At 42.7% G+C, this 238741-nt stretch overlaps 32 protein-coding genes across 44 annotated transcripts; 14 read left to right on the top strand and 18 right to left on the bottom strand.

Moving 5' to 3' along the window:
- The first annotated feature begins 5503 nt into the window (after positions 1-5503).
- Positions 5504-17632, top strand: LOC132259069 (uncharacterized protein DDB_G0283697-like). Its single transcript, XM_059756614.1, has 7 exons — positions 5504-5712; positions 8030-8211; positions 8983-9090; positions 9484-9737; positions 9894-9999; positions 11350-11754; positions 17369-17632. Exons 1-7 carry the CDS (start codon positions 5689-5691, stop codon positions 17538-17540), a joined length of 1251 nt encoding a protein of 416 aa, XP_059612597.1. The 5' UTR covers positions 5504-5688; the 3' UTR covers positions 17541-17632.
- A 3309-nt stretch (positions 17633-20941) lies between these two features.
- Positions 20942-25213, bottom strand: LOC132260013 (uncharacterized). The gene is made up of 4 exons (XM_059757911.1): positions 24902-25213; positions 24480-24558; positions 23711-23901; positions 20942-21232 (listed from the first exon to the last, which is right to left on the bottom strand). The coding sequence occupies exons 1-4, from the start codon at positions 25160-25162 to the stop codon at positions 21062-21064; spliced, it is 702 nt and encodes a 233-aa protein (XP_059613894.1). The 5' UTR covers positions 25163-25213; the 3' UTR covers positions 20942-21061.
- LOC132260164 (uncharacterized) lies at positions 22750-23677 on the top strand. Its single transcript, XM_059758121.1, has 2 exons — positions 22750-22830; positions 22890-23677. The coding sequence occupies exons 1-2, from the start codon at positions 22760-22762 to the stop codon at positions 23362-23364; spliced, it is 546 nt and encodes a 181-aa protein (XP_059614104.1). The 5' UTR covers positions 22750-22759; the 3' UTR covers positions 23365-23677.
- A 25492-nt stretch (positions 25214-50705) lies between the features above and the next one.
- Positions 50706-93378, top strand: LOC132259068 (uncharacterized). Its single transcript, XM_059756613.1, has 25 exons — positions 50706-51075; positions 53028-53099; positions 57043-57185; positions 57267-58788; positions 60453-60728; positions 64397-64501; positions 64579-64641; positions 70613-71023; positions 71265-71449; positions 71532-71604; positions 71856-71891; positions 73637-73766; positions 73844-73967; positions 74627-74659; positions 75443-75508; positions 75747-75799; positions 75890-76065; positions 77238-81728; positions 82371-82439; positions 83348-83523; positions 84716-84941; positions 89362-89689; positions 89745-89859; positions 91200-91639; positions 92180-93378. The coding sequence occupies exons 1-25, from the start codon at positions 51063-51065 to the stop codon at positions 92346-92348; spliced, it is 9495 nt and encodes a 3164-aa protein (XP_059612596.1). The 5' UTR covers positions 50706-51062; the 3' UTR covers positions 92349-93378.
- A 242-nt stretch (positions 93379-93620) lies between these two features.
- LOC132261132 (arginine kinase 1) lies at positions 93621-107965 on the bottom strand. 4 transcript variants are annotated; one of them, XM_059759703.1, is made up of 6 exons: positions 107745-107965; positions 106975-107060; positions 104607-105170; positions 95770-95954; positions 94859-95412; positions 93621-94799 (listed from the first exon to the last, which is right to left on the bottom strand). In XM_059759703.1, the coding sequence occupies exons 2-6, from the start codon at positions 107016-107018 to the stop codon at positions 94452-94454; spliced, it is 1695 nt and encodes a 564-aa protein (XP_059615686.1). In that variant the 5' UTR covers positions 107019-107060; positions 107745-107965; the 3' UTR covers positions 93621-94451. The 4 variants fall into 4 exon arrangements, with proteins under 4 accessions (XP_059615686.1, XP_059615688.1, XP_059615690.1 ...); XM_059759705.1 differs by lacking the exons at positions 104607-105170; positions 107745-107965 and having other exon boundaries at positions 106975-107033; XM_059759707.1 differs by lacking the exons at positions 104607-105170; positions 106975-107060; positions 107745-107965 and adding an exon at positions 100719-100834.
- Positions 107966-108156: 191 nt separating this feature from the next.
- Positions 108157-112837, bottom strand: LOC132261131 (uncharacterized). Of its 2 annotated transcripts, none has more exons than XM_059759701.1 (3): positions 108726-112837; positions 108482-108667; positions 108157-108413 (listed from the first exon to the last, which is right to left on the bottom strand). In XM_059759701.1, the coding sequence occupies exons 1-3, from the start codon at positions 112708-112710 to the stop codon at positions 108274-108276; spliced, it is 4311 nt and encodes a 1436-aa protein (XP_059615684.1). In that variant the 5' UTR covers positions 112711-112837; the 3' UTR covers positions 108157-108273. The 2 variants fall into 2 exon arrangements, with proteins under 2 accessions (XP_059615684.1, XP_059615685.1); XM_059759702.1 differs by having other exon boundaries at positions 108482-108658.
- Positions 112838-112927: 90 nt separating this feature from the next.
- On the bottom strand, positions 112928-115247 carry LOC132261134 (cytochrome c oxidase assembly protein COX18, mitochondrial). 3 transcript variants are annotated; one of them, XM_059759710.1, is made up of 5 exons: positions 115170-115247; positions 114292-114941; positions 113846-114232; positions 113574-113781; positions 112928-113484 (listed from the first exon to the last, which is right to left on the bottom strand). In XM_059759710.1, exons 2-4 carry the CDS (start codon positions 114742-114744, stop codon positions 113587-113589), a joined length of 1035 nt encoding a protein of 344 aa, XP_059615693.1. In that variant the 5' UTR covers positions 114745-114941; positions 115170-115247; the 3' UTR covers positions 112928-113484; positions 113574-113586. The 3 variants fall into 3 exon arrangements, with proteins under 3 accessions (XP_059615693.1, XP_059615694.1, XP_059615692.1); XM_059759711.1 differs by having other exon boundaries at positions 114292-114916; positions 115197-115241; XM_059759709.1 differs by lacking the exon at positions 115170-115247 and having other exon boundaries at positions 114292-114968.
- An 89-nt stretch (positions 115248-115336) lies between these two features.
- On the bottom strand, positions 115337-116583 carry LOC132259906 (carboxypeptidase B-like). Its single transcript, XM_059757721.1, has 4 exons — positions 116541-116583; positions 116059-116486; positions 115885-116015; positions 115337-115824 (listed from the first exon to the last, which is right to left on the bottom strand). Exons 1-4 carry the CDS (start codon positions 116579-116581, stop codon positions 115369-115371), a joined length of 1056 nt encoding a protein of 351 aa, XP_059613704.1. The 5' UTR covers positions 116582-116583; the 3' UTR covers positions 115337-115368.
- A 249-nt stretch (positions 116584-116832) lies between these two features.
- Positions 116833-118434, bottom strand: LOC132261133 (carboxypeptidase B-like). Its single transcript, XM_059759708.1, has 5 exons — positions 118317-118434; positions 118050-118259; positions 117559-117982; positions 117382-117495; positions 116833-117320 (listed from the first exon to the last, which is right to left on the bottom strand). The coding sequence occupies exons 1-5, from the start codon at positions 118385-118387 to the stop codon at positions 116865-116867; spliced, it is 1275 nt and encodes a 424-aa protein (XP_059615691.1). The 5' UTR covers positions 118388-118434; the 3' UTR covers positions 116833-116864.
- A 415-nt stretch (positions 118435-118849) lies between these two features.
- Positions 118850-120453, bottom strand: LOC132260006 (carboxypeptidase B-like). Its single transcript, XM_059757901.1, has 5 exons — positions 120356-120453; positions 120089-120298; positions 119590-120013; positions 119408-119521; positions 118850-119347 (listed from the first exon to the last, which is right to left on the bottom strand). Exons 1-5 carry the CDS (start codon positions 120424-120426, stop codon positions 118892-118894), a joined length of 1275 nt encoding a protein of 424 aa, XP_059613884.1. The 5' UTR covers positions 120427-120453; the 3' UTR covers positions 118850-118891.
- A 351-nt stretch (positions 120454-120804) lies between these two features.
- LOC132260007 (carboxypeptidase B-like) lies at positions 120805-122363 on the bottom strand. Its single transcript, XM_059757902.1, has 5 exons — positions 122293-122363; positions 122025-122234; positions 121533-121956; positions 121351-121464; positions 120805-121289 (listed from the first exon to the last, which is right to left on the bottom strand). Exons 1-5 carry the CDS (start codon positions 122361-122363, stop codon positions 120837-120839), a joined length of 1272 nt encoding a protein of 423 aa, XP_059613885.1. The 3' UTR covers positions 120805-120836.
- Positions 122364-123214: 851 nt separating this feature from the next.
- Positions 123215-124749, bottom strand: LOC132260008 (carboxypeptidase B-like). The gene is made up of 5 exons (XM_059757903.1): positions 124679-124749; positions 124411-124620; positions 123919-124342; positions 123743-123853; positions 123215-123670 (listed from the first exon to the last, which is right to left on the bottom strand). The coding sequence occupies exons 1-5, from the start codon at positions 124747-124749 to the stop codon at positions 123215-123217; spliced, it is 1272 nt and encodes a 423-aa protein (XP_059613886.1).
- A 604-nt stretch (positions 124750-125353) lies between these two features.
- Positions 125354-126818, top strand: LOC132259067 (carboxypeptidase B1-like). Its single transcript, XM_059756612.1, has 4 exons — positions 125354-125427; positions 125495-125695; positions 125756-126284; positions 126345-126818. The coding sequence occupies exons 1-4, from the start codon at positions 125354-125356 to the stop codon at positions 126816-126818; spliced, it is 1278 nt and encodes a 425-aa protein (XP_059612595.1).
- Positions 126819-127075: 257 nt separating this feature from the next.
- Positions 127076-128325, bottom strand: LOC132259066 (carboxypeptidase B-like). The gene is made up of 5 exons (XM_059756611.1): positions 128267-128325; positions 127966-128208; positions 127768-127912; positions 127610-127711; positions 127076-127549 (listed from the first exon to the last, which is right to left on the bottom strand). Exons 1-5 carry the CDS (start codon positions 128323-128325, stop codon positions 127076-127078), a joined length of 1023 nt encoding a protein of 340 aa, XP_059612594.1.
- Positions 128326-128660: 335 nt separating this feature from the next.
- LOC132259065 (apyrase-like) lies at positions 128661-129680 on the bottom strand. Its single transcript, XM_059756610.1, has one exon. The coding sequence runs from the start codon at positions 129678-129680 to the stop codon at positions 128661-128663; it is 1020 nt and encodes a 339-aa protein (XP_059612593.1).
- Positions 129681-130217: 537 nt separating this feature from the next.
- On the bottom strand, positions 130218-130556 carry LOC132259064 (protein GVQW3-like). The gene has a single exon (XM_059756609.1). It carries the CDS (start codon positions 130554-130556, stop codon positions 130218-130220), a length of 339 nt encoding a protein of 112 aa, XP_059612592.1.
- Positions 130557-130692: 136 nt separating this feature from the next.
- On the top strand, positions 130693-133844 carry LOC132260512 (valine--tRNA ligase). Its single transcript, XM_059758680.1, has 4 exons — positions 130693-130796; positions 130863-133436; positions 133493-133656; positions 133756-133844. The coding sequence occupies exons 1-4, from the start codon at positions 130715-130717 to the stop codon at positions 133807-133809; spliced, it is 2874 nt and encodes a 957-aa protein (XP_059614663.1). The 5' UTR covers positions 130693-130714; the 3' UTR covers positions 133810-133844.
- Positions 133842-134384, top strand: LOC132259063 (uncharacterized). Its single transcript, XM_059756608.1, has one exon. It carries the CDS (start codon positions 133842-133844, stop codon positions 134382-134384), a length of 543 nt encoding a protein of 180 aa, XP_059612591.1.
- A 4-nt stretch (positions 134385-134388) lies between these two features.
- Positions 134389-136250, top strand: LOC132260513 (uncharacterized). The gene is made up of 4 exons (XM_059758681.1): positions 134389-134947; positions 135060-135218; positions 135290-135377; positions 135443-136250. The coding sequence occupies exons 1-4, from the start codon at positions 134845-134847 to the stop codon at positions 136242-136244; spliced, it is 1152 nt and encodes a 383-aa protein (XP_059614664.1). The 5' UTR covers positions 134389-134844; the 3' UTR covers positions 136245-136250.
- A 31-nt stretch (positions 136251-136281) lies between these two features.
- LOC132260511 (large ribosomal subunit protein mL52) lies at positions 136282-137007 on the top strand. Its single transcript, XM_059758679.1, has 3 exons — positions 136282-136414; positions 136472-136635; positions 136704-137007. Exons 1-3 carry the CDS (start codon positions 136366-136368, stop codon positions 136878-136880), a joined length of 390 nt encoding a protein of 129 aa, XP_059614662.1. The 5' UTR covers positions 136282-136365; the 3' UTR covers positions 136881-137007.
- A 162-nt stretch (positions 137008-137169) lies between these two features.
- On the bottom strand, positions 137170-158298 carry LOC132260510 (liprin-alpha-1). 5 transcript variants are annotated; one of them, XM_059758674.1, is made up of 18 exons: positions 157286-158298; positions 150717-150818; positions 149836-150075; positions 149277-149621; positions 148939-149058; positions 148732-148869; positions 147008-147738; positions 146305-146488; positions 145729-145821; positions 144433-144599; positions 144294-144344; positions 143072-143270; positions 142819-142988; positions 142456-142658; positions 142259-142366; positions 141222-141541; positions 141030-141146; positions 137170-140938 (listed from the first exon to the last, which is right to left on the bottom strand). In XM_059758674.1, exons 1-18 carry the CDS (start codon positions 157532-157534, stop codon positions 140849-140851), a joined length of 3627 nt encoding a protein of 1208 aa, XP_059614657.1. In that variant the 5' UTR covers positions 157535-158298; the 3' UTR covers positions 137170-140848. The 5 variants fall into 5 exon arrangements, with proteins under 5 accessions (XP_059614657.1, XP_059614658.1, XP_059614659.1 ...); XM_059758675.1 differs by having other exon boundaries at positions 148744-148869; XM_059758676.1 differs by lacking the exon at positions 144294-144344.
- A 299-nt stretch (positions 158299-158597) lies between these two features.
- On the top strand, positions 158598-159890 carry LOC132259244 (transmembrane protein 183). The gene is made up of 2 exons (XM_059756802.1): positions 158598-158776; positions 158846-159890. The coding sequence occupies exons 1-2, from the start codon at positions 158728-158730 to the stop codon at positions 159772-159774; spliced, it is 978 nt and encodes a 325-aa protein (XP_059612785.1). The 5' UTR covers positions 158598-158727; the 3' UTR covers positions 159775-159890.
- A 43-nt stretch (positions 159891-159933) lies between these two features.
- Positions 159934-162378, top strand: LOC132259245 (sphingolipid delta(4)-desaturase DES1). The gene is made up of 2 exons (XM_059756803.1): positions 159934-161219; positions 161441-162378. The coding sequence occupies exons 1-2, from the start codon at positions 160258-160260 to the stop codon at positions 161445-161447; spliced, it is 969 nt and encodes a 322-aa protein (XP_059612786.1). The 5' UTR covers positions 159934-160257; the 3' UTR covers positions 161448-162378.
- A 1700-nt stretch (positions 162379-164078) lies between these two features.
- Positions 164079-181646, top strand: LOC132259420 (diuretic hormone class 2). Its single transcript, XM_059757052.1, has 4 exons — positions 164079-164296; positions 176049-176148; positions 180472-180579; positions 180912-181646. The coding sequence occupies exons 2-4, from the start codon at positions 176051-176053 to the stop codon at positions 181069-181071; spliced, it is 366 nt and encodes a 121-aa protein (XP_059613035.1). The 5' UTR covers positions 164079-164296; positions 176049-176050; the 3' UTR covers positions 181072-181646.
- A 2263-nt stretch (positions 181647-183909) lies between these two features.
- On the top strand, positions 183910-189785 carry LOC132259062 (uncharacterized). Its single transcript, XM_059756606.1, has 2 exons — positions 183910-185038; positions 185680-189785. The coding sequence occupies exons 1-2, from the start codon at positions 183910-183912 to the stop codon at positions 189783-189785; spliced, it is 5235 nt and encodes a 1744-aa protein (XP_059612589.1).
- A 1628-nt stretch (positions 189786-191413) lies between these two features.
- On the bottom strand, positions 191414-215350 carry LOC132260958 (cAMP-dependent protein kinase catalytic subunit 1). 3 transcript variants are annotated; one of them, XM_059759393.1, is made up of 3 exons: positions 214464-215350; positions 212459-214395; positions 191414-195489 (listed from the first exon to the last, which is right to left on the bottom strand). In XM_059759393.1, the coding sequence occupies exon 2, from the start codon at positions 214391-214393 to the stop codon at positions 213332-213334; it is 1062 nt and encodes a 353-aa protein (XP_059615376.1). In that variant the 5' UTR covers positions 214394-214395; positions 214464-215350; the 3' UTR covers positions 191414-195489; positions 212459-213331. The 3 variants fall into 3 exon arrangements, with proteins under 3 accessions (XP_059615376.1, XP_059615378.1, XP_059615377.1); XM_059759395.1 differs by having other exon boundaries at positions 212459-214701; positions 214808-215350; XM_059759394.1 differs by having other exon boundaries at positions 212459-214698; positions 214808-215350.
- A 1901-nt stretch (positions 215351-217251) lies between these two features.
- On the bottom strand, positions 217252-220810 carry LOC132260664 (glutamic acid-rich protein). Its single transcript, XM_059758939.1, has 3 exons — positions 220676-220810; positions 218315-218478; positions 217252-218237 (listed from the first exon to the last, which is right to left on the bottom strand). The coding sequence occupies exons 1-3, from the start codon at positions 220699-220701 to the stop codon at positions 218089-218091; spliced, it is 339 nt and encodes a 112-aa protein (XP_059614922.1). The 5' UTR covers positions 220702-220810; the 3' UTR covers positions 217252-218088.
- A 282-nt stretch (positions 220811-221092) lies between these two features.
- LOC132260663 (uncharacterized) lies at positions 221093-222354 on the bottom strand. The gene is made up of 2 exons (XM_059758938.1): positions 221963-222354; positions 221093-221909 (listed from the first exon to the last, which is right to left on the bottom strand). Exons 1-2 carry the CDS (start codon positions 222256-222258, stop codon positions 221294-221296), a joined length of 912 nt encoding a protein of 303 aa, XP_059614921.1. The 5' UTR covers positions 222259-222354; the 3' UTR covers positions 221093-221293.
- Positions 222355-222432: 78 nt separating this feature from the next.
- On the top strand, positions 222433-223832 carry LOC132260662 (protein saal1). Its single transcript, XM_059758937.1, has 2 exons — positions 222433-222560; positions 222619-223832. Exons 1-2 carry the CDS (start codon positions 222434-222436, stop codon positions 223830-223832), a joined length of 1341 nt encoding a protein of 446 aa, XP_059614920.1. The 5' UTR covers position 222433.
- A 33-nt stretch (positions 223833-223865) lies between these two features.
- Positions 223866-227294, bottom strand: LOC132260660 (HEAT repeat-containing protein 6). The gene is made up of 3 exons (XM_059758935.1): positions 227079-227294; positions 225703-227016; positions 223866-225638 (listed from the first exon to the last, which is right to left on the bottom strand). The coding sequence occupies exons 1-3, from the start codon at positions 227235-227237 to the stop codon at positions 223866-223868; spliced, it is 3246 nt and encodes a 1081-aa protein (XP_059614918.1). The 5' UTR covers positions 227238-227294.
- Positions 227295-227471: 177 nt separating this feature from the next.
- LOC132260661 (kinesin-like protein Klp61F) lies at positions 227472-231002 on the top strand. The gene is made up of 5 exons (XM_059758936.1): positions 227472-227545; positions 227615-228165; positions 228295-230373; positions 230440-230750; positions 230813-231002. Exons 1-5 carry the CDS (start codon positions 227472-227474, stop codon positions 230837-230839), a joined length of 3042 nt encoding a protein of 1013 aa, XP_059614919.1. The 3' UTR covers positions 230840-231002.
- Positions 231003-232111: 1109 nt separating this feature from the next.
- On the bottom strand, positions 232112-232805 carry LOC132259061 (heterogeneous nuclear ribonucleoprotein A3-like). The gene is made up of 2 exons (XM_059756605.1): positions 232739-232805; positions 232112-232677 (listed from the first exon to the last, which is right to left on the bottom strand). Exons 1-2 carry the CDS (start codon positions 232803-232805, stop codon positions 232112-232114), a joined length of 633 nt encoding a protein of 210 aa, XP_059612588.1.
- Between the last annotated feature and the right edge of the window lie 5936 nt (positions 232806-238741).

The following is a 238741-nucleotide window of genomic DNA, read 5'->3' as shown; positions in this document are numbered from 1 at the left end:
GCCAAGAGAGCATGGAGTATTAAAATTTGAACGTGTTCGGGGGGCAGCGCATTTTTGGGCGGTGCCATTTGTGGTTTGAGGAGCTTTCCTCTCGAATTATCCCACATAATCTCGGGCTTATCGTGCAATTCAAAGTGTCCTCATCGTAAAAGTGGTGATCGTCACGTCGCACTCTTGAGATACCCCATGAAATTCATACACCTTTTCCCCACGTTTTGGGGCGAATGTTCGCATGGAAATTTTACATGAACACTCTCAACAAATCAGACGAAGAGACTCCACAGAATCCCTCCTTGTTCACTCTAATGCAATATCTCTGACTGCAAATTTCCGAGGAATGACAGTCACTTGGGAAAATTGAAAATTGATTTTCCATTCACCTAATTACATCTTCACAGCTGCATTTTTTTCTCCTCTTAACTCCTCCAAGAGTGGAAATGGCGGAAAATTAACTCATTTAATTTCTTTAAGGGTAAAACTTTTATTTCCCAAGCCGCGTGGTTTTTGCTAAGCGCGCGCGCGTGAGTTGAGGAAAATTGTGGAAATTATTCTTTCATGTTTCCAAATTGGAGAATGTAATTATTAGTATATTACATGTTTCCTCTCAATGTGTACATTTTTCCTGAATTATTGAAGCACAAGGAGAGAGACCGGTTCTTGCGTGATTGCTTAAGACTATATGGGAGAAAATGTGCTTTTCAAGCTTCAGGACAAATAGAATGAAAAATGCAAGCTTACATCAATTTTCCCGAAACAATTTTGAGAAAATACAGTCATTCTCAACTCCACAATCCATTAATTATGTTTGCTATTAATTTTGAGAATAAACGGCTTATCTTTCAAATAATCAAAGCTGCAAGATTGATAGAAAATAATACCTAGAAGCGACACATCGAAGCAATAAATCTCTCATCATTTGCATAAACACTCATTTGCAATTCCCCAACGCCTTTAATATTGACTAATCGAAACATGCGTTGTTCGTGAATGAAATTAAAAACAAGTATAAAATCCCCACTTTCTCAATTATTATTTGCTCTGCAGTGCGAAGTTCTAGCATTGAGCAAATTTCTCAAGTTTATGTTTGCTTATTCCATGGCAGAATTGCGCCGGAAGACGTTAACCCTTTCCTTCCGTCAAGCCCCAGAGCGTGATTCTTGTTATTGCAATAACATGATGCAGTGCTGTAAAGGATATATAGTTGGTTTGTGAGCCGCTTTAGATGAACCCATTTAATTAATTTCCCTTCCTCACCCTTTCAGCCCTTCTGGAGTTCCAACGACCAAATCCTACTTTTGCAAATTGCAAATTTGCTACAAATAAATTACACATTCGGCAGGGATGTCGAGGTGGGTGTGAAAAGCATTTCCAGTGCCATTTCTCTATTACTGGGTATTTCAATGCGATTCTGAACAACATGTTATGTCAAGGGGGAGATAGTATGACTAGAATCTATTCACCACTTTCTGGTCGCTTTCCAATGCTTGAAAACACATGGAATCGATTTCTAGCTTCATAATGTGATGAAATTCAAGGAAATTTAATGAAATTCGCTATATTTTAACCTTTATACACAATTTCCGATGACAATATTCCCCCCTTGTGTGGTAATCGATGCACTTAATGGTAAAAAGTTAGTATTTGTACGTATTATGTGAGATGCTTTCACAGAGGACACTCAATCGCGGCAAAAGCTCTGGAAAAGCCGGGCATATTGTTGAAATTATTGCATGATTGCGCTGAATTATAACAATTCTCGCAAAATAACGCAAAATAATGCATCGCAGTCGATGGCCTGCGATGCACAATTCCAGCATATGTTTTTGTGCATAAAAGCCAAGCACAGACCAATCATGCTGACCATCTGAGCGTTAGCGAAATGATAGCAGAGCGAGAGAGAGAGAGTGGATATTGCATCCTGAGGCTGAGTTGGGAATCAAAACGGAAATTAGTAGTTAGGAGTTTTCGATATAAATGCGCAAAATTTTCATCGGCAGGTGTTTCCACAGCAGATTCAGCGATCCTTTGTGACCCATCAGTGCACATGGCGTGGTTGGGAAAATCAGAATTCACAAAACATATCCCAGACACGCAGGAAAGCATATATTCATCGCAGATTGGCCGCTATTTCTGGTCATATGCACTAAATCGATTTGATGTATTTGCAATTTCCCCAGGTCGTTTTTGGGACAGAGAAAAATCCCATCCAGAGCGCCCGCAATCTTGCCTCCGGGCGTCCGCACTTTAATTTTTCCCCCCATTTCCATATACAGCACGGTGTACCTGATGGCGGAGGAAAAACTCGCAACGCCCACACGATTTTCAGATGAAAGAGCATGATGGTGCCTTTTTGCCCTGGATGAGCCCAGCGTTTATTTATTTGGTATTTTTGCCACGAACGGAAATGTTTTGCGTAACCCGCAAATTATCCGTGGCAATTTACGTTGGGACACATTGTTTGACTTGGTGGGGCCATTGTCCAGTCCCGCAGAGTCGTGTGCTGACCGATGACTCCGCGGGCCGCTCAATTCCACTCCGCCGCGGAATTGTGTCTCAATTGACAAATGATAACGAAAAGTGGCATTCAATCGGACTCACTGGGTTTCACTGACACAATTATACATCACTTTATTCAAGTTCCATGAGCTTTTTCCACCATGCATAATGATAAACCAATGCACAGCACAATTAAAAGCCAACCATTTGTTCGTGCAGTGAATTTCGGGGCGGAAAACCTCTCTTTGTGCCATGCAACGATATGTACATGTGCTTGAAGCAGAGTTTTCCATTTTTCAGAGACCAGAGGAAAATTGTGTTTACTCTATCAATTGGAATTTCACACTAAAAGCATTTCACTTGGTGAATTTGCAGGGAAAAAAATCGACTGATTGAACAGGAAATTGATGTCAAATTTGTTTTATTTAGCTTATTTCAACGAGCACACATTAATATATCAAGCAAAAGGTTCGACATGTAATGAAATGATAATTTGAAATTACATTTAAATATTCTTCTTTTCCGGAAATTGAGCTTTAGTGTTCTATATAAATTACCTGCAGAGAAAAGAACGAATTTCAAGCAAAAAAATTGTTGACTCTGTAAAATTCCTCTTATTACGAAAAGTACCGTTCAAGAACACATCAATTAATCCCCCAAAACAGCAATTGTCTTCGTTCAAACTGTTCTTTTCACAAACAACATTTTCATCATATTTTTTTTCAGCAGCGAAAAGTTTTAATGTGTCTAAGAATGCTAAGAATAATATGTAAATCCCTTTATGAATTTGCTGTATCACATTAAATTGCAAATTCGCAGAAAAACGACACGAGAAGCGGTCATTCTGACAAAAGAAGAGTTCTTTGTCATTTTGCCAACTTGAAGACATTTCCATTAAAAATTAATAATTTATAATATGCTAATTGATGAATGAGATTCTCTCGGTTCCAGGAAATGCATTATAAATTTACTTAATTCGGCAAGGAAATGAATTTACTATTCTCGATAAGGAGAACAAAAGACAGGAATTTCCTGTTGAGTGATTCTAACAAAGATGCCATGAGATAGAATGTGAGATTCGACGTTGAAACACAGTTGCACCATAAATTGTGGGGCATTTGGCTAATTCAATTAATTAAGATCCCAATTTTTTCCTACCATTTCTTCCAGTGATAAAAGAGGAGATATTTGTTCGCTCGGTCTCTAATGAAATTCCATCGCAGTTGAAGGAAATCTTGGCATACGAACCATTTCACCATCTCCAATGTCAAGCCAAATGGCATGAGATTTTTCACGGTGAAGCTTTCAGAACTTTGATTCTCCACCTTCAAGTCACCGGAAGTGCCCTGAAGCTCGGAATGTGTGTTCCGGAATCGTGAAAAAGACAAACAAGCGCAGTCATTCTGCACTAAACCCTCCTTCAGAAACCACACGTGATCGCAATTTTGACTTTAATTTAACTTTTTGAAGTACACAAAACACACTCGGCGAACTTTTAATTAGAGCTTTCAACTGCCAGACGGTTTGCCTTTCTTCCCGCCGCCCGCCTTCGCTTCGCCCGCCGGCGCAGCCCGCCACGCCACTTCCTGATGCCTGATCGCACGCGGGGAGTGAGAAGTTATGCTGAATTTTCATCCCCTCACCGCATGCTAATATGTATGGCTTTGTTTAGACACACACTCAACATCCTCGCCTTAATGCGCTCGTTTTTCCCACAGACAATCAAGAGTGTGTGTAAATTTTCCCGACTTGTAGTTCCACCACGGAGTTGTCTTAATTAGTACCGCGAGCAATTGCAAACTTCTCCGCATCTCTCGCAGATCTGCATCTGCCGAAGAAGTCTGTGCGCCATGAAGGTAAGACGAGTTGTACAATTGGCTGATGAATCAAAAATGCCCAGGATTCAAGGCGCGAAAGGGCGTCACGGCGAAAGTCTGCCAAATTGGCTGTCCTTGGCCTAATAGCGGATGTGAGAGGAGAATCAGTCACTGTCTCAGACCCTCCGTATGTCACACACATTTCCACATGATGAAGAAATTTTCCATGGACTTTCCGCCTTTATGGTCTCTTTGTTGATCGCGAGGGGAAAATAACTGCCGCTCGTGATGAGCTCAAAGCGTCGACTTTTTGCCTCCGATAGACGATAATCAAATCATCGTCCAATTCTGTAGTTCAGTGGAGTTGAAAATCAAGGGTTTTCGCGGTTTAATTCCGAAGATTTGCGTGGTTTTACTACTCAATTTTTCTAGCTAAAATCAAGGTAGATCATCGTGAAACTGTAAACTTAGCAACTCTATGCAGAATGGCCCTTCGCATAACTTTTTCACTTATGCCATTGAGAGTGCGAGAAGCAAGGGAATCTCCGGCAATTGAAAGTGCGGAATAATTAATTGAGTGTGGCTTCTTGCAGAGGTGCGAAAAAAGACGTACAATGGACGCTCTTGAATTAGCTATGCGTCATAAAAGTGGGTAGGAAAATGCGTGATAAATCATGAAGAGAATTTGCGAAAGACATTCTGATCGTGATCTTTCGGCAATCTTCAACTGTTTTATTTTTCTTCAAATTGCTAACGTCCCATTTGGCACTTTTGAGGGAATTGTATCTTGTGCCGGAGATCCAAATTGGGCATTGCAACACGCGATGAGTTTACAATTGCGGTGATTTCAGTGCGTTGCACTTGTCCACGAAATTTCCGCGAGCTTGGCTGATGATTCGCGAGAACACGATGTCCCCCGCCCACCTGATGATGACTGGCGGGCCTAGAGCACCTGGCGGCAGCGACTGAGACGCGCTGCTGGGTATAAAACGTGCCGGAGGGCGAGTGCTCTGTTTCATTTCCTCCGCAAGCGATCGTGAGTCCGGTTTTCTGAGAGCGCGCTCCAGTGGTCACCCTCAGTTCCATCGCCCAGTCCGCTCTTGTGGCCGAAGCGTTTCAGCAAATTCGCCAGAAAGTGACCCCAAAGTGCCTTTACAAGAAGGTGTTCTTCGTGCATCGCCGCTCGCAACATGAATTAGACCGAAATCTAATTGGATTCCTCGAGAGACAAATTTGTGGATTTTTGGTGTGTCGCTCTCCCGTCCAATTTGAGTGTGTTCATCCCCCCAAAAGAGTGGGCGGCAGAGGGAGTCAGAGACGCCAGTGTAAACATTTAAATTAATTTAATTTATGTGACTTTGTGAGTAAATTCAACATGAGGACACAATTTTTCGTGCAGGTGAGTTACTCTGCCACACTCGTACAGCCCTTCAGTGACCCACAGACTCACCTTCTGCATAAACCATGCTGAAATTTTCCCATCCAACAATACTCGAGACGCTCACACGAGCGTGTGCCTCTTGTGAATTTTCGGTGAATGAGCGCTGGAAATGGCTCGGCGTGTAAATTATTCACATTTGAGAAGTCTCAGCAAGCGCGAATGGCGAAGAAGACGGTCAATGACAAGGCGGATGGTGATTATTTCATTTTGTACACACTCAGCAACCTGTTTAAGAGCCCACAACGCGCGGAATGCCGCATCCCTTCGCGGGCAAAAAAACCAAGCGCGATTGCATGCGACTGGGCGAGTTGTTGTGTTTTAATTAACACCAATTAAAAGTGCCCTTTCATTAATAAATCACGTGGTGCAGCGGCCAACAAAAGGGTAGTAATAATAATGTATGAAATTTGTCAATGCTCATGCCATTTGCGAGCATGTTGTGCCGAGTTGATGTCAAATGGCTAATAAACTTGCTAATAAACAAGTGATGAGAATAGTTTATACTGTGTGACGATGTTTATTGCGCTTCATTGTGGGGATTTCGCAAAAATAGCACAGCAAAGAAGAATGTTTATGATGGATTTCGGTCTGACGATATATTGAGGAAGATGTAAGAGTGACATGACATTGGAATGGATATAATAATCAATGTGTAGCTCGAAGCGCACAACATAATCCGCTCTCTTGACTGATAATTAGCTCAATATTACAGGGATTCAGACCGTGGAATTTTGCGACGTTATCAATGCACAGCCATTCTCGGTGGAGTATTGAATTTTGTGAATTTTCATTAATTAGCGGGATAATAAATTGGAGTGTTGTGTGTGGGAAAAGGGTATTAAATGAAATTGATATTGCTCCCAGTGTGCGCTAAAAATACTGGTGGTAAATTGAGGAAGGCGCGCGGTGGTCCCGAGAGGTGCGATAAAGGTGAAATACTGGCATGTGTTATATATCCTTTTAATGTAAAATTTCATATCAGTCGAAAATATTCATCATTTATTTCCTTCCTTCCGTGCTTTTTCAGCCTTTCGCCGCTAAAATATTCAAGTGCTCTCGCTTCCGCGTCTCATTATGCCAGAATTGATGCTGAGGATGAGGGTGCTTTTGACGTTGAAAAAAGGTGGTAGAAATTTCGCGAGCGCGACGGCAAAATACTTCAGTGCAGACGAGTGAAAAGCGCGCGAGGGTAAAAAAAAAACGAACTGTGCAAATAGGAACATGTGGGAAAAATGGTTTGACGAGCAAAAAATTGGAATTTGTCTAAATTATTAACAGACCTGTTATTCCGCGAGGTTTCCAGTGGAGAGAAGGAAAAAAAACGCACAACTCCCAAAGATATTAGATTAAACCTCAAATTCAACAATACAAATAAGAATGGCTAAAAATCAACACATTTGGGCTGGCAGAAAAAAGAGATTCACCAGTGGAAATATGGGAAATAATCTTCTGTGTTGATGGATGGCAATGACATGGGCAAAAAAAGTGAATTTAATAATTTTTCATTGCTGAATAGAACGCCCGTCTCGCGCCTCCCCAACAAGAGTGCTTTAACACGCATTGTCAATCAAGCGAACTTCCATGGCTCACAAATCGCTCATTTGATCGCCCTCGTCATTGCCATAAAGTGCCCACACTAAAAAATATGTATCGTCACATCATTTCCCGCGTTCCATCTCTATTTCGGAAGCGTTATGGCTTTGTGCGAATACAGGAGGTGTACGTGAAAATTACACACTTTACTCCATCATCGAGTGTCATTTTCCACACCAATTCCATCAGCTTTTCTCACCTTTTGCCACAGAGATGGTTTTGGGAGCGAATGATTGAGCGATTCGTGGAATTCTTGCATTTTTTGCAATGAATATGAAAAGTTTGATTAGACATTTTACTGGGCGATATTTGCTAATTTATGTATGCTCGTCGCGTGACTTTTGCAAGCGAATGTTTCAAGTTTAAGTGATGCTGTTGAAATTTTGGAAACATTGCTCAACTTTTGGCGGTCAGCAATCCGGATGCTGCTGATGTTGTCATATTTTCCTCTAAATTCATTCACCGCGACAGAGACTCGCCGCCAGGGCGTTGATTAAGCAAGAGAGCATGAGAATAATTAATTGATGAATAGCTGCATGACCTTATGCAAAATGCAGAGGCGAAAACGCACCACTCCACTCCCCTTCTGACTCGCCTGCCAGTTTATATGGCGAAGAGTTCATCCCCCATATTCTGCAGCGTGAGATGGTAAAAATTTAATGGGAATGTAAATTATTCACAGACAATTTGTGTCATGCTGACAATCCGGACGGCAGTGTGGGCGGCGCCCACAGCGGAGGCCCCCAAAGCGGCGGCATCCTCGCCGGCCGTCGCGACGGTGGAGCGGGAGCAGATGAGGGATGCGCGCTGCATCAGATGCTCGCCCAGCTCCAACTTCTACAGCGACAGAGATCGAGATTCCAGGTACACTTTTCAGACCGTTCTCAGGGTGGGCAAATTAAATTGTCTGACTGGCCGAAAGCCCGTCGTGAGAGTCAATGTCATTCCAATTGACGAGGGATGAGCCAGAGGCTGAAGTTCACCATGTGAAAGCCCAACTGAGCTTACTTACATTTCCCATTCAGCTTTTTTTTCTGTGCCCAGCCAAATGGAGGCAAATCAAATTGGACATTGACTTTTTCACCACACAGTTCACTTTTAAATGCTTCTGCTCAGCATCACAATGAATTCTTGTGATGCTCTTTTTTCTGCCTTTCATTTCCACAATTCACACAGCATTTTTCCATTTACCCAGTCCGGCATTCAATTGTAATGCCTTTTTGCAGAAGCCAGTGATATGAATTAATTTCATTCAAGAGTTTTCCAGTGCCTTTAAAAGGCAAAAAAAGTATGTGTTTCACTTTGATAAGCGCCATGCAAAATAGTCACGTTGTAATGACAAAATTACTGAAACGATCAACATGTATGAGAGGAAAGTGAAATTCCACTTTTCGCAAGCACTTTGGAAAACATATTTTTTTGAGCGACACACAGAACAATAGTCCTCGCCGGAGAAATGAACTTCAAGCTGAGGAGACGAGGAGGCCTATGAGAAAGGACTCTGATAAAGGAGATTCAATTAGGGAGTGACTTATTTGTAAAGTGTGCGGGGGATAAGAGAGGGCCTGAATAAAAGAACAAGTCCACATGGTTGGAAAAGTCTGACAAATTGGATGAGTTTGCGGCTGTTTGCAGATTCCTCAACATTTTCCGCCCCATCGGCAAGACCGGCCACGACGAGCGCAATAGTTGGTACAATCAGCCGGATCGCTACGGCGGCGGCACAGATCGCTATGGGAACAGGTAGAGAAGCTGCAAGAGTGTGTTGTTTTATCACGATGTGCTTTGGAGGTTCCGCAGGTCGCGGTGGAGTGGGAACGCAATTAGAATTCATTGTTTGCTCTTGTCTAATTCCAATTTAATTTCTAATCTACGCACCCTCCTGAAGTGAGATTACCTCAAGCGCGCCAAGGATGTTTGCATTCTTCAGCTGGGAAATTGAATTCCGAAAGAGTTCCTCTCTCTCTCGATGGGAAACTCACTATTGACAGAATATATTAAGACTCCGCTTCGGCTTTCTTTCCATACACTCACTTTCCCAGCACGAATAACGCCTGTGTTTCGTTTGGCACGAGAGTTTCATTGCACCTCAGTTTCGGGGATGTTTTCTAATTGCTGCTCGCTGTGAATTTGCAGATATGACGACCGATATTCAGGATACCCAGGAAGGTACGATGATCGGGATCGGGATCGGGATCGTGATCGGTACTACAACTACCGACCAGAACAGCGCCCAGAGCGTCCTTACTATGATCAGCAAGGATATCAGGATTCGCGGTACAATTCTGTAGGGCAGGATTACCGCGGAAACGGTTACGACAACAGGGATCCCTACTACTACGAAATGATGCGAGGCGGAGGATACTACGATAGAGGTTACAATGACAGGGGTAAGGATATTAAACTTAGACTTCGGCGACGTTGCAACTTTACTTTCATAACATCCTAAATGTTATGTTATACCAATCCTAAACTGAAATACCAAATTCATAATGTTACAACGACTTATCATTTAGCAATAATAGTATACAACTTTCATTCCTCAGACCGCTTCTACGACAGGAATCAGTACTACGATAACAGCTATGATCGCAACCCCAACAGAGGATACTTCGACTACCGCAACTACCGTCCTTACGACGAGACCTACAGGTACAACTACTATGGCTACTATAAGTAGATTATAATCATGCTTTGCGAGAGAATCTTCCTTCTACTTTTACGCCTCTTTTATCCTTCTCACGTGAATGAGAATAAATAAAATTAGCGCTAGAAAATTGAGACAAGAAATTGCTTTTCTCTGCGCCCAACGCTTCCCTTCGCTAAGGGGTGTGGCGAAGCATTGGGGTTTGTTTGGGGATGGCGAGAAAAAAAAAGTTTTCCCTCAATTTCAATTTTGATTTATTAATTTTTCCACGCGACCGAAAGTTCCTTCGGCATTAATCTCCTATTGTAGCTTTTTTAATTGACTTCCCTTGTGAGTGTAATAAATTTATTCTAATGAAATTCACTGGTAACGTTTCGGGGGAATTTCCACGGGGTACACTCTCGCCATTTCTCATATAATGGGGATTAAGTGTATAAGAGAGTCAAGAGAGTGTGAAATTGATGGGTGGGATCTATAAATTGTCTAGTTTTTTTACACCCCACGCCATGCCACTTTTTATTTTCGTCAAACCAAGATAACTCTGTGCGGTTTCTCGCACTGCCACTTCTTCAGAGGGTGGAGTTACAGTGTTTGAAAGGAAGCGAGTTGGTAAATTCCTTTGACGATGTTCAACATCCAGTATGTCACTCTCTGATCAAATTTACTCTTCAACTTCTCTTCCGATTTTTGCCTTCAACTCTCTGAAATATAGCATTTTAATTCCCCAATGAAGTCACTTCTGTCAATAGACACAATTCTTCGTGTATCTTTCCAACTGACTCGCGTACAGACGAACGACAGGAGTTCCTGTGCTGAAATTATGTGGAGAATGTAGTCAAAGACACGTCTTGTGTAGACGGGAATCACTGTCCTTGTCCAGCTTTTAATCCTCGACTTTGTGTGTGCGCGCTTTTCCGTCAAAATCCCCTGTAAATATTAATAAAAAGAACTCACTGTGCACTTCAAGCAGCATCTTTCTTCACTCTCCTGCAAATATCCCTTCATCGAGTGATTTCTGTGTAACTTTTTGCCTCCAATTTTCCGCACTTTCAAGCACAAACTTTCCCGAAGAGAGCGTCATTGTTAATACTTGCAATACTCTTTTCCACCAGCAAATGATCCCCAAAGTTTCGAATTATTCATCCAACTTTTTATGCTAATCCACTCAAAATTGAGTTTTGCTCCCCTCGAGCTGCGCTCGAAGTTGTGTGCGTGTGTTGTGATGCTACATTGTCAAGTTTTGCAAATGAGAGTTGTGATAAAATGTTATCATGTACATAGGCAATTAATACACAATTTTCCACTCCTCTTTCCCCGAAAACGCACGTGTGTTTTGCACTGCATACGATTTATAGGGGTGAATCCGGCTTTGATAGCTCTGGACGCGGATACTATTTTGCCAATCGCCCTTCGACACACCCGGCACAACACTATCACCACCATCAAAGCAATTATCACAATTATCAGTCACCGCCGCCGCCGCCACCATCACCGCCCTCATACCAGCAACTCCCTCATCCGTACGATCCGCCCCCGGAGTACTACCGGCCGGCGACGGGCGGATATGACCGTCCCAGCGGCGGACAGAGCCGGCCGCCGCCGTCCGGCAGCTACCCGTCCGCCCAGCAGCCCCCCGCCGCCACCTACCCCAACACCGACGACCGCAACCCCTCCGGCAGCTGGAACTACGTGCCGGACGACAAGGAGCCGCAGCGCCCCACCGGATACCCGTCCAGCGACAAAGACACTCCGCAGCAAAGGTAAACTGCCCATAAAACCATCACCACGTCATCAGGGATGAGCTAAACTAGCAATATTCCCGCCATGTTTCTCCCAATTTATCCCAGTGTTCTGTTTATTCTGAGTAAGTCAACTAACAGATTTATTCCACCGTTTTCAGGCGATCCTATTCAACTTTACAGTCAGATCTTGTCAGGTTACAAGACGAGATTCGTAAAGTTGAATAGACCTGTTTAACGCCAAAGACGCTATTAACTTCTCTATTTTGACTCGTTTGATATTTTACCCTTTATTAACCAAATATATTACCAGAAGATATGAAATTTTTTCGAAGACTGTTTGCTGAAGCATTCCAAGGCATTTCAGCCCTAATTATTCTGAGAAAAGCCCCAAACAATCCAATTTGCCACAGTGAAACTTATATTGAAATTTCCATGAACTAATGTATTCCATTAATGTTCTGTACATCAAATACTAAATTTGCCTTCGAGACTCAATATTATGGTAACACACCCAAAATGGAATCCCCTGCGGGTGGCTTAATTGTTTGTTTGCACTCTGATGTTCTACGCCAAATAATGCGTGTGTGCGTCGACTCTGAAAGCCAGAGACCCGATAAGACGGAGCATTTCCCTGTTGGCAGGTGAAAGTGGCGGATTGTAAATGACTGCTCCGTGTGACAAAGGGGCGGTTTTGGGTCAGCACACACAGCTCTAAATATTCAATCCTATCTCTCGGCTCTTCCATCTTTATTGATCATCTCTTTGCCTCACAACAGTACAAATAAAGTGAGCAAACATCGAATATTGCTCAGGCCTTATTTCGGAATTCCACTGTCAAGCAGAGAGTCTGAGTTAGGAATTCACGAGAACTTTCGCCCCGAATATTGAGAATATTTCACGAAATATTCACCCCCGAGCGAGGCGTCATGTGAAGCGGATTTTGCATGGAATTAGGGAGATATTCAAGAAATGCGTGCAGAAATTAGAGTGGAAATTAAATCAAAAGATTTGTGCTCTTTTGTAGTTTACACGCACGCAAATGTCTCAAATGCCAGCGAAGATTTTTCAAGAAAAAAACATACATTTTGAGGACCTAAAGCAACACATGAAAAGCTCCTATTTGTGTTGTGGTCTTCAACATACAAACAAAGTGTACTTCAATTAAAAATCGTTACACTACATTCCACAGAAAAGCACCTTTTTTCTGGGTGTTAAAGCACATTTTGATGGGAAAATTGCGGTCGACATTCATTAGCTTTACTATCTTATTTGCATACGATGATTACGAAGCTCTTTTGTGGGTTCTTCGCCACACAATAACATCATCATCATCGTCACTACTTCAGTGTGGCATCCTTGATGGCTGATTTCTTGCATTCTAAGCGAAAGTGCAACTGAAGAAGCACAGCAACTTGATATTGCCATTGTGTTGCTCCAGTGAAAAAGCCTGAGCTTGAGGAGTTTGCTACAAACCAATGCCAATACCTTCCCTTCCATGCATTTAATTTCCAACACAGACTTCCTCTGTCAAAGCTCTCCACTTTCCTTCGGGGCGAACTGTGCGAACTTCCTTCCATTACGCTGTATATATATAGTGCACTTGAAGGTGGAGAGGGAAAAAGCGCCGCAAGCGAAAAAGCAAACTCGAAAGTTTCACCCCCGCAACCGTAGTAAAGATGATAATTAACGTTTTTCTCCATGTCCACGTCAGGAATGAAATCCTTTATATTAACTTGGCGTATGAGGAGAACATACGACAGATTTTCCCATTAACTTTCCCTTTGACTTTCTTTTCATTATGCATTGTGTACGTAAGTCTGGCGGATGGACGGAGCGAAAGAATAACCTCATCTGTTAACAAGTCCTTGGCCAGCCCACTCTTGGGCGCCGCTCTTGGATGTGAGTGGGTATAAAAGCTCGCTCTCTCCCCTCACTTGGTGAAATATTACCCTAGCCACCTTCTACTCTGTACTTGAGTGAGAATTTCTCATGTTAAATGGCCACTTGAGCTCCACTCCTTCATCACTTACTTCCCCGACAGTCTCCGCTTCGCCGGTGGCTTTCCGGCTTCTGAGGCTGCACGGGAGAATCCTCGACTGGCTCCTCAAGGAGTGAGTCGAGGTGATTCTCGGGCAGCGGCTCTGCCGACGGACCGACACTCTGGAGAGGAGGCGTCATGTGTTCAATGACTCGGAAGAGATAGTTGCGACTTTTTCGGCCTCCTTTCGAAGGGTCCTGCGAGAGTTGCTCCCTCGCCGCTCCTCCGCCCTGCCGAACATTCATTTTCTTCATGCCCAGCTGACTTCGCGGATTCCAACCAAATATTTGTGGCATGACAAAGCACTTTGTGCTTTTAGTTTTATTGGGGAAATGCACTCCCCTCGAGGGTTGGGTAAAAAAAAGCGGAGGGTTGGATTTATATCTCACAGGCAATATACCAGTGATAAACCTTGTTCTCCGACACGATTTTAATCTATGTGGTGGAAATTCTGTGACATTTACTTTTTCCTAACCCTCTATTGATATACAAATAAATTTCATAGATAAAATTCATGCTCTACATTTATTGCATCAGATAAAATAGTATAAAATAGAGCTGAAAAATATTGCTATATTTTCCCAAAAGCGACCATTAAAATTTAAATACGTGTCTTAAAGACTTGAGCTCAGCACATTTTCGTGAATGAGTGTCAATCGGCGTTTGCCAAACCCTTCTAATGGATTGACCTGATTGTTTTCACTTCGATATCCGAAGTTTGACTCTCAGTCCGCCAGCAAAAGTGATTTGTTCTCAGCAAATCTTTGATAATGTCGGTAAATCTGTTATCTACCACCCAAACACGTTGAGGTCGTCATTCTCGTAAGTTTGTGTCTTGTCGCTTCACCGCAAAACACACACTGACCACGCGTTCCGTGCAGACACACCAATAATGACGATGATGGTTCAACATGCTGAACGAGTGCTTGGGAAACCTTTCCAGTCATGCTTTTTCATGTTAACCACCCCTTCCGCACCCCCACCCCGTCCGGCTATTGAGTGAAAACAAACAGAAAGTTTCCCGTCCGGGACTCTCTCTCTCTCTCGGCCATATAGAGTGCGATGGAGGACTTTTTAGACGGAGCTCGAGTGCAGGCAGTTTATGGTCCATTTGGCTCCCTTTGTGAGCGTCTTTATTGCAGTGATCTTCCCTCACTCTCAACAAGCTTCCCACAAAAACTTCATATACATAGCCATAACCATTAATATGAAATTACACACAGTGGAGCTTGTGGAAGGGTGGAGGAATTATTCAGTGCAGTCGATACATCAGAAAAGTGCCCCTGGGAGATTTATGATGTGTGTTTTTGTGTTGAGGGATCGTGGAACTCCTTCAGCACGCTTCGTTCCTAGGTCACAATGTGTCGGGAGCATTGAAATCCTCATAATCATAACTCCCAATCTCTCGCTTTAGCCAAGTATTTTGCCATGCTCGTTTCGCACCCTTTGCATCGCAAATATTGTAAAATATTCAAGGCAGAACATCAAGGGTGATTTGAAATCCGCAGAAGATTCCACTTTTTCACCCGCACTGTTTCTACTGCATCAGCACATTTTGCATAATTAATGTTTATTTACAAATTATTAACTCTCAGAGAATCAACATAACATAAATTCGCGGGCGAATCGATTAGAAAGTTTAACGTTGAATAGTGAATAATAAATTGTGGGTGAAAATCGACCCAATTGCACTTTCCGCACAAGATAAACTACTCTTTGGAAGTCAAAGAGGAAGAAAGGGAGATAAATTTAACATGGAAATTATGTTATAAATCGCAAGTTCTCATTTGCTCTGCACACCTTCATTTGCAGGCGAATATTACTCCGTCTGGAATAGAGAGACTATTCAACATTTTCACGGAGAGTTTGTGCAAATCGAAAGTGTAATTTCTGTTTGTTGTGCGCGAATGTGTTTGACTGCATTTAATAAGTTTTCAAAAGGCGGATGAATTTCTTCCATTTCGCGTTCGGCATTTCTAAGGACACACATAGTCAAATTTTACACCAAACACAATTTCGCACACAAAGTCAAATGCCTCACACTCCCTTGTAGGGCTTCTAAGTAAACTTCAGTGAAGCCCATATGTGAGCTTTCTTTTGGAGCGTTCTCTGGGAAACTTGTAGAAATCCCACACTTCGTCTTGGGGAAAATGAACGTGGAATTTCTTGGCAGAAAGTTTCTCTGAGCGCGTGCAAATTCCAGCAAGCACGAATCCACGGAACAAGAATGGGCGAAAATGATGCGTTGAAGAAGTTTTGCCATCTTCAGCGCCTTTCTTCAATCGACAAATCTCAACACGGCCTGAATAAATAACCACCCGTGGCACAACATTGCTGGGAATATTTGCCGACAGAGCGAGAGAGTTCACAAACATTCTTCGCGCGGTAATAAAAGGTCGAAAAATTCGCTGCATTTATTGCCTTTTTTTCACCTCGCATATATATTTGAACTCTGCGCGATAAATCACATGGAATTTTCTCTTCATTCGCGTTTCCCACAAGCACACACAAGCGTGCATTTTATCATCCCCCAACTCCAACATTATCCACACAAAATCTCAGCTTAAGCGGGAAGTAGTGAAACACATTTTCATAAAGTGCACTATTATTTACAACCTCTATCTGCATTATCAAAGTAAAACTGCGCATTTAACATTGAATCACGAGCGGATGAATGCTAATTTGCAAATATTTTGACTTTACGCTAAGCGGATTGATTTAGGGAGAGTTCAATTTCAGCACTCGATTCTGCGCTATGATCGTATAAATTATAGCTATTTATTTGATTTTCGGACTATCTCACAAATCGGCTAAACGATAAAATTGAAGCATCAAATAAATAACTGGAATGCAGAAAAATGCGTAGAAAATACATAAAATGCAAGGATTAGCGATTAATTATTTTTCATGATTATTGCTAAAATCTTGATTATTTCATACAAATTGCAATCATTTTTTTGATTATGCCAAAAAATATTAAAATATTTGATTATCATATGAATTTTCTAATTATTTTTCCACATATTGCCGTCAGGAGGTAGAAGTATAAATTCTAAAGGCATGTAGGAGTTCCGATAGTATTTCCCTGTGGAAAATTGGCTTCTAACTTCTAATTTTAGGTGTTTAATATCTGTGTGGTAAATTTTGTGACTTTTGAAATGATTTTCTCGAAAATTTACAATTTTTTTTTTAAATTCTGATGATTTTCCAGCAAAAATCAATATTTAAATAACTGATTGAGACCATTAAGATCCCTAAAAATCGTCTTATTTGATTTCCCTTGATAAAAATTCTTTTCATCTTATGAAGAATTCATTCTATATGTATTATACACATAATCATATATTGATATATTCAAGTTCTGTTCTCCCAACCATCAGCCAACCAATTTTGCACAATTTCTCTTTATATTGTAAAGCGTGTTAAGCAAAAAAGGATACAACACCTGTTTGTAGCACAGTTTTTGCCTGTTTTCTTGTATGCTTTCTGCGCTAAACTGCTTTTAAGCCAGGCTGAGCAATTAAAAATGCACTTTAACTGCTGCGAACATAAATTGCAACACTAAATCAAGACAACTGCTCTCTCCTTTGGTAGCTCTTCGTACGGCTCGCACTCTCGGCCTCTAGGCGGCAGCTATCTCTACGACAGGGACTCCAACGAGCCGGCCAAGAACAGCCCCAGTTCCACTGCGGCGCCCCAGGCGGACGCGACCAGCGAGGCGCCGGCCAAGGATGACGCCGGCGACAAGGCCAGCGACGCTGAGTGAGCAGGAATCGAGGGCAATCCTCACGGTTTTGTACTTGAAGTTCGATATTTATGTTTCACAGAGAGAAAAAATGAGCAATAAATCAATAAATAAGATGATATTAGAGAGAGTCTCTGGTAATTTCTACAAAATCCCCCCGAGATTACAGAATCATCAGAATGGATTGTATAATGCAGCATAAATTTTACGGGTTTGTGGAGGACGATAGCAGTGTGTGACGCTATGTTGGGGAGCTTAAGGCTGTGAATTTGTGGGCGCAATAAATAAATTTGCATGCACCCAAGAATACGGCATTAGCGTGATTGAAATATGATAATCGCACAGGTATAAAGTATGGAGCGTCTCAAAAGTGAATACTTTGCGTTTCGAGATTTCGCCACTTTGCAGAAGTGATTTTTCTCCTGAATCCATCACAATCACGAGCATGAGCACAACATCCGCATATTGTTGGCGTCTCGGCGAAGAGCATGATCTAGCAGCAAACATGATTTCGATGAGCAGAATCCGAGGGAAGGGGGAAAGGCGAGGGAGTTCAGTGCCTTTTCGTGGATGAAGTGCATTAGGAGTGCTTCAGCATCGCTGCACCTTTTGGATCCACTCATGATGGAGCGAACCAGAAATATTGTCTGAAATGCATTTTGCAATTTTGCGCCTTACATCCTGGATGGGAAAAGCTCACCCGCATTCCGTACACATGTGCTTTTTCTCCACTCGTCAGCCATTTCCGGTGTCCCAAATGAATTTTCTCACCCACATCGATTCTCCTCCACACGACGCCTCACATGAATTGTGCATCATTTATGAGACACACTCATAAAATCATGTCACAAGGATAGGTTGCGAATGAAATGAATCATTCATAAGAAAAATGTATATATTTGCCTATAGACTAAGGCGGTTTTTTTTTAGCTTAGAAGCGATCAATTTCAAATGAAACACAAGAAATTACCCGAACTTCCTGATATTTTTCATGGTTTTCACTAAAATCTTAGCGAAAGAAAGCGGAAAATGAGCTTTTGGGATCGTTCTCTGGAAGCTCTTCTCTCTTGGCGCGGATTTTTACCCTCAAATGCAGGAGCAGGATATTTTCTAGCAGATAGGAAAATTATACAGAATGCCAAAGCCTTTTTGTTCTTATTCAGACACTGACAAATGCTGAGATGCTGGCATGAGGACAAAAGATCGAGACCAACATTCTCAGAACTTGAATACATTCTTGGACAATCTATAAGTGCTGAACTACAAAACTACCTGGATTTTTCCACAACGTCAATGGAAATTGTGGACCAGAATGTTCAGAGACGGGGAACAGATTACATTTCAGCAATTTTAATTACTTATTTATTTATAAGCAAAGGGTATTCGTTCAGGTTTTAAAAAACACGTAACGAATGTTATCTAGACAAGCGAATAGTCTCTATAGTTGATGTTTATTATAACATTAGAGTGGATTCTTGTTAACAATGTATGATTAGACGGTTGCGCCTTTACCATTTTCTCAGAAAATGTCCAGACAGGAAGCACTAGATCAATGATAGAGGCAAGCAAACAAAACCATGGAGTAAAATCTCCTAAATTATATGGCTCAGTAAATCCCACTCTAACAATCCGTGATAATAAGTTTTGCACATGTGTAAATTTGAACAATTTTAACGCCCTACTTAAACTAATCCTTGTGTATTTTTATCTCCTGCGAAAGTACTTGCGATAGTAAAATTTGTGCATGCAATAAACTTCTTTTCTATTCCTTGCAATTATGTTGTGTACACGTTTGCTCAGTTTAACAATTCGCTCGTCGCGGCGCACTTGGGGGAGGATTTAAAATTATTCAGCGCGATAAAGTTGGTTGGCTGGTAAAATTTACGCCTCAAAGTGCAAAGGACTCTCTTCCTGAATGTGCAACTGTGAGGGCGTGTGAAGTGTGATCTTTTTATTACTCATCCGCGCGTCTTTATTTGCTTATTCTGTTTAATGTCACGAGGCGAAACATGAAACTTGACTGTAATGTCCGAAAAATTATACTTCCACTCTCCAAAGTGTACTTTTGTCATCTCGTAAAACATATCGTTCTCTCAAGGAGTGTATATTTAATTAAGAAAATCCACCCAAGAACATACTTGACACGCGGCCTTTCTCAAGGCGGCGCAAAAACTCCGGTTGGGAAAGGCAAATAGCGTTGGTGGAGAGGGAAAAAAGGAGCAAAAAGCGCATCGAAGGAGCAATTTAATAAGAATATATCATGTACGTTTCGCTGCACTGCGGAAAGTGTAGAATCTTCTTGCACAGTGGTAAGTTCTTTTGCAGCAAACTTTTTTTCCATCTCGCGAGCACACACAATTCACTCTATTCTTATTTTCACCAAGGCTCCCGCCGCTATATTTATACGAACAACAAAGCTAAACTGGGGAAGAAGCTTCCGCAAGTTGTGCTGTCTGGGAGTTCTCCCGATTCCTCCGGCAATTGCCAGTGAATGTGCTCCATGAACCATGGCAGTGGCACTGGATTGTGGCCAAAGGAGACTGCACTGCCTCGCACAGGATGCTCAGGACTCGCTGTCGGTTTTCCCCAGCACAGCACTCGCGAGCATCGCAGCCTCGGCACAGCGTGCAATGCCTTCCCATCCATTGAACCGCTGGATATAAGATCCCAAAAATGCAATTAGCGTTAAAAATGAAGTACAAACTTTTCTCTATTCCTCGTATTTTTCATCTTTCCTCATGTCGCACATCAGAAATTCCAGCGACAAGCAGCGATCCGTCAAAAATCCATCCAACTTTGCCACAACACACTTTTCTCAGCAAATAGATTACTTTCACGTGGATTCGCGCAAGTGTTTCTGATGAAAGTTGCACAAATCCCTCTATTTATAATTCTGCACGTGGGTTTTTTGCTGTGCGATGCCAAAAGGTTGAAAACTTTTTCGTTCCGACACACACAAGAGCGAGAGACAAAAGGAGACTTTTCCAGTTCGCGCACGGGAAATATGTGGCCGCATAAGAATTTCGTGCCATTTTTTCCCATCAGCCACGAAAATTGTGCACGCTGAATGTAAATTTCTTGAGAAATTCCTGCCTCGCATTGTACGGATTATTCTTAAGAAGTCAAATATGTCAACTTTCTGGATTATGCTTTTCTGCCTCCACTTGAAGTCCTGCTCAACTATTAGTCTAATTGAAAGTCAAGTTCTTGTGCTCTCAATTTTTGCTCCAATGAATGAAATTGGAGAGAGAATAAATGAATATTGATGACGGACTTTTCTCCCAACTTTCCCATTTCATGAGGTGGAATTTCAAATATCTAATTCACTCACTCAATGACAAAGTAAGAATAAAGACAGAGACGAACATTAATGTAATTGGAAAAATTTTTATTGATGCAAAGAAATGTCTTTTTGCATAGAAATTCTTTAAAATCTTCACGATCGTGTCATTGCTTATTATATTTCTCAGGCGAAAATTACGTGTTTCTCTCCCAGAAAGGCAAAAAAAGTGGGTTGAACTGAAAATACAAAGTGGAGTGCATTAATTTATTTGAACCCTTTTTGCTTTTTCCTTCCAAGCAGTCTGAGGTGGAGCTTCGTGATGGAGAAACAATGGATAAGTCTCAGCTTCCTCCAAGATTTTCTGCAGTCTCCATAGCGATACTTCAATCTTTCGCCGGCAAATCCATAGGAACGCCTTTCCAATTAAGTTCTGCAACGAGAAAATGTAATGAAAGTGGGTTCTTGAGATGGTTTTCTGTGTTGTTAATCTAACATGGTCGGACTAGAGTGATTTTGCACACCACAAAAATACAATTATGGAATCGAATTGAATTCCTCTCGCTTCCCATATTCAACATCACTTAGGGAAGTCCTTTAGTCCTTTCTCAATCTCATTTACACTTGAGGGTGTGTCTTTGCTCAATATTTCCCTGATAAATTTAATGCGACTGCAATCCATTAACTGCACACAATGGAATTACAGGGAGAAATTTCGGAGTAAAATCAAGAGAAATTTGGTTAATTTTAGCAAATCTGGGTACCTTCCTTATCTCAAATTAAACAAATTTCCTCTAAATGTTCTCCTTTTAGAGCAGAAATTCTCGAAAGTCATAAGAATGAGTTATTTTGATCGGTATTAATTCGAGAAAGAGATTCTTATTCCGAAATTTCTCCCTGCGCGATGATTGCTTAATCATCAGAGTATCCTGGGAATATGTATATAGAAGTTATCGGAAAAGTTATGTGGGAAAATATTATGTGTTATATAAAGCGGAAAACTGAGAAGTGCGGAGGAGTTTTTAACTCAACTTCATCCATGGATATTTCCTCTATTGAGAATCGCTCTCGCTTCCATGCGAACTGATGCGAACTGCGAGGGATGAAAAGGACTCCTAAAAGCTTTTGGCAAACACAACCAATCCAACAATTGTACTCCCCTGATTTTCCGCCTCGACAATCCTTTTGTTGTTGTCGTGCGTCGCCAAATTTAGACTTCTTTTGAGATGGCGCAAAGCTCCCGAGGAAAAATTCCCTGCCAACCCAGAGCAACGTCACTCCCCCGAGTCGTGGAGTGTTCATTGGAAATTATACACCCCCATATCGAGTGGCGCCGCGCCACAATTGCCATCATAATTTCGGATGGAAGGAGCATAAACAAGGTGATTTTTCTTTGTTCCCGCACTCTTGAGCGCGGAGAAAGCAAATTTAAACGACGAAAAGAAATCGATAGTTGGGCAAAAGTGGGAAGATTGTGGATGAAAACAACTGGCGGAGAAGAAATATTGATGGTTTTCATTCACTCTCTGCGTGTATTTTCCTTCCCACAGAATATCGCCCATTTTTCAACTGCATCTCTCTCTCTTGTTCGTCTTCCCATGAAAATGAACAGATCGAGAGATGGAATATGGATGAGGAAATTCACTTATCCATCCCTCAAGTGAATTCAATTAAAGTTGTAAGAAGGAAAACAGGGAAGGAAACTATTATTCTGCTTATTCGTGATGCTGTAATTTTGTGATATCTTAAAGACGATTAGCAATATTGGATATATTTTACCATAGAAAGGTGATGTCATGAAATTCTATAGGACATTATCCTTCTTTTTATCTACTATCTGAGTTCTAAATATTGCTCACTATGATATTTAGAACAGAGTTACCTCGAAAACCACATTTTGTGTGGCGCTATGGCGACAGAAAGCCCAATTAATCGATAGAGAGTAAACAGTGGAGCAAAAATGTGCGAGAAAGTGATTCCTTGTGGTCTTGAGCATCTTCGGAATGTGCTGCAGATGGAAACTGAGCGACGGTAAGTTGATCAGCATCTTACTTGCCACTCCTCATTTGCCAACTGACTCTGCTCTCCAGAGATGCCGCGCGAATCCGCTGCGCCGATCTCGGCAGACAAATGGAGTCCTTCGAGGCCATGGCGGAAATGGGCCGCCGCCAGCCGACGTCGTGCATGGACGCGGCGGTGGACAAGCAGGCGGCCACGAACAACGCTCTCGCGGCCCAAGTGGCCACGACCAGGGATCAGCTGGACGCCCTGTCGCGCTCCTTTCGCAACATCGAAGTCTGCAGCAAGGAGTGCGACCTCAACATGCGAGACCTCATCGTCGACTACGCGTGCATCACGAAAGCTGAGCTTCTGAAGGAAGTTAAGCGCTTCGAAAGGATGCAGATTGATCTCAAGAGCAACATCGATCGTCTGCAGTTCAGGCTGGATTGTGAGTCGAAGCAGTACTACTCGCTGCTCGATCAGTTCCAGAAGCTCCAGATTGAGCTTTACTACTTGCAGAACTTAGGCGACAAGTACTCGTTCCGCAGCTTTTTCGTGCACTAGAAACTGCGACTCTGACATCAAATGACTACCGCTGAATGTTACTAATGACCAAGAACCAAATACAAGCAGACGAATTACCTTTTCCCTCACCAACAGAGCAATTAATGTTTAATTATAGAATAATTGTGTCTGAAATAGAGTTCTAATTTGAAAGTTTCCAGTGAATAATGCAGTCCATTAAGTGGAGAGGCTAAAAAGTGTGTAATTTGTAATTGATCTCCGCCAAATGGAGCGTGTGACTGTAAATTATTCACTTGTGCGACACAGGAATTTAAATAAATTCACAACTTCCCCGAGGAGACAGACGTACAATGCATGGAGAATTTCCTGTTTCCCCCATTCTTACCCGGAAAAGCCAGGAAGTGCGACGAAAATGGAGCTGTATAGTGAGTGTTGATCCATGTCTATTCACTCCTGAATTATTCCCAGAATCAATAGTCATCATTGTCAGGCTCGGCTTCAGCATGAAGTCAGACTCGAGGGTTAAGCAGTGACACATCTGCAGATGCTTCAGCTGCAAATGAAACACGACGGAGTCTGAAATGTTGAATTTAATATATGAAGAGAGCTTCCTTTCACAATTTATTAATGAGTCGGCGTGTCGTGGCGAAATCTTTGCGCGTAAATTTCACCACCGCGAGCATTTTCCCAATGGAGCAGGAGAATGGTGAAAAATTATTTAAATTCTAGGTGTGAGAGAGCGAAAATTTACATTTAAGTAAAATGTCTTGTCGGTACAATTTGGAGAGGAATTCTCAACATAGAGTGACTTTCACTCCCTCCGCTTTTCCACATGGAGGAGAAGAATACAAAATTTTCCCTTGGGAGAGAGAAAAGCAATGACTGCGAAGATGGAGTATGGAAATGAGTGCAGAATTGTGCCAAGTGTGATGACAATTCGCAAATTTATAATTTATGTTCTTGCTCATGTTGTTCAATACGAAATCCTTATCGCGTGTATTTCTCCGTGTTTCCCTTTAAGAGATTTCAAATGCTTTCTTATTCTGCATGTTAAATCACCACAAACCACCCGAAAGAGTCATTGGAAAAATGCAAATGCTGATCCTCAGCCAGTCAATACTTTTAATCTCCTCGCAAAGCCATTTTCCTCTCACCGATAACAACCCTGAACATTTTTCCAACACGGAGAGGTTTGTGGTCTGCAGGTGAGAAGAACGACACGAGTAGAAACCACTGAAATGAGAGAAAATAGTCACATGTAAAGTATATAAATTAATTGTGCATATAGAATAGATTCGAGACTTTTATATAATTGAATTTTTCCTATTTTCTCCATAGTTTTTCCACTGGGAAAAGTGTCAGAGAAGCTTTCCATCGAGAGTGCAATTTGTGGTATGTAAATGTGTTTTGAGGATTCAACAAGGATCCTCTATTAAATGCATTTCCGTCGTTTGGGGTGAGAAAAGAATGTTGTTCTTAAATTGGAAAAAATGATTGTCTAAAAAAGTTTACACTGCGGGGTTTTTGCGTGATTGATAGACGCTTTTTTTCACGGACTTAGAGTGCATCGACCAACCTTCTCGACCGCTTTGGGGTGAGTGATGAAATTGAAGAGTTCAGCGGCGGAAACGTCGGAAAAATTGCGCCACGTCGACAGTGGTGAAAACCCGTCGTCAAACTTATTAGATGGTGTGCCACAGGGAAAATTCAGCGACGTAGAGGATGATGATGATGCATTTTCTGCATTATGCCTGATGTCGGCATGCCGCACGAGAAAAACCACGGAGGCAACTGTCACGAACACAATTTTAACATCCATAACTCCACTTTGCTGCATTTCCCACCAAACACGCCAGAAACTCTCTCGGAATCGCACAATTTACTTCCGGATGCTACTTACGACTGTTCCACGTGAGACATTTCCACAGTGCGTTTTAATTGTCTTCAGGAAAATCTCTCACTCCCTCTCTCTCTCTCTCTTTTTCTCTGGTTTGTGTGAAAATTCCCTTTGCGACACTGAAGCACTGCGAGCAGTGGAGGAATTCAAAGGGAAAAGCCATACAAATGTCCGGTGATCGATTTTCTTCTCCAAGTTTTTAACATAATTACCACCGACATTCTGTCCACCTTCAGGCGTTCTCTTTTCTCCAATTCACCTTTGCAAGACTTTTATGAACTCGTCTTTCTTCCCTTCGACCATTTTTCTTCCCTTTCTTTCATTCAATAAATATAGTTGGAAGTTGTATTGATATTTGCAATCTTTGTCACTGTAATTCCGGACAGAATTAGTGATTTAGTCATTTATGAAGCATTAAATTATAATTAAGCAATAATTATATTAAATAGAAGAATATTAGAATATTACCAATGATTTTGTGCAGTCATTGGCAATATTAAAACTAAAAGTGCAGATTTCTTCTTAAAGTAAAATTCAGCAGAACAGCAGCTGGAAGAAAATAGTCTTAAAATTTGAACTCATGGCATTGATAAATGAATATTGAAATTTTCTCGTTACGACGCCAGTGACTTTCCGCGTGAAAGACACATCACAATTTGGCGAGGATTTGCTCTCATCGTCACACGAGAATTTCACAATTCAACGTTTCCTTTCCCCATCAGAGCCTTTGTGCGCAATTCGTGACTTACCACGAGGGTTGCCCTTCTAATTCACCCCGTCTTGCGATTCATTGGCATTGTCGTGAATATTTGCTGAAGGAATTACGTGTGATTCAGAAGGAAACCGATCAGTCGTTTGTGACGGTTGATGCCTCGTCCGAGACTCGTCTCTGGGGTGAAGTTCCTTTTCATGCTCTCTTCGTTGTTCCCTAACTATAATTCATATCATTACGGAACTGTGTGTGCTATTATACTTCTTTTTGTTCGCTCCTCCTCGCTTGTCCTGGCTTAAGAAAAATCGTGTGCGACAATGGCGAGAGAGAGAGAGAGCGAAAGGGACTCCTAAACACGACTCTCAAGTGCTCTTTAAAGACAGCGTTACCGTCTCAGGAGTCCCAGCACCCAATCCTTGTAATTTCTCGAGCAGATGGTCACGAAAATTATTGTCGCTCTCGTGATTTCCAGTGAAGGCGAAGTGACGGAATGAATGTCATAAAATTGGATGGCTTTTGTGTGTCTTGACTTTGAGATTTTCACAGGCACACATGGAGTGAAAAAAAAATTGGGAAGACTCGGGGTTTTATGAGATTCCAAGCCTGTAACCAAACACATCATCACCCAGAAATAATATATATCAAAATGCCACTGAAGGCGTAGAATTAAATCACAGTGAAATAATATAGTTGATTCCATTTGATGGTGAAACGAGATGTTAAGTGGACTTTGAATCTCAAAATTCACATCACGTGAAGTATTTTCCAATAAATTCCCTTCCACAGCGATATATCATAATTCTTTCTCCACTAAAAGTGGGAATAAATCACCTTTTCTCCTTTGTTCCTCCGCGCGATGCTACATCAGACGGTGGGAAGGAATGTAATTACAGAAGGGAAGGTGAAATGTATTTTTTTCATTTATTTCTGCTCAACATGGTAAAGCAATCTACTGTGTTATAAGTGTAATAGGAAAAATATTTGATACACTCAGATGAAGCGAGGACTTTTGGCACATTTTGCTGGCTTTGCTTTTGAGGAAATGGGAAAGCAATTAGGAAAGAGTTGATAAGTGGTGTACAGCGCATAGTCGCATTATCTTCCCCTTGGCCACTTCCCCATTTCCCGCGCTTCGCACTTGAGTGTAATCAGAGATGGTGAAAAATTTGTCGAAGTATAAGTGAATAAAGGTGGAAGCGAGAGAGAATTTCTGAAGGTGAAGTAAATTTGCATATTTTATCAAAGAAATATGTATTAGGAAGCATTATGTACAGCCATGGTGAAGTTGTGCGATGAAAGAACGAGAAATAGCGTGATGGGCGCAAGGAAGGCAAGTTAATTTGGTAATTTATGTAAATCGTTGTCGACTTTTAAAGGCCCATATCCGTTTATTAAATAATTTAATAGCCCCATCAGGGTGGTTTTTCGCCGCACCCTCTCACTCTCTCTCTCTCTTGTGCACGTCTAGGTGGAAATGGTGTGATTTGAATGGGAATTAATTGACCAGCCACCCTCTGTTCTCCCATTTAACACCATCATATGTGGCGTGTGATCCCTTACAAGAGCGCCCCTATTTTACTTTGTCAAGCGCCGAGAGAGAGAGAGCTCTTCGGAATCCCGCACGCGACACCCGCATCACTTCTTCGATGGCGAGAGAAAGTATTTCATGGGAAACACGTGACTTTCATATATCAATGGATGGCAGAGGAATCAATTCAAATAGAAATATCGCCAAGATTTCTCACAATCATTCGCGACTAGAGGAATTATTGTCAAACTCACATGGTAATCATTTGTTTCACTCCAGGACATTCTTGAATCCTGCTGCAAGGAGGGAAGGAATTTTTTCCAGCTCAGGCATTGAAAATAAATTTCATTTCTGCAGAGACACACCTATATTGTGTGTTTACGTTGAATAATTCAATACTTCTCCATCCCTCAAGACATGATTGAATGGAGGAAAACCTCTCGCATTGGCATAGCCAGAGAGAGGAATTAAACATATTCGAGGGGTGAAATATACACATTCGCACTCGAAGAAATGACTGTGCTATAAAATGAAATTAGAAGTTTGACAGGGAGAATGGGAAACGCGAGTAAAATAATAATTTCTTTTACTCGGCTGTTTGCCGAAGGAATGTGACTCGCTTTCTTCCGCCCACTTCCAATACCATTAAATGAGTATTCCCGATTCGCCTTTGTTGCGCGATACTTTGAATACGCGGCGAATGGCTCCCGGAGAAGGCAGAAATTGGGGGTTGGGAGAGTGAGGGGCACGTCATTTTGGCATTGAGATTGTTTTACAACTCTCTGTCGAATTCCCCAGCGCAAATCTTCAGTGGCAATGTCCAAATGGATCCACGAAGCAATATTGGATGGGCAACAGGGAACCCTTTGACTGAAAATTTTCACATAATTTTCACCCCTCCGTGCAATCAAAGAGCGAATCACTGGGAAACGATGAACTTACTTTGGGATTCCTCGGGTCGTCTTGAGACATTCGCCATCGACATCAGCCCGGGGGGAACAAATCTATTGACAGCGTATTGAGGATGGAGGATTTTCCATCTAATACGCGACATCTGCAATCAATCCTCGTCCTCATCCTTCAACTTTGCACACCCAAAAACAGTGACGCACACTGAATTCCTAAGGCGTCGTCGTCACACACATTCCGCTGCTCTCGTGGGAATGTGAATAAATAAATTCACATGGTGCGACCCTTTCCCGGGGATTTCTCAATGGATTTTCCTCCAAACACTTTTCACCCTTCTTGTCTTTCTGATGCTATGCAAAAGGGGCGAAACAGGCTCTCAAACCGAAAGAAATCTCATGAATTAGTGGCGTCTTGCACAATAAGACATGCCATTGAATGCCACCGGAAAATCACGGGGTGAAACCGTGTGAGAACGCCGAATCGCTCTTTCCCGCGCCGTCAAGCCAAGGATCAAAGTACCAGCAGAAGAAGGAGAGGGTCAGCGGACGAGTGAGAGGGATCATGTGATCTCCGCAGAAGGCTTTAAAAGCAGCTTGCATGCGTCGCCTTCCTCTCAATATCAGTGAAGTATTCAAACAGTGCACAAGTGGAGTGAAACGTCCTCATCAATCCCCAAGTTGGGGGATTGAGGGACAGTGAAGGATTAGGCAAGGATGAGAACATCAATTAAAAAGGTGCGTTCAATTCTTTTACCTGAAAGTTCTCCAACGACGGAAGCTGTCTCAATTAATGGAGCTCTTTTGGGCTAAATGAACGTTACAAATTCATAAAACCTCGTCGTCTCTAAGTTTGCGGACATTTTCCCCATGTAATTAAAGTTTGACATCTTTAAATACCCTCAAGTCTTCTGTAAAACTTCCGAGAAGCCAGAACATTACTTCACCTCAGAGTGACATAAATTGACACGGAGATTAGGGTTAAGACGATTAAGAGGGTAAATTAGCCGGGGATTCTTAGAAATTCGCTCAAAATCAATTTGCCTGATGGCTCCTGATGTAGCGCCAAGTGCAGGCGAGAAAAGGGAGATAAAAGGCAGCCAATATACACTTCGCCATATGGCTTGTGAGCAACGGCGAACCTCGAGGAAGTCTGCGGATGAATTGTGTATAGATGCAGGATGGATGTTTGTTCTTTCACGGAAGACAACATCTGTTCCGTGTACAATCCTGATGAATTTCAGTTGCACCTGAAATGTTTGCACTTACATTTCCGCCCTTACTCTGTCCATTCACTTATGCACTTGACAGAATGGAGAAGCGTTAATGCTGAATTTTCCCTCGTCATGGGGAAAAAGTTATACCTTGCGTGGAAAAGTATTAAGTGAAAAGCGACAATAAATCATGTTCCGTTGTCGTGATGTGTTTTAAATAGCATATTTCTGTTTCTTTTTCTCCCTTCTGGCAAATTTCTTCGTCGTTAGGAGGGAAATTTTACTGCCCTTGTTGGTCGTCTCTGACATTTGTCACGCAAATCAGTAATAATGACATTAGGAATTGCTTATAATCCCAAACACAAACGGTCATAAATATGAGTTGCAACATATCCTTTGCAATATCGCGATGCAATATATGAAATTCTGGCCGCATTTCCAGCAAAAGCACTTGCATATGAGAGCGAGTGCATGGGAATCGGGATTCGCAGAGTGATATAGAAGCCAATAAAGTGACGCTATTCTCACTTTTTGCTCGCAGGTCTTCTAAGGATCGCCGGGAGCCGTCTGCATTGCATCAAGCGCGTCTGATTTGGGCACACACAGCGTAATTCTATTTCGGCGTGCACGTCGCGATGCCACGTGCGCCGGAAAAATCCCCAAAATCTGATGGTAGCGGAGGTGGAAAGAGTTGCCGGATATACATATTCATACACAGAGGATAAGCCGCAATGCGGCATCATCGCGGGTATCAAAATGAATTTGCACATCCACCCCATTCGTGATGAATTGCTGCCATTTGTATGGGGCGCGGCGTGGCGGAGATTTCACGGATGTGGAGGATAAGACCCAGGCAGGGCGTCAATTTCCTCCGCCCCGGGGGCAATTACAGAGCAGCTCCGGGGGAAGATAATGACTAGCGGAGAGACAGAGACATTTCTGCAGATACGTGAAGAGTTTCCCTAAAAAATCCCGGCCAGCGTGACGTCCTGGGAGAGACACTGGGAATCGACAACACTTTCGACGATGTCGATTGAGGCGGCGGAATTGTCTCAAGGAGTCATGGTGAAAAATTTGTATAGGACGCGCTCTGAAGGAGTCCCGAAAGGGAGTAGGAAAGAAAGGGACTGGATGGAGAAATAACATTTCATAATTGTGTCCGAGGAGCGTGACCTGAATCCCTGAACTCACAATGCTTCCATCGAATGGGATTCACAAAAGCTCTCGTGTAGTCGAAAGTTTTCTCCCAACTTTTCACTTGATATTTTCTATCGTGTGTACTTTCTTTTGTATTTCAACAACTGACTTTATTTTATCCACTTTTTCCATTGACTATTTGCAATTTTTGTGCTACTCGAGCGGTGTATTTTGTTTTTCGTATAACAATCTTTTTTTTATCTTTCTCTATTTCTGAAGAATTTTTTATGTCGGAAATGTGTTCATTTTATTATTTTACACCCAGAAAAATTATACTATGTAATAATTGGACAAAGAGTCGTTCGCGTCGCGTGTTTTTCTCAAATTTCCACCCACTTTTATATGATTACAAGGCAGTGAAAAGCGGAAGGCAGCGATTCTCATTTCATCTTTGTTACATCTTCTTATATTGTTCTGTTGTTAAAGCTGAGGATTCACCCTCAATTATTTTGTTGAAGTTTCTTGTTTGTCTCGCAGCTCATTTGGCATCTCAACGCTAAATCATTGACTTCTGGCACAGTGTGAATTAATTGTTCAAACATCTTCCAAATCATCTCACTTCGCATCGATTGATTGTTAAGTTTTTCCTCATAATGTTCTTTGTGTGTCGTTTCTCGCGTTTGACAAAGTTGTGTTGTGTCTTACTTGTTGAAAAAAAAAACTTTGTTATTAATTTCATTCTCAATTCAGCTGAAATGCCCGGAATTTGCGCGACTGTTTCCTGTTATATAACGCAAATTTATTCCACGCCATTTCAACTGAATTGACAAGAAATTAAGTGAATTATGACTGTTTTTTTCGTCCTTCTGTTCCTGTCTCTCTCTCTCCCTTTTTAAGTTTCTTGTTTTTTCTACCGTCAGTTTTCAGCGTTATTTGTTTGTTCCTGCAAGAAGAAATATGCAGAATTTTCCATACGTTGTCAGTTTGCCAGTGGAATATTCTGTGTTTTCCTGTTAATTTCGTTTTCGTCTTTTGTTGATTTTTTTCCGAGGGACTTGTTGATTGTTCTCTTGTTAATTGCACTCCTTTTTATTCAATCTGTGCCTTTCGTTCATCTTTCATTTCATCGTTGAAAACTTGTTACGTTTCACGTTATGCTTTCGTTACATTTCATCTCGTTAGTCAAATCATACGTTTTCCACACACTAAATCGCTGCCGTCGCTTTTCAAAACGCTCTCACACAAAAAAAAATCCCATTATATTAATTTAAATTTCTTTTCCAACTCTTATCGTGTGTCGTGTCGTTTTTTTCGTGTTGCATTTTCTAACAATTAACGTATTTTTCTCTTCTTTTCTAATTAAAATATGCTATTTTCCCCATTATATAATTGCACGGATCAAAGCTCTCTTGCGCTGAAGCTCTCCAATGAGTTGCACAAAAATTTCTATACATAGAAACTCAAGCGAAAACTATTCAGAAGCTATTTGCTGGACAAGTGTGCTCCACAAATGCTCTATAAAGTCAACAAATTCATTTCATTCCAGCGAAAATAGTCTACAGAGTAATTAAATTGTTATTGTTGAATTTTCTGTTGTTTAGTTTGTAAGTGTTATCTAGTATTTAAGGAAGAATCCACACTGGAAGAATGGGAAAGAATGAGAGACGCAAGCTTAACATAGATTGTAAATAATTTTAAGGAATTTTGTGTTCTGAATTTGTGTGATTGTGACAAAAAATAATAAAGAACAATTCTTTAACACTTGGAGAATTTACTGAATGCACAAGAGTTTCATCGTCTGGATCTTCTCAGGGTGAATTTGGTTTGGCCATTCTTGAGAAATTTATATAAGATGTCCAACAACGGGTAAGAATTTGTATAATCAAAACGATAAATATGAATATTCTAGCGATCTCATCGCACAACTCATGCAAGCGTGCGATATTAAAGTCCTAAATCCTCATCGTATTCGGCTTTCGAGGACTATTAGCTCCGCATCTGATAGCCTTCACACTTGGCACAAGAATGTTCCATTTGCCCGGATTTGATGGGAATTCCTTGAGTGTTATTGCAATTTCCATCGATCCATCACGGCGACATCGCTCGCATCGTCCCTTTCACGCCACTTTCCGGCCATTCTTCATGGCCAGCCGCCCAGTTGGGGGGCGGAAAGTGTGGTGGACATGTGACGACATGGGGAGCCGTGGATGGGATTTCGAAGGAGAATTACCTCATTCTCACGTGACTGACGTCAATTGAGACTTTCGCCACTCCATCAAGCGATTCGGCCGCCCTATTACACCCTTCGATGTCCTCATCGACGTTATGGCTCTCATGGGCCGCCGGGCCGTGAGGAAATTGCAATTTCTAGTCCACACTGACGCCGAGCGAATCCTTGAAATTGGATTCTGCGCGAAAGACAGCGTTTTCGGCGATTGTGAGTAGTGTCGCGACGATGAGCACTGCAGACTGCAGTGTAGCATTTATAATTTGGTCATTTTTCCGCAATCTCAAGTGTGCTTCCCAATAAATTCTACACCCAACAACCAGAGGCCTTTCGCCACCCCCAAACGAACCCCCAAAGTGCGCTTTCACGTGAGTGTGTGCGGAGAAAATAGAGGAAATCTGGTAAGTTAACCTTTACCGCTCTCTGACAAATCACCATCCATAGCAACAATAAATACAGCCTTGATGTCATTTCCCTACACAGGGGATTAATATTAATAAGCCGCGCGTATATGAATAACATAACACATCTGGAAAGCGATCCTCTGCGTGGGTCTCCCATAACAATCACGCATTATGTATAAGTCTTCGTGTAATTTGTGCTCAACACAGAGCCCCAAATTATGATTGGAGCAGAGCCAAAATGTTATAGATTTTCATTAATGCCTTCGATACAGTCGTACAAGCGGGGAAATTCATGCATTAGGGATAAAGGTCTCTGGAAATGTAGGAGCCAAAGTAGGACTTTATTGTGTTTCGCACACATCAAGGGGGAGATAATAATGTCAGAAGTCGTGAACAGGTCAGCAGAAGTACTTAAGAAGTGGAAGTGTTTAAAAGCTTTCAATATTCCCTTCCTGAGTGCTTATTTTAGTGACAAATTGTCCCAATTCTTTAGATTTTCTTTTAATTCTCACGCAAAATTAATAATAAAAATCTTTTGTCTAGGTTATGTAGCGAATCACGGACGGATTTAGTGAATAATTCAAATTCTAGCACATCAATTTTTATGTTTAAATCAGGCAAATTTGGAAGTATTTGGAAGTGGTGTACAGATTCAGGGCATATTATCTCCCCCTTGGCACATATTAATGCGGCGCGCATTGAGGGAAACAAAAGGGCACGACATTGACACACACACACACAAGGAGCATTTCGCAAGAATAGCATTCATCTTTGTGAAATTGCGCCTTTCTTTTCTCTGCATGGCAGTTTGCATTTCACTTAATTCAATGGCAAACTGTGTAGTTTGCTATAAAAATCTCCTTAAAACTTTGCTCTCGCCTCTGAAATCGAATATTTCCACTGGAGTGGCGTAGAGAGAAATTGCGGCACTTCCCGAAAGAGCACAACATTTCTAAGAATTACGTGAAATTTATTTCCTCAAACATTGCTCTCTGCTTTCCAGGGGAGGAAATTTTCTTGTTCAGGGTATGAAATTGAATTTAGGGCTGTGGAATTGTATTATTTGTCTCTATTTATTCCATCAAGTGTGCCGGAGACCTTTTCAGAGTGATGATATCCAGAGAAACACCTTTAAGGACATCCAAGCGCCATTTGCCAACACGACAAATCTTCCCCTGCAACTTTGCGTAATTATTAAGACCACCAACTTGACCGAGGCGACTCGCCGAGAAACTCGGCGGCAAACTGTTAATGAAATGTTTATAGAGGGGAAAACTCCGCACAACATTCTCGGCAATTGCAAGAGCAGTGCGGTCAGAAATTAAACATGAACCACTTTGCGGGGCCTCAAGCTGGGGCGGAGGGTCGAACTGTTAAAATTTAACGCCAACTGGTCGACATGCAGGCAGGATGTCTGTCGAGATGTTGCTCGAAATATGAAAACTTCCCCGAAAAGTGGGTGGAAACTCCGCCGTGCGGGGTTCATGAAAAGATACGACGGTGAATTCAACGACGTGTAGGTGAAACTTTTACACTAGTTTATAACTTTTGCCTCGCCTTCGTCGCCACAATCTCATCCTTGACTCCCCATTCTTTTGCCACCCTCTTGAGCTCTCCACCACGGCCCGTGATGAGCTCCACCAGAGCCATTTTATGGTGTCCAGTGAGCGAAAAGTTTGGAAAATGTATTTTTTGCACTGACTCACCAAATTGGATTTATCCCCGCGCCGAATTTTCCAGCGCAATCAATATTTGTGTTTGGCGGTAAACTACTATCAAAATCGTAATAGAGCGCAATATATTTGGCCATTTTTAAGCACAACAACTACAGATTATTATGTTTATCACCATAATATTCGATTACCACCAGCGAATTCTCTTTTAGGCTGGAAATGAAAATTGTTGAAATTTTTCAATTAAAGGATTGTGTTTCAATTTCCATGGAAGCCTTTGGATTGTTTAATTTTTCATACGATAATGCAAAAAGTTCATAAATTTTCATTTTACGTACAACATCCCATCGCGGTTTCTGTACAATTTGTCAAGCGAATGAATTTCACATCAATTAAAACCTCATTCGATTTTCCCGCCAATCATGCGTTCACAGGGAATTTTTCAGTAAAATGTTTAACTTGTATTTTAATTAGCATCAGCAAGTACAAAAGTCCCTGGCGCAGTTAATAAAATTATCTCGCATTTTAAAACAGCTTCGGAAACTGGGTGGAACTGTTTGATGTGGAATTCCCCCGTGTGTGTCACAGTTTGTCATTTGAGCCTTCATCGCTTTGTTGTTGCCAGAAACACTTTTGGGGGTGAAAATCGCATTGCTAAATTCTGTGGCCGGCTTCTCTCGTTTCACGTGCAGACACTGTCCGGAGCAGTGGCAGCGTGTGATTTACAAAAGCCACCCACGCAATGTTGAGGGCTGCTTCTGTGGTGTCATTGACCATTTTGACGGGGATGTTTTGCGGACGGCACTTGCACAGAACAGCACATTCGCATTCCACCAGCAACAGTGTCTAATTGGAGGTTTTTGCCAGCTCCGCAAACATCAGCCAAATACATTTTTTCCGAAATCAAGAACATGCAGTCTTTGCTCCTCAAATCCATCAATTCAACATGTGCGCAAATGCAAATTGATTTGAATGCAAATTAATGCAGACAATTGCTTTGTGCGCGCATCAATTATGTGGAAATTTATGCCGTCCTTTGCAAATGCATTGAGAGTTTGTGACAATAAATTCGAGCTTAGAAATTGAGCGCGTTGCAAAAGCCCCAACTTGACGCTCTTTTTCCTCGTGTGAATCACACTCACGAAGTCACTTGGGCGACTTTCAATGATTCCGACACGAAATGCTATTTAATGCACAATTAATTCACATTGAATGCATGTTATTATGCAATTTCATTAGAAGCGCAGAGACCACTTGAGACAAAGTTGCGAGAATCTGGCAATAAATACGCCAAAGAGCACGAGACGCTGCAAGTGAAGATCCACCCAAATCTCGGTGCCATTAAGGCATTAAGGGGAAGTCTGAGGCGATGATAAATTTCCCGGCAAATTAAAAGAGACGCTCAAAATGCTTGAGAATCGTATGAGTGAATGCATTTGCCACTTTGATAGCAACCCTCTGTAAATTAGTTGTTATAAGACCCTCATTTGCAATTCTAATCGACATGCAATGCATTATTAATTAATTTCACTAATTATATTGCTTGCACATGTGCATCGTGCCGAAACATTGAAGATTGTCTCGTGAATGTAAAGTAGACACATTAGCGAGGATCAATAAAGTGATGTTTGTGGCAAATAGTGTGTCTATAGATAGATTACCAATTGAGCAGAGGAGATGTAAAGAATGGCGTAAAGTTTGCCCATCAAGTTGGGCAAAAAAGTGAGCTTTCGGAAGTGCCTGAATGCAGGCAAATAAGCATATCTTGTTGAACATCGGAAAGCTTGCGAGAGAAGCGGGAGAATTGACATATTTATTGGAATTTCCGCTTCCAGGAGTTGTTCCTCCGCAAGCAAATCGGTATGGAGATTCAATTGTGAGCTCCCAGCTGTGACAATCTAATGATCGCTCTCAGCCATTTGTCATCCCCATGCGTATGTGGGACTCCTTCGGAATTCAATTAGTGATTGAACACACAAATCCAATTGAATTATGATCGAATCTCGTGCCCGGAATTCTTATCATGCGGCAAAATCATCTCGGAAGCTCATAGCATCTTCCATGAGTGGCTGCGAGCGCACCAACACACATTCCTCCCGCCAGACAATGGCGAAGACACCGCACAGATTCCTCTTCGAAAATCTTCAAACACTCACTCTTCAAAGTCGCCTCACAATTGCTCGTTAAGTTGATTCAAATCAGTTGCTGCAGCAACATCAGCCTCATCGTTCCGATAGGGAAATTTCGGATGGTTTCTCGGTTGTGATGTGCTCGACTTGTGTCATCTCCGGACTGAATATTCGGTGGTTTTCTGTTGACAAAACTTCTCGTAAATTCCCCAAGAATCGCTCAATTTAATCCCGAGCAGTGCTTTTCCTCGCCTCCCAAGACACTGGGTTAATTGAATCACAGAGACTTGTTCGAGGAATCTCAGAGGCGCAGACAAAACCTTTGAAGCTTCTTGCGAGAAGAGGGATTTTGAGGTTTGTAAACAATCACATTCAAATTCCCCTAGACATTTTAGTTCAGACTGCAAAGCCCTGCTCGATAAGCTAGTTAATTGGGATTGAGAAGAATCTGTGAGAGTTTCCAATATTTGGTGGCGTTCTCAAGTGACTTCTGCTCAGTCTCAATAGCCGACACAGCTTCGAATCGCAGTGAAAGCCAACAGAACACACACAGAAGGGGTGAAGAGTGGTGTGCATTGAAGGTAATAGAGACAAATAAAGCCCATTCACATGCCTGTGAGATGAAATAAATAAAATTTCCTGGCAATGGCCATCATCTTCACATCCCAAAAGTAGTGTTAAAAATAAATTATGAACTCAACGAGAGCATCACACACATCAGTGAATCCAAACAGTTGGCACTCCGTTCCCGCCTCGCCCTCATTGAGCTGATTCTTATGTAAACGAGGTGTGCAATGAGGCAAAAACACACCTCACAACCTCCCGAACTCCCTCACAAAACATTTTAATTGAAACTTGATCAATTGCAGAGGAGATACGATTTTCATGCCTTTCATGCGTCGTCTCCATTGTTAATCATGGCTCAATAGTCATTCCAGTCGGAATTCCTCATTTTCTCAATGGCGCGCTGGGGAAAATATTACTGTGAAATCACGCGACTGGAAGCTATGCGGATTTCATAGGGAATACAGAACATTCTCTGTGGCTCTTTTGAAAGCCAAACTCGCAAAGATATGCTCAAAGGCTGGCCTTCGTGGGGAAAAAAACTCCGTCCATGCAAATATTAATTACATGTTGACAGAGTGAGAATGATCCGCCACAAAGCACTCCATTTTTCCGTGGATATCCTTCGTCAAAGGATGCTCAGCACTCCGAGATAATAAAGTCTCGAGGGCGGTTGGTAATGTGACTTCACCAGTTATTCTTTATTTCCGCGAGTGCGACAAATATGAGCGAAAGTTTGGCGAGAAATTCGCATGTCACTCCTTTTTAAATCGAAGAAATTACCCGAAATGACACACAAAGATGGGCAGATTTGACGATTTGACCGCGCGAGAAACTCAATGCGTTCGTAACATTTGTTAAATTGTGTCTATTTTGTCTATTTGTGTGGAGGTGGTTCGAAAGGTGTAAATTGAGAGGAAAGAGAAAAACGCAACACGGCGAAGGTGAAGAAGCGATGTCGTAAAATAGCAAAAGGTAAAAGAAATCCAGAATATTACAGCGTCACAACTGTTTACCTGGGAAGACACACAAACAAATAGACACAAACGGTCACTGAACCGCCAGCATATTTGAGGCAAAGAGTTGCCATCGAGTGGAGAAAAAAGCAGAAAGTCAAGCGAAATATATGTAGGTTTTGCGATGCTGCAGTGCAATTTGTGAAAATTGTTTAATTAAACAATTAATCTGGAAATGAAATAAATCCACAGGCGGCGCAGTTAGAATGCTGTTTGTCACCATTTCCTCACTTCCGCCGCGGGCTTTTTGAGGTTTACTCCCGTGGACAGTAGTCGATGTAGCCCAAAGCGGAGTTGGCGATAAAGTTATTTGCGCATCAACCACATTTTTGCTCCCTGGCTGTATTTGTATCGCCGCAATGTCCAAGTTAAATTGAATCGGCCATTCGATCAGCCTGGAAAATCAGTCCACCACTTTTCCACACACACACACCCCCTCCTCATTTGGGTAAATATGTAATTGAAAACACTCCACTTAATTGATTCCAGATCTGATCGCTTGCACAAACATGTCTCGTTTGAATCAGTTCAAATAAAATATATATGTATATATTCTATAAATTGGAAAAAGTTCCTAATGTACATTCGAGTTTATTGGCGAATAGAGCGTTTGTTGTGCAGAATTTTCCACCCATAATGCCAACTATTAATAGAGTTGGAATCACTCTTTGACACTGCAATGAAAATGATCATAAAAATTCTCTTCTCTGTGACAATTTTTAAGATTCCGTCCTAATTTCAACGCAAATAACACACGAAACATTGTAAATTGTGAATAATTTAACCACAAACACAAATAGCTAATAGAAATGTTGAATTGTTTGTTGGGTGTTTCAATAAATTTTAGAAACATTAGGCGAACAAATTGTGTGTTTGTGCATCAAATATGTATTTGATGAATATTGTTCAATTTATTATCCTTTCATAGCGTTATTTGCATATTTCATTTAGTAACTATTCCAGTCAATTCCATCAATTCGAATCCTGATGAGATTTGAATGAATTGTTCGCATTTTGGACTGAATTTGTGTAATTTGATGGTTAAATAAAATTGCTCAAAATCCGCAATGGAGCAGTTTCAATAGAGCAATTGATTCACATAATCTAGTTACGAATCAAATTTCACATTCAACCTATATCGATTAAATGCATATAATTTTTGAAAATTGCAGAAAATTGCGGGGTTTTTTCCAAGAAAGAGCTGGAATTTGTTGGCGAACCACTTAAAATCTGAGGCAGATGAGTGAGGAGAGGAGCTTGATAGAGTGAAAAAGTGGGTGTTTGCCAGGGAGGATGATAAAAACATTGCGCTGAGCTGAGATGAGCTGCTCAAAATGCTTTGTGGCGACTGAAAATCCACGAGGAAACTCTATTGCCATGAAGTTCCAATTTTGTTCCTATGTAAATTCTCCTTCCTTGAATAATTACAAGTATGGTCGAAAAAGCAGCTTCTCACTTCATTGAATTTATCAAGTTTGGGGTGGAATGAAAAAGAGACATTAAACTCGCCCAGACTTTTCTCCCATCCAAGAGCGCTTCAAAGCAATATCAACTCTGGGTGGCGAAACTATACACATAAATTGAGAGGATGTCTTCCTGAAGGTTTCCAGCTCCGCTACAGAAAGTGGAACGTCACAAGTTTTTAGCAATATCCGGGCGCAAGTGATTCACAAATTGTTAAAGTTGCTCTTTCTTGTTGTCAAAGTGCCCGGGCAGTGTCTGGGATGGGGCATTGATTCAGTGTGCCAGATGGCCACATATACTTTACAGCGATGATAACCCAAGTCCCTGCCTTTGATTTATCATTTGGGGGCTATTCGCAAGCACTTCCTCAAGCGCTGGCCACACTTTCGCCCCAACACTGGGTCAGTATCTTTAATCTCTGGCCAGTGCTCGCTATGCGTGAAGCCCCCTGGCCGAGTCACTGGGCATCGGCTGTCCAGATTCCTCCGCCAGTGTTTGTCCACCCACTCGGCTGTGCATTCAAGTGTCCGTGTCGCTCCACGTCCTAATGGGTTTTCAGTTTCCATCAGCGCAGCCGTTTCGTGTTTGATTGAAAATGCTGAAATTCCGGCGAATGGCGAAATCGTGCAATGAATGGTGTGCGAATAAAAAGCATCCAGCTCAGGTGAACAAAATGGCTTTGGGATATCTTGCGCAGCAGTTGGAGTCGCTCTCATTAAGTCTCATCCTTCATTTGTGGTCCGCCTAAACACACCATGTGAAATGACAGAGTCCCTGTGTGGATAATTAACAAAATGAATAACCGAGAGCCAGTGTTTGGTCAAATTAATTTCACACACCGCAGAATAATGATTCCGTCAAAATAAACACACTCACAATGTATTATTACGACTGACGGGAGAATTTAATTAAATTTAAAATTACACTCCTCCACCGCAATTAATGCCGCCCGAAAAGGGATCCTCCCGAAGGAGGTTTAATCTTCATCTCCCATTTGCCTGGGCGCTTGAAAATTTTTCCTTAGACCTCATCGCTCATGCTGGAAAGTATTATGCGGTCAAAGTGGCGGATATTCAGCTGCAAACAGCCAAACTCCATCTCTGTATTTGCCAATGAGATTTCACAAGGGAAAGATAATGTGCACGGAAGTGCTGTAGAGATTTGAGCAGAGCGGAAAATCAGTCAAGTGTCTCAGTGAAGTAGTGCTAATTGCCCGTCTTTTCCCCTGTTTATTTCAGGTCAATTTGGACTGTAAAATTCCTCATCAATCCCAATCAGTATCGAGTGTTGGGGTCAGTGCAGAGTCAGAGGGTGCTTTCGTTCCGCCAATTACAGAGTGAGTTCTACTCTCATTAAACCTCCAATGATACCCATTAATACTCACATCGACCGCCGTGGCAGATTTAATAGTCTCCTAATGGGAGATAGAGAGAGCATGAAAGAGGGAAATTTCCACTTAATCCACGGCATGTGATGTCCCAGCACTGGAAAATGTGTCACAGTGCGGTGCCGCCGAGTCTCCCAGCCCAGCCGAGTGATATTAAATATTGAGGACAAATGCTCCCCGCTCCGGTGGAGACTGTCTTTGAAGATTATCCCGCACAAGGAGGGGCGGAGGTGCAGAACCACACTCGCAATCTAATTCAATAATCACAAAAGTTTCCATAACATTCAAGAATATCTCTTTCTTATCCACCCTTCGCATCTCATGTGGTGAGAAACGTGAGTTGCTCTGTCTCTCTCTCTGGGTGTGTTAGAGGAATTTCATGTTTAAGCTGGGCTCCCGGGAGGTGGGGGAAAAGCAAATAAATAAATCTCGTCTTTCTCCATGACAAGAAACCACAAAAGTCATGAAGTTGCAAACTCTCCTCCACCAAAACCATCAGCACAGAATTCCCAACGAGTCGGGCTCAATCCGGAGGGATGAGACCAGACAGAAGTGCGAGTGCACGATATGACCAAGAAGGAGTGCTCCGTGGAAGCCAGCAATGCTAATCGGACGTCAGAAGTCATTGGGTGAAAGATTCAGTCAAATTCTACGAGATGAGCAAAATCTGGCGCCACGATCAAAAGTTCCTGATCGTTACTCAAGGATTCACACTAGATGTCACTCTTACTTATACGCGACATGACATTAATCTGTTATATGTGACTTTGATATGCAAATGAACTAAGTTTTATAGTTCTAAATTGAATAAATTTCAATTTGACAAAAATATTTTGCAAAGCATATTTCGTTCAAGTCACTACTTATCAAAGGGGAGATAATATGCCTTAAATATGTACACCACTTCCAAACACTTCCACATTTGCCGAACATTTCTAGAACTCGAAGTTTCTGGACTATTCTTACATTAATCCCCAAAATAAAATGAATCTCTTAAGTTTCCATTCGATATTTCTGCAAGAATTCACTTAGAAAGGCTTTTTTGAGCATATTTTCTGACCATAACCTTAAAATATCACTAAAAAAGTCTTTTAAGACTCAATTTGGAAGTTTTCTACATCCCAAAACATCTGATATGATTTGCCAATGAACTCAAAATTGTTGATTTACAGTCAGAATCCAGCAGAAAGTTTTCTAAATGAACATTTTTCAAGTCCACATGACTCTTTTTGAGGTTATGTTCAACTTCAATACAATTTACAGTCTGAGTAAAGATATTTATTGAATGAAAATGCTTAATTCTGCGAATGACTTACGATCTCTGCGACTTCAGCATAAGAATTGATGTGCTAGAATTTGAATCATTCACTAAATCTGTCCGTGATTCTTTACATAACCTAAAAGGGATTATTGTGATTGTTTCCAGCTCAACAATCAAAATAAATCCAAGGAATCAAAATAATTTGTCAATAGAAGAAGCATCAAGGAAAGGAATATTGTAAGTTTTTGAGCACTTCCTTAAACTCCCCCTCAGCTGTACACTACTTCTGACTATATTATCTCCCCCTTGGAACTTGCTTAAATTTACTAAAGCATAGAACGAAAGGGTGAAATGGAAGGAAAATGAGGAATCTCTTCATGTTCAAAAGTCTAACTGGGAGAAGTTTGAAAAAAATTCAGAGAATAAGAGTGAAATTAAGTTATATCGCACATCGTGCCGAAGTTGGCCTTCCTAGAATCCACGGGGTTCTGAACAACCTTTGACTTTATTAAATTCTCCAAGTTCACCGGGCGCCTGAAATCATAAAAAGTTCTGGCGAATCAGAAGTATATTGATTCCAATCTGCGCGCTGGTGCCGGAGGAACACCCACGGTGAATCCTGTACAGATAAATCACTCCCAGTGGGCATTAATTAACAAGGAGTCGAATGATGGAGGTAATCAGCTTTAGCACAAACTCATTGTGATTCACTGGCAAGAGGCTGAGGTTTCGCAAGTGCGTGAAATTACAACTTTCTGATTGCTGCAGATTTCCACGAACATTGTAATTGGGGAGGAAATTGAAATACTCCTAGTGAGATTACAGAGTAATACGCTAAAACTCAAATTGAACTCTGGAAATACACATGTTCGATTTTCGTCAAGTCCCGCGCCATGTGATGAAGAGGAGTTAACATGAATTACCTGAATTGTGTTTCGTGGAAACTGTTGCTGAGACTTGAGAACTGCAAATGCGCGCAATCCCAACTTTTCCTCACGCGAAAACTTTAATGCATGATATAATTGGAGTTTGCAAATTTGTATAGTTATGCAAGAAATGCGATTATGAAATTTAATACACTAAATATTTTGCACTAACATCCAGAATAGATATCAAAATCATGTTCTCACATGAAAATTTCCACAGATGCTTTGAACTGTGGAATCGAAAACTTGGCAATAAACGTAAAGCCTCCAGCGATTCACCTGACGATATGGAAATTCCCGATATTAAAGTTTTAATTAGATACGCAAAGCTACTTGTAGATTTCATACTTGATGTTCCCATGGAAGGAGCACATAAACAACCCTCTTGAGAAGCATTTGCGGGCGCGGCAGATAAATCTAATTCTTTGCACATTTCTCATTATTCCTAAACATACAGAATTTGAATTATTCCTCAAGTGTATTTCATTCACATTTGCTTTGCAGATCTTTGTCGCACATTCTGCAGCGGAGCAAGTTATTGTCGCCGAACGGAGAGGAAGACAATTTTCCAAGTAAGCAAAAATGTGTGATTTATTGGAAGTATCGTCAGCGTTGAAGATGTGCTTTCCAGATAAGTTGTCCTGACTGAAAAACACTCACACTGGAAATTTATTTCACCCCTTTTTATTTGCACCATTATTTTGTGGCAATTTCTGTCTGGGCACGAAATCCGAGAGCGATCTTGGGATGAAAGCAACAAATTTAGACGAGATTTTAGTGGGGCGTGTATGTTAATTTGTCAACTCTCTGATAACATTGGCATCAAAGTAATTAGCTGTGACTTGGAATTGTGAGCAAACAAGAGATTAAAATTGTTATGGCTTACAAAGCTTCGCCACGCAGTGATAAGAGAAATCATACACTGCATATCGATTACTTAATTATAACTCTGAATTATTCATTAGGGATTAATTTGCAAATGCAAACAGTTCCACGAAATTGCCTATTTAGAGCAAAGCTATATCGACGGGTGGATTGAAAGCTATGAAAAGTCATAATTGTCATTTTTTAGGAGAATCATTTGAAAATTTAGTGTTAATTGTGCTGGTGAAATTTGCCGAATTTCAACTCAAACACCCGCTAATTGTTCGATAAAGTGTTATTATTGCCCTATAATGAATCTTTTGTGAATGATTTAGTTGAATTTATTGACATTAATTTGAATTTTAACTGAAATATGGCAAAGTTAATAGATAATGTGTTGAAAAGTCGATTTTAAATAAGCTTTGACAGCATTTTATCCAAAGAAGTTGAAAGATATCAATTTTTCATACTCTACAATACTTTTTTTCAAAGTTCTATATTAAGAAAATTCAAAAATATGCTATATATTCTCATTTAAAGTTTGCAAAAATATATAAGACATAAATAAACTATGAGAAATCGACTTCTCACAGTTTTTGCTTCACCCGTCGATAGTTAAGTGATCTCTTTATTATCCGCTTTCCGTCGTTTATGACTAAATACGAGAAAAATTCTCCTCTATTCGTCAAAACACGAACTCTGTGTGTCTCTGCTGCTCAATGACATGATTTTCTGTGTGACTTCAGCGCAGCAAAGCGATTACATTCAATAAACACAGACTTAAGTCGGAATGGAACAACCCTTCATTAGAGTCAATTCGGTTCTTTGTTTTCGTTCTGTTTTATCTTTGCACTCGCTCAGGGGACTTATTGAGTATGGAATAAACAAACTGTGAAATGATATTCTTCGTCGATATACAAAATAAGCCCAGCTAACTACACAACTGCGCGGGAATGCGCGGCGATGGAGGAAATGAAAAGAAGGGGGCATTTAGAGCCATGAACCGTGAACCAAAAATATTGGAATTATGTTCTTGTGCGGAATACAATGCTCTTGGCAGGCAATCTTTGCAATTGAGTCGTCTTGGCAGGAGACAATGATGCCCAGTCGCGCTCTGATCGTGTCTCCAAGAGTATCGCACAGTCTCGATCGTCGCCGTGCTGGCAGATATGAAGATTGTGGAGTGTCCCAATTGTTTCACATCGAAATCCGATGATTCTCACGCGGATCCGCCGCGAGTGAAGAGTTTCGTCAGCGCCGCACTGCGAAGATTCACGGTGTTTCGTCTCAAAGATGCACCACCCCATCGGCCGAGTGGGAAGTTCGCCGTGGAGCGGAAGCACAAAGTGAAGAAGCGGGACCTCGTTCGCGGCGCTGCAAATCGAGGTAAAGTCCTTGCTACACTGTGGAAAAAGGTGTGACAAATGCCACAACAAAGGCGCATTCACTAAAGTGCACAATTAGGTTTTCGGCTGCTGAAGGCGAAATCTCATAGAATTGCCGAAAAAATACAATTCTAATTGGAATTAAGCAATAAAATGTTTCTTTTGTCATGGATTAATTCAAGTGACATCGAATTAGCAAATTGATGAATTTGCAAAGCCTGATACGCAATCGACCGATAAAGAGAGAAATATTCAGAGTTATTCAACCGAAAACAGCGCATCTAGAAATTGTGGAACATCAAAAGAAAGATTGACAATCTGTCCTCTATTCTTCGTCATAATGTCAGAATGATCATTAAAAAAAGGCATATAAAAGTGATTCTAATGAAGTATGAATCAGAAATTGGATCAGAAGTTCTCCCCATCTTTGCAATCAATTTTCTCACCGTGCATTCAAAGTGACTGTTTATTCCCTTCCGCATTTTGAGGGGTTTTTGAGGGGGTTTTTCGGGAATAAAGCCGCATAGTTGGCTCCAGCCAAAGGCAACTCAACTCATTTTCCAGTCAATTTTTAGTGTTTCACTTCCGGTCGCTCTGCCCTCCGTCTCTTTCACTCCGCGCCATTTCAATTCACCGTGTATCTCCGCATCGAATCTGTGTGTGTACTGAAAAGAGGAATAATTGTTTATGTTCGAAATAAGAACCAAGCCCATCCTCTGTAGTCTTCCTCATTTATTTTACAATCTATTATTGCTAAATGAAAAATCGATTGGCGTCTATTTATATTTTCACGGTGCCATCGGCGCACTGAATTCGTTACAGTGATTTTACATGAAGTGTGCACAAATCATTTATTTCTCTCGTGTCAATCAAAGAAGTGGCAAAAATCTCTACAATACAATCCGCCAAAGTAGGCACAAACACCATCGACCTTTTGGCACAGCTTAATTGTTGCTCTTCGCATATTTATCACCCGAATTGATCACTCAATGTATGGATATTGAGGTGACCAAGGTCAGAAGCCACGAAATAAGCTGTAAAATCGCGTCACACGTACATAAAGCGGTGGGGGAAGCACATATCATCATTAGACAATTAGCATAAATAAACTGTTCAAAGACACCTGCCACGCACACAAACGCACCAGCGTGTGTGGCAGAAGATGGCCAGCAGTGCCTGGTGATATTGTTTTAATGCACCCACATTACACCACTCAAATATTAATTAACGCCCGTAATCGATTCTGTGCTATGCCAATAAATTTTCATGGGAATGTGAACAGGATTTCCAGGGAATGGCACAGCACAACAATGCATTCAGCACTACACAATTCAGCCAGAGTTATTGATTGTCAGGTGACTCGTATAAGTCAAAACTATTTGGGATGCCAATGAGATGCCCTGTTGTGCATTATGGCGCGTTTTTCACCTCAATCACGGTCCCAACATCAGCCATAATAGCTATGGAATTGTCTCGCGAGAACAATTTGCCATGAAATGTCCTCCAGAGAAGCATTCAGGAGGGCAGAAACTGACTTCATTCATTATTACCGACTTTTATTAATACTTCGTGAGCGCAAAGTGTTCTAAATTGAATGTGAAATCAGTCAGATTAAGCGATAGAAGCGCAAAGCATCGATAAATTACACTTTAATTGATGACAATGGCTGAGGAGAGGGAAGATTCTCAGCGGGCGATAAATGATTAACCTTCTGACTTGCTTAGGCTTGGAGATGTCATGATTCTCAAAGCTGCACTTTGATGGCTGAGCTGAAGAGCCGAAGTGTTGACTGAACAGTTGCACGAACTGTGAATGTTTCAAAAACTACGCGACTAATTTGATTTTGATTAATTAAACGTCCGTCCAACGTTTTTCCGTTCAATTATTTTCTTCCGCAGAGGGAAAAAAAGATAAATACAGCCAATAAAATGGCCAGAAGAGTGTATGAAATTGACTGATTGCGACTCTGTGAGATGTGTTGTATGATTTTTAACATCGAAGTAATACGCTTTAATGCCCTCCCATGTGTGTGCACATAAAGGTGTGTTGTCGAGCCTCACCCACTCACAGAACTGATTACAAGAATGCATTAGCATTTATGGCATTTTCTCATACACCCAGAGTCAGAATATTCACTGTTCTCGTGTAAAATATAAAATGCGAGCACATTCATTACCACCCACCTTCCCGGGGTGGACTATTTACGCAGCCATTGTGCAGCAGAAACAAAGAAAATCCACTTGCGAGAGTGCGGGGAAAAGGCCCCAAAACACCCCTTATTAATGAGCCACTTTTTCCCTTCTTGCGAGTCAATTGATGCTGCGGAGGCTTGAATGGCTCGAGCCACTCTCACGGAAAGACATCACCTCAAATACAATTAGTGCCGACAAGATTAGCTCTCAATTTTGCGCACAGGCTAATCTTTGTCCTAATGTAAATTCGCGTGAATTTTAATTAGAAAATTAGTCTGAGACGCACTCCGGTGTTGAAATTCACCCAGAGTAATGATCCTTGACAAATGCTGCAGCATTTTCACAGTGCTTGAGGCATGAAGCCACATAAAATTAGATATATCATGTATTATAATATTACTTTGCCTTCTGATGGTTGGCAAACAAATGATATTTACCATGAAATTCATCTCAATCGAACATCAACTCCTTCCCCGCTCCCCCGAAAAACCGATTCATTCTCACAATGTTCGATTGCCGAGCAAAAGAAGCATCTGGCATTTGGGTTCTAATGAGAAAGTTTCCCAAGAATTACTCATGGTGAGCATTAGACATGTATTAGATAGGGGGAAACTGGTGGCATTAAAATTTATTGGGATTATATTGATCCGAAAGGAAGTTTCTTTGTCTGTCCGCCCCGAAGACGATATCCTTATCCATTGGAAGGTGGCAAGGTGAAAGTCCTGAGGACAAAAACCTCCTCTTTTGCCGTCACAACTGATTAATTTTCCCCAATTAGTCTGTCCAGTATTCCCATCCGTCAATCATTAGTGCCTCTCCCGCAGAGATTCACCCCAAAGGGTGGCCCTCATTTCAGCCAATTTCCCCGGCCGCCCCTCTTTTTTCTATAAATTAATTAATATGCACTACGAAGGTGGATAGATGTGCCAACTCCACCCCAAACAACCATGGTCTAATGGTACAATTTAGAACCCTTAATTATCCACTTTTGCTGTGTAAATAATCCTGCATTTAGTGACTTATATTAATGGACAGAAAACACCCTTTGGCACGAGTGAGTTCTTTGCACTCCTGAACAGATGGAAAAATCGACGAAAAACATATGGAAATTCTATTAGATTCACCCTTTCATTCAGGATCATATAACTTAATTTTCCATATTACATCACAAACGCGTGTATTTCCCATTCCTTCTCTTTTCCTCAATGTAATTTATACACAGGATATCAAGAGGATTTGCCATTGAGCTAAGATTCTCAAAGCATTTCTGTTAACTCGCAAACAATGCTTAACAAATCCGATTCTCATTGTAATAATGTGCTCAGATGTTTCGGGTGTCTCCCACTTGTCCAAAGACGCTGGCAGAGTGGGGAGCCAACATACACGATCCACTTGCTATTATTACATATCCGCATATCGCCTTGTACATGTGCCGTCTGCCGAGTATGCAATTACCAAGTGTGAAATGGGAGATTTCTATATTCGAACTTGAGAATTGCCCAATGTATTGTCCTGACGCTTAAGTGGGGTTCAATTGTTGGGGCTCAGTTGCCAAATGGGCCTCTTTTGGCACCAAGAACTGCACTCATCATGTTTGCGGATTCCACTGGAGGGAAAATGAATGGGATGCCTGTCCTGATACGCAATTGATATATCTTATGCTGCTCGAGACAACTGAACACGATGTCTTTAATGCACTTCAACATCTTCCGACAATTTACCACTGATTTCTCAGTGTTTCCACCAAATTCTTCGGCGATTTGTCAAATTGCGTGAACCAGCGCTGTGGCATGTGACTTTATCTTGATGCTTTCCTCATTAGGGAGAATTTATTTCATGCGAAATGTACTTGAAAGTTTGATATGATGAGCACATGAAAATTCGAGGGGTTTAAGCGGAATTTATGATTGGGTTTCCCAAGGGTTTTATGCAACACAAGAAACTTAAGTGAGATGTTGGCAATTGTTGGTGAATTCATCTATCTTGTCTTCCATATCGCAAGTTTGATTCCCTCAAGCACTCGATGTGATAAGATAGAGGGACTTTAGTGTACTTGAGCGGCGCGTTTCGCAATGCTTGGCGCTTGTCCCCTCGCGAGGCAGAAGAAAGTGAGCGTAGTTCTGAGAACAGCTGTGCAATTCATTATGTGTGACATTGTCAGAATATGATACTCTGGGCCACACAGAACGGACATACGGTTGTACGAGCGCGCAAGAGAGCGACATCGAGCACGATCGTGAGCTATGAACTCTGTGTGGCAGTGAATGGTGAATGCATCAATGGGGAGTTAGTTCACAACATGTGTGAGTGTGTTTGGTGTATTGAAATGTTGTGTGGAGAAGTAGAAAAATAAAACATTGTGTACGCGCGCCATCAAATAGACTCCTTTTGTGTGTATTACGATCGGCGTGCATGTGAATGTTTGATGTTGCCTCGACAGAAGAGTTTACCGCGCGCTTTACAACAAAAATTCTACAATATTTATCAGTGAGATGATGGTGAAGTTTCAGTAAAGTCGGTGCCGTAATCGACAGCACATGCTTTCGGTGGCAAATATTTTGTACCGCGGTGTCCAAAGAAAAAAGAAAAACAACCGTATCGCGTGCGAAGGCATAAGTTTCACGATAGTCACCATGAGTGATTAATGCCAAAGGCTTGTCGGTGAAGAAGAGTGCCTAAGAAATCATTGCCATATGTCCTGATATTGAGGGCTAAAGAGTGTTTTTCTGTGCAGTTGAAAACTTCCTCTCTTTGTGTCGTTTCTTTAAACACTCGCTGAGCGGGAAATCGACACAAATCCGATAATTAATACATCAAATATAAGAGTCCATTGAAAGCGATTGTGTCTGTGAATGAGCCTCGCAGGTGATTAATTGTATTGGATGTTGAACAGAATATTTTCCCACCTCGTGTTGGGATTACTTAAGCACCGTCATCAATCTCTTGCAAGCAGCGAACGCCCTCTCGGAAACTGAACTGCAGGTGTAAAATTGACTCTGTAATGCGAAAAAATATCTAGTCACACTCAAATTCAATGCTTTTCTGCCAGTGGAAATGCTCTTGGGAAATTGAATACTAACCCTTCAAGTGGCGTTCGAAACGAGATTGGCGCGAATGAGATTCACTGAGAGAAAATTACGCGAAGAAGATCTTAGAAACTTTCACACCATTTCATCCCATTATTGCGCTATTTCTCCGGAATGTCATGCTTTTGCGCATAATTTATGATTATCCCATAGTAAACACATCTCAAATTGCGCCAGAAGATTTCTATTAGTGTCTTCTGGTCACTTCATTTCCACCCGACAATTCCTTCGCAACTCAATAATTTAAGCATGATTTCCTCCCCCGTTCTGCCTTTGACCCAGAAAGAAGGGACGGAAGAGAGCATCTTGGGTCTAACAAAAGAATTATTGTGAGCTGCTGAATGTGGTAAATGGACTGCTTCATAAATTTAATAAACGATTCCTATCTCTTGTGCACTCTTCAACTCAGCCAATTCACAGGCCGAAACACTGGAGGGTCTCCTTCTGCCTCTGCCAGTGTCTCACATGAAATGCCCATTGTGGCTCTGGCGATTACAGAATTTAATTTAATTCGCCTTAACTCTTGTCTGTCAGCCACCTCGATCCCCATGGGCTTCCGCACGCCCTCCGCATCCCCTTCCCGCATTCATCCCAAGACGCCCAATTGCGTCCCACTGGGATTCCCGGGAGGAAAGAAGTCAAATGAGCGGCGCCTCGAGTAGTTTCCAGCCACTTACTCATTCACTTCATTAATGCGCCCATTTTGACATTCAGAGCCCGAAAGAAGAAGACCCACAAGACGTGCCTCACAGACGCCAAATTATATTTAATTACAAACTCATTTACGACAAATGAATTGTGGGGCATCAAAAACATGATCTGACGAGCGCCCCGAGGAGAAATGAGATTATTTTCGACCACGAATCGCAATTAAATTTTCCCTCGGCTAATAAAAAATACAATTCGATAAGAGATGCGACAAAAAGTGCTTCAACAGGTTCTCGTGCGATCATCTATTTTCAAGATGAGTATGAGAGACGTGAAGATACTAAATTCAGCTTTTCGTTGTCTTAAGAGACAAAACCAACTCGTTTACAACCATCCTTTCTTATACAGAAGTTATCAAAGTGATTGCTCTTTTCCCCCCATCGAAAATCTTACAGTTGATCCAGAATTTACGCAACGAAAATCGCGCATATTCAGTTCTTGTGGGGAAACAATTGACTTTCTGAGCTAGAAACGTTTGGAAAAAGTGCTTTAAGAGAATCATAGAAGAATTTTCATTAAAGATATTGTTACTCTAATTACTTTATTATTCAATAATTATTAACTAATTTGAACTAATTCGTCTTAGAGTCACTCTCGAGTGACTTTCCTAAACTTCTTTGTTGAATATTCTGTGCTGAATCGCGTGAAGAGAGGAGAATGTGTATTCTCGCATTTTCTTCAACTCCGTGACTTTCTTATCACGTTTTCCTGATGAAGCTCATTTTAATCTTATACGAACTCTTTCCCCGTCTTTCGCCACTTTCTCTTCTTGCCGCCGTAGAATCATTTCAAGGCGTAAGAGAGGTGCGAAGAGAGTAATTGCATTTGTCTTACATTGTCTATCGCTCATTATATAGGCCAGTGACATGAGATAAAATTTCCTTATTCTCTCGCTTATTTTTAACCCAGAACTGAGCGCAATTTTTGCGATTATCTCACCATTTTTCTGGGGTGTGAACTGAGAATTTTCATCAATATTTTCACGAGTGTTGACGGAATATTTTGTCTTCGTCCACTTTTCAGGTGACCTCCGAAGATCAAACGCAACATTTCATCAGGCAGATTCGTCAGACGATCGCAAATCACCAGCTAAAGGTAGGATTTTATTCTTGGCTATTGCCCTTAATCTGAATCACATCTTTTTGTATCATATTCTTGTGGTTTGATCCACAATTGCGCGCGTGAGAGCTGAAACAGTGGCATTAAGTTATTCAGTTACACACATTTTCATCACACTTTCCCAGCCGTCCAGTCCCTCGACAGTCCATCTGGTCACATGCTGAGCTGGATTTTCCATATGATATTGCAGTGAAAAATGTTATAATAATCCACTGAGATGTGTAATTGCCAGCAAGGTCGCGCTGTGTTTTCTCTGCAGCCGATTTACCGTCAATCTCTCATATTTCGCAGTTTTTCCAGCAAATCCTCCACTTATGTATTGTGCTATATGGCTAAAGTGAGAATAATAAACATATAATTTCAATTGGTAATTGCGGCACACAACAAAAAGCACACGAGGCACACATTTAAACATTGAGACAGCATGATATCATTTCCATATTTGGCCGATGAAAAAAAGTCCATACAAAATTTCTAATTCAATGCCAACACAGACATTGTGATATGTTGGACACAAGCTTGGGGACAGCAATAAATTTCCCTTGCAATTATTCACGATGCTAATTGCCAGTTTTCTGTGCGATCAGGTGGAATGGATTTGAATGCGTGAGACGTTTTATTGGATATGTTGTTCGATTACAAACAATATGTGGATGTTGTCGCCGAAAATCAGGCAATTCACCTGTCCGAAAAGCTAGATTTCCGGAGGTGAGAAGTGCACGCAGAGCAAATGTGCCGAGCGGAAGTGCCGAAAGGAGGAGAGAAAGTCAAACTTCCGTTTGTTCTGCAAAATTCAAATTAAATTGTTCCATCGCGCGATATTTTCATGATGGAAATATTAATTAATGCCGAGAGGCCACAAAGCCACACATTGAAACTTTCTTCGCACTCACACTATGTTCATAGTTGCGGTTTATGTTTTCAATCAGCGTCAATCTCAATTTCACAAAACAGCCCACAAGTGCAAGTGAATAATGAGTGGCTTTATATAAATTCCACGTACACTATATATATTTTATAAGCAGTGAAGGCTTTCAAACTAAATATAGCGACGGAACATCAGGCAGAGTGCTAATGATAATGAGTGATTTTCATTCTACAAGCCCAAACTTCGATGGCTTTCTCCGCCGATAGAGCGCAGAACAGTGTCAAATTCTCGGTGGGAAAACTCAGAAATTAGAGTCAATTTATACACAGTCATACAATCAATTCAGAAGCTTTGCCAATTACCGAATGGACTCTCTCTCTTTCTGCTCTGCACGTTGTAGCAATTAATGTGATTGATTTTCAATCGCTGTGCTAAAGCATTGTTTTGGTGGAGGATGTAAATTTACATTAGAATAGAGATACAATTGCCAAAGTGCCGGGGAAAATTGCACCCGGATAAAGTACATTTCTTGATCTCCACGCCGTGTAATTGTGATACACGGAAAAATTCCCATGCCCAAAAATCCATTCTTCAAGTTTACTCAACGAGTGTGTGTTTTCCCCTCAAAAAAAAGCCAAACAAGATCAATGGAATGATAAGGCAAAACTGCGATAAGAACATGTTGCTTATCTCACTGTGATACAAACACACCATGTTTACTCATTCTTTCAATTGCGCCAAATTACTTTCCGTCTGCGCAAGTCCCGTGGGATCGTGACTCTGTGTTTAACGTAATTAAATAAAGCTGAGGTGTTGCTGATGACTGAGAGCCACAGAGAGATGAGCAGAGAGTGTTATTCATATGCACGAATCAAGAGATGTTTTCATCAATATCACAGTGTTGGTGATTCAATCTTACATAATTCTAATTATCCAATCGCGTAATTAGAATGGAATAGATGGAAAAATTGCATGCAATTGAGCATTCGACCGAGTTGATCTCTACAGCACTTGAGCCACTTTTAGCGCTGTAAAATTAGATGCTGGCGAGAGGCGCGCTTCTGAAGGAAGTTTCGTGGCCGCTGAAACAATGGCAGCTCGAGGAGCAATAATTCAAGAATGTTCTTCCTCCCAATTCAGCGTTCTCTTCCTCTGTGAAATACTGACGTGAATACAGAATGATCTACGCGCGATCCACGAGGCAAACACTGTTGTTACTGGCTCAAGAATACACACTGCACTAAGCCTAGTGGTGTGTTTTCAGCCAAATGAGTGAGTTTGCTCGCCAGGCTGCCCGCGGAGAGAGTGAGATCGCGTGTATTTTCAGCGAACTTAAGGCACTTTCAGCGGTTGGCGTCGAGGCACTGGCGAGAAGCCCCTTTGGGTTATTGCGGTGTGGCCCAGAATGCTGCTCACTCCCCAGTGCTTGAGTGTCTTGCCTGCTGATACGCGCAAAAGTGTCTGTTCGCGGACGCTGCGGCGTGCGATTCCGATTGATTCTTGTGTGGTTTGGGAAGGCAGTCGCGATCGTCGCGCCCGCCGAGGAAGATTCACGCTTTTGTTTATTTGCTCCGCCACTTTCGCCAAGAGAGACAGGCCCGCGTGAGAGTGTGACTCTGGGTGGAATGCCGCGTAATAGGCGTCGTCGGTGTAACAGACGCAGGGCGCCGCGAGAGGTGCACAATTCGCGAGAAGGTGACGATTTATGCGAAAAAGTGGCGTCCGATGGCACGCAGCCAAGTGAGGAGGATCTTCCCGATGGTGGCGTAAGTGGCGAAAGTGAAACCTCTCAGCACACGGATGAGGAGGAGTGGGCCGAGGGAGCGACAGATACTGCCGCGTGCGATAACGCGAGCTCCAGTGATACACTAATCCGGGAAAATGCCGAAGCGACTGCGAATCACGCGACGTCACTTGCTCAAGGGCAGGCAGATGAGGTGAGCGATCAATCACAGACTGACGATAAGACAACGCCGAGATACACCGTTGAATCACCCGGAATGCTATCTCCGGAGGGAAACACTGTGCAGGATATTACGCTGCAGATTCAGGAGCTAAGCAGCGGCAGTGGCGCCAGTTCTCTAGTGAATTCCTTCGACAACGTGCCCAATATTTCCGAGCCTGAGTCCTCGGAAGCCGAGGAGCCAGCTGAGGACGTTCAGGAGCCCACCAAGAGTGATCAGGACGATAGGATTAAAGATCTCATAAACTCCTTCATAGAATCTGCTCCGTCCAGGGAAAAATCCCCACCGGACGCTGTGTCCCAGCGGAAAGTCGAGAAGGTTCGCAAGCGAGCAGCCATCGAAACCTACTTTGCACCGCAAATCCTCAATCCTCGATTCCTGGATAGCATCCGGGAAGAGTCCAGTGATACAGACGCTGCCAGTGATCGATTATCTGTCGGTAATGTGCCGAAGGATGACGAAGAGTTAATGTTCAATGAGGAAGACGATGATGTCTTCATAGACAACACGAAGATCACCAAGAAAGCCAGCGCGGTGTTCCCAAAAGGTCCAACTCTGGACCTCTCCACGAGGCGGAAACACGTTTCCGCCCTTCCAAAACTTGGTTCGAGCATCATCCGGGAGGAACCAGCCTGTGTCCTGGTGGATACTAAGCTCGTGGAGCCTGAGTCAATTCCTGGCAGCTCGAGCAAGTGGGAAACTACGAAAGCGGACGAGGTTCAGGGACCTGAAGTTGTATTTCTTGAATCCGGCTCAAGCAGTGCCAGTGAACTGGACTACTCAGCCGATGGCGATGCTGAAGATTCCGTGTCTGAAGATCCAGAAGTCCGAATCGACACCCCTGTGATTGAACCCGAAGTTCCTGACGTTCCCGTCGTTAGTCCGAGTGCGGACGAGGCACCCTCGCCAGATCCCCTTCCCAATCCCGATGATTGTGATATTCCTGAATTCATGCGCCAAGACTCTTCCGGGAGCGTGTCATCCCAAACACACAGTACATCATCACACAGTCAGTGTACAGCTCGATACATTGCCTCCTCCTCCATGACGGACCTGGAGATGGACCTTGAACCTCCCGCCATTGCAGGTCCCAGTCCAGTCATGGAGCCCAAGACGCTGCGCCAGCAGTGCGTGGAGCGCCTCGCGGACATGCCGTACGGCGATGTGGTGCTCCGAGAGCTGGCGGAGGTGTCGCAGAACATCACGGGCCTGCTGCGCCAAGCCCGCGACGTAAGTACGCCCTCCCCGCCGCCCCCCGTTCCGGCCCTGCCCGCGCAGGAGCTTCTCATAGACGTGGTGGATCCCTTGCAGGACGACCACAGCTACTGGTCGGACCCGCAGATCGGGGGCCACGAGACGCCGCCGCCGGTGCCTGAGCGGCCGCCGGAGCGCCCCAGTTCGGCCCACGGGGCGTTGCACCGCGATGTATCGCGGGCGACGGCGACCGCATGCGCCGCCAAGGACGACAACAGATTATTGGCAATCATCCGAGAGTCTGAGCACGAGCAGCAACAGTCCGCAGCAGCGGCCGACGATCCGCAGTCCAGTGAGGCGAGTCCGCAAGCGCGTGACGTCACAATGGTGTACGATACTCGGGAGTTCGATAATATGTTCGAGGCGATGTCCAAGAGGTTCTCCAACTACGAGCTGGGCGGCAGGAAGGACCATGCGGCCACGAAGAGGTACTCGAACATCGAGACGCGGTCGTTCGAGTCGCACCGCCGCCTGGAGGATGGCCAGGTGGTGCACGAGGAGACCAAGAGGCATTCGGAGAAGATCACGGACGATAATGGGAACGTGAGCAAGAGTGTGGAGAGTGAAAGTGGCGTGAAGCCAAGCAAGGTCGCTTCGGTGAGTGAGAATCGCGAAATAGACCAAAATAGCAAAGCGGGATGTCTCAATCGAGACTCAGGGACTACCAAAATATTCGGTGATGACTTTCTTCGTGCGATGCGCCGCGATATTGTGGATGACAATTTTGATTTCCACACGGTGCCGCGACGCCCAAATCGGATCGTGCCGGCGTGGGAGTCGCGCAGCAACTTGAGCGTCGTGGATGAGTCGCCGGAGAATGTGACGCGCCCTCTGGTGCGTGAGGACAATCTCTGCCGTGGCCAGAGATCAGCGACGGAAATAAAAGCGCCCCGACTAACCGATGTGGAGCCGAGGCCTGACCTGACGCAGCGCTTCGACTCGCTGCAGAGCAAGGTGACTCAGCGCCGCTCCATGATCGACACGACGCCCATCACGCGCCATGTTGACCAGAATGGGCAGCAGCGGAGGCTCTCGCTGCCGAAGGACTTCCACGAGAAGCAGCTGCAGTACATTCGGCAGAAGGAGTCCGAGCTGCAGGCGGAGTTCGAGAAGCTGGAGCTGGACAGGAAGCGCCTCGAGGAGGAGATCACCACGATGCGGATGAGCACAGTACGTGGCGAGAGTCAGTCGAAGAGGTCGAGTCTCTTGTCTGACGAGGAAGTGTTTCGGCAGCAAATGCACTCCGAGTGGCTGGACAAGGTCGCTGAGAGAGAGGAGCGGCGCTTGCACAAGATCATCAAGATCACGAAACCCGAAGACACTCCACCGGCTCCCAAGTCCGCCCCTGTCGACATAGAGAATGAATTTCTGCGGAAAGTCAAGGAGCGGCGGACGAAGCTCCACATGCCGGCGGATAGCGATTGGGAGAGTGGGGCGGAGTCTCAGCCGCCGACTCAGGAGGCCAGAGTGCGCAACGTCGAGGTAAAGGTCGTGAATGGGGACAAGGAGGCGTCCGTCAAGGAGCTTCCGCGGCACCTGCAAGAGTTCGCCGAGTCCTTCGCGACGGTCGCATCTCAGGGTGAGTCATCAGACCCACGATCGCCATCCTCACCTCCAGGAGCTCGCTTTTACGCGATTTGCGCTGTTGTACTGATCCTCGGCTGGACTCTCTGTCGCCCACTCATCACTAACCGAAGTTAATGTTTGGTAGAATTATCTTCTTATGTCTCTCACAGAGATTGTAGCCCAATTCTTTTCCGCGGTAGATTAACAATGTTTTGAGAATGATAGAGTGTGATTTGTGCCAGTAGAACTCAACCACTATAATGTATTTCGTTGGAGTGCTGTTTTTGTTTGAAATAAACACATTTGTCTTGTTGCATAACTCTCTCTCTCCCTCTTTCTCTTTAGGTTTATTTTTAATATTCATAGTGTGTGTTGTGTGGTCTAAATTCTATATATTAATACCCAGGAGATTCACATTCGGATGATCGGTTGAGAGACGCGTGTTTCCGCTTTTCTTGTCAGCGGATCATAAGAGACACTTCCGAAAATGCTCGTGTGTGCGTGTGTGCCTTTATTTACTCACAGAAGGTGACACAAAAAGCAATTTCCCTGACCGACTTTTGGGAAAGTCTGCTGAAAGAATTGTTTTTTTTTTTTGATGCGCAGACTTAAAATTTCCCACTAAATTCCCTTCATAAATGTCTTCATTATCATTTTTCAAACTTCTCAGAAGTGTCTTACAATAAAATATGTTTTTCTTGCGTTCACAAATTATGTATTTCAATGAATTGGCAAAGATCCTCTTGAGTCACTTCGCTCTCAACCTTTCTGCAATGGAGACGCCTGGTGACAGATTTATTCATTCCATGTTCCACACTTGAACAGTGTATACAATTCTCCTGTGATTCCTCCGTAAAAATTGTGAATCATCTTCAATATGACAACACAATTTTTCCCGTCTCAGGATTTTCTCCTAAGAGATTTTATCGGCATAGTGAAAAATAGACGAGCATCGAAGCGTTTTTTGTAAATTTCTGGAAAACAAGGCGGAAATGGCGAAGAGAATGCACATTTGTTGTGAAAGAAGTGGCATTGTGTGGCTGCAAAAAACATGCTGTTTCTGGAGATAAGCTCATGCCAAGTGGCTGTGTAATAGCCGGAATGCGATAGGAATAGTAACAGAATGATTCTCTCACTCATTTGCATTTCGCCCGCCGGCAAATTTGGCATTAATGGAAGATGACTGCAGTGAAATGTTGTAAAAAAGGCATTCCACAGCCATTTCAGAGAGTGTTGCAAACGAAACGACGCCTGTATTTGTGCCGCATAAAGACTAGCTTTTAGCATCTCCAACTTCTTCAGCTCACGATCGCCATAGTGATGATAATGATGCAACGGGGAAAAGTGGGTCGAATCGCGGCGGGGAGGGAATATTAAGTTGAAAAGAGTCTGGATTTCAGAAACATCCATTCGCTTAGCGAATAGATAAAGCTGGATATGAGAAGCGTCACAATAGTGGTTAGAATAATTTATAGTGCACGATTAATTCAGTGTAATTTCTCAAGAAACACTCAAGCACGCTCAAGCACTCTCCAGACTTCCTGTCACTTCCGCCTGTCGGTCATCAGGACACGAGAATGGCAGACAGTCGCGATAATAGCGCCTCGCGTATTCATTTGCACTTGAGCACTTTCTCAATTATGTCGTATTTTTTGTCTTCTCCCATTTCACGGACAGAAGAAGAAGAAGCCACGACGCCTGCGATTGTCATTATCGGCACCCCAAAGACACCGCCGCCGAAGCCCAGACGCTTCCAGGCGCTCCCGAGGGTCAGTGTGTGTCACCAGGCGAAAAAGCACGACGTCCAAGTTCAGCTGCGCTCACGAAAGCCCACTAATCAGCAGCTTTCAGCGTCTCAGCTCACGCTCAATCGCAAAAGCTTATCGGAGAGCGATCTCCTGCACGAAATTGATAAATCACTGGTGCTGGCTAAAGGATTCCTTTTCGCACGCGGTAGGATTAAATGTCTTTTAGCCTTAATTAATTTCCCTTCTGTGTTGCCCGGCTTGTTTTTCCGTCTGCATGCAATTTGCTTAATTCATTCGCCGCCACCCTCATCAAATCCCTCTTCGCATCGCACGGAAACCCATCAGCATTGCCTCTCTGTCGCGTCTTTTTGGCATAAGAGGATTGCTCGTTTTCTCGAGAGTGCCTCAATATGTTCCCCGAGGCACTTGGACAGGATTACGCCAGTGAAATCAGATATGGAGCACGGCTTCCAGTGTCTTCAATGATCGTAATGTTAATAGCATTGAGATGTTTTCTGATTGACTCCAGGCATTCATCATATGTATTATGTACCTTTCGAGTGCCTCCGAGAGTCACATTTCCTCCCCACTGTTTCCCTTTGACTCTTCCCGGAAATGTTTTATTCGAATTCTTCCAATTGATTGGCTAAATATCATTCCACAAGCTTATTTTCTTTACCTCCGAGTCTTTTTGCCTCAAAAAGAAGTCTATCCACGTGAACATCTTCACTAAAGCATGTCAATCCGTATATACAGGAAAATTCTTAAGGAAACTGAGATTGAAACACCCTGACTTTCGATGTTTATATTAGCGGAGAAAAATCGTGAAAAATCACCAGATGTTGCATGATGTTATGTGAAGTTGTGTGTAAAAGAATTTTCCAATACAGTAGAACAACCCGGAGAAGGAAAAAAAACATCAGTGCATACATTGAAAACTTCACGGAATTTCTCTCTCGCTCTCCGTGAAATTGACAAATCGCACAACTTTATACATTTTTCCCAATATCTCTCCCACACTGGGAAGACTATTGAATCGCCGAGATGGAAATTCTCTTGAGGATTTTCACATTACAAAACAAATTTTCCGGCTATGAGTGAAGCTGCAAAAATACTTTCTGCAATTGCATCCTTGTGTGGCAGTGAAGAAATGTGTGCGCACATGTGAGAAAGAGGCAGAGGGAAAGTTTAGCATTTTGGCGAAGAAAAATGGACGATGGAAGGAAAATCGGAAGAGCAGGGTCGTCTCATGGGGAGGGTTGGAAATCGGACAGGGCGATAAATAATGGGGGGAAATTTCCTGAGAAATTAATTAAATTTCCACATCTATAAATTCTCAAGCGATGGGAAAAATGTATTGAGGGAAAAGTCGCAAAATGGATTATACTTTATTGCTCTCAACCTCTTCTATATTTCACGGATAAATCCAATGCACGGTTTCTGTACTGAATTGGCTCCGCCCACTCGAAAGCTCCGCCCATTCAATGCAATATTTTGCGATTATCTCCGATATCGCGGGCGCATTGACCCCTGATTGCAGATCTGTGAGCAGGAGAAGCACATTAGTCGTTGTTTTTAGTTCTTTCGAACGAGTTCATTTGGTCATCTAAATTTAGGCACTGCAACACAGTGAAGCGCGTCTAACACATCGGAAAATCGCCACTCAAGATGCTCTCCCTCTCTCTGACCGTGTGCTCCGCGAAGACGCCAGAGGCGACGTCTCGCGTCTTGTGTACATTGCACAACGCAGCGCCGCGCGGGATCACTTCACGTGATCGTGGTGTTGGTGGACAGAGCGAGAAAGAGCGCGATCACGAAGACTCCCGTCGCATTGGGACTAATCTCAGGTCTCAGTTGAGTTGCAAATATCGGACACGGCGCGTCCCGTTTGCCTGGTATTGTGAGACGAGAGTTTCAATCGCGATCGCGCGGTTCTCACTTGCCTCGACTCCTGGAAGATCGTGTCCAGCTGGCTGACAAAGTGGTGACAGTAGAAGAATTTAGCAGATCGAATTCCAGACTGAATAAACACTGCGCTCTCTCTCTCGGTGGTGCTTTTCGGCGTGAAATTCCTCTTTGGCGTCATGGGAATCACATTCTAAAAATAATTGCCGTTTTTGTTACATCTGCAGAGCAAGAGAAGAACGGTCGGGAGTCTGTGTTACCTCGTTAGAAAGGTACACCTTTGCTCGTCTGCCTTTTTTTGCTCGCGAATGCACGTCGGAAAATGAATGAAGAGGAGTTCTGGCTGAGGATAAAAACAAGCATTAAATTTATTTACACCGCGCGCCACAATTTGCGATAGCTTTAATTATAGAAAATATACACGGTGAGGCAGCACAAGAGAGGTATCCGAATGTGATGTAGAGATAAGGATGATTGTCGTTTCTGCGACATGAAGCATCCAATTTGCAATTCGGAAAGTCGTGTGAGGTGTTCAAGTGCAAGGATAGATGCTAAGTCGAGCCCTAAATTCGTTCTGTATTTTTGGCACTACAACCACCGATAATAACAACATTGTGTGTCAATGGGAAGTGCTCGAGGCGGTTTAGATGCGAATCTAAACTCTTTCATGCGCTAATCGATGGGAGAAAACAGGGAAAAGTAAGCGAATTTATGACTCAACCCATAAATAGGAAAGCGTGCGAAAACACGAGCACGTTCTTTTGGCAGAGGGAAAAGTATTATCAATCCATGGGGAAGCCTCCCTTTGCCATTCACCTCTCCCGCTTTTCTCTCTCTCTCTCTCAAATTTCCGTTCTGCACTCCACCGCCAATCGCCTTCCATCCTCTTCCGTGTGTGAACTTGAATGCTAAAGCACTTAAAGGTGGGAACGCCAAGTGGCTGGTTTTCTTTTCGGTATACAAGCCACACACCGAAAAAATTATTACATTTTTCTCCTGCTCTTTTCCACCGCGTCTCCCATTTCATCTTGGCGCTCGTGAGCTTAAATAACACACCAACTCCCATCCACTTTAGCGCGAGAATTTTCTCACGACTCGTCGTTCGCTGAGGATTTTCACAGACATAATTTTGGATTTTGAGAGTCCCTCACACTTCACGCTGATTATCATGCCCTGATGATTTCCCGAGGAGAAGTTTATGGTTTAAAATTAGAAAGGTTCGTCAACGCGCGCACACACACACGCACGTGTGCGTGAGAGAAAACCTGCGATTTTTTCCCAATAGGTTTTCCCGCCCAGGCGTGCGCTTGTTTTTCAACTTCCCTCCTGAAACGCACAGAAGTTTTCTCACCCAAAATCCACCCACTGTGGAAATTATAATTTAGCTTCGCGACCAAAATAACCGTCATTCATCTCGACTGAGGAAAAAATTCTGTCGCTCAAAGTGCTCTGACGACGGTTGGCTTTAATGTGGTCTCGAGGGGGTGGCGGAGGAACTCAAGAAGCCCACCTTTTGAGGTGCGATATAGCAAATGGAAATCCCTTTGATACGTTTTTAAGCCCTGCCGCCAACATTCCAAAACGCACATTCTCCGTCAGCCGAGGTTATTTAAAATCTTCTCACGATTGGGAGTGAGACGCCCAGGCTGATAAGAAAGCGGGGTTCCCGCCAAAAAGGATTTCACGAGACACTGAGAGAAATGTTGCACAAGTGATTCTCTGTTATTTCACATAATTTGCCATTGAGAATTGATGGCATGATTTCCACTCAGTGTAATGCTCTGTGGAAAACAGATGTGAAAAGCCGCCGAGGAAGAGAGAAAGGATTATCAGTGGAATTTCATTGGGGGTTGGGGGGGAAAAGGGTGGATTTTTGTAAAAATTGTGTGTATATTTCTCCAACAATTGCCGATTGTGAGAGCAGTGAATGTGACTTCGACGGGAGGATCGCAGTCAATTCCGTGTGAGAGGAGTTAAGTGGATTGCCAAGGAGACTCCCGAAGCACTCTTCCCTCCAGCCACAGAGACGACAGACCATCGAAGCGGTGCGAAACGTGAGAAATATGGGGCAGGGTTAGTTTCACGCCATCACGATGCATTGCAATATCGTGCAAAGCTGACATGGATCCAACAGAGTCGTCTTTTTCCAGAATCACAGTCAACAACACCGGCAATAATAGCTCCAAAATTCAAAGCGACAGCGCCTTCTTCAGGTACAAATGCTCACATGGGAGCTGATAAATCTCTAAAGGGGATTTCCCACTGGTGTACACAGCATCGGGAGTATTTCTTTGCACATTGCAAACGGGGCGGGGGTTTCGATTGAGTATGTTTTCTCACATAATAATAGTCGATCCCTTTCAAGCAGAACAAGAGAGGAGACACAAATTCTCAGTTCGGAATCGCAAGCTGGACAGCAGGAATTACATTTCAGAGGGAATTTTTCATTTGTTCTTCCATGTCTTCTGCCTTTCTATTTCCCCTCAACACAAATCGTCTTTCTTCCCTTTTGGGTGACAACCTTCCTTAAGAGGATTTCAAAATAGATTCGCACACTGTACCAATTCTCACTGCTCACAATTCGCACTCCCTTTGAGACTCAAATGACAAAGAAACTCACCTCGCAATTCTCCGTGCTTTCTCACAAGTGCAAAACTTTCCCAGTTATTATCATTAGGCATGACTTATCCTTGCTGCAAAGTTGTTTTCCACGCTGAATAGCAAACATTTCTTTAATTGCGAGTGGGAAACAAGTGAAAAAATTAGCTTATGTCAGCAGAAAAAACTTCCTGGCAAATATAATTTTAACTTGTGGCAAAAACACCCACTCCACAATCGTCAATTGGCCAAATTATTTCACCAGAATTTCGGCACTTTTTGGCCATTTGGGAGGACTTGAGATTCAGCAGAAAAGGCCAAGTTATTCTTTCAAAAGCTCACCCAATTTGCCACATTGAATTGACTGCTTTGGCAGAAAATGAGAAAATATCGCAAATGTGTGCTTAAAATCAAATAAATTCGCTCCTTCGTGTCTATCTAGATCACTCTAGATTGAATAGAGAAGAGTGTCCGCCGCCAATGATGCATAAACTTGCAATTAGTTCATCAATCAATGTGAATGATTGTTTAGAGCATTGCTGATGAGACGCGACAGAAAGTGCTCATTGGGCCGCGCTTGTTGGACGAGAGAATAGGATTACTGGCGGAAATTTATTGGCGAATTAATAATTAATTGGTGTGGGTGGCGGGAGGCCAAATGTGGCTCCAATGCACGCACTATTCATTGTGGAAATATTCTAAACAAATCACATTCCGCGCTGAAATCGCGCTGTTTATGCTGGCTCTGTGTGTGGATTTTTTCTGCCACTTCCTCCAAACACCCCGAGAGATTTTCCGCCAGATTTCCCGCGCTCATGTGAAAATTTGCCACAGTGTGCGCCAGTTCGGTGTGAAAATGACGGAATAGCGGGGAAAAATTAAATGTGACATCACAGCCGCAGAATATATTCCAGATTGTTCCGGCGAAAATCGATGGAGAAATGCCCTGCGGGACTCTGTCGACGTGCACCTCGTTGGCGGAAAATTGGGAAATGTATTAAATGTCGTTATCACATCCGTTCCATGGCGCGTGGAGGAAGGAAGAAAAAATGATAGGCGATAAATAACTAATCGTGCAAAATTGTCCCTGGAGAGCGCGATTCCGCGCGCCAATTTCCCACCTTTTTCGCGGTGTGTGGCAAATGTGCGGCGGCGGGCTGAAAAATAGATTATAGACACAAGTCTCTCCGTTCCACACCAACCAGATGATATTACATCGCAGCACATTATAAATCTTGGCGTCATCATGTATAAATTAAAATACATTTCGGTTTAATTCACCAACGGAACTTAACGACGATTTAATCAAAATTGGACACTTGCCCATGACTAAAATTGTTTTAATTTGACTTGGCGACATCTCCGTGTCCACCTTTTCGCCGCCTTTTTATATCTGTGCCCGCAGGAAAAGGTCGTTTTAATGGCTCTTCTGGAGCAAAAATAGTGGTCATGTCGCAATGTTTCACGCGTGTTTCACATTAATTGCACAGCTGAAACAGAACCCGAAGAACCCATGAAAGTTCTTATTAGTGTTATTTACTGCAAATATTGCATATTTCGTCAACTTTCATAGCGCTCTGCAGCGCCGTTTGGCGAGCACTAACCCCAATTCTCTCTCTGAAATTCACAAATTGCATAGAAGCATAAATATAGTGTGTTTCTGAATTTGTGGCACAAAAACCACATTTTACTGTTGACATGAGCAGAATTGTGCATGTTTTCCTGCCAAAGCGACATGAATCACTCACCAAAGACGGCGGTGGAGACGGGAAAACGCTTGAGGGAGTGGCGCAGAGACGCGCGGGAGCATCGCGAAAAGCGCCATGACAAAATGCAGGTGCAAAATAAATTTGGTGATGCTTGTCGTGAAAATTAGAAACGCACCTTCTCATGCAATTGTAGCTAATTTTGCCAGAGCGACACAGACATTTTATGCGCTCATTCCATTGCATAATTGTCTCAGGCGACAATGTATATATATATGCAAGCGCTTGTGGAGTCATGTTGAACATGTAAAAGGATTATTAATGCTCTCAATGAGAGCTTCTTGTGTCGAACACCACAGTTTACCAATGTTGTGTGATCCAATGTAAATAAATAATCGACAAACTGTACCAACAGAGATTAATTGAAAGCTCCCTCGGTGGAGGTGAAAGACAAACACACACGCAATGGTGAATTAGTGAAATAATTGAGCCATTAAAATGTTTTTACTCCTGTCACAAATAACTCTTGAAATTCCGATCATGTGTTGCGAATTAGAATCTCTGGCGTCATTTTCCGCACAATTGTGGGTGTTTTCTGTTCAAATTGCGCTCATATAATTGAATGAAGGTGGTTTTGACAGGAAGTGGGAAGTGACGAGGGCCGGGGGGAGGGTGAATTGACGGCAAGAAGATGCCTGAGAGCAAATTCGGTCTCGCCACCGGGCGTCTCCACTGCACATCAAGAGCAAGGTGAGCAAATTGCTCTGCCTCGATAATGTGCCGTGCAGAAAAAGAGACTATAATTCACCCAGTGATGAGTCCCAAAATAAAGCCACTCGCCCAACTGACGTCCGGTCTGATTCTTCAATTTAGACTAATGATTCGCTCCTCATCATTTATCAATTGCGAGTGTGTATAATTCCGCTTTGGTCATTTCAATGAAACACTCGCGAAACATCGACAATGGCCGCATTCATTGGACTGCTGAAGCCTCTGTTCAATCACCGCCAAATGGTGCGTGACAATATCCTGCGTATTTGAATTTATGACCATCTCCAGCTCCCACGCACCGAGTATACATAACTTTGACAAATTGGTGGAAGTCGCTCTCTGGCACGAGGAATTGTGTGATTGCGCTGTGCGGAGAGGCGCGATGTGTGATTTAAAATGAATTAAAAATTGATACGGCAATAAAAGGAGTGCGATCGAATTCCATTGACTCCATTTCCATGCTATGTGTGATGGAATGAATTCGTAGGAAATCGAAATGCAAATGGATTAAAATGTCACTGACATACACGCCGCAGTTCGTCAATTTAGATAGAACAATGTGGGATTGTAAATAAATGATGAGAATCTAGGGATTTCAATCATTAGAGACCGCCAATCGATAAGGCAGGTGTGGAGATAATGGCAGTTAAACTAAGATGGGCTTCACCAGCACGATTCCATGACAATTCATTTGCTGAATGGCAAATCGCGATTGAAATTCTGCTGGCAGTGTCGCTGGCCAGTGGGTAAACAGTGAAGAATATCAATTTGTGACGCGAGATTGAAATGAGAGTCAAATTGGCGACAATCAATGCGCATTGAGCGCAAAAGCTGGGAAACATGGAATAATTATGCAAAGTACCTAATCATTTGATGATTACACCACTCATGATTGCGTATTATTCACTGTCATTTGATAAATCATTGGCTTACAGCCCACATCATTCACTCTCGGTGTGTTCAGGAGCCCCCATTGGACTTGGGGTGGCGACAGAGCGAGATGACAAACACTAATGATGTGATTTATGCTGGGGAAACCCATGAGCAATATTTCCGCTCCTCCCCGACTCATCCCCGAGTTTATCCATGAATTTCACATAATTCACCGGCGATGCGCGGCGGTCAAGAAGCCATGCAGGCGCTCGCCAATTTCCATCCACTGCGGGACATCATCATTCGAGCCAACCGCCATTATCCACAACTGTTACTCGGTCACTCCACCTTCCGAATCCCTGATTTATTGACCGATTTATCCCAACTAATACGAGATGGGCTGTATTCGTGCACCTTCCCTGCGCTCGCTTTTACCTTCTGACCCAGAACAATTTACGCACTCGCTCTTAAAGATCCAACACAAGCGGCGCAAGTTTGGATTCTAACTAAATAAAGCACTTCTATTTCCCCCGCTTTAATCTTGGCCGCTGAGGGAAGATTTTGTAAAAAAGTAGAATGAGGACTAATGGGATAAAATTATTCATTCTCATTCCCGAATTATATATGTTTTCAACGGTGGTAAAAAATGGGAATTACCCTTGCAATTTCCATAACAATTTTATTACGAAAAAATTATTCTTCCTGTTTAAATATTTTACATCGTAATTTCCTCTTCACGGTGCTTTTGTGTTGTTTGTAGGATAAATACATAGCGCGAAGCTTTCACCGTGCTTTCTGCATACCTTCAGCGGGCGCGATATCTAAAGCTCAATGAACTGGAAGGGTGGAACAAAGGGAGAGACGGATATGCTATATTTTATACACATTCTGGCTTTAATCTATTTGCGAGCTATGAATATTTATATGCTTTTGAGACACTTTCAAACGACCAGAATTCAGCACCAATTGCGGATGTTGCACAAAAGCTCATTCTTCTGATGCTTCTTCTCGAATTGCCACCAAATTTGCATTGTGAATTCCCAGGGAGAAAAATTGAATAATGCACAAATTATGCTTAAGTGAAAGGAGTTCGGTGTGTGTACAAACTCCTGCTCACAATCCCCTTTGCAAACACATTGCCACTCGCCGAAACTGCAGCACAAAAGGAGGTGAAACAGTCGGTGGAACATGAATTGTTGTGGGTTCGCCAGTGCGTGTAAGGTGTGCTATTGAGGGCAGCAATGCATGTAAAATACTTCCAGAATCGCGAGCTTTTGCAAGCTCCGCAGATTGTCCTGTAATTTGCTGTGTTCTCTTCAAGTTTCAACTTGGCTAAACCAACACCTATTCACCATTATATCCCATTCTTCCGGCATCCTGAATGCTCTGCACTCTCGAGCGTTCATTTTTAGGGAAGTTCTCTGGATGAGAGATTATCGTGTATCTTCTGGCATTCACCGGGATGCTAAATCATATTACAGCCAGTCAATGGACAATGCTAAAAGCAACATAGTTGAAAGTACCCTTTCTATGGTCATTCTAGACGTTTAATTTAATACATACAATGTCCACGAGAAATCCACCGTGAGGCAATCATTGTCAGCTATGCAGCAACACAAATAAGCCCAGAGCCTCAGAATTCTAATCAACGCGATAGAATTGAATTGCAAATTAAAGGGGCTTTTGCAGAATTCATATAAGAAGCTCCCGAGCGGAAGCACTCGTGAAGGATTCGCCAAAAGTGAGCTTTAACTGAAATTGCCTATCTTTCTCCGTTGTGGAGTTTTTAGGGAGTTCACCGAGGGGCAGTTTTAATGGAATAAAAGCACATATGTGCATTCCCACATGGAGTGTGTTATGTAAATTTATGTGTGACATTTTGCAAAATGAAGCAAGAAATTTTGCCTAAAATTTAATACAAAAATTCCCTCCTGAACTTGTTTCTGCAATGCGGTTTCGAGCTGTCTTGAGGCCCCTCGTCTATCTCTTGCATGTAAATCTCCCATTTGTTCTCCATCTCGAGTGTATACATTTCCTGGGGAAGAAAGGATCAGATAGAGGGTCTCCCTAATGAAAAACCCCACTTTTCCGCACGATCCAGCAAAATGGGCAGACACTATCTTGTCCATCGCAGGAATTATTTGCAATGGTTGCGTGTTACGCCCCAGAGTTGGAAGTCTCCTCGCCAAGAGATGTGTGTGACCACTTAAACTGATTCATTTCCCGGGCGACGCAGGCATCTGGTCACCGGTCAATAAGTCCGAGCCGAATGTGTCGGGGAGTCAGCAAAACTCGTCAGATGGGGCGGCAATTCCACTTCCTCCGCCGCCACCCGTCTGGGTGCCCAACAGCGCCGAGCCGTCGCCTCAGCTGGGCGGCCGGAAAGTCGGATTCCGGCCCGTGCCCTTCGAGTCGCCCACACTCACGCGGCGCCGCTTCACCAGGAACCCCTCGGAGCCCCTCTCGCCGCCCGTGGAACCGCCGTGGAAGCAGCCGGGCGGCGAGAGCGCCCCGGAGATGCCCGCGCCAGGCAACTCCGTCCAGCGCCTGGCGCAGTCCTTCTCCGCGCCCAGCATCAATCGCCTCGGCACCACGCAGCTGCCGCGCTCGCAGAATCCCACCATGACGCTGCTGCAGAAGGCGCGAGGTAAAGCCTCAGGACCTCGTGGAGTTCTTGCATGTCCGCCCCATCGTCGTCTCCTTCTGCCGGCGAGCTTTCGAGCAAGCTTTCCTCCAAAGTAACACTCATGCTGTGCGCGAAGCAGCCGCTCTTAATCTAAATGTAAATTGTGTGTGTGTTCTTCTTGCCATGAGCTCTCACCCTCTGTGCTTTCCCGCGCCAGCAACAGCCCAGTGACTAATGATTTACACTCTTGTCCCCATTCCAGAGGAGCGCTCGTCGAAAGTGAGCCAGGAAGCGAGGAAGCCCAATGAAATAATCATCCCGATCCGGCAGGAGAACTCGACAGAGTCCGGCTGCGACTTTGGCAGGAACACAATGACGGAAGTGGCGTCCAGACAGGTGGACAGTGTCAACCAAGTGAAGGAAGGCATGCCACTGGTTCTCAGATCGGTTCGTATGCAACAATTGCCTTGATAATTGCTGAAGAAAGCGAGCTGAAGTGTGTTTTGTTGCTCTTCTCTCAATATTGCAGGAGATTCGAGAAGATAATCAGTCAAAATGGTACAAAAAAGTCTACAATACAATTCACAAAGCCAAAGATGACGGTGAGTTGAGTGCTTTTTTTGCTATTTTTATTTAATTAAATATACATTGATACATTTGGCTTGCTTCTGAATTAAAACCACAGTTTTCCCTTTGTTAAAATATTTACCAATTTGTATTGCAAAAGTTTTGTTTGTTGGATTTTTTTACTGTAATTTATTGTAACCAAAAAAAAGAGAACACAAAAGGGACGCAAAATTGACGATTTCTCTTTTAATTAATAACAATTTTCCAAAAATTGTTTCATTTGCAGATGATTATGTGACAGTCCGCTACAAAACTCGGCGAGGTGAAATATTATTCTACATTTTTACATTTTGATATATAATTTAAATAATTTCTCTCTACCATTTATCTCTTTCACTTACACCATCTCTCATAAATACATTTTATACACTCGATTGCACACACCGAATGTTGCATTCTGGAAATTATACACACTCGAAAATTACCTTTTTTTCCACAGAAGTTTTCAGCTTTCCCGAAAACACACACACAGATACACTTTGTTTATTATCTATATACATTTTACATACAAATTTTCGAGCATAGATATGGGAAAAACTCAGAGCAGACGCACTCATAAAATTCAATTATTTATTTCATTTTGTTCTCCTTGCAAAAAACAGCACTGAAAAATAATTAAAATTTTATATACAATGCCAACTAATGGTATTGCTAACGAAATTGTTTCTGCACTTCCTTCCGCTGTATAAGCCAACAAATTATGTCATTTTCATCCACGAATTGGATTATTTAATCAATTTTCGCCACATTGCCAAACGCCGAATGAATTTTCACAACTCAATTCTTCAGGGAAATTTCAGAAACTTCTCGCAGATCTGCTTCAGTAAGACGATGTGTAGAAGTAATAGTTATTATTGACTGACTATCGAATTGAACCATAAAAGTCAAATTATCCAGAGGAAGTTTCACAAATGAAAATCTCAAACATTGAATTTTCCATCGCTCTTTCTCAGAACCAGATGGAATTCTCACAAACAATTTCCGCTTATATAATTTTCCTTGAGTCATCGAGAAATTGGATCTCGAGACGCTTTTTGTTGAGATATCCGACAAAACCTTGAACAAAACACACCAGATTTGGCTTTCTCTGCTTCACATTCATGCAGAAAAATCATATTTTACTCCTGCTCAGTGAAGTCGTATTGAACTTGCAGACTTTTCTGAGAAACTCACTATTTATCTGGCTTAATATTCTTCTATTTAACTTTGAATTTCCACTGTGTGCTCAAAGTATAAGTCTTTCTCCAGGGGGGAAAGAAAAAAAAGAAGCAGAAAAGACGTTTATTCTGTACAATCTTCACCCATTTGAGCATGGAAAATTTTGAAAATTCACATTTTTGATTATTCATGACGAAATTTGCCAAATTATACTGAAATCTAAAAATATTTCCCCAATTTATAGGTTGAATAAATAATACCGCGCGATTACTATCACATTTTGAGTGGCAGAATTTAAAATTACATCCGCCAAAGCCTTTCATCTTCTCTGGGTTCAGTCAGAAGATATTGTGCATCAAAAATTAATCACACTTAATGGCTCAATAACGCTTTATGTGGGAAGTGCTCGCAAATCCATTCTGTTCTCTTGTGACTTCATATACAAAGCATATTAACCCGAATTTCGGCAAGAAAGGCAAATATTCACGTTTTGAGCATTAAATTTAGCACTAGATGCTTTATTGCAGCAAATTTCAGACAATGAATCGTGCAATTCTATACACTGAACTCCACATTTTTGCCCCCAGAGACTTTAATTGTTGCAATTTTCTGGCTGCGGATTCTCCTCTAAATATTGACTTCTTCATCCACTTTTCCTCCGGTTGAGGCACTCGCAAAGACCATCTCTTTTTTTCTGTGTGTGCCATTATGTCTGTCTCTGTTAATGTTCCTCGACGCATATTTTCAAAAGTGAGATGCGACGCCATAAATTAACTCTTCTCCCATCATTTCTCTGTTGTTTCTGGGTGAAATCCCGACGATTGCGGAAAAAACCACGTTGCGATGCAGGCCGATATCCGTACAGAGCCAATGGGTACATGTCAGAGCCGGAGCCCAACTATGATTCCGACTACTCGTTCAAATACAGCACCCTGGACAGAAGACGCACTCCATCAGCCGGAAGTCAATACGATGACAGGTGGGCTGGAATTTATTGGCCATGGCCGCAAAACGCACAGATCATCGAGATTTATTGATGTGTATTTACATTTGCAGTCGGTCGTATGGAACAATGCCAAATCCCGTTCGGTCAGGACAGACTTCCTATCGCAATCACCCGGGAAGGATTGAGAACTACACGCCGGGACGCTCTTCTGTGTCTGAGCGGGAGACGAGAGAGGTGAGCAGATAGTGCACCAGTGCTTATAGTTGAATCTGCGAGAGACATAAACTTGCGACGGCATTCTGCTAAATTCTTGCCATTTTGTGTGGAAATTCAGAGGATCTTTAAATGCCACAATTTGCCATTTGAAAATACTTATATTTCTTCAAATTGTCTCTCTTTAAAAATTTTTAGAGCTTTGGAGGCAATTTCGAGGTTATGTTTTCTCATCAGCCTTCATTTTTGTCGTAATTCTCAAGAAAAATTGTTCTCTTAGGGGCAATTGAACACTTTTCTTACCAAAATTTTCACCGAAAAGTGACTGTAAAAAGCGCTCACTTGAGCATTTCACTCCATTTAGTCAGACAGTCTGAAGTCCCCAAAAGAAGAGGTTTTTAGCAGAATGTCATTGCGTAATATTTTCTATGTGGTGTAAGGTTTCGGGATGTGACTTAAAAACTCTCCTTGTGACACTTTTCATGGTCTAATCCCAAAGTGATGCACAATGAAACATTTCAGGGAAAATTCTTCTCCACTTTTCTCGCTTTAAATGTTGAATGGCGTGACTTGATGGATGGTTGAAAGACTGTGTGTATATAGAATGCTACAGACTCGGCACATTTCAATGTCCCATTCTATCATCCTCAAAATTAATCCATTTCTTATTTTCATTCTAGTGGTGGGACGAGGTTATGGATATCTTTGATGGGGTACGATTTTTATCACATTTCTGTTCTTCCCATTTCATCCAACACAAATGGTTAAGACAGAGACTCTTCCCTTGCGCTTGATTAATGGCCATTTGAAAATTAATTTCAAAACTTTCGCCCTTAAAATTGCGATAGAGAATTGATGGTGTTTCACAGGGGAGGAATTGCACCTGTTTTAACCATTCTCACTCTCAAACAACCCGCACACTTTCGAGGCCCGACTGTGATTTTTTTTTTTAATTTTTTGACTTAGTTTGAATTCCAGCACAAACAGAGCCATAATTTTCACTTGTTTGCACTAAAAATGTTTACTCTTTTCCGTCAATACACACAAATATGCATCCGATAAGCCAACAAAGTCGTGTGGCAGATGATTAAATATAAAATCATAAATTTATGTGTCCATGCATGTATTTTTTTCGCACGATATTGCCGTTGTGTAAGCAAATAAAAAATTTTAATTGCAAAATTTACCACTCTTTATCGATATTTATTGAGCGGACAAAAAAAATATATATTTAATTTCTACATATTTGTGTTTATTGATATTTTATTAATTCGTCTGTATATATATTTTTCCCTTCACAATGAAAACTCTGCCGGCGCACTGAGCAAATTAATAATTTTCAGTGTGTCAATAATCTGATTAAATGATACTAAAATCAAATTTATAACGACATCCCAAATGGTCTTTTTTTTCTGCTGCTGGGCAATTAACTTTGGTGCGTATACTTGTGTTGCCACTCCCTTTCCGTGGAAAATATTCATTTGCCAATGGAAAAGTGGTTGGATGAAAATTCCACTCATCCCCTCTTCAGCATTGTGTTTGCCAGAGAAGTGCATAAATTTGTAAGTTTGCGAGAATGTGATGTTTTGTGTGGAATTCCAGGACAATCATGCTTTTTGCTCAATGCTAATTAACCCGCTAAAGTGACAGACTTCTGTCAGGATCTTTTGTGAAGATTTGTGACTGCAGAGCTTTAAGTTTCAGACTGTTTATCGATGAGCAAAGACGAAAGTTATGTCAATAGTTGGAAGGGAGAGATTTCATGGGATTTCTTTTATCTCTTTCCGGGATTGTTTGCAGCATTTGGAGCAGCAACGCATGGCCAACAGCTACAGCCAAGGATACCTATCAAGGTGAGTGCAAACGATTCAGTGCGCTTGAGATTAAAGCTCAGCCCAAGTGTGTCGTTGGATAAATTAACGGATATCCGTGTTTGCGTGCAGGGCACTCAAGGAGCAGGGCTACGAGAGCGACTCTTCACTTGTCTTCCGGAAGCGCAATGATGTCGCCCTGACACCTCTGAGTCCTGTTGAGCAGAAGCAAGCGTACAAGAGTGTTCAGGCGGGCGGCGAACCACCACTTCAGGGATTCCGGAAGCCGGCGCCCGAGAAACCAAAGGGTGAGTCGAAGAGTTCCTCACACTCTTGCCCCGAATTGCAATCAATCAATCAAAATTAATTACCAACACTCCAGCTTCCACACTTTTTTTCCCACATCTCGCCTTCGTTAAATATTGAAATTAATCGGATTTCATGGTGTTTGGGGATATAATAATTTGATATTGAGAGATTGTGGCCCGTTGAGACTCAAAAAGGTATGGTTCTTGGCTGTTTCTCGCACTTTGCATTAGGCCACAATGTATATTTTATGCTCGACACGTAGTTATATCACTTGTTTTATTAAATAAGGAACGTGTTAATTAGATTATCCTTCACCATCCGCCAAAAGAGTAGATACTAACACTGGTATTTAATAATTCACCCACTTTTCGCCCTCTATATATGAATTGATTAGATTTATGCAAGATTTTGCCCGTAGAATGTGATTAAGTAGAATGAATTAACCCGGTAATATAAATGGATTCTCTGCTAGTGAGAGAGAGAGGATTACAAAGTATCTTTCGGAGGGTACACAAAGCCACTTGAGGTGTATTGACATTATTAATACATAGTCATATTGCATTTACTGTAAATTCCTCATTCACCCGACTCCCAATATCCAATGGGATCATAACATGCTTCTTGCGCCATCATGAGGGTTTACGAGGATTGTGACCTGGTGGAGAGTCTTTATTTTTATGTTGGCCACTGAATTTTACTGGCGTTCGCCATCATGCACTCCTGTACAACACCATATCAGTACACTGACCCACACCACATGAGCACCTTGAAATCACCCCGCACACAGAGTGAATTGAAGAGGAAGACACTCTTGGTCTTGAGTTTGAGCACAGGGATTCGTGTGGAGACGTGCGCTGAGTCCCCAAAACTGGGTGAGCAGCAAAATCAATCACAAACACACACGTGAAGGGGTTCAGCCAGGCGACACAGTGTGGAGTGAAAAATCACAATTGAGTCGCACACCCAAGTAATGTCTAATAAGAGGATTTGTAGGGGGTGTTTGAATAGCTTTTTTCCTTGGCAATTGTATGCGGAGCACACAGAGTGAAATTCGGCACAGAAAAGCACTTTTGCCACCACGTAAGACGAGAGAGAGAGAGAGAGAGATGCCATTGTGTCTGCGGCGATGCTCTTGAATGCCCATTAACGCGTTTTCTATTCTTGCGGATAGATGAGGCAGAACCGGAAATTGAGTACATTCCCATCACGCCGACCCTCACAAAAATACGCGTCCACCGAAAAGTGCCACAGCCGAAAGCCACCCAAGTCGTGTGTTATCCCATCACCAGTGTCACACGGCCCATTGACATGTTCGGGGCTTTCCCCAAAGAAGTCAAGTCCTTTGTGCCGACAGTTCCGCCGGCGCCGCCGAGCCGAAAGTCCAGCAAGCTCAACTCCACGCTGAAGCTCTTCTCGGAGGCGAAGGTGACGTCGCCGAGGAGTCACCACGAGGCCTGCTTCAGCTCCACCACAACCGCCAAGGGCAGATCCAAGTCCGCCTCGTCCACCTACTCCGCCTCGAGCATCAAGGAGGAGAAGAACCTCGCAAACAGCACGAGAATTCAGGCCAGCAAGCAAATCTGCCGATCCTACTCATCCAGCATGTCTCCGAGATCGCATTCGTCGGAGGTGCGCAGATCTAGTCCCAGTCCTGTCGCCTTTGGGCGGAGTATCTCCAAGGAGCGCACTTTCGCCGAGGAGAAGAAGCGCCTTGAGGAAGCCCTTCCGCAGTGTCGGCGTCTTCGCAATGTGACAACAAGAATCCTGCGAAAGAGCGACGTGAAGTCGCCGGATGAGGTGAAGAAGGCCATCCAGAACACCTTTCGAATACTGCCCGTCAAGGATAAGCCCGGAACTACTATCCAATCCGGCCGTGGTGGAAAGATTAAACCGGGAACTGGAGGAAGCACTACAAAGTCTACGACTCACATCACAACCAGTCGCAGTGTCACTCCGAAGACCTCTAGTCGCACTTCCCTCGCTCTTTCATCTTCGAGCAAGGCGGTTCATAAGGCTCCCGCGGGCACTCGAGGCCGGTCAGTGGGAAGAGCGGCGTTGCCAGTAATCACGACCAAAGCCCTGAAGTCATCGTTGCTGAAGTCAACGAAAAGCACGGGTAAGTCCACTTCGAACCTGAGCTTGGCTCGCACAAGCTCGACCTATTCGATCGACTCAACAAACTCGAAACGACGAACACCAGTTCGTCCCACGACAATCACGAGATTTCCCATCAGCGGGAAGAAGCAGAAGAAGAAGGATCAGAAGAAGACGGACGATGATTTGCAGTTGCGGCGCGTGGAGAGTGAAATTGTGAGATTTGAAGTGGATCTCAAGGATGAAATTGAGAAGAAGCACAGAGAATTGCGAAATTCCGTCAACCGATCGATCAGACAACACTCAGATGCCATCAAAACAGACTCTTTCTTCCAAAATCTCTTCCTTCGCGACTTCCAACCCACCACACTTCCCATTCGATCGTGCACAGTCTTGGACAAGGTTCGCCTGTGGAATACTCTGACCACCAAATCCGAACCGTCTCTGCGTCCGCTGAATTCCTACTTGATCCAGAAACAGCCCGTGACCTCGTCGAAATTCAAGATGCTGGAGAGGGAGCATTTTCGCCAATCCCGAAGCCTCAGTCCAGTCAGGATCTTTCGTCCTGGACGCTTAGCGTACGAACACATCAGCAAGTTTGATTCGTTCTACCAATTGTCCGACGAGGAGGAGGAATTCGGCAGTCTGACGGAGTTCAATTACAGCTACCAAGAGAGGAGCCGAAGTGAACCTCCGGGAAGCACAGTTCTCACGGAGATCGTGAGACCGAATTCCCCAGTCGTCATCCACGGACGCCGAAGTGTGACAGACTATCGAGAGTCATCAGAGAAACGCAGCAGCACAAGATCTCCATCTTGTCGGCGCATCCAGAGCTTCCGATCGACAACACAGACCTCAACAGAGAGATCTCCCAAAGTCGTGACACGCGCCAAAAGCCTCAACAGTGCAGATCGTGAGCAAGCGAGAAGGAATTTCTTGAATGAGCAACTCTCCCACAGTTCGACTTCTCTGAACACGCTTGAAAAACACACGCCCGCTTGCAATCATGGCAGATCCGAGCGATTCCAGGAACTCAACAAATTCTACTCGAATCTTGAAAGGGTTGGCCAATTAGAAAGAGCAACTTCTTCCTCAGATCTTCGGCCAATTCGAAGACAGGAAGAGATAATTGACTTTGATTTGTGGAAAAAGATTCGAGCTCATGAGAGGGCCGAGAAGGAACTCAATTTCCTGGTGGGGAAGCTTAAGCAGGAGCAGAAAGAGAGAGATCTCCTTTTCCGTCCCAAAGACGTCGAGGATCTTAGGTGGAATCAACATCTCGAGCCGGGATTGAGAATCAAGGAAAAGTCAGTGGAAGATTTAAGAGAAATGTTTCAGCAGAAAGCCTCACAGACTTTTCCCGATGAGGATCAGCGACAAGAAATTGAATCGAACAAGGACACTTACAAGCCCTTCTGGCGCGGCAATTCTGTCGTAGATCTGGCCACGAACATGATTATCAAGTACAATCCTGGCGAAGCTAGAAAACTGCCTCGGAAAATTGAGCTGCGAGAGGACAAATGCTTCGGACTCAGTCGCAAACTCGTCAGCACGCTGAGCAAGGATCAAGTGGCGAAGCTGAAGCACCAGTTGAATGAAATCTACAGTTCAGGCCCAGGAGAAGGCGGGAAAAAGGAAAATAAGTATGAGGAAATCTCAGAGAAATACGTCGTCACTGTTCCTGCGTCGCCATTAAGTGTGGAGAAGAAGTCGACTCCTTTGACTGTCAGGAGTCACTCTCTGGTGTCTCGAGAGGAGCTTCTGACGCCAGTTCTGAAGCGCCATCAAGCGCGAATAGCGCTGGATAAAGCCGAATCCATAAGTTCAATCAATGAGGACAAAGTGTCGAAGGTGATTCACAAGTTTGAGAATGTCCTCACGAGATCCGCAGATCGCGATCACTTGACAGAGGTTGAGAAGAAGCGCCTGTCTGCGTCACTTTGCCATGAGATTAAGGACATCGTGGCTCAGCGTCGCCAAAGAATGGCTTCTCCGTCTGTTGTGGCGGGAAAGGAAACCCGAGGCGCCATTGCAGCTGAGAGCGCTAAGGAATCTCTGCCGGGAAGACCTTACTATTCCCTCGAGCTCACAGAAACCGTTCAGTCGACTTCAGAAGGCGATGCCGTGAAGTCCGTGTCGAAAATTCAAACCAAATCCTTGCGTGCTGGTGACAAGAAGACAGTTCAGCACATTGTTGTCAAGGAATCTTCTCAGCGTCCAGCTTCCAAATGCGAGACAGAGAGTGGATCTTCTGAAGCTTCCAACAGAACTGTTATCTACATGTCTGGAGACGCCATTAAGAACAAAATTCAGTACTTTGAGGAGAAAGAGAAGAATGACAATTCACTTGGAAGTACAATTTATCACGCCAGGGAAGATTCATCGCCAGACGAGGAGGAAGTCATGAAGATCGTTGAGCAGAAAGTGAAGCAGAGACAAGAAGAAGCTGAGAAGAAACTGCAGCAAGAGATGAAAGCTTCGCAGTCGTTCACGGATTTGAGGGAGATTTTTGGAGAGAAGACATCTGTGGTGAGCAATTACACAAGCAAGAAGTCTCGATCGGTGTCGCCAGTTAAGAGTCCAACAAAAGCGAGGGGATTTTCACCTGAGAAATCCCTGTCCAACACTGTCAGCATTGAGAGTGTCTCGCTGAGGTCCAGAAGCATCTCACCGGAGTACAGCGATGGCCTGCAGAGATGCTATCTCAACATGGTTTGCACGGGAGATGTTCAGAAGATGAGGCACAAGTTTGAGAGTCTCAGCATAAGTCCATCCCCAGTCGCGGGGGCTCCCAAAAAGCCCCGGCGCTTTCGCAGCGATCCAGACTTATCGAAGTCTTTTTTAGGGGAGCGGGGCGCAAGCCCCGTCAAAACTACGGTCCGAGATCATGAGATGGGCGACGTTTCCTGGATCACGCACAAGTTTGAGACCAGAAACGCTGCCGCAGTTGCTGAGAGGAGCCGCAGCAGGACTCGCAGGACCTCCTCTCCCATCCAGAAGGTGGCTTTCCGAAGGGATGATCGTCGTTTCATGCCTCACATTGACATCATCAGCAAGACGGCCTCGCTGAGGCGCGAGATCAAGCGCACGAGTCCTGTGAACGGCATCTCTGTGCCTGACGCTCCCATTAAGCTAGGCGAGGTGGAGAAGATTCGCCACAAGTTCGAGGAGAACCGAGATATGTCCCTCCTCGGCCAGATGTACACCTCTGCTCCGGACATCACGGAGTTGAAGGACATTTCGTCATACTTAACCGGTCCCTGGGTCGCTCATCGCTATCCCAGGCCGCAGGACAACGCCAGATCGCTCTACGCGAAGAGCAAACTCACGTCTGACGGCGTGTCTCTGAAGCGCCGCGACTCCAGACCCAGCTCAACGTCGCCTCCGCGCACCAAATCCTTGGCCGCGAAGATCCTCAGACCCTTCTACGATGTCTTCGCGGACCAGAAGTTCGATCCGCTGATTCACAGGCCCAAGTCACGCTATGTGCCCGACATGAAACGCGAAGCGGAGGCGCTTTGGCAGAAAATCCACGGAAATGTGCGGAAACCGTCAGTGAAATTTCAAGGTGGACACACTTTTCTTTTCTACATTCGACACGCCACACGACAATTAAATTCAATTTAGGTCACACGAGAAACTTCCTCAGCACAAAAACTTACTATCAGCACAAATTCTACTCTATCTCCACTCACTCTTGTAGGTCAAATCAGAGTTCATTGAGCTTCCATATCGTTGTGAATTTAAAGTTTGGAAATGCTATTTTCCCCCCGAAGTTTTTCCTCCCTCAAGCTTAAGTGATTTTCTCTATGCTGATAATAATCCCTTGGCTTTGCCAAGTTCTTCACCTCCTCAATCATAAGTCCTTGATTGATTTATCTAGTGAAAGAAATGTTAAGTTGATATGGACTCTCATGAGCAACTTCTTATTAATCCCATACTCTCAGTCTTAACCCATTCTCGCAGAGAGATTTATAAGTAATCGCCCCTTTCGCCTCTCCTAACACAGAAAGAACATTGCCTTCCACTTTACTCTTAAGGTATTAATTTTCACCTTTTCCCTTTATTTTCTCCTTGCGTAGCTGTTCTCACCCATAAATTAATCTTATCCCCCTTTTATTTATTTATTTCGTATGTATATTTATGTTCTGTTTTGCCTGTTTTTTTCTGTCTCCCTCCTCCTCATTTTTGATGGATGTTTCCCGTGTAGAAAATGCCGTAGTTCCTCCACCGCCACCCATTAAGGGCGTCCCATTGAATGGCAATCTCCAGAGCCCAGGTAAGAGAGACACAGAGAGTAAATTGCATTAACGCTATTAGACTTTTCATCACACTCGGACTTTTTCTCATTAGAGTTGGGGGGAAAAAAGTTGCGATAAATGAGAAAAACACCCATATAACTGTGAGGAATTTTCGTTTTGAGCATCACAAGGATTTAATCTCGTTATTTGTGGATTAAGAGAAACGAGAAGAAAATCATTTCCCATGCGAATCAGGCGGGCTTTTTTTGTGGCAATCCCTTAGGCGGCGCAAAGAAGCTTTTCTGCATGGCTTTGATGTGATGTGTGTGTGTGCGTTTGCCAATGAAGAAAAAATCCCCTCAAGGTGCAAATGATGATTGCTTATGTGACTTCACCGAGAGCTTGTGCTTTTGCCAGTTAAGGAAGCAGCCAAAAAACACAGTCATACGCCACGTGCGAAATTCCATTTAGCATTGTCCTCAGCTTGGCAATCACTTCAAATGGGAAATCAATTTGCTGGTAATACAGCGCACTTTGCGAACTGAATGTGTCGGATTTAATTAATCCCAACACCGTTGGATTCAATTTCGTGGCGTTAAAGAGACAGCGGGAATTTTTCTCACATGTTACTGAGGATAGAAAGAAAACATACCCATTAATTATAAAGTTGGAGAGAAATATGAAAAGAGACATTTTCTGAGTGTGTAATACAATTGGGAGAGGAAAGGTGGGAGTTTTTTTTTATTATTATTGTTAAGAAGCCAAAGAAGCAACTCTAATTCCCGGTGGACATAGAATGGCTTTACAACTGCTAAAAAAAAGTTATTTCGCGAAGAGACAAAAACCGAATGCTTGTGCAGAAGTTTAGTGTTTTTCTGCCATTGATCGCAACTATTGTGCTAATGGTTATTTAGAGCTATGCTATGTACCTTTTCTGCCTCCGCAGTGTCTTTCTGGCAACTTCAGCACAACGTCGCAATGATGTATTATGTATCTCAGCTGATAAATTGGCAATCTCTATCGCGTTACCCAATCTTTATTAGCATAACCGAAGCACTGACTCAACAGCGTCTGAGTGCGCACAATTTCAGTCGTTGGCTGTTGCTCTGCATGTTCAACTGGGTTATTGTCTTCCTCGAATACAATGTTTTCTTTCGCGATTGCCTCTATGACTCGTGGTAATTTTTTTCCGGCGAAACCGCAAGCTCAAAACAATCGAAAACCGAGAAATACGCTTTTTTCTGACAACGACACATTTCAGTTTCCACTGCAGTTTGCCCAGGTGTGGGAGTGTTTCGCGACGTCTCGCGGCAATCCGTGTGCCATTGAGTTGGGGGATTTTACCTGCAGTTTTCCACGGGGAATTTTCCCTGCTTGCGCGCGCGGAGAGGTGACGAGTGGATGAAGAGGTTTCACCGGGAAAAAGGGCTGTTTTTGTGTGTGTGTTTGTGTGGATAAAATTGTGGGAACTTGTGAATATTGAATAATTTATGAAAAAACGTCCATCATCATCTTGAATTTCTCTTGCTCAATAATTCAGCAAAGTCCGGTCCTCGAATAAAATATTAGTGCGGACGCCGGCGGCGGAGGGAGCGAAAGAGAGCGGAACCTCTTTAATCCCCATGGGATTTAGGCAAATTAAAAATAAATAATAAATTAACCTGAGAGACAAGTTCTCGGCGTTCGTATGTCGCACGAGAGAATATTTTATTTTTCCACATGGAACGAATTTCCACCATTTTCCCATGTGCCTCCATCTGGCCTCCTTTTTTCCCGCGCGCCAACCGTATTTGCTCAGTGATTAACCGTCGCCGGTGAGTGGGAGCGACGAGACTAAACTTGAGTTTTAATCTCATTAAGCTGGCCCCGGGAAAATGTAATCTCGTGCGGGATGTTTTGCGCCGCTGAGCGAAAGGGTGAGAGCCATAAAGTGACCAAGTGCAAGAAAGGTGACTGGAGACACCCATGGTGGTTATTGTGAGGTTTATAATTCAATTAGGTGACATCCAGAACCCAAACTTGTTCGCCAAACAACGTGAGATGCCATCGAATTTTATTTGCCCTGACGTCAGCACAGGCACTCTCACGTTTGTGGCAAAGTGATAAAATGTCCCCACCCGATAAGACAGTCCACATTGCGGAGCTGTAAAGTGAGAAAAGTAAACAGACTCAGAGATTCAGAGGAGGTGCAAACTCCGCCACCCACCCACTCACCCACAACAGCCCCCGAATTGTGTGTGATGATTCTGCGTGCAAGCGCCCGTGGAGCGTGACCGGTGATTGTTGTGAGCCAGTGAAGTGTGTGACTAAATAGATGGGCGATCGATTGGCGGGTCAGGAGTCCCTCGGGTACATTATAACTCATGCAAATCCCGTCATATCCGATTACAATCACAACGATGTCGCGGCGGAGCGCTCGCCCACTCCGCCGCGCGATAATGGATTTGGCGGGCACAAAGGACTCGCGAGCTCCACTCAGAGCGATCTCAGACTCAGCGACGCATCCACTCGGCCAATTATTTATGGACCCATTCCGTACAGTTAGTATACTCTGTGCCGAATTCTCCTCTGACACTCTAATTGCCCCTTCGCACGGGAATCACGGGAACTCGACTCTCGCGCTATTATGAAACAGTCATGAAATCAAGGGATAAAATCCTTAGACACTTGAGCAGAGCATTAAATTGCATTTCTGCTTAATGACATTTCCCCCCTTGAATTGTGTTATCTACAAAATTTCAACTCTGTCCGCAAATACATAGAAATGTGTGAAGTGAAACATAATTGAAACGTGCTCGAATCATCAGGTTCATTAGCGTTTTCAACACACTAATTTTTTTTTAAACATTTTGATAAGCGTGAAAAGTGAAAATAATTCCCAATTGATAGCGATTTGAATGCGAAAAAAAATCGAAAATTCACTTTTGATTTCCATCAGACTCTCTTTCACATTAGATGATGGTGATTTTTTATGGCTGTAAAACGTGTTCCTTCCATCTTTATTATGGGGAAAAGTGAAAATATTGATCTTTTTTGTCTACCGCACTCTTTATCATTAATTTATTTCATGCTGCTGCATAAATCGCCGCGAAGATGTGTTCGTGTGTGTGTGTTTTCGAGATGACTTTCACCCCGCGCTGTTCCCGGTGCCCCAGAGGCGCATTTGTTGCTCGGCGGAGAGTTGCGAAGATGACAGTGGCTGGCAAGAAAGCAGGTCAATCAATTTTTACTGTCTCAACAGTTGAGGCCCGCAGATGAATGCAGAGGCACCCTCGCAGGCCGTCGATAATAAAAATAATTTTATTGCACACTAACGATTGCTCTAATATCCAGCGGGAGGAACTGTTAAGCAGATAATATGGATTGTTATGTGTACTTCTCAGCCATGAATTCTCATCATAATATTCGCCCGAGAGAGATTTATGGGGCGCCGTAAAAGAGATTGTGAAGATGGGACTTCTTTTATCAACTCAAGAGCGGGAAAAAAAGCGCGAACACGGAATTGTAGGGTTATTCAGAGACAATCACTGAAGTACACAAAGTGCGAGAGATTATGATTCAATCACGACCGCAGACATTGGCGGCACTTTGGATGACTGAGGCTGTGTCACTGGCGAAGCGCGCACTATCAGTGAATCAATTCGCCGGCGACTTTCTTGAGAAGAATCGCAGGTTCAGCGACTCGTACGCAATGTCATTTTGCTCTTGAGCACTCACTTTGTCGGCAAATTAAATTGAAATTAAATCGAAATAAGGGAGATAATAAAGACGCCTCAAACTTTATTACAGTATTGCCTCTGTATTACGAGTGTGTGTCGCGCTGGAGAACTTTCCTCGCTGAGCTTTTCACCGCATTTATCTCGCACTTGTGTGAAATGCTCCACAACGCGATAGAGAGAGAACAATTCCAGAGTTATTTTCTTTAAATGGTAAATAGCACTGCAAACATTCTCTCGAGTTGCGATAAAAAGTAACAAGAAAATACACGAGAAGATGAACGAGTCAATTAACATGAGAAGAACATTCTTCTATGCGATTGTTCTCATAATGCTTCACGGCGAAAGAAGAGAGAATTTATTGAGATTCAAGTACTTCTAATTGATCCACCATGAGACACTTGTTCTTGTGAATTATGCAATGGGATATTTACCTATGCAAATGTATTTAATGCGTTCCGTTTAGAGTGGAAAGAGCGACAATGTGAAATTGGTATGAAATGTGGGAAGAGGGTTAATAACAGATTTTTTTTTTCAATATGACAAACACAATAAAAGACGGCAAAGTAAACACGCAAACTGGCGAGTTACGTTTAATTGCATTCCATAATGAATGGCTTTGCCAGAAATGTTTGTGAAAATTCATGAACCGAATAATACATTATGAAAAGCAAACATTTTGCAGTTGAAGGGTCAGTCAAATCACCGCAAAACAGACCTTTTAAAAATGTGCCCGACATTTCCCACGTATAACTGTGCTGAGATTCAATGGGTTAACTAAATTTTCAGAGCGATACATTATAGTAATGAATAGCCAACATTGAAGCCATACAATTTCCAAAATATTAAAGCAGCAGCTAGTTTTTAGCCTGAAAAATGACACACTTCAGACGAAATACAATTCACAAAAGCGATACTTTCATTCATCCAATGAGGATAATCAATTAATTATGACAAAAATTGAGAAAACCTGCAAGCTGGCAGAGAAAATATCTCTCCCAGCGATCTAAATTGAATCGTTTGGCGCGTACGATAATTTGCGCAGTGGACAAAAACAGTTGGATGAGGCAGAATGAGCACGACATTCGGTGAGAGTAATCGTTGTCACTCTAATTGGCGAAGATCAGCGCGATCTTCAGCTTAAACTTGATCTACAAATTGCAATGAATTGCCGTTTTGTCCAAACAAGTGCCTCGTTGAGTCTCTCTTTTCCCCCACTTGATGGGCCATTAGACTGAATGGATTCACGCGGCGGCCACTTGAGATACGTACAATCAGCGTCCACGTGAGACTTTCTGCGCGATTTCCTCTCACGCCAAGACCGCCGCGGGTGGGAGCGAGATGGCGCGAAGCCATACATAAATTTCACTCCATTCAGCATTATGCTGCGCGCCCGAATGAGGCTGGAGAGGGAGACAGCGCGAGCTCTCCAGCAGATCCGATCTCCGCGGATCAGTCGCACCAGCCACATCGTCTTGACTAGGTCGCGAAACGCGCGCGCTGATGCCATTCGTCTTGGGGCACGGCTCGATCGAGGCAAAAAGATCAACAAACGCGCCGCCGCCGCCTCCCCGATCCTCAACCCGCGAGGCTCAATTGATCGCAGTGTGTTACACTCGTTGCCGTTAGTTTGTGTGTCATTGGAGACGATTCATTGATTCCATCGATAGTTTCTTGCTGGCTTGATGCCTCACTTGGCAATCTTCAGCAATTGGTGCCTCTGATTCCGTGTTTGTGTGCCCCTGAAGGACTTTGAGCATCACACAGTCGCTGTGTGGCAAGCAAGATGATGGGTTAGAAATCACGAGACGCAAAATATTAGTGTTTAAGCAAATTCAAGACTTCTGCGTTCAAAATGTGTCTTCCAGTCAACAATAATCGCTAAGGAGTAGAAATTTGGCCTTGAAATGCTAACACTTTAACTCAATTCTGCTTATATTGTCGGCCAGAAATTGTTAAATTAGTTCACGATTTACTTTAGTACTTCTGCTTAGATTAATTCTGCTTTAATCAAGAACTGCCAAGAATTGCGCGCATCCAGTTTAGCGATATTTTGCTAGTTTTTTAGCTAAAAACTGTGATTCTTTTAGCTTTTATCGTTGGCTTGGAATAACATGGATTTGAAATAACTTTCTGCGGTCGCATTGAAAATCTCGCACACTTTTTGAACATAGCGGTGTGTTTTTCTCTGCTTTCTGGTTGAATCATGCGAAGTGAACCTAATCCCCGGAAATGCAAATAGCCTCTTCCACGAGGCTTATATTTATTTTCTCTCGGCAACACCAAATAGAATATTGCGCCCCGCTGGAAGAGTTGCCATTATATGAAATTAATTATGTTTCTCTCCACGCTTTGCTTCACAATTGCGACAATTGTTTGTGAAATTAAACACAAATACATGACCGTGCGCTGAAACAAAGTCTTGGGGTATAAATTTCATCTTCAAGACGTTAATTACTCCGCCACGAGATTTAATATACTTCGCAATTTGCACTCCTCGACCCTTGCTTGCTTCGAGTGTCGCTTTTTTCCGTCACCGCGACGAGACACAGAAAGCTACCATATAATTTGTTTCTCGCCATCTCGCGAGATATTTCGTGTCAAAGACGTTTTGACGGAAGTCTTTTCACGCGAGAATATAGAGTGAAACAGATTTGGATGAGGCGATGGAATAATTTGGTGATTTTGAAAACAGTAAATGCTTGAAACTTGACACGGAAAAAAGCGTAATTCAATCTGATCAAGTCCAAATTCGGTGTTTTTCTTTGCTGTGCTTCTAGCAGAAAACACACGAAAAAAACACCCACAAATCTAATGTTGTGTAATCACTTTGCAATTCAACTGCAGTCATGGACAATCTTTAGCATTCAATTGACTTTTTGTGAGAATCCCACAAATATCTTCTCTAGCATTTGCAAATAGAGTCGCAGTCCAAAATATACGCTATCAAGTTTATGTCTGTTGTTCAAAGAAAAACCAACCTTCAGCGTTTAAATGAATTGACGATGTTTTGTCGCTTCTTTGGCTGGAATATTTTCTCTCACTAAACGAATAACATTCAGACAGTGCATAGTTTGTTTATTTAGTTGATGGAGCAAAAATGATATATAAATTTAACTTTGATTTCACTGACATTCGAGGCGCGTTTGTGGGAATCTAATTCGCACAAAAGAGCGCTTTAGGAGGTCAAGAAGGCCACTATTTATCACTGGCAGTTAAGAAAATCTCCCGTCTTGTCTTGAAGAATCACCACATCGCTACGTGGAGTCGGACGTGAACATCCACTATCGCAGTCCCATCAGGTATGAGTACAAGGACCCCATCGCGGAGGACGAGCTGGCCCGGCGCCAGGCGGAGGCCATGAAGAGGATCTACCAGGAGGAGAGGCGCAGGAAGTACCTGCAGGAGCTGCAGGACATGAGCAACCGCCGCCACACGGACATGCACCCCAACCAGAAGTCCCCGATTCCGCTCAACAGATTCGACGACTTCGGCGCGGACGACTACAGCAAGCAACTCCTGCCCAGGACCGTGGCCAGAGCTCTCTTCAACTTCCAGGGGCAATCTGCCAGGTGAGTGGCAAGTGGGATTTCCGCGACACTGGCTGCAATCTGATGTGCTTTGCAGGGAGCTGTCCTTCAAGAAAGGCGACATCATCTACATCAGACGCCAAATCGATAAGAACTGGTACGAGGGAGAGCACAACGCCATGCTGGGACTCTTGCCGCTGAATTATGTAGAGGTAAGTGATATTTCTGTTCACAGCACGTGGAAGTTTCCCGATAAACGGAGAATTATTTGCCTCTTGGAGATTTCTTTGATGCCTCTTTTCACTCTTGTGAGCCCTCATTTCCTCAGAGAATCTCAGATATTGTCAATATTTACCAAAAATACAGCATTTTTGTGTGCTTCAAGAACATCCTTCTACTTCTACTTTATTAGTTAAAATTGATTTTTCCCTAAATTCAATCCGACTCTCTGAAGCTTTTAAAATACCCCTGGATAGTGAAGGTTATGAAGCACTCTCAATATATCTTCTCTCCCCAAATCCACCCTTGGGACAGCAAAGCTTTTGGGCTTTCTCCTGGAGCGCTCTTAAATCTCACAGTATGCTTATTAAAAAGACGACGGACACGGAGGATGGATGAGGAAAAGGCAAAGCGGAGGGATGAAGATTCGATTGAAAAATACATATGTGAAAGGGGAAAACTACGGTTATGTACAGGGAATGTCGTGTTAGTTTATTAGGCCATTCAGGGGAATGATTTAATTTTCATGTGACTTCACATAAAATATTCTCCTCTTTGTCGACTCATGACGAACTGGACTTCCTTTGAGCAGTGATAATTTTCAGATGGAAGATGAGATGTGTGAGTGAAATGGGATGTTAAATTGAAATGAAACCCAAAGAGTCCATTTCACCTCATTTCCTTTTTCGCTTAACAATTTTCTAAGCAATCCATCAATTTTGTAATACACTTTTGAGGGATATTTCTTTGTAGAATGACTTTCATTTCCCGCGATTATGCGTGTATTTTCTGCCAAATGGTAATCTTTTCCCGCATTGCAAGCGTTTTTTTTTCTCAACAATGCATCACAATTGCATAATAATTGAGAAAATTGAAAGAGAGAGAACCGATGATTTCATAGCAGAAAGCACCACACAATGGTCTATGGATTTGAAATGAAAAGTAATTGGGTGATGATCTTTCCCCGACACGCGGTATTTAAAGTTGTAAATCGACAGTGGAATGAATTTGCACGTCTTCCCGCCAAAATAGAGATAATTTTCACGGAAAAATTCACAATGCATGAGATGTACAATCGATCAGGTGAAATGTGTGGAAGATTGAGCGAAGTTTTCACCTGAATGGCGCACATGATTGAAGAGCGGCAGCGCAAGAGAAATCTCATGATGATGGAGTGTCTCATAAATGCACACACGATCGCGGGTCAAGAGTTGAGTATTGATGATGCTCAAATGAAAGTCATAATGAAAATAAAATCTCTCATGTCGCAGGTTGTGGAAAACCTGAAGCAAAGTGATGCTGTAACTTTCTCTCTCTCTCTCTTGCTCTGCAGATAATCTCCAAAGACGGCGTCCGATGCCCGCCGAAACCGAAGCCCGCAGAAGGCCAGGCGAGAGCCAAGTACAATTTCAACGCGCAGAGTGCAATCGAGCTGTCGCTCAACAAGGGCGAACTGATCAAGCTCACGCGGCGCGTCGACGACAATTGGTTTGAGGGCAGAATCGCCAACCGGAAGGGCATCTTCCCGGTGGCCTATGTGGAGGTGCTGACGGACATCGGCTCCGACGACGCCCACGTGCCTCTGGCCAAGCCCGTGGGCTCGCCGGCGGCGCACTCCCTCATCACGCCAGAGCTGGAAGTGTCGCCGTACACGCGCGAGACGCGCTTCGAGCTCGAGGCGCCGGTCGTGGGCGACAATGGCGTCATCCGCGGAACGAGGACGGTGAAGAAGACGGAGGTTCTGCACGTGGACACCAACTCAGACCCAATCCCGTAAGTTGACTGAATCACTCTCCTGAGAATACATGTGCGTGGAAAATGATAGATTGTAAACACAAAAGCATTAACTGTGTGGCTTAAACACTGAACGCGGCAATTTTCTCATAATTCACTATTTTCCTATGAACTCCTACGCACTTTAGTTCACTTTTCTTTGTCGGTGTCTGCTAGGACTGCACGCGACGAGCAGGAAAATTACTAGTTTTTATTAAATCGCCACTAAAAATCACTTGAGCAGTAAAACAAACAAAGGGGCGTGGCGTTCGAGAGGGCGGGGCTTCCGAAGTGCGAATGATATCCTTGCTTACGAACAAATATTTGTAAAACACTGTATCTTAACACTTTGAATTTCTATTGTATTTCGCTCACTCTTGGACTACAACCATTGTAGGTAGAATGTTTAGGTCTCGTTCTTGTTAAAGGTGTTGTTACTGCTTTGTATTCGCTTCTTGCGAGTTTAGAAAGTCTTAAATAAGGTGTTTTATAAGCTTTGTGCCTTCTCAAGACTCCCAATTGAAACTGTCCTGTTTACAGATATCGAGCTCTCTACAAATACAAACCGCAGAATCCGGACGAGATGGACATGGACGAGGGCGACATCGTGTACGTTCTGGAGAAGTGCGACGACGGATGGTTCGTGGGAACGTCTCAGCGGACAGGATGCTTCGGCACCTTCCCAGGAAACTATGTAGAGAAAATATAGAAAGCCAAAAGTAGTTCCGCGTCCTCTTCTCATTCTAACCAGTTCCTTTCACTTGCCCGTTATCGTTTCGTCCCTGCCCGAAGACGCCCTTCTTGCTATTAGTTCTTAGTTATTTTATGTTTTGTAGGTGGGTGCAAAAACTTATCAAAGTTTCTAACACTAATTAATTTTTTTTCTTTCTTTTTAAATATTTTTGTTTGCACAAAAATCACGTGGAAAAAAATCTATGGAGAAAATCATACAGCCAAGAAAAGCGCTCCACAAGAATATGGAGTGGCTTCTGAAAAGATGTTCTGAAAATCATGTTAATCTCCTCAAAAAACATTATGTGGATAACTAGTCATTGATTCCCAAAAATTTTAACATCACAGAAACGTCTCTGATAGTGTCTATATTTTATTTTGTTTTTTTTTTTAATATTAAAACCTCTGAGAGAGATTGTTGTCAAATAAAGAGATATATATTTTCTACTCTTAATATAATAAAATATTTTTCTGTCTTCTCTTTAAGGTCGTACAATTAACATATTACCGAAATTTTGCCGTTTGAAAAGAAGTTTCACAGAATATTTGTAGAGTAACAAAGACGATGCGATGTTAAAAATGTTCTCCGGAGAATGAAGAAAAGAGCCTGTAAACATTTAAACATGCTTATAAAAAAATGTGAGAAGAAAATATAACTGATGATATTTTTGAATTAATGTGCCTTTAGCTAAGGGAAAAACACTCATTACATTGAAACTCGATGAATAACAATTTTCAAAGTACTTTGTAATTGATAATAATATGATTATACCACAATTTTCACAATTCATCGTTAAGAAGGTGAAAGATAATTGTCCAGCAATTTCTTTCTCTCTTATTTTCACTTATGAAATTTCGAATTTTTAGTGAATTTACAAAACAAATGCCTTCTACTAATAATGATTAAAATTGTATCGTAATCATAATAAATTTAAAAAAAAAATTTGTCAAAAAGAAATTGTAACACATTTTATTCACAGTGGAAAATAAATTGTACTCAAAATTTACTTGCTGTTTTTTTATATTAAAATCTTTAAAACAATCGCGGAATGTTTTAGTTCGAACCAGAAAGTCTACAAGGAACGACATAAACAAAATTCATCGATTTGGAGACTTGTGTCTATGATAAAAGTGTCTTTGCTAGAAACATAGACTTTGCATACAGGAAAATATGTACTTTTTAAACTGAAACATCTTCATGTGTTGCATGAAACATGAGAAAGCTTGTCGCTAATAAAAGAAAAATATCTTTCTGTCTTCAGAATTTTATTGAGAATTTTGTTTTAGTATCTTCATCAACAACTGACTGAAGTCATTTAAAAGTATTTTATATCAGTTTTTGGCTGTACATTGAACCAGTTCTGAATTTTAATTCCTTCTTCATGATCGTGCTTCTGGATGTCTAACTAATCCTTCGCATTCTTCTTCATTCCAATTCCAACGGCTGTCCTCAATCTTAATCCTTTTATCATCGTTCTTTAATAAGATTAATATAACTAAAGTTAAAAGCCTAATAAATATCTAGGGATTCTCTTTTAAAATGCTTGTCTTGCTAATGTTTCGCCCTCTCTAAGTCACATTTTTCCTCGGCGAGGGAAACGCAAGGAAATGAAAACCTACGGCGAAACACGAAAAGGTTTATCTTACTAATCTTGTTGCTGGCCTAACCTACCATCTAAATTCCGCTGGCGGAAAAACACCAAACAAGCGAAAAGTCGTGAAAGAAAAGATGACAATTTGCTGTTTCTTTCCTTTATTCCACTCTACATTATGGAGTATCTTTTGCGTGTGTTTCAACTGCAAAGTATTTGTTGTGGAGTCGCGAGAAACAAGAAAGAAATCGATCTACCGCAGTGTTTTTTTGAAAGAAACATGTGAGTGTTCAGCGCTCTCAAGATGACGGTTGAGCTGCTGCTCTCGCTTCTTCCCTCTCTCCAACATCCCACGATCTTTAGTTGAAAGTTAGTGTACAGCAAATTATGAAGTAATAATGTAGCAAATAGAAATACATGTTTTATCCTGACTTTTCAGCAAAAAAAAAGAGATGAAATAAAATCTTGTGGTTGCTTTGTGGGTGTCTTTACAGGCTCTTCTCGATCTTGATGAGCTCGGCGATGCCGTCATACATCTCCTTGACGGCGTCGTACTCCGTGAGACCCATGCGGCGCTTGTTGGAGATGTCGTAGACACCACCCTCGGCCTCGGTGTGCTCGCCACGGGTGCCGCGCACCTGCAGGTTGTACTTGCCGGCGACCTCCTCGAGGCGGGCCTTGTTGGCGGCCAGCTTTGGCACCTTGATGTGGACAGAGGCGCGGATCGTGGTGCCCAAGTTGGTGGGGCAGAACGTGAGGAAGCCGAGCCGGTCGTGGTGGGAGAAGGGAATGCGTTTCTCAATATCATTCACGGCCGTTACGAGGCGACGGTAGACCTGCAAATGCAAAACGGTTAGCCGGAGGTCCTCATGGGGCGCGCTTTGGTCTAACCCACCTGTCCCAAGTCACCGCCCATCTGCATGGAAATGATGCGCAGGTGATCCTCCTCATTGCACCACACCAGGAAGGTCTTGGCGTCGTTGTGGTAGATGCCACGACCAGATGGCCAGAAGCGGCAAGCGTTGGCAGCCTGCAGGAAGCGATCGCCCTCCTTGAACAGGAAGTGATCGTCGATGAGCTGCTGCTGCACGGCCTTCTCCATGCCAGTGAGTGGGTAGAACTTGCCCTTGAGCTCACCCTCGAGGCCAGACAGGGTGGAGGAGACCTTGGACTCCATCTCCTTGTACTGAGCCTCCGTGAGGCAGGGGTTGAAGGGGTAGCCCTCCATGGAGCGACCGCAGCGCACGCGAGTGGAGATCACGAACTCGCCGGCGGGATCGAGATTGCCGAAGGTGTCCACATCACCGAAGTTGCGCGCCGGGTGCTTGTCCGTCTTCTTGAAGCCCGTGTGGTAGTCCTCAATGATGGGATCGAACAGATCGGAGAACACGGAGTACGCCTCAGCGTCAGGAGCATAGATACCGACACCAGAGTCGTGGTTCTCAAATCCTGGGCACAGAAGGGAAAAGCGTTAGTGGAAACGCAAGTGAAACATGCACATGTCTGCCGTGATCTGTGTAATTTGCTGCCACATCTGGATTGAGTCAGACTATATATTTTACAGTCAAGTGAAATCTAATAAATATTTAAATAAGGAAATTTAGTGACTTGGCATTTTGTCAAAAGTGACTCAATATATGAGATAAACAATCGGGCAAACACAAATATTACATTAATTACACTAATAGTACTCGCAGCGACTGAACATTTCCAATCCAGAGTGTTTAATTAAACAGCTTGAGAGCAAACTCACGATCTTATCAATTTGCGTGATAATGCGCTCAAGTGCCGGGGCAGAAAACTCACCAGATTGGACGCAGTCCAACAGAGAGGAACCGAAGGACGGGGTCTTCTTGGTCTTGAGGGCGTCGAAGACCTCCTTGGTCAAGTACTTCTTCAGCAGAGACTTGGAGTCAGACGCGGCGAGCTTGGCGAAGCCAGCCTCCATCTTCTCAAGAGTAGCAGCATCAACCATGGTGTCGGATTTGTTCCTGCCGGTTGAACAATTGGACATGCCGTGAAATTGTTACGACGTCGCGACAGAGAGCCCATCGCGTGCTTTAAGCTCATTTCATTGCAAAGAAAATTTCGTCAATTTTCCCCTCTGGCACAAAACATGTTTACACACTTCCTTCCCTCGCAACTTTCTCCCAACAAATGGTCTTCGCGCGAAATTTTCATTAAAGAATGGATGGAGTAGATTGAGGAGCAAGTTGAAAAGTCGCTTGACAATTTGAAAAGAAACTCTTTCTTAATGGACTCTTCGTGCGATGAAACATTTCATGACACTAGCAATAAGTTATCGGTATAATTTTCCTTCCTCCCACCAATGGAAGCCCCGCATTCTATTGTGTAAACTTTTAATTATTTTCGTCTGTTGATTTTCACTGAGCATTTCATGCTATGCGTAAAAATGGGAGTGGGCGCCAATCGATGAATATGTTGGGGAGGCAAGTGACAGGGAAAAGGACAACTTCTCCCTCTCGTCATTAGCATATACAAATTTCCATTGGAACTGAGAACAGTCCTTTGGGATGTTTTCATCCCTCCGACTGTGCACACCAATGATTAATCGAATATGATATTTCTGATGTGATTTCTGGCGCAGCTGCACAAATTTCTCACCCCTCATGATCATCCCCTTTGTGCCATCGCCTGCTCGGACCCCTTTTCACCGACCTTATGCAAATACTAAAGGACTAAATGCCTCTGTCTCTCCCAAATCAACTACACAGCCACAAAAACATTCCGCTCGATCAGCTGAAGAAGCGCGCAAAAGAACATGGATGCAACTTTGGGGATCTTTGAAAAGCCATCAGCAACGGAAAAGAAAGGAAAAATCCGGTGCGGCACAGGAGCCCAACTCTCAATGCCGCACTTACCTCGCCAAGAATACCATCGAGTTTGATACACACCCTTCTGCACCGCCGGTCGTTCCATTGTCTGCCGTTTTATCTTTCTTTTCCTTCGATGTGCACCCGCCCATTTTCACAAAATTTCCTCTCTCTCTCTCTCTCTTTCTCTTCTCACTGTCTTTGATCCCTCGCACTTCCGCGCCTCCTCGAAAAAGGTCTCAAGGGACTTTGTGCAACTTTAAGCCCACTTCCTTAAATACTTAATTGGTCTCGTCCTGCACACCGTGCGGCGAGAGGACAGTTTTGTGCCTCTATTGAATCACAATTTGTCGATTAAATATGCAGAAACCCGCTTTAAACACCCTCGCACAAGGTGGATGAGCTTCGGAGGGGTGGGACTTTTATTGATCCGGTGTCTGGGTGAGAGAAAAAACGGGGCGCGTCAGGATCACACTCAACAACTATTTTTAGATAAAGAATCCCGCGCTAAAGAATTTATGACACAATTGTGCGTTTCCGTTCACTTCGCCTTCGCGCGCGATTGATTTTACCACCGCAACTGATTAACAATTAAAACTGTGCGCCTCGCTGTCCTCGGTGGGTGTCCTTTTCCAGCAATCTCCACACACTCTGGCCCCCAAATTGCCTATATTGCACAGAAGGGGTGGCGTCACTAAACTCAAGGAGTGTCACTTTGCGGGGGGTGCAAAACGGCCGCACAAGGGAGGGGTGCCCGGAAAACTCAGTGCAATTAAGCAATTCTGGCGATTTCACACGCACAGCTTCCGCGGAAACGAGCACACTGGCGCCGCGATGGCAAAACGGAAAAAAGGATGCGCTTCACGCGAGAGAACCCAAACTCGAGGGGGAGTAAAAATCGCCGGTCGGGCGTTCACTGTCCTTCCTGGGCCTAAAATGGAGGCAGCCGTGTCCTTCCGCTGTGCTCGGCGTTCCACATTGGCGCAGGGGTTGCGGCAGAGTGCGAACCGCCGGGAAAACGCAGCGGCGGCGCCGGTCGCACCCTGGCCGGTGCTGCCAACTGTCGGCAGACATCGGCTGGGACGCCGCCGGGACGAACGCCTCACCCAGTCGCCGCGCGCGCCAAAAGCACACACACAGGCGCGTGCACGCTCGTGGCGTCGGGAGGGCACGAAGCGCAGGGGTGAGTGGCAAACAATAGAGGCACAACAGCCCTAACAAGAGGACGCCGGGCGCGATGCAGGGTGACCCGCATCTCGACCGATTTCCCTTGACCGAGAACTAATCCTTGTCCGACATGCATTGAAACTTCCGCAGAGGAAACCCAAAGAATTATTGCAGTGATTTGGAAGAATGAGAAGAGCCTGAATTCAGAGACAAATTGCTCCGGAAGCGGGGAAAGGGAATCCCAAAACGCAACTCTGGGCGTACAAAACAGGGTCCAGAGTGAGACTCGATAGTTTCGAATTTCACGTATGTAATCTGATTTGCTCCTGTTTAGCTCAAATTAGCACAATTTAAGTATTCTTGATGACTTTACACTTAATTGTATGGAGTATTGAAACTCTCAAGTGTGCGATAATCCACAGATAAGACATTGTACTTATCAGGCTATTAAACTTAAGGGCTTCTCGAAATTTATTACAGCTAAAAATAGCACGTTTCAATGTATTTGGATAAAATCAAGTGTTTGGAGGTATTTTGGAAATAAATTGTGTGATGGAAAAGAGTAGAAAATAACTCTTTTCTGTCACTGCGATAGCAGTTCTTCACCAATAGATTCTGCAGGCCGAATGACTGGCCATGACAAGTCACGCGAACGCCTATCACTGTGCCAAATCGGGCCATAGATTGGCGCGGGCGGAGTGTGTCACCCTGTGCCCTGTTGTCAAGGGATGAAGCCGGCGTGTGCGATAATCACATTAATTCTCCGAAAAGAGAACCAGTTGATGTTGAGGAAGGGTGTTTGTTCCGAAGGGACGACGCAGGAAAAAAGGAAGCTCCGTCGCGCAAAAGCTCTCGGGTGTGAGGGATTATTTAAAAGCGGCCGGCGATGCACTAAAAATAACTCTTGAATCACTTGCGCGCGGGGAGAGTTAAATCAATTAGATACAATTGGATTATTTCATGCAACTAATTCCTACTGGGGTTTAGTGAACTCTAGAGAGGCACAAAGTTGACCGTTTCGCTGCACTTGAGCAAGAAGTCTCTGGCAGAAAATCGCCAAGTGAGTCCCACAGATCGACTGACACCTTCTCCAGCAATTGCTGGGCTCTCGAGTCCCAATTCAGCAATGATTTTCTCGCGATGATCGTCCGCGGTGATCGCGATCCGAGAGTTCAATCTACAATTCTCCCCCGCTCTTGTTGGGCGTGTTATCAGTGACAAAAGGTGATGCGATATTGACGCGAAATCGTGCTATATTGACAGTGATATACACATTTTTTTACTGCAGATCGTTCCACTTGATAAGGCAGGTAGTCATAAGTGGAGTGATAGACACTTGCTATCAGTGTTTGGGGAGTTGTCGAAAGAATAATTATTGTATGACATAAGAATTACCATAAACTCCTCCTCGGCTGGCGTCCAAAGCAGCGACTGATGAGCTTTTGCGTCAAAATTCGCATCTAATTGCGCGTCCCCGGGAAATTCTCTGACACCCGCGCAGGAACATGCCAATTGACAACTTCTTCCAATTCTCCTCGCGACTCTAAATCACCTTCTTCCGGTGTCGCACTTCTTGCATGAGCGCGCAGAGTTCCAGCGAAAAAACTCCCCAAATTATACAATCACTTATCAACTTATCATGCACTTTTAATTTGTGCCAATTGATATATTGCCTGCTCGGAACATATCATAAAGATTACGAATGCTCTCGTACCATCATAGGCACTGACACTGGCTCTTGAGCATTATGTAACCCTCATAGAGAAATTGCCGAGCGATACGAGAGCGCATGACTCCATTTCTTTCCATTACAGAAACTTCCCCAGCAATGATATCGAGTGTCAAGGTCTCTATCTCAATTTATACCTTCAAATACACATTCTTGCGCTCCTATTTATCGAGACGTGGATATTCGCTTTCGTCAGGTGAACTCTCAAAGAGATTCAGTTGAAGTGTTTATTTATTGGTTTAGCAAGGAAAATAAATTGAGCATGCTAAGAAGGCGATGGAAGATAAATTTCGATCAAGTCTTGCCATGTAGAAGCGAAAGTTCGAAAGCTCCGCCAAAGCTTCCGGATAGGAAGAGTCGAAGCGAAACATTAAGCCGCATTTCAATCCTGCTTCCATTACATTATTAACCTTCATCGACTTCTGAATAACCTTCATAATCCAGAGCGGCTAAATTGCAATCTCTCAGAAGCTTTTCCAACCCATTGTCACAAGCTCGGAAAATCGCACGAACTTTGCATACAGAGTGAAACGCTGAGAGGCGTCACAGAAGTTTCCTCCTCCATCTAAATCTGACAGGGTAATTAACTGCTGCTGGGCAATTACATAACGTCCCCTCTTTTCCTCCCCCGCCCCCATTGATTTCCTTCACCTTGGAGACCACATCGGGAAATACATGAATATGTTTTGTCGATGAAAAAGGAACGGCGAGAATTCCTCAGCAAAACCGAAACTCTTTGGCGGAAGATTTGGCTCGGAAACAATCAAATAAATTCTCCTCCGCACGCGTTGGCAAATCGCTGGTGTGTTTTAATTTAAAAATAAATTCTGAATCCCAACGTGATTTTTCCACAATTGCAAAATGCCGGCTATAAATTCCCAGGGCTTGAGAATTGTTCTAACTTTAACTCACAATTCTCGTCGCGAGCAATTGAGAGTCACTGGGCAGGAAACTGCGGCACTCGAGGAGTCTTTGGGTCTCCAATATAGGATTCTCGTGTAAAATTTTATATTTGTCACACTTACAATTTGTATTGCAGTTCAGGTGAATAGAGGCGAAAAGGTGAGGCTCGCGAGTGATTTCTTGGCAGAAATTTTCCGCTGTGAGCCAAAACAATTCACAGTCTCGAGACTTATTCGCTTTTCCGGCTGATGAGCAACTAAAGCCTTGGCTGTGTTCTTCAGCATGGGTTACATAACACATGAGGAAAAATCGACCAACGTTCTGGCGGTGATTGCGCAACGAGAAAATGCACTTTAACGTGGAGATTTTCTCAATGGAGCTCGCATAGACTGACTTCTAGCGCGCTTCATAATGACTTTAGGTGGGATTTTTCTGTCTCTTCGCCAATACTCAGCAATGTGACTAATGACACGGATTTGCGGTGCAATTTATTAATTTGCAATTGAGCACTGAGTGTGTCTCCAATACACTTGCAGTGGCGGAATTGTTACGAAATCACTCCAGCGCGCACTGAAGTTTCATAGTGTCTAATGCTGCTTTTTCTATTGCATTTAAAAAGTGCATCGCGGTCTCGCGCTACCTTGACCGGAAATTAAATAAAATTCGCATTGTTCACCCAGCACTGCAGTGAAGATTTCAGTGGCAATTTGCTGGATTGTGTGTGGCAAATTTCATGCACACTATTTAAATGGTTCTCGATAAAGGCAAAACACCACAAATTCCCGGTTTAATTGAAACTTGAGATATCGTGCGATTGTGATTTGCGTGGTGTGTGCTTCAATAGCGCAGAAATCACATGAATGTCGATAATACTTCTGTCGTGATTCACTTTTCCAATTGACCAGAAGCCGCGGAAGTACAAATAAATTCACTCCGATTTCCATCCATGTTATCAACTGGCTCGCAAACTATCCTTATCATTAAACTTTCTTACCGAAATCCGCCAACGAAATTTTCTTTGCAACGCGATAGGCAGAAAGAGGATTTCACTCCTCGTGAAATTGAATAAATTCGTGTGGGCAAGAGCTAATCTCTGCAGATTGTCTGCCAGTTCGAGGGCTCTTTTCACCATGGATGAGAAAAAATACTATCTTTTTTCCACCTCACCTTCTAAGCTCTTGTAACGACCGAAGAAATCAACTTTCAACTAAATAGTGACTCTGATATTCAGCCTCGGGAGAGTCCCAAGCGCGGATCCGCCAGCTTTTCGCTCGAGCCACGGAGTGGAAGCCGACGAACGCCCCACCACCCAGAATCACCATCAAGAATGGCTAAAAGTGCTATCGCGCTGGGCGTTCGGGCGACGGGGAGGCTGCTGGCGGGCGACTTCGTGCCTGACGTCACGCGCCAAGTGTGGAAAACTCACTGGTGTGTGGTCCACAGGGATTTTCCTGCACCCTCGAGCGCGCGCCCCTCCACCGGCCTTCCCACGGGCGCCCGAGCGCCCCCATGCGCACCGACTCCATGCGAGTCGCTCGTTAATTGAATGCGATCGTCAACATAAATTTCAATTGAACACAATTAAGTCAATTCATCTCGAACATGCTCTCCATGGCGGATTTGCCGACGAGTTTAATTCTAAAATACACACTCTCACGACTTTCAGAATTTCCCCTCAGTCTCAGCGCTGACGCTCGCTGAGGCAGCAAAAGGGATCAGTTGCCAAAATATGTCATCTTTCGAGAGACTAATGAATTCTCTTTATCTCCTCTTGTCTCTTTAAAGTATCTCGGGAATTCTTATTTCGCAGGACACATGCTTAAATGATTGCCATGAGCTCCACTGACTTACACTCATTCAAGAGGATCATGTTAGCGCTCAAACTCGCACTCGCACCCGGGAATTGTGATGGTATATTGTAATTGAATGGGGAAATGTACGGAATTAATCAATATGTGAAGACATTGTGTTCATTGGATTGTTCGTCTTTCTGCATTCAATTTAGTTTAAACCACTCTGCGTTTCTCTATTATCACTTAGTATGTTATTTAACGCTGTTTAAGTGGTTTTATAGGCAAATTTATACTCATGGCAAAAGAACATGGCATTTTATTTACAAACACGTCTTTTATATTTCAAATGCTAAAAGGAAAAAGTATCTTCTCAGAGAAAAATCAATTAAATCTTTGCGCAATCCTCACATTAAGATTCACACTGAAGAAACTAAAAATACTTTTCAATTAAAGAATAAATATAAAGACAATAAAACTATAGTTATACTTTCATGCAAAACTAATAATCAGAATAATCTGCTTTAAGACAATCTTGATCCTTCCCAAATGTTTACAACTAACTTTTGTCTATTTAGCAATCTGTAACACATTTAGCCCAATTAAGAGCACAAATAACACTTCAATCTCGTGTTTGCATTCTGAATAATAACTCGCGAGGCCGCATTTCAATTCACTGCATGTGTAAATAAGATTGGATTACTGCGTAATCTTGTGGCAGAGTTGGTGGAGAAAATTATCGCACAGGTGAACATGACGAGAATCACATGGGAAGTCTATAAATCTCTCACATGATATTTCCTCAAAAAGCATTATCAATAGCCAGAGATGAAGCTGATGCGATAATTCAATCCACCTCCAGTTGGGGCGATAAAGGAGTTCGACGAGCGGAAGATAGTGGAAAATAGCTTTTGCCTATATTGAAATTTTATAGTGAAAAATAAAATCTGTGGCGGAATTTTGGGATTTGAGTGGAATTCTTTGGTGGCCAAGTGGAAAATAAATGCTAGAAGGCGCGGAAAATTTATTCTTATCATGTTGTGTGTTGCGAGATAGAAATTAAAGACAGCATGAAATGTTGGATGTGATGCTTTGGGGATATAAAACAAGGAAAAGAGAGACAAGAGACTATACAAGTTGAAAATGATCGTATTTTTAGCCTGCACAGGAATTGCCCAGTCCAACAGTTTCGAAATAGTTTTCACTTCTTGCACGCTATATTTTCGATGGGAGTGAAAAGACGGGAGAAAGTTCTCTTGGATGCTGTGTGACTCTTCTTGACGGTATACGAAGGAAGATGGAATTAAAAATAAATATGCTTCTCGTGAGGAAAGGAAAAAGAGATGACACAGAGAAAAGGCATTAATTTCAACCGAAGCTGCACTTCATTAAATTTCTTCTCACTCATTCTTCCTTTGCACAAATATAAAATCCGTGAAAGTCAAGAAAACAGAGATGGTTTAGAAATAGATTTCTCCTCGTGATATCGCATTATGCCTTTGACTTTTCACTCCTTTAGAAGTCAAGGAGCGCTGTCAAGTGCTCAAAATAGCCTTTTCTATTATAATTGGCGGAGAGATCTCTCATATTCCTATAATTTCACTCCTAAAGCTGTCCAATTCGCGTCTATTTTCACGCTTCCTCGGCAAACTTGCAACTATAAAACGAGACATGAACCAATAAATCTATTTATTATTGCCATCTTCAATACTCAAATGCTCAAACATATGTATATACAATTCGATGCTCTTGGGAAAAAAATAAATAAACAGAGAAAACCGCTTCGGATGATTTAGAGAAGATCTTGCACGAGAATATGTACGAAAATGACTGGCAGAGTTGCTAAGAGCATAGATGAAACATGGGAAAGATGCAGCATTTCCCTCTCTTCTCACTGCAAATACAACTCCGCAACTCTGGCTGACTTGGCAAAATGCATAGAACGCGTGTCTGGCATGAGGATGGTTTGGGATTGCATAGTTCATGCCCTTCACGAGTGAATTTTAGCGACACTCCCAGAGAGAATTCGCGTAACCTCGACGATATTTGTGCTCGCGATCATTTCCCTATGTCAATCGCCAATTGATCCTCTTTGTAACACAAAAAATTCATCTAACTAAATTGCACAAGGAGAGGATGGATAAATTAAATGAGTGAGAGACAAAACAAATCACAACTGCTGGTAGTTCGTTTTAAGGACGTTTCACTGTCTTGGGATACCTTTTGCCGGCTGGCTTCGACGATTCCTCAGCTAGGAAAGCCGTCGTGGCGTCTTTTGCGGACTTTGCCTTGGCGAGACTTCCATTCTTCGCAGGACTCGGAGATTTTGATGGGGTTTTTGATGGTGATTCTTTAGGCGATTCTTTAGGGGATTCTTTGGGTGATTCTTTGGGTGATTCTTTGGGTTTCGGCGAAACCTGACGAACACCACTCGCTCCATTCACAGAATCCGGCTTCTTCTTGCCCTCGTCTTTCTCAGGGATTTCATACGTCTTCATCAACTCCTGGGTTTCAGGCGATTCAGGCTGTTTAGCAGCTGGACTCGATTGTCCATTGTTCTTTGGCGGTTCTGGAGATTTTGGCACAATCTTCGGCACTTCTGGCTTCTTTTCAGGCACCACTTTCTTCACAGGTTCAGGCTGCTTCACAGGTTCTGTCTTCTTCTCAGGCTCCTTCGGCTTCACATCTTCCTTTTTCACCTCAGGCTTTGGCGTTTCAGGCTTCGAAGGGATTGTCACAGGAGTCTTTGCGCCTCCAAAGATTGATGGGTATCCAAGACGTTTCCTGTGCATGAAAATCAGGAGAAACCAAAGAAAAAAACAAAATGAAATTAAGAAAAAAAGCAAACCAAAGGAGGTAAAAAAAAAGAAAAATTGCATAAGAGGAATTATTAAACGGAAAAATCTCGGATGATTGATGGAAGTTTACAGATGGGGTCTTTTTTCTCCTTCGCGATTATGCAATGCCGGCGTGAAAACGACAAAGACGTGCGTCTTTCTGTGGATTTCACTTGGCCTGTGGCCAGGACTGAGCCGGACGCCTACGCATCACGCAAAACACGCATTTTTCACGAGATTTCTCCCAACATTTTCCCTTCTCTTGACACTTTTTACCTACTAAATAAATACAAATCCCACAGAAAGTCTTAATCAACTTTATCCGCAAATATCTTATTAAGCATCGTAGTGTTTTTCCAGCGGAAGCAATCAGAGGAAAAACCTCATTTCTCATCAAAAGGTTCATCTGTGTTATTGGACAAAAAAGAGCATTGCGAGGAAAATTAGCATCTCAATGCGATGCCAAACATTCTCAATTGGCTTTTCAGAACATGATCCAATTTTATATCTCTCAATTACAAACACAATCTCACTGGTAATTTTATAAACTAGCATTTGAAGCTGCTCCACTCGGTCTCACGCCCAGAAGCGTCATGTAAATACGAATTAAAAATAAAAATTTGCCATTTGGCAATGATCGTGAAAAATCTTCCAAGGCCAATGTTGAGGTTTTTCTCATATTTATTTTTATTTTTCATCAGCAAAATATTGTCCTCTTGGCCCGCATTGAAGAATAAACTATGAAGACGGGAAAATTACAGACTTTCTTTTGGGGCGTGTTTCTCAGTTGCATGTCAAGAAAAATTTTCCCCAACGCCGAACACAAAAAATGATAAGAAATCAATGGACTTCACATATTTTTCTGGTCTACGTGAATAGATTAAAATCGATTTCGTTTGCCTCTGACTCAATTCCCCAGGCGAAAGACGCCCTGATAAGATCTAGTCCAAGTGATAATTCTGCTGCTAATTTCTCCGGCACACACACTCGGCGAGCTAAAGGCACTTTATTTGGCGGAAAAATATGGCGAGACGTGTTAAAATGAGAATTCAGCGATATTTAGTGGAGGCAAGATATCTTCATTTGCTCTTTTATCGCCAACACTGACCTATGTTGCGGGATTTCTACTAAATACCCATGATTAATTAGGTAATAAATGGTGCACGAAGCGATTTTTATCGATAGAGTTCAGATTTATTAGTGAACAAGTGCTAAATACTCGCAGAAATTGCAATATTCTCACTCTATTGTTGCATGAACAAAAGGAGAAAAGAAGTTTTTGGATTGATTTCTTAAATCGATATTAGGGATATATTCTATCTTTTCTAGTTTTGAGTCTCACCTTTACATATTTTTAATTCAAATAAATAAATTCCAATTTAAATAGAATTGCATTTTGAGGTGTATTTGTAAACTTATCAACATTCTGTGATAATTTAATAAAAGAAACATATATTGGATTTATTGGTTTACAAGAGAAAGACTCTTTTGTTTCCCTTTCTTTATGCACAGCCTTTCGTGTATGGTGGAAAACTGCTTGACTATCATTATCTTCAATTAGCTTTTGAATAAATAATGGGGCGCACACTAATTGCACCCTTAAATAAACACTCCCTCTTTTGATAGAATGTTTTCGCAGAAGAGCTTGGCGCAATCGCCTAAATAGCGGCAAAACGAGACATCCTTTGATCTCGCGCGATCTTTGAGTGGCGGGAAAGCGCATGATCTCGCGGAAAAGCGTCTCCACTCACCTTATTTCGTCGATCGCGAACGACAAGTACCAGAGGGCGAACATGGCTGTTGGTACGATTGCAAAAGATGCGACGATCAGTGGCGTCTGCAAAGAGAGAGAGAGAGAGAAATGCACTTGGCTGAGAGTTTCTTGACCCGTTCAACACATCGCTATTGATTTTCATCAGAGCGCCGCTCGCGATGATGAATCCTTGGCCTGATTTATGTTGCTGCGAAGGAGCGTCTTGCAAAGACTGAGTGGCGACGCGATGCTTTAATGTGACGCTCTCACAGATGATTTCTCTCTCTCCCGAACACTATCCGTTATGATTATTGATAAGATCGATTGTCCCAAGAGTGGTCACATCATAAATTGTGTATCTTATCGCGCCTTTCGCACACATGCACGGCGAAAATCGCGTGAAAATGTGCGGCGATGAGTGGAAAATGTCACGGAGAGGAGAATTTTCATACTCTTTGGACAGTGGGGAAAAGTCGGCGTGCCCAAAATAGACCCGGGCATCGATGATGCACGTGAAGAGACTTTTTGTTGTGTCGCACACAAGATTCATCCATGGTTACGTCACTTTTTCCTCAGCATTATCAGCCGCACTGATTGATTAGCGAGGCGTGGAAAGCCCCTCTGCATTGAGGCAGGATCGCACATCGCGAGTATCCTTGTGACTTTGACCTCTTGACATCGCGACACGAATACACTCGCACACGAGGCGAAGAAGACTTTCCTGCTCAGAATCTCAGGAAACTTGTGGGAGGAAAAGCTGACACAAACCTGAATTTTTCACAGAATTTCTTTCTGACTCAGCCGGGGAAAAAAACAGGCGAACGTCGATAATGAAAATGGTCAGATGATGAGAATTTTTCCAACAGTGTATCTCACTTTGTTCCCTCAGCACAGCATGAAGGAAATCCACAGAGGCACACGCAATAGCAACTCCACACGCACTCGAGCCTGACACTTTTGTCCAAATACCGCCCTTTCGGGTGTGCTGAAGAGAGAGAAAGAAATGTGGAGCGCGCAACTGACACAAGTCTCACACTGAAAGCTCGCCCCTCAGAAAGCCTCTTCGCACACACAGCGTTACAGTTTGTTGGGGAAAATGCTCTCGCCGCTCTCGCCGAGTCTTCCGTCCCGCTCTGGCGCTGCACGCTTTCCTCGCGCCGGGAAAGTGAAAAGTTGCGGGTGATTTTGGATTTTTCTTCTCTCTTTTTTTTCCTCCATGTACTTCTACAGTCTAACGAGAAGGTTAAAGTGCATTTTTAATACAAGGCGTTGAAGCGCGGCAATTGTGGCTCCGCTCTCAGAGAGACGGAGTTGATGTGCCGTTGAGCTTGTCCCAAATCCAATCGATATACTGTGACACCTTCACGTACACACCCGGCTTGTTGGCATAGCCGCAATGATGGCCCCACGAGATGATCCCGTACAGTTTGTGAGTCCCTTGAGAGGCAGAATAAATAAAATAGATAAGAACACACACACTTGAGACCACTTAATTCCATCCTCACCTTCGCTCTGACACACCAAACCGCCGCCGGAATCTCCCATGCAAGAGTCAACTCCCTCGTCCAGGCTTCCGGCGCAGAACATGCCGTCTGTGATCCTGTTTCCGTACACATGAGGCTCCTCACAGACGTCCCTCGCCAGGATCGGCACGGTGCCAGCTCTCAGCTCCAGCGCCGATGCTGAAACATCTTGGAATTCAATCAATTAGGCAACGGAGAAATGCTTTCACATCAGCATATAACTCACTCGACTTGCCGGACTGAATGGAGCCCCAGCCGGAGATGGTGCACTTCATGCCGGGAAAGTAAATGCTGTTCTTCGGCGGCAGACAGATCGGCTGAATGTGATCCGTGTAGGCCACCGGTTTCTTCAGCACAATGATCGCAATGTCGTTATTCATGTGCTGTCCGCCGCTGCGGAAGTCCTCGTGCACGTAGAAGTTCTCAATGAAGCTCTCCACCTCCTCGGGCTCCACGACTTCCGCATGATGATCCCCCAGGCGGATGAACAGGGCGCCTTTCGAGTAGCCCACGAGACAGTGCGCCGCAGTCAACAGATGCTGCTCAGAGATGAGAACAGCTCCGCACCAGTGAGAAGACTTTCCGGCGCCACGCACTCGGATCGCTGCTTGCCAGGGATGAAATCCTCTCTGGGCGTGCGTTCCATTGATCACCTTGAAGCCCACATGTCTCTCCCATTCGCTCTCCTGCTGAGTCACTTTCACCTTCCCACATTCCACCGGTGGAAATTGCACTTTAATGCTCCCCTCGGGAATGTCTAGTGAGATTCTGGAGTCGAGTTGCGCCCCAAACTGCTGATTGCTGGGCGAAGTCTGATGCCTGACGCTGTACTGTGTCGGTTCCCCGTGAGAACATTTGATGCCCACGTCTTCAGAGTGGGCGCAATTGTGCTCTCCCCAGTGCCAGTGCGAGCACTGCTCCACGGAAGTCTCATTGCCCACGCAATCCACCTGATCCAGCCAAATGATTCCCGTCCCAGGACCAAAAGTGTTCTTCAGCACGTAAGACGGCCCATGGAAGCCCAGAGATCGACAAACCACTGCCGCCTCCTCTGCATTGAAGTCATCGTCGCAGATTGTGCCCCAAATCTCGCGATATTTCACCTCCACGCGCCCCTCGAGGTGACTCTGTCCGCCGGCGAGGCGAATCTCCACCGGAGCCGCGCAGTGACGCTGCTCCTCGTCCGAGTGGTCCGTGCAATCCGGCACATTGTCACAGAGGAAGCCGATGGGGATGCACTCCTGCGACGTGTCACACAGCCAGTAGTCCAGCGGACAAGTCATCACGGGCACTTTGCACACCACGCCAACCACTTCCTCCGCATTGCAATCGTGCACGCCCCATCCGCTGAAGTCGCACTCCCTCACGGTCTTCTCGCTGCCGCGACAGTCCAGCTCGTCCACGAGGAAGATGGCACTGTCCTCGCCACGAAGCATGCTCCTGTGCGGCGGATAGTAGGAATTCCCGCGCACCTCCGCCGCGCCCAGAGGGAATCCCAACTCGCGGCACACAACATCCGCGTCGCGCATATCGAACTTATCATCGCAAACATAGCCCCACTGATTGTACACCTTCACCTCTAGTCTGCCCTCGTGCGCCGCTCCCTGGTCACTGGACAGCCGCATCTCGAATCCAATATGGTCACAGTCGGACTCGTCTTTCCAGTTGCCGCAGTCGTTCTTCCCGTCGCACACATCGTCCTGTGAGACGCAGAACTCATTGGAACAATTGAACTGGCCCGCGCAGCGCGTATTCGCGCTCTGACTGCCCAGCGGCATGAATCCTGGAGTGGAAGGGACGCTGAGTCTCACATCGATATTGGGCAGAGGCGTTGAGATTGTGTCCGTGGTCGGAGTGGTGCTCTCCGGTTCTCTGTTGTGATGGTGATGATGTCTGTGGTGTGGACGATGATCGTGATGGTGATGACCTCGACCGTGCCAGCGATGATGATGCCCATGATGATTTCCAGGAAGCGGTACTTCAGGATGCGCTCTGTGCCACTCACGACTGTGTCCTGGAGGCATTGCCTCGCCAGAATCCTGTTGTCCAGGCAGAGGCACATGCGGATGCGCACGATGCCACTCCAGGCTGTGTCCGGGAGGCATCACTGGTTCATTGGAATTTCCCTGACCAGGCAGAGGCACATGCGGATGTGCCTTGTGCCACTCAACACTATGTCCAGGCGGAACGGCCATCTCTTCCTCAGATCCAGCCGATCCTTGCGGCTTCCATCCTCCGCCCTGAGCCAGACTCTCCTGCTCTCCAGTCATCGGCGGCAGAGGAGTGGTCGTGAAGATGCCCGAGACATTCTTCATGTCCACCTGAGACTGAGATCCTGATCCTCTCAAGTACGGCCTCAGCAGAGCCTGCATGGCCTCACTGATGGCCAACTGGCTCTGATGAGACGGATCCTCTGTGGTGAGAGACTGAGGATTGTAGTACTGGCGATTGTAGGAAGGATAGTAAGTCACGGAGACTTCCGTCCTCTCTGTTGACGTCGGCTGCCAAGGCAATTGCCACTGGTTCACGGTCCTTTGCTGCGAATCCGACCATCTGGAGTCCAGAGAAGAGGGTCTTTCTGTCGGTGGAGGAATTAGGCCAATCACAAAGGTCCTGGCATCAGGATCTTGCTGTGGATCCTGAACTGGAGGCGGTTGCAAGGTCTCAGAAGGAATTCCCTGTGATTGACTTCCTGGACGAATATAGACAGGATATTGTTGAGATCCTTTCTGTCCTGGATATTGGCTTCCCTGCTGTCCAGGATATTGACTTCCTTGCTGTCCAGGATATTGACTTCCTTGCTGTCCAGGATATTGACTTCCCTGCTGTCCAGGATACTGACTTCCTTGCTGTCCAGGATACTGACTTCCTTGCTGTCCAGGATATTGACTTCCTTGCTGTCCAGGATATTGACTTCCTTGCTGTCCAGGATATTGGCTTCCTTGCTGTCCAGGATATTGACTTCCTTGCTGTCCAGGATATTGACTTCCTTGCTGTCCAGGATATTGGCTTCCTTGCTGTCCAGGATATTGGCTTCCTTGCTGTCCAGGATATTGGCTTCCCTGCTGTCCAGGATTCTGAGACCATTGCTGTCCTGGTTTTTCGGATTCCCTCGGTGGCTGAAGGTCTAAAGAAGGAATCTCGACAGCCTGAGGATTGAAAGTTCCACTAATCCCTCCCTCACGACCGCGTAGAGGATACTTCCGACCAGGATCTCCAGGATTTGCCTGCCCGAAACCAGTCGGGTTATCTTGCGTCTGAGGATTTGAGCTCCCAAATCCTCTCGCGCCCTTTGTGCGATCATAAACCGGATACTGCCTTCCCTGGCCAGGATTCTGCCTCGGCGGCTGAAGATCCTGCGAAGGCACGAGCAGAGACTGAGGGTCTTCCGTCGATGGACCTTGGTACTGAGGTCTGTTGTAAATTTTTCGCGAGTGAGCACTTCCAGCGCCTGAGAGGTCATCGTCGAACTCATTGCGCATGTCAATCTTCCCCTCTCCGTAGTCCGGCTGCCGCGCATTGTCCGACTGATCGTCAGGCAGAGCCTTGGAGCCACAGTTGACATTGTGAGGCCAGTCGCAGATGCTGAAGATGGGATTGAAGACCGTTCCGGGGCCGCAATCCTGGATGTATGTCACGCCATTGGCGCAATTGAGGAACTTTGAGCAATCGTATGGATGCTCCGTCAATCCCGATGATCCTGGAGCGCATTTTGGCTCTCTCCGTGTCTGTGGCGAGTCGCCAAAGCCTCTGCTCTGGATGGAGGTCGGATTCTGCCTTTGAGGCTGGAATTGGAGTCTCGCGGGCTTCTCACGCTGAACGGGAGTGTCGAATGTGACACAGACAACCTTCGAGGGATGATCGCAGGCACTGGTCTCGGGATTAAAGAGCGTCCCGGGAGGACAGCTCTGGATGTATCCGCGTCCCTTCCAGCAGTTCAAATACTGCCGACAATCCATCACGTAGGCAAATTGTCCTGTCGCGAACGCAGGACACTCGGTTCCATAACTCACGCCCACTTCGTTCTCCTGCTCTTCAGGTCCTTGGCGAGACTGCAGCGACTGCGGAGTGGCTTGGCTGGGCTGCTGAAGCTGCACTCGCGCCAGCGGTTCACGACGTTGCTCAGGAGATTCCGTCGTTGCGCCTGGACGAGCGATTCGCATCACGTGCGAACTATCGCTGCGGCCAAAGTGTCTTCCTGACCGCTGCATCACCACTTGACTGTACTGATCGTGGATCGTGACGCCAGGCTCTGTCACGGGCTGCTGAAGGCGCTCGAATTGTCGCCTGTTCAGCGGCTCACGCACGACGGGGCGGTTTTTCACGCCATCGCCAGTTGGATCGTAGATCTGCAACACATCCAAAGGACAGCGGTTAAAAATCACAGTAAGAAGATCATGTTAAAGTGCGCATAATTGTAGGTCAAGATTCTCACTACGAAACGACTTTATTACTTCACATTTGCCTTGATTATAAAATTGCACAAAATATTTTTATCTCCCCACAGTTTTCATTTTCAGAATTATTATGATCAGTCGCGATCGCACAAAAAATTCCCCACTGATAACAGATTGTTAGCATTCAGTGACTCGCAAGTGCGCAAATATAATTTCGATCTCTGCTCAAAAGAAGACTACAAAAAGGGAAAATCTCTTGGAAAAAACGAATCACAAACCCCTTCGGACACCGCGATCGATGCCAGGATCACCAGGAACGCTGTCCAAAGACAGGGTTTCATGTCTGATTGGAAAGATTAACACTTCTCACTCTTTTCAACAGTATAACTAAACCTTCGCATTGTCGAGCGATCAAATGCGAACTGATCAGTACAGAATGCTACTTGCTCTCATGAAGCGATCTTCACTAATTGCCTCTCTCGCTGCAGGATGATCCCAACAGCACAATTCCTGCCCGACTCCACAATGCACCACGAGACTTCTCGAGTGGCACAGAGTCACCCTATCGAGTCGAATGTTAGTCGTTTTCTGTAAACAAAGATTATCACTATCAGTGGAAAGATCAAGAGTTCAAATGACGGCAAAAATTGAGAAAATAAGACGCTCAATGAGCATACTTTTGTGCACAATTTAGCCTCTCTTCGGCAGCCAAGATAGCATTTTCTGCGCTCTCTGCGACACGCCATCTGCTAGATGTTTGTACGGATGCTCCAGTTGGCTCGGGGTCACGGGAATTCCCAGTGCGCGTCTGAATTTCGGTGACATCATCGTGAAATTTTGGGCCAGACCGAAGGCACTGGAAGTCACCCAGTAGAGACTCAGGCACTGAATTCCGGGAAAAGCCGTGAAAACATGACTTCATATGCAACAATTGGGGCGAAATACTTACGGAAGGAACTGTGCAAGCCACGGGAATCATGATGACGCTGATCACACGCATGAAGTTCGTGCCAATCTTGTGCAGACGTCCTCCAGGTCGCACTCTGGACAGCACTTGTATCTCCACAATAGCGAGATTGATGATGCCTAGACTGATGGGCAGGATCAGCGAAGCGTCCGGAATTGTGAGATTTGGTATCCAGAGAAAGCCACCCAATGAGAGTTGAGCGAAGATTATTCCCGCATAGAGCGACTTTGGATCTGGTAGCATATAGACAAGATTCCTGATCGCCACTGACTGGAAGATCCACAGAGGAATCTGGCCCCAGAGCACGATCATTGTTTTCGCCGGATGGCAATTTTCTCTCACCACGAGTTTCGACCACTGTTTCTTAAGCTGGAAAGCGAGAGAGCCAATTAAGAGAAGCAGGAAATTGGTAATTGAAGTCTTCTCACCGAGTGCTTGAACATGATCTGGGCTTCCTTCTCCGTCCAGTTGAATTTCTTCATGGCAATCGCAGTTTCCATCTTGAGCTCTTTGGCGATTTCCGGCAACTCCAGCGTGATCAACTCAAGTCTGGCCATAATCTTCTGCTGATAAATAGTCAGAGGAACAGTCACGACGCTCCTCAGAAGGATCGTGGACAGAATTATCGTGCCCCACCAAGGAAGACCGGTTGAGTCATGAAGTTTGATTAGTCCTTCCTGACAGTAGGACACAGGAGTGCTGCTGGACAGAGACATCCACAGCTTCGACACTGCTTCTGAGTAGGAGAAGTTCCTCGCCTGCATCTGCAATCCTTGAGGGCAGGACTGATGTTTCCCAGAGGGATGAAGTAAGCTCAACGAAGGCGTCAAGTGCCTTCCTGATCTCACAGAGAATCTCATTAAACTACCGGCAGAATACATTTTGTCACTCTCTATTATCACCAAAAACCAAACAACCAAGTAAAATTGTTCACGATTGTCCAGCCTTTGTCCACGAACTCTTGTGTTCTTATCAATTTTCCAGCTTATCCGGGAGTTTCGCCATACAGAATGTTCCGGACAGCAACTTCTCGGTCATTTCTCACTCAAATTGCTTATAATAAAATGAAAGGAATATTCTAAAGAATAACAAGATTATCATTAGACTGATATCAATATTGGTTGACTGATAATTTCCTAGCATAGGCGCCGAGACAGGCCAGAATCCCGACGGTGCCCAAGATAATGCCAACGATCAGAGCCAGCGCATCGCCAAAATGCATCCCTTCGGCCCTCACAGAGACCACACTCTGCACCAAGAGGCACAGGAGGATCGCACACACTCTTTGCAACATCTTGTCACGCACTTTCTGCAGAAAATCCTGGGAAATTACCACTTTTCCTGGCCAGGAAACACAGCACAGCAAAACAATCTTTGAGGTTATGCGGCGTTGTCACTTTTCGCCCTCCTCGCGGAGACGATTTATCGATATATCGAAGATATGAATATTGTGTGTAACGAATTCCTCAAGCATGATCATTTAATACTTCTTCCACTGTTCAGATTTAACTTTTAGAAGCTATATAATTAGCAAAAACACGAATTCCGGTGAAGATTTCTTGAGACACCGCAACAATTTGATTTGCTGGCAAATCAAATCCTTCCTCTCCGCCGCCAGTTAGCTCGAGTGTGTAAGAGAGACTGATGTTATGCACGCCAATTGCATAGTCATCGCTTCCTCCAGCTGCTGGATAGAGGAGAATGGCTGCAGTTCCAACTTGAAAGCGACGCTTATGAGTTGCATAAATCGCGTCCGCCACGAGGTGACCGAGTTTCTCGAGCTCATTGTGATTCGTGTGATGGACACGATCATATCCCCAGGGGAAGAGAATGTAATTTCCTGAAGCGTGGAGGCTGAGATACAAGCGAATTCCAGCAGCATCTCTGGCCAACTCTTTAGCAACAGCCTGAACTTCGGGCTCAGAGTGAGGTTTCGGACCACGAAAGGTGTCAGAGCAAGGCTATAAATTGAAATTATTAGTGAAACTCTCGTTTGTGTGCTTCAATACAAATATACTCACATCATCACTGTTGCCAGAATTGAAGGCCCAGTTGTAATCATAATTCCTGTTTCCATCAACTCCTTTACACTCACTTCCCGCGTTAATTGATCGCGTTTTTCGCCACATGCGTACCTGATCACAAATAGTTTCTTAAAAATATTGCATGTGTCGTATAATTCAAAATACTTACACTATCGTGGCTAAACTGGTAACCATCAGGATTCACGCTAGGAATGACGATCCAGTCGCAGGCAAGGAAATCCGCATGATCAGCCGAATGCTCCACAAGTTCGTGAATAATATTGAGCGCAGCCATCGGAGCGATCCACTCGCGGGCGTGAATTCCGGCATCAATGAAGATTTTGGGTTTAGTTCCATCGAAGTTTGTGGTCGAGATCCTGACCACAAGGATATCGCGGCCTTCATAACTCTTTCCAGCCATTTCAAGAGTCACCAAATTGGGATACTTGGCGGCCAGATTGCGCAGATATTGGTTGATCTCGTCAGGTTGCCAATAATAAGAAAAATTCACAGTAGTCTCAGATGGTGCACGGCGTTTAATAGTATAAGTTTCTCTTTGCATGCTAATCTTCCTCCCATCCGCCACGACCACCACGACACTATTAACAAGAAGGGAAATGAAATCTAGCACAAAATTCTAGCATTTATCTTACCTAAAAATGAAGAACGTCACAAAGATCACTAAATAACGCATTTTGTCCATCGAATGCGGTGTAAAACTAGTTTGAATGAAAAATCAATGCTTAAGTACTCTATCGTTTATTATGAGCTAATTACCTCGTCAATTAATTATACACACGCGTGACGATATGGCGTGGTATTGATAAGGTGCGCCTTATCGCTTTTTATTATTGTGGAGTGGTTTAATCGACTACTGAATGTATTGCCAAGTGACTCAATGTTAGAGCCACTTCACGAGCATATAAGAAACATAAAGATTTAGGGTGATATAAAACATCAGTTTATTTTTCCAGAATTTAGAAATTGGCAGCAACATATTGAGCATAGGCGCGAAGACCAGTGAAGATCTCTCCGGTGATTTGAACAATTTGAGCCGGAGGCAGATCGAATCCTTGACTTCCGCCGCCAGTCAGTTCAACAGTGTAGGAAAGCGGGATGTTGTGCTCACCAGCTGCGTAGTCATCACTGGCTCCAGCAGCTGGATAGAGAAGGATGGCGGAATTGCCAACAGTGTAAGTCCTTCCGTGAGCGGTATTAATGGCAGCAGCAACTTGCTGTCCCACGAGATCAAGCTGATCGTGATTGTCGTGATAAACACGATCGTATCCCCAAGGAAACAGAAGCCAGTCTCCGTAAGAGTGGAAGCTGAGATACAAGCGAATGCCAGCAGCATCTCTAGCCAACTCATTTGCCACAGCCTGAGTCTCAGGCTCAGAGAGAGGCTGACGTCCAAGGAACACATCAGAGCAGGGCTGCAAGAAAATTAATTTGTCTTCAGAGACCATTGACTTAAGACATAAGTGCTATTCTTACATTAGTACTGATTCCGGTTCCGAAACCCCAGAAATATCTGTAATTCCTGTTGCCATCGACTCCTCGGCAAGTGCTTCCAGCATTGTGTGAGCGAGTCTTCCTCCACATGCGGTTCTAATCATAAAGAGAAGATTGTTATAAGAATAATTCTTTTTCCATATCGAAAAGCATTCTTACGCTGTCGTGAGTAAATTGATATCCATCCGGATTCACGCTAGGAATGACGATCCAATCGCAGGCAAGGAAATCCGCATGATCAGCCGAATGCTCCACAAGTTCGTGGATAAGATTAAGCGCAGCCATCGGAGCGATCCACTCGCGGGCGTGAATTCCGGCATCAATGAAGATCTTAGGTTTGGTTCCATCGAAGTTTGTGTTCGAAATTCTGACCACTGGGATGTCGCGGCCTTCGTAACTCTGTCCAGCCGATTCAAGAGTTACTAAATTGGGATATTCGGCGGCCAGATCGCTCAGATACTGATTAATTTCAGCAGGTTGCCAGTAATAACTGAAGTCGGCAGTCGCTCGTGGTGAAATGCTCCTTTTCAGCATAGCGCGAGCCCTACTTTCGATATTAACTCTGCGCTCCTCGGCGAGAACACTTCACAAAAAGAAAATTCACACTATCACCAAAATTCACTTAAGGAGTGATTAAAAATGTGCCTTACGTTTCGACATTAGGAATTGTCAGCTCGTAGGAAATCTCGTTGTTTCTGAGGAAGGCGGGAAACTCTTCGAGAAGAGCTGGAGGAATCATGACTCTCATTGGACGGCCGACTGAGTTGATGTCATCCCAGAAGTCGATTCCCTGCTCTTGCCATTGGAACAGAAGATCCAGTTTCTTCAGATCGTCCACTTTAATGGTCACAACTTGATATCTGGAATCAGAGTCACTCTGTGAAGTAAAAACTAGGGATGAAATTAGGTGAATTTACCCATCGTATGATTGATATTCAGCAGCCGCGAAGGCGAAAACCGCCGCGAAGAACAGAATTGAGTAACGCATGACTTCTAGTTCACCTAACTGTCTGTGGATTTCGGAAAAAATCTCCCTTTTTATACTCGCAGCCTTTTATCGAGTGATAAAGTATCTTATCTTGAACCACTTGCTATTGAGTGATTGGCCACGCGATGCATCGGCAAGTGGTGGAAAAGCTTACTGGAGCACATAACTGAAGCTATCTCGAAAGCGATGTTGCTTTGAGGACTGATGGAGAATTCCGCTGGTGCTCCATCAAGTGCGTGTGATTCAATCGAAAGAGTCCTGATAATGAAGGAAGATTACTTTTCACTTGATAAATTACGAAACATGAAAATGAAGAATTTATGTTGATCAAAAATTACGATTAAGACATTTCAGAGGTGAATTAAAGTCAATTGCTGTTAATTTACTACATCCGTCCATTGAAAACTTACCCATTCATAGTAATTTACAATTTATATACAAACAACATTTAAAAACAAACAATTATTCGCATGTGTTCAAGAGTCAAAGAACAAATTTATTTTCTTAAAAGTGTTCAGCAACGTATTGAGCATAAACGCGAAGACCAGTAAAGATCTCTCCGGAAATTTTAACAATTTTATCTGCTGGCAAATCGAATCCTTGACGGCCGCCACCAGTCAGCTCAACGGTGTAGGAAAGAGTGATGTTGTGCTCACCAGCTGCATGATCATCACTGGCTCCAGAAGCTGGATAGAGGAGAATTGCGGAGTTGCCGACAGTGTATTTCCTTCCGTGGGCAGATTTGACTGCGGCGGCAACTTTGTGACCAAGAGAATCAAGTTCGCTGTGATTGTCGTGATGAACGCGATCGTATCCCCAAGGAAACAGAAGCCAGTCTCCGTAAGAGTGGAAGCTGAGATACAAGCGAACGCCAGCAGCATCTTTAGCCAGTTCGTTGGCAACAGCCTGAGTTTCAGGCTCAGAAAGAGGCTCAGGACCCAGAAATACGTCAGAGCAGGGCTGCAAAATTATTCGTCTTTAGAGATCATTAATTCAAGACATTATAGAGCTATTACTTACATTATGACTAATTCCAGTTCCGAAACCCCAATAATATTTGTAGTTCCTGTTGCCATCGACTCCTCGGCAAGTGCTTCCAGCATTCTTTGAACGAGTCTTCCTCCACATGCGGTCCTAATCATAAAGAGAAGATTATATAATAACCTTAGAAATTTCTTTAATACAAAAAAAAACATTCTTACGCTGTCGTGGCTAAACTGGTAACCATCAGGATTCACGCTAGGAATAACGATCCAGTCGCAGGCAAGGAAATCCGCATGATCAGCCGAATGCTCCACAAGTTCGTGGATAAGATTAAGCGCAGCCATCGGAGCGATCCACTCGCGGGCGTGAATTCCGGCATCAATGAAGATTTTGGGTTTGGTTCCATCGAAGTTTGTGGTCGAGATCCTGACCACAAGGATGTCGCGACCTTCGTAACTCTTCCCAGCCGTTTCCAGAGTCACTAAATTGGGATATTCGGCGGCCAGATTGCGCAGATATTGGTTGATCTCATCATGTTGCCAGTAATAGCTGAAGTCAGCTTTCGCTCGTGGTGAAAGGCTCTTTCTCATCATAGCACGGGCCCGACTTTTCCTATTGACTCTGCGCTCCTCGGCAAGGACACTGTTCATAAGATGGAAATACAGATTGTAGTAGAACAAAAGTCTTAATAGAAATTAATAAATAAGTTAGCCTTACGTTTCGACATTAGGAATTGTCAGCTCGTAGGAAATCTCGTTGTCTCTGAGGAAAGCGGGAAACTCTTCGAGAAGAGCTGGAGGAATCATGACTCTCATTGGACGGCCGACTGAGTTGATGTCATCCCAGAAGTCGATTCCCTGCTCTTGCCATTGGAACAGAAGATCCAGTTTCTTCAGATCGTCCACTTTAATGGTCACAACTTGATATCTGGAATCAGAGTCACTCTGTGAAGTAAAAACTAGGGATGAAATTAGGTGAATTTACCCATCGTATGATTGATATTCAGCAGCCGCGAAGGCGAAAACCGCCGCGAAGAACAGAATTGAGTAACGCATGACTTCTAGTCCGCCAAACAATCGTCTGCGAGTCTCGCAGAAAATTTCCTTCTATTTATACTCGCAGTCCTTTATCGTGTGCATCGAGTGACGATAATGTTATGAAGTACTTGTGTCATATTAAGTGTTGGGCCACGCGATGCATCGTCAAGTGGAGGAAAGCTTACTGAAGCACATTTGTAACTTGAGACTCACACGTAATTCAAGCAAAATATTTCTGATAATGAAACATCAAAGCGAAGAATTCACTTTATGTATATTGAAAGAAAAATTCAGTTTGAAAAGTGAATAGAAGTCAATTGTGTTAATTTACTACATCCGTTCATTCACAATCGCTCATTCACAGGAATTTACCATTTATATACAAACAATTCGTGTTGGTTCAAAAGTCAAAGACCAAATTTATTGCTTTAGTAGAAGTCAGCAATATTTTGAGCATAGGCGCGAAGACCAGTGAAGATCTCTCTGGAAACAGGGAGAATCTGAGCTGGTGGTAGATCAAATCCAGTAGTTCCACCTCCAGTAAGCTCGACCGTATAAGAAAAGTCGATATGATGCTCTCCGGCAGCGTAGTCATCACTGGCTCCAGCAGCCGGATAGAGGAGAATCGCAGAGTTACCAACAGTGTAACGACGTCCGTGAGCGTTATAGATTGCATCAGCAGCGATGTTCCCGAGCGCCAAAATTTGATCGTGATTAGCGTGATAAATGCGATCGTATCCCCAAGGGAAAAGCAACCAATCTCCGAAAGAGTGGAAGCTAAGATACAAACGAACACCAGAATCTCTTCCCAATTCATTTGAGACTATTTCGGTTTCGGGCTCAGAGAATGGCGCAGGACCGATGAAAATTTCTGAGCAAGGCTGAAAGTTAAGTAAAATATTACTAATTTCCAGAAATTGGAAACACGCACACATTACATACATTGGTGCTGATTCCAGTTCCGTAGCCCCAACGATATCTGTAATTCCTGTTGCCATCGACTCCAATACATGTGCTTCCATCATTGATTCTGCGAGTCTTTCTCCACATGCGATCCTATTCACACGAAAGGATTACCATTAATAACAAAATTGTTCTTTCATAAGCCTAATAAAAAGGCTTACGCTGTCGTGGCTGTACTGATATCCGTCAGGATTCGCCACTGGTATGATGATCCAATCGCATTCGTAGAATTCGGGATGATCAGCCGAATGTTGAACAATTTCGTGAATGAGATAAAGAACGGCCATCGGAGCGATCCACTCGCGAGCGTGAATTGTGGCGTCGATGAAAACCTTAGGCTTAGTGCCATCGAAGTTCGAATTAGAAATTCTGACAACGTAAATATCGCGTCCTTCATAACTCTGTCCTGCGACTTCAAGGGTCACCAAATTGGGAAATTCGTCAGCGAGTTCACGCAGATATTGATTGATTTCCTCCGTTTGCCAATAGTAAGAGAAATCCGCAGTTGCTCGTGGCGAATTCGCCTTCTTCATCATGGCAATCGCTCTTCTCTCCATGTTCACTCTTCGCTCCTCCGCGATGACACTGTCCGCAAACCGAAAGACAATCGAACTAACTTTAAGCACTTCAACATGATAAAGAAACGAACTTACGTTTCGACATTAGGAATCGAGAGTTCGTAGGAAATCTCGTTTTCCCTGAGGAAGGCGGGAAACTCTTCGAGGAGATGCGGAGGAATCATGACTCTCGTCGGGCGACCGATTGAGTTCAGGCTGTCCCAGAAGTCGATTCCCTGCTCTTGCCATTGGAACAGAAGATCCACTTTCGCGGGCAAATCCACTTTAATGGTCACCACTTGATACCTATTGGAAAATACTCCTTGAAATGCGAATCCTGGCTTCTAAGGAAAGCACTCTTTACCCATCGTATGATTGGTATTCAGCCGCCGTGAGGGCGAAAACCGCCGCGAAGATCACAATTGCGAAACGCATGGCTTCAACTCCACCAAAAAACTTCTGAATTCGGCAGAAAAATTCCCCTATTTATATACTGCGGTGGTCCTTTATCAAGTGATAAGTGCTTTATCATTTGCCACTTTGCAAATGTCTGATTTGCCACACGATGCATTCGAAAGTGATGGACAAGCTTGCTAAATCACATTATTTTTCATTGCGAACCGCAGAATTTCAACGGTGCTCAATCAAACACGCGTGTTCCAATCAATAGAGTCGTGATAACAAGCGAAGACTGATAAATCAATTTGTGATGAAATATGATAATGGGAAAAACGTTTAAATTGTTAATTTGATTCATATGAACTGAAATATTCGATGTCATTGCTTGAATTTTTATCAGTTCCTTGACATATTATACAATTCATACAACAATTTTTATTTTTCATTTACCTATTTTTTGTATTTACAAAAACAGTATTTGAAAACATACTGCTGGAAATGATATAGAAAACATTTCATGATAAGAGATAACTTTTCTGTCTGTGAATTACAACCACAATTTAAAGCTTTTCAAAATAAACTCAATTTATCTGATCTTAACTCTCTCGACTCCTTTCGAAATCCAGTTAATCTACTGAACTTGTTCAGAGTAATGCTTCAAGATAAAACCATCTTATGTCAATTGTTTTATCATTTTCTTACTCGGAATTTCCCTTGAACCTGCGCCAAGCTGAAGAGTCCAATTCAGAAGCAAATTTTACTGCATTGAATAAAATCTCAGAAGTTTGTCAACGGCCATTGTTTTCAACAAGTTTTTATTCAGCAGCAAGACTTCCGCAGTGAATTAAAATTCGCATTGTTTAAGAAAAAAAGTCCATTTTATTTCTTTAGTAATGCTCTGCAATGTATCGAGCATAAGCACGGAAACCTGTGAACATTTCTCCAGAAACAGGGATAATTTGTTCTGGTGGCAAATCGAATCCATTGTTTTGGCCGCCTGTAAGTTCAATTGTGTAGGCAAGATCGATGTGGTGTTCAGCGGCGGCATAATCATCGCTTCCTCCTGAGGCTGGAGACAGGACAGTAGCAGAGTTTCCGACGATGTAACGACGTCCGTGGGCGTTAAAGATTGCATCAGACACATAATCTCCCAGTTCGAAAAGCTGATCACGATTGGCGTGATAAATGCGTTCATATCCCCAAGGGAAGAGCAGCATGTCTCCGAAGGAGTGGACGCTCAAGTACAAGCGAATGTTACCAGCTTCCTTGGCCAGTTCATTTGACACAATCTGGGTTTCAGGCTCAGACAGCGGCGCAGGACCCAAAAAGACATCAGAGCAAGGCTGGAGAGAAAATAGCGTGTGTTTTAATAACAGTTGGTAATTCTAGAACACAGAAATTTCCTCAGAACTTACATTGGTACTGATTCCAGTTGTGCCCCAGCGATATCTGTAATTCCTGTTGCCATCGACTCCTCGGCAAATACTTCCTTGGTTGATTGCGCGATTCTTTCTCCACATGCGAGTCTAATCAAAAAGATTATTACCTTGAAAATATTGCACCTGCGATGTTTTATGAGTTAATTTCTTACGCTGTCATGGCTGAATTGATATCCGTCAGGATTCGCCACGGGAATGATGATCCAATCGCAATCGTAGAGTTCAGGATAATTGGCTGAATGTTGCACCATCTCGTGAATGAGGTAAAGAGTTGCCATCGGAGCGATCCATTCGCGAGCGTGGATTGTGGAGTCGATGAAGATCTTAGGCTTAGTGCCATCGAAGTTCGTGTTTGATATTTTAAGGACGTAGATTACACGACCTTCATAACCATGTCCGGCGACTTCAAGAGTCACCAAGTGGGGAAATTCGTCAGCAAGTTCACGCAGATATTCATTGATTTCCTCCGTTTGCCAATAGTAAGAGAAATCTGCAGTTGCTCGTGGCGAATTCGCCTTCTTCATCATGGCAATCGCTCTTCTCTCCATGTTAACTCTTCGCTCCTCCGCGATGACACTGTCCACAAACCGAAAGACAATCGAACTAACTTTAAGCACTTCAACATGATAAAGAAGCGAACTTACGTTTCGACATTAGGAATCGAGAGTTCGTAGGAAATCTCGTTTTCCCTGAGGAAGGCGGGAAACTCTTCGAGGAGATGCGGAGGAATCATGACTCTCGTCGGGCGACCGATTGAGTTCAGGCTGTCCCAGAAGTCGATTCCCTGCTCTTGCCATTGGAACAGAAGATCCACTGTCGCGGGCAAATCCACTTTAATGGTCACCACTTGATACCTATTGGAAAAAACTCCTTGAAATGCGAATCCTGGCTTCTAAAGAAAGCACTCTTTACCCATCGTATGATTGGTATTCAGCCGCCGTGAGGGCGAAAACCGCCGCGAAGATCACAATTGCGAAACGCATGGCTTCAACACCACCAAAAAACTTCTGAATTCGGCAGAAAAATTCCCCTATTTATATACTGCGGTGGTCCTTTATCAAGTGATAAGTGCTTTATCATTTGCCACTTTGCAAATGTCTGATTTGCCACACGATGCATTCGAAAGTGATGGACAAGCTTGCTAAATCACATTATTTTTCATTGCGAACCGCAGAATTTTAACGGTGCTCAATCAAACACGCATGTTCCAATCAATAGAGTCGTGATAACAAGCGAAGATTGATAAATCGTTTTCTGATGAAATATGATAATGTTTATTTGGCTTATTTGAAATTTTTCCCACATCGATTGCTTTGAATTTATATCAGTTCTTTGACTTATTTATGCACTCATTCAAGATTTTCCAAGTCATTTGTAAACAGCATTTGAAAACAAATGGCAATACATAAGTTGGAATAATATGAAATAGAGAACACTTCACGTTGATAGATAAATGTAATCTATCTTTTTATTATCAATGATGAATTATAACTCTCAATATATAAGGTTTTATGCGATAATCTAAATTTATCTGATCTTAACTCTTTTCAAAATCCACTGGACTTCAGTTCACTTTAATCCGTCAAGATGAAACCATCCTTCGCCATTTTCCTTCTTTTTGTGGCATTTCCCTTGTGCCTTTGCGCCAAGTCTTATGAGAAGTATGTCTTGACACATTATTAGTTTTGGAAAACACGATTTATCTCTATTATACTTCTCGCCGATCAGCTACAAGGTTTATCAAGTGAATCCAGTTAAGGAAGATGACCTGAAAGTTCTCATTCCATGGACTGAGAAGGAGAATGTTGACTTCTGGGACACCAGCAATCAACCCAGGATAATGATCAGTCCAACAGGTCAAGCGGAGTTTGAGGAGTTTCTCACTGAGAACAATTTGCCATTCACCACGATCATTGAAAATGTTCAAGAGTAAGAACCATATTATTCACCCAATTGATTGAAAGTATATAAAATGATTATGTTTTCCAGGACGATCGATCGGGAACGCTTGGAGCAGATGGAATACTTGGTAAAGAAGCGCATTTCACCTCGTCACACGGATGATTTTCAGCACTTCTGGAGCTATGACGAGATCAACGCTTATGTTCGTCAAATGGCACAATCTAATCCGACTTACGTGACTCTGCTAACTCTTGGACAGAGCTTTGAGAATCGTGAAATCCTGGGACTGAGGATCACAGCTCCTGGAGATGACTCTCAAAGACCAATCATCTATGTCGATGCCACAATTCATGCCCGCGAATGGATCGCGCCAATGGTTGCAGTTTACCTCATTCACGAACTCGCTGAGCACACAGCCGATCATCTCGCTGTGTTGGAAAATGTGGTGTGGATAATTCAGCCTCTGGTGAATCCCGATGGTTACGTGTTCACATCTGCGGACGATGGCGACAGATTCTGGCGAAAGACCCGCACGGTCAATGAGGGAACAGAATGTTTGGGAGTTGATGCGAACAGAAACTACGATCACTACTGGGCCAATGGTCAAGGAGCAGGAGTAAGAAGTGTTAAACACAGGAAAACGCTCAATTGATTGATTTATTTCTGACTTTTTAAGGTTTGCACACTGACTTATGCTGGCACAGCTCCGTTTTCCGTTGCTGAGAGTCGCATTGTGCGGGATGTTGTGCTGCAAAATGTGGATCGCATGAAGCTCTATGTCAGCACGCATTCCTATGGATCGCTCTTCATGTATCCTTTCAGTTCCCACTCAAATATCTTCCCGGAGAACTACCGTTTTCAGCATGAGGCAGGAGACGTCTTCGCCGAGGCCTTGTTCGGTGTCAACGAAACGCCTTACAGAGTTGGGAACGGAGCAGGAATCCTGGGCATCTCCTCGGGCACCAGCAAGGACTGGGTCTACTCAGGACCGGGCGTTCCTCTGTCCTACACCCTCGAGCTGCCTCGGGGCGGCACACAGGGCTTCGACCCTCCAGCCACTGCCATCGAGGGTGTCGTCACAGAAACCTTCGCGGGGCTGCGCGCTATCGCCGAGTTCGTCATTGAGCGCTACTATCCGCTATCGAACTAAGATAGCTCTCACATAACAGGGTATTTGTGCCAAGAATATAACCATTATGTAAACTTGATATTCATCAAATACAGCAAGAATTGGTGGAACAATCAATTTTTCCCGTCTACTGCTTACCGATAACAGGTGAACATTATTTATTGACAAATTGTCCTGTTATCAGTTAATACACTTTGGCGATGGAAACAACACACACTGTTGTTTGATTAAATTTAAATGCCATTTATTGACCTTTAAGTCGTGAGAAGAGAGGGATTTCATGGCCCAGCGCGGCCGGCGAAGAAGTTCACGATGAAGATGAATCCGGGCAGAGTTGACTCCACCAGAGGCTCAATCTCAGTCTCCACGATGTCATAGCCGAACTCCCCGAACAAGGGCATCTCAATGGTGAAGGGGAAGGCGATGTTCCTCTCCTCGCTCGCGTGATCCAAGCTGTTGCCGTGAGGATCGTACCAGAGATTGTGCGCCGGGCCCACGGAATAGCGCCGGCCGCCGCCATCGCGGAAAGCACTGGACAGAGCGTCGCCGAAGACGAAGAGATCGTGCTCATTCTCAGGCACGGTGTACCTGTAGCCGAACGGATAGAGGATGTTGGAGCCGGAATTGGCTCTGGCTCCTCCGGCCTGAAGACTGAAGTAGGCGATCACATTGAACTGTTCCAGAATGTGATTCACAGCGCGAGACTCTTGCTCAGACAGAGCGCTTGGTCCAGAGAAGTGACCTTCGCAAGGCTACAATTTGCAGATTGGTTAGTTCTTAAATGAGGCTAAACACTGATTGAGGATACTTACATCAGGAGTTACGTAGAATCCGGGCACGAAGTTGTGATAAACGCTGACTCCAACGCAATCTGAACCGACATTCAATTGGCGATTTTTCGTCCAACCGCGATCCTGAGAAAAATCACAGTAAATCATGCTGAAGACATGCGATTTGGTGAGTGAATTACCTGAGTTCTGGAGAACTCATAACCATCTGGATTGGAAACTGGCATGATCATAATGTCGATCTCCTCGAGGACATCCAAATAATCGTAATAGTGCGAGAAGAACTCGTGCATGACACGAATAGCGACCATATGAGCAGACCAATCCCTGAAAGTATCCTAATTAATCACTCCTGAGTCTGGATTAGAGCTTCTTCTCACCTTGGCCTTTGTCCAGCTTCGATGAACACAACAGGACGATTGGCAAACATGTCAGAAGAGATCCTGACAGCATAAATCGGCCTTAATTCGCGAGTCCAGCGAGTTGTGATGACTCGAACCTGGTCAGGATTGGCTTCAGCGATCTCTTCAATATACGCATTGACCTCATCGACAGGCCAGAAGTGTGTGAAATCCACTGAACTAAACTTTTCCGGAATATTCAACCCATTTCCACTCTCACTGCTGGAAAACAGTCTCAGTCACTCTCGGTCGTCAGAGTGGGCAAAGATCATCAACTCACCTGGCCAGAGAGCCCACGAAGAGGAGTGAAAGCACTCCCAAAGAACTGATGAACCTCATTTCACTACACTGCACAACTCCGAGCGAGACGAACGAATAAATGGGACCAAAGTGCCGGGAACCCCTTTATAGCGCCAGCATCGGAAAGTCTTATCAAGATAAGGGGTTTAAATATCGATTCGGGGAGTAAATCTCGCATGAAATATGAGGCAAAGACCACAATCTACAAACGTGCCTTAGAAAAAAGCACGTCTGAAATTCTAGAAATAGAGTCTACGATATAGCATCGCGCGATTCGCGAGCCGGTGGAAACGCAATTCAGAGTCTGATTTATGAGAGTTATCTGGAAAATTTCCGGTCTTTATTTGGAAAAGGAAGGATTTATAGCCGGATATTTAATCATTTCCCAGCAGATGCTGAAGGAAGGAAAGCCCTTCGAACTTCTCACTCAAGATCTTCGTCTCTGGAAAGAGCACTTTGCCTTCGATGTCCAGGGCAATTATATACGTCGCCACTTCCTGAACCGTTTCAATGGTCGTGAGAGCAATGATGATCTTCTCATCTGTGTTGGGAAGAAACTGGAAGGATGAGAATCCGCGGTGATTCACGAGTGGTGGATCTGAAAGCTCATGACTCTCGATCTTCGAGAAGTCCTCATTGGCCAGGATAATGAGATTGCATCCGATGTAGTCAAAGGTGTCCGAGTTCATGGGTTCTTTCGAGCATTTGCGCGGCAGGAAGATCCACTTCTCATTGATGGCCGACCAGAGCGCAGCCTCGTGCACCACAAAGCCTGGGAAAGGCATTCCCACAGCTCTGCGAAGTTTGTCGTACACCTCAAACCAGTTCTCGTGAATCACTCCACCGTCTTCGGTGATCTTCTTCACGTAGAATGCATTGCGACTCTTCACTTTGCCCTCGGGCGTCATGCTTTCCACGCCGTGAGAACCCACGATAACGTGATCATCTTTGACTGTCGCCCATTCGCACTTGAAGCCATTCGTCTCATTGCCGGCGCCGTCAGACAGAATCACCCAGGGAATCAGTTTGTCCTTCTCCACATCGAAAATGATGCCGGATTTGTCGTCAAATGTGTACAATTTCTCATGGAAGATCAGCAATTCTGACAATTCAGCTCCGCGCCCGTTGAAGGAATACTTCGTCACCACGTCGTGAGACTCAGAAGAGAGAGTGATATCCGTGATTGTGTTGTTCAGGACGTAAACCGAGCCCAGTTGAATGTTGGAAACGTAGGTGTTCTTCTGGCCAGAAGTTAGCGCCTTCTTGTCCAGATCGGCGATGATTTCGAAGGGATATTCATATCCCAAAATCTTCTTCCTCTCAACCACGAATTCTTGGGCAAATATTGGAATTATTGCCAGCAACAGCACGAGATATTTTCCACTGGATGCCATTTCACCGAAAGTTAAACCAAAACTGATAGGATTTGCCCAGATTTTTCACTTTTTATACCCTCTTGAGGAAGTCAAACTTCCGTGTGATGCAGATAAATAAATGCTTAGCATTTTTTCGATAAATCTCCGAAGTTATCAGCGTTTAAAAAATGAGGTACGGAATTTCTTGTTCATGCCAGAGATTAAAAAAATGCAAAGGCAACATTTTATCATTCTTTTCACTCCTCACAATTTTATTTTAATATTGAATACATTAATACATATAAATTTTATAGGAGATCTTTGTTTCATTAAGTCCTTACAGATAAAATAACAATAAATTATATTCAAGAGGAACTGAAAGTGGGAAACTTAAAGCCAGACAATCTTCATCCCTTTTCACTGTCTTTTGAGAGTTCTTGTCTTTTATATATTCTTCCATGAAGTTCCGAGCTTCCATCACTTTCTTCAGAAGTCCAGGAAATGTAGTCTTTTCGGCTTTACTGGATCTTTAGATCCTGACTGGGCTGGTCACGTTGTGATCACTCATTGACTCACCTAAATCTTTTCCCTCACGATTCTCTGCACAGAACCATTCGTGATTCCCAGGATTTTTGCTATCGCCCGGATGCTCAAATTGGGATTCTCCTGAATTATCTGCTTCACTTTCTCCACATTCTCCTCGTCCGTCACCGTCGTTGGCCTGCCAGGACGCTCGATATCCGTCACTTCCTCCTGACCATCGCGAAATCTCTTGTGCCACTCAAAAGCTTGCGAACGCGACATGCAATCGTCTCCGTACACTTCCTTCAGCATGTCATAACTTTCCTTTCCCGTGTGCTTCAATTTGGCCAGGAACTTGAGATTAATCCTCTGCTCCACCTTGTCTTTGGGCATTTTCCAGCTGCTTTTCGTCCTTTCTGTACTCGATGTAAACAAACTTTGACGTCTCTTTAAAAACCCAGCTGGAATTTTCCTCAGAATCGCGATGGATATGTCGATATATCGCGGTCTCGCCATGTGTTTTTGACAGTTCGTTTCATCAAAACAGCACAATGTTTTGCTCCAGAAATGCTCCCAAATTTCCTGCATTTCTATACAGAATAAGCGCAAAAAGACACGCATCCTCATCTTTAGGTATCATACAATCATTTTCTTACAAGATTATAGTGAATTACTGCTTATTTGTGTGTTATTTTGCAGGAAATGCATACCAACCCAAAGCCATTGAAGGGCAGTCGCTGCCCAAGGAAAACTCCACTAAAAATGGACTAAAAGGAGTGTTTAGCATGATCTTTCCACCACCAAATGTAACTGGAGATCTTCATCTGGGCCACACACTCACTGCCACAATTCAGGACGTCATTGTCCGGAGGCAGAAGGAGAAAGACCTGCAGACGCTCTGGATTCCAGGAATGGATCACGCGGGAATCGCTACTCAAGTTGTTGTGGAGAAGAACCTGATGAGAGAGCGAAACTTGTCCAGGTATGATTTGGGAAGGCAGCAGTTCCAGGAGGAGATACTGAAGTGGAAAGCGCTCAGGGAGAAGAGCATCCGGGACAATCTGAAGTCCCAGGGATTGTCATTCTCCTGGGATCGTGAGTACTACACAATGGATCAGCGACAAAATGAGGCTGTGATGAGGGCTTTTATTGAGCTTCACGAGAAGGGAATCATCTACCGTGACACTAGTTTGATAAACTGGTCTTGTTCCTTGGAATCAGCAATCTCTGACGTTGAGATTGACAACGTGGAGATCACCGGACCCACGGAAATTTCTGTGCCTGGATACGAGAAGAATGTGATCTTTGGGGAGATCACTGACGTGGCTTACAAGGTTGAAGGCAGTGCGGACGAGATTGTCGTGTCGACAACGCGTCCAGAGACGCTTCTGGGAGACGTGGCGGTCGCTGTTCATCCCGAGGATGAGAGATATGCTAGATTCAGGGACAAAGAGACGAAACTCTGGCATCCTTTCAGAAACACGCCAATTCCGCTGGTATTTGACGAGACTGTGGACAAGAATTTCGGCACAGGCGCTGTGAAAATCACTCCCAGTCACGACAAGAAGGACTTTTCCCTCGCCAAGCGTCACAATCTCCCTCAAGTGGACGTGATAGATGAGAAAGGAAAGATCGTCGAAGGCTTTGGAACATTTTCTTCCCTTCCGCGCTTCACGGCGCGGGATAAAATGATGAATTCCTTGGCCGAATCTGGGCTTCTTCGCCAAACGAAACCCCATTCGATGATCCTACCGCGTTGCTCGCGATCCGGAGACGTTGTGGAGTACCTGAAGAAGCCTCAGTGGTTCCTCAGATGCCAGGCAGTTGCCCAGGAGGCTCTGGAGGCGGTGAAGAGCGGCATGCTGAAGATCAGTCCGCCAGAGTACGAGTCTGAGTGGTTCCGATGGCTGGAAAACTGCCACGATTGGTGCATCTCGAGGCAAATTTGGTGGGGACATCGAATTCCTGCTTACAAGTGCTCTTCAGGAGAAGAAATCGAGTGGATTTCTGCATCTTCCCTGGCAGAGGCTATTGACAAGGCCAGGAAAGTGTTCCAAGGAGGGAAATTGGACAGAATTGAGAGAGACACCGATGTTCTGGACACTTGGTTCTCCTCGGGTCTTCTGCCTTTCTCAGTCTTCGGCTGGCCAGAAAAATCCTCGGATTTGGAGAAGTATTTCCCACTGAACTTGATAGAAACTGGCCATGACATCCTGTTCTTCTGGATCGCCAGGATGACAATGTTGAGTCTCTTGCTGACAGAAAAAGTGCCTTTCAGAGAAGTCTTTCTTCATGGGATTATTTGCGACTCGCAAGGAAGGAAAATGTCCAAAAGCCTGGGAAATGTTATCCTTCCCGAGCAAGTGGTGAATGGCGCTTCTCTTGAGGATTTGATCCGACAAACTAAACAGTCTCACAAGAGAGGCGTGATAAATGAGGCGGAAATGATGAGATCTATTGAAGAGTTGTCGAAAAATCTGCCGAATGGAATTCCCGAGTGTGGAATTGACGCCCTGCGATTCACTCTGTGCAGTTACAACATCAAGAATCACTTTATTAACTTCGACATGGCCGAATGCCTCACAAACAAGCTCTTCTTCAACAAGATCTGGCAAGCGACGAAATTCACTATCAAAGCTTTTGAGAACATCAAACCTAAGACTGAGGATTTAGTCATCAAACACGAAGATTTGATGGAGATGGACAGATGGATTTTGGAGAAATTGGCCTCAACTCAGAGAATCGTGAGAGATTCAATCGATCAATACAATTTCCATCTTGCAACTGCGGCGCTTAAGACGTTCTTCTACAGCAACTTCTGCAATGTTTATCTGGAGACCACGAAATTCCACATCAACGCACAAAACTCTCCGGCGAAAGGGCATCTCTTGACTCTGAGAACGTGTCTGGCCGAGGGATTGAAGCTCATGGAATATTTCACACCATTTCTCGCTCATGAACTGCACAAATTCCTTCCCATCGCGCCAGAAATTGCTGATCTTCATCAAATCCACGTTGGCGCTCATGTTGAGGAAATCCTAGAGATTTGTGCTGCAATTCGAGGCGTGAAGAGTCAAAATAACATTGTGAAGAAGCAAAATCCTCGATTGATTATCTGGACAGATTCCTCGTTTCTGGCCAATGTGAAAAATCATGCGGAGAATATAAAAACTCTTACCATGATTCCAGAACTCAGAATCATTGAAGATCGAGAGGAATTCGACAGAGAAAAGTGCTCCATAAAGTCTGTGGCGAATCATTTTTGTTGTTTTGGTGAGTTTACTCATGATTTTTGCTGGGAATTTGCTAATGTTGTATGAATATTCCAGGAATTCACGTTGAAGAATCGATAAAAGGGATCAAAAAAGGCCCTTCGTTTGAGCAGAAATTAGCCAAATTGACTGCAAGCTTGCAAAAACTGGAGCAAATGGCGAAAGAAGAGGGATATCAGCGATCAGCATCTGCAGAGAAGAAGGAAAAACACCGTGAAAAGGTAAAATTTCATTATTTTTCGTCCTCTTAGCACTTCAATTGCGTCGTGTTGTGGATTTAATTTTTAAACTTGCATCGATATTCGATATTTTCCCTGCAGATGAAGCGCCTCGCTGCGGAGATCGAGGCAATTAGGCAAGTTCATCAATTGTAAACGCACGTGAGTTTGTTTATCAATCGACAATCATGGGAAAAGTGAGGAAAGTTAGTGATAAATCTAGTGGATCTGCTGAGAAAGGCTCTGCAGGAGGGCCAGAGAAGGCTGGCGTTCTCACGAAGTCCGTGGGAATCAAGAAGAAGTCCAAGAGAGAGAAGTTTTCGCAGAAAAGGAAGAATTTGAGGTTACGACTGAATGCTGCGGCGCCGGGAGAGGCGAAGAAGGCGCCCAAGAAGCGGAAGAGGAAGCCCAAAGTGAAGGTGGGTCTGGACTTTAAGTCTCTGAAGGACGCCCTGCCGTCGCTGGAGTCCCTCGTGAAGTTCCGCAGTGCGGAAATCAAGACGGGCGTTCCGGAGTACGACAAGAAGACAGAGCCGTCGAACAGGTTCAAGAAGCTGAGCAAGAAGGCGCAGAAGGCGAAGCGGATCAGCAGCGCCAGTGCCAAGAATGTGGCGAGGATGGGTCAGCTGGAGCAGCTGATGCAGGATCGCACGTTCAGGGAGAATCCGAGGCTGGTGATCGCCGAGCACGTGAGGAACACCCGGAAGCTGGAGGATGAGATGGAGGACTGAGAGGCGCGCGCACTTGGGGAGGGAAATGAGGTCACACAAAGAGATGAAAAGTGTGAAGAGATGATTAGGAGGTCCACTGGGAATTTGGAACAAGACGCGATGCGCGCTGAGGCTGCAAGAAACCGTCTAATTAGTGCGCGATGGATTTCTTCGGAAAGAAGCCGTTATCCGCCTGTTTTCTTCATCTTCACATCTTTGTCTCACCTAGAGAGATTCTAGGAAGAAAATGCCTGAGCAGTGCTCATGATCTCTTGCTGCCAATGAGAGTAAAAAATGTATCAAATTATCGCCTCACGGTTCGCGCTGTTGTATTGACATATCTGTAAAATGCTCGAGAACTTGTATAAAAGACGCCGAAAGACACCAAAACTGTTTCAGTTGAAAGTTTGTGTTCTTGTGCTGAAGTGCGCGCCTGGATTTATCTGAAGGGATTTACCTGTGAAAATTTGTGCATTGCGAGATGTTGGGAGAGATTCTGTCAGTGGTTTGGCTCCTCTTGCTGGGTTATGCGATGGGTAAGAGTCCACCTTCCAATGAAGTCGCTTCCGCGAGACAAGGAAGATGTGAGTAGATCAAAAGTCCCTCAACTTCCACTGTACATAAGATTCCCCGCGTGCGCGCAAATAACTTTCCCCGGAGCGCAATTTCACCGCAATTCATCTCTCCTGTTCGCAGTCTTTCCCTTCTACACGATCGGGCGCTTCCAGAACAGCGTCTGCACGGGCGGGAATAATCTTCTGGGCACGTGTCAAGTCAATGGCGAGTGCTCGGAGAACGGAGGAATCTCCACTGGATCCTGCAGCACTGTGACTTCGCAGGCAGTTTGCTGTGTCTGTGAGTGTCTTTTTCAGCCAATTCTCTGTCCGAAGATCTCGCTCTGAAGCGTGTCTTGAATCTCCCCTCAGATCAAATGGCGTGCGGACGATCGACAAGCTACAACAACACGTACTTCTACAATCCCGGCTTCCCGACGTCTTATCGCGGAGGTGAAAGGTTAATTGCCACACACTTGCCCAAAATCCTGTCACTGAAAAACCCATTCCTTCGTCTCCGGACAGATGCTCAGTCCAGGTGTCGCGCTGCGATGACACAATCTGCCAGCTGAGAGTCGACTTCCTGGACTTCTCGCTCGCGCAGCCGAACGGCGACGGCTCCTGCCTCACGGACTACATGTCCGTCACCGGCGGATCGTCGCGCGTGCCGCGCCTCTGCGGCGAGAACACCGGTCAGCACGTGTACATTGACTTCAACGGCAACGCCGCGATCACAATCGCCATGCTGACGACGGGATCTGAGTCGTTTGCGCGCCACTGGAACTTCCGTCTCTCCCAGATCGCCTGCGACTCTGAGTTCCGCGCTCCGTCCGGGTGTTTGCAGTACTTCCTGGAGGAGTCTTCCGACGCGCCGCTGCAGAGCTTCAACTGGGCACCCATGCCGAATCCCCTGCCCAACGCCATCGGCGTCACGGGCACGCGCCAGCTCACGAATTTGCAGTACGGCATCTGCATCCGCATGGGCGCCAACATGTGCAGTATCACGTACGCGCTGCCCGGCGGCCAGGCGTACGCCTTCACGGTCACGGGCGACGTGGGGGCGATCGACCCAACTCTTCTGGGCACTGTGGACGTGCAGAGTCAGGCCTGCACCACGGATTACGTGATCATCCCGCACCCGAGTCAGGGCGGAGCGCTTCTGGGCACCGGCACAGATCGCTTCTGCGGCCTGGGATTGGCGCCCACGACCAGCGACATCAAGCCCTTCGTGCTGTACGTGGTGCAGGACGGCAATGAGAACATGGACATCGCGAACCGAGGCTTTTCTCTCACATATTCCCAGAATCAATGCGCTGTAACATTGTAATAAACGGTCACAATTCGAAGCTCTCTTTCTCGCTCTCTCGATATATCGGGAAATTGTGGTTTTTTGCAGTGTAGAATTGTCAAAGAGTCCATGAAGGTGCGGTGTTTTGTTCGGCGAGAAAATGAATAAAATTCCTCTCTTTCGTGCCAATCTGAGGCTTCCCTTCACGAGTGAGTCCTTCAGGCTCCTGCGCTTTGATTTGGTCTACATTATTGCATCTCTTGCAGCTCAAATCAGGGAGAAGAAGTTCGATGTCCACGAGAAGTCCGTCTTGAGGCCCCGGAATCGTTCGATCACATGTAAACTCTTCAAAATGAATCCCAACCAATTCGGGCCCCTCACAAACCTCCCGGACTACACATTCATGGACGGCAGACCGACTCCTCTCGGGGTGAGTTTTTCCGCTTGATATTCAGCTGGAAGAAGTGCCAAAAATCGTGTTTCTTTCTCCTCTTCAAGTCGCGCCAGAAGACAAGATTGGAAAACCAGAAAGTCTTGGCCGCGAAGATCGTGAGCCTGAACAAAGAACTCGCCTACGCCAAGGAGAGACACCAGAGATTGCAGTGCGAAGAGCAGGAGACACGGAAGAGCATCCTGGACGGGAAACTGAAGGAAAAGGGACACTTATTGCTTTAGTCAATCGTGTAGCATTTGAGTGGATTCGCCGGTAGAATAAACATTTGGAGGGATTCTCTTATTTTTAAGAGTATTTAAATGCCCAGCAGCAGTTTAAAGAGCAAATAAAACTAGCTTTTGTTATTAATTGCTGTGTATTCTGTATTTCCATTGTAAGCGTTTCGACAAGATTAATATTCTTTGCATTTTTCACTTCTTTAGTATCCTTTTTTCCATTATAAATATTTGTTGTTCACATTGTGTACTATATTGCAATACTGTCATTATAACAATTAATTTTTCCTCATCATTCTTTTTTTTTCTTTTTCACCCTAAAAAGTTTACTATTTTTTTCCTCTCTTTCACTTGGATTTCCTCATTGAATGTTTTTTTGTTCCTTTTGCTATAATTCTCAAATGGTTTTGTGATTCTTTTCTCTCTCTATCTCTCTCTTTCTTTTTATTTTGTTGTGGAAAACCTCTGCTATTCATCCAGCAAATATTAAATGGTCCTTTTTGTGAGCTCACACAGAAGCTCGCAGTTTCTCTGTATAATCTTTACGTGCTTACTTTTACATGTTTATTAGCAATAAGTATTTATAGTAATTTTGTTTTTCATTTACTCTTCATTCTTGTAGTTTTACTCCTTGACATAATAATTTACCACACTCCAAAATGTCTGTTTTTTCTTTATCTGCGCACGAATAAAATTGATTAATGATTTTTAGGAATTTATTCACTTTTGCAACGCACCGGAACGAGTTTTGAGAGATTTTTCTCCTCAAATGCATTAATATTTTTTTGGCTCTCTTCAACATTACACTTTTGCGGGATTATTTTGTTTGACACAACCAAACAAAAAAGTTTATGGCATTTTTTCTTCTTTATACAAATAATAAGTAGTAAAAAAAAAAATGGTAATTTCTCATTCCTATAACTCTCTTGACTATGACTCAGAATTATTATTTTTTATATCATTAAAAAGCCTATTACATTTATACCCAATGTTTGAAATTCTTTTCTCACTCTTCTTGCCGCCCTTTTTTTTAATCTGCCCACAAATTTTCTTTCCGCCCCTTTTCCCCCCTCCTGCGCTCGTCTTTATATTAAAATACAATTCTCTTTAGTTAAGGTTTTCTCACTGATATAAATACAAATTGTTTTACTTCTCTTCACTCCATGTAAACTTCAGTTATTCTTTTGTGATTCTTCTTTTCCTCTTGCATTTCACGTTGACTTTTTGTTTTGCTACTTTTTCCTCTCCACAAATTCATTAGAAATTTATTTACTTCCACTCTATATTCAAATGCTATCAACACTTCAGTGTTGATAAAGGATAACAAGTAGAAAATAACCTATTTATATCTTTTTAATACATTGTTTGTTAAATATTAAAATGATTCAGGGCGACGCATTGGAAAATTCAGAATATTCCTCGCTGGAAAAGCCTTTCATTTTCCCCCACTCTTCCCAAGATTACAAATGTTAATCATCTAGCTAAATATCTACTATCTTTCTCTCATCGTTTGCTTTGTCCGTCACTTTGTCCAGTAATTCTTTCTTTTCTTCTTTTTTCCTATAGAAAAAAAAAAACCCCCGAAAATCTTTTGTGAGAAATTTCCTGTTTCTTCCTTTTCCTCCTCTACAAAAGTCAATCAAATGCATCCCTACAATGATTACACATGCACGCGAGTGTGATAACGATCTCTTGATATGGATTAGTGTGAGAGATTAGATGGGAAATAAATTAGCCAAAAATTGTGTGTCTGTCTTTCAAGATGCAAGCGGAAAATTCCTCAGGGAAAACACAAAAGGAATTGGAAGGTTAGAATTTATCGCCGAAATCATCAATTAAGTCTGTACACAATTCCTCACTACTGTACAATTATACAATTCTACATTTATAGTGTGATATCTGCCATCAGTTCTTGTCTTTCATCCATAATTACAATTCTACAGGAAGTTGGGAATATCAAAACTCATCCTTTGCCAAAACTGCTCGAATCTCATGCCTTGTGAACTTCACTGATTTGACGCGATTATTATTAAATTAAATTGTAAAGCGGCTGACAGTGAAACGGTAAATGCATTTCCTGAGATTTAAAGGAAAACAGCACGAAAATAATTGCCTCAATTTCATATCATGGCAAGCGGAATGACAATAATAATGCTGAAATATTGAGAAGGAAATCAATCGAGTGGAACATTTCCGAGGAAGACTCTTCACTTCTTTTCTTTTTTTTTCTTCTAATCTTAAGTTATTCACTTGTGGCCCGGCTGAGAATACGGTAAAAATCACAATTATCTTCGTGCTGTACTCCATAAAATAAGTATTAAGTAAGAGTTTATATACTTTAGGCTCAAAATGTCTGATGAAATGTCGCGTTTGGTGAGTTAATGAACATCAAAAGTCTCTCTTATATCATACATTTTGTTACAATTTGGGACTTCAAACACGGAAGGTATTTTTTCTTTCTCTCTCTCTCTCTCTCTCTCTCTTAAGAAGGTTAGACTTTTCGAAAGTAAACTATAAAACTTAGTTCCCTTCCTTCATCTCTACAATATACGCACTTTGCAGCACTTCTTCTGCCACTCTTTCTTGGTATACTTATGTTAAATATTATGTTACACTTTGAAATTTTAATACGGTTTGCTTCCTTAATACATTACGCAATGTAAAATGGAAATTTCTAATGGTTTTCCTTCCTCTACTTTTACACATCAACTCATCTTCATCTTCTTCACTCATCTCTTAAGTGCCGCATGAAAGCTTAAGTATCCCATTTATATTTAAACTATTATCTTGTTTCTCATCTATCTTTTCTCCTCTTCTTCTTTTTTTTTGGTTTTATGCAAACTAACAAACTTCCACGGTCAGCACCAAAAATTACGTGTTGACTTTATATTCTTGATGACTTAACAAATTCACTTTATCTTAAGATATACACAATTATTTATTATTCAAGTCAAAGTTGAGTTCTTCCTTCCCTTAATTCAATTCATCAATAACAAAATCTATTCAAAATCTAACTATTTAGGTAAAAATTACAATATCTCCTCTCTTGTTCTTTCAACAATTTTCCTTCTTCTGCTCACTTTTTCCTCATTTTTCATCCATCTTCTTTCCTCCCCCCGCCAAGAAAAGTAAAAATATCAGCTTTTCAGCTCATCAAATGAGATATTTTTCCCTCTTTTTTTTCTTTCTTTGTAAATTTACGAATGCATCCCATTACTTATTCTCCTTTCTCAATAATTAAAAGTTATGTTTATTAACCTGTAATTAGTGGAAGTCAGCACAGTCTCAATAGAAAGCTTTTTCACAAAGAATATTTTACAATTATTATTTTTTTTTCTTCATATTTCATCTCATTTGTGTAGAATTACAAAAATGTCAGGAAATTCTCTTGCTTTCTCTCCACAATCATTTATATGAAAAAATGTAACGTATGATTAATCAGACTTCTTATTATCTTGTTTAACAAATTTACCAAAGAAAAGAACTCGACCATTATTATTTTCTGTAACATGAAAAAGCCTTTTATATTCATCTGAATGACCCACAGTGTATATTTTTTATAAATTATTTTTTTTTAGTTTTCCTTGTTAATTTTTTTTATCATTTTATGCGAAAAGACTCTCAATTTTCCTCTTTAAATTTATTATTAATCTTCTTTTCTCCGGAAAATATCTATAAATATTTCCCCCACTTTTCCCCATTTTGGTTTTCTTCTTCTTCGCCTTCAAAGTGTGTTTTTTCTTTTCTTTCAAATATTCTGTTTTTCTCTTATTCCTACATTTTTTTTTATTCTTCACTTTAAATATATACTTTTACAGTAGTTTACTATAAACAAAAAGAGGATCAAAATGTTTGACTCTGAATTGGTAGAAAAAATTATACAACGAACAGAGATTTGTAGGCAAAACCCCATTTTTTCATAAATTAAATACTCCTTTTCATTCATCACTAAGACTAGAAAGACTGACGTTGGATCAGGATTTATTGAGTTGTTCAGTCTCGGGCCTTCTCTCCGTCGACATTTGCAATAAATTATTGAACTCCATTTCTAACGTTTGACGAGCCTGAAGAGCAATTTCACCATGTCAATTTGCAACACCGCCAAAAACATACATTTACATGAGAGTCATTGAAAGAGACCACAAGGATACTTACTTGGGTATTTTGTGTTGGAATTTGCAAAGCTAAGCCCATTGCATTGGCATCGAAGCTCTCATCGAGGGCAATAAGAGCGCCATGAACACCAGATTCTAACAAATTATTGCCATATTCCTGAAACACACGCGAGAGTTATGCACTTTTCTCAGGTGCAAGAAAGCACAACAAGTCACACACACACACACTCACCTTCAATCCAATCGACGACACCCACCGAATAATCTTGTCATTGCTCCACACGAGAACGTCCGCCATGGAATTCTCCGACGATTTCCGCCTATCTTCCAGCGCATTGCGATCATAGTTGAGCCTCTTGAGGCACGAAATCCCGTATTGGAGACTCGTTCTGTGAAAACTATCCACCATCTTCAGCTGTCCACGCAAATCCTTCTTTGTCAAGTGATCCAGCATTCGCGCATCCACGAGACACTCCATAAATGTCGTGCGATACTGCGGCAAACCCAGACTAGGCAACCAATAGTTTCCAATCCACTCATGATTCATATCACCTAAAAAAAATACACCAACAACAGTCACTGATTAGTTTCCCTTTTCAGCGCTCTTCAGAGGCGTAATTTGAGATCTTATTTAGTAGATTTGTCACCATATAAACTCCAAATTGCCCTAAAATTCAATATTTTATCCATTTAACCCACGCTTTTGCACACATTTTGGAGATGAGATAGCGTTAATCGCGAGATTTACTTAAGAGACTGCTGAATTCGTTTATTTCTTAATGTTTTTTTTGAAAACTGATAGCTTCTTCAGTAGTAAATCAATAAATTATCAGTTCTTCAACAGATTCAGCAATTAAACAATCCAGAGTTGCCTCACTTCCCCTATATTACCATGCAAAGTGCGAATTTCTTTTGCCTATCTCTCTTCTAAATTGCACTTTCTCAACTCAATTTGCTTCTGTAGCATTTATTGTTGAATTTATTGTGGTGACAATGATTGCCTCGTAAAATGCAATTTGAACTTAAATGTCCAATACAATGTTAAAGCGCGCGCCCGTAAAAGTGCACTCGAAAGACAGTGTGAAATGAAAGTTGTTGCATCTCTATTTATGCCGCCATGCCCAGAAAGTTACTGTTATTAAGCTGATAGCAAATTTCACTGTATAAACTTTTATCGTCAAAGCGATTCCCCAGCATAAAATTTGTGCCCAACGATTGAGAGTTCACAGAAAACATGTTGTAAATATAATTAATTCGTCACACACTCACCAAAGGCCAATGTTGTGCGCGTCGTTTGCGGTGCTGATGGCGATGTCAATGAGACCATCTCTTGAATGGCAAGTCGCAGTTTGAGCCTGTGCAGCGGATTGCTGATGCCTGCGAAAGAAATGGAACACAGAATGTTTCACATCTTCGTCTGCACTTCTTCATAACATCTTGCTCTGCCCAGGTGAGATGATAAATACCTATTTCCCGCTGAATTTCCGTGTCACTGAGAGCACTCATGATGGCGCCCGATTTCACATTCGCCCGACATGCGGCCACATACCACGCTGGCATTCCAACCCACAACTCCAGCCAGGCCACGATAGTGGGGCCGTTCCACAGTGCGAACGGCGTGCCAGCCTTCATCGCCTCACCCAGGAGATCGTGACGATAGTCGTGCTCTCTGCAACAGACACACAAATTGCCCATAGTTATCACCAATTCATCATCCATCCTCACAGTCAAGGATGTCCAAGAAATCACTCGCCAATGGACGCTTTCCCACTTTTACAGCCTGTGCGTGAAAATCGCAGCACAGGAGAGATTTCATGGATAACACTCACTTCTTTTTCTGCCTTCCGTAATCCACAGTTGATGACTTTCCGGGTATTTTTCCTCCTGATATGCTCATTACGTCGTAGTTCGAGTCAATGTCACTCATGGCAACGGATAATCCGCTCATTGACATCATGCTCGTCGATCCGTCGGGCATTGCATCCTTCACGCCTTTCACCTGCCGAACAGCCACAAAACAATTCCTCTTAGAATCAATACTTCGCTCACGGGAAAACAATTCGCACACAGCGCCGTGTTTACCTTCTCCTTCTTGCTGAAGAACCGCCCAAGGCTCGACTTGATGCCCTTCTTCTTCTGTGCCGCCGCCACAGCGTCTCGCGAGCTGGACGTCGGCGTCTGCAGCATGCTCATGGAGCCCATCGTGCTGTAGTGTCGCAGCGATTCCTGGCTTCCGTGGCGCGAGCTCAGCGGCGATGGGCCGAAATTCGACGATCCAACTCTACACAATGTGTTTTTTTTTTCACCAACAAAAAAAACAATCAACGACGGAAAAAGGGGGGAAAATGCGAAGGAAAATCGATTAACTTTAAATTGTTGATAGGCATTGAATGTCAAGCACAGAAAGAAAAACAAACATTAAGACCAAATCTGAGAATGAAATGTAAATTCGTCATGCAAAAATTGTACATATTATCAATTTTTATTATATTTGTATACAACAGAGAGACAAACATTAGGTGAAAACATAAAGTATTTTTCTGCTTATTAAATTAAACACATAAACCTGAACACCAATTAGAATAGAAAATAAACCTTTCCATCAAAGCACACAGTAAAAAGCAAATATTTCTAATATCATTGCATTTACAACGTAAAAAACATATGCAAAAATCGAACACAATTCATTAGAACATAACTTTCATGCGACATTTTCGCGAGAAAAAAAATGTGTAAAATTAATTGCAATTTACATAGAAATTATAACATATTTTCACATAAAAACAAACACACACACATACACAAATTAATATTCCATGTGAGCCAAGTAATGCAAGTCCACAGAATTGCCAATAGAATCCATCGCGTGATCATATCAATTTGCAATGGTGAATGCAAAAAATGGGCAAATTGACTTCAAATGTACGACGCCGACGGCGAATGGTGATGGAGAATCCCAAAGCGACGATCGCTCAAGGCGAAGGGAGAGTGTGTCATGAGTATTATGGACGAATTAATATTAATCATTGGCATATTGGACACAATTGGAATGCTATGCCTCAATCCAACACGATCCAGACACTTGGACAACTTCTCCGTGCGAATTTTGTGCATATTTACACGATTACGATATCGAGAGAGGCTCGAATGTGCAATTTTACCATCATCACGCTCATCATTCGCCACCACACGACTTCTATGCACTCTTGTGGACTTGCTCGTGAGCACATTTTGCGCCCGCCTCGGCTGTTTGCATTGCAAATTGTGAAAACTATGATGGTCAAACTTTCTAGTGTTCTTTAACCTTATGTTATTCTGCCCAGGAAAACCGCCAACAGACAATCCCATTGAGCGTCTGATAGACATTGCGTGCATCGGAAGAACACACCAGTGATTATTTTGCACAAGAGACAGCGGAAAATCACATCACAAATTCAACTCACCTTCGCAACTCCTCCTGACTGTGCGCCAGAGCCTGAGCCACGCGCTCCAGACGCAGCGATCTCGCCGTCAGCGGAGACGCAGCGCCGCCCGAACTGGAATCACCGCCGAGACTCATTCCGTGCAGCTCATCTCGTGACACATCTGACGACAAGGCGGGCAGATTAAGCTGCAAAAATCAACACTCTCTTCACTTGATATCATCGCAAAGAATCAATTGCGTTGTGATAGCATATTTGAATTTTGTCTCCAAAAAAGCCGCATCTTAAGCAAATCAGATAACATATTATTCGCCGCATTTTGTTGCTTTTCTGCTGAATTTTGTATATATAACAATACAAAGTAGCTCAATTTTCAGGTAAATATACAATACATATATATTGTAAGATAAAAGAAAACCAAGGACAACACAAAGATCAAAACCAGCGTGTATCTTTTATCAGAGCTGAGAAATGTGCATTTGTTGCAAGAAGAGTGTCCCAAATAGATATTCACTTTAGGCCACACATTTTGCAACTCTTTTGTGTGTACTTTTCACAATATTTCCCACTCTGACGGCAAAATTGTGTTAATCCATGCACAGCATAAAATTTTCCTATCACCCAAAGTGCATAATTTCATATCTTTTCATGTTTGTGTGGTTGTTCTCATTCTGGCTGGAGAAAAGTAATCTCGAAAAAACTGTGTGTATCAAATTTTAATCTGTGAAAAGTAAATTGTGATATTTCATGTGTCTTACAATCTGTCTCATGTTGTGTAGAATTTAATGACGTTTTAATGTCGTGTGTATTTTTCATGTGTGCTCCTTTTTGATATCAATCTTAAACATAATATCGTGTTATCTCTCATACGTGCGGTGTTTAAAACAGCCACATTTTTACAGCATCAAATTATGTGTGAAAACCATAAAAAGAATTCTCCTATGTGTTGTCATGTCAAAATTGTAATGATTCATGCTGAATTTTTGTGTATAATTTTCAGTATGTGTGTTTATGAAATTCATGACATTATTGAGTTTATACAGAAAGAAAGAAAGGAAAAAAAACAACACAAGATGGAAAATATATCTCTTCATCTCAATTGACAAGAGAAGAAAACAGAAAAAAAATTATACATTTAAATTAAGGGAGAAAGAAATAAACCCCAAAAAAAGCATCAATTCTTCTTGGCCATATTCTCATCAATTATTACAATTGTTCAGAGTTAAAAAACAGGAAAAAAAAATCAAGAGACAGACAGAACTCAAAGGCAAAAACTGATGCACGACAGTGCCTTCAAGAGATTTGTGTCATCATCACCTGGCTGGATGGGAGCGATTCTGAAAGCTGGCCAGGACTTATCGAAGATGCCGCATACTGATGAAGATGTGCCGGTGACATTGAGGCGGGAGCCTGCAATTTTCACGTCTCTTCACACATTTTTTTTTCTTCACACAACAATCCATTTAACACAATTCCGCATGATTCTCTGCTCAACAGAAATTGAATATGCTTCACCTCATAATCCTCCCCCCACACGAAAGGAATGAAAGTGAGAGAGAACTTTTCCCCTCCTCTTCATGTCATAATCTTTCTCACTCTCTCTCTCTCTAGACTAGAATTTCCACAGTGTTTCTACACAAGATAATACAATTGAGAAAACACACGGAACATCCAAATTAAAGACATTAAATCAGAAAATGAGACACACAGAAATATGTGTTTTCAATATATAAACATAACATCTAGATGTAATATGGTACAGTTGGGTTTTCCGTATATATATGGATTGTAAGAGGAAATTGTGAACCTCAACAATGGAATAACATCAAAAGAATTAACAAGAAACCATGTCTTCTGTCAGATCAGGCGTGTGATGGCAAATCTTTCACTCACCGTATGATATTTGTGAAGGTAATCTCTATTGGGACTATTTGGTGTACTTCGGCCACTCAGCGGAGGACTTTGGCGATCCATCGATCGGCCGCGCGCTAATAAATTCATGTGTTCTAAGCTCCCGACGCGAGACTCGAGCTCCTCCGCTCGCGCCTCCGTGGACTGTTTCTCCTCCTGGATGAGTCTGCGGAAGAGAGAAGAAGAAAATGAGGCAATTAATTAATCGACAGTAAACTAAAAATAGCTGTATTTTGCACTTCCTCATTTCTTCTTCCTCGAAAATCTCACAAGGCCAATTTCCCATTTACTCCTCTCCTCACATTCCGTTAAACCCTTCCAGGACGCCAAGGAGTTGTGTCTCTCCTTACATTTCAAAACCATTTCCTTTGCCCTCTTCAGCCAAATGTGTGTCCTGGAGAGGGTTAAAACCACTCGCGGCACACTTTAGTCACTCCTGACAAGTATTAAACAGGCATTTACGGCGTGTACCTCGTAATGAAGTGTATTAAAATTTTGTGAATGCCTTGAGCAGATACTCAAGCAATTTGTTATGCCGAGGTACAAGTAATAAAATTTCACACACAGGCTTCGCGCGACATGCAACAGACCGCTCTCTATTGATTCACTTATACGCCACCCCTGAAAGGCACTCTAACCCAAATGATGAGTGCATATTTCATTATTTGTGAAAGTTATTATGTACCTTATTTCATTATTGATGGCATCCAATTGCTCTTGAAGCATCATAGCGAGTGTTTGAGCATCTGTGTGGCCAGTGGGTGACATAATATCGGCCGTGCTGAAGAGACTCTCGGCGTCGTCGGCCTCCACGCCGCCCGTCACATCGAACGGCGGCTGCACATTGGACAGGACGTGCGCCTGCTGCAGCTTGCCCCACTCCTGCTCGGCCAGGGAGCGCGCGAAGGGATCCCCATCGTCCAGGCGCACCTTCTGCCGCCGCAGCGAGTGCGTGTCGAAGGACGTGTGCGAGGCACTCCTGGAGAACGCCGTCGCGTCCGCCACATTGCTCGGCGACAGGCTGCGCGTCAGCGCCTCCGTCTGCTGGATGTTGAAGGCGATCTCCTGCTGCAGCAGCTGCCGCTTGAAGTTCTCAATCTCCAGGCGCGTCTTGGACAGCTCCTTCACAATGTCCTGCTTCTCCTGGTGCAGCTCCTCCGCCAGCTTCCGCGCCTTCTCCAGCTCTTGCGTCAGCGTGTTCTTCTCGTCCAGCGCATGCATTCGCTCCTTCAAGTGCACCTGCAGCCGATCATTCGACTCCGACAGCAGCTTGTCCACTGTCGACGACAGGCGCTGATTGTGCTCCTCATTCATCTTCAGCCGCTGATTCAGGCGCATCACCTCCGCATTCTTCTCCTCCAAATTCGTCTCCAGTCGCTGAATGCGATCCTCAGCCGATCCATGTCGCTCTTGTGCCTATTTTCCATCACACAAAACACACAAAAAGGTTTGTTTAATCACACGAGCCGCCAATTTGCCCAAAAAGGTCATGTGAAAACTCATAAGCAAAACAAACAAACACATGAGAGATGAATATATGATGATACAGTATTCAAAAAAATAAAAAGACATATATTGACAACATGGTGAATGAAAACGGTTAATAAAAGCATAAAATGTCAAGACGCTTCCATCAAAATGTATCCAAATCCATGAAAATATTCACAGTTGACTTGCACAACATCTTCTTCACAACCAATTCAAAACATCCTGCAGAGCGATTCAGCTTGAAATTTCACCCGGAAATCTCAAATATTTCCATGGACATCGGATAGAGAAACATGTAGAAAATGGATTAGAGATTTGTCAACATGCCATATAAACTTATCACTGAATTTATCAGAAATAATTCAAAGTGAAATAATCAGAACAAGAGTAGTGCAGGTGTCTGAAGATGTAAACTTTTTTTATATTGTTTCCTCTTCGATTGGGATTAAAGTTTTCTCATTTTTTTATCATAATCAAATTTCATTAGCATTTCATTTATCAAATGTTCATTATTTTCTTGGAGTTTATTTTACAATTTAAAAATGTAAATAAACAATCTTGTATAAAGAAAAGACAAAAAGAACACCAAAATAAATCACAGACCTTTGCATTTCACCAATTAAACAAATATATATATGTATAAAAATCTTTCAAATTTGTATAGACACAATGAAAAAAAAATACTGTGCAACATTGAACAAGAATAAATAAAAAACCACTTATTAAATTGCATAAGAGATAACAAACATAAAAGAAATAAGAGATATCGTGTGAGATATCTCATTTATCCGTTCAAAAAAGAACACAGAAACTATGACAAAAGTATATATAGAATAACTTCAAAATATTTGACTCTTTGGCTCTCACAGTTAAATAGAAAAATCTCTTGATGTCCGGTGAACATCTTTGGACCCTGCCTACCTGAGTTCCTACCTGCGTCAGCGCCTCCATACGTGCCTTCAATTGCTCCTCCATTTCTGGCAATTTGGCCATTTGTTGCAACTTTTGCTCCGAGAGCTCCAGCTTTTCCTGAATCGCCGATATTTTCTCTTCGTGCAACTGCATTAAAGTGCAACAATATTTAAGCACAATTGCCCTTCGAATGACACACTTTATATGAGAATTTACCTTTAATTGTGCCTCTTTGTGTCGCAATTCTTGCTCCAATTTCTCATTTAAGTCATGCAGTGATGTCGATTCCCTTTGAGCATTCAAATATCGCTTCTCCAGTGTTGCAATTCTCTCCTCCTGCGGGATATATTAAAGGCATGTCTTCAATGACGCCAAGAGAAAGTCTTATAAAATGCATGAAAAAGACACACAACACACACATTTTCCAGCTGATGTGATTGTTATTACTCACAATCACAGTCAAAGAATCACATCTTTATCAATCTATTCACCCATTCTTCTATTCACTCACTCTCTCGCCACAAGCATCGAGTACATAACAGTATGTATTGTACCTGGTCCTCCTTCTGAGCCACATTCTCCCTCAAGTCACGTTGCAATTTAGCACATTGATCTTGTGCTTTAGCATACTCCTTCTGCACCTTCGACAGGCTCTCCTCCATCTCGCTAATTTTATTATTCAAATCCGACACACGTCGCTGCCATTGTGATAATTCGGCTGTCTGTTTTTCAATAATTGTCTGCAGCTCGTGCGTCTTGGTGACATAATCAACTGTACTTAAGACATCACCACCACTGCCATCGCCGTTAACCGACTGTCCAACGCCTGATTTATCGCCATCGCCGTTCTCCTTTCCACCGTCACCCACATGAATTACTCCAGATTTATACTGTTGAATCTATTGCGTTATTCGGCATTTTCGGGAGGTTGAGGGAGAAGCAAGAGAGAGAGAGAGAGAACACAAGAAAACGTTAACTTGTACAACCAGCGCTGAGATATTGGTGTATTACATAGTTAGGCATTGAGAGCAGGTATTCAATTATATGCAATTCCTGAAGGAAGATAAATTTCCCCCGAAAACAAAAAAAAAACAGGGAGAGAGGAAAACTCACCTCTTCTTTAGCCGTATTTAATTCCTCCTCGAGGGCTGTATTTTTCTCCAATGCTATTCTCAGTCGCTCCCTCACCTTCTCATCCAGAGCTTTGTGATGCTCAAAGAGACTCTTTAAAGCTTTCAGCACCTCCACCTCACTCGAAACCCCACTCTGAGCTGCAGCCTGTCGCTTCACCACCGTCATCCTCAGCGATCGCTCATGGCGCGACACCAAGCACTCCAAATGTTCCAGCAGGAGCTGCACATGCACATCCCCAGAGCGGAAGGAGACGCCGATGAGAGTGGAAAAATAATAAGAAAATGCACCGGAATTAAATGCAAAATCCAATTCTCCCATTTAACTCCCAACCCTTCAATCAACCCCTTCCTCCGCCACGCCAAAAGACAGTTCAACTTCTTCTGCTTCTTCTGAGAGTTGGACGAAAAGTGGGGGAGGAAAAAGGATAAGCCAACGCGCACTTTAGCTCATGGACGAGCTGGAATCGTTAACGAATTGGAATGTGGCAAAGTCGCTTCAGAGTTAAAATCAAGTAATGAAAATTCAGTAACTTTATATAGAAGTTTAAGCTCCATTCACAGACAAATTCTACTCATTTTTCCATAATATTTATCATATTACTCCTTCCCCGAACTATATTTACTCGATTTTACAAATTTCTCGTCTTAAACCGTTCACTGTGATGAGCTGTGCTTGCAAATTGCAGCCCCTAAAACACCCTGAAATCCTCACTTGAGGAAAAGTTAAGACATAACCCAAGGAGATTCTCACACCAAATGCAACCCATACATCTTCCACCCCTCACAATTCCATCCACTGAGACAAACGCTAAAAATAATGGCCAGGATTATAAAGTGGAAGTGAAGAAATTGTTCACTTACCCGAGTATTATTCCTTTCGGCTTTCAATTCTGCAATCTCTTCATCTCTCTCCAGCAAAGTCTCCCTCGCTTGGGTCAATTCTTTCGTGAGAGTGGCAAATTCCTGCAAGAGACCATTTAAAAGAGACTTCGATTAGTTATTTATATCACTCTCAGCATGCAGGAAGAATGATTTTATCATTATCATCAAATCCACTTTGAAAATTCACCCCACAGAGTCGCTCTCTAAAAATATTACGAAGCCCATTTGCATGGGCGTAAGGAAAAAAAAGACAGCAAAACTAGGAAATAAAAATAAAACCTTGATAAGGATCTGATGAAGACAGCAGGCACAGCGCGGCACAGGTGATTTAATTGATAAGGACGACAACAGTGCGACAGAAGTGCCGGCATTTCGTGTGCAAATCTCTTGTAGATGAACTAGAGCGTCAATAAATTTCTGATTAAGGAGTTGAACCCCACAGATATTCTCCTCATTCTCTTCTGAAGACATCCGATGTCGATATTACGCGCTGCCTTTTCCCTTTTGTTCCTCTTTCTCTCACCTCTCCGCCGCCTTTTCACCGACACACCCATTCACTTCGCCCAGAGAGATGCAATAAAGACGCTCTTTTTTTTCGTCAAACACACAATAGAAATATTTCCCACGATATAACTTATTAATATCCTTCCACTTTTCTTGTCGCGCGCACACTTCTCTACCAATAACATTGGCCGATGACTTTTAAAATATTCATGTTCACCTCCTTTTCACCAAGTTGACGAAGAAGAAGCAAAAAAAAGAACGAGTCAAAAAGAGCACACGAAAAATGGCAAAAAGTCATCACCAAACTATACATGATTTTTCTGCACACACACACTTCTTTTTTCATCTATCCGTGAGTGAAGGAAAAAGAAAGTGACGTGATATCCTTTCAAAGGAGCTGTGAGACACTTTGTATTACGTTGGAAAAAAAGAGTAAATTCTTAATGAACTGGAAAGGACGAGTGAGAAAATTGTTGTGCTGTCATTTCTAAATGGCCATCATTCCAACGGATATAATCATCACGTTAAGGAATGATCTCAAGATGGTCTAGACAGAGATGGCATGAGGATAAAAAGGGGACCGCAATGTGGTTTCTATTGTGTACCTTCGCCATTAATGCAGAGCGGAATTAATTTCTTCCCCATTTCCTCTCTCAGCCACATTCCCTCTCCTCTTCCCCCCACACACCCCAGAACACTCATACACATATCGAGCGATGAGGCGTTAATAATATGTAAAAATACCAAACGTTATTGCTCTTTGACAAATTTTCGTTCTCTGCATACTAAAGAGAGACACACTCAATTGCGCGAAACATATCTTAACACGTGAACATCTCCCCATAACTTCACTGATTTTTCCACTTTCTCTCACACTTCTCATTTTTCCCAATATCACACAAGCATAAAGCCAACATATAACTGCCACAAACGACTCTCTTCCTCTGGGAATTCATCAAGATATCACACATATATACCAACAAAAATCATGTCGAACACTTTACTTATCAATTTATATCACCTAATATCGTGCTCTTCCTGTTCAAGAGCCGCAAAACGGAGAAAATGGCCCACATTGACAATTCCAAGAGAAGGTTGGAAGAGAGATTCAGTGGGCGATTTTGGGTGCGTCCGGAAAAAAGTTATTAGGTTACACACAAGAAAAAAAGTAACTTTATGTGATTCAAATGAATTAATTTGAAATCATTTGAATTGAAAGAAATACCACAGAAGGTTGCACACATTCCATTTCAATGTCTCTGTCATCTTATCACACACATCGACAAATTGATTATCTTTGGTGCTCCAAATCCCACATCAATTCCCTAATGACGATTTTCTAACTCTAAATCCATCAATTTTATAGGTCAATTTTGTTGAACTTTATCACCCGGCTTTACCAATCAAGAATTCCCCAGATTGTGCAATAAACGAAGTGCTTTTCAACATTGTCAAAAACAAAACCTTTCACTTCAATTAACATATAAATTATTAATTATTTGTGACTTATGACAACACTCAATGCTGGAAAATCTACGGAATTTTTATCAAGTGCGCCCTTTTCTCTGCATCATCAGCATCTCTCTCTCTGTCTCTCATTAATGTGAGTATATTATAAAATAGTCTTCCTGTGTTTATTTTTCCTTCTCCTTTGTTTTATTAACAACTCCAAAAGTGGGTGTAATGACTTTACTCTCTTTGAACAAAACATTTGTTTCCTATACTTCCATCATCCTCTCGCCATCTCCGATGGCCGTGTTCTAACCATTTCACCGCATGCCATTCTATCGCAATTGGATGGGAAACAGAAAATCATTCAGAGGACAAGAGATGGAGTTAGAAAAGAGCCAATCACACATTTCAATGCATGTGTATTTTTTTTGGTTTATAAAAAGAATCCCATTTTATTTAAATATTCCCCCGTTTATGGCAAAAAATCATTAGAAGAGAAGAGTTATACTTCTTCTTTTTTATATCTCAGCTAACACAATTGAAATAAACCCCAAAATGCAAACACAATTGGGTTAACAACCCACAAAATCTCAGTCATTCATTCACAAAAACTTTTGAGCTTTAGCCATACAATGGCTTCTCTTCTCTTCCTCTCTGTTTTTCTTTTACGCTTTTGCCGTTTAGCCATGGCACAGAGAAGAGAGAGAGAGAGAGCGATTTGTACGATGGAATTTCAGTGAGATAATAATATATATACACACACTTTTCACACAATCTATGTACATATCCATGAGATAATAATCAAGTACACAGCATTTGAATTTTCATTCACCTTCAATTAGCCACATTAGACATACTCAAACACTCAGTCTTTGTCGTGATTCTCCCCGAAAAAAAAAGATTGACCTCCGCTTGTGTTTCATGAATTTTAAAGAGAAATTAATCCATCACAGAACGGATAAAAAATCATCCCACGCCAACGTCTGAAAATCATTCGATTCGTGTCGCTCTGCAGCATCCAATGATGCCCGAAAACAGAGTGAAATATCATGGAAGAAAGTACCTAAGCATCCAAGTCTTTTCACCAAAGGTTTCACAAAGTAACATGTCTTTCTCTTCACCTTTCCTTATAAGTCTATCTGTTTTCTGCTCTAGCGGCATTCCATCATCATTATAAAAAGTCCATGAATTGCTACATCTCACTCACAAGCACACAAGAGACTTTTTCTCTGCGACTCTCCTCGAAATATTGTCGCATTTAGAAAACAGTAACTGTCAACTATCGCCAGAAAAGGTGCTCTTTTCCTCACGGTCATGCGGCATAAATGCAACAAATGACCACAAATGCACGTCGTTTCGTTCCATCGCGATGCAAAAAATACGAAAAAGTGTCACAACTCGACAAAATCCAGCATAATTGTAGGATATTTTCTCTCCAAACCTCCCCAAATAATTATTATTGCCGATACATAAATCATCCCGAAAGGCGTCAAAGTCAAAAGCTTTTACCAAAAATATCAAAGATAGACTTTTAATGTACAAGCACCATAAATGATAAGAGAACTTCTATCTAGACCAAAATGCACATTATAGAAAACAGCTCCATTTCCAGAAATCACTTCGCCTTCCTCTCAGTCTCAACTCCAATATCGTGCACAGAGAATAAGATGAAAAACAGCACATTTATTCACGGATAACAGTAAATGTTAGACAAAATACGCAACAGCTGTAACCATTTCATTTCAATCACTTCCCTCCACTCAACCTTTACGCGCTCACGCACTTGTCTTTCCTGTGATTTGCCCAAAAATCACTCGCTAAATGGCCATCAAACACCAATTAAAATCTCTCAATTTGAAAATGCAATTAGACAATCTTTAGCCATAGCTTCACAATGGAAACTTTGTCAGCAGCACCATCAAAACAAACCATAATAATTTTTCACTACAGACCAGAGAAACATGAAAGGACTCTTAAAGTATATTCATCAAATAAAATATGATATACTACACATTCCACTATAATGGTGAGTTTACACAGAAAAAAGACGTCGTCGTCGTCGCAAAGTATGAAAAGAAGCAAGTCAAATTCTCGCGATTTGCATGGAGAAGACATGAACACTCCATCACGATGCCAAGAAGTGAGAAAGTAGACTGAAAATTCGTGAACTGCTTGAATGAAGTGTGAGAGGTGTATGTTTATTGTGGCATACCTACGTATTCTTCTACCATAGCAAGAAGAGATACTCTGTGTATGTGCTAGACCGTCATTTTCCCACACACAAGCCTCGCCAATTGACGTGCCCGAGAGCTCCAGCGATCATTCAAACTTACAGCCGGTCATTAAACTATAACTTCTTGTGGCTTTTCGGCAAGAATCTTTTTCCACCTTTGTAGAGTGAAAATTCATTTTTCACTCCACTTTAGGGCAAAACTTTTGTGCTTTCCCCCCCCCCCCCCCAAACACATCACTTGCGCTCTTCTGTAAAACGCATAAATATTATTCCTTCAACTTCTCCGTAAGAATGTATAGAGAAATGCGTGCCCGCACACTGACTACACATCTCGCCAATAGATACACACACGAGCCACTATCCCCACCAGTAATCATCATCATTCCCCGTAATTTAAAGCTCCGCCAGTAGTAAATTATTCGTTTGGTCTCCACACAAAGCACACACAATATTGTACATATCATTTCAACATCACTCTCGCGCACACACATTCGCTGAGCTTTTTTCCGTCTCCAAAAACACACATGAAAATGCTTTAATCGCCGCACGAGCCCACTCGTCAAAGTGATCGAGCAGCATAACTACAGGGTGGCGCAGAGGCGCTCGCCAGGTAAAGTGTCTCTCCCTGAAATTCTACTCCCCAAAAGTTACTGCAAACACCAACAGGTGTAAGTAATTACAAAACCCGCCTTCGCCAGAGTGGCAATCAAAATCATTCAATCAACATCACCAGGAGAGAAAACGCCGCACAGTCTTCAGCAGCAACTAAATGCCGCAACACTGATAAGGTAAATACAGAGGCCAGTCAATAATAATGTGGGCGGATGAGATCTCCAAAGTTGTTTTGCAACATTGGAAAATCTTGCACACTTACTTCAACATTCTTTTTGTGGCAAAAGGCACAAAATATTACGCTTATCAGTGAATTCTCATGCGTGCAATTAGTAAAATTGCATAATTTGCCGAATTGAGTCTCTTTCACATCAAAAACATACAAAAAGAGTTTACAAAACTCGATGTCAAGATGTCCTAAAGCGAAATAAAATTCTCTGATTATCTATTTATAACAAGATTCAAGGCAATAAGGGTGAAATTGCTTCTAAACATGTGCCAAAAATGTTCTCAATTCAGCTTCTTGTTGTGAGAATAATGATCTCTCGTTAAGATTACACACTATTCTTATATAGCATTTCGACTTATCCCTCAAAAGCCAGCTCGTTCATCTGAATGCCGCTGAATTATAATGAATTCACTACAAATTCTATACAGATCAATCGCGAAGAACGAAACGTGAATCGCCTGAGGCTAATTGAACTACAAAACGAACAAGATTCCACGCATTGTTATTATTTTCCAACTTAACCCAATATTTCAATTATACAAACACAAATTATGCAAATTCTAAATACCAATCTCGAGGAGATCATTAACAGCGCGATCCTCTTGTGTTATTAACAGCACCCTTCAATGATGGAAACTCATCACTCCACATTGAGTATGAAGAGAATTAGCATAGCATTACAATTATTACACTTCACCTTTTTTCCTCCATTTCATCCGCGGCACAACACAATTACATCCCTCGTTTTAATGATTCCTCTCCTTTTTTTCCACCCATTCAATTACTATCGACCTTGCAGCAGCCATGAAGCAATAAGAGCAGTAAAAAGTAGGCAGAGAAATGTGTGTTGGATACACTATTAAATCACTTTCGCCATCATTTCTCTCTCTGTCCATCGCTCTGCTTCGCTCTTCGGCTTTTCCACCTCACATTCTAATCTCTCCCGAATACTTCTATTTCGCGCATACATTTAGCATTAATTTGAGATAATGTCAAAAGATTCCCATGTCACTTTCATGGACAAATTGTGCTTGTGTGTGTGTGTTTGCTTCTCTCCTTCATTCTTCACTTTTTCGTGGGCAAGAAAAGGTAATGACACTGTTGCATAATTATTTGCGGTTAGCGGCAAATGCTTATAATTCTTACACGCCCAATAAATTGCTAATTTAGCTCTTCTCCTCCTTCGCACACAAATTGAATGAAATCAGAGGAAACGTTGAGGACTGTTGAATGGAACGCGCGACTTATCGATGATGATTAAAACCTGCCAATATATTTGTTCAGAGTTTGACGTGATTTCGCTCGTGCGATGGAAATCAACTGTGAGGAATGCAACATCTTTTGATGTTGAGAAACACGATAGCGTGGAAAAAAAAATCTGCACAAGTGTGTGGCAAACACAGAAGAGACCGTGTCACACTTTTTGGGCAAAAAGCATGTTTTTGTGCGCGACAGACTAATCAAAAGAGATAAGGCATGGGGCGGCGGTGATGTAATTGGGGAAAGGAATGTGCGTACCTGTGGCAGATTGGCATTAATTTGCCTCTGGAGGCTGTCGCGCTCCTTCTCCGTCTCGGACAACTTCACCTCCGACTCGTTGAGTCGGTCCTGCGCCTCCCGCAGGCTGTCCATCAGCTTGTCCCGCTCGTCCAGCATGGACACCATCAGCTGCTCGAAGTTGGCATCCTCGCCGCTGAACTGGGAGGACCTCTGGGAGATGTTGTCCTCCGAAATCGTCGGCATCACGTCGCACATCATATTCCACATCTTCTGATCTCACTGTCGCCACAACTCAAAGACAATTCGCCCGGCTCTCGTCTCCGGCCTCAAATTCAGCGCGATCGAGTGCGACTCCCACTCTGTTCAGCACGACAAATGGATGCGAAAAGTTTACAATACACAAATCAATATAAGTTCCATTCACAAATTATCACTACGCTACTATCGGCCTGGCACTGGCATTCCCTCTCGCTCTCGCACTCTCCGGCGCAGCCTCTGGGCACCCACCTCGGCGCCCGGGCACGGGCTGACCCCCGACAGCCCCCGGCGCGCGTCAAGCACGTGCGTCCGGGCTCAGCGGAGCCACGGAAAAGTCGCCACGGAGCTCCGCAGACGGGAAGCTGCTCGTCACTCGCGAAAATCACACCCTCGCGAGCGCCCCGCAACGCCAGCAGTGCCGATGCGAGCCAACTAAACTGATAGCGCAGTATCTCGAGGCGATGCGTGCGTGTGGAGGGCCTCCGGCAGGGGCCTCCTTCTTGGGGTAAAAATGAAAAATGTGTGGTGTGGTGAAAATTTCCTGGTGCGGCCTTCGGGACAGAGTGGCCCTCTTTTGCTGTGCACACGGGCGTTCTATTACCGCAACAATGCACTCGGGAGATCCGCGCGGCCGGCTAAAGCAAGCTTAGGCTGCATTTTCACACGCGGACACACCTTTTGGCCGATTTTTCTTCACATTTAAGTCCCCCTCTAAGCACAGAAACGTATTGAACGCGCCATATTGGAAAAATTACTTGACAGCACCACCCTCTCCCTGAAGATTCCAGTGTGCCAACTGCGCCGCACTTCACGCCGCTCGGCCGCGGACCGGGCGCCGCGCCAGCGCCATCGCGCGAGTGTTTTCCCGCGAGAAACACACGTGAAACATGGAAAAACTGCAAACACTTTTCTCCACTGCAACCAAATTGCGAAAAAAGGACGTGAATTGAGAGAGATTTTGCCACTAATTATGGCTGTTTTCTGCGAATTTCATTGATTATCACATATATTTTTCGCGCGGATTTGTATGCCTCAAGATTGGCGGCCCTGGAAGCTTCCAGGCTCTCTTGGAAAGTGCCAGTGAAGTATAAACAAACAGAGAGGTTAAAACTAGTGAATTACAACAAAAATAACTAAATTTACTAAGAAATTCTCATAGACAATACCTCAAGAATGACCGAGAATGTTTTTTATCTGTGATAATGTCGAAAAAAGTGAAGAACAAGAATAAGAAATACCAAGCAGTTTCAGGTCACTCAACACACTTTTATTCCACTCATTTCCTTGCCACATTTTCACTTTTTCCCACATTCTTTGCAGATTTCACGATAAACGACTGTGCAAATGCCGCTGTAGCTGTCTCAGGGAAGAAAAAGGAGTCTGTTGAGTGCAACAGCACTAAGAAATTAGTGGAATTGGCCAGGAAATCTGTTCATGAAGTCCATGAAGTGCTGGAAGATGATCCAGAGAAACTGCCTGAAGACTGCGAAGAAGCAAAGATTGAGCCTCCGGAAAATACGGAAGAGTTCTTTGCGGACTACTGCATAGATATTTGGTGGTTGATATCTGAACACATAATGCCTGAAGACATCCTGCGATTCGCTCTGATCTGTCGCAAGACTGCGTGTGTTGTGAGCATGGCGAAATTCTGGTCTGATCTCTATCACAGATTCTATTCCCTGAGCGCTGGTCTTCCCGCGCACCTTCAGCCGCGACAGATCGGGAAGCAGGGCAACTTGCGAAGCTCCGTTATTCGGTCACTCTTCTACACATATCCGCCCTTTAAGATGAGTCTCAGTCAGCGGGCGAACAGAGATCCCGCTTGTCTAGTTGGAGAACACCTGGAGTCCGCGTGGTTCGTTCAGAAGCCCGGGGAGAAGCGCAAGTGGACTTTTATCTACACATTCAGGCCGCGAAGTGTGAAGAAGACCTCCAAGAAACGGTTTCCCGCCGAAAACAGTCACGTTTTGTACATATCCACGCGGCAATTTCGTCCTTTGCCACAATTTCATGGCCACGACGTCTTCCTGAAGAGCCTCACGCGTCCCTTGGCCGCGGGATTCTCAGAACTCGCTCTCAAGCTCACCTTCGAGGACTACAAGCGAAACATCGTGCAGACAATCACGTACGACAGCGGTGTTTGCGTGCAAGTGATTGACTGGTTTTCACCTCTTTTGGAATCCACCGTGCTAAAGCTCTGTGATTTCTCGGCCGGTGACTCAACGGACAATACATTCTTCGATGATTAGTGACAGACAAGTGTGTTGAGGAGAGATAGAGGAATAAAACATTGTGATAAGCAATGGCAAGTCTCTTCTAGCGCCTGGGAAAATGATAAGATTTCTTATCGAGCCTCTTCACGAAATGGTGTGACTGGAGACAACTGCCACGAGATTTCAGTCTCGATCGAAGTGTTCTGTGAGAAAGAGTAGCTCAGGGAGAGATTTTCCTGAGGAAAACTCCCTTTTCGCCTGTTATTCGTCATCCTGCAGGCGTTGAAGGCCAAAAATCCCGCGCCTTCCAGAAAGTCAGCGTTTCTTCCAGCCACTTTCCAGCAGAGTTCGTCGTAACCTCAAAGTTTGACAGTGAAATTTCATGTGATGTCGCATCGCTGAGCAATTTGCATATTGAGCCGCTATTGTGTGATTTTCTCGCTTAATTGACATCGATAGCAAGTCAATTAGGGGTGTGGCTGTAGCGGAACGGTCCAGGTGAGCGAAAGTGCGTGCGAAATGGGCCAAAAAGTCTCCCGGTCGGACTTTGAGTGGGTGTACACGGAGGAGCCCCACGCCAGCCGACGCAAATTGATGCTGGAAAAGTACCCACAGATCAAGAAGCTCTTCGGCTATGATCCCAAGTTCAAGTACGTGGCCGGCAGTATGGTGATGATGCAGATGATCATGCTGTTCGTGATGAAGGACTGCTCCTGGCCGACAATCATCCTCACGGCGTACTGCTTCGGCGGCGTGATCAATCACTCGCTGATGCTGGCTGTGCACGAGATATCTCACAATCTGGCCTTCGGACACGCCCGCCCCATGGCCAACCGGATGCTGGGCTTCTTCTGCAACCTGCCCATCGGGCTGCCCATGTCGATATCCTTCAAGAAGTACCACCTGGAGCACCACCGCTACCAGGGCGACGAGGTGGCCGACACGGACATCCCCACATACCTGGAGGCGAAGCTCTTCTGCACGACCTTCGGGAAATTCTGCTGGGTGTGTCTGCAGCCCTTCTTCTACATCTTCCGGCCGCTCATTGTGAACCCGAAGCCGCCGACGCAGCTGGAGCTCATCAACACTGTCATCCAGCTGACCTTCGACGCCCTCGTGGTGTACTTCTTCGGCTGGAAGGTGATGGCCTACCTGGTGATCGGCTCCATCCTGGCGATGGGCCTCCACCCAGTCGCCGGTCACTTCATCAGCGAGCACTACATGTTCGCCAAGGGTTTCGAGACGTACTCCTACTACGGGCCGCTCAACTGGATCACCTTCAATGTGGGCTACCACAATGAGCACCACGATTTCCCTGCCATTCCCGGAAGCCGGCTGCCGGAGGTGCGCAAGATCGCGCCGGAGTTCTACGACAACATGCCGCAGCACTCGTCCTGGGTGAAGGTCCTGTACGACTTCGTCACGGATCCGGCCGTGGGGCCGTACGCGCGCATCAAGCGCAAGTCACGAGGACTCGACTCGTAAGCACTACCTCAGCTTGCAGCCCGTGCTTAGGCACTCTTTCAGACATATGTGCTTGTGGATCAGTATTTTGGAATACTCAGAGACTCTTTTGCGATCAAAAATTCTAATCAAAATATCACTAAGCGCGGGCTGCAACTTCTACCCTTTCTTTGCTTTATCTCTGTGGTTTTCGCGTGTGAATGCGACAAGACGCACTCTTTCTTTTCTCCTTCTTTAGACCCTAAGACAGTACACACACACGCGCGCGCGAAGATGAAAGGGAAGGTGTTAAAGATGTGCATGTGGAACAGGAAGTGACAAATATTGGCGCGGCAATGCGCTAAGTAATGCAATTTTCACACTTATTCAACCTCTAATTGGGTGATTTTCTGAGACACTGACTTCGCACACGCTGATAAGGTCGTGACGGTGTGATAAATGAGCACGTGGCGATGGAAAATCCTCCCCTTGACAGAGGACCTCAAATCTAGTCGATGAGGCGAGAGAAAGAGTCCCGCCGCAAAAAATAGCGATTAATTTAATGAATTTACTATCTGAAATCCCACTTTGCCAATCTCTCGATTGAGCGCATTCTGGCGCGATTGCAATCTCTGCCGTGTGTGCATAAATGTGTCAAGCCTGGAGGGCGTGAAGATAAATTGAAAATGTTCAATTGTAAATATCATTCGATAAAAGGGGGGTTTGATAAAACCCATTGAAGAGGAAGAGATGTGCGCTCAATGGAGCTGTTAGATTGTAAAGTATCAATTTAATTATAATTTAGCCTGTCATCCTCGAAGCGAGGACGCCTGAATGGCAATTGCGTACGCATTGCATATTAATTGATTTCGATTCACTGCTGAAATTTCACATTATCTCACATTAATTTTATCTGGCGCACTTTTTTCAATTGCGCTCTTCTCGTGTGAGAGCATTTCAGAAGAGGCTGAGCTCGCAAATTGCCAGAGATGGAGTGACAGCAAGATGTTGAGTTAAATGAAGAAGTTATAGATTCTGTTCCACATGTAAAATGTAATATATTTTTACATTACGCTGTATAATCTGTATTGGATGAATATAATGAAGTTGACAAGATTATTATGTAACTTTTCACACCTATAATAAAGTGTATTTTTGTCAATATTGTACAATAGATACTTCTCTGTTGAATGTATTTGCGAGAGATAATGGAGTTTTATCTTGGACGAAACTTTCCGCCATACAGAAAATGATTAAGAGAGCGTGAAACTGAATGTACAGTTGAACAATGCTGAATTTTGAGTGTGACTCATCTTCACCGGTAAGTATTTTTGCCACCAGATTTTCGGTTCAAAAATTCCCCCCAGAAATGCAGAGAAAATCCATGAGAAGTGGCTTTGAGATGACAAAGTGAAATGCGATTCGCAATCGCCCACGCGGCGCCCTTATCAGATAACATATTGTAATTAGGGAATAAGTGATTGTCTAATTATCTCTAATGCACAGCGCGCGAGAGACGCGTCTTATCGCAGCGCGAAGAGATATGCGGAAGCATATGTTGCCCACACTCCTGAATGGGATCACTTAAGCGCGCGCTGGCAGAGACATTGGCGTATTTGGAGAGGAAGCCTTTCAATAAATTGGTGATTTCCCGAATTGAGCGATAAGAATTCCACGCTGCAGATAGAACTGAATGGGGCTGGAAATTGCGATTTTACGCTCGCAATATGATTTAATAAGTACGGCTTCGATGCGCTGCTTTCACGGCAAAATCTCTTCTGTAGTTTTGCAGCAACAAGTGGATTTTAGGGGAGATTTGGGTTTTCTTTGCAGTGACTTTTAACCGTTTTATGACTGTAGAATTCAATCGAATAGGACTAAAAATTCACGAACATTGAAAAAATATCCTTAACATGAAATAAATGCTCTTATTATATACATCATGATAATTTTAAAGCAAAAATAAATAGAAAAATGATCATACTTAGCACAGACTGTGAAATTGAAAAATTTATTAAGTTTTTACCCTGTTTTCCATAAATATACTAAATTCAACACAATGAATTTTCGTGTCAAATATCTGAGATTAATTTTTACATTTTCTATGATTATTGCATACATTTTTTCTATTGTGTTTTTAATAAACACGAAATGCTGGCTAAATGATGAAATAAATTAAGCCTAAAATGATTAATTGTTCCTGAAAGTTGGAAAAAATTCGCTAGAAAAAAGATGAAAAACTTTAATAGAGAAACTCACGTTCTAAAACTAAAACTAATGACCATAAAGATGACTTTCAGTCAAATATCTATTTTAAATGAAACATTGAGTAAATGGTCTCCTTATTCCCCAATCCAAGCGTGAAACACACTCCAAAACAGCCCCGGTTTCCGCTGCGTGAAAATTGATGACGTTGATCAGCTCCATTCAACCCCACACACATATGTAAAACGTCCCAAAATCATCAGGTGCGCGCTAATCGAAGTCATGCTTTTTCTCCTCCTCGTGCTTGGCTTCCAGGGCGTTATTGAATTTTTTGCCGACATCCGTCAGCCAGATAATCACGTAAATGATATGATGACACGTCCCGATAAGTATGCAGGAAGAGTGCGGCTGACAATAAAGGAACTTCCGGAACTCCACATCCTCTCAATACACTTCGGCGACTTGTTGCTCAGCGGAAGAGTCTCCGGCGGGGGGATTTCACGATGGATTTCGCAATTGAATCTGCGGCATCAGCGCTGCACTTCAGCATCGCATCCGTTACGTGATGTCGACGGCGCCCATGCGCGTTGGCGCGGAACTTTGGGAGCTTTTGGAGAATCGTGCCGGTGGCGCCATCGCGGTCTCCAGGGGGAGTTAGGGGTTGCCTGACGAGTATAAATTCAAGTGAACTCTTTTCCTTAATTCCACTGTTGCTTGTGACTCTGCACGTGAGTGTGTCCAGTTGAAAGTGGAGGAATTTTGGTCCAGAGACAGCAAAAGTCCAGTGTGGAACAGTTCTTCCTTCTCGCATCTGCAATCTTGAAGAATTGCCGCGCATCCAGAAAATTATCATCCAAACTCTCGAGTTCAGAAGCTCCTCTTCCGCGCTGCACAAGAGAATCGGCCAGAAGTAAGTGATTTTTTGAATCCGTCATAGAGGGAAATTGAGTCCTGCAAGGCGTGTGGGGGATCGGGAACAGGAATGTGTGGCAATGGGGGAGGCGGAGAGGCCTCTCGTCTGCTGAATAGAAGAGGAAATAAACATAAAATTGACTGCGGTGCAAAAAGATGAAGAAAACTATGGAAAGTGGCAGTTATGGGCACAGCTTGAGCTTCCCCCGACACCCCGTTCAGATACTTTTTCCAGCTCTTTGCCATCACCACTGTAATTGCAATCTGTTATAATACGATGTGAAGGGGTTAATGGGACTACCATGAGGATGATTTACGACTCCAGTTGCACAAATAAAATCAATTTTACGCCACAATCTCACAACACTATCTGTCTCCTCATTTCTGCACTATATCTTGCCATCGAGGAGACTCTTGACATCTCCTGATGGCCTCAGGATCAAGTATCGGAAAACACACCTTTATTATTCACACAAAATCGCATAAATTCAAACTATTCATCACTCAGAAATGTCCTGAAAGTCAAACCACGATAAATAGTGACAATGGTTAATTAATATGACGCATAAAATGTTAACAGATTGCTAAAATATGTGGAAAATTGATGAATTTCCGGATTGTGCATACAATCGAGAATTAAAAAAAATACAGCCCAAAAATCCGTGAAAATCTGTTTATAATGCAAATATGAAAGCGCTTCCGGATAATAAATTCATTTAATTTAAGTTATAGCAAACATCAACAATACTCTGTAAAATTTAATTCCAATAGTGAGATGTGAAGGTAAAAAGTTATATATTAAACTTTTGCAAAGTTCCTCTTCATCCCAAGAAGAGAAAAGACACATATTTTATAGAAAGCCGAGATTGTACTTTATGTAATGATTATTCTTATTATGCGAAGAAACAACGCAAGAAAGGTGTTGAGGGGCAATTTTCACTTCCAATAATATGAAAATATGAACATGAGAAAAACATTGCCAAAATCATTTCATTTTCATGTGAATTTTACAACTCTATACAGCAATTTCTTGCAAATTTTCCACCGCCGTCGCTAAATTTATGAAAAACGCCACAGTTATGATGGAATTTACAACATTTCCCTGCACACGCATACGATGCAATGAAAGCAATAATACTGATTTTAGTATTATACAATAATTATTATAGCACAATAATTGTAAAAAGTTCTGGGAGTTGAATATGAAACGAACACCGTGCTTTAAGCATAGCTTTTGGCCGTTTTGAGGATTCTTTTCTTGTCTCTCAAACTTGCACACAACTTCTGTAATTGTTTATTAAAGAAAATAATCCCACTGAATGAGATTTTCACGACATTTGAGCTTGAGTTAACCCGAAAAGCAGCGAAATTCGCCTCAAATTTCCATCTGACTGTGAAAGCGACGGGATTTGCGGCGAAAGTTTAACAGACGGAATTAATAAACCTCTCCTTTTGGTCTTCCCTCAAAATGCCTAACACGAAAGAATTACATTTTTCCCTTCTGTGTGACATCAGAAGATGCGAATCTTTTGACGAGGGACTCGCTATTTCGCAGAAAAACTGTTTCTCTCCGGACTAGAGAATCCTTTTTGTGGCAAAGATTCACTGGCATGGATAAAAATTCACTGTCAGACAGAATTTAAGGGCGATCTGAATTATTTAAACATTGCCCAACTATTTTTCTTATAGTTTGTTTTCTCACCGAGCATGAAGAGAACAAAATTGTGAGGATAAATAAACAGACTAAATGAAAAACTTGTTGCAAGGAAAGACTTCTAATGAAATTACCACAGCTTCTCTAATGCTATGCCTCACTACATGTGATTATCACAAATGTGGTCACAAACTTTACCTCTTTCATGAAAATGTGGGCGTTGAAAGAGGTGTTGAGTAATATCTTAGTAGAAATCATGATAAAGAGACGTTTCATTCTCGGTATTTGCGGAAACTATCGTGTTTTGTAATCGACTTTATTGATTTCTTAATTAAATCTAGGGCAAAGCTTTGCACAGGACAGCATAAATGATGAATTACAATGGTCGCTTTTTCAAAATTATTGTAAGTTTTCTCCTTGATTAAAGGCAAAATGAAAAGTGTCACGTAGAGAATTTTACGCCATCGCCTTTATTTCCCCCCTAAGTTTGTCACAATTCACAAATAATAACTTCTGAAATTTAACTTTTTATCATCGCCCCACGTAAAATGTCATCAACCAAATGTGGGTCGATGCAAAGACAGGCGAAAGACCTCCAAATGTGACCCAAAGTATCAGTGAGGAATTTATTAAATTACTGCTAATTCAAATTTATTACCAATACCACATCAAAAACGATGCTGAGCAATTAATTAGTTCCACTCTAGCGACGATGCTCAAATAACACTTTCATTGCGTAATGAAAAGCGCGGAAATGTGTACGCAAAGTTCGGTGAAGGATTACATTGAGCAACACATAAATTACCATTTTGCATTGTCAAATTGTGGAAAACTCCATGTTAATAAATTCACGTTTTCAAAGCATACGCACAATTTCCCGAGAACCTGAGTAAATAATTCTCTCATGCCTTCTAATGAATTTCTCATCGCTAACCGCAAAAGCTTCTTCATGAGGAAGAATTTGAATGTGAAAATCGTTTTTGCACTTTATCTGAGAAATAGATAGGAAAAGTGACAATCACAGATAATAATAACACATATTTTTGGAAAGTCACGTCAAAATCAGGAGAAATGCAATTTTGCATAGAGAATTCACGCAAATCCGCAGTGACAAGTTCACTTATCATCAATTGATAAGGAGTAAAGCGAACGCTAATGGACGATCAAATTGTTTCTCGCGATACGAAATGATGTCAAACATCACTTTGATATCCACTTATTAGTCGATGCGCTGACAAACAGCGAAGGAAGTCTTTCGATTAAGACAAAATCCCATTTGTTCACGGTTCGGCCAGAATGGATATCAATGATAAGAAGGGTCAAATTCTTTGTAGGCAACTTTCCTTCCTTTGCGCTCAATCCAATTTTACATTTCAATGATTTTTTACCGAGTTCAACTATAAGATAACAAGGCTAATCGAACTGAAGACTTCAATGAAGTTGAATGTGGCATTGAGAGAAAAACACAAAAATTGAGCGCGTGGGAAGATGAATACATGTGAAATATGGTAGGAAATGTCCTTTCCAAGGGGGAGTATATTGACCAATAACAAAAAATGTGGTAGAATTTGACTTTTTTTTAAGGAAATTATCCAATTAACATCTAAATTCATCACTCATTAAAGAAATATTGCAAATATTTGAACAGTTCTTGAACTTCCCAATCCTTCCATTAATCTGTTCATCACTTCTGTTCGCAAAATCTCCCCCTTGGGCATATTCTCTTTTCCACGCCAACTTTAGAAAATGAGACACATTTATGGTTTTCAGCTTGACCAGAAACATTCTGTGCGCGTCACACAAATTTTCCTCCTAATTCTCCAGTCAAAACCACTAGAAACAGAGAATATGCTCCAAAAGTTCTATTTGAGTTTAATTAACAGATACAAAGTTGAGCATTTTTGCATGTGAAGCGGCGGGAAAACGCTTTATGGAACGCATTGAGAGGGAAAGTGACTCAGATTTCATTCTAACTATTTTACATAATTTTCACCGCTCATTCGAGAGTTCAGAAACATCATGCCAAAATAATGAGCTGCTCGCAATAAAAGTTTGACGATGTGAAACCACGAAAAGGGGGAGTAATTACAGGACGAATTTGAGTAGGGCAATTTAAATATTCAATCGAGTACTTTTTTCTTCACACACCTCATTAAATGTGAGTTTAGGAAAATTTTGGTGGCGAATTTTCAGGGGCCGATGCAAAAATAAAAGTTGATATTGAGTGGCCAAAAAGTGGGGGTGGAATTAATTGGGAAATGACGTGGGACAGTAATTCAATTAAATAATTTCGTGGGAAAAAGACGCACTTAATGTCACAAATATCACCTGATGCTGTTGAGGGAAAAAATAACATTTTCGCTCCATCCTGAGGTATTTACCAAGATTAGGCGGAATCTCGTGAAAAATTCATTTTCCTGTCTTTGTCTCCCATTTTCGCTGTATATAATAAACTCTTGACGAATGATCATTATAATTCACGAAAATATGCCCTCTATTCGCATTGCAAAATAACATCAAATATCCTTCACACACACTTCATCATCGAGGAAATCCTTCGCATTGTTTTCCTGCCATACATCATAAATTGAAACTTGAGAAAAAATTGCTCCCCTGTTAACATTTCACCTGATATTATTTTTTCAACTTTTCCAATCCAATTGTTCTCACGCAGGTTATTCTTCTCAAGTATCACCGAGTACTGCAGGTAGACGAGGACTCGTCTCCTGCTTTTAGTTAACAGGAAAGATACAACAATGGCAGGGTGGGAAGTGTGTAGGCTTAATGTTACTGCTTTTCCCATGGATCTCACCCTACTTTGCAAGTGTCTGCAGCCACTTTCCCTCGTGCCTCCATTCCGCCAAGGGATTACAAAGGAAATTAAATCAAATTGCTCTCAAGATAATTTGTTGCTCTTTTGGCTCGGAGATCCACAAAGAATATTTACACTGGAAAACGCCATCACAGTAGACGAAATGTTTATCTAAACAACCCAGCTTAGAAGGTCTTTGTGGACCAATAGATTGTATTTCAATACACCAAGTCTTTCAACAGTTTGCGGTTGATATTTACCCATTAAATACACCTTCTTCCACGCCTCTATGAATATGCATTTGTACGGACACAAAACTTATTCACAAAGCCCATTAGCATCGAACTGGAGAACGAAGTTTTAACCATGGCGCAATGGCGGCTTTACCGCTGAATTTCCGTTCTCGATGTTGGTTTCCGTCGCCCACCTCCATATTTTCGATGGTGGATTCGACGAAAATGTTCATTAAATTGTCAAACAATGTAATTATTGCTACAGAGGCCCTCATACCTTCGGGGATTCCGCCATAAGCCACGGAAGAGACCCAGAATTTCTTTGCTCTTCGGCATATCTTCGCATTTTGCCGCACTGGCAGCGGAATTTTGTGGTGGGACATAAAGTGAATTATAGAGAGCTGCGGCAGAGTTCTTCTTCTTGCCACACTCCTAACATGCCCAGATGTAGGTTTATTCAAGCAATTAAAAGATTTGCGGCTGAATCAGCTGCGGAATTTTTTTCCTAATGTAATTTGAATATTTGTCCTCACGATGTCGTTCGTCTTCCACCCGCGCGGAATCTCTTGCGTCATTGATGAAGGAGGACTGAAAGGACGAAGAAACGGAAAAGCTCCATGAGTACTTGTGTGCCATTCTTGCGATTATACGCGTTTTTTTGCCTGCCTTCAAATCTCCTCCTGTTATTATGTTATGGTGAAAGACTTCTCTTAAGAGTCAATGAGTAAAGTTAACATCCATTGAGAATGTAAATTCCTCCCTGAGGATTCTTTTTTTTCATTTTATTATCCTCCTCTATACTTCATCTTGTGGAAAGTGCGTTGGTAAGTAAATTTGCTGGTGTGTGTACATTTCGACATCCTCATCGTGTTATTTCTTTGCCTTATGCCTCCTTTTTGCCCTCCTAAATAACACACACACACACTGAGATTTTCATCTACAACGCACTGAACGCGTCTCTCGTCTGGCCTGGAAAAAAACGTGGAAAATTTTAATGCGCACGGAGTGGAGTTCCTTAGGTGGAGGAAAAGCGCGCGAAAGGACTTCACAAGAAATCACTCGTCATGTTTAACTCATATGATAAGGATGAAAATTCATAAATAATCGATGCTCCGACTCTTTTTGCACAAATTGAATAACTTCGGCTCGCCTTTTTCCCCAAAACTTCATTCCGTAGACGAGCAGATATTTATTATTTAGCCATCCTGGGTGATATTGTAACACAAAGACACGTACTTTGTAAATCCACATATGAACTCTAAAGCACCCAGAGATTTGGCGGAAAAGTTTCCCAAATTTTTTCCTTCTTCTCCCTTAAGTTTTTCCTTTGCCAGAGCAAGTTAGATTAAAAAGACAACCGTGCGTTTCGCTCTAAACTTTCTACACAAGCGGAAGAGAAAAATGCTCTCACAATTTATGCCACATTCTGGTTTAATTAAAATATAAAAAAGAAGAGAGATATTAAAGTGCGATAGTGCGAACGAAACCGCGACGGAGAAATCACTCTACAAATGACATTTGAAAGTGAATTTAATATTGAGAATCTTCATGGTCTTAATTTGATGGTAAAATTCTCACGCCTTTGATTTTCTTCCGGAACATTGCACAAAGTTTCGCTCACTGAGTTTCTCACAGAGACTTTTCCTCCTTCTTCTGATCACTGATGGTAAACATGTGAAGGCGAAAGCTTCTTAAGATGAGCTCCTGAATATTTCGTGTAATTCGAGAGCTGCGATGCCCCAATATGTGGTGAGAGTACTTTCCCGCTGAGGATTTACATCTTGTGAGATTCTTCACTTAGATCACATTTGGCAGAATGCAATGATTTATTAATCAATCTATGATACACTCTCCAACATTACAGGTTCTTGCCTTCCAAATCACCTTGTTCAGCAGCTAATTTCTTACACTGGAAGTTTTAGATATCAGAATTTCGCCGCGAGATATATTTTACTGACATTTCACATCGTATAAAGTATATCGTTAATCTTCCACGCGCTGTCTCGATCTCAATGCAATCCACGAATATTTCCTTGAATATTTCTGTGAAATGCTTCTTAATGCGAGAGAAACGAGACATATTGTAGATAAAATTTACACACGTTTGTATTTTTTCAAGCAAATATTTTCCGTCTTCGCGTGTAAAGCTTTTCGCTCGGTTGACTCTTGTATGGAAATCAACTGTTATTGAAAAATCGACAGGAGCTGTCTGAAGATTTTTCCTGGGGAGATTTTTCAGGCTATTCCTATGAATTTCACACAATCTGTGAGGCTTTTTCAAATGGAATATTGCGCCATACATTATTCAATTAAACATAATCATTTTATGCGAGCGAAATTCTACATTGCGAGAAGATTGGCAATAATGTGAAATATTCACAACACTGAGCGGGATTTTTCTTATGATTATTGCAAGAATAGCGCATGTTTAGTGGCAATTCTATGCAATTTTCTCGCACAATAAAACCTATCATTCTCATACAATCTTTTCTCTCTGCTTCAAATTCTACATTTCACTATTTTCCACACATGAAAGGGATTATCACAAAATAAGTTATTCTTTTGCCAGGCATGCCAAACTATTCAGAAAAACATGGACATGAAATTGACGTAACAACATGACGTCATATGCATTAAAAATCTCCGCGATTGCTTAACAACCTTTTCAGTTCAGCTTCTCCATTGGCTTGAATGCCAATATTGACATATTTTAAGAACCTTCGATGGCAAATTTAGATGTTAGATGACTTCAAAAGGTATTGTAAATGTGGAAACGTGAGTTTGGGAATTTCATTAACTGATACGCATCTCAATGCGCGCCACTAAAACCCATCGCAGTTTAGGGAGAGCCTCGTTTTGGTCCACAAAAGCATTTCCGACTTTACGATCAAAACTCATCCGAAACTATTTTATGCATTGTAAATTTCTGGAGAATAACAAGGGTAAATCTCGTGAAAAATGTATTCAGCTTTGACAAATTAATGCTGTCTGATTCAGAAACACTGATAATGCTTTCTCAAAGGAGCTCTTAAGCAACATCAAATATTTCAGTTAATCTCTGGGTTAATAGTTACAAACACTCTAGGGGAAGTATTTAAGTTGAGAATTATCAGATCCCTCTTAAATATGAGCAATTAATGCAATTTGGAATATTAATTGACATTCTCTGTCGCAATTAGAATGTGTAAAAATTCCCCACAGCATAAAATTGATTGGATTCCATCTGATAACCTCGGCTCGGGATATCTGTCGCAGATTAGGCCTTTCTTTCTAATTTCATCTCGCAAATCCCTTTGATGGATTCGACATTTTCCATTTGAGTCCCGCCGTTTTGAGGGAGAGAAAAAGAGCGGAAAGATGCCCAAATCACAGTTAATTTTCAACCATATTTCCCGATGAAATGCTGATTTATATGTCTATACCCGAGAAGCTGGGGGGGGAAAGCTAACGAGAGAAGCATCGTCACAGAGACGTTGGGAAGAGAGACAGGTGAAAGTGGGAGGAAAAACCTCAAAATTTGTGTCTCCCACATTTGCTCTTGGGGAGAAAAATTGATGCAAATGAAAGGTTCAATCTGGGGTGGACTTTTCCCACACCGCGTGACAGTCGCTGCCACGCTGTGCTTTCCTGCCGCATCCTTTCCACGGAAGTGTGGGAAATTTTCAGTATTTTCCCCCGCACGCAAAGGCATTTGAATTCTATCTGCCCATCAAATGGGAAACATCTCAACTAGCAATCACATTATGGAGATCATGGGGACCATATTCAACTGTCGCTCGTGATATATTGGAGGAAATTGTGAAAAAGACATCCGTTTGGTAACTTTTTTTCCACACCATGTCAAAGTTTATGTTAGTCTATTATTTAAATTTATGCAAATACATGAAAGTATGCAAATTTACCTTCGGCAAGTGGGAAGAATTGTCCTGCAGCACTTTAAAACTCTTCCCAAAGACATGATGGCCATTTTTATTCACTGGAGGAACAACAGGCCAATTAATCTAAACATCATTCTCAACTTGTTGAGTTGTCTTGTGAATTTCTTAATACACCTCAAGTGCCTTGCATCACACAATTTTGGCCAAGTGTTTGGGATTATTCGACTTGCCAGAATGCTTATTGGCACTTAAAATTACACAGAATAAATACTCTCCCACGAGCGGCAATGACATTCCACAAATGTAAATAACTTAACGATTTCCCATGAATATCCGTCTCGTCGCTGAACATTTTCAAGTCAACCCAGGAGAATTTCAGCTCACAGGGCGTAAATTTGATTGAATTAATTTGATTCTCCCCTCACTGAGTCCCTCATCCGAATTCTCTCGGGAATTTTCAGCACAAGTCAATAAATTTGATTAGATTGATGCAAGGATGAGGATTCAATTATGGCACTTACACCCAAAATATAACACACTTACACATAATCACGCATATGAGAGTAATTAAGGGGCATCTGTGGGTAAATACCAGGGCTTTACAGCTCGGTAATCAGTGTCAAAATTCCCCTCTTTTATTAATAATGGAAAAGATTTATGCGCGAGAATTTTATGTGTGAGACATTTGAAAAGCTCTCGATGAAGGCGAAACAATCCAGCTTGAAATTCAACACGAAAAGTCCCAGGACTAAGTGAAGGAATCGAATATCCTCAATAAAAGCCATTCACACATCCAGAGTTCCATCACCTTTGAACCTCCCCATCAACAAGTTGCTCCACTTCTTCCCTCTCTTCCCGCCGAAAAGAGCTGCCGGAGAAAATACAGTCCTTAATTGTTTAATGGGTAGCAATGCGTGCCATTTAATGGACAGTCAACAATGTTTTTAAGCGCATTTTGCTTAACATTGTCACTTTTGCATGGACATACGTGAAATTTCATCGCTTTCATCACTAACATGACTAACATCATGTCAATTTTAATTACTCTTGTGTTCTCTCAAAACACTCAACACTCTTGAGCTGCATTTCGCGCCAAATTGCTTTAACGTACAAATTGAGAGGCATATAAGGGTTTTTTAAAAATTATTTTTCAGCTGAAAAAATTCACATACGTTCTGGGAATTGAATAACATAGCCGATGAAGCGTGTTTCGTCTCTCATATATCGTCAAGCAGACAATTTGTGCAGAATATTCGATTTGTCGATTGTTATACAATATTACAGAGATTATTCAGAACAATTTCTGACAAAATTGAGAATGTTATTCAATTACATTTTTCATTTTACATGTATGGAATTTGTTATCATCAGTTGTAATGTGATGTGATGCATTGAGCATGGAGAAGTAATGTAACAAGATCGTTTATCAGTGGCGTAGAACATCTTTACGAAGTTGAGGAACAATTCTGTGTGACACAGCAGAAGAATTTTTAAATTTATGTTTACATTTTGTGGTCAAAAATACAAGAGAAAAAGTCTTGGAAATCAGCAATAATTCAATCTAATATCACACGAAAAAGACATTTTAAAATTGCAATTTTCGTCAAATGCACAGCAAAAGAGTTCAAATGAAGTCACAAATCTTTCCTCCTACGCCAATGCATTTAATGCGTCTTTCACTGTTCCTCAAACGACTGTCCCGTGCTGTCTTTTTATTGTGTGACACATGTATAATGCATATTTACTTACGTGCTATACATATGCTATCTTGGCTGAAATCTACAATAGTTCAGTAACCAAGAATACTGAATGGAGTTAAAAATAGCATTGCAATTCACATCTCACCTCGGGTTTTAGCGCAAAGTGAAAAGGTTTTTCTATATTTTCTCATCTTCCACACAAAGGTAAATCCTTTACTTTGTATGAGATCCGTGGGATTAACCCCTAATTTGATTAATTTTTAATTTGCTCTCCCCCTTAAATTGCCACACACTGGGCAAAATATGCAGAAAAAACTGTGGCATGATTAAGGACGGCAATTAACATGGAAAAAAGTACAGCTCGAGTAAATTTTAATGGAAACATTTCTCCACTCTTTAGAGACACCGCACCTGAATCATTCTCAATTCCATCGTGGTTGCGCTTCTTTAACATTCTGTATTCTGAGCCAAGCTCTGTATCACATTCAGTTGAGGTATTTTTTGAGACACACTTCGGAATTTGGCTTATCTGCGTCACGTTTTCCAGTGAAAAGAGAGGAAAAATGAAAATTTTTTTTCCTCCAAATGAAATTAATTTAATTCTGAGGATTTTTCCTTCCACTCCACTGGAATTCCACTCCGTCTCTTGTGGACGACGCAAAGGTCAAAATTGGTGTGGATTGAGTCAATTCGTGTGCGGACAATGAAGAGAGTGTGAGAGAAGAGGTGAAAAGTTGGTGGATGAAATTGTGATGATTAGCTCGAGAGTAAAAAGTAAATAAAATTTTAATTTCAGTCACTTCAGTCACGCTGTATTATCAAATTAAGCATGTTTGAGTGATGGCGGGAAAATTTACGTCATATTTCCTGCGCAACCCCCACTTAATTTTCCTCATCACACTCCCCATTTCGCTCTCATTACAATCAATTTCGCGATATGCGACATCGTTTAGGGGAAGTGAAGCTACTTGGCGAAGACGCGTCCACGATTGCAATTAATGAAAGCCTCCTTACAACGCAAGAGTAATGCTATCAACACGGGAAATTAATGTGTTGAGAGCTACTTTTTGCCCGTCCATTCAATTTACACTGCGCACAAATTGACTCTCAAAGACAAACCATCGAAAAAAACGACATTTTCAATGCGGAGAAACACAATTCATCCACCCACGATCAACTGTTACAGTTCCTAATGCAATTTATGAAGTCTTCAGGGTCTTGTTCATCGACTGTTAATTCCACTTGGTGGAGAGCACGAAAGGATTCCTCGTCTTCTTCAACCGTGGAAATTGATTGCGCAGAGTTATTTCATCCAAAAGCCCATGAGAGCAATTTTGGGTGGAAAAGCATCAAGCAGAAGCGCACACGAGTGAAATAAATCCCCTTTGATTAATTTCTATTGCACGCAATGGGACAAAAGTAATAATTAATTTTCCTCACACTTTTCTTTCTCGCTTTTTTTCCCTCTTCCAGACATGATTTCCACACGGAAGTTCTGCACAATCGCCCTAATGATCCTCGGTGTGAGTCTGATGGCTGTTGCAATGATTGAATCTGTTCCAGTGCCCAGGTAGTTGTAAATAATACTAAACTATTTCGCCATGTTCGATGTTGTGTTTCACAGGCAAAGGGTGCTCTTGTACTCACTAACTTTGCACCATGTTGGGCTTTAGGGAACTTAAACTTTAACTGCACAATGAAGCATTTCACTTGCATCGTGAATTGAAGTCACTTCTTTAAAATCTCCGTACACATTGTGTAATGGATTAAAGCACGTTTTCCATCACGTTCCCCAATAATGAGAATTCAGCGAGAGTTTTCCCCAGTTCGCTGTTGCCCTGAATCGCAACAATAACGCGACTGAGTTCGTTTCTGTCAGGAGTGAGAGGGTATTAAAGAGTATTAAGAAATTGCATTGAAATACCGCAAGAAGTGCTAAAAGTGCTCCGAAGGTTCCTTGCAATGATAAGAAATTACACAAGTTGGTGAAGTTGCTGCTCTGTGAGGAATTGCTTGGGGAAGTCACGAAAATTGATTTATTAAATTAAATTGAAAAACGAACTAAAAATCCGTTGCAATGCTAGACTTTCAAAATTAGGCCAAATATGCTGAAAATATAAGATTAAATCCCTTATGTTGCGCCTACGCATAACAAAGAAATCCCACATAAATAATCACATGCGACCTTTGACTTTTAATAGCTTAAGAATACAATTTTGAAATGCACATAATCATAACCATTTCTGTAACTTGTATTTTTTTTGATAAATTGATGCATTGATGTGCATATAAAAGCAGGTAATCAAAATGTAAAAAAGTTGTAAAAATAATCATAACTCCGGCTCAACGGTTGATTGTAATTTGTTTTATTTCCCACGCAAATTCTTATACAGACGCAGGAGAAATATAAACCAGGTGCTGTTGAGATATTCAGGAATCTCAGGTGTTTCCCTCACCTGTAGCTTGCCAACGGGTTTTGCCGACGGTGGCGGGATTTCGAGGAGTGGAATTGTGTGAATAAACGTGGCTTCTCTGCCACGCTCTTCACAGACTTTCACTCTCACTCTCCGGGCGGATTGAGGAGGTTTCGACTGAATTTATAATAATTTGGTCCTACACACGAAATAACTAATAAATTCTTGAGGTAACTTCAATCTTCGCCCCTTTTGCAGCGCCTCACAATCATCTTAGGGCTTGCGTTTGGGCGAAAACACCATTAAGGCTGGAAGTGTGGGCACACGAAATTTCATAGTACAAAATAATCCAACCCAAACACGTTTTCCACCCCTCGTTTGTGCCCCATGTTATGAATGGTGGATGTGATATTAACAAGTGAAGCATCGGGGGATGTTATTTTGTGTCCTGTTTTGAGGATGTCACGTGCGCGCCTCACTCGAGGACCACTTTTCACGTCCACACATTCACTTCATTGCAGTGACACCCCCAGAATGCCCCTCTTCAGCCATCCTGCACGACATCACTTAAACTTGACCACGAATGTTGCCTTGTTTGATGGCCTGTTCGACTGTTAAAAAGTGAACCTCAAAGGAGGCCAAACAGTTTGGAGATTCACATGCGAAGATACCCCAAAATTCACCTCAAATTGCCATGTTTATGCTGTATCTATGACTTCACCTCATCCGCTAAGTGCCTAGCGCCGAATTCCACCATGAATCTGGGATAAACAGACGAAATATTTGAATATAAACAACATTCTTCCCCAAGGCGCTCAAAATTCACGCCATACTTTAGCCAGAGAGCTCACATTCAGCCAATAATTTTGCAATGTTGCGCAAATATGCTTTTATAACAGACATGTTGTGTATGTAAATGCCGCGAAAATAGTAAAGAACCCCTATTTATTCCTTGCATGTTCTTAAGATGCCTCACAAATATCCTCTTGTTGCGCAATTGCAATTTTATGCACATGTATTTGAAGTTTGATGGACAATTTGGAGGGAGAATTTGATTTACAAACTGCGCGTCCAGAAGCGAAATTTTTCATTCATCCCAGCAGTCCAGGTTAAAGTTCCCTGCTTACGCTTTTCATTGAGCAAACATGAGTTGTCAGCTGAAAATTTTGCCAAATAGACACTTAAGCACGATGTTTTGAAGCTTTCCACCTCCGCGCCGGAGGAAAGCTCTGACAAATACCTGCATGGCAAATTTGTTTTGCCATTTAAGCCACTTTCCCCATCGGAAAAAATCAGGTCAAATACCTATGCAAAGTACTTGTTAATCTGCAGGAATCACCTGTGATAAAATTGTGGCACAGATTCATTTGAGAATATGGCGATGAGGTGTGTTAAAAAATGTCGTTACAAACCTGTTTGAAAACCCTCATGCTGTGTAGAGTTTTCCAGCACTGAAAATGCTCTCAGAAGTCAGGAGAAATCAATAGGAGTGTTTGCTGATTCAAGACAGTCAAAAGAATAAAACAAATTTACATATTTTTGCGAATTTTGTAAACAAGAGCCCAAGTCAGGTATGAGAAAATTGTCTGTTTGTGCGTCTTGAGTGTGTTTTTCAGCTTCCAATTTGTAATCGAGATACGAAATGATATCCAATATTTAGTTTAATCTTGAATTTGGTGAAGGGATAAAAAAACACACCTCATGACGCGACGAAAATGAATTGAATGCAGTAAATTTCGAATTCACGAGCTCATTTTAAATTGACCTCCTCTTTTTAACATACCCACATCGTTTGACACTGATTCTCTTGCGGCCACAAAGGTGAGAAAATAAAACAGAAATTGAATGGAGAGACATAAAACAGGAAGCAACAAAAGGACAAAGAGGGAAGTCTCACATCCATTTAGCCCCGTATTTTCTCTATATATTGTAGGCTGTGCATTATAGACACAAAGCATAAATAGAATGGAATCATGCCAACTTCCGTTATCGCCCTTTTCCCATTATCAGTCTATAAAATTATATATAATGAACTTCCCATCGATTTTTCACACACATGAGAAATGCTGAAAAAATCCGCATGCAATCAAGGATGAAAATTATTTAAATGTACGAACAGAGGAATGCTTGTGTTCATCTGAATTTTCTCTAAAAATATTATTCTAGCATTTACAGAAAATCCGAAAGAGCATTCGAATTGAAATTCTCTAGAATTGTGCTCTTTTTATTAAAGAGTGAGAATAAAACGCGGACAGAAATTCCACCTATTTTCCGCTAATTCCTGAAATTTGAAAGCGAATTTCTGTGTTTGTCTAATTGAAATGTGCACTCTTCCTTACAAAGCGCCATTCTGCACTGTAATTAGCGCTGAAACGCGACAAAGTTCGCCGCGGAGGAAGTATTATGATTATTCAATTCATTCCAATTCGGGTGTTGCGTCTGCAAACCACGAGACTCACGCGAGAAAGCGACCTCGTCTGGGGCGCTTTAAACCGCGTGTTAATCAGCATTAACACCCCCACATTTGAAAATCAATTAACAACACAGATTTGCATATATCATGCATTTCGGAAAAGGTCGAGTGGCAAAATTGGTATAATTACCAGAAAATCTTATTACTAAATTAAATTCACAGCTCATGATTCGATAAATCAACTCATCAGACATTTTCCCGCGTGTCTAGCCAAGCGGAGAGTGTAAGTTGATAAAATTCGTCAAATTGAGGAGGACAATCGAGGTGATGGAAGCCCAACACTTCACTCTAAAATGGTTGCCATCGCCCAAAGATAGAATATAAAACGTTTTCCCATCCACCTGACGTGGCCCATGAGGGCATGAGATCTGGAAATTCGCACACAAAAAGCATCCACTTTTCCAGCCTCTGAGCGATTTCGTGTGTCAGACGGAAAATTGGCATAATATATATTCATTGTTGCATTCAAATTTATGGTAGAAAATGCGAACATGACTATATTTCACACTCGATCTTCCTTCCGTTTTCCCACGCTTTTCCTCCTCACTTGTTTTCATGTCTTCTTTTTCTTCGCGCTCTATCTGTGAATGCGAGTGGAAAATTTACCTTGTACGAAAGTGAATTTCGGGAGCACGTGTGAAAGCGCTTCCAGCTTGAGCTTTTGATTTATTTCATGCAAATCAATATGAATTTGCATTAACTTTGTGAAATACGCAACTAAAGTATCGATTTCGTGTACTTCAAACGGCAATTTGACACCTAATTCTGTGGAAATATCCTCAGTGAGTGTGAAGGTAATTGAAATTCGAGAGAAACTTTCGAATCTCGAGCTTCCTTTGACTCTCGAAGCAATTAAAAAGCTCTGAAAATAAGCAGCTTTTCCCAAAGTCAGTAAATAAACTCCTAAAAATCCCGTGAAATTCACCAGACACTTTGAAAGTTGTCCCAAATGTTGAGCAATTTCGTTTTATGATTAATTTACGAATGATTTTAATTTCCGCTCCTGCAGCCACAGTGGATACTACAATGAGATTGAGGAGCAACCGGAAGATGTGCTGATGGAATTGATTGCTCGATTTGGTCAGACAATAATGCGAGCGCGTGACGATCTGGAAAAGTGAGTAAATTGGAAAGCCATTCCGCATTGTTGATTGACTTTCGCCACACGCATTTTCGGCCGAATGTCGCTGGAAGAGAATGAAGAACATCGTCTGCAGACGAGTCACTTCAATATTATGCATCACAAAGACACCAAAGCTGCGTCACAGTTTTCCCTGGAACTTGTCCACCTCTGGGCTAAATGGAAAACAGACACAGTGTTATCTCGGATCCGCAAAGTTTTTCTTCTGATAAAAATTTAATTTATGCACAATCACGTTCAGTTTTTACTACTCTCACGTCCATTGATGTTTTCTGACTTTTAATTGAGTCTCTTTTTTCCTCGCACAGCTCGAAACGAACTGTGGACTTTGGCCTGGCGAGAGGATTTTCCGGCATTCAGGAGGCCAAGCATCGCATGGGACTCGCGGCGGCCAACTATGCTGGCGGTCCTGGCAGGAAGAGGCGGTCTGACTCCACTCCTGTGGCCCCTCCGGACAGCGAAGCTTAAGCTGCAGGCGCATCACAAGGACAGCTATTCACTATCCTTTCCCCACCGAGTGTAAAAGATTTTGCAGCATTCTTCTTCCTGCTCTCGCCTCTTCGCCTTTTGCCAAAGTGTCCCCAAAATCCCCGCTAAGTCTCTCTCTCCTCTTCAGGGCCGAACAAAATCAAGGATACGCCAATTTTCCCCTTCTCCTTTCTTTGTTAACAAGTCTCGATTGACAAGAATTCCAAGAATATATATATATATTATTATAAAAATTAATAAAAAAAAATCGTGAAAAAACTGTGTAAAACCATTAGGTTAGCATCTGTTCCTTGCACTTTTTCTCTGAGACCGACAAAGTATTTATGAAAATGAACTTGTCATTGATAAATCTTAAAAAAAAAAACATCAATTCTGCGTCTAAAACAATAACTTATAAATTATTGTGGTGTACATGAGATATAAAAGTATATATATACATAAAAATATGGATGAAAAGAACCTACCTATCTCTATATGTAAATGTTGGCAAAAGAAAATTACATTAAACATTATTGTAGATGAATTACTATATGTTATGATTCACACATGAAATATATTAGTTGAGTTTTATTATTTACTCAAAACTCTTTCAATAAAATTCAGCAAAGAACTTTTCTATCCGTTGCTTCACATGTTGCTGAATATGAATTTGAACTTTCTAGTAGAAAATGTAGGAAAATTCACCTCTTCACATCTGCAATAAGTCTGCGTCTCTGCTTGGGAAAATTCGTATAACAGCGCATGAACTCTCGATCCAAGACACTCTGCGTGTATAACAGTTACACGGCCTTTCAACTAATAAGCCAACCGAACAACTGAGATAATCATTACTCTCGTACTCAATTCATCAATTGCACGTTCCTGGAATTCGTGTTGTGTCTCGGAAAAGGTCATGCACTCGCACAGTGTGATTTAAAGGGCGCTGAAGAGATAAAAAAAAGAATACATCCGGTGAGGGAAAAAAGTGCTGACAAGAGCGCAAAGTGTGTAAAGCGGAAGTGCAGTAGAAGAGCTTTTGCGATATAATTAGTCCTGACACGAGGACACTTTGTGAGTTGAAAAGTCCTTATTCTGCTCAAATTTGCGCAATTGACGCTGGGAAACAATTATACGGTTGTAATATCAAACTTTTTGTCACACTCAAATTCCAGACCACTCACTTCACTCGATCCTTTTTGCGACTGTTACCCGTGAAATTTCCAGCGCTTTAATTGGGTTACAGCAGCCTTGACTTGCTTTGATATTTCGGTTGATGCCCCACAATTCCCCCAAAGGTTACATCCAGAAGTCCTTTCGAGTCACAGGAAACCTCACAGCTCGAGTGCATGTAGAAGAGCCGTGGCGAGTGCTAATTGGAATTTGAGACACTCTCGCCCGAAGATGAGAAATGCATTCAGATGAGGAATAAAATAATCAATTCGTCGAGTGGGACGTATTTCATCCAGACGCTCTCGCTCGGTGACCCAATTATTCACTGCATCAATCAATTCTCTGCTCCTCAAACATTCCCTTCCTCGCGCTGCACATTCTCTGCCCCACACAAGCCACTCCACTTTCGCTCAGGAGTCGAGGAGATGCCGCACGCTCTGGCAATCTCTTAACATGAGATGTAACACGAAGCGAGTGACGGCAGGCGTGAAACTACTGGTTTGGCGCGGGAAGCTTTTGTAATTCAATTTGACTTAAAAACCTCAACTTCTGATGATGTATTCTGCATTTCAAAGCTGCAATTTGAGGCGAATTTTGGGGTTTTTGTTCTCCAAACAAGAGAGAAACTTGCAACCTAGCCCTTCAGAAGAGTTTAATTTTAAGTTAGGTTCTTGGTTAGGTTAGCGTCCTTCCCTCTGTTGGCATATAAACATTCTTCATAAGACGCAACGATTTAACTCACAATTGCAACCTATTTGTCCCAAACGTATACAGATTAAGTTCATCTCATTTTATTGTTCGCTGTAATCCTTCTTTGGTTCCATTTTCTGTACTCAATATAGTGCATTATTGAGGAATATGCATTCCAAATACCTCTTTTGTAACCGGTTGTGAATACAACAGTTGTTGTTTATCTGCAACGCACGAGACAAACACTTTAATCATATTTTTGTGATATCATCATTCCATTCTAAAGACAAGATATCTAATAAAAATGTAATTTAAAGTCTCATTTCTTTGTTTTTTTCATTCTTTAAATCGCTTTAAAATACTCAATATGCATTATATGATCTTTTTGTTTGAAAATTTTGTATTTCAGAAAATTGTGCAAAATGAAACCATCAAACACCATCAAACTAAGACACCACAATTCTTCGGTGTAGGATTTCACAGGAAAAATATCTATAAAAATTCCCTATGGTTTGCGATAGAGCGCTGTATAAATTTGCCTACAGCATCACCTGAAACGACGTGAAATCCTCATTTTGCAGCATGAAACTTTATCCTCTTCCAGTCTGTCTTCCTCTCAAAGTGTGTGCACTTCAAACTGCCACACACACTTTAATCATCCCGGCAAACTTCCCTGTCAAAGAGGTGAAATTATTTCCATTTTCACTGTTGTTATTGGAATTTGTTCAGTTAAAAATTCAAATGTAAAAATGACAGCTGCGCTTGCAGCGCCAATAGTGTGTAGTGGAGAAAAAGTGAAGGAGGAGAGCGTCGGTGAGTTTTTCTTTGTGGATTAAAAGAGAGAATACGATAAAATTCACGGTGTTGTTTTATTCCCAACAAAGTGGCGCCCAAACGTGGGACAAAATGGACAATAATACTGAGTTAACCGGGCGAGGAAAAGTGTTAAGTGCAGAGTTGTCTTCTACACTCGCTCAGATGGCGGAACTCAACCGCAAAGCTGAGGAGCTCAAGAGGCAGCTAGCCAAGGAATATGAAGACGGGGAGTGCTCCACAGATGAGGAGCCTGATATAGGATCTATTCCGACCCCTCGAGGGAAGGCGCAGAGTGACAGAGACTCAGAGTTCCGGGAGTTGAGTCTCACCATGGCCCAGCAAAGTCAAAGCATCGCAAAGTTAACTGCGCGTCAGTCTGGGCTGAAGGAATTGCCACGGTTCTCGGGAGAAGTCGAGGAGTGGCCGATATTTCTCAGCCAATATGAGCAATCCACGAATTCCGGTGGCTATTCGTCGGCAGAGAACGTCTCCCGCTTGGAGAAATGCCTGTCAGGAGAGGCACGCAATGCGGTTAAGACACTTCTATCCATCCCTACGAGTGCTGAGCTCATCATCAACACTCTACGCCAAAGGTATGGCAATCCACGCCAAATGTTGCAGCGCCTAACTGCACAAGCAATAGCCGCAGAGAAGCCGAAGGATGACAATCCGCACTCCATCATCAATTTCGCGACGTTAACGCGAAACATTACTTTTGCGCTCAAGAATCTGGACGAGGGGAGGTTCCTTTTTGGCTCGACTATCTTAGACGAACTGGAGAAAAAACTTTCGCCGCTGATGAAGATGATGTGGGCGGAAGTTATCCACGCGAAGCCAAACTATACACTGGAAGACCTTGCGGACTGGCTGGGAAAACGTGCTGAGTTTGCAATACATATTGCTCCATACTGCGAGACTTCACAGCGTGTGGAGAAGAAGGAAGAGCGGCACAAGCGACCGATGAAATCGACAAATACCAAGCCGGTATTCTTGGCTGATGGCAAAACAGTCCGATGTCCTAACTGTGAAGGAGAGCATTTCATCCCCGCCTGTCCCGCCTTCCAAGAGATGTCCCCGGATGAACGCTTCGATAAGATAAAGGAGTTGGAGCTCTGTATAAGCTGCTTTCGACCAAATCATAGAGCGTTCAGATGTTTCCGACGCCGCGAATGTGGACGAGATGGCTGCAAAGATATTCATCATCGCCTTCTACATGGTCACAGCCGCCGCACCAAGAACACAGCCACAGCCATGAATTCCGTACCGCAAGAAGGTAAAGAGGAACCAAAGAGTAAGTGAAGAATATAATTTTGGATTGAATCTTGTAATTCAAAAAGCAAAGAGGAAATAAAATTAAAGGGTCCTGTGGGATGAATTAAAATACTGGTACTTGAGAAAGTGGGAGTTAGAGAAATAAAGGAAATGAACAAGATAAGCAGGTTTAAACAAGTTGTTGTATCACTTCTACTAAGAAGGGAATGATGATAAATTGTGAGGGGAAATGAAAAAAAAAAAAATTTGCCCGCCGAGAAATCGGAGAGTGGCCTGGAGATCTTGCCCGCCGAGAAATCGGAGAGTGGCTCAGAATTTGCCCGCCGAGAAATCGGAGAGTGGCCTGGAGATCTTGCCCGCCGAGAAATCGGAGAGTGGCTCAGAATTTTGCCCGCCGAGAAATCGGAGAGTGGCCTGGAGATCTTGCCCGCCGAGAAATCGGAGAGTGGCTCAGAATTTTGCCCGCCGAGAAATCGGAGAGTGGCTCGAAGTGTTTGTTTGCAGAAGGTTGAAAATAATCAAATTGAATTAGAGAGTTGTGGCCTATAACTATGAATAATGGATAAACTCAACTTTAGAGGGAAATTAAATGACAATGGTTGAGTCGGGATTTGTAAGTCAACTGAACTCAAATAAAATAAAATTAATGTATAATTTCAGGTGAAAAAAAGATGAGGGATGTGATTTCTGCATCGCTGAAAAGTTCCACAGCGAGCATGGAAACAAATGAAACGCTGATGGATCGAGCCGCGGTTGTAGAACGGGGCAATCAGTATCTCGATCTCGAAAACACGACATATATGCATCGCGTCTACGCAGCCGCAAACATCCATAGAAATGGAATCGTCATGTTACGTGTGGCACCGGTTATGTTAAGAAACCCGCGGACCGGAAACACACTGAGTACATTTGCACTGTTAGATTCGGGCGCTACAGTCACGCTGATTGATAAAGGTATAGCGGAACACTTGACTTTGCGTGGAAAACCAACCTCCATGCGGCTGCAGTGGTTAGATGGCGTTGCGCGAAGCCAAGATACGGTTACTTGCGTAAATTTGCAAGTTAAGGGACAATATGAAAAAGCGAAGTGGTTTAACCTCGACCATAGTTATGTGATCGAGAATCTTAAGCTCCCAGAGACGAATGTAGATCGAGAAAAGCTAACACGGAATTATCCTTATTTAAGCAACGTGAAGTTTGAATCCATAAGACACGAAAGGCCAACAATATTGATCGGAGAGGACAATGCTAAATTAATTGCCACTCAGCAAATGGTACATGATGCTAATTACAAACCGGTGGCGTCATTAACAGCGTTGGGGTGGGTTATAAGTGGAATGATCGAAAGCCGGCAAAGACAGAACGCGAGCAAACAGATGGTATGTCACGCGTCGGATAATGCAGAACTTATTGAGCTACTGAAACATAGTTTCAGCCTAGAGAGTGTGGGGATAAGGCCTGCAGCGGAACCTCGGTTGACCAAAGACGAACAGCTCGCATATGAAATTCTCAATAACACGACGAAACGCATGGGAAATAGATTTGAGGCGGGACTTCTATGGCGAGTACCTCGCACCTCAATGCCTGCGTCAAGAGCAGCTGCCTGGCGACGGCTTCAACAGACTGAGGCAAAAATGGATAGGGACCCCGAGTTTGGACGACTATATGTAGAAAAAATGCAACATTACCTCAATGAAGGCTACATGATACCTCTTGAGGAAAGTGACTCGGCAGTCCCGGCTGAAGAAACATGGTATCTACCACATTTCGGAGTGATGAATCCCAACAAACCGGGGAAACTTAGAATTGTTCTGGACGCAGCAGCTGAGGTTAACGGAGTGTCCCTAAATAAGCGACTTGTCAGTGGACCAGACCTCACGACATATCTACCTAAGCTTCTGATGCAATTTCGTGTAGGTCTGCATGGATTTGTTGGCGACATCAAGGAGATGTTCCACCAAGTACGTATTCGAGGGGAAGATCAAAACTATCAGAGAATTCTTTGGCGAGCTATGGATCGAGACAGAATACCACAGGAATACAAGATGACAGTGATGATATTTGGAGCAACTTGCAGCCCGACAATTGCGGCGTATGTAAAAAATAGAAACGCCACAGATTACCGAGATGAATATCCTGCAGCTGTTCAAGAAATTGTTGATAAACACTACGTTGATGATTATTTGGGCAGCAGCGACAGTGTGGATGAAGCAGTGCAACTTATCCATGAGGTTGTGGATATACACAAAAAAGGAGGATTCGAAATAAGAAACTTCGTCAGTTCTTCTCAGGAGGTTCTAAAGAAAATACCATCAGAGATCCGGTTGCAAAAATCGATGGTTGACCTCGACTTAGAACCTAAATTTGAAAAGGTTCTTGGTGTATGGTGGGAGCCATTAACTGACGTCTTTTCCTTTAGAGGTCAAACGGACATTCCTCTGGACACAACACCGACAAAACGTCAAGCACTGTGTACATTAATGAAAGTATACGACCCAATGGGATTCGTGGCGCAATTCATTATCAGGGGCAGAATCATTCTACAAAAAATCTGGCGAACGGGGATTGAATGGGATGATCAGATGCCTTTTGAGATTTATCAAACGTGGCGAGGATGGGTGGAGCAGTTACAGTGCCTAGAAGAGGTGGAGATTCCGCGCTGCTACGCACCAATACACATGAAAAAGGGACGAGTTGAGTTACACACATTCACTGATGCCAGTGAGGATGCGTACGCGACAGTGATTTACCTTCGCTTCATAGTCGACGATCAGATTCATGTGTCACTGGTGAAATCAAAGGCGAAAGTATCTCCGCTAAAAGCGGTGTCGATTCCCCGACTGGAACTGCAAGGAGCAGTTATAGGTTCCAGATTGGCCAGTTTTGTCGCAGCAAATATCGGAATAGCAATCCATAGGAGAATATTCTGGACGGATTCAACAGTGGCTCTTCACTGGATCAAGTCAGACTCACGCAACTTCAAGCCCTTCGTCGCCAATCGAGTGGGAGAAATTCAAGAAGTGTCTGATCCTGCTGAGTGGCGCTGGGTACCCACAGATCTGAACGTTGCTGACTTAGCAACAAGAGACAAAGGATCAACGGACTTCGCCCCGACATCTGTGTGGTACCGTGGACCAGAGTTTCTCCATCAATCAGAGAACACGTGGCCAAAGCAGCGAGAGGAAGAAACGCCTTTAGTGGCGATAGCGGAAATAGCAGAAGATACGCAATTCAAATCACCGATAAACAGCAAGAATTATGTTAAATGGCACCACATGCTCAAGGTCGCAGCATTCGTCTTCCGTTTTCAACGGGCTTGCAAGGAACGTTGGAGAACGAAATGTAACAAAGAGCACCGGAAGATTGGAACTTTAGACGCAGCCGACTGGAAAGGAGGTGAAGAATACCTGATAAAAATCGCTCAACGAGAAAGTTTCCAAATCGGCGGGGTGATGGAGGAAGCTACGGATACAACAAAATTACGTCCGTGTATTGTTGACAAGAGCAGTGTATTATACAAATTCAATCCTGCAATCGACCAGAAAGGATTCATCAGAGCGGATGGACGACTACAAAGGATGCCCCGTGTGTCACCAGAATTCAGGAACCCCGTCATCTTACACGCGGGCAATCGCATTGTACAGTTAATGTTAAATTCTTATCACGAGCGCTTGGGCCACTGGGGGGCAGACCATACTTTAGCTGAATTAAGGACCAGATTTGAGATAATCAAGGGAAGAGTCACCCTTAAAAAGCTGCAACGTGGATGCAAAATATGTCAGATTGCGAGGGCAAAACCAAGAATCCCCATTATGGGACAATTGCCACCAGAACGACTTGAATCGCATGTAATCCCGTTCACCTACACGGGATGCGATATGTTTGGACCGATAATGGCCAAGGCTGGAAGAAGTGAGGTCAAGCGCTATGGGATGATATTCACCTGCCTAGTCACTCGGGCAGTCCATCTTGAGTTGTGTACTTCTATGAGCACGGACTCTTTCCTAATGGCGCTTCGAAGGTTCTTCGCACATCATACAGTACCCAAGAAGATAATGTCCGACTGCGGAACCAACTTCCGTGGAGCCAAGAAGGAGTTGGCGGAGGAGAGGTCAAAGCTTAATTTTGAGGACGTCACCCAAAGAATGGCTCAACTAAATGTAGAGTGGGTTTTTAACCCACCATACGCACCCCATATGGGTGGATGTTGGGAAAGGCTAATTGCATCTGTGAAACACGCGCTGAAGATGTCTACAGAGTTATCAGCACACCCTCCGAGTGATGAAGTACTTGCAACCTTACTCGCAGAAGCTGCTAATATGGTGAATAGCAGACCTTTGTTGGAGTTATCAGATTCCGGGGAGTCTTTAACACCGAATCATTTCCTGCGTCACCATAAGTCGTCTCTCACATCCGGCGGAACCTTCGACGACAAAGATTTGGTGCTCCGCAAAGAGTGGCGGAAATCCCAGAGACTCGCCGATCATTTCTGGCAGATTTGGACAAAACATTACGCGCCGACACTGTCAAACCGACCAAAATGGAGAGAGTCTGAAGAAACAGTGAAAGTCAACGACCGTGTCGTAGTTATGGATCCGAATCGCCCCAGGAACTACTGGCCGACCGCAAGGGTGATCAAGATAAGGCCGGGCTACGACAAGAAGGTGCGTGTAGTGGTCATAAGGATGGAAGAGGATCAGAAGGAGTATACACGTCCGGTGGCGAGATTAGGAGTACTGCAACCGCCAATGCTGACCCAAGATTGAGACGTGAGCTTGGAATTGGGGCTCTAAAGGCTCCCCAATTCGAGGTGGAGTGTTATTGGAATTTGTTCAGTTAAAAATTCAAATGTAAAAATGACAGCTGCGCTTGCAGCGCCAATAGTGTGTAGTGGAGAAAAAGTGAAGGAGGAGAGCGTCGGTGAGTTTTTCTTTGTGGATTAAAAGAGAGAATACGATAAAATTCACGGTGTTGTTTTATTCCCAACAACTGTTCTCTGAAAACCAGCAGGATAAATTTGCTCTGCACAACAAAGAAGTCTGCTGACGCACAGAGAGACATACAAATGAGAAGATTCTCTCTCTCTCTCTTTTTTTCTGAGGTCGAGACATGCAAATTCGAGGATAATTATTAAATTGCACAAAAGACAAGAGCGTGTGTGTGTAAATAATGACGGGAAAAGGTAAGAACAAAGTGAAAAGCCGCCGAGTTTGTGTGGTCCCGAGAGTGTAAGCAACCACGCACTTCCCTGCAAATGATCCCACTCGGAAAATTCATCTCTCTGGCCAATTTGGGAGTGTACACGAGACGTGCTCAGGTCCTAATTAAACATTGAATGCACACGCCATGAATGTCGAATGAGACTGAAATGTGGCATTCGATCGGGAACTGGCAAAAATTCTTGCTGTCCGTGTGATTCTGGATGCGGCAGAAAAAGTGTCACACGGACTCTGAAGTCGAGCCAATTGATCTGGCTCTCTCGCTCGGCGCTGCCCTGGAATGGAGATGGCAAATTCTACGCAATTAGCTATTCAGTGAATTACTTCTACTCGAGATACTTTCATCAGAGAGTGGCCAGCGTTTGAAGTGGTCTCTGCACTGCTCACCTGATATCTCATTGCCGTGTCCACCCTCACGAGAGAGGTGTTGGCAAGCGCACGGGCTATTTTTATCTGTGAATGGCTCCCGCCAAAGGGTGGATCATGTTAAAAACGAATTATAAAACCAGCGAAAAGACCACCAATGCTTGCGGCAATTGGGATTCCCTCAGCGATGAATTAACCTTCATAAACTTCCAACCCTAATAATCGTAAACAATCGCGCATTTTCCCCGATTCACAAGGACTGTGAATTCCTGAGCAGCAGCCAAAAGGAGACCAGAAAACTGTGCCACTCGACTTTTTTTTTTACTAAAATTTAATTTTATTAAATCATTTCACTTCATTATACATTCATTATCTCATATTTTTTTTCCTTTTTCATCTTTTAAATAAACACTATTTAGATAAAATGTAATTAAATGTTATTGTTTTTCAATTTTGTCAAATATTTTCTTTTGTAGGGATTTTTCTTTTGCTAAAATGTTATACGTGGTATTATTTCCATTGCAATCTTTCTTCCCTTTTAGTAGTTTTTTTTAATGAATTGGTTCCTTCACACACGATTTTTCCTAAGGTTTTATTTTTTTTTTAATAATTTCTTCATGGATTCCCGCACTTTTACACCATAGACTTTTCTTTTTCATCATAATAGTTTTATAATTCAATAAAGTATTTGTATATTTTCATCATTTTTTTCTTATAGTTTATAATTTAAACACACATTACATTATGTTTAAGTGGGTTCTCTCACATTATCTATTTTTTAAATCTTTTCCTTAATGAAGCTTTTAATGTTTTGTTTTTTTTACACCCTTCACAAACCTATGATTTCCACCATTTTTCCACTATAATTCTCCTCCTCGCTTGGATGATTTTCTTCTCTCTCTCTTTCTCTATCTTTTATCATGATAACAAGGTAATTATGACAATAATTTAATAATTTACTAGATGAATGCAGTTATTTTGCTATGTACATTTGCAGTTTTTTCTTATTGTTTGTATCTCACTAATATGTTTTCTTTTATTATATGTTAAAATAGTTGGTGACAAGTGTGTTACTCAAGAAATGAGAAATTTCAATACAAAATTTCTTTGAAAAAGACTTTCTCATGCGCATTTCATCAACAACTTGACTTTCTCCCTTCTTCTAAACATTTGTGAAAATGGAAAATATCGAAGGACTTTTTTTCATTTTTAATATACTTCGTACAATTTTTTCTTCTTCTTTTGCTTAAATACGCACTATTATATCAATTTTCATCTTTACTTTAATTTTAATCAGGCAGATCTAAAAAGATTGGTTGTCATTTTTAAGTATATTCATTTGACTAAGTAATTTTTATACTAGACTTTCTCAATTTATGATTTCATCAGATAAGATTTTCCATGACTAAAATACATTCTAAGATGTTTTTTCTCATTACTCAATATTTGATATTATATATCTAGTACAAATGAAAATCAACAAAAATAGACTTGACAAGCATCTTTAAAATTTCTTACTTCTCTCACGATTACACAATTAATTTTACGTTAAAGAATATTATTCAAAATGGGGAGAATTTTTGCTGTGTGTGTTTGTGTGTGATAAAAGTAAAGGGTAAAATTGTGTGGCTTTTACTCTTTTGTGATTTGATGGAAAAATCGTGAATTCTGCATTGTGCTTGTTACCATTTAACAATGAGAAATTAATTACGATCGATTTATCATTTAATTGGTGTAACTCTTGCATTATTATGGGCTTCACTATCATGCTCAGTTTCATCATCTACGAAAGGTTTCTTTTCTCCTTTTACACCACTAATTCATTATATTACTCTTTAACCTCTCTTTGACTCTCATATTAACTTATTACGACACGAAATATTTTGCTTATCTATTACAAAATTGTATGTGATTCTTTATTTCTATCTGAATATTACCATTAATGATGAACTTTTTGTTGTCTCTTCTCACTATGTTTTCATTTTAATCGGTCTTTTGGACACTGTTTCACCTCTTCTCCCTCTTCTATGTGATGCTTTTTATCATTGCATGTGTATTTCTTCACTATTTTGCAATCAATTTTACTGTTACTTTAGTATTATCTATATTTTCTCATTATTTCTATTTTTATATTGCGGATTTTAAATGCGCGGCTCCTTAAACTAAACACAAACTTCATCAACAAAAATGCTACACTAAAACTGCAAGACTTTCTGCCAATTTCTCTTTTTTTCTTCCTGGTTCACCCAAAAGTTCCACAGGCAAAAATCTCTTGAAACTGTTCTTATTTCGCAACATCCACTGTCGCCACTCTCTTTCCTTCTCCATCATCTCTAAATGGATGAATTGTGCCAGACATTTTCGCACTTTTCATCTCATTTTTGAATTTATTCTCTTAGGATTCGTTCAAAAATACATCTTTTGAAAACTAATGGAAATCCTTTATTTACTTTTGCGCCACGAAAAGTGTCTCGGCGATCGTAAATTTGTGAATCTCGCAACCGCAAGACATTTTTCATTTGCTGCTTAGCTCACAAGTGGCGAATTTAAATGATTTTCGTGTCTCAAAATAGCAGCACCATTTTATCGTTCGCTTTTAATGCGCCCCCTATTAAACGAAAATTCTAATTTGTCGCGAAATATGAGAAGGAATAATGAATGTTACGGAAAATATTGTACAACTGTGTTCAGAAAGAAAATACTTTGAGACATTGTAGTTTGAATAATCGCATGGGGAAATCAAATGAACCATGATTCTTTTATTCCTCTACGTGAAGGCGTTTTACAAAGGCGCGAAAATGTGTTTTTCGGGGCGGAAAAGCCCGTTCTGGAAGACTGTCAACATTTAGAAGAAGCTTCGCAGTTAAAGAAAGGATATTTTCCACACTTCATGACGATTAACTGGCACTATTATTGCTGAACGACGCTTTTCTTCGTATATTTTACTCTATACTATGATTTACGCTTCATTACATTCTGAACGCAGTTGTACGAAAATATTCCGCAACTTTTCATTGCCTCTCTTTTCTCGATGTGATTTGTTATAGTTTGGCTCTTTTGTTCTGCACAATTGTGAGAAGGAGAGAGAACAGCTATTTGCTCTGTTTTCCACTGGGTGACGAATAGCGAGAAAAGTTTAAAAAGGAAAACAATCAATAAAGTCAGTTATTGCAAAAATTCAGTCAACCAACTTTATTATTATGTCCACACAGAAAAGCGATAACAAAGTGTGGAAAACTTTCTGGGTGAAACCAGTGTGAAAAGGTATTAAATCAAGGAGAGAAAAAAAAAACATCACTGATTAAATAAAAAGAAATCACAATATAATATGCAATACACTTTAATGTAAAATAATATTTACAGAAACACACTTTTACAATGCTTTCTCTACTCCTTTTTTTGCAAATCTTTTCGCTTTTTGTCAAAACAATACAACACAATAACAACTCAAGAATATACATAGAACTTCTCTTTCTCTCTCTTTAAATATACTTATTTTTTTGTTTTGGATTCATCTTCGTAAAGCCTATATAATTCACCCCTCACAAATCGTTTACAATTAGAGGACACTTTTCACCTAAATTTTATGCACGACGATCAACTAGAATATTCTGAAAATGATATTTAATAAATTATATAGCTTGACTGTATAATGCTGAGCAAAATACTTGTGAATAAACAGGTAAAGGTAGAATAAATAAAAATTGCAGTCGAAGACACACACATTCGGAGGAAAAAAGTCGCCATTCTTCCTCCAAATCATCCCTTATTTTTTTTCACGTATGGAAAGAGTTTTTCTTTTGCTCTCGCATTTTTTATATTTTGTAATTCAACTTTTTCCCCCACAAATAGAACAATAAAAGATAATAAAATTGCATTTTTTACTTGCTCTCTCTCCATGTCAGCAAATCCCCAATGCTCAACTCTTCTCACCTCTCACTCAATATATTTACGCCATGAACAGTTTTCCACTTTGTTCATCTTTTATATCCTCACATTCTCCCCTCTCTTTCAGAGTTTATTATAATGTAGAACAATAAATAAAAGGAGGAAAATGGAAAGAAACACCGCGTGTATCAACAATTTTCCTCTCTTGCTGAATTTCTTATATGCATTCTCGCATTCTTTCCACCCCACAAAATGCTGCTCAACGAAACTGTGACAAAAGAAATTATCCTCATCGTAAAATTAGCTATACTATTATTAATATAATGTGCAATTTATTTCTTTCTATCAAGTGATATTGTAGTAGGAAATTAGTGAAAAACTTCTACAATTCTTTCTATATTATATTTCTCTTCTCACATTTATCAACCAGATAGAATTTCATACTCACTATACTGATAAAATTGTATTTTGCACGAAAAGGAGAAAAATACATGTCTGACCAACGAATAAATCCTATCGAATTGATAATGTGTGTTAATACCTCTCTAGAAAATCAATTGACTAAACGGAAAAAGGGACTTCCTCAGATACATTTGTTAGCTATAAAGTATTCTTTCATAGAAATAAATCTTTCTCTCTATTCAACCACACTAGCGTGTAAAAAAGAGAACTATAGTTATGTTAGGTAAGAATATGAATCCACAGGTCGTCTTTAAATATGTTATATTTTCTCTCTTCTTCCTCTTTTATTCTCGTTTTTTTTTGGATATATAGAAAACCATAATGGTTTGAAGCTCATTTTCCTGATTTTAATCATTTGCCTTTTAAGTTATCCCTTTTATTTCGACAAGATGATGACAGTCTTACTGCTTCTCTTCCTCTCATTTCCTCTCCACTCCTCATTCGTCTCTTACAATTTTCACTGCGCCTCCGAATGTCACTTGTTGAATGGATAATGAAGAGATGACGAACGAAAATAGTCACAAATCGATGAGACCTGCGAATAAAATGGGACAACATTACTCAAGGGTAAGGCTTTTGGTCACTTCTGCAGCTCTCATACACTAATGAGGCAATTGCGGCACAAGCCATTTATCATTTCAGTAAATTCCTACGGACAGAAACTCCTGAGGAAAAATAGTCTCAATGCCCATTCTGGGTCGTAGATCACAATGGATTTTCTCCTGCTGTGGGCGTCGATGTGTAATGTAGTTTAAACGAATTCATTGAGCACCGCAATTCATGCACAGCCACACATTTCGTACTGCCAGACATCATCTTCTGCCTCCGTCGAATTTCTGTTCGCATTTATTAAATATGTGAGGCGCCCAACACTCCGACGCCCCCCAAATCGAATGTAATTTGTGGCATCTTAAAGCTCTGAAGCAGTGCAGGGAACGCTTTCCCAGCGGAAATTGCTCTGCAACTTTGGGTGAATTGAAAACGAAAGTGCTTAAATAGTTAAACGCACAATTATTGCTCTCTAAATCATCTAAACCCAATTAATTTCATGTAAATGTTGCCATGGCAACACTGTAGTTTCAAGTATTAACTACTAACGATTCCCCGATGGAGTTAAAACATCGTTCAACATATTGATATTTTGTATTCGCATTCATTTCCCTTTGCAGAAAAAAAAGCCCCACAATTCAAGCTTATCATCATGATCACAATCGTCTAACTTCATTCGCAATTCTCTCTTGAAAGAAATATTTATGTTTTTCTCCCACTCATTAGTGCAAAACTATACAGTTTCTCCCCGTAAGTATTTTCGCTTTTGGGTCATTTGGAAAAATTCCAGCATTAGCCGAAATCCCAGCGAATATTTCTTCTGTCTATGAAAATCTGCAATGTCTTAATTATCACCGATTCGTGGCGATAAATGGATATATGAAAAATATATTACTTAAAAGCGCCTCGAGAAAGATTTTTGTTGTACACAAGAAAACTTGTTTTCCATCATCTTTTAACGTACATTTAGCAACTTTTTTCCCCCTCTCACACCCCCCAATCGTACTATGTCACTCTCTACGCTTTATCAACATCTCTCTCTCTCTTTCCTCTGCAACTCTCTCGCAGAGAGCGAGAGAGAGACGAACTCTGGAGCGTTAATAATAAATAAAGTGTCGTGTGAGAAATGAGACGAGGTGAGAGCATGATAAATAATAATAAATTGCTTATCGATTATAATCACACGACCTATTGATAGCAGTCATAAGAAAGTCATAAAAAACATGAGAATGTAAATTCAGCGCGGCTTAGCCGCAAATGCTCTTTTTTGCGCGCGCGAAAGACGACACTTTCATATGCCATTGGGCAATATAATGCCAAAGGTGCGAAAAGCGAAGAGCCTTAATCAATTTTCCGTGAAACACTTTTGAGGTGGAATAAAAATTCTCTGATAACGCTAATACTGCAGAATGTGATAATTGAATTGTGAGTCAATATTGAGGAATATTCGATAGCTTTGTAATACAATGATTAGAGAGTAAACAATATCTGACGTTGCAAAAACAGTGATAGAATTTGCGTCGTGGCATCAGTGGAAAAAAAAACATTCACACACAATCCTAAAAGCAAAGCAATAGCAACAAAAACCGCTCTTACGTACGAAAATCCTGCATAAAATTAGAGTTGTGTTTTAAGAAGAACAACCTTCAATTCAACCTTGAACCGGAGCTTTAAATCGATGTATCAAATATTCACGATTCAATACAACACAACAGTTATGTTGTCATCTATTTGGGAAACGCAAAAATATTTGTATCCGGACTAGAGTGCTCAAGAATTGTAATTTCGCAGTTCTCACAGTGAGCCAAAGAAGCCACTGCAAACGAGAATGCAGAAGAGCCGAAGCGAAAGAGAGATCACTGAATTTTAATTTAGTGCTGTGGCTGAAATAAGAAGTTGCTATAACATTAATGATGTCAATTTTACCTTTTTCGCCTCTTTTTTCCTTACCAGAAAAACCCATCCACATTTCATTCATAATTCATCATTGCCTTTCTCGCCCAGTCAAACGAAAGCAAGCGAACACATGTGACGAATAATTTGTACTCTTCGCTCTTCGGGGTGAATTTTCATTTGGCAAAATGAAAAAAAAGAAACATCCCTTGGAAAAAACCAGAAAAATTATCAAGAAAAACTCAATAATTCCACATCGCACGTCGCAAGGATGAGACTCTTTAGTCGCGTCTCTCAATGTGAAGTGTGCGAATAGTAATTTTACAATATGTGATGAGAATATTGATAGATTGGCAGATAAAATATTATGTAAATATTTCAATTCATATGTATGTTTACGGGAAACAAGGTGTAGCGGAAATGCTTGATTGTGTTCCCATATTAAATTCAAAAACACAAAGCCATATAAAACACTAAGAATTATATGAAAAAGTGTTTTCTAATCACATTACATAAGTATGCAAAGAAAGTCAGACTGGCTGAGCCTTAAGCTGACGCAAAGATTCTCCGCACTTGAGACTCTTTAGTGACTTCTATTCGCCTCTCTTTTTTTTTGCACCTAACATATCAATGAAGCGCACAGGTTGTTTTTTCCCCTCAAGCCATACTGTACGAATCTGTGAATAATCTCCACTTAGATTATGAAAACAAACAATTGATTATTTTTCCCATCGAAATCAATTATCACATTAAACATGACTTGCGGAAAAAAAATATTAGAGGGATTATTCCCATGTCTATTTTTTCCTTCGCATAAACACGATGCCTGATAAAAATTATTAAACGTAGAAACTTCAAACTATACCGAAATGCGGGGCCGTTAGGACACTCCACACTCAACGTGAAATAGAGGTTATTTCACCAGCATTAACGAGCTCAAACGACTTAAGTCAGTGCAAATACATCACTGAGAAACTCTTGATCCACACCTGGCCAGTTTTGCCCCACTCTCCGCTACTCCTCAGCCACTCAGTGTTGCCAAGAGGAGCTTCGCTCTGGCAGAGGCTGAATAGCATCGAAGATGCGTAAACAGACAGCAAGGAATTTATCTCCAACCCAATATAAAGAGGATCTAAATCTAAAAAGCAATTATCAATATGGAAACACATTCGGAGAGAAAAATTGTGCCTCGCCTTTTTCTCTATTTTCTAATCTTCTCGCCCCTCTCGAGAGAAACTGTGTATGAACAGCACGTCAGAGACTCGGTAAACGAGATGAATTCACCAAACTTGGTGACTTTTTGTATCTCCCTACTTTATCGAGATAAATGATTAGAAAGACCTTGTGTTGTTCTCTTTATCATTACATTTTTCCTTCTGTCGCTGCTAAATTGTTTTCCACTTGGAAAACTCATATATTTAAATAATTGAGCAAAAATAGATACAAATTATGGGAGTCTCGAGCGCACAAGTGTATTGGAGACTTTTCTGGCCTCTGTCGCCCCACAACACACTCGGAAAGTGCGTGTGGGAAAAAGATACGCTTCACATGTAGTGGAAAAAGCCACGTTGGAAAATTATTTAAGCACAATCTCACGTACCATAAATTGTCGCTGATGGCAAGAGCGAGAGAGAATCATGAGACATGAAAATAGATGTAGAAAGGGAGCCCAGATAAAGAATAATCTCTTGCAAGATGTCTCCATCTTTCCCTCTCTCTCTCTCTCTCGCGCGCACATTCCGCACAGTCAAGGTAAGAACATGTACATAAGTACAATATGCGCTACTCGCAGAGCAATACATATTTCAGACGACATTCCGCATGATGGAAAAATTTACTTAAATCCAATAAATTTCGTGACTTTTCATCCCCAAAAAATGAGATGAATATCAAATACAAAAAAACACGCTATCAATTCAATTTCTAGTCCCTCTTTTCACTCTATTATTACACACACACACACACCCACGTACTATATTGTGCTCAATGTGATCCAATCGTTGGGGGGAATTCAAAAAATATCCATTTCGACTTATTCTCCTTTTTATGGCGCAACATTCTCCTTTATACTTAACACACTTACAATCAATTTATTCTACATTTAACGTCCGTGAAAGAGAAAATTCACTGATAAGAAATATCAACAGAGAGTCGTAAAAAGGTTACAAAATCAAAAGCAAGAAACTGTGGCGAAGGAAGTCAATTAACAGGTGTGAATGCATTCGCAGCGAGACCTGCAACTCAATTGACATTGTTAAATAATATTGCCCAGATTAATCCAGCACACAAATTCCGTATGTAAAGTTATGTAAATGCTATTTTGGAAATTTCATTACACGCCCCGCATAATACAATGCATGAATTTTCGTTAATGTCACTTCTGTATCTATTTAATCAATTATGGCATTTTCAGAGAGGCTGGAAAATTTTCACATGGCTTTTAGCCATCCAATGGCAAAATGTATAACATATAACGTCATACGAACAGCGTCAGCCCACGACAAATTATTTGATGGATTCTGCCATCTAAATTTTCATTCCTCTTATTAAATTTAAAAAGACAGACGCACGGAAAAAAGGACAGAAAAATACGCAAAATACGTTCATTGTTCTCCCCGCATTCGTTTTCTTATCAATTCCTCCTCTCTCTCCTCCCCGCTTACGGAGAAGATGAAGAAAGAAAGGGAACCGTCTTCACCTCAGCCGACAACATCTCGGCACTCGATGACACAATATTCTATAGTGTCGTGGCCGCGCGAGAAGTAGAACAAAAAAATTAGGAAAGAGAATAATATTATTAGACTCCTCACACAAACACAATTCAATGGCAATTCTCACAAACACACTCGTCTAAAAATATTATTTAGCGCCTTAAAAGAAAACACAGTGGGGAGAAATTAGATGAAAAAAAAATACGTTAAACAGTTTATAAATAGACTTTTCCATATAGATTTGTCCCCTTCCGCGCCTCTCGTCTCCTCCCTTCTTCCGATTCTTTTATGATCTCTTATGTATAATCAATTTGCCATAGCATCCTAACAGAATTTATTGATTATGGCCAAAATTCAGAGTCGCTTGTTTGTCTCTGGATTCGCAGAAATTCATGCATAAATTACAGCAATTCATAATTCTGTTTGCCAATATGTGCACAATGTTTCGTGTCATGTTATCAATTGGCGGTCACAGAAGAAATTACATTTCAATGCACTTGTGTCACTTAAATTGCAACAATTGATATGCTTTTCAGTCATTCAATTAAAATCAGAAACACCCTCGCTTCAATCGCAATTATCTTACACACAATATACTTAATAATTAATTAAAACACAGTGCATTTTGCAGTCTTCTGCAAGCCACGATAAGACAGCGACTCGCTCTGCACAAATTAATGCAATTCGCCTTTTATCTCACTCACGTATCAAATGCTAAACCAACAAACTCACAATTATGTTTGACAACAGCGTGGAAATGTCTTTCTTGAGTATTATTTATAGATTTTCATATTATTTCTGTATCCCTCAATATGTCGCTTGCGTAACTTTCTATTTCACATCGTTTCGCACTGCGAGAGCAATTAAATTATAATACAATGACAGAGAAAAGATAGGCCATTAATTCACAATCAACACGCTTATAAATTCATGAGATAAACGCCTTACATTACACATACATCACATAATATTGTTACTATACAAGGTCTGACCTTCTTTCATACCATCTTGCCATCTCAAAATCAATTAATTCTGCAAAATCGAAAACCGCACAAACTCCAATGCATTTGACACAATCGCATGTGTGCAATAAATCTCACGCGACTTTTCGCAGATAAATTATTTTTCAACTTTTTTCATCAAAGCACATTGCAGACAGCAAACGATGGACAGGAGAAAAACTACCACTTAATTTCAAGATATATTCTAATTTTAAATGTTATCTCACGAAAAAATTCCTTTTTCTCTCTCTCACTCTCGCCGAAGGCAGCTGCTGAGTTATTTTACCGCAAATTTATCTTCAATTAATGTTAACAGCCAATAAAAATATTTTGTGCAGAACGCCCGAGATCTCAAGACATTTAAGGGGAAAATATGCATCTTCCTAAGATGCTCAGCGTCACAACTTTGGTGCATTAATTTCACTTTTCCAACACTCACACTAATTTACAGTCTTCCGCGCGATTCTATCCTGTGCTCAGCGCGAATGCCAGGTTGAAAGGTCAGTCATGGCTCATAATTCAATTCTCAATCTGAAAATCTGTGCCAAAATTAACAATTTTTCACAAATTGCTCTTCTTGCATAAATTTTCCACGTTGCATTAATTTATTACTTCACCTTTGAACCTCACATTCACACCTGTTCTTTCGTGTTCAGCCAAGAGCGTAGGAATACTAATTAGGCACGTTTCATGCGATGAATTAATATGAGAATTTTTATAGGAATTAATACGCCTAATATTTTGTATATGAAATCTACTTTTCTAAATTTCATTTAAAGCCCTTTCCTGGGGATCAGTCGACAAAATGAGAAAGATAAATAGCATTTCCGCCCATTCACTAAGAATAATAGTCTTCAGAATGGAATTGTGTTGATTTAGAGGATCTGAGAAATCAATATTTCCATTCAAACTCCCACAATAACTTCATCTGTTTGGATTTCCCTTGTAAAATTCACTCATCCATCGGAAAATTTCAATAAACTGTCCCTCTTTATCTCTCTTAATCAGCATTTATCGGCGATAAACCAACATTGTCATACAAGCGTATTAAGCTTGTGAATCCACACTATCTCCGTGACACTCTTCATGGCATCAGTTGTAGAGATATCGCGAAATCCACCAAAGTGGTTGATCGACTGTGCCCGCGAGCTGAGATGTGGACCGTGAGGGTGGCAGAAATGATGTATGGGAGATGCGAAATATCAGACGGGGACTATTTTTAGTCTAATGCACAATCATGTGCTTCCCATGCGAGCCTTTGGCTGCCTCTCCGGCCCACAGTCAGGAGAGAGATGGGAATTGTTGTGTGCAAAATGGGTTGAATAATCGATTCGATTATTTCATTTCAGCGAACATTTAGTGAATATTTCACAAAAGAGAAAATTCACCCCTCTCTCACCCATTAACCCTCATCAATGCGAAGTATTTTCCCACCCTTATCATTACCCTACACACCAGCACAACTCCCGAGCACATTATCAATTATAGCCTCACACTGCGCCGCGCCTGCGGCATATTAAGCCTGCCAGATGCACTCTTGAGCGGCGCACAGCCCATTGTCCTGAGTAGACATTCAATTTGCATATGAATCTTAGTGCAAAAACACAAGCATAATACACTGTCGCGAGTATGTGCAGTGATACGCATGTGACAAAAAAAGCCCACTCAATTGAAAGTAATTGACAATAACGATGCTGAATTGGCATCACCTGGGGCATTTTCCATTCTGCCAATGCTGAAACTTCTTCGCACAAAAACCACACACGCGTTTACATTCGCTTCACACGCCGAACTCAGCGCAAAGGAGAGCGAAAATTATGTACACACATAGCTTCACTCCTTCGCAACGCCATCAAATGCATCCGCGCCAAGGGGTAGATATCATAGCATATTTCGCAGATAATACTTTTCTGCGCTAAAAGACTAATGAAAAAGAAAATTTGGTGATCAAATACATCAATTACTCTATGTTTTAAGGTGGAAATCATTTCTTTTCAATCAAAACTATATCTTTATAAGCTCAGTACCATTTAATATCGGCTTCAAAGTCAAACAAAACCTTAAATAATATCACTTCATTTGAAAACTATTATTTTTCCCATTCAACCAACAATAATTGTAATTTTCAACTCATTACTAAGTCATAATGGTTAAAACACAATATTTAACTTTACGTTTTATGCTGATTTTCAATTATTTGTTTCTCTATCTGAATAATAAATTCGAGTTGAGTGCGACAAGTGTTAAACATCCTTCACACAAATTGCTTGAGTGGCAAGAAGTGCAGAGATTCATATTAACTCCCCCTTGATTGCGACTGTCAATAACAATCACAGATTGCACTTTTTTCCACTCAACAGGTCGATTGAATAAACTTAACGCTTCGCATCGTGTCAAGCAAATTTCCAACGTTCAGCAGTCGAGATAAGGAAAATCAATTGTTATAAAGAAAAACAAATCTCCAAAAGTCAAATGCAAGTAGAAAAATTGATTTCTTTCTTTTTTCCCCATCAATATTATACAATCAGGAATTCGGGGAAAAATTTATAATTCGAAAAAACATTTGTGATATTTGTATTTTGATTCATACATAAGTAATAAGGCCAAATGGTTAAAATACCTTCCACATTGTACCGTTTCGGCTTCTCCGTCTCAGGTAAGAGCGTTAGATTCTTTCGGCGCCCCAGACAAACTATGTACTCATATTTTCAAATATTTAAGTACTTCTTGTTGTAAATCAAACCTAGATCTCATTATTTATTGACGAAATTGGGGCATGTTTGTGCGAAAACTTCATCCGAAACCACTAAAATGACTCTAAACATTACCTGAAATTTCATAAATTGGGTCCTTTTCCATCTACCCGGGAATAATTACACGCCCATGAAACTCTTCACAAGGCAACTCGCCTCATTGATATTTAGATTGAATGCGTCAATAAATTTATACACATATTATTCGCCCCAAAGCCAGAGTGACGTCGTTATTTCTGGATATTCACGCACAGCTTTAAGCCATCGATTTGCTTTAAACTAAAGGCGTCTTTAATAGTAATTGTGAAGAAATTGCACAGACACTTTTCCTTGAGCGGAAAATTCAAATAAAATGTCTATTTCTGCACTTTTCTCCGCTTCTTCTTCTTGCCCGGCAAATCAATACAAGTGGAAAAATCTTAATGAGAAATTCATTTCTCTTCCGGCCCTTTCTTCGCCTTGTCGACACAGGAGAGCAAATAGTTGAACAACTCCATTATCGTGATATATTGAAAACCAAGTGAAGTCCTGAATGAAAAACTTTTTGAATTAGTTACTCGCTGGCACTTAATAAATTTTCTCATTGCCATTAATACGCCGTTTTATACTGAGGCAGAAAATTTAGCAAAATCACTCAACTTTTCAACTTTTTTCCCCCCAATTTATCCCCGTGCGCAACTCATTTTTCATCATGGATTCACAATCTATGGGAAAAATTCAATATACACACACACAATTTGACTGTATGAATAATAATTATGTGCGCTATATTGAAGAGCATAATGACGCTCTGTGTGTCTCGTGAAACCTATTATGTCATTACGAAACATTATTATTTTCCGCATCATTGCGCTATCACTCTGATGGCATCCTTTAATGTCTGTCACATGTGACCAGAGACAAACGAACAGCTTAGAAGGATGACAAAAGGACAAATAATCCAGGCGACAGACCAGATAGATGACAGTAAGGCGAGATGGTAGTCACAAATGGTGAAACTGTCAAACGACAAGATTGAATACCATTTCTTTGCCTCACTCGATAAGTGTACAAATGAAAAATTCAGCACTCTTCCTCGCTGGCGGAATCACAGAGAGCAAAGTGCGCCACGCGAGGAGACACCGTGATAAATATCCAGCCAAATTTCTCCACTTAGACATTTTCCATACGGAAGAAGATGCGAAATACACGTATTTCAATAAATACACGAAAAGTGCTTTGGCGCAAATGTTGCCCCAAAAAAATACCAAGATAAATCGTAGTGGAAAATTTCATGTAATCACACTCCATCTATTTTCGCCCAATTTCCTTCCTTCCTTCCCCACAACTCGTCAAGTCTGAAACTTTAATCTTGCAGAAATGTGTCTCTGCAGAGGAAATATTTTTTCCCACACAACTTTTCCATCCCCGCACACACATACACACACACACTCACGCTCTATTTCCATCATCGTCATTTCTCTCATGGAAAATTGTCATCTCTTGATAACTTTTCCTCTGTCAATTTCTCACTTTGTGTCTTCAATGTTCCACCATTCTTTGAGCCTCTCCGCTTGTCCTTCAACTCAAGAAAATCCATAACACAATCAGACTGAGAATTCCTATTTGTAGTGATGATTTACCATAACGATTTCTTGGACAAATAGAAGAAAAAAACATATAAAAATCTCTCATATTACTGTTTGTCCAAAAATAATATATTCACATTGGAGAATTAATGGCAAATACGAGGAGAATAAACATCAAATCCAACTCTTCTTACTCTGCACTTTTCTTCCTTGTGAACTTGACAAACACACACGCTTCCTTGCCATTTCCCTCCTCCCTCCTCTTCAAGGTCTAGGCCAAGGAGCAGCCAAAAGTTGCCAAAAAATATATTTGATGAAGCCATTTTCACATGCATTCGCCCAAAGAAGGACTCGCCTTGAATCTTGCAGAGAATTTTATATCACAATTGCGGATCCACACAAAAAAGGCGATTATTCAACTGTTGACTCTCCACATCTACTCCTCTGCAGACCATTTCACGCAAAGAAAAACACACTGAGACACTCAAGATGTGTAAATACACAGCGAGAGCATCGTCACTCTTCACAATGAGAAAAAAAGACGATGATAAGTGCTCCCGATCACCTGAGCATGATACGTAAAGGCGTGATTTCCATGCCATTCTCATACAAGAACACAGTGTGAAAGTCATGCTTTTGCAAAAGTGCGAAAATTAAACACCCAACCGTACACACGAAAATCATTGTGCATGGCATAATGATGGAAGGTGAAGTGCAAAATTATTGAGAAATCATGAATACAAATGAATTGTCGAAAAAATGGGGTAATATTTTCATCTACGCCAACATTATGAGTTGAGACGACAACGTGAGCAAAATACGTGAGAAAACGACAAATAAATGAGTGTTCAAATAGCGCCAAAGGAGAAAATGAAGTCAATTCTTGTACAAATAGGTTGCAACTTCCGAATAATTAAAGAAAAGAAACTATTTTGAGAATAATAAATATCAGAAATTGTGTCATTATTGTTTTAAAATCATCTAGCTTCATTCTATTTCTGCTATCTGGATCATTTTCTCAAATTTATTGTTAAAAACTTTCATGCAAAATATATGAAAGCTCAGAAAATCAATAAATTTATCCGCAGATCAGACTTTTTGTGGAGTTGCCATATGAAAAATTTAGTTACATATCGTGCCAAATTGTCCTGTGATCAGAGAAGGAATATTGAAAATAACAATAGCTTGAGAAGAAAGACAGATAAAGAGAGATTTTGAGTCAATTAGAGCTAGTAAAAACCTTTCCAACAACATGATTTATTCACATTAGAGTGACTTGAAGAATTTTTCCAACATTTGCATTGCATGAATTTTGCTAAATTGAAAATAACCAGCTGGAAGTGAAACTAAGCAAAGTAATACATTTCACGGATCTGTGTTCTAAATTCCCGCCTTAAGTGGCATATTAACTCTCAGCCTGTTTCATTGCACTTTGTTAAGACATATCAACACAGCTTTTCTCACTCCCGCAACTCCTCATTCTCAAGCACACATTTAATCCCGAGGTGTTAACAGCCAAATGACTAATTCATATCAATTTGCTGTCTCGCAATTTCAATTGTAAATTTCATTTTGATGTCCTTTGTCGACAGAAGAGTGTGCGGTGTTTTTTTTATAAAAATAAATCAAAAGATAAGGACAGTCGCTATTTTTGACTACCACGTTATCAGAAAACGTGAGTAAAAATAGAACTTTATATTGTTTAACAATTTGCGGAAAATTTCCATGAATTCCACCCACCAAAACTTTCCACACACACACACAATTGGCATTATAAATTGTGCTTAAGTCTGACATTATTCACAAGGATCCGAGCTGCGCACAGACATTGGGATGCAAAAATTCAAGGAAGGACGCCGCCAGGAGGGAAAAAATTCAGCTCCACATGCCAAATCCACATAATTGTGCTCAAATTGAAAAGCTTGGTGTCACTTCAAGCACTCTCGGAGCGAGAGAGCGATGTGCAGAGAGTGGCCAATGTTGCTATTTACCAAGATTTCTATAGAGAGCACTCATATTGATACATTTGATTCACGTTACGTAACACGGGACACTTTAGATGCCACCCTCTCAACCCAACGTGCCTCGGAAGAACTGCAATGTATCACGAGCGCTTACATTCCTCCTTTTCCCTCCTTCGCATCCACAACAAAACTCCTCCATTCTCCCCGCAGTGAAGTTGCATCAATCGACATTGCGATGCACATATGTAACTTTTATGTGCAATTCACAAAATACGGAGGGAAGCGCGCCTCATACGGACACTTTTCAGCAATCTGCGCTAAACGCTACATTCGCCACCACTTCTATTTACGCCCACCGCCACATCATATGTAAATGCAGTGGAATTCGAGGGTAAAAAAAATTGAATTTCATCCCCCCAAACGGCAGTCTAACTCACTTACCGCCCTTGTCCAGCCTTCCCACAATCGCCCTGCGGTCGTACACCGAAAAAGGAGCACATAATAAGGAAGGCGGAGGATAAAGAATGGGGATGACCTGGTCGGAAGAATGCTCAGGATATATTTAGCGTTTTATGCTCGCCAGCGCATATATCTTCACCCGCTCGGGGTGACTGTAAAAGGAAATGACATCATAGCACACAACTCCAATAAACTCTTCTCCTGCCTTTCTTCCGTGCAAGTGTTCTCGTCGCAATCACTTGCCGGTCTCGTGTGCAGATTCACTCTCCACTTTGTGCGCTACAGTGTGCAAGCCACCATTCCTCCCCCCTTATTGCCACCATTGCCACTGCGAATGGTGCAAATTAAGCAAATTTCATCAAATGAAAATGATGTCTTACACTTGTCACTAATTGATGAAGACATTTCAAAATTCACTGGACGAAAGCAGATTTTTCTAGTCATTACCGCAAATAATAACAATAACACTCAATTGTGCCCATATATTTACTTCTTTCTCCTTCTCGTCATGCAAAACGCCTCTTCGCATTCCCACAATTTTCGCGTTTTACCCCGAAACGCGAGATAAAAAAGAACCAAATGCAAATAAGTAATGAAATGAATAAATTGGTGTCACATTTTTAATCAATGCGTTTGCATATGCAATTTATATTATCGCTCTGTTTCGCACATAAAAGTCACATGAGACATAATTGGTTAATTGAAGTGATGAATACATTAATGTTCTCTCGCCTCAAGACAATTTTCATGCAGAATGTTTGTCAGAAATACTGTTCCTTCGTGGAATTTCCATCTTCCAGGTCAATGAGGGCAGAAATTGCGTCTAATGCACATTTTCAAGGATTTATCCCAGAATTGGGTCAAATATTCACTAGAATTCTAAGAGAATCGCTTACAATTTAGCATACAAATTCATCCTTCTTCTCATTCAAGAGATTTCCTTTCTCTCAAAACTATACAATAACTAAAGACTCTAATTGTTCATAAAAGATTTAACAATTAGTAGAACTTCAATTAGTCACATTGAGTGAAACGAAGGTCTGTACAAAGTTGCGGAGCGAGGAAAAATAATGATCTTGAAGAGGAGAAAACATGTCTATTTGGAGAAAGGAGAAAATACACCCTCGAGCCAAGCGACAGGATGAACACGAGAGAGACTCACAGAAATCTACAATTGTGTGTTATGAAATCGAAAAATCCATTCTCGGATTTTTTTAAAAGAATAAACACCACACGAGAGTGAAAAGAGAACTTTGCTCCAAGGAAGAGACTTTCCCGTCAGACTTTTCAATTCCACGACAGACTTTTTCTGTCACTTTAACCTATTTATAGAGTCATGCACTAGAATTTCACACACACACTCTCTCTCTCTCGCTCACGTCAATTCGCTTTCCACAAACTCCTCCAAATTGCAATATTTTTGCCATCATGATGTGTTCCCGAACACATTCTCTGCAATTTCCCTCATTTTGGCACATTCATTCTCGGCCAGTTGGGGTAGAAAAAAAAATACCGCGCATGTAAATCAACTCGCCACAGAGAAGAGAAGATGAAAATGAGGGAAAAAGGAGTTGCCACAAAACACACAGATGTGTATAAAATGCTATCAAACTGATATTTACAATATATCTTCGCCATCACACTATAATACTAATCGAAAGAGGAAAATCTATTGAGTTGAAGGAGAAAATGGAACACGTGAAGCAATTTATTGATTTTCTTGCCCTTTTTCCTCTCTCTCTCACATCCAACCAATCGCCATCCCCGTCATTTCGGTGTCCTACACCCTCGAATCCACCAGAGATTTCCTTCCAATGCATTGAAATTTGTTTTTGGCTCCAAGCCACGCATTGAAGAAAACATTAAATAAGCATCAGACACCTTTCACTCCCACTCGCACAGGGAATTTCCCTTTAGTTACCCCTCAATTGCTCTCAAGATATCTCCCATTGTTTTTCCCCCCCTGAAGATCTCTCTTTAAAAGCGAGCACACCTCAATCTGCACACAGACTATAGATAGATGGGCAATTTTCCTCTACACCCACCTTCGATATAGGCAAAGACAGCAAATATGTTTTCACACTTCTTGTGCCTCTTTTTCCTATTCAATCATTCCATTTGTTCGCATCTCCAGAAAAACCCCTTTTTTTACATTTCAACTCACACATTATCTTTTCGGCAATGAAGCAAGAAAAGAGACAAAATCAGAGGGAAAATTCCCTTCATGACATTTTTCGGAAAAAAAATCCTCTACATTCTGCTAAAATTTATGGAAAATTCAGGGACATTTCAGATGAAGAGAAAATTGAGCCATAATTTTTCAGCTAAAATTTGTCATCCAAAGTCGACAAAAATCTCCTTTTTCGTAAAATTTTTCACTTTCTATTCAATTTTATACACGTCCAAACACAATTTATATGTTATATTTCAGAATTTTGCAATAAATTGAGGAAAATTGACGTCCCAAGTGCAAAAACTGTGGAGAAGTGTTGACTGTGAACAAATGAAGACAATCATGGTGAAAAATGGCGATTAAAAATACAGCGAGTGTTCGAAATTTAATGGAATTCCATAACTGGTTGTTTTCTTTTCCATCCAATTTTCTTTTTCACAATCCTTGCAGTTCTATTCATTTGCAATAACACAATTCCAATTGATACGATTGTACCCAATAATATTGGTAAACATCTGCATTATAATTCCACAGCAATCGCGCAATGAAAGGAAAAGAAAGAACGTGCTGATCATCGCATGGTTGGTGGGAAATTGGCAGTGGAATTTTTTGCACGACACCACAAAAAGACGGCACAGCGGAAGTGGGAGAAAGTGAAGATGAGTTTAATCATCTAAATAATATATAGGGAGAGTGATGACAGGGAGAAAAGCGGCATGGCAGAAAAAATCTACACGAAAGGACTTCCTCCGAAGCATCTGGGCACGTTATTAGTCTTCTCCTTAGTCTCCATTCATCAAATTTCACTCAGCACTCGATATTTCAACTCCTGATTTGGGAGGACAATGCGAGAGTGTAAAGGCGCGGTCACGATGGAAAATTCAAGTGAAACAGTACGAAATGTGGAAAATCATAGCAACACAGTGTGTGTGTGTTTCACTGTGAAATATTGCCATTTTATTACAGCGTCAAACTGCTAATCTAATCTTAAAATAACACACAATATTTTAGCAATTTATCAGATATTTTCTCTGTCAATATTAAATGTCACACGCTCCTCATTCTCTATGGGGAAAAATCATTATTTCATAATCAATTTATCCTATTTGACATTGCGCTTTATTTTCATGCACAGAAAACTCTGATATTATAACACGAATATCGCTAAAACTTCACACACACACTTTGTGGCGAAACATTTGAAAAAATCTTCCATCTCAAATGGAATACAAAAGTGTAATATAATTAAGTAAAATCCGCTGATGCATTTAGTGGATTATTAAAACTTTCAACTACACCATTAATTGAGATAAGAATTGAAAGTGACTCTCCGCACTTTCTACCAGACTGCGACACCAGCGCTTGCCAGCATTCGATTTCCTCACAACACAAAGTGTAACAACCGACATTAATAATAATATGCTGTATTAATAGACATCAAGAATATTTCCTCAGCCAAATTCTCATCAACTCAATAGTGAAATGGTTAAAGGAAAAAGATGATGTCTGTCTGCATTTCAGCCAAATTATCACGCTTAATGTTTTTTTGTACAAATATTCCTGCTTTAAAAATGACCATTGCCCTTTGCAAATGAACAGTGACGTGGATAAATTGGGGACAAAAAACCTCGCAGTTCCACAATTTGTCCCAGTCAGAGGCAAATAACAGTCCTGTATTTCGAAAAATAACATCAAGAATTAATTATGTGACAAATCTGTTTCACTGTAGCTTTTTCTGAATGTGTCCTTAATTATTGCGTTATTAAAGTTATTTTTCCCATTTATTCATTGCTATGTTAATGATCAAACTTTTGTATTTTCGAAGAATGCAACATGAATATAAAATGTCAATTTATTGAGCGAAATTGTTTCCGAAGCAAAGAGCAAGATAATAATGGAAAATCCATACATTTTAAATTGGCAATCGAGCACTAAACTAAGAACTTTCCAATCTTAATTGTCCTGGAAATTCCTCATTAGCCTCCAATGCAAAATTACGGAGGAAATTCCGATTTTCTCGCGCCTTCTCTCGCTCATTGTGTGCGATGCATTCACATCAGAGCGAAGTTTAAAGGTCAAAGAAATTTCTATCGCGTCATTGCAAAGGGAGAAGAAACAACAAGAATCTCTTCTGGGGTGGATCAAACACCCTCCGCCTTGGAGAAAGCCCTTGAGACATGGCGAGAGGGAGAGGAGAGGAATGCTGAAATTTTGCTGTCGCTCGCCTCCAAAAAACTCCAGTTCGTTTACCTCGCAACCATTTGGCCATTTATCTCTATCTCAGCACTCATTTTCCTTCAAACACAGCCATCAACCCTCCGCCCACGCTCATCTTGTCACACGAAATAATTGTTTTCTTTTTGGGCAACATCGAGGCGCAGCATCGCATCAAATTAGCTTGAAAGTCGTTAAAGAAGGAAAATTGCTACTCACCTGCTTGATATTTTGCTGCAATTCATCCCCACAATTTTCTCCTCTGCAACTGACGACTTCGACGCTCTCCATCGTCGGATGCCGCTCTGGAGCACGCACTGCTGGGCTGTTTTTCCGGTGGAGCACGTCGCGCGCGATGATCATGATTGTGATAATGATGATGGAGGATGATAAGATGATTTTGGCCAGATTTGATGAGTTTATTCCCCATTTCTTTCTATTGTTCTATTTTGGCGTAACATCTACAATCTCTCTCTCTCTCTCTCTTTCTTCAATAGCATGTGTGTGTGTTTTCTGAGGGATTTTCCTTTTACAATACATTTCAGTGTGTGAACTTCTTTCTTGGGATCTCATTTGTCCAGCTCACATTTTTCCCATTTGCTTCGCATTTGCATTTTTCTTGCCTTTTTTCCGTTCTCTCCAAACTTTTTAAAATCTCTCTCTCTGCTTCTCTCTGCCGCTTTGCGGATATTTGTATCATTATTATTATTATTATTATTATTTTAGAGTTATTTGTGTGTTGAGAGGAATCAAAAAAGAGAACAAAAAAGGAGAAAAAAGGCAGAGGAATAAAAGTCTTAGCAATAGTCAAAGATGTTCTCTAAAAGGTTTCTTCTCTTTACTAGTATAATAATAAAATAAAGCCATTATCGAATGTTAAAAACGAAATAAACGTGTAAAATGACTGAAGGGAGTTTACAATATATAGTTCATCAGGTTGCACACTTTAGTGGACACAGCGCAGAGGGCAAAAAGGAAAACAGTAAGTAGTGACATTTAAAAAGAAAAAAAAAACTCAAAATGGTTAAAAAGGAAGTGAATTTCTCCGGTAAAAGCAGGCAAATTTTGTGTCTGATGGTGTGTTCGGTCTTTTTAGAATTCGGCAAATTCTTTGGCGCATTTTTCCGAGCTTGAGATCCGGAGCGCCTCCTCTTCGTAATCATCGAAATTGCTTGTGTCCCCTGGTCCTTTGCATCGTGGTATAAAAGGCGCTTCGATCTTCTTCTGGAACACGGCAATCCAGTCCGTCGACGCGAACCACTTGTGCCCCTTAATATCATTGACACCAGCCTTGAGGTTGCCGTAGCGCTTCGTGAGGTCCACCTGAAGGAGATTACGGAGGAGGTCCTTCAGATCTGAGCCGAAATGTGAGGGAAACCGCACTTTGCCACTGACAATCTTCTCATAGATCTGAATTGGCTGATCGGCAAAGAATGGCGGATACCCAGCGGCCATTTCATACACCAACACCCCAAGTGCCCACCAATCCACCGCCTTATTGTATCCTTTGCTGAGAATGATTTCAGGTGCCAGATACTCCGGTGTGCCGCACAGCGTCCACGTGCGCCCCTTCACTCGCTTGGCAAAGCCAAAATCAGTCACCTTGAGGTATCCCTGACTATCGATAAGCAGATTCTCAGGCTTCAGATCCCGATATATGAGATCGAGATAGTGTAAATATTCAAATGCGAGAACAATTTGGGCCGCATAGAAGCGCGAGTGGGGCTCAGAGAAGCGGCCCACCTTGCGCAAGTGTGAAAACATCTCACCGCCTGGCACGTACTCCAGCACCATGTACAAGTTCGAATTGTCTTTGAAATGATACTTTAAACTGACGAGAAATGGAAAGGAGATGGCCTGGAGGATCCGCTTCTCGTTCAGCGTGTGCTCCACCTGTTTCAGCTTCACCACCTTCTGTTTGTCCAGGATCTTCATGGCGAAGTAGTCCTTTGTCGGCTTGTGCTGGACAATCATCACGCGCCCGAACGAGCCCGTGCCCAGCGTCTTGATGCGATCGAAGTCATCGAGGGCGGCTGTGTTGGTGGGATTGCGCTTCCACTTCTCCTCGAACTCCTCCTTCGCCTGATCGAGGAACTCCTTGACGCTCTCGGCGGCGTCAACTTTCTTATTCGCCGTCGCGGCGTTGTTTCCCATTGCTTTAACAGCAGAATCCGTGTTTGAGTCCAGTTTGAGTGTGCTCTTGGCGCGCTCTCTAATGCTTTACCTTCTCAACTCTTTCGCCTCCTCGCGCGACGCAACTTTTCCGGCACCGGTCAATTGAACAACACCAACGAAACTCGCTCGATCCTTGCCCGCGAACTGCGCTCCCCACCACGGAGTGGCGCTCACGTCTTAGCGGCGCTGGCCGATGATCCTGCGCGAAAACTCTCGCTCTCCCGTCGCTCGCTCGACTTTTCCGCCCGAAAGCCGCAGGTGACGTCGCTCTTCCTCTCGCTCGCCTACTTTTCCCCCGCAACCGCCGGAGGAAGAGAACCACGGAGAAGAAGAAAAGGGAAAAATCACAAAACTACCACAGGTTAAATCTCTAATGATTTTCTTTCTCTTTACTTTATCGCTCTCTCGCACTCCGCACGGCACTTTTCGCTCTCCGACTCTGCGCTCGCTCTCTCCGTTTCCCGAAATATGTAAATGAGGAAAAGTCACTTTTTCATCTTCTCCTCACACTCTGTCCACTGCGAAATCCACCCTGGCGCTTTTGCAAAAACTGGGCCTCTGGCGCCCGCTCTGAGACTGTCCCGTCACCGGATATCACACTCTCTCCGGCAGCCCGAGTGTCCTCCTGAGCGCGACCGCACAATCACACCTTCGGCGACATTCCTGCCAACGATTTTCCTCCACTCTCCGCCTTCGATCGGTCAACTAAATGGCCCGCACAACGAAAAACACTGCTTTTCTCACACCTCTGGCCCACTCTCGAGCACTCACGGCACGCGTGACACGGCGCTGCGGATTCACGGGGGTTCAGCGAACGGCTCGCGACACTTTGCAGGCGACTTTGACAAATTTCTGGCGGATTTTATCTCCTCTTCTGCGAATCTTCTCTACTGCCAATGGAGATGAACTCAAATGCAAAATGGCTGACAGACTACCACACTGAAGTTCGCACCCGCGCAGCGCGACGTCTGCACTGGGAAGAATCGGTGCTCGACACTTTGCGCGCTTTCCTGGGCAGAGAATCCGTTTCTGTCACTCGAGAGTTTGTGGTTTCCTGCAAGAGATCTCACTAGGATAAAATCCTAAAACTGATAAAGAAAGAATTTGTGTGACTTTCATTTCTTATTAAGCAACACATATAAAAATTCTCATACTGAAATAAAACCTCATTCCTCTAAAACATCATAAGATTTCCACGAATTCCGGTGTACTTTCATACAATGCATTGAATTCAACACTTCATCTTGAGAACTTTACCTGAATTTGGGCCTAATAAAGTCCTGAATCTGAATTGCTAAAAGAAAGAAAACAAATAACAGTGTTTTACTGGTAATTTTGATTTTGTTGCTGCTGTCAGTGCAGCACAAACTTCTGTTTGAAGAGCGGGGGAAATTTTACCGATATATTCCACGAGATGTCACTGATCGCGAACTCATCGAGAAATCGATCGATAAGATTTCTCGTTGGCAAAGCGCGTCATTCAAAATCTGCTCTTCTCGGAAAAAATGAAGCTCATTAGCACTTGAAAATTTATCAAATGAGATCAGAAATTAGTTCAATGTTCAGCAAATTAGCATGCAAAGTTGACGAAATCACAAGCATGCCGAAGGAAAAGAGCGCCTTGTTTTGTGTCTGTATACGGAAACTGAATTCTATATTTTATTGCATAATTCATCTTTGAATTGAAATTACAGAAACATAATTATACATTTGTGTTAATACAATGTGTCATGTCATATCAAATAAAAATTTACAAATCGGTTTTCCATTTCACTATTTTTTGTACGCTTTTTATCATGTCTCGACTATTTTCATCCGTTTTAGTAGTAAACATTTTTTTTTCCTTTTCCTTTCATTTAATAAGACTTGGTGGGTTTGATACACTTTCTTTTATTTATAAACTTGTGTGTCTGCATCAAGGAATAAAGTTGTTGACAAAAATGCGCAAATATTTTCTCATCTCTTCATTCCATCTTCTTTAATCTCTTCTTGTTGTTTTTTTTGCATCTTATGATTCAACCTGCAATTTTCCTCTTTGATATGAATGGCAGTGTGTCAATTTTCCGTCCTTTATGTTTCTAAAAAGAAAAATTTATGCATCCTTCAAGGGCTGTGAAACGCTTCCAAGTGAACTTTACAAACACTACTAATTAGGAGATTTTTTTTACCCATTCGTTCATCGTGTGAAATGTGATTCAGAAACACAAAAGGTGTTTTTCTATAATCCTTTCCATTCTTTCTTCCTTCTCTCTGTCTCACTCTCTCTCTTTCTAAACTATTATCCGTTGTATTTCTCCTCTACTACACTACGAAAAAAAGTGATCTACGAAGTACAAAAGTGTGCTTTTCAAAAAAAAATTTTAGAAACTATTTTACAAATTTACTCTTCATTTTGTCCATTTTAAATTAAATCAATTATAAATTTGAGAGAAAAAAGAGTGGGAAGAAAACCTACAAATTACTACTTTTTCGCACGCTTTTCTTGCCACACTCTCTTCAAAGACAAAACTAAATAAATCTTCCACATATTTCTAGCATTTTCGTCAATTAAATTAAGATACAAATTAACTGCACCACATTTCATTTTGGCATGAGAGCCATTGTAAGTTTCCTTTCCATGTCATCTCTTCATCCTTGAATCCATCCTTTCAATCCTTAAGTAAATATAGTGAGAAAAACATAATTATACGTGTCTCAAGATAAATTCATGACCAATTCGTCTGTGATTTTTTTCTTCTTCTTTCAAATGCTGGGGAATGTGTTCTACATTTTTTCTCATTTCCTTTCTTTTCTTTTTTTTGCCTTGTGAATCAATTCCTCGAGGTTGAGATTTTGTCCAAAAAAAAAACTATATTTCTCATTTACTCTGTTTTTCTTTTTGTCCACTACACCAAAAAACAAATTCACATCGAATAGACCCAAAGATAAGTTCATGTTTTATTTTCTTAAAGGTTTGTTTAAGTATCTTCCAATGAAAGTGTCAAAACTTAAGTAGAGAGAATCAAATTCGTTTATTTTTCTCACAAAAAGGTTATATAATTAAAAAAAAATCTGAATGTTAATTTTAGAGCATAAAAAGAGAGAATTAAACATTTGTGTCGTCAGTGGGTTTATATTTTCTCTTGTCAAAAATCTACCTTTCATTATTTTCTTCTCTTTCTTTTTTTTGGCAAACTTGAGGATTTTAAACTTCGTTAGACTTTTCAATTAAAAAAAATTATTAGTCAATACAAATTCAGACATTATCCTGATTATCTTTTTGGGCACACAAATCATTGAACTATTCTTCTATTCACTTCGACTATTTCTATATGATCATTTTTTTTCTTCAAAGATTTCACACTTGTTTTCATTGATTAAGGAAGTCCCACCAACACACTCAAATATTTTCCTGACAAATTCATTTTACAACTCCTCATGATTCGACTTGTTTGTCAATTTTTTTTTTCATCTTCTTCTTTAATGTCTATATAATCCTTATTTTATTGGCTCTTTTGCATATTTTCAATGTTTCATCTCCATTTAATAATAATATATTATTCTGTAATACTAATAAAAGGGATGATTTTCTTTTTTTAGCTTTTTGTGGTGTTTTTTTTTTCTCCTCTTCACTCCCACTTTCTCTCTCTCTCTCTCGTGATCTTTCTCTCTCTGCATTTCTTTATAAATTAATCTTATGCCGTCACTTCGGCCTCAGCATCTTTCACCACTTCGGGCTCTTTCGCCGACTCATCCAGCTTAGCCTTCTTCTCGGGCGTTGCGACTTCCTCGGTGGATTTCTCCTCTGTCTCTTCGGGCTTCCTCTTCAGGGCCTCCGAGGTTGCTGAAGCCAAAGAGATTCATTCTACAGTTAAGAAGCGCCATTCTAGCGTGACACGCTTTCTCTCTCTCATGCTTTACCTGTTGAGTCACCGTTTGTCTCCTTCTCTTCGTCCTCCTTGTCCTCGGAGCCATTCTCTGTCGTCTCCTCGGATCCATTCTCCACGGCGCCCTTCTCCTCCTCCTCCTCCGTCACTTTGGGGGCCGCCACCTCCTCCACCTCCTTCTCCACAACGGGAGCGTCACTGCGCGCAAAACAGAGGGAAAACAATCAGCCACGGCCTTATCAGCCACTCTCCCAAGCTGCAATCTTATCACACCCACTCGCATTTCGGGGAAAGCCTCCTCACACCTCTTGCCCCTCTTTCCCTCTCTCTCTCTCGCTATCTCGCTATCTCTCTATCTCTCCTCGCGTGAAGCGCAGTGAGCGCGGCAGAAACAAAAGAACACCAGAGCAAAACAACACTTTTTTCCGCGCTCTGCCTTTCTTTCTCAACACCTCGAAAAGCCCATGAATATCCGACCATTCTTTTTTTTCGGCCACGACAGGGAAAAAGACGTCAAACGCACACAGAGACAAAAGGCGGAAAAACTCACCATAGCTCGAAAGTCGAAAAAAAAACCGTACACACAACAGTCAATAACCTTTTGCCAAAGTGTGAGACCATCTCTCTTTCCATTACACATAATATTTCCTCCTTTCCAACGCGCGCACTTTTGCAAGAACCCACAGCGCTGTACAACACAATTTTTCTTCTCCATTCTCTCTTCTCTCTTCCTCTTCTTGCGGTTCAAATTCCCATTCGTCTCCAAAAAAAAACTCCACACACACCTCAAATATATTTACACAATAAATTGTAAAATATAAACTTGAAGAGCAAAATCTTCCAATAAACCGTGTGATTTTCAATGTCAAACTTGGAGACGAAATTTCGTGGAAAAACATTTATCAATTCTCTCTCTTTCTTCTATCAACTAAAAGAGAATTCGTCATTTCAGCTATTTATCCTTCTCTCACGTGTGCGTTTTAGCCTTTACTTCATCATCAACGGTGACTGAAATGTCTATTTTTAAGTTCATCATGATTTTCAGGTGAAATGGAATATAAACAGATCTTTCAAATCATTTGCATGGACATTCCGTCAATTGTCTCCATGACAACCGAAGGAATATCCTTATGGGAAAGGTCAGAGAGTCTCAACAAGCTTCCTGTAAGCCATCCTGCTGGATTCCAATAAGACGCCTCAACCCCTGCTATTGGATAACAATAAGCCTCTCGACTCAACAATTGCTGACTTTCTGCGGCAGATGTTCACTTCCTATTATTGCCACTCGCACACAATCGGCGCCAGGGGGCGCACGAGCGAAGGAAGGCCAGGTGTACTGCGTACGTATGCCATACAGCATTGCGCAACCAATTGAAATCGCACCCATTTAGCCATGCACCCAACTGCCGATGGCAGATATCACCCACATTCTGACTCAACACACCGCCGGACAGAGCGGCAAAGTGGAAATCCAAACATAATTAACATTTTATTAATAACCCCAACACGCGACCGAGTCGCGAGGAAATATATTTACTCCAATGATGTCACTTGAATTTCCCTCATCTCTGCAGTGCTATTGAAAAAGTGTATCGGAAAGTATGACCGTATTTATAGGCGACCGAGAGCACACATGTTCTCAGCGCTGTATCCTCTTCTCCCATTGCCAACTTCTCCGTGTGCGTGCACACAGGGGCGCTCTCGAGCGCGCTTCTCCAAATGCCATGAAAAATGTGCTCAAGGAGAGAGGAATTGTAGGAGAGAACAAAAAAAAGCACCTTTCGGTCGGGGCGCCGCGTGAGTGCGACAGAGAGGGAAGATGACATCAAACACGCGCGCGAAGAAAACCGGCTAGCGGGCAAAGATGGCGGTGCAGAGACGCGCGCCACAGCGCCGACAAGCTGCCGCGGCCGATAGCGCAGGCTGGGCGTTCAAGCGAATGCGAGGCACAGAGCCGCAATGAAATATACCTCTTTGCTGGCGGCGAAATGAGAGAGAGATGAGCAGACTGGGCCGCACTCGGCAGTGCGGGGGAGTGGGAACGTGCGAGCATTAAGTGAAAATTATTAGCGTCCCCCTCTCTGGATCAATAGTCACGCACTAAACAAAACTTTCGCTTCAATTTTTCCTCCTGCACTCACACACACACGCACACCAAATCACCCATGCCGACCCGCGGGCATTTTCCACGCCGAGAGATGCCCGCAGCGCAATGGGCGAGAAAAGGCGGCCGGGGGCGCGCTGGGGCGCACCTCAGGAGGCACCTTTGCGGGGCCCCGAGGTAAAATTGGAGCGACGCCATCTTAGAAAAACGGCAACTCGCCAGAGTACCGCCAAAACAATTGCGGCCTTTTCTCGCACATTTCACCCCGTGGAGTCCCAGAAGCCTACTCACTTGTTCTCAACTGAAACGTCGGCCATTCTTGCACTTATCTCACAACGAATTACGCACAAATTTTAAAGAGTTTTTGGGTGAAATCACAGGAGCCGCACTCGCACGGTATTACTTTTTCCGCTGTCCGACGCTGAATGGCCGATGCAATGCCGTTGCGACAGAGAGAGGGCACCGAGGCAGATGAGCAAGCCGCGCCAGACAGAGACCACGCCACACGGCGCCGCGCGCGCACGAGCGAGATGGCTCGTGTGATGGAAAATTTTCCAATCCAGCGAGCGAGAGAGACATACCGGCCGGCGTATTGCCGCCTGCTCTGGCGTGTGCGCCATCGCCAATTCGTCAATGTTGGCGGCCGTGCGCGATGCCGCGCGACCGCCGCTTCGGGTCGCATCGGCGACCGTTGGCCGACTTCGCGAGGCTCTTCCAATTCGCTTCCAATTCTAGAAATTTCTTGTACGATTCTCCGTCCAAAAAATGCAAATAGCGAGGCAAATATTGATGAGAGGCACTGAGCCAAGAATTACACACCATGAGGGCCGTGGAAAAACACCGTGATTGCCTCACGTAATGCCTGTATTTCAGGGAAATCTCTGTCTTTCGGGTCTTAGAATACTGATCTTAGAGAGTGGCCGTCTTCTTGCCCACTTCCAGCTCCAGGAGATACTTGAGGATGTTCACCTTCGCCACGGCTCGCTGCTCTGACGTCAGCTTCTTCAGGGGCTCCAGCAAAGACAGCACGAAGCAGCGATCTTCCTCAGAAAACGTCTCAACAGGCGTCGGAGCACGAATTTCGGGAATCTCTTCCCGAACTTCCTGTGGCTGAACTGCAGGCACGTATTCGCAGATCACATCGTCAACCTCGTCAGTCTCTTCGCTGATCTCCCAGTCAGTGGCGTCCAGGAAGAACGGAGGCAGTTGGGCAGGAGATTCTTCTTCGGCTGGCGCTGCCGGTGTGTCTAAACTCGGGGATTTCTGTTTGACTGTGGTCCGGAAAGGCTTCCTCGTGCTGTAGGTTTTGATGAGCTTGTTCACCGTCTCGGCCACAGCGTCATCCGCTTCCACCACTTCCACGTCGCTGACATCCATTGAGACATCCTGGCTTTCTTCACCAGCTTCTGGCTCTGTGAACTCCGCCACTTCGAAGACATATTCGTTGTCCTGTTCGTTGTGATTCCGCGGAGCCACAATCGCCACAGGAACAACATCCGCATCCTGCTCCCAACGCTCTAATCCCCTGGAAGAGACAGATTGTCAGCCAAAGAGCGCGCAGACTTGCAAAATACCCACTCTCTGCCGTTCTGCAGGAAGGCTCTGGCCAGCTCTTTGTCGAAGGCATCCGGAACTGCCTCGCGGTAGAGAATTGTACGATTGGCCTGGCATTTCTTGTACTGATCCATGAAGTGCTTCTCGCAGAACAATCGCCGGACGCTCTTGTTCCTCATGTAGTCGCGCATCAGGCTGCGATTCCCGGAATTGGCGATCCAAATCTCTCGGCGCTTCTCATTCTTGGGCAGATTGAAGAATGTCAGGCGTGAACACGGCACATAGAGATTATCGCATCCCTCAAATGAACAGCGAGTCATATTCGGTGAATAAACAGAGAGAATCCTCGGAAAAGCGTGAAAATACGCGTGACGTTTTGAAACTGAGATCTGCGCCGCTGTGTTTTCGCTGGCGGCTCTCACCTCCTCTTTGTGAGGTTATGTTGTTGTTTTCCTGGCGTCTTCCTGGGAAAAGTGTCTGTGCCGGCGAAAAAGGATGGAGTCAGAGGACACACAATCTCCGCAAGGACCCAATTACAATCCCTCGTGCGACGAGCTTGAGATCGATCAGGAGAAGCTCAAAGGAGACGCAATCGGAGAATCCTTGTACAGTGAGAGATTTGGTAAGAATCCTTCCAGGAGGCTCTGAGGTAATGTCTGAAGCAACAACTCCCTTTCCAGTGCTGTCCACATTGATAAAACTGACGAAACTGGAGGAGAATGAGGAGTTGAGTGAAGATTTCGAGAAGGATCTCTGCATCTTGTGGGACATGACCATTGAAAAGGACGTGATTCGCCTGCTGCTGTCGCACAACGTCCTGGAACTCTTCACGCAGATCATTCAGAGCACCGAGGATGTCCGGCTCACAGAGATTCTGGTGGGCATAATAGGGAATATGTGCAGTTTGCCGGAGACCAGAGACAATCTTTGCGAGAATCCTCAGGTTGTGGGGCCAATTCTCGAGTTGATCTCATCCTTTGACCCGCCAACACTCGTCCAGCTTATGAGACTGCTGCACGCGTGTCTGGTGTTCGAGAACACGGGCGACGAGACTGTTTGGTTCCAGCACTTCTGCAATGTTGACGGATTCGTGGAGAAATTCGCCTTCATACTCACCAATTCCGTCAACAGAAGTCTCCTGTTCACCGCTTACGAGGCTCTAAACGCCATCGCGGCGAAGTTTGCGATGATAGAATTCCAGCCGGAGGAGAGCGTTCAACTGAAAGACGTCCTGTTGAAGCCCGAACTGATTGCCGGCATCATCGAGGCGCTGCGACAACTTATTCCGGATGCGCAGAACGACCTAGAGATGCTGGATCTCACGGACAGGCGGAAGAAGATCATGAACCTCTTTCTGGACATCAACGCCATCCTGTCGCAGTACGACGAGGCGTCCAGGCGGTGCTACAGCGCTGTGATGAAGGACATGCACGAGTGCCTGGAGAGCATCTTGTCGCCCTACTGTCACGCTGTGAATCTCCTGCCGCCCACTGCCAATGAACAGGGCGTGATTGAGAACGTCACCGAGCTCCTGCTCGTCCTCAGCTCGCCCTTCCCGGGCAAGTGTTTCGCCCAGATGATCACCATTTGGTGTGCGGTGGAAGAATTCCGCGCGAAAGGCGACAGAGAGAGCGACTCCGAGTGGAGTTGCCGTCGAGATGAGGTCAGCACTGAGGACATTTCCACGACCATCCTCGACTTCCTGGCGCGCATTGTGAAGCACGCCACGCAGGAGGCGTTCGAGGACTGCCTCAAGGACTCCGCGAGAGACAATCTGCGCAGGGTTCACGAGAAGCTCATTGCAGAGGCTGTGGATCTGGACACAAAGACTGTGTGCGAGAGATTCGAGGCGCTCCTGGCCAAGGAGGCGAATAACAAGTCCCAGGATTGCTAAAATAGATAAATATAATCAGTGATGTACAAAATCTCAGACATATTCAATGGGCGACACGAAGCAGGACGCGAGGAATTGAGCCGCCAGTTGCTGATCCTGAGGCAGTTTCTGCCCCGTTAACTCCTTCAGCCGCTGCGTGGCCACGAGGAGTGGCGTGGCACGCTCCGGCAGGATCCTGTTGGCCACCCTGGACCAGTGGACGCGCGTCATCTCCACGCGCGGCATCAATTGCTCCTGCATCGCCACCAGATCCGCGCCGCCGGTGCACATCAGCAAGTGCGCCAGCGTGAGACAGAGCTGGTCCATCAGGTTGTCCCTGTGCTTGTACTCCGTGAAGTCCACCAGATTGTCCGCCTGCTCCAGCGCCTGCGTCAGCGCCGCCCACACGCCGACGAAGTGCTGCCCGTAATCCTCGCGCCGCGGCACCGTTCCCAACGCCACCGTGGCATTGATGCGCACCTTGAAGTTGGGATTCTTCACGATGAGATCGCACAGCGTGGGAAAGACGCGCGTCTGCCAGTTGAGACGCTTCACGGCGGTGTCCGTGTAGAAGCAGGGATTCCTCATCATGTTCCCCAGCGCATAGCACGCATTCCAGCGCACCTTTGTGTACTTCACGTCGCGCGCATTCACGATCAGACACTCCACGACTGTGCGCACCAAATCCTGCCACGCTGGCTGGCTGAGGAGGTCCTCGCGGACGAGGAACAGCAGATTGCCAATGGCCCGGACGATGTTGTAGCGCACTTTGTACTGATCCTCGCACGCGCCAATTGATATCCTGAGCATCTTCATCAGCAGATCGTCGCGCAGGCGATCCAGCGGGCTGTCTGACTTGAGATGCTGGATGTCTGTGATATTGCCCAGCGCCCAGGCGGCTTTCACGCGACTCAGCTCCTCTCCCACCGGCACCAGATCCGCCACCATCTCGGCCGTGTTCTCCACAAAGACCAGATCGTCGCGGAGGGAGGGAAACTGCGCGAAGACGCTGAGGGCGCGACAGGCGGACGCCCTGACGATTGTCTCGTTGTTGCTAGTGTTGCCGTGCAGCAACGACAGCACGAGGAATTGCTTGTCCCTGGGCAAAGCCTCGTACACATGGCCGCCGATGTTGGACAAGGCATCACAGCAGATTATTTTGATGGTCACCACGCTGCCCTGTAACTGCTCCGTGACGCTCGGCAGCACGATCAGCCACAGCTCAACGGCGCTCTCCAGCTCACTAGACATCTTTCCGGAACCGTTCAGGAAGTACTGCGTCACAGAGTGTGCAATAAAGTCCAGAGCTTTCGCGGAATTTGTCACAATTGTCTGACTTGAGTCTCCCAGGCCACTTCTGATGGCTTCCGCCACGGGCTTCAAGTGCTCCAACAGCATCTCCATGTGCGCCGACATCGCGGCCAAGAGGGTGAAACATTCGCTCTGGATCTCCACAGATCCTATCCTGATGCTGCTCAGCAGAGCCTCGAGAATCCACGACATGTTGCTTTCGCTCTTCTCGTCTCTCTCGAGTGGCTTCTGCTCAGTTTCCTCCTCCTCCTCAGCTTCCTCACACTCGATCACTTCCTCCTCGCCATCGTCCGCCAGGTACACCTTGTGAATGTCCTCCGTGACCTTGCGCACGCTCAGCGTCTTCACGCCGATGCACTGCACGATCTCAGGCGTGATGTCCGTGATGGAGATGATGAAGCCCATCACGCGGAAGGCAAACAGCTTTATCGTGGCCTCCCAGTGATCCACCAGCTTCCTCACATGCCTCACGATCTCAGTCACGATGCCAGGCTTGAGGCGATGAAAAGGCGTGGCCTGCAAGGTAAGTCAACATTCAATCACACAAACCAGATTTGCAAGCTCGCTTCTCTAAACTCACCGGAATGAGCACGATGAGGCACTTGAGGATCTGCACGATCAGGGGCGACAGGGATTCCGTGTCCAGGGCCTGGAAGAGGCTCTTGTATAGCTCTAGGATCATGTTGCCCAGTGCCACGGAGAAAGGCGTGAAGGACGAGGAGGATTCGGTGCTCTCTGCCTGATAGATGTACTTCTTCGAGTCGTGCAGCAGACTCGAGATCGTTTGCAGAGCACAGATGCGACATCGGTGGCTGGGATCGCGCAGGACGCACTTGTCCAGCGAGATGTCCTTCGCCGCGAAGAGGCAGTGCCAGTAGCCAAACATCGTCCTCTGATCCACAGCCTTCGCCACATTTCCGATCAGTTGAATCGCCGCCAAGCGCACGCGAAACTTCTTCTGACGAATGTCCGGAGCGAATTTTCCACCCGCAGAATCCGACAGCTCGGATTCACTGGTCGGAAAGGCCAGAGGTTCCTCTGTAGGGTCCAACAGCGTCACACTTTCATACGAATAAGGCTTGAGGAATTGATTCTGGTCCTCATTCTTCTGCTTTTTGGCTTTTTTGCTGGCTTTCTGGCTCTTTTTCGTGCGCATAATCTTTCCACCTCTGTTCGTGGCGGGATTCTGTGGCTCCAGCAGGATCTGCTGCGACGGAGTGACTTTCTGAGGCTTCAGCCACTCCTCCTCCACATATCCCGTGACCATGAACACCCGAGCGGCGCCTAGAATCTCTCCCAAATTGTCTTTCAGCCACTTTGGATGCAAATCTGCAAGATATTTCAGGATGTTCAGGATCTTGCGCACGAAAGTGCTGTAGATTGACTCTTCCAGCGTCTCCAGATCCCATTTGTAGAGACTCGTCAGGATTATATCGCCCAGTTTTGGGATGTATTCCTCTGGAATTTTCGTCACAGCGTCAGCTTCTTCATAATCCACGAACAGAGTCTCAACGCAAGATAGAGCTCTTAGGAAGATGTCCTCTTCGCTATTCTTTTCGTACTTCACATCAGAATTGTTCCCCATCTCGGGATGCTTCAGGAGTCTCGCCAGAAGGCCTTTGTCCATCGACAAGAGCTTGTCGTAGGGAATTTCCAGGGCATTGACATTTTCCAGGAAGAGCACATTTAAGGCCTTCAGGGCATCACAGACAACAGCACAGAAGTTCCTCTCCAGGCACCTTAGCAGCCAGAAGATGTTGAGATTTGCCAGATTGGGAGGAACTCTGATCTTCTGCTTCTTCACCAGCGACACCAGCAGACAGCATGCCTTCACGACTAGAGTGTCTTCACTGGCTGAGATTTTCGGGAAGGCTCCCATCAAGGCCACAGCACACTGAAAATCATACAAAACCACGAGATTATGCATTTCCCCGGGAAAACTCGAGGAAAACTCACTTTGTGATCAGCAATTTGTTGATGTCGAAAGCAGATGGCATTCAATTCATTCAACACCAGATTCAATTCAATGATTGACACACTGTTTTGCTCGTCATAGTGATTGAGGAAGAGAAATCTCGTGCCCAAGTCGAAGAATTCACTCCTAACGCTCTCCATTGCGGAGGAAAAGCAATTTCCCAGGAAAACAATAAACCTTCCTCAGATCTAACCTCACTTTCTGCTCGATATCGAATCGATATAATCGTCGATATCAGGAATTTGAGGTACGTTGCCAACTTCAGTGCACAAAACAACGGAACATTTGAGTGGAGATACCAGAGAGCGTCGCTTCCAGAAATCGTGCTTATTTATTCCATTTATTCATTGTGAGTCCGTCAATTTTGGGTAAAAATGGACATATCCGGCCCATCTACGAGTGCGCAGTCGAGGGGCAATCAGAACATTCAGGTGTTCCTGCGAATCAGGTGAGAAAACGCGATGCTTTGCAAGTGTCTGGGAAGAGAGCTTCAACCGGCATTTCTCTGTCATTTCAGGCCACTGTCTGCCCGGGAGCGCACTCAGAAGTCTCAGGAGGTGGTGGACGCGACGTCCAGTCGGGAGGTCCATGTGCGTCAAGGACCCGAGGCCAAGAGCACGAAGAAGTTCACCTTCGATCGCGTCTTTGGCATCGATTCGGAGCAAAACACCGTCTACCGCTCCGTAGTGGCTCCGTACATCGGTGAAGTCCTCAGTGGCTACAACTGCACCGTGTTCGCGTACGGGCAGACGGGCACTGGGAAGACGTACACGATGGTGGGCGGCCAGAGCCCGGCCCTCAGGATGTCCTGGGAGGACAACAACCCGCTGGGCATCATCCCGAGGGCCGTGGTTCACCTGTTCGACGAGCTGCGGATGATGGACGTGGAATACACCATGCGCGTGTCGTATCTGGAGCTCTACAACGAGGAGCTCTGCGATCTGCTGGGCACGGAGGACAAGCTGCGCATCTATGACGACTCCACGAGGAAGGGCTGCGTGATCGTCCAGGGCCTCAAGGAGATTCCCGTGCACAGCAAGGATGACGTGTATAAGCTTCTCGCCAAGGGTGAGTTCAATGCAAATTTCTACCCAGAAATTCACTTCAAAACGATCTTCGTCTCATTTGCAGCACACAGAAGTCTTTGAAAGAAGCTGATAACGAGACTTTAACGTTTTACTGTTGATCAATTTACAGGTCAGGAGAGACGCAAAACGGCATCGACACTGATGAATGCGCAGTCTTCGCGATCGCACACGGTCTTCTCCATCGTGGTGCACATCAAGGAGAACGGTCTGGGCCGCGAGGACATGCTGAAGACGGGCAGACTGAATCTCGTGGATCTGGCGGGAAGTGAGAACGCCACGAAGGCCGGCAACGAGAAGGGAATTCGCACGCGCGAAGCGGTGAACATTAATCAGAGTCTCCTCACGCTGGGCCGCGTGATCACGGCTCTCGTGGAGCGTCAGCCGCACGTGCCGTATCGCGAGTCGAAGCTGACGCGATTACTGCAGGAGTCTCTCGGTGGGCGCACAAAAACGTCAATAATTGCGACAATCTCGCCGGGCCACAAGGATCTGGAAGAGACTCTGAACACTCTGGATTATGCTCATCGTGCCAAGAACATCCAGAACCGGCCGGAGATCAATCAGCGCCTCACGAAGAACTCCGTGCTGAAGGAGTACACGGAGGAGATTGACAGGCTGCAGAGGGAATTGGATGCGGCGCGCGAGAAGAACGGCATCTTCCTGCCGCCGGATTCGTACAATGAGATGTCGAGCAGGCTGGACAGTCAGTCCAAGGAGTTGACAGAGAAGACATTCCAGATTCAGGCCATGAAGGTGGAGATGGAGAAGAAGGATCAGCTCTTCAGTGAGATTGAGAGGAGTCTGCAGCAGAGGACGGTGGAATTGCGGGTGACGAGTGAGAGTCTGAACAGGACGAATCTCGTGCTGCGTGACACGAAGCAGACGCTCAAGCTCACGGAGCGGCGATACGAAGAGAGCACGCACTTGGTGAGTGCGCATCAGGACACTGAGAGGATGCTCTCTGGGCAGGCGAAGGATCTGCTGGAGGTGGCCAATGAGGCGTCCGCGGACACGCACGCTCTGCATGAGGCCATAAAGCGGCGGAAGGTTGTCGATGGGGACATACACAGGACGATGGAGGACTTTGCGGACACCTTTCACGGCCAGGCGAACGCCACGAAGGAGAGAGTGATGCAGTTCAAGGAGAACATCCTGGCTCAGGTGAGCGACGTGAGAGGAGAAATTGAAGGGAATTTCACTCATCACACAGCCTCAGCGTCCAACATGCGTAACATCTTGATGGCATTGGGGAATCTGCAGAAGAATTCGCTGGAGAATTTCATGGAACTCTACATGAACTTTGCGTCCACCTTCAGTAAGACTTCCAATGCAACCAGTGCAGCTTTCGAGGAACACATGAAGGGCGTGGTGTCGAAGCAGAAGAGGATTCACGAGGAGATACAGATGCAAGTGAATGAGCTCGGGTGTTATGAGAAGAGTCTTCGTGACGTACACAAAAGTATGCTTGAGAGTGAGAAGAGATTTTGCAGTGCATCACGTGAAAGTGTGCAGAAGCACACGGAGATCAACCAGGAATTCCTCGAGAAGCTGAAGAAGCATGTTGCTGTGATTCTGGTTGAGAGGAATGATGAAATAAGGATGCGTATTCAGCAGAATGATGAGAAGTTGAAGAGCATTTTGGCTGAAAATCAGGCAATTGTCCATTTGTTGGACGACAATGAAGCTTCTAAAGTTGCAATTCAGGCAGAAATTGACCAGAATCACGCTCACATTTCGGATTATCGAGCAAATGTGGTAGAAAGCGTGCAGACAATGGATGTAGAGCGGGAAAAGATCGAGCCGCAATTGGAAAGATTCTCGAAACAACATTTGGAGATACAGGAAAAGTTGCGCGAGAAGAATGACGGAAGCTTTAGCGCGGTTAGAGATGATGTAATGCAAATTTTGGAGGAAGTGCAGCTGCAGAGTGCTCGCACGAGAGTCAACTTGGATGCACAATGTGAAGAGTCTGTGAAGATATTCCAGGCTCAGGTTAAGGTGGCTTTGAACACTGTTGACGGAGAATATGAGAAGCTTATGGCTTCGCAAACTGCTGTTAATGCAATCATCAGCGACACAGCGCAATCTGCAGAGGAGATGAACACTTTCGTGAACTCAACAGTCGAGAAGTGGCAGGAAGATGTGGAGAATCTGAAGACATCTGACTTGAAAACCTACTCATCGACAGGTAAGAAGTTTTTTTTTCACTTCTAATTCAGTTGAGTGAATCTTTCTCTCGTTCTTCATCTTCCAGGCGAGACTCCGGGGCGCAAAGACTTCACTTATCCCAGGAATTTGGCCGCAACGTCACCTCATGAGAGGATTCTGAAGCGTTTCCGCACCTTTCGCGATAATGCGTCACAGTCTTCGTCGGAAATATATGGCCAGGGCAGTTTTGAGGCAGAAGCTGGACGTTCTCCTGTGGCGTCAACACCAATCCAGGCGGATGAACAGCGCTGTCTGAGGGAGTTGACCTCCAATGTTTCGCAGTTGCTGACAATTCCCCTCAAGAATGACCCGAATGGCTCGATTTCCTCGATAGTTGAGATATCAGATGATGATCAGGTGAGTTTTTCGCGAAATCAGCACTGATTTTCCGTGCTAAAACGGGAAATTTTTCATTGTAGGAAAACGTTGAACGACCCAGGACTTGATGTTTTTGCGTCTACATTGATAATATTTGTAAGTTATTCATTTTAATTACTCAATTTTCTATTATATGTAATTACAAGTGTGAGAATACGAAGGATTTTAGCGCCATTTAAATGCTGTTGACAGAAGAGGATATATATGAAATATACTGTAGAACCTTGATTTCCCCAATTCGAGCGCTCTCAATGTGTTGAGGATTTATGGCGTTTGCTTGGGACGCTTTCGCCACGGCGCGGAAGGCGGAAAGCGGATGGAAATGTGGGCCTCTCTTGAACAATTTCCCACATATTTTGATATCGCTGTCGTTGCGAAATTGGGCGCCAACGAGACGCTCTTTGATGCCAAGAATCAGGCAATGGAGGAGCTTGCCGCCACACAGACGAGACCTAACTCCACTCAATATTTTTTTGGGTGGAAACTCGCTCCAGAGAAACTGTCGCAGTGTCTTTCGCCGCTGATATTTTTCTTGTTTTTCACAATTCTCCCGAATCTTGATTTCTAAGTCACTTTTCTCCGCCCAATTTATGGACTTCTCACGCTCTTCGGCTATTTTCTTGCTCCATTCTGCCTGACTGGCGAGAGTGAGGCGGAAAAGTCAATTTGATGGAGTTGCTGAAGAGTCTCGGGCTCACTTTGTTTCGCTGTGCAAATAGAGATCGAATGGAAAAGAGGCAAAAAGGGAAAGGAGGGCATTTCGTGGAGCGCCAAAGGTAAATCTTGATTGCATTTTTAATGATAATTTTGATCCAATTGTTTACAATTTAGTTAAGTGCTTTCAGGTTTTCTGCTAAAAAGTTTGATTTTATCATATAATTTCACTGTAAAACGCATCATATTTTCTGTGTTTTGTGTTATTTTCTATGAATGTAACATTTGAAAAGCATTATTTTTAAAAAATCATTGCCAAAAAACCTAATTTCAATCTGTTTGAAAATTTTGCTTACTTTCACAACTAACTTTTCTATTCAGATGCTAAAAAAATGCGAATGAATATCCTTCAAATCTCTTGTATTTGATGTCCAAAAGTACCCCACTCTTCTCTATCTTTGGAGAAAAGCTCAAATCCATCGCAAGTCGCAAATAGCTGAAGTTGCGAAGTGGCGACGCTCAAGACATCAGCGAGGAAGATAATTTCAATAAATCACTCACATTGCTGATACAACAATCAAGAAATTTATTCATGAATTCCTCACTCCGCGCGCTCGTCAATTCCTAACGTCTCTCTTTCTCTCGTGTGTCCTTAATCGCTATGGATGTATCGCGATTGTTCGCCATCACGTCATGTGTTCGAAGTCCGTGAAGGGAGCGTCTGGCTCACCGTCGGGGATCTCCTCGAATCCGTCCGGCACGCCCACGGGGAAGGTTTCTTCGGCCCCGCCGTACTGCTCCCATCCTGGCGGCGGCTTGTCGTCGTCCGGCCCGATGATCGGGTACTCAGCCCCGCCGCCGTGCTCCTCCGAGTAGTGTCCGCCGCCTCCGCCACCGTGATCCTCGTGACTGTAGCCTCCATGGCCGCCACCGCCGTGATCCTCGTGACTGTAGTCTCCATGGCCACCGCCGCCGTAATTTCCTCCGCCGCCACCGTAATTCCCGCCACCGCCTCCCCCGTGGCCGCCGCCGTACTCGTGAGAGTAGCTCTCGTCGTCGTAGCTGTCGTGCCCGTGCCCGTGGCCGTGATGGTAATCATCGTCGTACTCGTCGTCATACTCGTCATCGTACTCATCATTGAACATGTGGAAATCCGATCTGTCGTCGCTCGTAGAATCCCACTCGGATTCATCGTAAGACTCGTCGTCGTAGTCATCCTTGTGCATCTTCCTCACGGCATTTCCCTGGGCGTCTTCCCAAGAAATGAGATGCGTTAGCAAGGCGCGCAGCTCAGGGGCAAATTGGCAACTTACCGTAATGTCTGCAGGACACCGAGGCGACCAGCACGAGGGCACAAACTAGCTTTACAGCCGAAGCCATGGCTTTGGACGCGCTCTGCAAATCGCTCTGGCTTTTTATACGCGGTGAAAAATTTGCCACAATTTCCATTGATAACGCATTATTAATTGGCCGCTAATCAGAGTGAACTTCCTCCATGAGCGCACGTATTAAGTATGTAACTAGTACTGTTGTTTTTTTGCCTAGAGAAATAAGAAAATGAATTATGTCGTCTTCGTCATCGGAATATTTATGAGCCGCCAAATATTTTGGGAAAATATTGCGAAAGGTTCTTGCCTTCTTGCGACCGATAAGGAGAAACTCGTGAAACATTGCGTTCCACATATTAATTTATTTGGAGAGAGTTTAGAATTTCAGTTTAAAGTCCATAAATTCCAATTTGCCAAATTGCCGGACAACGAAGAGAGGGATTAATTGGATGACTTTCAGTTGACCAATCTTCGGCCGAGTTCACAAGTGCATTAATTAAATTGAAAAGAAATCCTCGCATGGAGAGATTCTCGGGCAGTTTCCTCCCCACTTTCGGGGTTTGTCATAATTCACTTGATATGTGAAGACACACCACGCCAGAGTCATAATTCAAATTTATTCCACCCATTATTCGACGCCACCACGGAAAACTATCGAGCAGCGAGCGGATTTGCGGGCGGAGGAAATCATGTTGATGCATTTAGGGGTCAAAACGAAATGTACATAACTCCCCACTTACTGTAATGAAAACATTTGAGCTCTCCTGTCCTCTTCTGAATTATATATTTCCCCGCAAAAATGTGATTTGCACTGCAATTTGAATATGGAAAAAATGTTGAGCACATCTGATAGGCATTTGCTCTGCGCGCTTTAGGCGGAAATGGGATTTCGAGGGACAACTAGGAATGTGGAAGACTCTATTTTAAGATTAGATCCAAGATTAGATCCTTAAATTGTTCGTATATAAACTTCTGGGTAATAATTCCATAAGTTTAAAGTTACTTGCTTTCTTATTTACTTGTTCATTAAACTCTTGAATAAACTTCAGTCAACTCTGTTCGTGTTTCTCAGAAGTGTAGCACGAATATTTAATTAAACTAAATATGTTTTGAAAAATTCATTAATAGATTATAATTGGATTCAGCAGAACAGTGAAGAAATTAGCATTTTTTTAATAAACCGCAATAGAAATTTATATGAAATTATTGCGTTACATTTTCGCCTACTAAAGTGTAGAGTTTGAGAAATCTGCACTGATTTCGTGATATTCAGTTAACATAATTTACGATCTTCCTGGCTTAGTTACACAATTTCGCGGCCTTGGCAGAAGAAGGGCTGGAATGCGAAATCGCAGCTGCGAGAGACGCGAGATGGCTTTTGGAACGGTGTCATCAGCGGTCCAACCCTCGGGAAGTGGAATTTATAGGACGGAAAATTAAGTGAGACAGTCGGAAAGAGAGATTCTGTCCCAATAAAATTATCAAGAGGGATGAAAATGACTTTTTTAACGGCCCATTTATGTACTTCACTCCCCAGCAATACACCCTCGGCCATTGAGAGCATTAACACTTGTCTGCCACTCGCTCACGAAGAATCCGACCGCAGAATTGTCTCCAGAGTTGAAATTGAAACACTCTCATTTCCTATTTCTTGTTATTGAACTTCCAGCTTTATTGTCTTTTATTGCCAGTTATTAGTCACTGTCTGAAGTCCTATGAATTCCCGAGTAATTTTATTATCATCACTTCTTGTTAAGCGAAGCCTCGCTAATTGTCAGCCAACAAAAAGAGGCTCCTCACACGAATCTGCTCTCGGTTGTCGCGCGCGCGGGAAAATCCCTCGAAATCCCCGCATTGTCAGTCGTCATCGCGTGGGTGGAGCACTCGGGAGTGGTTGGACAATTAAAAAGACAATGAAATTCATATGGCAAGCAGTTGAGATGTGGAAATGAAGGCAAAACTGTTATTGTAGCTTTTCATTTCGTGGGGATGAATAATATTCCTCAATGGCGCGATTATTGTGCGGTTTGGCGCCAACTTTTATTATGCTGACTGACATTATATCTTCCTTCTGCACACACACTCGCAACGTTCCGGATCTCAAGCTCATCCCCGAGAAGCGCCAATTAGCACATTTTTGCTGGCATCACACGCAAGAAAAAAGAAAACTACCCATAATTGTAGCCAATGACATGTTAAGGGAACGCGAGAAATATTTAAATGGCTGTCATGATATCTGAGCATGATTTTATCACACTTCTCGCCAGCATACAGAGCAGAAAACTTCTTTTTTCCTTCCCTCCATCCGCGAAGATCCTCTGGTGTGCCCATCAGTGCGCCCACCAGCGAGCGGAGAGAGCGCCATAACCCATGGCGAACAATAAAAAGTTTTCAGACTCCACGGCGCCCGTGGACGCGCGCTGGGGTGAGACGGGATGTTTCCACGAGGGTGGATTCTCATTCACCGGAAGGAAGAAGGAGGATTTGCCCGGGAGGAAAGAATGAAAAACTACATTGCAATAATTCTGTTTTCTTTGCCCTCACCCGCAAGGATTTGCTCTTTCTCAAAGTCACACTGCCGAAGACCAATTGTGCGCGCCGGAAAAGTGGCGAAAGTTTCGCGAAATCTTAAGAACACGCTCTGATTGTCGTTTTGAGGGATTAGAAAGCCATTCTAGAGACATTCATGAATATTCAGGGATTAAATTGGAATTCATTTGAATGATTTTATATTGATTAATCTCCAGACATTTTAGTATATTCATCATTCTTATTTTTAGTAGAAGTTTCGACAAATTCAACGTGAAATGTGATAATTTGTGAGTTGAAACTCCTCGTTATTTTCATAATATTATGGATGTTATGCTAAAATAAACATTTATTCTCCTAACAAGTATGTTTATACATTTTTTAACTCTTCACGATTTTTTCACATTGAATCCTTGGTTTGAATTGAATTTGAAAAATTGTGGTTTAGAACAGAAAAGCAAAGAAAAAACATTCAAATGGGCGGAGCGTATGAGTGAGCGTGACTTCAGTAAGTTTCCTTTTGCTCAGACACCCTTTGGAATGATATGAAAATTTCATGAAACTTTCAAGCACAAGCAATAAAGTAATGAAGAGGAGAAAAGAGTAAAGAACTTGTGGCTGGAAATACTTCTTCTCTCTATGGTAATGCTTGACAGAAGAGAGTACATGTGAATCTGCTAATCTCTCCTCCATTTGTATCGTTCCGAGTAAAATTAATTGACTTGAGATTGTTATGGATAATTCGCATGATTCTTTCACTCTTTTTCAGGGGTCTTGCGATGGTAATAGAAGCGAGGGAAAGTGCTTTTATGGCTGCACGATTGAAACAAGTAGAGAGAATAAATAAATTTCCATGAAAATCATCACACATTTTAGGGTGGAAGCGGATATTTATACGAGTCAGAGATGTTATGCCATTGAGGAAATTTATTCACATTGTGAGATTCCAAGATGAGGGTGAAAAATGTTGGGATGACTCGTTGAAGCATGTCGAAATTTATGATTTATCATTGCTATATTCTTAGTTTTTTATTATTATTTCCTTTTATAGCACTCAGTATTCCCCCTTTTTCATATTGCTTAACATTTTTAATCCCTCCTCCAGTGACAAAATGCTTTTTGTATGTCCCTTTTCGGCTGAATGAACTGAATTTCTCCAGCGGAAATGACTGCTTTTTCGAAAATATTTTCAAAATAAACCCCAAACGCTTCTCAGCATTGGCATTGAAATGCAGAAAGTGCAGAATTGCTGGACAGACAGAAGTACATTTGGTGAGCTCCATAAATTCCATGCAATGAATTTCTTTATTAATTTATTCCCACCCTCGTTATCACATGATCTCTCGTCCCCACCGAATTTGTCCCAACAATAAAATTGCAAATGTAATGCTCCTGCATATCCCTATCGTCGAGCAATGTGTAATGGCTCAAATTTATATCTCTTGAGAGATGTTTTTTGTCTGGCGAGAGGGTGGAACATTACGCCCTCCACCCCCGAAAAGTGCTCGGGGAGAATGTGAAAATTGCATTCAACTTGGGAGCAATTTATGACTGACAAGTTTTTCAGCAAAGTCGCCGCCAATATCGCAAAGTGAATTAAGTACATTACCCTTCTCGTTGCGGATTTCGCAGAGTGCTAAAACGGCGCACAAGTCTCGTAATGGCAGTAAATACGTCTGTATTTGTCTAATTTCAAATTAATTCACATTTCACACCGTATTTCCTCACCCACACACTGACAATCAGACGCTCCTCAGAGCCAACAGGACGAAGTTCGTGCGAAGGGCCTCAAGAAATTAGGATTTATTGAACTGTGCTGCTGTCGCAATAAATCTCAGACTCATTCATGTGTGTCCTGATTCAATTTTTTGATATTATTTATCACTTTATCTCCTTGTTATGTAGCATTAAACGTCGTTCAGCGGATCGTTTTGGAGATTGGAAGTCGTTCACTTTAATCTCCGAAACTGAGTTGCAGTATTTCATTAAAGCGTTCAAAGAAGGGCTGAAATTAATAAGAATTTCTACTTGCTCAGCTTGTTTAATCGCAAATATGAAAAATATGAATTGGAGTAGGAATATTAAGTCATATTGAAATTTTTGTTGCTAATCTCATTCTTAACATGAAAACCTGAATTAAGATTTAATCAATATTAACTTTTAGTAATAACTCTTGGTATTCATCACTTTTCTATTACTTTAATCTAATAAAATAAATCCTTGGTTACCAACTTGCTCGAAGTAATTGCATTACTTTTCTATCCTTTGTGGCTCTAAGGAACTCCTTCTGAGGAGTTCCTAACATGACTTTGGCTTCAGTGTGAGAAAATGACTCAGAAATTCCATAACTTCTGATACTATTGGCAAACTTGGCTGAGCAAAAACAGCGACTTGGCCCTGATGGACCTTAAGTGCAGTGTCAAGGGAGATTAAAATCTTTTGTCCGTCGGAGTGTTGTTTTTGTCAGCGAACATCTCCGCAATTTCGCCCATTTGTCACCCTCGCAGAGATAAATCTTCGCCGCACTATCGAGTGAATCATCTCGATACAAGTTATTTTATAATTTTTCTGGCCCACCCACAAGCGAGGGCGCAAGCTGGGGGAGGCGCGGGCGCACGGAGGGAGGCAAATGGAAATTTGTGTAATGAATTGCTCGACGGAATTGATGATAGTGTGGTTGGAGAGCAACAACAAGAATATCTTCCCCTTTTTATGTCCTTCGGCCCATACAATATTTTTTCCTCCTCTCGCATCCCCTAAATATTATTGTAGTTGTGTAGTTCGCGAGGAGAAACGATGACAAAGCTACAAATTGGTGGAGAACTCTGGGCGATCGTGGGCGACGATAGAGGCAGTGAGTCGTGTCGAAGGATGGGAGAATGGAAGTCCGTTGTGTCTCAATTTCCGCACAATGCATCAGTGAATCTGTCACCGAGGAGATAAAAAATTATTCTCCAAGCATTTTGATTTCTCCTGCTTCGCAAAGATTTCCACCCTCGCCAGACGCACACATCTTCTGTGCGATATTCCTCATGAGTTGAATGTCGGAAGTGGAAGGAATTTATTGTTATTTATTGCTCTGTTTGTTTTCCACCCTCGCTTTTGGGCGGCGCAGTTTGAGTGGCCGTGCAGAAAAAGTCTCTTTGCAAATGCACTTGAAATCACATGGCGATTTTCTATATCGGCTTTCCAACTTCCGGCCAATCGAGCGCCCAAGTATCAATTTATTTCATTTTGCAGCCAATTCCGCAAGTCACTGCAGATATTGAGGAAACATGAATAAATTTGGGACTTTACCCTAATTCCACGACGACGGCTCAGCCGGAAGGGTGGCAGTGGAAGAAAAATCATCAGATAACCAGTAATTTATCTTCCCAAAGTCAGTCTTTTAATGTTTAAAGTCCCTCACGAATTTACCCTGAAATTCTGCATCGAACCAATCCAAAAGAGGCTCAGAAA

Source organism: Phlebotomus argentipes, unplaced genomic scaffold, assembly GCF_947086385.1.
Source record: "Phlebotomus argentipes unplaced genomic scaffold, Phlebotomus argentipes genome assembly scaffold_18, whole genome shotgun sequence".
Lineage (NCBI taxonomy): Eukaryota > Metazoa > Arthropoda > Insecta > Diptera > Psychodidae > Phlebotomus > Phlebotomus argentipes.
The sequence above is the reverse complement of the archived record's forward strand: the minus strand, read 5'-3'. Positions and strand labels throughout refer to the sequence as shown.

Excerpts from the sequence above, each read along its gene's own strand:
- LOC132259064 (XM_059756609.1), bottom strand. The coding sequence starts at position 130,556 with ATGCCCAAAGACAAGGTGGAGCAGAGGATTAATCTCAAGTTCCTGGCC.
- LOC132259068 (XM_059756613.1), top strand. Across the intron at positions 64,502-64,578 it reads CGTGAGAAATATGGGGCAGG|AATCACAGTCAACAACACCG; the intron begins GTTAGTTTCACG and ends GTCTTTTTCCAG. Across the intron at positions 82,440-83,347 it reads TGGCAATCTCCAGAGCCCAG|TGTCTTTCTGGCAACTTCAG; the intron begins GTAAGAGAGACA and ends CTGCCTCCGCAG.
- LOC132261132 (XM_059759703.1), bottom strand. The coding sequence starts at position 107,018 with ATGTTCGCCCTCTGGTACTTGTCGTTCGCGATCGACGAAATAAG. Across the intron at positions 105,171-106,974 it reads TTCGCGATCGACGAAATAAG|GAAACGTCTTGGATACCCAT; the intron begins GTGAGTGGAGAC and ends TTTCATGCACAG. Across the intron at positions 94,800-94,858 it reads TGGGCGGTGACTTGGGACAG|GTCTACCGTCGCCTCGTAAC; the intron begins GTGGGTTAGACC and ends TTGCATTTGCAG.
- LOC132260510 (XM_059758674.1), bottom strand. The coding sequence starts at position 157,534 with ATGTGGAATATGATGTGCGACGTGATGCCGACGATTTCGGAGGACAAC. Across the intron at positions 149,059-149,276 it reads TGGCTCAGAAGGAGGACCAG|GAGGAGAGAATTGCAACACT; the intron begins GTACAATACATA and ends TATATCCCGCAG. Across the intron at positions 148,870-148,938 it reads ACAAAGAGGCACAATTAAAG|TTGCACGAAGAGAAAATATC; the intron begins GTAAATTCTCAT and ends ACTTTAATGCAG.
- LOC132260013 (XM_059757911.1), bottom strand. The coding sequence starts at position 25,162 with ATGCAGCAAAGTGGAGTTATGGATGTTAAAATTGTGTTCGTGACAGTT. Across the intron at positions 24,559-24,901 it reads ACCCCAAAGCGGTCGAGAAG|TGGTTTCTACTCGTGTCGTT; the intron begins GTTGGTCGATGC and ends CTCTCATTTCAG. Across the intron at positions 21,233-23,710 it reads GCACTTCCTGGCTTTTCCGG|AACTTAATTGGAAAGGCGTT; the intron begins GTAAGAATGGGG and ends TTCTCGTTGCAG.
- LOC132261134 (XM_059759710.1), bottom strand. The coding sequence starts at position 114,744 with ATGTATTCTGCCGGTAGTTTAATGAGATTCTCTGTGAGATCAGGAAGG. Across the intron at positions 114,233-114,291 it reads AGATCATGTTCAAGCACTCG|CTTAAGAAACAGTGGTCGAA; the intron begins GTGAGAAGACTT and ends CTCGCTTTCCAG. Across the intron at positions 113,782-113,845 it reads TGGCTTGCACAGTTCCTTCC|TGCCTGAGTCTCTACTGGGT; the intron begins GTAAGTATTTCG and ends CCCGGAATTCAG.
- LOC132260512 (XM_059758680.1), top strand. The coding sequence starts at position 130,715 with ATGTTTTGCTCCAGAAATGCTCCCAAATTTCCTGCATTTCTATACAGA. Across the intron at positions 133,437-133,492 it reads GAATCATTTTTGTTGTTTTG|GAATTCACGTTGAAGAATCG; the intron begins GTGAGTTTACTC and ends TGAATATTCCAG. Across the intron at positions 133,657-133,755 it reads AGGAAAAACACCGTGAAAAG|ATGAAGCGCCTCGCTGCGGA; the intron begins GTAAAATTTCAT and ends TTTTCCCTGCAG.
- LOC132260511 (XM_059758679.1), top strand. The coding sequence starts at position 136,366 with ATGAATAAAATTCCTCTCTTTCGTGCCAATCTGAGGCTTCCCTTCACG. Across the intron at positions 136,415-136,471 it reads TCTGAGGCTTCCCTTCACGA|CTCAAATCAGGGAGAAGAAG; the intron begins GTGAGTCCTTCA and ends CATCTCTTGCAG. Across the intron at positions 136,636-136,703 it reads GCAGACCGACTCCTCTCGGG|TCGCGCCAGAAGACAAGATT; the intron begins GTGAGTTTTTCC and ends CTCCTCTTCAAG.
- LOC132259062 (XM_059756606.1), top strand. The coding sequence starts at position 183,910 with ATGGCGGAACTCAACCGCAAAGCTGAGGAGCTCAAGAGGCAGCTAGCC. Across the intron at positions 185,039-185,679 it reads AGGTAAAGAGGAACCAAAGA|GTGAAAAAAAGATGAGGGAT; the intron begins GTAAGTGAAGAA and ends GTATAATTTCAG.
- LOC132260664 (XM_059758939.1), bottom strand. The coding sequence starts at position 220,701 with ATGGCCGACGTTTCAGTTGAGAACAA. Across the intron at positions 218,479-220,675 it reads GACGTTTCAGTTGAGAACAA|TGACGCTCCCGTTGTGGAGA; the intron begins GTGAGTAGGCTT and ends TTTTGCGCGCAG. Across the intron at positions 218,238-218,314 it reads GACAAACGGTGACTCAACAG|CAACCTCGGAGGCCCTGAAG; the intron begins GTAAAGCATGAG and ends CTTTGGCTTCAG.
- LOC132259245 (XM_059756803.1), top strand. The coding sequence starts at position 160,258 with ATGGGCCAAAAAGTCTCCCGGTCGGACTTTGAGTGGGTGTACACGGAG.
- LOC132260008 (XM_059757903.1), bottom strand. The coding sequence starts at position 124,749 with ATGCGTTTCGCAATTGTGATCTTCGCGGCGGTTTTCGCCCTCACGGCG. Across the intron at positions 124,621-124,678 it reads GAATACCAATCATACGATGG|GTATCAAGTGGTGACCATTA; the intron begins GTAAAGAGTGCT and ends TTTTTCCAATAG. Across the intron at positions 124,343-124,410 it reads TCGATTCCTAATGTCGAAAC|TGTCATCGCGGAGGAGCGAA; the intron begins GTAAGTTCGCTT and ends GTTTGTGGACAG.
- LOC132260006 (XM_059757901.1), bottom strand. The coding sequence starts at position 120,426 with ATGCGTTACTCAATTCTGTTCTTCGCGGCGGTTTTCGCCTTCGCGGCT. Across the intron at positions 120,299-120,355 it reads GAATATCAATCATACGATGG|ATATCAAGTTGTGACCATTA; the intron begins GTAAATTCACCT and ends CTCTGATTCCAG. Across the intron at positions 120,014-120,088 it reads ACAATTCCTAATGTCGAAAC|TGTCCTTGCCGAGGAGCGCA; the intron begins GTAAGGCTAACT and ends TCTTATGAACAG.
- LOC132259061 (XM_059756605.1), bottom strand. The coding sequence starts at position 232,805 with ATGGCTTCGGCTGTAAAGCTAGTTTGTGCCCTCGTGCTGGTCGCCTCG. Across the intron at positions 232,678-232,738 it reads GGTGTCCTGCAGACATTACG|ACGCCCAGGGAAATGCCGTG; the intron begins GTAAGTTGCCAA and ends TTTCTTGGGAAG.
- LOC132259069 (XM_059756614.1), top strand. The coding sequence starts at position 5,689 with ATGAGGACACAATTTTTCGTGCAG. Across the intron at positions 8,212-8,982 it reads GACAGAGATCGAGATTCCAG|ATTCCTCAACATTTTCCGCC; the intron begins GTACACTTTTCA and ends GGCTGTTTGCAG. Across the intron at positions 11,755-17,368 it reads AAAGACACTCCGCAGCAAAG|CTCTTCGTACGGCTCGCACT; the intron begins GTAAACTGCCCA and ends CTCCTTTGGTAG.
- LOC132261133 (XM_059759708.1), bottom strand. The coding sequence starts at position 118,387 with ATGCGTTACTCAATTCTGTTCTTCGCGGCGGTTTTCGCCTTCGCGGCT. Across the intron at positions 118,260-118,316 it reads GAATATCAATCATACGATGG|ATATCAAGTTGTGACCATTA; the intron begins GTAAATTCACCT and ends CTCTGATTCCAG. Across the intron at positions 117,983-118,049 it reads ACAATTCCTAATGTCGAAAC|TGTTCTCGCCGAGGAGCGCA; the intron begins GTAAGGCACATT and ends CTTTTTGTGAAG.
- LOC132260513 (XM_059758681.1), top strand. The coding sequence starts at position 134,845 with ATGTTGGGAGAGATTCTGTCAGTGGTTTGGCTCCTCTTGCTGGGTTAT. Across the intron at positions 134,948-135,059 it reads TTCCGCGAGACAAGGAAGAT|TCTTTCCCTTCTACACGATC; the intron begins GTGAGTAGATCA and ends TCCTGTTCGCAG. Across the intron at positions 135,219-135,289 it reads GCAGGCAGTTTGCTGTGTCT|ATCAAATGGCGTGCGGACGA; the intron begins GTGAGTGTCTTT and ends ATCTCCCCTCAG.
- LOC132259065 (XM_059756610.1), bottom strand. The coding sequence starts at position 129,680 with ATGGCATCCAGTGGAAAATATCTCGTGCTGTTGCTGGCAATAATTCCA.
- LOC132260007 (XM_059757902.1), bottom strand. The coding sequence starts at position 122,363 with ATGCGTTTCGCAATTGTGATCTTCGCGGCGGTTTTCGCCCTCACGGCG. Across the intron at positions 121,957-122,024 it reads TCGATTCCTAATGTCGAAAC|TGTCATCGCGGAGGAGCGAA; the intron begins GTAAGTTCGTTT and ends GTTTGCGGACAG. Across the intron at positions 121,290-121,350 it reads GAACTGGAATCAGCACCAAT|CCTTGCTCAGAAATTTTCAT; the intron begins GTATGTAATGTG and ends CTTAACTTTCAG.
- LOC132259066 (XM_059756611.1), bottom strand. The coding sequence starts at position 128,325 with ATGAGGTTCATCAGTTCTTTGGGAGTGCTTTCACTCCTCTTCGTGGGC. Across the intron at positions 128,209-128,266 it reads TTCGTGGGCTCTCTGGCCAG|CAGTGAGAGTGGAAATGGGT; the intron begins GTGAGTTGATGA and ends ACTGTTTTCCAG. Across the intron at positions 127,913-127,965 it reads GAAGCTGGACAAAGGCCAAG|GGATTGGTCTGCTCATATGG; the intron begins GTGAGAAGAAGC and ends GGATACTTTCAG.
- LOC132260661 (XM_059758936.1), top strand. The coding sequence starts at position 227,472 with ATGGACATATCCGGCCCATCTACGAGTGCGCAGTCGAGGGGCAATCAG. Across the intron at positions 228,166-228,294 it reads GTATAAGCTTCTCGCCAAGG|GTCAGGAGAGACGCAAAACG; the intron begins GTGAGTTCAATG and ends ATCAATTTACAG. Across the intron at positions 230,374-230,439 it reads GAAAACCTACTCATCGACAG|GCGAGACTCCGGGGCGCAAA; the intron begins GTAAGAAGTTTT and ends TTCATCTTCCAG.
- LOC132259067 (XM_059756612.1), top strand. The coding sequence starts at position 125,354 with ATGAAACCATCCTTCGCCATTTTCCTTCTTTTTGTGGCATTTCCCTTG. Across the intron at positions 125,428-125,494 it reads TGCGCCAAGTCTTATGAGAA|CTACAAGGTTTATCAAGTGA; the intron begins GTATGTCTTGAC and ends CTCGCCGATCAG. Across the intron at positions 126,285-126,344 it reads CCAATGGTCAAGGAGCAGGA|GTTTGCACACTGACTTATGC; the intron begins GTAAGAAGTGTT and ends TGACTTTTTAAG.
- LOC132259244 (XM_059756802.1), top strand. The coding sequence starts at position 158,728 with ATGTCGAAAAAAGTGAAGAACAAGAATAAGAAATACCAAGCAGTTTCA. Across the intron at positions 158,777-158,845 it reads GAAATACCAAGCAGTTTCAG|ATTTCACGATAAACGACTGT; the intron begins GTCACTCAACAC and ends CATTCTTTGCAG.
- LOC132260662 (XM_059758937.1), top strand. The coding sequence starts at position 222,434 with ATGGAGTCAGAGGACACACAATCTCCGCAAGGACCCAATTACAATCCC. Across the intron at positions 222,561-222,618 it reads CTTGTACAGTGAGAGATTTG|TGCTGTCCACATTGATAAAA; the intron begins GTAAGAATCCTT and ends CTCCCTTTCCAG.
- LOC132261131 (XM_059759701.1), bottom strand. The coding sequence starts at position 112,710 with ATGCAGCGGTCAGGAAGACACTTTGGCCGCAGCGATAGTTCGCACGTG. Across the intron at positions 108,668-108,725 it reads CATTCAGTCCGGCAAGTCGA|ATGTTTCAGCATCGGCGCTG; the intron begins GTGAGTTATATG and ends TTGAATTCCAAG. Across the intron at positions 108,414-108,481 it reads TTTGGTGTGTCAGAGCGAAG|GGACTCACAAACTGTACGGG; the intron begins GTGAGGATGGAA and ends CTGCCTCTCAAG.
- LOC132260164 (XM_059758121.1), top strand. The coding sequence starts at position 22,760 with ATGTGCGAGAAAGTGATTCCTTGTGGTCTTGAGCATCTTCGGAATGTG. Across the intron at positions 22,831-22,889 it reads CAGATGGAAACTGAGCGACG|AGATGCCGCGCGAATCCGCT; the intron begins GTAAGTTGATCA and ends TCTGCTCTCCAG.
- LOC132260958 (XM_059759393.1), bottom strand. The coding sequence starts at position 214,393 with ATGGGAAACAACGCCGCGACGGCGAATAAGAAAGTTGACGCCGCCGAG.
- LOC132259063 (XM_059756608.1), top strand. The coding sequence starts at position 133,842 with ATGGGAAAAGTGAGGAAAGTTAGTGATAAATCTAGTGGATCTGCTGAG.
- LOC132259906 (XM_059757721.1), bottom strand. The coding sequence starts at position 116,581 with ATGCGTTATTTAGTGATCTTTGTGACGTTCTTCATTTTTAG. Across the intron at positions 116,487-116,540 it reads GTGACGTTCTTCATTTTTAG|TGTCGTGGTGGTCGTGGCGG; the intron begins GTAAGATAAATG and ends TCTTGTTAATAG. Across the intron at positions 115,825-115,884 it reads ATTCTGGCAACAGTGATGAT|CCTTGCTCTGACACCTTTCG; the intron begins GTGAGTATATTT and ends TTCAATTTATAG.
- LOC132259420 (XM_059757052.1), top strand. The coding sequence starts at position 176,051 with ATGATTTCCACACGGAAGTTCTGCACAATCGCCCTAATGATCCTCGGT. Across the intron at positions 176,149-180,471 it reads TCTGTTCCAGTGCCCAGGTA|CCACAGTGGATACTACAATG; the intron begins GTTGTAAATAAT and ends CCGCTCCTGCAG. Across the intron at positions 180,580-180,911 it reads GCGCGTGACGATCTGGAAAA|CTCGAAACGAACTGTGGACT; the intron begins GTGAGTAAATTG and ends TTCCTCGCACAG.
- LOC132260663 (XM_059758938.1), bottom strand. The coding sequence starts at position 222,258 with ATGACTCGCTGTTCATTTGAGGGATGCGATAATCTCTATGTGCCGTGT. Across the intron at positions 221,910-221,962 it reads TTCCTGCAGAACGGCAGAGA|GGGATTAGAGCGTTGGGAGC; the intron begins GTGGGTATTTTG and ends TGTCTCTTCCAG.
- LOC132260660 (XM_059758935.1), bottom strand. The coding sequence starts at position 227,237 with ATGGAGAGCGTTAGGAGTGAATTCTTCGACTTGGGCACGAGATTTCTC. Across the intron at positions 227,017-227,078 it reads AACAAATTGCTGATCACAAA|TGTGCTGTGGCCTTGATGGG; the intron begins GTGAGTTTTCCT and ends TATGATTTTCAG. Across the intron at positions 225,639-225,702 it reads GCCTCATCGTGCTCATTCCG|GCCACGCCTTTTCATCGCCT; the intron begins GTGAGTTTAGAG and ends CTTACCTTGCAG.